Genomic DNA, 262,454 nt, shown 5'->3' with positions numbered 1-262,454 from the left:
ATGTCAGCATTTAAATAACCAATTAAGGCATTTGTTTTCAAATTGAATTCAGTTAATTTGAGTTAACAGCTTTGATTTCTTTGCAGCTATGACTTGAGATTTGTCTCATCAGCATGATAATCAAACTCATGATCAAAAGACTGATTTTAAAAAAGATCTTCACTAGCCTACATAAAATCATCTTTTATTTTGAAAATCTGTCAATAGACACCAGTAACTAACTGCTGTATGATTTTCCTAATCTGTCTTTGTGTTTGTTTGCTCGTATATGTTTATGTGTGAGAGCCTCTGATTTACAGCATGCATGTGTACACCCCTAACCCCCCCCCCCCTACATATCACACCCACATACACCCCGATGTGTTTTACGGGTTTACTTGTGTGATTTCTTCACGCCACATGAATACTCAAGGTTTTCACTGAACTGAGTGGCTCTGCCGTTGCCATGGTGACTGTGGACCCTGTTTTTCCTCCTCCTCTTGTTGTTTTTATGGCGTAACACGTCCCAGTGTGAGGTTGCTCCTCTCTGAAAGGTCAGCGGACATCACCAACCTGTCAGAAGGGCGATAGAGAGATACAGATAGACGTCCACACACCATCCAGCCCAGCCTTCTTAATGAATTGGATTTCTCCCTTTTTGGTCCCAGAGACAGAGAGAGGATGTCGTTCTCCACTATAGAGGGATAACATCGCCTCTGCGTCCTGCTTTGAGAGCCAAATAGGAATTCTAAACCTCAACCGCAAAGCAAAGCAGATAACTGTAGCGGCTGATGCATTTCTCTCTCGTTCACAGTCGGACACATCTGCCTCTCTCTCTCTCTCTCTGACCTTTATTTATTCTTTCATGCTGAAGCTGCAGCAGTGTGTGTGTGTCTGTCTGTTTTGTCTGCAGTCAAGAGTTCCCTCATCTCTTCTTCCAGGTCTCTGGATCTGAGTAATGTCTGTTTTGAGTGCGTGGTTGGTGTTCATGACTTTATGTGTGTGTGTGTGTGTGTGTGTGCGCGCGTGCATGCAGACATTTATGTCTAGAGTGTCATCTTCATCAGAGATGAAACAGACAGCTATGTCTGTGAATGTCGATGAGTCATCCTAAACCCCCGAGACGAGACAGTTGCACCTCACAGACACCACACACACACACACATAGAAAGAGAGAGAGGAGAGAGAAAGACACACACACACACACACACACACACACACACACACACACACACACACACACACACACACACACACACACACACACACACACACATCCCCACTGAACCAAAATGGTCTCCCAGATCGACCTGGACAAGACAATTGAGCCCTTTCAGCCTCAAAGCCCAGGCAGATACGTTCCAACAAAAAAGAAAATGCTGGATTTAATCGAAGGAAAACTGACTTTGGTAGAAAAACACAGAGCTGAACTCATTCTCATCCACACGTATCTGGTGATATTATTGTTGTTTTTTTATAACTTTGATACCAGCGTATCACATTGAGCTGGCATGAGAGAGGAAAATTGCCAAACAGATGGAGATGATGAATTGCAGAAAAAATAGCAGAATCAAGGAGAGTTCTATGTTTCTCAGTGATAAATGACATATTTTCATTGTTTTCGCAAACCATGACATCTATGTTGGACATGACCAACAACTTCCATATGTCCAATAGATGCTTACGTACACGTACCTCCCTCACTGTCAGCCCTCCAATTGAATTTATTTGCCACCTGTCCGGTAGGCTCAAAGTACCATCTGTCCATGTGTCAGTCTTTCTGTCTGTGAGTGTCAATGGCAGGTCTCCACCACCCCCACCCATGTCTCTTCCTATAATCTATGTGACCAGCTGCTGGTGACCCCCCGTGACCTCCAGCTGTGTGTCATGACAACGGGACACTGACAAATGTCAGAGCAGATATTGGCTTCCTCCATCTCCTGAGCCTCTCCCATGGGTAGAAACCCACCCACACAGCCCTGGCCAGACACTGCAGAGAAGAAAAGGAGAAGAGAGACAGAGAGAAGATGTGTGTCCATCTGTATGTCTGTCTATGTGTGTTGGACCTGCGGTTATCAAGTAAAAGGGCACAGCGTCCACAGAGAGGGGAGGATACGCACACTCGCACAGGCAGCCTGGACCGTTGGAGGCATCTGAACCGTCTCTGTGCCTTGCTGAAGTGTGCATAATGAGGAAGGGGGTAGCGGCGTGCTGATTGGCTGCTGTGTTATTTTAGTGCCTGCGGTGTTAAGCAGGGTGTAAAGGCAGATGTGTTAGACATGGGCAGAGAGCATGGCATGTTTGGCTTATTTTCGAGTGCGTTGTCGGGTTGTCGAGGAGCATGTGAGCTGAGCTTTGGTGTCTTTGGTGCTGGGGCGTGTTGTGATGATTCCGGTTGTGGCGGTGGTGGTGAAGTGCGACTGTTTGTGAATATGTGTGATGGGGTGAGTGCGTATGTGTGTGTTTCCTCCCAGGCCGCTCCACCTCCCCAGCAAACTGCCTCTGCATGCATAATTAACCAGGATGACTGGGGAGGTAAACACGCAGGGAGACGCTCCATCCCTCCACTCAGTATGCCTCCATTTATGTGTGTGTGTCTGTCTCTGTGTGTATGGGAGGTGTGGATAAGGCAGGGAGGTGTATGTGTGTGTGTGTGTGTGTGTGTGTGTGTGTGTGTGTGTGTGTGTGTGTGTGTGTGTGTGTGTGTGTGTGTGTGTGTGTGTGTGTGTGTGTGTGTGTGTGTGTGTGTGTGTGTGCGTGCATTTGCATATGTGTGTTTGTTTGTGTGTCAGATAGACAGAGAGCAGGAAAAAGATTTGAAGCGAAAGTGATTCAGAGCCAGAGTTGATGGAACGAGAGAGCTGTCTGTTTGTGTGTGTGTGTGTGTGTGTGTGTGTGTGTGTGTGTGTGTGTGTGTGTGTGTGTGTGTGTGTGTGTGTGTGTGTGTGTGTGTGTGTGTGTGTGTGTGTGTGTGTGTGTGCGCGCGCACGTGTGTGCACGTAGAGAGAAAGAAGATAAATCCCATCTCAAGCTGCCTCTGAAGATGATGCGATGAAAGAGAGGGAGAGAGGATAAAAAAAGAATGAAGGGGGGACTGTAACCAGTCGCAGCTCTGCGCATTATGAACCATCCAGCGGAACAATCATATTCACCCTCCTCTCCTCCTTCACCCTTCCCTCCCTCCCTTACACTCCTCTCCTCCTGTCCTTCCTTCCTGCCAATATTTTTTTTACAGACAGACCCACTCCAGTGCTTGAGATATGACAATGTCCTCATGGGTCAAATTTTTTTTAAACGCACATAGGTGCACAAACATTCAAACTCTGATATCAGTTTAAGGTTTACAAATGTACAGTGACAATAAAGCCGGTTATGAGAGCAGCTGGCTTGATAAGATTTGAAGTGGGCAGAGCCCTAGGTAATCAATCACATGTCTAGCAGCTCATGTTCATCTGTGGAGGTGAAGCATTTGGCTAATTATGGAGCCCATCGCCTTGTAAGCTTGAGCACAATCTACCATTTTGCATGTATACATCTGTGTGTGTGTGTGTATGTGTGTGTGTGTGTGTGTGTGTGCGTGTGTGTGGTGATTGCTACAGCTCATATTTCCCAGGAGCCCAGGTTGTAAAGCCCACTCAGTAAATCATCTATCCTCCTCTGTCTTCAGCACCCCCTTCTCCTCCTCTTCAAACTTATCATTCCATCACTCCTTCCCCTCTGCTCTCAATCCCTTCATCCCCCCCCACCCCAGCCTCATCTGACTCCACAATGCCTTGTTGTCTTCCACATTACACAGAAAGAAAGAAAGAAAGTAAGTGGGGGAAACAAACACAAGAAAACAAGAAACAGTCAACGTGGGTGTCTTGCTGTGCGTGCATGTGTGCAAACGGCAGGCAGCCAGTGAGCGATATGTGTGCTTGCTTCCCCTCCATCCCTCTTTCACTGTGCTCAAACAGCAGCAAAATCGATGAAAGCGCTACCTAATAAACAGACACACAGACAGGCAGAACAACAGAGACGATTTGGCGATCTCAGCATGTGTCCTTCGTCCTCTCTCCTCTGTGACCCCTGCTGAGGAGGGGAGCAGTGTGACGTGACATGGTGCATTCACAAATACAGCAGTGGACCAACCACACAATGCCTGCGCTCTCCGTAGAAGATAGAGGTGGAAGGAGGAGGTGCAATGTGGAGGTGGAGAGGAGACGTGACCAGAATGACGACCCCACTCGCATACACACATGTATGTGTTGTGTGTGTGTGGGTACGGCAGAGACGACAGAGGAGAAGGAGGGGCAGGAGGAGGAGGAAGAGGAGGACTGAAGTAAATTGATGGGGGAGAGAGATTTCTCTTATTTGTTTGCTTTGTTTTGAATGAGAGATACATACACTAAAGAATCCAATTAATTGCTCACCAGAACAGCCCATTGTGGAAGAGAAGAGTGCTGATAAACACACACCATGTGGACAGACAGACATTTGGCAGCACAACACTAGATCCCAATAGAGATGTGCGTCTTGGTCAATCCTCTCTGCTGTGCTCGGCAAGCTTGGTCTGGCAGAATCCCTCCCCTCGTCTCCTATAAGCATCTTATTTAGGTCATTGTATAAACAAGTATTCTCACACATACATGCACACACACACACACACACACACACACACACACATCACCCAGGGTGAAGCACAAGTAGGCTGCAGGCAGGGGAGGTAGAAAGGTAGGAGGGAGGACAGAATCTCCGGGGGAATCTATAGATTCAGTGTGTGTGTGTGTGTGTGTGCTGTATGTTATGTGTGTATATTTTAGGGACTGCCAAAAGCTGTGGACCAGCATATATAAACACAAATATGCCTACTCACACACACACACACATGCACGCACGCACATCCCAACTTGGGTTTCAGAGATGAATAATGCTACTGTGCGTCTGGTGGGATGCACCACTGTCCCTGGGGCGGGTTGAATGCCGGGATATTGTGCTGGAACTGGCTGAAAACACACACACACACACACATGCAGACTTGCACGCACGCACGCACACACACACACAGGCTCAGGCTCAGCGCTCTGTCTCCAGGTGATTCTATTCCTTTTATAGAGCAAGAGCTCTCTCCACCCCTCCTCTGTCTCTCTCTTTTATATGAATGCAAAAAAAACACATTCACAAACACACACAGATTACTGACACTGCCACATGCACTCACATACTGGAACAAACACACCAAACATTAAACACACACACACACACAACACACTTTATGACATCCCAGACTGTTATACTGAGAGCATGCACGCAAACACACACTGTAGCACTTCCCAGTTCCCCTTGGAGGAAATTGGAGTTTGCATCTGTGCAGGAGAAGACAGGGAGGCGAAGGGGGGTGGGATGGGTGGGGGGGGGGGGGGTGTGGGACGAGGGCTCAGTTGAACCTTTTATGAAACACTGCATCAAAGGCAAACCAGAGAATATCGCTTTATATTGTTTGTTTAAATAATAAATTGTAATATCTAAGAGTGGTTGGAAAACAGGGGCTAAATCTAAGGATCATATTTGATCCTGAAACAGTTATGAATAATGCAGCATACAAAATCAGCTGGAAAAAAGCCAGATTGCCACAGTGGTACTGTAAGAGAGTTCAGTTCAGACTCAGTGCCAGTGTTATGACCCAACGGGGCTGCTGCTCAGATGCCTTCTTATTGCTGTGGCCTGCAGTCTTTAAACGATTGTCTGGCCTCAGTCAAGGACTCCTACATACTGACACGCATACATACAAGTCAACAGGTATTATAATTTTTTTTTTTTTTTTACAGATGGTAATTAAGTTCCCAGACACCACTGTTTTCTTCTTTTCTCTCTACCAGACCTGTCAATCACAGCACCAGACATTGCATCACATGCCTGCCCCTCCATCTTGTGAGGCTGAAACAAGATCCTGAAGCCTGCCCCATTGTGGGGCCATTTTATACATACATACAAACAAACAAACAAACACAGGCGCACACACATAGGGTTTCTCCATATCTGGACGAGAGAAAACAAATCGTGCTGTTAGCATTCACCATCTAGTTACCGATCAAAATCAAATAATGCTCTTGACTTTGTTTGTGTTTCTGGGTGGAAAATCTCCATCCTTCTGTCTCTGTGCACACCTGTGTGTGACTTTGAATGATTGTGGGAGCGAGTTTGAAAAATATCATCATCACATTTTAGCTTTGACTCCCGGCAAATTTTTTATCAAATTAAACATTGAATATGAAAGAATGAATAAACTGCAGGCTCAACAACTATAACCCTCACAATTTCTCCCTCTTTTTTTCCTTACTTCCCCCTCTCTCCTTGCTTTCAGATCCCCAAACCCCCCTCCCCTTTTCCCGTCTCACCTCACCTCCCCCTCCCTGCTCTGGCTACAGACGGAGAGAGTTATGCAGTCCTTCCGTGAGCGCAGCGGTGGTTACCACAGCAACCAACCCTGCTACCAGCAGGAGCCCCATGAATTATCCCGCCTGGAGACCTACCGGCAACACCCGCATCATCCCCACCCGCAGCATCCACACCCGGGTCCCGGCCCACATCCAGGTCCGGGCCCAGGGCACACAAGGTCAGGCTATGAGGCTCATTCACTGGCAAACCCCACGAGCATGCCTCCAGCTGGAGGACCAGGAGCTGGAGGAGGACCCAAGGACTGTTACAGCCAGCAAGCCTATGCTGGTTATCCAGGCACTGGTGGGGGGAATGGGAGTGGAAATGGAAGCTCAGCATCCTCGCAGGCCAAGAAATCCTTCAGAGGAAACAAAGTGCCGCCCCCAAATCCCAATCAGCACCTGCAGGGCCCTGGGAGCTATGGTAACCATATGGGCCCAGGAAATTACACAGCCCAGTATATAAGCGAGGGCCACCTACAACAGAAATGGGAGGACCCAGCCCCATTAGCACAGTACGACCAAGAGATGGTGGGGCGTATAGAGGCTGGTGGTACCCCTGCACCTGGTTCCACCCAGTACATGGACATGCTGGGCCACTCTCAAACCCAGTGTCACCAGCCCTCCACCCCCGCCTATACCAGCCCCCACCACCAGTCCCATCCCTCGAACCCCTCTTCCTCTTCTCTCATGTACCCTCAGAGTCACCTGCACTACCCCCAGCACTCACCTTCTCCTTCACCATACATGGAAAAATGCAGTCCCATGCCCCACTGTTATAAAGGTTACAACATGCCCCCAAATTCACAGTATGGGAGACAAATGAGCAGCCACACCAACCTGAAGCAGGGGGGTTACAGGTCAACCCAGAACAGCTATGGCTACCAGCAGCCTCCCGCTAGAGGGTATGAGCAGCAGACTCCGTTACAGGCAATGGCCAACCCCCAGGAGCCCCACCCTAAATACCCACACTACAGCCAACCCCAGCAAAACTACTGTCTCTCAGAGCTGTCTGTCAGATCCCCAGAACAGTATTATCAGACTTGCAGCCCCTCTTCAGGCCACTCCCCTGCACGCTCTGTAGGGCGATCCCCCTCATACAGTTCCACCCCTTCGCCTCTGATGACCAATCCGGAGTCATTCCAATATGGTCAACCTCCCATGACCCCTGGGGCAGCTTCCTCTTCTTCATCCTCCTCAGCCGGTTTGCAGGAGCAAGCCAGTACCAACACCATGTTAATGCCCCCACGTTCACACCCGTCACCCAATGTGCCCCACGCCGCCCAACACAGCTACACCTCCACGCCGCAGGTCCCCACCATGAAAGAGCGCTTCTCAGAGAAACTGCTGTCCAACCCCAGCTTGTGGAGCCTGAATGCCCTCACCTCTCAGGTAGAAAACATCTCTAACAACGTCCAGCAGCTGCTACTTTCAGAGGCCCTGGTGGCCAACAAGAAAGGCGGAAAGCGCAGTAGCGGAGGGAGCAACAGCAGTGCTGGAAGTGGGGCGTCCTCCAAAAAGGGTGAGGAGTACAAAAGTCCTCCATATCCAGATAGTGGAGGTGGTGTGGGAGGCTCCATGCAGGACCCTTACTCTACCCCACAGCACCAGCCAATGCCCATGGAACTTCATGAGGGCGGCTATTCTAGCAGTAGTGATGAACAACTCGAGAGAGGCTACTACTTCTGTGGTCAGGGCCGAAGTCCAGCACAGGCCCCTAACAACACACAACTCAGCCTGGACACAGCCTCATCATGCTCCATGACATCTCCAGATGATATGTCCACCAGATCGGGGGACTCAGGTCTGCACAACCTTACCCCTGACCCTACTAGATGCCAGTCGGGGCAGGGAGGAGACAGCATGAGCACTCCTGTGAAGAGCATCGGTGATGAGAGGTCTCCTACAAGCATCACAGTTCCCAGTCCCATGAAACAAGAACAGGACTCCCCGTCAGAAATACAGCATGTCAGTGAGCCTGTCAAAGAAAACTTTGAAGAATCAGCCTGGACAGAGAAATCAGCTGACAAAGAGGAGGTGACAACAGAAAACACTCCTGACTGTGACAGAGATTTAGACACAACTAAAACTACTGACAAGCTAGACAAATGGACAGATGAAGAGAAACACACCTCCCTTTACAAAGAGGTGACAGAAAAAGGTTATTGCTTCGGCGAGACAGTATATCAGGGGGTCCAGGGCAAATATGATCCTGATGCAGGAGACTCAGTCGAACAATCCCCGGCAGTTCTTTCTGACTCCAGCCACAAAGAACACTTTGGCCAAGAGGTGAAATCGGAGGCATTCAAATCTGAGTCTCCAACAGCTTCTGAGAGCTCAGTGAAAACATTGCCTTTCATTTCCAGGGGTGACCTTGAACAGGATCAATACTCCACAGAGAAAGAGGACAGCTCGGAGAACACCTCTCCAACCCCGCAGGTTGAGGCGCTAGATGAGAGCAATTCAGACAAGAGAGAAAGCAGAGACGAGGAGGACGAAGAAGAGGGGGAAGCAGATGAAGAAGAGGAAGAAGAGGAAGAAGAAGAAGAGGAAGATGAGGACGACGAAATACAAAAACAACAGCAACATTCGCTTTCTCCTCCTCTGTCTGCAGAGGTTGGAGAGGACTTGGGGGAGGGGGAGGAAGTGAGCCAGTTATCATCTGAGGAGCACATGAATAATATAGATGGGCCAGAGAAGCCTCCTGGAGATCTCTGCAGCAGGACAGAGAGTCAGAGTGCTGAGCTCCACGCAGACAACGAGTTTGCGGGGGCACCTGCACATCCAAATGCAGCAGCAGCAACAGCAGCGGCAGAAGCTTCTGCACGGGAGTCAGCCATCGGTGACACCGCTCCTCAACCCCAATCTGCTATGCCAGTCTTTTCAGCTCTCAATGACAAGGCGGCACCTCCAGCTCAGGCCAGAGATCATATTGATCACAGTGATGCTAAGGTGCTGGAGCCAGACTCTCCTCAGCTGCCAGGGAAGTCAATACTTCCCTCAGCCCCCTCCTGGGCAGACACTCCACCTTCCCCCAAAAAAGGTGATGAGGACATGGAGCCAGGCATCAGCTGTGCCAGTGCTGTGACCCCCTTGGCTAAGCCAGAGCCTGTGGCCCCATCTGCTCAGCCAAGGGCTTTTGGACGTAAGCATGCCAGGGGCAGAAGGAGAATCATGCATTCAGGTGTTGGAATGAGGCGACAGTTAAGCTTGGAGAGGGAGGGCGAGAAGGAGGAGGAAGGAGCCCCCTCACCTACACAGAAACCCTGCATGCCTCCGAGCAAAACTGTGCTATTTTCAGATCAAATGGACTTAGCTCATCAGGAATCTATTGTGAGCCAGACTCCTAAAATGGTAACTGATGGTTTCCGTTCGAGAATGTGTACGCGCTCGTTCAATGCACCAGACTTGCCACCCAAAGTTGAGCCTCATGTGAAGAGAAAACCAGGCCCGAAACCAGGCTCAAAGCCGGGGTCCAAACCAGGGCCAAAACCTGGACCAAAACCGGGGCCTAAACCTGGAGCAAAGCCAGGGCCTAAACCAGGGCCTAAACCTGGACTAAAGCCTGGGCAAAAACCTGTACTTAAACCAGGTCCTAAACCTGGACCAAAACCTGTGCCAAATGAACCAGAGCTACCACAGAAAATTGAGACTCCTGTGAAACGAAAACCAGGACCCAAACCTGGGCCAAAACCTGGACCGAAACCAGCTATAAAGTCAACTCCAAAACCAGGACCCAAGCCTGCAGATATTTTGCCCCCCATCAACACTGCACTCATCAAAGCCCCAGTGGGTCGTCCCAAAGGCTCAGTTTCCAAAGCAAAGCTGGTACAACAAGAAGAAATAATTCAACCCCTTACAGGACTGCAAAGTAGGGGCAGAAAGAGTCTAAAAGCTTCTACAACACAAGTAAACCAGGATGTTAAACCAATAAACAAGGAGGAGAAAAAATCAAACCAAGAGGTAAAGGCTCCAGAGAAGGAAAGCAAGAACATGGTCTTAAGATCCAGAAAACCCTCGCAGGAAAAACTGTCAAAAGAAAAGGAAAAATTAATAGGTGAAGATATTCTACCCCAGACGCTAACAGAAATAAAAACGACTGATGTTTCTCCAGCAGTAGATGAGCCTGTAACTGTGGAACAGACTCGAACAACCATCGCTAATGCAGTCAAAAACACAGATGCTCCAGAGGACCCAGTTGCCCCACTTGCCCTATCTGAACAATCTGAGGAAAAGGCATCACTTCTACTAAAGCGGAAACCTAGTCCAGAACTTTCTCCTGCACCAGTAAAGAAAAAAAGGGGTCCAAAACCAAAACCCAAACCTTTACCACCTCAACCCCTGCTGGAACAGCACGTCTCGCCTAAAGAGAAGGCTATTAGGGGCCCCAAAAGAAAGCGAGGGCCACCCAAGAAAACTCCTGTGGCCACTTCACTAACCAAAGACACAGCCTCTAACATCAGTGAAACTGACATCACTAGTGATGTGCCTGTGGTGCCACCTCAGTGCCCCACTAAGACAAAAGTTCTCCCACCACGAAAAGGCAGAGGACAGAAATATGAGGCCATGGTGCAGAAAATTACATCTCCCAGCTCAAAGAAACACCTCGCCATCCCCCACATAGACAGCAATCTAACTGATGATGTTTCAACCAAGGCTTTGTCTCAGCATGTCTTGAAGGAAAGTGAGACATCTATACTCATAAATAGCACAGAGAAGATAGATGGGGAAGTTAAAAGCATTGAGTCTAGACAAGGAGAGAAACAACATGAGGGAGCAGTAAGAAAGGAGGAGGTGACACAAGAAAGAGAAAAGCATGACATCAGTCAAGTGGCGTCAACGTCAGACAAAGTGAGACAAGGGATGGAAGAAGTTGTAAATAATGTGGAAAACATTAAAGCAGAAATACAGCATGATGGCAGAGCTGACAAGGTTTGGAGCTCAGCGGATGTCCCAGCAGGAGCCAGAACTCCAGGAGAGTGGACACAACAAGGATCAGAAGATGTATCTCTTGCTGCCACCAAGTCCTCCAGAACTAAAAGGAAGAGATGGGCTATGGTGGAGAGTACAGATGCCTCTGTGGTAGCCTTGGAAGCAGGGAGTCTAATAGTTACAACGCCAAGGCTTGCCAAGCAGAGGGCCATTAAAAACAACCATGAGATGCATCTAAAACAGAGGAGAAAGAAGAGAAAAGGCCAAGCACCTCTGGAGGAGACAGAGTCAGTTGAGGAGTCAAATACTGAAACAGCAGAACAACAACAGGAGAGCGTAGAAGAGAAGATATCCCCAACAGAGTTCACAGGACCTCTATCAATCAGCCCAGATGAAATCACAGAAGCCCCCCAGGTTACCAGCACAGAACTCATCCCGAAACCTAGGAGAGGCAGAAAACCATCAGCAAACCCGTCCAAGAGGAAACGAGGCAAAGGCTCATCAGAGCAGATTCCTGGCATGCCGGTGAAAGTCCACAAAAAGCCTGGGCCAAAACCTGGGATGAAAGACGCCATGGAGGTTATTGAGGCAGTAGTAAGGGCTGCGGGATGTGAACAGGCCGAAAAAGAAGAAAGGGAAAAGGAGGAAAGGGAAAGAGGGGACATAGATGATGAGGAAAAACAGAAGGGGGGTCTTGTGGGTCCTGTAGTGACAATATCGCAATCAGAAAAACAGACTGAGACAATTTCTGTGAAGAGAATCAGGCGCAGACCAGTACATCAAAATTCCAAACTGTCTTTCTGTCCTTATGTACGGATCAACAACTCTCGAGATTTTTCCTCTTGGTGTGCCATAATCAACAAGCCCGAGGACGCAGTAGTATTTCAGAGGCGTAGAAAAAAGGGCATACTCAGAATGAGGAATCCTTTCACAGTCGCAAAGGTGGCGCCACACACTGCTGCCATGCTACAGGGACCTTTGGTAAATAAAAACCTCATCGACAGGTGTCTCACGTGCTCCATATGTGGAAAGCCATCAAATTACCGAGACCTGGGTGATTTGTGTGGACCGTACTACGCAGAGGATGGCATTCCACGGAAAATCTTGACGGCCAGGCACACAGAATCCCTCAGGGAAGAGACGGAGATGAGCAACGACAGCCACTGTAGCAGTAGCAGCAGCAGCAACAGCACCGAAAAACCAGGCAACTCCTCGAAGAATGAGGGCGAGGACAGCACAGAAAAGGAGGGCAATGCAGAAGCATCCACTCAAGAGGGCAGTAGTAGCAGACACCATCACTGGCGCTACCGACGGGCAGAAAGAACGGAGAGAACGGGTCGAGAGGGGGGTTCACGAAGACTAACTCTACGAGAGAGGTTCAGGAGGATAAAACAGCTCCAGGCCGTCAGCGCAGGGGCCTCCGGCGACCAAGAGGCCAATGACAGCTTGTTCCAAAGGCTACAAGTGGAGGCAGAGGCTAAGGAGCACTGGGCCCATGAAAACTGTGCCATCTGGACCAAGGGGGTAATTATGGTCGCTGGGAGGTTATACGGACTGAGGGAGGCTGCCATCAACTCAGCCCAAACGGTACGATAGCAATTACCACCAGTGAGTCTTGTAGTATTCTGAAATGTGTGCATCCTTGTGGAAGTGAAACTTTATGGAAGAGAGATTCTGTGTACAGTCACTTTGAGAATATGTTCTGGCGGCTTTGAGAAATTAACTTTTGACACTTTTTTTCTCCCCTCCTTTTCTCTCTATCCCTACATGCCTCTATCGGTCATTTTGTTTGTTTCTTTATTGGTCTCGGTCCATATGTCTGTCTGTCTGACTAACCCCAGAGCTGCTACAAGTGCCAGATTGTGGGGGCGTCCCTCAGCTGCTGTTGGAGAGGCTGCTCTCATAAATACCACTATGTCTGCGCCAAAGAGATAGGTAAGAGACCACAGCAAGAGAGGAAAGAGAGCAAAAGGGGATGAAAAGGGAAGAAAAGCCAAGGAGAAGGAGGAGAAATGAGAAGGGCAATTGGGAGCGGGGAAATTGAAAGTGGGTTGAGAGGGCAATAGGGAGGAGAACAAATATGATAGGTAGAAAAAAAGAAAAAATGAAAGAAGAGCAAAAAAAAGAGAAGGTTTGGGAGAGCGGATGTGGGTAAAATGAGAGAAGGAAAATATATCAAGAAGTAACATTATTGAGTGTGAGAAGAGATGTCTGAGGGTGCTAGGGGAGAGGAAAAGAGGGAGGGAAAGAGGAAGGGGGCTTTGAATAAAGGGGATGATGAGAGCAAAGCGGGACCCTGGAGTGTAAGAGGGAGAGAGGGAAGAGTTAGAGGGAGGAGAGTGTGTATGTGTGCATTATTGACCACAACCCCTGTGGCTCCATCCATCCATTCTGCAGTCTGGGGACTGAATGTGCATGTGTGCGGGTTTGCATGCATCTGTTTGTGTGCCTTGCTGCCTCAGTGCTTCCCTATCTGGTCTCGCTACCATGTTGCTTTGTGCACGTTGCCTTCGATGCCCGTGAGCGTGAGTGTGTTCGTGGTCGTCGGTGTCGATACAAGTGAGTGTCTGTGTGTCAGCACATGTGTTGTATGGCTTCCCCTTACATTACCTCATGCCAAGGAAGTACAGTGTGGGGATTAGAAGGCCTGCCACGTCTGCCGAGCCAGCACAGGGAGCAGAGCGGGGCCCTTTTTTAATCCTGCTGAGTGCACCAGCCATATCTGACTGCCTGCCTGCATCGCAACTCATCCACTCAGTCTCTCTCCTCCCTCTGTTGCTCTCTCTCTCTCTTGCTCACTCGCTCGCTCACTCACTTTTTCTCTCTCTACCTCTATCTTGTGCAATTTTCATTTTAATCCAGGCTCTTTGTCATTTATCTGGGTTTTTAGAGTGGGTATGGGGGGGTTGTGGGGATTGTAGGGGTTGTTGCATGTGTCATACTGTGTGTTTCGTTCGTTTTTGTTGTTGTTGTTGTTGTTGTCGTCGTCAGTCCACCATACTTACACTCTCCTCTTCTTCACTTTCTCTCACCCTGCCTACAGGCTGCACATTCCACGAGGATGACTTCTCCATCAAATGTCCTAAACATGAGGTAAGGAAACAAAAACCTCATATCAGTCCTGTGTGTTATCTATTATTATTATTAATCTTTTTTAGCTGACTTCCCCTGATTGCCACCAAAGTTTTAACAGTGAGTCATACATACAAGAAAAGAGAGAGGGTTTTTTTTTAGAAGGTCTTCCATCCGTAACCTCCGATATAAGTGTTTCATATAGCCTATGTACATTAGGCCTGCAAAGGTTTTTGTTCCTACAACAACAATAGCCTCTCTGCTTCCAGAGCTGCTGTGCTTTTTGATTTTGATTTTCATCCCTCCCCTCCACTCGCTCTACCCCCCCCACCCCCCCCCCCATCCTTTTTTCCCCCTCCCCCCTCGCTCCCCCTCCACTCTTCCTCCTTCCTCAGAGCAGAATAAAAAATTGAATTCACACATTGCTGTCACAAGCAGCAGCACCATGGCTGGATAGATGATACAGTGCAGAACAGAAAAAAAACTAGTGTCAGCTCCTGTAAAACACAGAGACGATCAAAGGAGAAAATCGCAGGGTTCAGGGTGGTGTTCAACTGAACACTGGTATCAAGTACCCTATCCTCTCCTGCCAGGGTTGTAGCCCATAAAGGCCAGGATCTCATGGATTGACCCATCTTTTAATAATGTGTACGTAATGACCTTGGCAAGCAATATGCATATCAACAACCACTAGTTGTATAAACGCTTAGTTAAGTGCCCTTTGTGTTTTACTGTCACTCACCACCACCCACTGTTATGACTGTAGACCGCTGTAATTACAAGAGGCCAGTGTTTTTGTGTTAATGTGAACGGCCCAGGCCACAGTACTGTATAGGCTTACCTGTAATACAGACGCCATCTGGTGGTGGTGAATTTGCACTGCAGCGCTGAGAGAGGAAGGTCAAATGCAGAGGAGGGTGGGGGGGAGCAGGGAAGGGAGAGATGCTGACATTCAGCAGGGAGCAGCGGTGCATTGAGGCAGCAGTGGTAGTAGCCTCCCCCCTCCCTCCCTCCCTCCCCTCTCCGCATCTCTCTTCCTCCCTCCCTCCCTCTTCCTCTCCTGTTCTCCTCTGTGCAGACTGACAGGGATGAAAAGCTGGCTGCTGATCAAAAACACCCCACCCACCATCCCTGCCTGCTATCTTCCCCACATGCTCTCTCCACCCTTTTCTCTCTCTCACTCTCTACCTCTTCCTCTTGTTATTTTCTCTTTCCGCCCTCTTTTCTCCCCCCCCCACCCCCCCTCTCCCGTATTTTGCTCCTGCGCTCCCCTGCTGTTCCAGCTCCCTCCGTCTCTCACTCTGTTCACCTCTCATCTCCTGTGAGCTTCCTTTTCCATTTTCAGTCGTCATCCCTTCCTCCCTCGTTCTCTCTCATCTCCTCTCTTCCCCTCATCCCCGTCTCTCTTCACCTCAACTCCCACGTCTAAGTAGCAGAAATAGTGTGAGAAACAGAGAGAAAAGGAGAGCAAGACAGAGAGATTGTTGTTAGCAGGCTGAGGCAGAGCTGTCATCAGCTGAGGGATCTGAAGGTCTGTGTGTGTGTGTGTGTGTGTGTGTGTGTGTGTGTGTGTGTGTGTGGGTCTGTGCTGTGCCAATTTACGCTGAGCAGCCTAATCAAAGGGAAGAGAAGACACACACGTACACACACACATATACACGCACAAGCACACACCCACCCCACCCATGGGTCCCCCCTCAGAAATTCTCCCTCAGCCTGTGTTCACTTGTTTTCAGAGGCGAAGCACACATATCGATGAGATTGCAAACACATGCTGCCTTCAGCTGTGATTCTCTGGTGCTAAGGGACACACACCGAGTGCGTCCACACAGGTTCATTAGCAGGTTACCTGTTAGCTCTCTCTCTCTCTCACACACACACACACACACACAACATAGTGAGCTGGAGAGAGGCAGGCGGAGAGGCAGGGAAAGGAAAAACAGACTGTTTTGTGCTGCGGCTGAGTGGGAACAAAAGACGAATGGGGGCAGTTACATCAGAGAGCGACAGAATGAAAGAGACAGATAGAGAGAGGAAAGAAGGGCAACAGAAGAGACAGGCAGCAGAGGGAGAGACACACAGTGATGGAGGAGTGGAGAGAAAACAAGTGAGACTGAAGGTGTTAAAGAATGAGTTACTCCAGGGAGGTAAACAGAAAGGGAACAAGGGAGGGAGGGGAAAGAGAGAAAGAGAGATTGAAACAGAAAGACAGAGAGCAACGCTGCTGGTCTGAGTCCGGGGTATGAGGATGAGCAACTGGCAGTTCAGAGAGAAAGACAGAGAGTGAACGAGAGACACTGAGGGGCTGCAGAGGAGAATAAGGGGACACCACCACACCAGCGCAATTAGTAGGCGTTCCTGCTGTGTCTTTCACAGTGGAGCTGGTTCACTGGCCAGCTGCATCCATCTCCCCACTCCCCACACACTGCAGCCAGCTCGCCACGCTTTCATGTCTGCGCTCTGCAGATCTGCACGGAGAGACGCACACAAAGACGCACACGCAGCACATACAGTACATATGGGCTCAGAAGGAGAGGAGGGGGCGCCTGCACAGGAGGCGCCTCCACCTGCATGGATATGTAGCCCAGAACATTAGGGCTGATGAATTACTGGGGATTTTTATGTACGAGCGTTATGTGGTGCTGCTGGGAGTTCAAGGCCAATGCAGCAGTCACAGAGAGAAAATCTCTGGCACAGCTCGTACCATTTTTCCTCCTCTCTGTTTGTATTTACATCACTCGTTTTACCCTTTCTCTCTACAGGACCTGTAAGATATTCCAGTGTACCACCTCCACCAACACCACCACCACCACCACCACCACCACCACTCAGCCAGGCGACGCAAGCACCACCTATCCAGCAGAGGCAAAGGAAAACACTGTCCCAACAGCCACCTATACCTAAAAAAAAAAAAAGAAAAGAAAGAAAAAACCACGGTGATGACTGATGATGGACAGGCACAGCGGCCACTGGGGCTGGGGGAGGGTAAAAAGGCAACGATGCTGTGGTGGAGCTCGGAGCAATACAACCCACGGAGAACAGCTCCACAGAGAATAGCTGCTCCCCTGAACCCGGCCTGGAAATGTGTTTTCTCAACTGAGCCCCTCACTGAAAGGCAGAAGGCCACGGCACTGTTTAACTGGAGGACAGACTGCGCTCTAGAGACTGTGTGCCTGTGGGCCCAGTGCACAAGGGGGCTGTCTGAAATGCATAGTGAGGTATGTGTGTGTGTGTGTGCACGCACGTTTGTATGTGCGTGTGTGAGTGTTCTGCCTTCGGATATAGGTTGCTATCATATTCAGACACCTGGCGGACAGTGATTGGACAGGAGCATCCCTCTGGCTGCCTTGTCTGTGGGCCAAGGGGTGTGTGTCCTCATGAGTGTGTGTGTGTGTGTGTGTGTGATTATCATAAAACTGTCATTCTCATCATCATCATCATCAGTGTGTTTGTGCATATGTGTCTGTATGGGTGAAGAAATGCATCTCCAATTCAAGATGTCATGCATCAAAAAAAAAAAAAAAAAAAAAAAAGCAGCAGCAGCAGCAGCCAACCACTGGATGTACTATCTCAATGTGTGCGTTTGTGTTTAAAACAAGAGACAAAATGAAACAAAAAAGGAAACTGTACATGATGACGTGCTTTACAGGTTCTAAATATTCTGATATTGAAGAGTTAAGAAAAAAATGGACGCAGTATTTTAATATAATGCTCTTATCTTCGGAGATGTATTTTGATGTGCATTATGACTATACGACATCATTGCGTCACCCTTGGTATATGTCAGGCTTTGTGTTATTCAGAGATTAAAAAAAAGAAATATGAAAAAAAGCAAAAAAAAACAAAGAAAAAACAAAACAAAACAAAGAAAACTCTGTTTAAGAGTCCATTCAACTGTGTGCACATTAAATATGTACAGTAGACGCCGCCATCATCACTCGACAGGTTGCAGTTCAGGGCTCCAAAGGTCCAAGCGGGAGTCAGGTCATCTCACTTCATATCTATGTACAGTTCAGAAGTATTACTGTTAAACATTGCCATGATGTATAATTACTCCACCAACCACAGCCGTGCAGAAAGATATACATTCGATCCAGATCTCATAACAACACCTGTCTGTTTGTGTATCTCAAATGTAGCCTCTTTCATGCTGCCATGCTATGTAACAACATCCTATACAGGGTGTCAGTTGAAGTACTGGTCATATCAAAAGGAGACATATTTAAGTATTAGAGCATAAAAGAAAGTGCAAAAACGCCACACCAAACCTTCTCTTTTATGAAACTCATTATTTAATGGTGTATATAAGTATTTGATGCTGTTTAAATGTAAGATGTGATGTACTAATATAATTGTGTATAGTATTTCCTAGAGATGTTTATTTTCTATAAAATGGAATATGTTATTGCTTATAAAATGTTATTAAAAGAATCCATTGATGAAAAAAAAATGACGACCTTTTTTGGGAATGTCACCTAAGTTGGAGCATGCCGTTTTATTGATTTTCATGTCTATTTGTTTGGCATCACTTTGTTTGAAATGTTTTTTGTAACGCCAATGTTAAATATACCAGCACCTTTCAATGCTGCTATGACCAACGCCTGCTCTTTTTGTCTTTACTGATTATGCACCGACATTCACACACTAGAGACAGTTTGGATCGGCTTATTGCCTGGACTGTGCTGCTGTAGACAGTGGGACCAACAATGTGTCACTCAGTAGACTAATTAAAAGTAGGCACAATGGAAGAAAATGACATTTTTCAATCTCATAACACAAAGTCATTAAGATAGTTATCACTGTCAAATTCAAGCTTCCAAACTTATTAAATTAAAATGAACGCCTACTTTAACAACAGGAATTAAGAAAATATATTTATATAACACTATGGCAGCTATTAAGCTAATTAAATTATCTTTTGTTCTTTACTTACAGAAATCATGTTTGACAAAACTGTGTGTACAGATTAATGCATTTCATTTTTCTCCCCATTAAAGAAAAGTTTTAATCCCACTTCACAGTGCCAGTCCATGACCTACTTGGGTATTTTAGAGGTTAATTTTATCTTCTGGTATCGAACATCGCTCCATCCGACAGCAACACAAGACACATCATAGTCTTCTTTACAAAATGTTTTAATATTTACATCAGAAAAAGATGAAACTAAAGGACAAGTAAGAGATGAAACGATGTCGGCTAAAGGGACACATGAACAATAACCTTTAGACATAATTGCATTTCATTTATCTCATACTGAAGTCTTCCAGTCTTTCACATTAGTGACACTCTATAAAAACATACTGGTCCTGGGACAAAAAAACAAAAACATGACAAAGTTGTTGTTTTTTTCCTTCTTTTTTGACTTTTTATAGTTCTCTAAAAATTAATGGACAGTGTTTCTCTAGGAGCATTAAACTATAATGACTGAAGAAGAAGTACTGCTCTTTATGATGGAGCGAAAAAGAAGAACTGGGAAAAGGTTCACTACAGGCCCTCTTTGGAATAAAAGAGATAACCGGTCATTTATTTTGAAACTGCCTGCTTGACTTATGTAAATTGTTGCAAAAGTGCCAAAGGTTCACAATACAGTTTGAGCCGTTGGTTGGCTGTACCAGAATTGGATGCAGCCAACTTCTTTTGATAACGGTTGCATACCAGCGCAACGGTGCGAAAGGTCAAAACCAAGTTACAGGACGAGACCAAAATGTAACCTTGATAACTTGATACCGTCTCCAATTTTGACACTCATCACCATGGCAATACAGTACAGTGTCTACATTATTTGGACCTGTTCAAAAGCTACCAAATAAAACATAAATTCAGGGAAGAAAATAAGCATTTTTCACTCTGCTTATGCAAAATACTGCTTAATCAAAGTTCATACAGATTATAAATACAATTTAAAATATATACACAGCAAAACAAAGAAAAAGGACCTCAATGAAAATAACCTCATAAAGCCATATTATTATTATTTATCATTGAAATCAGCCTCGTAAGGCTAGTGCAGATAGAGACACAGAGCTTGTACAGTGGGCGACCTCGCCTCAGATCATCACCGGTGAAACATGATTCAAAAGCAACTTCAACACTATTTGAACAACCTGCGGAGTGGTTTCCCACTGAACAAGCCCACGGTCAGACCAACCCCGAGTTTGGTCACTTTCCTCCCACGCTGAAGAGACACCTCACTCTGCAGCCAATCAGAGCAGCCCGCCACTCCAACCCACTGAGCACTCCTGCCCATACAAGGTGCATCTTTATATTAAAAAAAAAAAAGACTGGGGGTGGGACTATACCAAATAAATGCAGCGCAAATATCTCTTTCATGCATCACACACACACACACATTTATACACACACCATCCACACAACATCCACCAGGAGAACGTGAGGGCTCCTCTCTGTGGTCAAACTGTGGCACTGCAATTCAATCTCACGGGGGCTTTAGCACGGTTCTGGAGGAACAAAAAGCTTCCTCTACTCTGATAATAATCTGTAGCAGTGTGAACTCTCTAAGTGCCTTCTGATGTGGGGCTGGGGTGGTGGGAGGGACAGTCCATGAAGAAAATCCTGCCAGGTTGATATGAATCTGTATAGTATAATAAAATCTGTTGGATAGCTGCACGCCAAAATGCCAGAGAATGTACGGTCGGTCGTGTGACTGTGTTTTTGTTTGACAGATGTTTCTATGTACAGTGTCCATGCATGTCTCTGAGCTTTCTCTCTCTCTCACTCCCCTCCTCCTCCTCTAGCTGTTGGTGACGGTGGTGCCGCTGCCCAGCTTGATGATCATTTGCTGGCAGTCGTGGAGGGTCCTCTTGTCTCCCAGCTTCTCCAGGGTGCGGGCTGCGTCGGCCAGCATGCCCACCCTTTGGCCCGGAGCCGACAGAAAGGAGGGAGGAAGGTAGCGGCACGCCAGCATCACAGCCTCCGCCTGCTCCCGCTGGCCTGGTCGCGTCTCACACTCCTCTGCACACACAAAAACACACAAGCGACGTTGTTACCGTGCTATTTCGGGGGAAGCTTTTGGATGTCATCAGCTACCAACAGCCAATCAGACTTCAGCAGCATCTTGTTTTACCGCTGATGGGATTTAGTGCAGTGAACAATTGGGCAAAATAGACGAGAAGCTGATTAGAGCCACTGATTACAGCCATTCAGTATTTCTGAGCTCTCTACAACTTTTATTAAAAAACTAAAAAACTAAATCCCATGCTTGATTGTGGTTTATTAGTAAGCTTTCATTTTTTTTGTATGTTTTCTCCCTGAAACCTACTTTAATGCTACGTGATTAGAGCTTTGTACTGCACTAATTTAACTCAAAGAACTATGAATGACTGTGATTATTGTATAACAGCATTGCACACTTCCCACAATACCTCAGTGCACAGGGAGAAGAAGGTTGTACAGATTGATAACAAAAGTAGAAAAATTTAAATTTAAGTCTCTCTCAAATACTAATTTACTGTTTATATAAAACAAATAACAACACACAAAGACTGAAAGTCTGAAGAGCAGCAAATACGAGTAAGTCTTGTCACCTAGATACAGAATTTCTAGAACAGAGTGGATATATATGAAAAAAAAAATAGAGATCAGCATCCCCACACACCTGTCTTGGCTCCAGGCGTTGCTCTGCGTCGCAGTGAGCGATCCAGGAGCTGATGTGTGCGGGTGGGACTGGCCCCTGCCATCAGCCTGGCTGTTGCTTCATGGAGGAACAACTGGAAAAGAAAAAAGGAGGGGAGGGAGAGAGATGAGAGACGCAGCAGCAGCGGCGGCGGAGGAGGCGGAGGTGGGGGAGGAGGAGGAGGAGGAGGAGGAGGAATGAGAGCGAGTGATGATGACTCATACAGAATGTTCAGCTCTACCTCAGAGAGACTTTGAAGCCTTGTGAACAACGCTGCTAAACACTTGCCTCGGGGGTGTGTGTGCATGTGTGTGCATGTGTGTGCATGTGTGTGTGTGTGTGTTCAACACCTCCCAGCTAATTTCCACAGAGAACAGTAACACAGACTGCCTGCAAATATGTGCACGGCAAGTATTTGTATGTATATATGCTAAGTGCAGCCTGTGTGCGTGTCGATCTCACGCATGTGGGTTTAAGAGCATTTCAAGGCACATTCTAATGTGTTACAGTTTTTAAGTGCTTGACAATACAAATACTCCAACACAGGAGCTGCGTTGGTGCATTTATATTGTTTTAATAATTCCCTAAGTGTGTGTCACTCAGTGGGTATTCATGCTGCCTGCTTGTGTGTTAGACTGAGAGGAAATCACAGTCTAGACTGAATAAAGGTTTGACTGTATGTCATGATGACAAAATCATGCTACTACATTGCCCACACAAAAGCTGAATACTTTTTCAGTAAATCTCATACGTACTCTTCGCATCGCAGGTCTGAAGCTGTGTGCCAGTTTGCGTAGAGAGCTGAGATCTTGCTGAAAGCCTTGGAGCTCCGGCGGCGAGGCCTGGTGGACCCCCGCTGGGCCGGTGGTGCCCGCCAACCCCGTCCCCGCGGGACCGGCCCCTTGTTGTTGTAGACGCCACACGTTGGTCCTCATGACCAAGAGCAGGTCACATAAGAGTAGCTGAATGACCTAGAGGCGGATCAGCAGCGTATGTTTGAGATAATGCCAGGTTAATAACACACAGACGTTGCCCAGCACAAACTACGACAAAGCTCTGTTCAAGGGTGAAGGACGTTTTTCACTGCTCACCGTGTGTGTGTGTGTGTGTGTAGGTTGTGCTGCGAGTGGCCCAGCTCTGTGTTGCACTGCAGGTACATTGCACTCCGCTGAGACACACATGCAATGCAACTACAATGCACTACAGCTCCGGCCGTAGACGTACACACAGCTACCTGTCCACCAGCATCACCATCTGCTGAGCGCCAGAGGGTAGGACGCCGCGGTATCACAGAGCGCAGAGGGGGGTGGGGTGGGGGTTCACCGTCTGCGGTTAAAGCGTGTGTGACTTGGTATTGTGAGATGAGTGTGTGTATATAATGTGTGTGTGGGTATATCCAAATGATTATGTGTGGGCAATTTCCTGTGTTTGCAATTTTTATTCCTGCACATGTGTGGGCACATCTGCCGCTGCCTGTATTTGTGTTCGATATTTTTCCTTTGGATTTGTAATGTGGATGTCGGTGCCATTGCAAAATTCCCCCCTCACGGGAATAATAAAACATCAACATGACTTTTAATCAATACAAATCTTTATAAATGGGAGACAACGCACTCAACTCACGTGAACAAAAACAAACACTGGGTGTCAGAGTCTCATGAAACACAATGGAAAAATCATGAAAAAAAAACCCGACAATGATGATCATGATTTTTTTCATGATTTTTCATGATGAAAAAACAATTTTTTTCATGATTGTTGATGGAGCTGCGTCAGTCTTTTATAATTAGATTTATAATTAAGGGCACCTCTGAGTGCTGTGTATTGTTTGTCAGAGCTAGACCCGAAACGTCTGTGTGGCAAATCAATCTTTAAACTTGGAGTGCTGTTTCTTACATTTTTTTTTAAATCCATTCAAATCTGCAAGTGCTTGAGCCTTTGTGTGTGAGCATGTGTGCGGGTACCTTGTCTAAACTGGAGCTGTGGCAGTGTGGTCCTAGGTTAAGGCTGTCTCGGAGCAGGACGCTGGCCTTGTCGCTGTAGCTCAGACTCAGCTGGCAGTTCTCCGGCTTGGACAGCAGAGCCCGCACTGCCCTGAATGTGTTCAGACACGCCTTGGGCAGAAGACTCCTGACAGAGCAAGGAAGGGTGAGGGGGGGGGGGGGACAGAGGACACAGGTTAAAGTGGTGGAAGTGTGTATGTGTGTGGATCCTCTGCAAGACGCAGGTTACGCAACACAGTCTACAGCCAGTGTGCGTGTGTGTGTGTGTGTGCAACTTACTCTGCGTTCTGCAGACTGCGGGGCAGGTGCTCAACGGTCGGATAGAGCCTCTCCGCTGCGGTGTCGTCTCCTTGGAGCCAGTTGATGATCACCACGGCAACCGAGGACCACCACTTGGAGTGGGGGTCGCAGCCTGAAAGTCGGAGCGAAAACCGTCAAAAAATGGCGAGAGACACACCCGCGGACAAACAAACATGCAAATATTTGAATCCCCCGCTGTCCAGCTTCATGTTAACATGCATGAGAGTGCACACAGACAAGACAGACACACAGACAGCTGCTGTCTGTATTTTGACCTCTGAATCAATCTGTCCCCCCCCCACGGCACAGGCACAACATGCTGAGAGAAAGCAGCCATTTTGACGACTCCCACATGAGGGAAAACTACTCCATTTAACATGGGGCAACACACACACACCCAATGTGAGCAACCTGAGGCTCTGCCAAGAAAAGTCTCCCTATTAAAATCCCCACACAGCCTTCCTTCCTCCGTCTCCCTCCCTCCTCTCAAGGTGATCACCAATTTGACAGCGCTGAAGATAGATGAAGCAATCTAGCGGATGCCTCCCTTTCACCTAGCCCCCTTTCACTCAGATCAGTGATCAGTGAGGACAAAGGCAAGTGGTGCGAGGGAGGGAGTCAAGCCCGGCAGAAATCTAGGCACTCAATCTCAGCGCTGTAAAAATTAACTTTATCTCACGGCTTCTTATTTTGCAAGCACATTAAGGTAATCGAACAGCCGGGGCAGGTGAAGAAAAGAAGCAGGAGTGGCAAATGCGATACTCCCTGCATAAGATGAGTAGTAATAAAGTTAGGGAGTACAACTCTACACTTGACTGTGTTGATGCACTCGGGAAACACAAGTGGTTTCAGTCAGGGAGTGTTCAGTTGCAACTGTTAGCAGTGACGCTGCCTTTGGGCATGTACTGATGTTATAAAATATTCAGTTTTCTATAATATCCAAGAGGAAAATGTTTCTATTTCCTCATGTAGAGAACAGACAAATAAATGTGTTCTTAGAAGATAAGCCAGATACCATAGTAACTTACCGGTCACAGTAGCCATGTTGGAGCCGATTGCAAAGGACTGGGATGTAGCACCCGCTGCATCTGATGCACTGATTAACAGCTGGAGATACTCCAGGGCATCAGCATACTCCCTGAGGAGGAACACATGCTGAATGTTTATTCTGCTGCCACATCAACAGACAACAGCAATTTCAAAATCAATTGTTCCCAAAGGCATCCTTGAATGATTTCAGTTAAACCAACAAGGATGGTGTAAATATTTCGGCGGGGGATGACAGTAGTAAAAAAACAAGTCAGTTGCAGGTGTGTTTTGTTTTCTCACCCCTCGCCCTGGCTGGGACTTTTCTCTCCATGCGGCTGAGCCACACAGTACAGCGCCTTCTCCAAGAGGTGCTCTCTGAACGCCTGAGTCACCTGGGCCAGAGGATCCACTGGAAGAGCAACAGCAAAGCGGTATAACATGAGATAAACAAACATTTTTCCAGAGGATTCATTCAACAAAGTCACTCAGGCATTATACAGTCACACACAGCGTGCAAACTCTGTATACACTTACCGGTATTTCCAGCCTGGCTATAGATGCTTTCCTTAGGGGTGCTGCGAATAGCCCAGTCCCCATCCACAAAGAAGCGGTGGCCCAGTGGGTGACAGAGCCACTGCATGGCCGGAGGCACACTGCCGCTCGACGACAGGCATGCCTGCCGGGCACTGCTCAGGAACACGCGCTGTCGGGGGGGAGAAACAAAAAAAAAAAACAAGAGAACAAAGTGCTTGGTTAATATCTGCACTCTCATTTTTTTATGTCAGTGGAACGAGCACAGAATTACACAGCTTATAATTCACTAATGATGATTTGGCTCAGAGTAGTTCAGTTTATTTCACATCCTGGGGGTCCATTAACTGATCAGTTCATGTTAATTAAACATGGATCAAAAAATTAACAGAAATGTCAGCTTCCAAACTGGTCCCTGTTTGAGATCTGAGGGGACATACCGAGGTGAAATGAAGGACCCTTGGCAGGCTGGCTTTGACCCGGAGAGCTGCAGAGACGTAGACCTCGGCCAGAGTGGCCACAGGCAGACAGGAGCCAGAACACTCTGCCAGGTTCACCGCACTTAAAGCCATGTGCACTGCTGAAAGGTGGCTACCATTCAATTTACCTGCACGTACAGACAGAAGATAAGTGAAATAATTACTTTTTTAAATACATAGAGCAATGGTGATACAACAGTCACAAAATGAGCCAAAGAGGTTTGGTAATAATAATTAAAGCTGAGTTAACTATGTAACATTAGTCTAAAACCTTTTACTTGAACTGAATCTATAAGCTTACAGCAAAAAAAAAAAAGTGGTATGAGCTGATCTTTAATCACCAAAGACTTCAGTCTCCCAACCTACTAAGTTCAGTCTACCACGCCGATTTGATTTAGAAACAGGGTTTTTCCCACTGGCTAACCTGTCATATGAAGCTGGTGCAGACGGTGGTAAACCAGGGCGGCATCACGGCTGCTTTTGCACGCATCCTCCTGCAGGGGGCGGTCAGACCGCAGCCCTCCGGCTCTGGCAGCCAGCCAGCGGCCCACCCAGAGGCGCTGGAGGCAGAATCTTAACAGCGACCACAATGCAGCACAGGCCAGGTCCAACTGGGAGGTGGGTAAGGGACGGCCGAGAGCCTTCAGACAGGTCCACAGGTTCTGACTGGCCTGAGCAAAATCCCCCTGGGAAGGATTTAAGAGATGGGGTGATGATGAGGTAAAACAGATAAAAGATGACACAGAGGAGTTCACTACAGACTGGAGAGCATTAAAAAATATGAGGACAAAAATTCTCCTATTTCAATAAAATAAAAATCAAATGTCTTGTATATATCAATGAGGAATCATACTCTAGCTAGGTCCAGGTCAGCCTGCTTGCGGTGCCTCCAGAACAAAACAGAAGATCCAGAGTGTGGTCTGGTGACAGGTTCTCCATACACCAGCAGACGGATCAGGACTCCAGACACCAGAATACCATTCAGTAACCACACAAGTATAGTTGGTAGCATCCAGTCCATCCAGCCCCACGAGTCTGCTGTGGATGACAGACGTTTGTCATTTTACAGTAAAAAAAAAAAAAAAAGCAAACAAACAAAAACTTAATTTTAATCTGCTAGTGTCAAATCTCAGAAAGCATCATGTGACATAATAACCTAACAAGCATCTCTCCCTTCGTACCTGCGATATCCACACCCAGAACACTCCTGCCTGCGTGATGAGTGGCAGAGGTTGAAGCACTTCCAGCTAAGCTGCTGCCTGATGAACACAGAAGAGCGGCCAGAGGGTTGAGAGAGAGGAAGAGGAAGGTGAAGGCGCACAGGGCCATGCGAGACCGGTCTAACATGCCGCCGGCGCTGCTGCCTGCTGCCGAGCTGTCCAACGCACCCACACTGGGCTGGCACATAGAGGAGAAAACAAGAGAAATGAATGTGGATTAAAACACTTGGGATTCAAAAACACTTAATTTAAGCAGCATCAAGCATGAAACTGAAGCTAAGACAGGGACAGTATCATTAACATGTTTTATTCTAACTTTATGTATGCATAAGCCACCATACTAACACTTTAAAGCAATAGCCTTTCAGCACATCAGATAATGACATTAAGGTAATGAAGTAACTTTTTAATAAAATGAGCAATGATCAATGTGAGACCTTGGCTCATATGAATGAACACTGGATATGAACCGCTACTATTCAGACTTTAGTTTAGCAGTTTGCCTGAGAACTTCATACCTTGGTGTCTTCCACCATGGGGCTGTCGGGCTCCGAGTCACTGCTACAGTGCGAGTAAGACGTCGGGGAGCCCACATCCGAAGCTGGTGGGGTGGGCAGCTCGCTCTTCACCTCAGACTGTCCATCCACCTCCATGGCAACCAGGTCCTTCAGAGACTCTGAAGAAAGAGCAAAGGAAAAGACGAGGAGAGCGGTTAGAGGGTCAATCAGCGGCACAAAGGCAAAGACGTCTTCAGCCTTAACTTCCACTCACTCAGGGGTATTTCAAGACCATTTTTCACATTTATCATTCCAGGATAACAGCATAGACCTCCTCACACAAGGTCAATGATTTACTTTGAAGGAAGTGAAATGAATTGTACGAAACTGAACTGTTACGGCACAAGAAGACAAAGGTGTTAAAGCACATACTGTTTTTCTGGGCTGCCATTTTCAGAGCCATGTTCTCCTGTTTGAGTTTCTGGTTGGCCTGCTGCAGGTAACGGATGTAGTCGATGGCTTTTCTTAGCACTGCAGACTTGTTGAGCTAAAAAAAGAAAAAAAAAAGATGATATGTTAGGGAAACTAAAAAGTAGTTTTATAATGATTATAAACATGTTTGAAGAATCTCTTTCTTACCTTGGCCTCAGTACCAGCCACCAGGTCTTTGAGCTCCACGATTTTGTCGTTGATGGAGGAGCGGTAGCGCTTCTCGATGGCGTTGTGGGCAGTGCGCTTCTCCCCCTTGTGGGGCAGGCCAATTGGCTTACCGCTGATGGCTATGCGGTTGATTGGCAGCTTCTCGGCATCCACCATGACTGGCACCGTGGTCAGGATGGTGCCACCGCCCATAAAAGCCTGGGGAGGTGAAAATGAATCACGCTGTTAACATAATATAGCAATTAAGATGAAGTATTTAACAAGATGTGAGCACTTTGTTCAAAAATTAAGCTGCTGATGAATTGAAGAAACAATTATTCTCACGGTTATTCTCCCTTACAAGTTAATTTACAGACACTTGGATATTTGATCATTATAGTTGAGATCTTGGCACTCCCTGTTAATAACTGTTAATAATGGCACTGGTGTGAAAAGAGAACCAGCTTTCATTTTACTTTTAAAGCCATTCGAGTTTGCAATGGAAATATGAGACAGTGGCAGTGCACCATACGATCTTAGGACTGAGTTTTAAGGTTCACAAGGTGCCAACCTGCAGCGAAGTGCTCTGTACTGGGGTGGTGGTGGTGGCCAGGGATGTGGGGGAAGCCATGGTAGTGACGATGCAGGGGTCATGCTTCAGAGTGGTCAGCAGCAGAGACTCAGCCTTGATGAACTGAGGCTGCAGCAACACCTGAGGAACACGCAGATATTATAAACACGCACAGTTCCGATTTTGACTCTATGATACAATTTTTAAAAAAAGAGGACGTTGCATTTATTTCCTCTATTCAAGCTCATTCACATGTCGGCTTTGAACACACACTCACAGGAACTTGCTGCACGTGGGGCGCGATGGTTTGAATAGGTGGGCTTGCCGACGTGGCGATCAGAGAGGCGGTGGTGGTCAGGCCTTGGATCTGAGTCTGGATGGCCACCGGCTGAACACTCGGAGGTGAGGGTGACAGAGTGGTGGCGGGTTGGCTCACGCTCCCGGGGGTGCCAGCTGGAAAATTGTTACACACACATTTTTTTTTTTTTAGCCTTTAGTAGCGCATGAATGAAACATCCACAACACCAAAGACACCAATGTCTGTCAATCACTGCTTTTTTTTTTGATAAATGCACAATAAACTTCACAAATTAAACAAAACAAAGTTGAAAAGGAAATTCTACAACACATGGGATTTTACTTTCTGTCGATAATTTGAATATTTCAGACGTTTTTCACATGTAATTTTGTAGTTGAAAATTATATAAGACTATATTTATAGAACAGCTAAGACAATGAGTTAATGGCATCAGAAAAATCTGTTTTAAAAAGTAACATCAAAGAGATTTATATTGGCCAATAAATGTAAAAAGAAAAGAAAAAAAAATTGCATACTTATGATTGTTTAAAAAATTATTGGTTAGTGTTACATCTCATTCTGGGCCAGCTATTCTCTGTAGGTCTGTAGGCCAATAGGTGACTTGCAATCTCTTAAGAAATAAGTCAAAGGAACATTCAATGAGTCACATTATATTTCTTATCAGCTCCAACTGGGCAAGTGACTACAATCAGTACTCAGTACCTTGGTCAGGGAGTTTCCTACACAAGCAATAAAAATGTATTGCTTATCTGAATATTCAGAAGCATTGACTGCTTTTCAACTACTACAACGAATGGCAGGTCAGGTGTCAAAGTTTTCAGTGGAAATCAATTTCTAAGCCATCAACAAACACACGTATCACACACCATACTGTGTTCACACAATGCCGTGTACATGTACAATGGGTGTTGCCCAGACAAAGCATTTTCATGGAGCCGACCGAGTCTCACACTGTGCTGAGCAAAGTCTATTAGATTAGGACTTGCACATGAGATCAGCTGAGGTTGAATAAGCCAGTGTCTTAGCTTGGGAAATGTTACACACGACGAGTCACCTCACCAAGCGCTGGAGATTCGTTTGGGGGATTTCCGAGGACAGACGACGTGCATGGAAACATACATCTGCTTTAAGCAACACTGGTGTCCTGATCCATTTAAGACTAATGAACTATTTAAGTTGAAGGTGCGCACAAAGGCAGCTGTCAAAATTTACACCCAATAAAATTTCATATAAAAGACTGATGAATATGTACATTTGGTGGAAAATATTACACAGCGAATCAGAGCTCACCAGACATTTTTTAATCATTATGTCTGGACATATCCTTTCTTTTTCTGAATAGACGCTGTTCTACATTCTTGCATTCTTTATAGTGTAGAGTCAGGCTTGTGTGTAGTACTCTGCCGTTATAAAGTCAGAGAACAGGAGACTTCAACTTGCATCCAAAGATTCAATAGCACAGCAGTGCAAAGCAGGAAAACTCTATAGAAATATTTCTGCGAGGGACTCACGGTAAATACAAATTACTATCTGCACAGCAGCAAACACAAACAAATGCAGGTCTTTGCATTCTTCGGCGTTTCTGAGAAGCACAAGGGTGTGACCCTTATTAAACAGCAGTCAGGGAACTGCTGATACAAGTCATTGCAATATGTGTTGTTTACAAAAAGGAAAAACTGTAAAAATAAATATAACAATAAAGTATGTAACAGTATGTTGTTGGTGCAATCAGATCGGTGATTATCTACAATCTACAAGAGTAGATGTGTATGTGTGAAAACACAACTTAAAAACATGATCACGTGTACTTCAACAGTATCGATGTGTATTCATAAAAATGCAACATAGAGCTGTTTATTTCTTTGGCGAAATTATTTTCTTCTCCCCCGTCTCTCCACTAAGGTGGGTGCAAACCGAACCACTTGCATTATATCATCCTCTGTCTCTCCCTGACTCACTTGTTTGTCTCTCACGACTGCTATCAAGGACAAAAAAAAAATATGAAAAAAGTGTGATGAAGTGGCTTAGACACGTATGTTATTCAATGCTTTTATTTTCTAAAGTCACAATTGGGCATTGAGCAACAAGTCACAGCCAGGTTGATCACTTTTTATTGTCCCGTAGAAACACTTCAGTTGTGTCTGTAGCACGTGTGTCGTCAAAGGGTTGTGTATTTGCATTTATTTTCTTCAGCTATTATGCACTCAGCACAAAGGACCACTGTAAAAAAACTTTGACGGCTGAAATCCAATTGAAAACCTGTAGTAAACAAAGTAATCCGTTGTAGCCTTCTCTTGGTCAAACTTTGCTACTGAAATATTTAAAAATATGAGAGAGTTTATATAAATATGGAAGAGTGAAAGATGCCGACTGTAAGAAGACAACTGTATTCAGCGAGGGAGACAGAAAACAAAGGAAACTTGATTTGTCCAATGCAAAGCCAATATACTTGTCATGGCACACAGAAAGTAAAACTACAATATTGTGTTAAAATATCACAATACAATTTAAAGCCTGTTGATTCCCTGTTCTACCTAACTGATGAAAAAGAAGCCACTGTTGACACTTGAATCATGACAAAAAAAAAGAAAACAGTCCTTACTTGTGAAGCTAGTCTGGGTGCTGTAGTTGGCCCGGGCTTGTTGGGGCTGGGCCGGGGCCGGGGCCGGGGCCGGGGCCTGAAGTTGTGTCTGCGTCGGCTGAAGTGGAGTCTGGGGTGCAGGCGAGGTGAAAAGAGCCTGAGGCGTAGAGCTGAACGCTGGGCTCGGTCCTGGTGAGCCATGAGGCGAGGCTGCCTGCGCCGGGGCAGATGGGCTGAGAAGGGGTTGGGGCTGCTCCATCTGCGGCTGTCTCAGTGTCTGAGCCTGCTGCGGGGAGGCCGGCTGCTGCGGCGGCGGTGGCGGCGGCCGTGGGGTGGAGGTGGGTACCTGGGCCAGGGGAGACTGTTGGAAAGTTGGAGGCTGGAAGGCCTTGTCCGGGGTGGTGGAGCTCCGGGTGATGGGAGGGCCCAGGAGGGCGTCCAGGTGGGGGCTACTGCTTAAGATAGAGGAGGAAGATGAAGACGGAGGTGTGGTAGTGGTGGTTGGAGGGGCTGCAGAAGTGATGGTCTGGGTCAAAGCAGGAAGCTCTTGGGTGGGTGGGGGCCCTGTGTATGGAGGGTTATCAAAGAGCCCTACAAACTCCATGTCCTGGTTGTTGATGAGCTGTAGCATATCTGATGAGGAAGAGAAAGCAGAACCACCATCACTTTAATGACCAAGAAGAAATGTATAAAAGACTAGGGCAGGATGACCCTAATACTGACACACAGCCTGCAGCATGGGTTAATAATGCACCGTTTGCCCCTGATCACTGATGTGTATAAAGGATATCAAACTTAAAAATGAAAAGGAACTCAAAGTTCATATTGACTGTGAATTAGTATATTAGATAATGTATAGGCAACTTGTTTACAGCAGTTCAAAACTGAAAATAAGGATAGTTTGTACATTTATTTTTAGAAACAAGCCTTGCTAAGAACCAAAAACCTGTTCTGAATGGATAAACATCCTATTCACAGGGCGCGCTGCCGCTGACACACATGCAAATACAACAAAGCTTTGCATATGAGACAAACAGTTAGGGAAACACAGTAAACACAGAGTCCACATACTGTACACCAGACAGTATAGTTTCATGTTGGTCACCCTGTGTGCCACCAGGCTAGTTACAAAATTACTACATTAGTAGATGACAAGACTGCTGTGAAAAACATATTACAGTAACTTGATTAGGGTCCGGCAACCATAGACTCATGAGTTCTCTTTCAGATAATCTGACCGAAACAGATGTGAAATATTCAAAAAATGCTTTGTTTTTGTGTTTTTTTTCCGACACACAAACCTCTGATGATTAATATAAAACTGATATGAGAACAATAAGTTTCTTATAAAATGAACATGACAGAGCTGTGCTCTTCAGTTTATTCAGGACAGGAAATACTGCAAATTGACAAATATATAGCCTATATTTTTTTAAGTCTTTAATTTTAGCCCGACGAGGGTCATAAAGTGTAAATTGCAAAAGAAACCCCAACACTGTGTGTATGTTGTGTCTGCAGTGAAAGGCAGCAGCAGCCTGGATTTGTAAACCAGTGTTTTTGTATGAGGTGATCGCTCTTGACCAATCAGAGCGCGTCTCAGAGACTTGCTATGCCGATCAGCCCAAGACAGGAAAGAGAGGGAGCGCTGTCTGTGTAGCTTCACATGAGGTTACCATCGAGCAGCATCGCGGAGGGTTACTGTCGGTCAAAGGCAGGAAGATGGTGAGGAGGACGACGGGCTGCAGGGTGTGCGTTATCGGCCACTGTTTACGCAGTGCAGCTTTATCACAACTATATTTTCCCTATCACCTTAAACATATATTGACCATTGCATGTGAAGTTCCAGAAAAAAATCACACAGTATGTCAGTATGTAATTTTTTCCCCCTTAGGTTTTCTCACCAAAATAGTACCTCAATACAAGCACGTAGCAGCAGGAAAACAATGAAAAAAGGGGTTGAATTTTTTCAACAGAGCACATAGTTGTATCAGTGTCGATTATTTTGGACCAAAAAAAAATCTAAAATTATTAATAATCACAATTATTTTTATTTAATTTTTTGTGCACGGTCAACTGAGGCAGGGTGAACCCAGCAGAGAGGAATGAACGGCAGTAACCTCTGTCTGTGAAGAGAGCTGGGGGCGGGGCGCACTCACCCCCATTTAGCAGCACGTTAGCTTCACCTATTAGCCTATTTAACTCACTCTAATAACCGGTTACTCCTGGTACTAACACAGTTATGGCACTATGGTCTGATAATGACAGAAACAACACAGTGGACGACTAGTTGTACCACCACACACCTCTGAAGTGCTCCAGCTAGCTGTATGGTTATTACTGTAATGTTAAGCTAAGACTGATGAAAGGTGCGCTGTGAGCTACAGCCAGTTATCCGGTCACTGCTGGTGCTATTTGTTAGTGTAAATGAGGTTCATGTTTGATTGTAAAACACAAGAGACAAGTCAAAGTGACAAGTGAAGCACACAGACAGTAGCAGCCAGCCGTCAGTGCCTTTCAGCAAAGGCTAAACGTGACTAGGTTTAGCCTTTTAACATCCCCTCTCGCTGGATTTTCTTACCATCTATGTCGCTCAACAGGGCCGTGTCAATATCGCTGGGGTCGTTCAGCGACAGTGTTGGATCCAGGTTATCCAGCGAGGGATCGTCAAACGATAGGCTGTTCATCTTTACTCTTGAGTCAGTCGTTCCTGTGTTAGTCTCTGTCGAATCGCTCCGAAAAAATCAGACACTTCTCACGTCCCTACATTTGCAACAAAAACAATAACAAACCAAAAGCACACCAAGCACTGGGTGTACTTGAAACACGCGCAGAGGGAGCTGCAACTTTCTACCGATGTGTCAACTAACTACTCACTCCGACCGCCATGATCGCACAGGGAAACTTGTCAAACCAAGCCAAACACTGAGGCTCATTCAGTAATTACTAACGTGCTTACGGCGGCGGCTGTCGAACGAACCCGCCCACCAGACCGTGATTGACAGACGCGACAGCCAATCACCGCCTTCCAACCGGATTTCCCACGTCCCTGTTTCTCGGGGTTGTTTTGATTGTTTAACTGAAGTGGTGACAGCATGCTGAGCATATGTCCATAGTTTTGTATTACGATACACAAAAAAACATTATTATTAATGTTTATCCTTAAAAGGATATACTGGATTCAGAATATCTCAATGGAGCCAACCGAAAAGTGCCAATCTATCTGCAGAGCACAGCAGTAATATGCTTATTATGCTATGTAATACAGATTTACAGGGCTATATAAATCCTATACGACCACGTTCATATAAACCTCACAATTCACCAAACTGTGTTTCATGTTGTTGAGGGAAACAGCGTGGATGTGTTTATTGTGGGCTTGCCCCCAACAGCCAATCAGAGCGTCGCGGGCGTGGACAACTGAAAGTAAAGTTTGTTTGACTCGAAGCCGCGGCTCCTCCTGTAGAACCAGAGAAATCATCCAATGAGAAGCTCGGAAACCGAGTGGGGTGATCTGACGTCACATCTCTGGGTCTAGTGATTACATCATGTGTTTCTCTCCTGAAAGTGTGGTGGCAGCAACAGGGAGGTAATCTGGAAAGATGTAGGTGGAGGAAAAAGTGTTTTTAATACTTTGAAAGAGGCACATTTTAATGTTTTGATTTATTTTCTCTCAAAAAGAGATTAAAATAAAATGAAATTACTCAAGAAGTTACTCTTAATTCACCTGTGCAAAGCAAAGTAACCTTAGTTGACCTCACAACATATTAAAATGATTGATATGTACATCATAGGCAAAGCAAACTTTTTCAGATCAGCATCAGCTAAAGTAACTAATGTGTACGTAGTGTTGTATGAAGACAAAGAGGGAACCCCACTAAGGCATGGTGGGGAAATAGGTCAGTGACCTAGAGTAGCACCACAGAGTTGTACAAGAGAAGTGGGGTAGCCTAATACTAAAATTGACAAGCCCGGTGTTGTCGTTGACAGTGTAGGTTTGTATTCAAGTGCACATCTTATTCACTTTCACTTATTTGCTCAGTTTTGGAAACCTGTCGGTGATGTGCGCGACAGGTGACTGAAAGAAGCGCAAGTTTGGAACATCCATTAAAACTGTTTGTGAGCAGAGTTTGTTTACATTTCATGCGTGCTGAGCTTCTCTAGCAGAATGGATGGAGTGCCCATTAACCACCATATGGGAGGGGGGTGAGAGGCTCATGTGACAATGAGTGGCCAGTACAGTGCAAGATTGAGGCCCGGTTGCATCAGCACCTGCATAAAGAAGACATAAGACACAACCCTTGAATCTAAAATAACCACCGACACACAAAACCATGATAATAAAATAACCACAAATAGTTGTGAGGTAGAGGTCACACATTGCTAGTGTTTTATTGTTGAATTATACGTGCATTGGGTCAAACAAAAATCTGACCGTTAGTAATTGCAGCAGACGGCACAGCCAAAAACAGACATGAGAGATCCACCAACAGAAATCAAGCCTCTCTTCTGTGTCCACAATGTATCGACAAAACTCTCCGTGTCTTCTCAGCATAAAAAGACATTCAGAAACCATTCTGAGATAGCCACAATTTTTAGGAATACATGTTGCTGTCACGACCTAAGCTTCATAAAAGCAAGTAACACAATGAACTCTGCTATAGATCCAGAGATAGTTAATGCACAAACACAGAAAACAGTTCCCTTTTAAAAGGATCTCCTGTTACATTTCTAGTAATAGTCTTTGTTCAGTCTGCATTGTTAAAGTTTCTCAAAAATGACAGTAGTTGATTGTAAATTTAATACTAATATATTTTACCTGGTATCCACAATGAATCTGTAACCATACTGCAGTGAGGAAAGTTAAAGCTCATTAATCATTAATTTTCTCAACTAATATACATTTTTAAATTCATAAATTTATAATGATTACATAGATATAAATAACTCATGAATATTTCCCTCTAGATGAAGGACTACACTGTGAGTAAGCTTGATTAGGCTTTTACAACTCGTGTTTCAAACAGTTCGCCTCTGATTGACGAGGCTTTTGGTCTTAAATGGATTGAACGGGGAAAAAACTTAAAAGCAATGTTAAAAACAAAGCAGAGCATCAGCAGAAGAGCTTGAATGAAGACCAGGATGCTTTTTTCTTTCTTTCTTTTTACCTCAAATTGTGATCTTAAGTACACCAAAGGCAAACTCCAGTCAGAGCTACTTTGCTGAATCAATCACAGAAATCCTTGGCAGCTGCTCCAACAGGAGCAGATGAATCATAGCAGAATGAACACACACGTTGAGAATGACAATACGTCTTTGACTGTGCAAATCAAAGAAAGTACAATTGTGTTTGTTTGCTGCATGCTTTTGCTTGAACTACAAACAAAATTGCAGTGGTACAAGCATACAAATGTTTCTTTCTTACATGATCTATAAAAATACAATCAGGGGATCAAATAATACATAAACCTCTCTGCCTTCTGGATATTATCATAAGCTAATACGTTTAAACCAGATACAGAAACTAAAATTTCTGTATTTTGAGGTATATTGATAACATATCATAGAGTAAGTGATCTACCTATATGAATACATCATTTACAACAGCGCATTACTGTAAGATATACTTTGCGTCTTATAGTCGATTGCGATGCTAATGTTAAGTTGTGCTGATAATTTAAATGCCATATTTTGTCTTGCGACTTTATGCGACTTCTAACACTCAAAAAGTTTGACAGTCCATCCACTCACTTCTGTGTGATCAACCGCTGCAATTACAGTTAGAAAAGTTATGTGCAAAATGAAGTCAATCTAAAGACCTTTTCCCGTCCCCTAGAAAAATAGTAACCATCTTGTAAACACAAAGGACAAAATACAGATTTGTTTTTGCTTCAAAGTGCACAGTCATCATAGCAGGGGAAGGAAAATGTTCATCATCCCTTTGCATTTACAACACATGAATATAATTATTGTTCGACAGGTAAAAATTTAAGTGCTAATTGCTCATTAAAGCCTTCATAATCTTTGGAACGGTCTTTGCAGCTGATCAAGATCATATTACTCACTGTTTCTATTTGTTGAAGCTTTTGACATTTGAAAAGACAGATGGGAAATATTTCATGTGCATGTTCCTTCCCCTTAGCCATTCAAAATACATAGCACAGAATCTTAACAAGTGCTTTTTAGATTTTTTTTTTGTTATTCCCTTTGGTTAAAGGAATGCTGGCATACACTCATAACAATTAGCAATGATTTAGCTATTATGTTCCAGTTAGCAACATTTGCTTGCTAACGTAGCTCCTTTCTCTACACTGCTCGAGGCGAACTGGGCACACTGCCATTTTACACACATCAGTTTTAAAAGCATGACTAAAACTCGAACTGGAGCATTTGACCAAAACAAAACAAAAATTGTAATGGACCCACCATAACCACAGCGCAAGTACATGGTACGGAATGAACCATTGAAACAATAAATGCATAAATTAGCAATTAGCTTAATGAAATAAAACAGCACAACATTGTCCTAATTGTATGCTTTCATACTCACTCAATGCATGGACCTGCAGTGAGACGAGATGCAGTGATATCTCATTTTTAAACTACATCAGACAAGTTGGGGTTGTCTTCTTTTGGTGGGGTGTTACAAATGAGATGCGGGGGCTGAGAGTAGTACATTCCACACTAACAGATTAATACATCCATATATAGTTTTTTATGTAACACAGTAGTGCGCAGTACACAAGTTGGACCTCTGAGCGACACTGGCATGAGAATGACTTGCTGTAACACTGCCAGTCAGTGCTGAAATGGGACCGGAATGACTGTTTTGGAGGGGAATCATCGGAGGTGAGGACCTTTAGATGCGCCGGAGAGACATCGAGGTTCCCTGACAACAGTCTACAAGGCAAAGAGGGCATCTTCCGTCCGTTCAGCCTTCTTGTGGGAGCCACCGGGGGCTCTGGCTGGGTGAACAGGGTTACCTCCGGGGGGAGATGGAATGGTGTCCGCTACCTTTGCTCGCTCCTCCAGGAACTTATCGAACTCTGAAAGAAACAAATTGACTTGTCTCAAAGTCTTGTACAGCTGAAGGCTCATATCAGTGTTATTCAAATGATATAGTGGAGAAATCCTCCAACATATTTGATCTACAGCAACATAAGAAATTGTTAACATTAATAATTGTTATCAGAGTGTGTACCTTCACTGGTCACCCCCTCCTCGGCACCATCCCCTTTCTATCAGAGGGAGAAAAGTCATAAGACAGTGTTCACACTCTGACAGAATCTATTATTAACTGAGTTATTTGTTTCACAAACCTTGGTATACACGAGCAATTCAATATGCTGATACACAAAAGTGTCTAACAACTCAGTGCATACAAACGGAGACAAATCCAAACAAAGTTGCTCATGATCCGTCAATCATGCATCCTTCATACACAAGAGTTTTAAAGGTGGACGCAACAAGAAGCCTTCTTGAGCCCAACACCACAACCTTCACATGCACAATGTTGAATAAGATCACATCATCCGTTTTAAACTCAGCTATCGTTAGCACCATGTTAGCGTAAGAGAGAAAGGCCTCAAAGCAAACTGTAATATATCAGTCACTGGTGGAGAAAAATGAGAGTAAATGAAGGAAAGAATGTGAAGTTAAAGAAAAGTGAATTTAAATGTATCCTGTTATATGAAGATGGATGGATGAAATGTGCAATCTAAGAAAAATAAACCAAAAACTAAAATAAATGGGGGAAGAAGAGAAAGAGGAGGAAGAGAAGAAGATATAAATCAAGGTAAAGAAGTCTCACCACGTCAGCACAGAGCCACTCCTCTATGTCATCCATGACAGAGGACTGCGATACGGGGATCTATGGAGCAAAGCCATGGACAAACCACGAGGCAGCACCAGAGCCACACGCAACCCAGACGACAAAAACAAAAATGTACACACACACACACACACACACACAAATAACAAGAACAGGAATCACTAAAAGCTCAGTAGGGAAATGATAAAAATAAAACAAACCACAATGAGAACAAAAACAAAATCTGCTCTGCCGACACTCAAGCCCTCTCCAATCTGTGCTCTTACTGTTTTATCAAGTGCAACAACCTGCTACTCAGCTGTCTTCCATGAGAACAGGAGTTCCCAGGTTGTGTATTGTTCTCATTAGTTCTGTACAGCTGACATGGCTTAACAGCTGCCGACTAATGTCACACAGCAGCATTAATTATTCCACATCATTAGTTAATTAGCAAATCGCTAGAACGTGATTAAGAGATTGATTGGATGGGAGAAGCTGAACGCACAGGGGCTGTAGAGAGGTAGGGCAATCCCACTGCAAACACATGCTGTACGTGGAGCGCGCATACACACACACATACACACACACACACAAATCACACAGGGCGCATGGAGCATGGTCAGCGCTGCATGGTGTGCAGTGCCTGTGATGTGATGGAAGCCATGTTAGTGTGGAAAGTGCGCACTTGTGTTTATGTTGGACATCAAACTATCAGGACTGCTCAGAGAGGGAAACAGCGAACTTCTAGTTTGGATGACGAAACTTCATAAGGAGGAACAAAAAGTTATGAAGTAATACTAGGGCTGTTATGATGTCCTACTTTAACTACACGCTTCTCACAGAAAGAAGAATTCATTATAATAAAATTATAATCTACAGAAAAACAAATATTGGTAATAGGGCTGGGTTTAAAAAAATCGATTTTCCGATTCATATCAATCTTCATTTAAAAGATCTGATATCGATTCATAAAATCCTTAGATCAATCTTTAATGTAAGCCACTTCTTGTTTCTTCCATTAGATCTGCACAATTGCGATTTCTACCCACAACTGTACTGAAGAGTTGCTCTCTAAATGAATCAATATATCGAATCGGATCGGAAATCGAAATTGAATCGGGACTTTGTGAATCGGAATCGAATTGATTCAGTAAATCAGTTAGCAATACCCAGCCCTAATAGTATAAGAATTCATTCTCAACGCTATCGATTATGTGTTTTCTCAAATCAATAATTAATAATTAGACTCAAATACAAGTGTGCAGAGGTAGAGTGAATGGATAGTGTATAAAGTGATAAATCCACAAGGACTAGCATCTACCATCATGATATTATCATATGTGTAGAATCAACAGTTAATTAACGTTTAATTTTTGAGACATGACGACTATGGTCAATACTGGTATCTCACTAAACCCATACAGTAGTTCATACACAATCCTAAATATAGCCTGTGGTGGAACGGACCAAAGTCCATTGTCGACATTGACTTGTTATCAAAGTTGAAGAGAGAGAACAAAAACCCTTTTCCTGAGGCCATGTTGTTACATTAGAAAACACTGGTGGGGGTTTCCACAGTTGACACAGTGAAGGAGCAAATCAAAAGACAGGCCGAGGCAGTGAAAGTCATCCACAAGGGAGAGAAAAAAAACAGCCGTGAGAAAAGGGGAGAAAATGTAGAAAAGGGCACAATAAGAAGTCTGTCCCTGTCATGACTCCCAGGAATTACACTGATAAATATTCAAAGAGTAATCCTTCATACTCAGGCATTCACAGTCATAACAGCAACTTCATTGTTATACTGTTACAAATATTAGATGTTAGTCTAAAATTCTGTTTAGAGTGACACATGTGAGGTGGTCATTAATAACATCTAATGTATTATCTACAGACCGTTAGAGAAGAGCTGTCAAATACTCACCGCTACATAGCAAACCACTCCTTCAGCACTGCTCATTATTGTTGATATGACTTTGCTGTGTAGCACAAGTATTTGCGCTCCTGTGCTGTTTTAGTGTGTGACTGTTTTAGTGATGGATCTAGCTGATGATGAATTCTCCTCAGGACCAGTTAGCTCACTGTTTCATTCGTAGAGAGGACACAGTGGAAATCATCAATAATGGGTTGTTTTGAGTGCCCGTGTTAATAAAATACAATAGAGGTGAGCAATATGAATTAAATCTGATATCATAGAATATAGTATTTCTTCATTTTCTGGATATTCAACTGTTTGCAAATGAAAAAAAGGTGGAGATAAAAGTCTATTAGGCTTGTCCAATAAATGAAATATGTCACAAATGAAGGTACTTTGTCAGAAATTTCAGTATTTCCATTAAACTGTTAAGTTTTTTTATTGGCCACACTGTCTGCAATAGCTTATTACAAACCATAAAACAGATGTTAAATAGGTGTCCACCTCAGCAGAAACTGCACACTAAAATTAGAACTGGTTGATAAATCTCTAACATCTCACAGTAGTGTCATATTGCCCAACACTAGAGTATAACGTCCGTCCTCCTCTTAAGGATAATAACTTTTGTTTGTTCTGGTCCTCTTTGAGCATTCAAGGACAGAGCAGTGAGATGAGGCTGATGAATGAAGTATAGCTTATGAAGACTACGGATGAAGACGGAAGGTGAGAGCAGGGGTGATGGTGGACATGAGGGTTGGGTAGGAGGACACACTGAGGATGGAGTCCTCACCATTCCTTGGGTAATAAGCCAGCTGTCTATGGGCAGCTCCTGATCTGCTGGGTTATCATCCCCTTTTACCCTCAGCTGAATCAACAACAGAACAACACCTTACACAAGAGAAGAGAGGTAGCAGGCCCCCACCACAGCATAGCATTACAGTGCAGAGAGAGAGACAGAGGAGAAGTCAAATATGCAAGAGACAGTTTTCATTTAAAGAGAAAACTTAAAGGGGAGAAAGAAAATGGCGAAAGGTTCATTCCATTAAGATGAAAATGAGAAAAATATAATGGGAAAAAAATACTTTGAACTCCCTTAAATAAAAAGTACTGTGGGAAAAAAAACAGGGCACCTGAGGTAACTTAAAAAAACAGGGATGGTATGTGCAATCACCTCTGTGTGTGTGTGTGTGTGTGTGTGTGTGTGTGTGTGTGTGTGTGTGTGTGTGTGTGTGTGTGTGTGTGTGTGTGTGTGTGTGTGTGTGTGTGTGTGTGTGTGTGTGTGTGTGTGTGTGTGTGTGTGTGTGCGTGTGTGTGTGTGGCAATTCAGGTTTCAGAATCATCTGTGTACCTAGTGATAAGCATGCAAATATATTGCAATGTGGGCTCAGACAGGGAGAACAGCTAAGAATATCTCAAAACTAACATGTGACTCCTGTGTTTGATTTTCTGTGCAAACTGTGAGGATGAACAGGAACGAGACTACCAAGGAACTGATATCCACTTTGCAGAACCTGTTTCCATGTTTTTTAATGAACTGCTGAGACTAATGTTTGCCGGGATAAATGCAAAAAAAGTGACAATGGTCTGGATATAGAACCTGAAAGTTAAAACAATTTGCAGCCATTTTCAAGAGCTAAAGCTAAGCCGATATACAAACTTACACCACTGTTTGGGCAAAGTTCAAGTATCATAGCGCCCAGGACAAATATCGCTGTAGAACATACAATATTACAAACCAATCAAATGCAGAAGGTTACCGAGGGCTGAGGACAGACTGGAACAGGAAGTCCTGCCAGTTGTTTTAGGAAAATAACCACAGCAGCACCCGCACTACACACACTGTAACTAACTACATGCGTCAGTGTACTCACGCCTCCTGTGTTGTGCTGTCTCACATCCAGAGCTGAGGCCAAACCGCCAAGAGCCTGAGGGTCCTCATACTTTACACTGTGCATGAAGACATAAAAACACATAAGCAAGACATAGCCCTGAAGCATCATAATAAAAACCTATGAAAACACCATTCACAAGAATAATTTGAAACTTGAAATGTTGAATTCAAATACCATTGAAAAAAGTACAACAATAATATTCCTTTAAGAAAGTTTGATCTGATCTAAATTAATTTGTAAAAATGAACATCTATTTGTATATAGATTGATTTTTAAAAGGGATTTTTGGACATAATGTCTCAGCAGAAGTGAAAGAAAAGGAATTGTCTTAAGAATTAGGAAACACCACAAAGGCTCCCAATTAAAAATGTGGTATCTGGTTCAAACCCCAGACATCCCAGTACCCCCTGACATCCCCCAGATTAACATCCTCACTTCTGAAACACATTCACATGTCAATCTAAGAAATAATAAAAGATGAAATACTTAACTTAAGGATATGTGGTACAGGCAGGTTAAGGGACAGTGGTCTTATCAACGAAAAAAAAAGTGCCTGAGGGTGGATTTATTTTAATATTTAAATATTTATTAAGGAGGTTATGAATAGCTGTTTCATTAAAATAAAGGACACCCTGGATAACAACATGAGAGGACCTGGGCTGCCAGAGATCAGAATTTAATCTAGACCTACTTTTTGCGTTGTTCAGCCAGAGAGCTAGTCCTGGTCTGGGCAAACATGTCGAAGTCGTCCTGGTTGCGGCCTGATAGAGACGACAGGGTGCCGCTCACGGTGTCTGAACCCACATCTGGAGCGGGATGGTGACAGAACAGACAAAGACAGAGAGGGGTGGGGGGGGATGGGAAAAAAAAGAAAGTTCTTAAGAAACATAACAAACCTGAGGAAAACGGAAGGCAGTGCAGATTTGATCTATATCTTTTATTCTTATTCTATCTAATTACAGATTTGCCATTCCTCACAGTGCTGCCGTTCAGACCGCTCTGACTGCTTCTACTCCGCAAAATAAAGACAGGCAATACATTGAAGCTTTACCCAGAACTCAACAGCCTGCAGAGGTTTCCTAGAAAACCACCAGGGGAGCTAGCAGTGATAGCAGTGAATTATGTTGCTGGGCTTATTTCCCATTAGCTGCCAGATTATGAGCCTTTTTTACACTCTGCTGCTTCTCCGTCGCCAGGCCTGCAGAGACTCGGGAGAAGGGATGTCACAGCTCTGCTGAGACTAAGTGTATGTGTACGATGGATGGAATTTTAAAGAGCAGGTTTGCAGGCTTGTTTGCACACAATATATTTCAACACATTGGGACATCAGACTTAAAAACCACACCGTCCTTCTTACCAAGGCCAGCCAGTGCGGTGGACAGCGTTGCTGTGGTGGGGTTATGGGCTGAGGGGGCTGGGGGGGCTGGGGGGGCTGGGGAGGCAGCGGCGGCAGCAGTGGAGTGGGGTGGTGGGCTGGATGTGATCCTGGGTGTGACCACAGCAGGTGAGCCTGGGCCCAGGTCTATCAGGTTGTCTTCTGTGGCCTCGTTCAACATCTGGGAGAGAGAGGGAAAGACAGGTGGCCGTCGATTATGATTGGATGCAAGTGTCCAGTACTTTCTAAGTGCTGGAGATGATGAAAGTAGCAGCTTATGAGTTTGTTGACCAAGTTTAATTGCAGTGGGTTTACTCTTTGTATACAGAGAGGAAATTTTGCAGCTACAGAAATCTACAGGATTGAAAATTTAACACAATTTGTGAGACTGTGGGTGAGTGGCTGTGGATTGGAGGCTACGCACAGGGAACAGCACTGAGGGTTGAATAAACAGACTTTGTGTGTGTGAATCAGAAGGCAAGAAGGATGGGAGAGGACATATATACTATCTAGTTTCACACTGTGATGCTAATGTTGGCACATCATATGGGTCAAAGCGTTAGGCTCCATATAGCCGCTGTGTTAACATTCATCACTCAGTTCATCCCCGCACTGGCTTGGATTGAACACAGCGGTGGTTGTCATACTTGCCTCCGTCAGCTAGCCACAACACAAACAGACAGAGCACACAGAGAGATCAGCAGCATGCAAACACAAACAGCTACGTGGGATCTAGTGAGAGAGATGCCCCGGTCCGCTGTTGATGACTGATACTGGCAGATGCACACTTTAAATAGCAGACTGTCACTCGTTCTGCTTTGCTCATCCAATTTTACGAAGCTAAAAATGCAACGCACATGTGCAACACGGTACTGCTGCAGAGGAATGTGCACCACCGTTATGATATGAATAAGTTGTAAGTATGAGTTCAGATACTAACGAGGTAAAATAAGAACGACGAATGGCTATGTGGAGTGGTTTATTTTGGAATCATTTCTTAGAAAATTGCCACAGGCGATGGAGCTGTATTAAAATGTAAAAAGAAAAAGACATTTTCTGAAAACATGCTGAAAGCAAATGGAAAAAAGAGGCAATCCTGAGAGAGAAATTCTGCCGTTTGATTTCTGCTCTTTGCATTCACAGCTCCTATTGATGGTACTTACCCCGTTGTTCTGTGCGGCTCTACCCGACCTGTACCTCTCATACCTGTGAACAGCACAAAAACCTTTGAATGTCTTACCACATGCTTTGTGAGGTTCAAATGCTTATAAATCTTTCATCTTAAGAAACCTCATGAAAGAGACATTTTAGCAGTTTGAAGCCACAGAATGTTTTAAAAAAGGAATGAGTTGTGCACTGTGCTTCAAAGGAAATCTCTAACTCTGAATTGTGTACTTGCTCAGAATGTAAGAATGTGAGAAAGAAAAGAAAAGAAAATGAACTGATATCCTGAGATGTGATCACATTGAGAGATGTTTAAGACATGGAGTTTGATGCATATACCAAACCTAAATTTAGCTATTAGACAAAAACTGCATTATCATCACAGAACATTTTCAAATTGCAAAACAAAGTTCTTTTGAGGTAACAAAAAAAAAAAAAAAGCAAGTCATGTTTTATGTGGCCCCATTTTGCTAAGAATTCTGACTGGTTAGTTGACGGTACCTTTCATAGCGGAGGAAAATGTTGTTGAGGTCGTCATTAACGTGTAGCAGCTCCTCAGTCACTTCCTCATTCGAAACACGTGAAATCAGCTCAACCACTCTCTGCTGCATGGCCCTGCATGTCCTGTTCAGCTCCTTGATGGATTGGCACACCAGTAAATTGATCAGTGGATTCACCAATACATTGATATGTAAAGATACACAATACAGGAGGAGGAGAAAGAGAGGTTGACAGACAAATAACAACTCAGACAACTCTGACTGAACTTTGAGTGAAAAAGCTGAGGCCATCGTCTAAATCAGGGGAAATTAACTTTACAATAAATCTTTTCTTTTTTTTTTTATAGGCCATCCAGTGATATTTGCAAAACAGCTTTCAGTATAAATTCCACAAAACCAGAACCGGCACAGGTTCCTGAACACGAAGCCAGATCCTGGCAGCTGACACAAATACCTGAGAGGATTTGGTCTCAGGAGATTAAACTCCACACAAGTTTCTATACTACTGGTTTTTTTGTCACCTCCAGGAATTTTACCACAGCCCAACTGGCTCTTGGTAAGTCGTAGGCAAGCTGAGCATTTCCTCTGAAAACTAAAGTCACCGCTCCCTCTAGTGGCTGCAAATGGATGCAACATTTAAAAGCTGTTAGAAAATCTTTTTCCTGTCCGATTCAAATACAGGATCCATTACAGTGCGAGATGGGTTCATAAAGTAGAATAATTTTCATGATTATGGTATTCTGATTCACTTGTCTTGATGAATGTAGCAACTAACAAGGTAGAGACAAACAACAAACCTGCAGTAGCTCTAGGTCAGAGGCGTCTTCCTGGCCGGGGACCATCTCTGTTAGCATCTCGGACATGACTTTGATGTTTCCTCTCACTACGTCCAGCTCACTACGCAGCCGGGCAATCTGAGACGGGGTAAAAGGTCCATTAGTTATTGTCCAGTGTCATCAGTGCAACAGATGTTCTTGAACAGTGGCGTGCACGGGGGGGGGCTGCGGGGCTGCGGGGCTGCCCCCCCCCCCACCCCACCCCCGTGGCCCAATTGTTGAAAAACGCATGCTAAAGTGCCCTTGGAAGCCGAAACGTGTGCTAAAGTGCCCTCATGGCAGCCAAAACGTGTGCTTAAGTGCCCTCTTCAGTGGGGAGGACGCGCCCCTGCCCTTCAAAAAGTAAAGTCTGTGCATGCCACTGTTCTTGAAGGCAGTACACTGAATGGTTGGGAAAGCTTGTAATCTGCTTTGAATCATACACACACACACACAAACTGAACTTTGGGTAAATCTGTTATTGACCAAGTCTGGTGGACCGGTGGCAGGTTAATGTAACTAGTCACCTGTTCAGGGGTGGCTGTGATGGGGCTGGGCATGTTGGGGACCTGTGTGGCAGGGGCAGGGGCGGGGGCAGGGGTAGGTTTAGGAGCCCCAGGAGCCGGTGATGTGGGAGCTAGGTATTTGATCATGGCTGGATCCACCTCAGGCGTACCCTGAGGGAGGGAAAAAAAAAAAAGCCTTTTAGAAAATTGCTGTGTGAATAAATTTGTACAGTGTGTGTACTTTGACTCACCCTCTGTGGTGTGTGAATTGGTGACAGTGCGTCCAGGTCTGCCATTGGGAATTCAATGCCTTTCCTCTTCAGTTCCTCATAAATATGGACGACTCCTGTAAGATCGGGGCTACTCCTGAAGGCATCAGCCCAGGCCTGCCCCAACACACACACACACACACACACGATAAAGTGCAATAAATATAACCTTTTAAAACACAATAGCTTTTTTTTTTTTTCCAAAAAGCCAAATCCTTGACAAAAGAAAAAATGAAAAAAGGATCTCTTGCATCCTCTCCGACATACAGTGCACTCACTTTTCTGACTGAGAAAAGTGCCTCAAAGAGAAGTGTCCCTAGGGGTATCCTTCGACAAATCCCTATAAATATTTAGAGGACAGCAAGAAGAGAAATGGAGAACACCACACATGCTGGCCTGAGCTGACCTCAGGTAACTGGATAGCAGCACCAAAGGCTGCAGTCTGTGGTGCAGCACCTGGCAGGTGGTGCACACAGACAGTGCCCACCTGGGTTTCCAGATACCAGCCCCTCACTGAATAGTAAGCACCAAACACAGACAGCAAAAAAAAGCAGAGAAAGCTCCTGTATACCTGTATGAGCGACAGCACTTTGTCCTGTACGATAGTTGGAGGATTGGTTTTGGGAGAGATGATTTTGACCAAAACGCCATCGATGAAATCTCTGTTGGCCACTTGGACATGAAATCTGTGGCCACAGTTCTTCACACACGTTTCCAATACCTGCAGGGAGAGAGAGAGAGGATTAAACAGAGATAGAGGCTTGAAAAAATGAAGAAAAATCTGTGAGAACCAGACAGAGGAACGGAAGACACAAAACATCTCATCACACAGAAGGGCTTTTTAACTAGCAGAGCTATCAAAGATGTGGGTGGGTGACAATTGAGATCACAAGGCATGGCCACTCCAAAGACAATGAAAGACAAGCCATATTAGACGGATAAAAACAGGCCAGGCGGTGGCTAGAGACACTGTGGAATAAAAATGGCCAAGAAGACGAGATCAGGGGAGGTCAAGTTTAATGCATGGTGCAACCTTTTAATGTGGTGAACACGCTGAAAGGCAACAAAAGAAGAAGGAGAAAAAAAAAGAGCAAACGTTGCCTCCAGAGAATTACACCATAACAAAAATGTTCCACGGTTACATAGCCATTTTTGACACAACGCCCACTGACACGTCTGGTGAATTTAATTCAAGCTTTTTCCCTAAAAAAATAAAATAAAAAAATAAAAAACACAACATATTCTTACCGTTAGTGCCAGCATCACTTCTCTGTAGTTCTTGTTGCCACCGAGTCTCTTCTTTAGTGCCCTCATAGCATCTTTTGGCCTAGAGGGGAAACAGCAGAGAAGATACAACTGCATAAAGCAAACCCCAGCTGAGAGCACAAATCACATCTTTGACTTAGGGAATAAGTGATTTTCTGTGCCACAGTCACACACGCCAGTCGGCCTGTCAGTGTGACTGTTTGACTAAGACAGAGACGCATCGTCACACCATCTGTTTCTCTCTTCTCTTGTCTGCGTGACTATGTGTTTCTCCCGAGGCGAGATCAAAGCCGTCCATGTATGAAGAGTTCAGCTCAGGTTTGGCTTCCTGCTTCAAACAAACCCGTCTCTTCATGACAGATAATGCGATTTTTTTTTGCACATTTACTGTGTTTCCATTCCTGTTTCCAATCTGTCTAAGTGGATGGAGACAGAGAATCAATCTTCTCTGGACATTAGAGTTGCCTTTTGTCTGTGTTTTCTTTTTTGTTTGTTTGTTTTTTCTTTGTGCATCTATTGTGTGTTGCATGTTGCCACACTTTTAAATCAAAATAATTTTGGGATCATGTTAAAACAGTATCATGTGATAAGACACACTGAGTCATTTTATGTTGCAGAATCTCAGCAGTCCAACTCTGGAGATAACCAGACATTGTCTAACTTGCTAAACATTTCGAAGACAAGAAGTTCTGTGTTCTGTGACACTGAACTCCCTCTCACTCTCGGTCTGTGTGTGTGTGTGTGTGTGTGTGTGTGTGTGTGTGTCATAGTGTGTGACAGAAAGGGGCCCATGTTGCGTGCTGAAACAATGAGTGTGGGTAGACATGAAGAATGTGAAGTAAAGTGCTGAAGGGAACAAAATGGAAATACACAGATTCATGAAAAGCTGTTTTGAATATTCTTCCCCAAGAATACTCTTTTTCCATGAAGGTGAAACCTGCTGGGATGCCCTCCCACTCACATCTCATCAGATCATGCAGCTCTTTACTTAGTATGCCCTACTGTAACTAGTTGTCAACTTTCTTTCTTGGAAACACAAGTGGAATTACTGTGTATGAAGGAAAGTCACAAAAGGTTAAATAAATGCAACTTTATCTACCTTGATTTCACTTAGATTGACATTATATGCTGCAGTGTGTAACCTCATCTGGACATTATGGACCTGGCACGACTGAATCTGCCACATTTCTATTTATATATTTATGTCAAAGTGTCAAAAACTGTTTCAAAATGAGTGAGACAGAAAAAGCTTGTTCTGATGTAATTGTGTTTGATTGTTCTGATCTCACATTTGTCTCATAAAGTGTAGCAGTCTGTTTCAGTGAAATAAGAATTTCATTCATTTGGTGAGTCATTCATTCATTCTGTCATTGACACCTTAGGAAAACAAAAGGCTTTCTGTCATGTGCTGTCTGTTGCTGGAGAACAGTTGTCAGTGTATTATTTGCTTGAATCCCTCAGTGTGTGATAAAACAATGCAAGTTCCATTATAAACCAACACGGGACCCAAAGTCTTTCTCTGAGAAAAGACCTCATAAGTGTTTATATATCCTATATGTGCATGTACAGTATTATAACCCAACGATCATGAATTCCCAGAAGGTGCAGGAGCTCACCCCTCGTCTGTCTCATTAATGATGTCACAGATTTCCATGTTGAGGGTCCAGTCCTCATTCTGTAGGCCTCCGTCTGTGGCCCTCTCTGGAGAAAAACACACAAAGATAATGTTTAAGCAACTCAAAGTAACATCACAATAGTTGTTATCAAACTCACAGTGAAGGAGAACCTAGCTTTAACACCCAACACCTGCTGTCTCACTTGCAAATGCAAGACGCTGCCTTTTCAGTCAGGTTTGGATGTTATCTGTGCTGAAGTCGATCCACATTAATTAATGCAACCAATGATTTTTATAATGTTGAGGGTAGAAACTGTTGTGGAAGCAAGTAGGCAAACGGTGATAGACCTCTGGTCTCTCTGATGCCTCTGTTCAACCAGCAAATCTTTTTAAGGCCCCTATATTACCCTTTTATGAACAGAATCACAACCTTCTTCACTCCATTGAATAGATGCATACAGTGCGGCTGAAGCTCCTGAAAACCTGTTTTCAAATGCGTTAACATCTCTCTGTATCATAGTTACAGTTTTAGATGAGCAGCAATTGAATGAATCTGTATCTTGATTTCTTCACAGAAGTATGTTGGTATGTTCTCGTTTCAATTCAATTGATTAAGCAATGGATGCAGCCAATGACTGATAAACACTGCTTAAACTGAAAGACGGATAAACTATTGAGTCAACCTACGGTATGTTTCTGAATTTCCAATAATAAACTACTTTCATGTCAAGAAAGATATCTTGATCAAATGTCATCATGCAAGAACAGCTACTCTGGGACTCTAAAATGCAGCAATCTACTGGTAGCATAATAGTTACAAACATATAACTTTCGGTGTGGATGGAGGAAAAGTTTTCAAAACTGTTGTTCATATCTTGTTTGGATGCATTTTCTTCTGGTGAGATTTAACTGAACGTAACTTGACAAAGCGATAAATAATAAGATGGCAAAACAGACATAAAATTATAGGATGTCCACAAATCTAACCTACCTGATGTTGTTATTACCATTATGAATTGACATGAACATGCTTTGCCCCAAGGGGGGAAAACGTCCTTTAGTCTAAATGAAAACTAGTGGAGACTTTGGTGGAGGATCAGGAAAGAGATGAGATGGTTCTTCATCCTTCATCCTTTCACAACACCATCGTTTCTGCGTCCCTCAAAAAAAATCCTTGTGCACCACCGCTCCTTCACCATCACCTGTTGCTCCAGCGCCTCCATCTCCAGGAAATGAACCAAACACTCGGCTAGAAAGTGGAACGCTCACATCTGAGGAGAAAGTGAAGCTGACTGCGGGGGGTATGATGATGTGCCTGTGTGCTCAATCAGAACTTATACATCAGCTGAAAAAAAAAAAAAACAGCAGCCACCGAAACCTGCTCTCCCCTTCACACTCCACCCTACCATTTAATAGCATTTTGGCAGGAAATAATGCGATCCAGACAGAGGGAGGCTTCAGTGATGAACTGGCACTGCAGTCGTCTATGCGTTCCTTGCTCTGTCTCCTCCTTCCTCTCCTGTCCCCTGAATCCATCCATCATGTCTGTGAATGCTGATATATTTCAGGGTAGTAGTCATTTGGGGTGAGAAAAAGCCTTTTTACAAGAAGGTTTTTTCTTTTTCACTGAAGTAAGCTGCGACTGAGTTCCTGTAGCTGACAGTCGATAGATTCTCATTAAACGATTCCTGAGCTCCTCTTTCTGAAGCCCAGAGGCCCTGAACAGGCTGTCATGCCCTGGCCAAGAGACTCTCGCTGGGCCTTCTTGCCTTCCCTTTGGGGGGCTCAAAGTTGGACAAGCCCCACAGCCATGACTTATTCATGTTCTACCTCCCCCTCTATAATCATCTTGTCACAGACTGGGGAACCCACTGCGAGACAGGTATCTTTGTAGGGGGAGAATAATAGAAAAATACAGGTATAAAGTCGATTTTGTTATGAGTGGCGTATATAAATAGTGTGCAGGATAAATGACTTGAGTTTGGAAGAATTAACCAGCCACTTCCACTGGGATATCCCATGTAATCTCCTCAAGTGGATTGTCGGGTCGAGGAAGGGGCAGAGCACGGGTGGCAGCCAGGGGAGGAAAAAGGAAAATCTGAACTCTCCATGTGAAATGAGCTACAACGACCCCGAACAATCAGAGCCTCACTAATGAAGTCGAATGCCAACCGAGTGCATGCATTGGTGGTGTTGTGTCAATCCTCCCCAGTCCTAGGAATAGACACCACTCCAGTGAAGCCAGTCGATCACATGGCTTTCCCAGTGGCAGGCTGTGCCACTCACTGCCAACAAAGCCACAAATCTCTGTCCCTCTCTGGCCCCATCTCTCCACGTTTGGTCCTTCTATAACTCTTCCTTCCTCTGCACATTTTTCACTCAACCTTATCATTTGTCTTTATTGTTCTTGCTCATTTTTTAATTTATCTCTTCTACTTATCTCAGAATCAGTAAAAGGTTTATCATCACCTGCTTGCCAAAAGCTGGCTATGAATTCTGGTTATGTTCAGGGCTTTTCATCACAAAATGAATGGAAGAAATTCTTGACGTTCACATTTAAAATTTTGCATTATATTTTAAAAGAGACAGTTGTAACTCGATACTTGGTTTGTGTAAAGATGACACGGTAACGTGGCCTATCGACCCCTGTCATCACATAAGAGAAAGAAACCGTGTGTTTTCACATCAATGACAGTGTGTCCTACTCTCTGTACTAACAGATCCTCATCCCTATCTTTACTCTGCCTCTACCAGGAAACTGCAGCTTGCATAATACAATGATAAAAGGAGAGTCGTAGCTTGAACCTCTCCTAATGTAAAAAGATGTGCACACATGGTACATACCTGTATACATCATTCAACACTTCTGGCTCTTGTCGGTCACTTAGGAAATGACTAATAGCCTCATCTCTGTCTCCTCTGTCCCTGTGTCATTGTGTGAGGTAAGTCGATCCTTTGTCCTGCTGCTGAGGTACCACTGCAACGGGGGTAAAACAGACAGCTGGCTGTACTGCTCTGCACGGGACGGAAACTGAGACCAGATCAGACATCTCCATCAAACGGGAAATCCAAGATATGCTGCATATACAGCCTGCTGATTGACGTAGAGGAACCTTATGAAGAGTAAGATGGTGAAGGTAGAATTTTCCAAATTTCCACTGGCATCCCCAAATTATGAACGAGTGAGTTGTCATGTGACAACCAGTAAAATACACTTGTGACAGATGATTCTGTAACAGCTGTTGCATTTACTTAAACATAAATATAAATCACCAGTGTGACAGATTTGTGTTTGGTCCAACATCTGTTCCAGGGCTAAAAGCTTTAGAAAAAGCACAACTTTATTAACACTGGCAAGAGAATTCAAATTAAAGCAGTCTAGTAAAGAAGAGGATTAAGGCTATTGGAGTCAAGTAAATGTGGGAAATGAGCTAGCAGAACCAAAGATGGTGACAAAGGTCATTTTTGTAGCTCTCACACAAAAGCTTCAATGGTCAGTTACAGCATCCTCTCATTATAGAGACACACCGAGGTTGGGTAACAATTGGCCTGGATCAGAGGTTACTTAATTTAACTCCAAATAACCCTAACCCTTTCAAACAATAAGCAAGATGCAAAGATAGATGTGACCACACCAAAGGGATGTGGTTAGCCACGTCTTTCCTCTCCTCTGCAGCACAGAGCAGACTGAGCACCACAGTGCTGAGTCCTGAGATTTAAAACTAAAAAACAACCAGTCAGACAACCCAATGAGGTCAACTATTGTCCAGAAACTTCATTAAATGGTGAACTTCAACATAGCCAAGCCTCTGCAACTCCCACCAAGCAATTTCACAAACACGCCCGTGCTCCTCCTAATTTCTTTTCTTTTCTTTTTCTTTTTTTTTCTTTCAAAAACACCGCACTACTCTGTCTACATAACACAAACGCGGACTGGTTTAACGTAGTGACTTGTGATACAGCCGACTTAGTTTGGTAACGTTAGGTTAGCAGGCTAACATTAGCTAGAAGCTCAATCCAAGTAGATGACGTTTGCTGCGATGATGCTGGCTAGCTCGCTATTTCAACTGGCGAAACGTTTGAGAAAACCGAGCAGCAAAAAACACTACATTTTTTATCCACGCTCATGTTCTGTATGGCTGAGGAAGTATCGGATCCTCTATGAATGATTGTAAGGCCAACGTACCTACACACTGTCCCACAGGAGTGCTGTACGGATTGCCAAGTAAGAACTCCATTTTGACAACAAACAATCCGCTCGGGAATGACAGGGGTAGAGGCCCAGGCGGCGCTCACTAGTCCCGCTCACAGACGAATCCTATTGGTCGAAGCCCCCGAAAAACTCGCTGTGTATGGTTGGGAGTTAAGTCAGTCATGTTTAGCAACTAAAGCTATGTTCAACAAACCAAATATAAGCATGTATTCTTACTAAATGGCTAAACACAGTTATCTATAAATACAAGAAACAGACACAAACAATGATATAAATGGAACCCAGACATTTATTCTCTTATGTATAGACTATTATTGTACATTTTTACTGACTGCATAGCTCAGACGTTGAAAGTTTAGTGTGACAGAAGCACTTGATTGTATTTGAACGCAGCTTGAAGTTAGCCAGTTGCCATGTAACCGTGTGTAAACAATTGACACCGTTCTGAATAGACTGTTCTGAAGGGGCTACAGGTCGTTCTGTCTGTATTTTTAAGTAAGTCATATTTTAACTGGCTCCTTGATCTGGAAAAACTCAAGTAGCTGGCTTTTTTCAGTTGTCGTTGGTAGATAACGTTAGTTGTCGTCGGAGAATTATGTTTTTTTTGTTGTTGTTGCAAGTTTACAATTATGTTTTAGCAAGCCAAGCGTCCCCTAATGTTTTCCTAGACATACTATCTTTTTCTTCTTCTTTTTTATACTAGCCTATATAATATTAGGCCTATTCGTTCAGCGTTCACAGTATTATTATCATATTTAAAGATACGAGTTACTTTTCTTTTCTCAGCAAAGGGTGAAGATGAGTGCATCGTTGCTCCAACTCCACGACTGCACGAGTGGACATTATGACAAAGATCCCGTTTTGATGGACGATGAGCTACTGCAAACGGCAGTAGCAGAGCAGTGTTGTCAAATTGCGAAGGCGGAGGAAATGCACTTTGATCAAGTCACTAAATTGTGTCTGGGATACAAAGGTAAAAAAAATATATATAATAATAATATCAATCACTGTATATGTGTATTCGGTTTAGGTATGTGAGAGTTTGTGTTCACAGACATCGCGATGATTGACAACTTGAGGAAATTCACATCATTGAACAGGCTTCAGTTGAACAACAACCTCATAGAGAAGATTAAGGGCCTGGAGCGTCTGGTGAATCTGACATGGCTTGGTAAGATGAAACTTTGCATTTAGCCTACCCATATTCTGGTCATATGGTATTGACAAACATGTACAAAATATCTTAAAACATCAGTCCAGGAACTCCCAATAATAATTTCAGTAATTTGGATCCGATTGTGTCTTTCAGATCTGTCATTCAACAGAATAGAGAAAATTGAGGGTCTGGAGTCTCTCCTGAAACTTGAGGTGCTGAATTTGTCCGACAACAGAATCTCTGTCATTGAAAAAATGGATAAGCTTGGGGCACTAACTAATTTCTTTATCGCAAACAACCTCCTCAGACAACTGGACAATGTAATTTTTTTCTTTAAAAAAAAAACATAAAATCTGTCACAAATAAAATCTATGTGTGTTTTTCTTTATGTAACTAATGCAAATCTAATGTAATTCAAAGGTGTGCTATCTCAGGACATTTAAGAACCTGTTCAACCTGAACCTATGTGGAAATCCTATCTCAAAGGAGGGCGATTACAATTTTTTTGTTGCTGCCTACCTACCAAACTTGACGTGGCTAGACTACAGACTACTTAGTGAGAAGACAGTAAGTATAAACAGTGATGTGTTAAACCCATGTTGTAATATGCTCTAATCAAATAAGTTTTGTTGTCTTTTTTCCTTTGCAATAGACAGTTTTTGTAGATAATTTCCACACCATATCTATGTCCAAGTTGGTTTGGAAATTGTCCTAAAGGGCATTTTTAACTTCCTATATTGATATTGTATAACTAAATCACTTGTGTCCATGTGCAGAAGAACGAAGCATCTAGCAAATACCACTATGCTCTTGAGAAAATGAGAGATGAAGAGCTGAAGACACAACAAGCTCATGATGCTGAGAAAAGCCAGAAAGCTGAACTTCAGTTACACAAAGTAATTTACAACTCTCATTTTGTGATGCAGTAATTGTCCACTGAGCTCTCAAACTTGAAATGCACATACAATCTGTCAGTTCAGTTCATCTTTCCTGCAGGACGCCTTTGTGGAGTTCCTCAATGGGCCATATTTGTTTAAGGACATGCTCAAAGATGATCCAGAGTCAGAGATACTACACAGCATACCCAAGGTGGCTCGCCTGCTTCAAACATATCCTTTTTTCCATCACTTTTTCATCCATGTTTGTACGTTCATTACAAATTGGGAAAACCAGTCGTTGAATTTCTTGACCCTACACTTACGTTTGAGCAACAGATGGTGGATCTGTGTATGCAGTTGTTTGAAATAGGCTTGGCTGAGCACAAGCGAAGAGAGAAGGAGGTCAACTCCTTCTTCAGTGGTTACACTAAGGCAGAGAGAGACTACCAGCAGATAGCATCACAAATATTGGAAGATTTTGAGGAGCAACATAGAAAGGTGAGCAGGGAAGAACATATTTGTATGCTCAGTAAACTATTAGTTAAAGGAGCATTATCGCAAATCCAAATTCTTAATTCGGCCACTAGATGGAGCCAGGCGGAGCATATCAGATATAAACAAGTGGGCAGCTGTCAGAGAGAGAGAGGAGCCTTGTTTAGTCCTCCTCCCTCCTCCCTCCTCCTCCCTCACCAGGCTGAATGAACGTGCAATCGCGGGAAAGGAAAAAGAAAACTTGCTAGTGGAAGCGGCAGCTCTACTCGCGCACAACCACAACAACGGCAACAACAGCAACTGCAACTTCCTCCTACAAATGTATGATCGTTGGTGTGACGTGCAGACCGCAGTGGGACGATTCAGTGACTGTAAGCAGCCTAATACTGCTACATTACAATTTACTGTTGCATTTTTCCGGTTCGGACTCGGAGGTCGGATTTGCCAATTCCGAGTGCAATCGAACGCAGCAAGCGCCGGGTCGGCTTGGATCATAACAAAGACAAATGCTGCATTTGCCCCACGGACACTAGCCTATACTGTTGGCGATTTTTTTTGTAAATTTAGTTATGGCTCCCCCCAACCTATCTTTTGCATATTTCAGCTTGTTTTATGCTATTACTGCTGTATTTGCGATAATGCTCCTTTAACCTATTAATGTTGTTATTAGAGACCAGTTAAGGAAAATCTCATGTTCACACCTTTCTAGAGGAAACTGGAGCTTCAGCAGTTGTCAGACCCAGATGTAGTGAAGGTCAAGATGAGCCAATGCAAAGATGAAATCAGCAAGCTCAGTCACAGCCTCATGACAATGGAGTTTCAGATGGTGAACCAGTTGGAGGTGGGTGTGTGTGTGTGTGCTTTTGTGCATATACACATTTTACACCTAAGGGTTATTATACAAATATACATTATTTTTTCTGTGACAAATTATTATAGATTCATAATTATCCTTTATGTGTCAATTAAATGGTTTACTGTGAGTAATATGTCAAAACTTTTTTTTTTTTCATTTTAGGGCATCATTAAGATGTTGGACATGAATATCTCTGAAATGGTTGTCAACTTTACTGAAACGGCTCAAGGGATATATCCTTTTCCACTACTTTTGTATAATATTGTAATGGAACACTTTGATATACATTATTTATACTGTAAACATGGTCTTAAGAAAAAGAAGCATCTTAATGGGTTAATGTGCCCACCAGAAAATGATTGCAGAAGTTGCCGCTTTTATAGGCTTACAGTAACCTCTTCACAAAGTAACAAATGTTCCATCTTCCTCGAACTGGAACAATTCAAACTGAATTTTGTTTGAGCTGAATATGAGTCTCAGGCAGTGACTTCTTTAACATAATCGTACATTTGCCCAGTGTCGAGATCGGGAAGATAATTATTATCACAACGTGGAAAAGATGATTGTTGCAACTCTGGAGGAAATGGCCAAGGATGACCTGGAAGAGGAGCTATCAGAAGATGCAAGAACAGTAAGTGTTATATTGGCTATTTAAAGAATTTGATTACATTATGGTTACTGTAGACTATGGCCTTATAGTAGATTTTGATTAATCATAGACTATAGAACTACAAGTCAGGTCTGGTGGTGTGAGGACATGTTCATTACCAGTGTCCAAGCCCACAGCCTTTTACACCCACTGGTTCTCTCTCTGTGTAGCTGTTAACAGACAAAGATACTGTGATGGATGCACTGGCCACTGCACACGAAAACCACCAAGTGATGATCACTGACCGAGAGACAGCGTTAGTTACAGGTGTTGATGCCTGGAGAGTGTCCTTCTTTAAACAGGTATGGGAGCTGGAATTACCTTACAGCAAGCGCCCTATCTTATATTTTTATATGGATGACAAAACTTTCCTCTGTATCTCACAGTCTTGTTACTGTTTCCTGTTTGTCTTTGTGGGCTCTTACAGATTCAAGAGCAAGACCTTATATGGCACCGCAAGCGCGTCTTGGACATCCACAGAAATGCAAACCACCTAATGGAGCAGCTGGATGAGTTGCTCTAGCATGATCTTTGTTCACAAATGTTAATTTCATTCATGTACTCAGTAAAGAAAAATGGATCTGGACATTTTGACAGCCTTCTTGGATAAACTTATCTGTGTCAATTACTTTCTGTATTTTGGTATTATATTAAAGAAATACTGTATAAATGAAATACATTTATCCAAGTTTGTGCTGTTTGTTGGGTCACATGCATCATATCAATATCATGTCTAGTGCTCCTCATATGAATGTGAAGCTCAAGAATAATACAAAAATATAATCAAAAGGATAAGGTTTTTTTAAAAGACGTAAAAAGGCATTTCTTTCATATCATATCTTTTATTTAAGAAAAAACAAGCAAATTACTTTGTATGAAGAGACTCATTATGTATTAATTTATTTAATTAGTTAGTTGGTTGGTTAGTCTTTCTTTCAAAACTCTCAATTTAAATATCTAATCTAAGTTTCCCCAATTTCTCTCATGGTTATAGCAGAAGTTCTCTGGTTATAGGCTCGAATTGTATTGAATACATATCCCAGAATACGTTTCGTTACATTATCCAATAAGATTCTTGCTCGAGCCGAGCACCAGTTACCAGCCAATGAGATTCAGGGAAGCTGAATTCTCAAATGAGACGTTGTAGTCCGCCTCCTAGGGAACCAGTTCTTGGATTGCTCGCAAACTGGGCAAACTTTTGGGACGTCGGGGATTTCCTCTGTGCATAATCTGGCGGAGCCTCCTCTGTCAGTAGTTCCCCCTCTCTGCAGCAGTGGTGAGGCTCGGCCACAAAGTTCATGACGGTTGCTGACGGTGACACTTTAGCGCTCATCATGCCTGTCCGAGCAGAGTGCTGCAGTGCTACCAGCCCGGCCTGCTCATCCTCGGCGTCTCTTGTTCCCCCTGCCCCGATCAACACCTACCAGCCGGGGGTGGCCACCTCTCTGCTATACAGCGGCGCTCAGTTTCGGGGTTACCAGAAGAGCAAAGGCAACGCTTACGACGTTGAGGTTGTTTTGCAGGTAAATTATTCGTGGACAAACAATTCAGCTTTTTTAAATGTATTTATTTGAACCTCCTTTTACTTATGGATAACAGCAAAGTAAGCATATTTATAGCTCCAGTTGCTAACTGAGCAAACGGGAGCTCCTTGGCTTTTTTTTTTTTTTTTCTCGCTGTCACACAACTAACATGCTGACCCAGTTTCAAGCCAACCCAGGTGACTGTGTTTCTATTCATGCATTTCATTTTGGTCTTGGGCCAAATTTCAGAAATGAACGTTTTGGTCACGTACTTTGCAGCACACATATTATCTAAACATGTTAGCATTTCGTGCAACCAGCTAGCTAAATGAATGAAATGAATCAAAGCCAACAGACCCAATAGGAGATACTGTAATTCCTATCTATCTACGTTACTACTTGCAGTGTTTGTCTCTGTTCACACCAGTTCTACTGGTATTTGTTTGTTTTTACTAACTCAAAAAAGGAGAACCAAATGTGCTCCTGTGATTTCAGACCAATTAAATGTTCCTTATACTGTATCTTTTTTTCTTGGGCAGCATGTGACTGTGGAAGACTCGTACTTGTGTGGATACCTGAAAATCAAAGGCCTGACTGAGGTAAGCTTTGAAACTAGGTCAAATGTAGCAAAGCTAACCTTTATTCTGTCAAATACTAAACTGGTTTAAACATTTCGTCCTGTGTAAACAAGTAGAAACTGGTTTCTTCTCGCCTGATACAGACTGAATTGTGACAAAGATTAGATATAGGCAAATGGAGGGGGGTGGGGGGCCTTAGGTGTAACCCGCCTCTTCAAGGTGTAAGACTCTAGTCCTTGGCAGAAGTGTGTCAACTGTATACCCATTACATTATGCAACATATTCAAGGGAAAAGGTCAGTAGGACCCTGGGGTAGATTTTTGGCTGTGGCACCGTGGAGTGAAAGATGAGGAGTCAGGTTGTGTCTGTGTCGCTATAGAAGACATAAATTATATTAGAAGTGACAGGGTGTTTATGAAAAGTTAAACTAAGAAGACAGATTGTAAAGGCGGCTAAATACATCTGCTTATCACAGTGGGTGTATACAGGGAGGTAAATCAACATGCATGGCTATACACAGCTACACCCTGATATCAAGTGAAAGTAAGGGCCTGGGGAAAAGGATACTGATGGTACCTTTTTATGCAGTTGGGAAATGGATATAATCTTTGCACTCATGCAGTTTGGGGAAAATAAGTTTCACCACCAGCTTTGTTTCATCTTTTTCTTACGTTTCTCCTCTGCTTCTCTGTGTGTCAGGAGTATCCCACTCTCACAACGTTCTTTGCCGGTGAAATTATCAGTCGAAAGAGGCCTTTTTTAACCAGGAAGTGGGATGCAGATGAGGACGTGGACAGAAAACACTGGGTATGTTCTGTTCATTTTTATTCTTTTATGTTGGATCAGTATGGCTATGGATTGTTGACTGATGATGAGAGAAGTAAGGATTTGATCAGACCTACAGTATATAGACAGCACATAGATAGTAGTACAGCATTATTTATGCACTCGACTCACTCAAGACATTTTCAGCAGCTGAACTTGCATCAATCACACTAAACTGAGGGATATTATACCATGAAGTGAATATTATGAGACAAGGTCATCGTAGCAGTAGCCTGCAGCTCTTCATCTTAACTAGTTCAGTGTCATTTTAGAAACGGTGCAAAATTAAGTTGAGTCTTTTTAAATTTTGATTGGTGAGCTCTTAATTAATAATATAAGGTGGAGCATTTATTACCGAGGTGCGAGAGAAGCCCACTGGAACTGTTAAAATAAAATAAAACGCATCTCTTTATCTTTATGAGTATGTAATGATTTAATAATGATTATTTATATGGCAGCTTTTCAATAAAATGTTGCACTGTGCTGGGTATAGTTGTTGTTGTTGTTGTTATCTTCGTCTTCTTAGTTTATGTTCTCTTACCTGTTCTCTCAATGCTCTCCCCCCCCCCCAGGGCAAGTTTCAGCCTTTTTACAAATATGCAAAAAGCTTCAACTCGGATGAGTTTGACTATGAAGCACTGGACAACAGTGATTATGTCTTCATGAGGTGGAAGGTTGGTACATGATCTCACTGTCACATCACTCACGTTCTGTCTCTTGTGTTGGCTTTAACCTCTAACCTCCACTCCTTCCTTCCTCCCTCCCGTCTCAGGAGCAGTTTCTCGTACCAGACCACACTATCAAAGACATCAGCGGTGCCTCCTTTGCAGGCTTCTACTACATCTGCTTCCAGAAGTCCACGGCCACTATTGAGGGGTATTATTACCATAGAAGCTCTGAATGGTAACTGTCTCCTGTTTGTAGCTCGGCTGTATTAGATGCAAAATTCAATGTTGTATGTGTATTAAATGTATATTTAATTTCTGTATGTTTTTACCTGTGTCTGCAGGTACCAGTCTCTAAACCTAAACCACGTTCAGGAGCGCAGCGTGCCCATATATGAATTCCGGTGACACAAACACACTGGAGTATTGAGTGACGTAAGGGACAGTTCATGCTGCGCTGTGCTTAAATGGGACAGGACCGACGCAGGAGCCCTTTTAATGCAAAGAACGGCGCTGACCAGGTTTCCCTCGCTGTGGGGAAAGAGACATGTGGTCAGACACTCCTCTGGTGGACTGATGGGAAGGAGGCACACTGAGGCACACTGAGACACACAAGACCTGAAAGGAAAACAGATGAACAGTTGTCACTGTTGCTGTGGAACTGACGTTTGCCTCGGATTTCTTTTTTTTTTTTACTTTGTTTTTCCTCTTTTGCCTGTTTTTTATTTCAATTTTGTGCAACTGATTGCTTTGCGCTCTCACAGCATCTGTCTCCCTGTAGTTGGATATCAAAACAGGATAAACTTAATTGCCTTTCCGTTAAGAGTTTCAAAAAAAAAGGAGTGTAAAGTCGTGAAGATGGGTGTTTTGTTCAGGAAAGCTTAATTTATTTCTCTTTTTTAATTATAGAGCATCTTTGAAATATCACTTTGACGCACCTCAGTGATAAATGCGAGTGTGATGTCTTGCCAAGGGGTTTCAACAGAAGCAGTGATATATTTTCTGCAAGGTCTGTGAGACTGTAAGATATGGTCTGTCGATCAGGAATAGTGTGGACTAGAACTGGTCTTTAATTACCGATAACCAATCATTTCCAAGCTGCTTTTTTTTTTCAAAAATCCTCTAACATCTCAACAAAAAAAAAAAGTCAGTAAATGGCATCACTTTGAATTTTCTCTATGCAAGCCAAAGTTCACTAACAGGAAGTGTTTATTACACCACCTAACTTATTTTACCTTCAGATAATTTGTCTTCAAGAGTGATTTATTTATTTTTTGAATCGAGAGGGAGAATATATAAGAAATAAATATAAGAAAGATGGGAAGAAAATGAGGAGGCTTATTTAATTGCAACGACCAGCATAACAGAGATTTTATGGCACATGCGTAGTTTGAGAGATAAATTTAGAGTTTCTTTCCGTTCCTGCTTCACGGTCACATTCATCTGTCCCACATTGTTTCCACGTGTAGAAGCAGAGAAAATGTGGCTGCATTGGTTTATTTTAAGAATTATTTTTACTTTTGAAAAAGTCACAAAAGTAAGATACGACACAGAGCTTCAAGTAAAACGCCTCACCTCGGTGTGTGACTGTTCTGTCCTGTAGAGAGCATTATGTCAAGAAGCACCTTGTGTGGCTTGCCAAGCATTAAGTAGGGGAAGGTGACAGAGACAGAATAAAACCTCCCGGATGCTTTATAGGAAAAACCTGCTGCCTTACAATTTAAAATGTTTGTAAAGCTTTTTTTTCCTTTTCTTATTATGAGAAAAAAAGGTATATTTTATTTGAAAGGAATCAAAGTATATTCTTTGTTTGAGAGGAGTTGTGAAGAAAAAAACACAAGTTTTTTTTCACCTTTAAAGATTGATTAAAGTTTACTGAAAAGGTGTGATGTAAAAGTGATCAGCTGGAGAGAGCATGTGCTCCGCCTGCCTCTTTGTTGCTTGTAGACTTTCAGCTGGCTCGGTGGCCTGCAGCATGACATGTGGACTTAATGGGTGGTTGTGGAAATACTGGTGGCACTGTCATTTTAAAAAAAAGTAAAACCTAAGGAAATGGATAAAGCTGTTGCGATCCGTACGACTTTAAAAAACAGAATTTTCTTTTTTTTTCTCCTTTTTTTTTTTTTAATTCATCATATAATAGAATATTCGACTAAATGTGCAATGTAAGAAATAAGTGTTTGTTTGAGAGTGTGTCATTAAAAGCTATGAATGATTACATCTGATTTAAAGGGTCGGTTTAGAGAAGATGTATGATAAATCTGATATGAATGTAATACATGAGGAGAAATAAAGACAACTATTTGTAAAATCCTGATGCTTTGTGTTTATAAAGATTTTTTTTTTTTACCTCATTTGTCACAGCACATAGCAGCCAGCACTAGATGTCAGTAGTGAACAACAAAAAGTCTTAAGGCCTTGACTCCGTTGATGCCAGGGAGTCCAGACCAAGCCATTATTGTTTTAGCAGCACTAATGTGAAGCTGCTGAAAAGGGAATAAAAAAAATGATTCTCACTGCTACAAATTAAAGATACTGGCTGGTTTTCCTTAACCTGCAACCTCTAAATGCACATATAAATCTTACAAAATGGTAAAAGTGATCCAAGTCATACTAGGCTACTACCATAGAAGGGCAAAGTGACACAGAACATCAAATGTGTATTTGGTTTTCTTTAGGTGTCTACTGATCGGAGGTAGTTTTACATTAACAATTCACAAGAAAAAAGCAACACCATGAATACTATTGTTTTAAGTCCTGTTACATGGTTACAAGTAGGCTGCTGATTAACTTATTAGTGTTCTTATTTCCTGATGAATTTCTGAGTCAGTTTATCTGTAAATGTGGCCCGTGTTTTGTGTGTGTGCGTGCTGCAGCTAACGAAGGCTCACGATTGGGAAACATTTGTTCCACTATGAACCACAAAAGGAAAAGAAATGTTCAAAATGATATGGGCAAGAACTTCCTTATCTGGCTTTAACAATGCTATTGTGTCTTGATGACTTAACACCCTCTGCCTCCAGGACTACTGCATTTCAGTGTCTTACCCATGCACACACTTTGATTTTGTTTTAAAACATTATATTAATTGTATTTTACAGTGTTTAGTTATACTGAACATATATTTTAGTATTTGATGCAGTTTTAATGCAAGCAAACAGGCTGGGATGAATCCTCAAGACTGTCATTAATATCAATATAGTCAATAATACTTTGAAATTATAATTTTGTTCCCTTTTGACGTAAAATCACAATAATACACATTGAATCAATGTGGTAAAGGCTGGTTGTCTGCAGTCGATCATCATCATAAATCTCATTCATATAATGTGTGTGGAATGTACAGACCATAAAGGACAGTATATAAAGATACAGCACATAAATAAAGAATAAGCTGTCATTAATTCGTACTATGTTTGCAGATGATTTGGAGATAATTTATTAGTATGTCATATATTTCCACACTCTTGCATTTCACAATACAAATGAGCAATAAATCTTCCTGTGCAGAAGTTATCCAGATCATGTCTGTTGTGTGTCTTTGTGTTTGTGCTGCTGGGGTTAAGTGTGGTTTAGTCTACATGCAAATTAACCAGATGACACACATACTTCCAGTTCTATTTGTGTCACTGTATGTAATTTGTATTTTGTGGTCTGTCTTGTTTGTCCAGATTGCTTAGTGCCTTTCATCACTGTTTTAATTGATGAGTGGGTTTCAGCCATCTCCAGTGTAATCATAACACTTATTTCAATTTTCTACACTGCCCCTCTCAATAGAAGATAAAAAAATACATGAATGTAAAAAAAAATCTAATGTTATGGGCCTACTGTACCAAGACCATGGAAAAATAAGACTTCTTCCATTTATGTAGTGTGGCATAAAAATGTTGTCCCATGCACTCATGTGAGTTTTCTCTCTCATCACTCTTTTTAGTCATTTATTCTAGTCTTTTTTTATTTGATTAATGTTTTCTTTATCTTTATGCTGTCTCATGAAACATAAGTCTGCATTCTATCATATTAATAGTTGTTCACACCTTAATTGACTTTGTGTGAGGTGTTAGTATGTGTGTGTCCTTTCACAATGATATTAAATTCACAGGAACAGCTTTATTTACCCTCACTAAACAAGCTTTGTCTTTCTGCCCGGCTCAGACATGTGTTGGACACAGAATGGAGCATTTCTCAGAATGAGAAATCAAATCTGACTTTTGAGAAAACAATGTAGCCTACACCACTAAACCAAAGGCACCCAAGGGTGTTCATGGGTGTATCATAATCTAATAACCTGCTGAATTTAACTAGCCTATAAAATGTTCCTTGTCATTTGGTTTCAGTAGGTAATTGAGCCTTCTTTGTGGAGCCTAATTTTAGAAAACACATGTTAAAAGCGCTGTTATGTAGGCTACACACACATAAATCGGATGCTGGAGTTTCCTGAGACGGACGTGGAGATTCCTCCTCCTGATTGTTGCGTGGCTGTGACTCACGGAGCCACACCTGCTCCGGGGGAGGAAATAAAAACACCTGCAGAGCATCGCTGCTCCAGTCTCTCACGCACACACACCTGCCCTGCTGACAGGCCCCGAGTCGCAGCTCGTCAACAGCCGGACTACTAGTAGGCTTTCTAGTGCAGCCTGGACCATGGAGGCCCAGCGGTATCCCCTCAGTGTCCGCGTCATGGGAGTGATGCACAAGGAGAAGAGCAAAGTAAGCGCGCAGCGGATCAATATGAGTGCAGTTCTGTGCTTTTCTGCAGTGATCACATCTGCATCTTCCTCCCTCCAGATGTACATGACCTCTGTGCTGTGGTCCGACCAGAGTGACGTCGTTATTTACAGGACTTTTAGGGATTTCAAGAAATTGCACGTGAGTATAAAAAGTGTCGTTGTTGCACATGAGGAGACTGGTTTTCTGGAGGCTTTAACTCGGTCCTCCTGGTCCTTACAGAAACAACTGAAGAAGACATTCCCAACAACTGGTAAACTGAAGAAGTCTGAGAGAGTCATCCCCAAATTTCGAGGTGAGTGCAAGTGTCGTTTTCCAGCTGCGGTTAGTGTAGATCAGTGCGTGCAACGACAGGCTTTTTGACTTGTGTTTCCGTTCAGACAGGAGGATGAAGCGCGGCCGCCAGAGGAAGAGTCCTACTAAATCACTGGTGCGCCTCAAGTTCTTGCAGAAGTACTGCAACGAGCTCCTGAGCTGTGACCCGCGGGTCTCTCAGGCCGCAGACCTGATCCAGTTCTTCCAGGCCAAAGACCAGGACCTGCAGCCCGAGTTCGCCAAGAACAGGTAGGCGGCCTATATACCCACCGTCTGCACAGCTGGGGTTTTTATTTTATTTTTTTTACAGCTTTGTGAAGCCAGATGTGGTTTTGTTCTATAGCTCCATCCAACCTCCACATGCATAGTGAGGTACTAAGGCTAAATCAATCACAAGTAAAAAATAAAATAAAAAATAGAGAGAGAGAGAGAGAGAGAGAGAGAGAGAGAGAGAGAGAGAGAGAGAGAGAGAGAGAGAGAGAGATTAGAAAAAGAAAAAAGTTGTATTGACTTTAATCAAATAAATGGACGTTTTATAGTTTGTTATACTGTAGCTTATTTACATTGTATTTGTTCTAAGACAAAGTAAACACAAATTTGTAGACATTTAGCTAACTCATTTGAGAAGAGAAGGAAAGAAAGAAAGAAAGAAAGAAAGAAAGAAAGAAAGAAAGAAAGAAATGGAGCAACAACAAATGTTTTTTTATGTGAGCAAAGTGATTAATGTTGATAAAAAATGTGCAAGACTTATAGGTAAACATGAAACATTGAATATTTGAAAAACATGTTCAAATCTGCAGTCATGGCACTGGAGCCCTGCTAACAATGTAGACCTGGAAGACTGCATTAGTATCTTGTCTTTTCAATGACAATAAAGGCAATCAACCAATCAATCAATCAATCAATCAATTGTAGACCAGGAACTGACCCTCATGGTTTCCAGGCCTACTGTTCTAAAAACAAACTAACCTGCAGCTCTCATCCTCAGCATCATGATCATGCCATCAGATGATGAAATCAGAGCAGGACAAGGTGGCAACGTGACCCAGCCTTTTGTCACAGAGACGTACAGATGCGTGGCCCCGTATGAAACCAAAGACACCAAGAACAAACCGTTTAAAGTGAAACTGGATGAGAAAGTGGACGTTCTTATCAAAGACAAAGCAGGTGAGTAAACAAACTTCAGTCAGGGTCCTGTTAATGATTTTAACAAACCCCCAAAAAACAAAAAAAAAATCCAATCTGGGATGAGTGTAACGTGTGTTTGTGTTGGTTCAGGGTGGTGGCTTGTGGAGAACGAAGACAAACAGATGGCCTGGTTCCCTGCTCCCTACCTGGAGAAGGAGTATGATGACGATGATGATGAAGACGATGTGGGCGGGGATGGGAGAGGTAGCCTAACATGCAGAGCTGCTGACCTTACCTCTACACCTTTAGGTCATTATCCCGTCAACACCTTAGCGATATTAACTATTTTCTTTCACTTTCAGGAACCATGTGCACCGTAATAAAGAACTACAAGGCCACCAAAGATGACGAGATCAGCGTGAACATCGGTACAGTGGTGGAGGTCCTGCAGAAGTCTGACAACGGCTGGTGGCTCATCAGGTAGGGAGGCTATCTATTTAGGGATGAGGATGAACAGAGTAGCATGATGAATATGAAAAGAAAGAGTGACGGAAATGGCAGCATAATAAACTTCTTCCGTGTAGTATAGGGGAAAGCCATCCATCAGCCTCAGGGTCTATCAAGAGCAAACAAGATCAATCTTCAGCTAGATACCAGACAGTGTTTGCGCTCACGTCGACCTCACATTCCTCACTGAAGTTCCTGCTAATGAGAACCGTGACTTTTATCTGGACGTGAATCAAAACAATCCAGATTTTTTTCAACTCTGCATTCTTATTTTGTTCCAGATACAAGGCAAAAACCGGTTACATCCCCACCATGTTCCTGCAGCCCTACAACTACCCTCACATCCGGATGACAGCCCACTCCCCAGATCTCACCCCCCACCAGCTCACAGTCCCCTCCTCCAACCTGGATCGGTCCCAGCAGCTCAGCCGCTCTCAAGGGAACCTGCTGCAGCTTCCGCCCTCCAGGTCGCCCTCGCCCCGCCCGCTCCAACCGGACAGCAAGCTGAGGTCGCACTCTCTCAACCTCCTGTCCGAGCAGCCTCCGGCGCCGCCCGCCACCAACGCTGGCACTGCACGGCCCAGTCCTCCACCCACCATCATGGTGGAGACTGAAGGACAGGAGGAGGAACACCACGGCCCCAGCCTGAGGGCAGGGAGCGTGGCGAGCTTTGCCAGCAACAGCACCGACTTCAGCTTCAGCAGCGACGACTTCACTTCCTCCTCTGCCGGCTCCTCCCTCAACCTGAGCCAGAGCCCCAACGACGAGATGCTGCGCCTCAGCCGCACGCCTCCGCCCATGGTGGGCAACCGCCTCAGCCCGTCCAGCATCACAGAGGGGAGAATGATCCCCAGCGTCTCTGATCCCAACCTCTACAAGGGGCCCACGACGCCCAAGGTGCCCCCCAGGCCGCAGGCTCAGGAGATTCTCACCCGCTGCACCACCATCACCCGCAAGAACGCAGCCAGAGGCGGCGTGTCACCCATACCGATCGAGATAACGAGCCGATGAAGTTTCCACTGATGTTCGTCTTTACTTTTCATTGTTAAACCAGCAGTGTGTAGGAGTTTGTGGCGTCTACCTGTGGGGAGGAACTGAGGTGGCCCCCTCCTCGTCCACTCTGGGCTACAAAGAAACATGGCAGAGTGTGTAAAAGAGGACCCTCTCCCTCTGCAAATATGAAGGCATTATTCTTAGCTAATTAAATGTAAATATTTTGTTAATTTCAGGTGATTAAATCCTTAGGACTGTACAGTACATTTTATCTGCATTGAGAGGACTGTGGGAATGTGTAATGGGAATTTAATTGTGCCAATACCCCTTTTAAAGCCGAATAGAAATGTTGACAACAAAATCAGTTAAGCGTAATCAGCTTAAATGTACGAACAAAGATGATTAATCAAATTTCTCAAAAATGCATAGCTCACCTCTTTACTGTCTGTTTTGATGATGATTTATTTTCCATACTGGAAACCTTGTGTTGTGCCTTATATGCATTTTGGCTGTGCCCAGTGCACAGGGTGTGATCGATTTGTTCCTGTAACTGCATTAAAAGTAAATATTTGTATGAAATCCCAGTGTGTGCTGTCTGTTGTTTCCTGTTTAAGTATGTTTACAGCAAAAATCCCACTTGAAGGAGTGTGTAATAATTAACACTGAATACACATCCAAGATTAGATTAAAAATAGTCAGCATGTTTCTTTATTACTGAGGAGTTTGGTACAAATAAAGGCAGAGGATTAGGCTACATGTGCCCCACTTGAACTTTAATAAAATATGCAGAGTTCAAAAGATCAAAAGCTGCGGTCAGCCGACAGAGATTTTCCCACTTACTCTAGGAAACTATTATTTTATTAGGCATGTGACTGATGAATGCCTGATGGTTCTTACGACAACATAAAATACAAAAATCTCATTTTAAACTATTTTTAAATCACAAGGAGCTTGTTTTTATTTTTTATAAACATTTGTAGTTGTGACATAAAAAAAAAACCCATGGTAATATAACCAGTGTGTTGTTGTCGAGCTGGTAGATCAGGACTATGCAACATTACAGAAGCAGACAATGGAAGCTGGTATTTGCTGTGAGGGGAAACAACCCTAGCTCGAACCTGCCTGCCTGCCTCCCTCCTCCCATCTCTCCTTCTATACCTCTTCCTTCCTTCTGTCCATTTTGTCTGGGAAAATCAGAAAAGAGAGGCCTGTTATCTGTAACATCATCATTTCACACCTGCCTCGTCCTGCACCGCCACACATTCAGTGTGGCTCCGGCTAATGGTCCGAGATAAGAGGACTTCCTGAGGTATTTTTTTCCCCACAGGAGTGAGTCCTCTGTGGTTAGTCTGGTGGTCCCTGTCAGCTGGCGAAGGTCTGGCACTGAGGGGCAGAAGAAACTGGGAGACATTTCAATTTTTCAGTTTGATTGCCCTCATCTTCTTCCGCGTCTTCGTCCTCTGAGCTCTCCTCAGAGTGGTGGTTGCCGTTTGTTTTGGTGCTCTCTCCATTTTTCATCCTTTCGTCCGCTGTGGAAGCTTTCTTGGTGATGCTGACTTCGTCGTCCTCCCCCTCCTCCTCCTCCTCCACGGGACAATTTGGATCTTCATCTTGTCCGCTATCGCTGTCATCCCCGGCATCCTTCCTCTCCTCACCACTGTCCTTTCCTTTTTCCTTGTCAATCATAAAGAAGGGTTGGTGCTGTGCCAAAGGAGTGGTGTCCATTTCCTCGTCTTGGCCCATGCTAGACGGATAAAACAAGATGGATTAGACCTGAAGAGTTGTAACCAGCATCTCTCATAACTATAAACAAAAAATATGTTTTTATTCCAGATAAGGCGATATTTAGGGAAATAGGTCGAGAGGAAGTGAACCCTGGAAACCATCACCATGCATCAGTTAGAACCTGTCACTTAAAGCTACATCTTTCAGGATCTCATTTTGGAGACAAAGCTTCATTCAGAAGGGGACATATGCGGCTGAACGCCTGGTTCGAGGCAGAGAATGCTGCTCAGTAGCAAACAACACCACCTCTTCATCTTCCTGGATTCCACAGGGTTCATGTTATGCTGGTTTTAGCAGGTTTGACCCACATAAAGACTGACAGGTCACGAGACAATGTCCTTCTAACCCCGGCCTCAGACGCTCACCTGGATGGTGCTCCGGCCACTCGCATCTTCTGCCACATGTAGTTCAGGAACATGGACGCCTGCAGCAGATGTCCAATCCTCTGCATGTGTCTCTCTGTGAGAAACAGAGGGGGAGTTAATGGTTTTCAGCCAAAATTAGATTTATGATCAGGAAATACAACGCAAAGGGTAACAGGAAACTCAGATAAATATCTTAACAACACGAGGCATTTTTTCCATCTGCTTTGCCTATGCGAACGATAGGCATCATGTTTATGTTTGCGCTGTACCTCAGGAGAAATAGGAAAGGGTATACACTTCAAATAGTAGTTAAACCAGTTTCAGTGATGGCTTAGTGAGACTTAAACATCCTGTTTCTCCAGTTTACCACCTCTGCCAGACTCCTGACAACAAACTATTTACAAACATGTCCTCTATAGCTCTCAAATCATCTTAGCTGTCACTTTGTGGTACATGGGTATGCATGCACCAATTGTTTTCCCCTGACTACATGCAAAAGATCATGCTCATTTTCTTTCTATGAGAGTTACCTGCTGCATTTACAGTATTAGATGTAACAGATATCTTAAAAACTTGCTTGACTCCATCACATTACATCAAACCAGTCGTCACAGTTCACTTATACTGCTCCTCATGCACTTGCTCAACTTTTCTCATGTCAACTATGCTGGTGGTGTTGTTCTCATTAAGCCCTTGAACCCAATCAATGATTCACTATATCAGAATAATTGATGTACTATTCTGTATACCGATATTTTTATACTGATGGGGGGATTCCACTATGTGGATGTTTTACAATAATTTGTGCATAGCCTGGATTAAAGCTATAAAAATATATTTTATTGTCTCTTGTCTCCAACATCATTTGTCTCCAACACACACACAGCCCTACCTGTATATGGGATGAGTGCCTCCAGGTGTGTTCGGGCACCCTGGTACTGCAGCAGCTCCTCAGGCGGCAGGTGTGTGAGCAGCACCTGGAGGACGGCCTGGGCGTCCAAACAGTTTCTGGCGTTGGTGTTCCACACCACACAGTAGCGCAGGAGTGACTCTGAGTGGGAGTGAAGCCATGACATGGTTGAGTGTGGGCCAGCAGCCAGGGGTGAAGGAAACAATATCACTAGGTACTAACCCTAACCCGAATGACAGACAGCGGGCTGTGCCCAATTGAGGGGCCACATTTGGAGTCTGATTGTGTCACAGCAGCTCGACTGGGCCACCTCATTACAGAAGCTTCAAATGAAGCCAAGAACAGCCTTCTTTTTCTGGCCAATGAAGGCTCCAGTAGGTGGATCCTTCATTGCCAATCAATCCAAGAATTTATTGTGCACCAGAAATGGAAATAATATGGCAGCAGAGAGATTGAGGATTACACTTACTGTACAAGAATTGTGTCTCAGTTCAGTTCAACACTAAACAGTACAACCAAGAGACTTGAAACCTCATGTTTTTGTGAAAAAGCTTAATGGTTTAGAAAACCACATTAATTCTTTTTTTACTCTCCACTTTTCTGATGTCTTTTCTTTTTAACACAACAGGCCAGAGTTTTTTTGCAAACTCTCGCCAGTGCATAACCTTCTCTTGAATAACACATTTTCACAGATAATTAGAATTTGAACTTTAAATTACTGTAGATGATCATTAAAGCAGAAGTAAGCGATCCGGTCGTTTTGGCTAACTTCTTGTCAGCCGATGGAGGTAGCAGCCCCCGCCCTCGTCCCTACGTCACCACATTCACGCACATCCCTTGGCTGCACACACAGAGAGGACCGCCCCTTTATGCCGTTCTCTCTCCTCATTGGATAAAGGTTGTAGGATACAAGGAAAGTTTTCTCCTCGGCTTACAGCAGAGCAGAGTGACTGATAGACCCGTGTTTCGGACCAAACACTCTATGTAAGTGATTGCTGTCGGAAGATATAACTATTTAAGACTTATATTAACACAAACATTCCGCTTACTTCTGCTTTAAAAATGTTTTGAAAATGTTCAATATCAACAATGCATTTGCCACAGAATTCAAACAGCCTGTGCATTTTTACCTTTTTGTTTCTGTGCATGGTCATTGCAAATATTTAAAGACCTGTTACCTTTTTGATCCACTCGAAGTTTCAACAAAGTCTTCTCCAACAGCTCTTGTCTGTCCTCACCCTGACGGATCGCTGAAAGCACAAGGTCAACATGTCAGAGATGTTAGACAGGAAGTCGCTGCAGTGAATTATGTACCTAACTCACGGATCATCGTAGACATACATATACAGGACTTCTTACACCTTCAGCTTTACCTCATTTATGGATGAAACATTGTGGAGTAAAAAGGTTTACGAATAAATGCAACAGTGTTGTTGTGTTTTTGTTCTTTTGTGTCTAAGTCTCATCATATCAATCTGATCAAGTGCCACCTTCCTTTTTATGTAAACACCTCACACCACACACATAATTATAATTTTGAAGCCACTATATGAAAGCCTGTGAAACTTGTTGGTAATCACACACCGTACCAAAATCACTGTTGTGTGGAGACTCATTTCAAGTTAGCATTACACAATCAGATCTGCTGTGACGCTATTTTGGGAAAGTTTACATCTATGTTCTTGTTATGTCAGGATGACAAGGTGCAACCGATACCACTGTGCATAATAATGCAAAACCTGCACTATGCGCCTGCCTTTTGTTTGACACATGCTGATCCCACACCTGCAATACTACCTGAACAATGACCAAGACAATGACCTAGACATACAACCTACTACCTGCTGAAGGATCATTTCCACTGTTTAAATAGCTCTGCAAACTGAGAGAATCTGAGAAAACACTGGGTCATTCAGTTTAAAATAAGACTACCGGGGTGCCGTATAGCTCAATGGGTTCAAATCCTGAATCCGGTGGCCCTTCGCTGCATGTTATTCCCCCTCTCTCTGCCTCCTCATTTCCTGTCTCTCTCAACTATCCAGACAATTAAAGGCAAAAAGCCACAAAAATATACTTTAAAAAAAAGCACAGTACTGGTTTCGATGTAAGCACAGACAAGAGGTTCATAAAAGCATTTACATTATTAGAAACTATCTGTGATTTGTCCCAATAACCTCTCTGTTTTGTTTTGACCTGCAATTGTGTCAGTAAAGCCCTGAGGGACATGATGGCTATTCAGCATACGATTACCAAACTTCATTGTGATAATCTGTTTTGGGGACATTTTTTTTCTTTTGTGTCAAAGGCAGTGACAAGCCGAGTATTTCAGCTCAAGAAGCATGACAGTGCAGTATCGGGTGTGGTGAATGAGTACAAGTGCTCGGACCACTGAAAAGTGAGCAGGGTGACATGACGGATTGACAGAGACAACACGCCCCGTCAAGAAAAATAACAGGTGAGAAGATGAAGGAGATGGATTGCATGCAGCAGGTGTTAAGAAAGATGACAGAAAACATTTTGGACTGAAAATGCAGCACAGGCTGGGAATCAATAGGAGACAGGTTGGAGACGGTGGAATGGCCTCATGGGATAAAATACCTTTGATGACAGTGAGCACGGTGTGAGGCTGGTCCAGTGAGATGGCCAGACCCAGCGCCTTCAGATACTTCTTCTCATGGAGCAGGTTGGACAACTTCTGCTGCCTGGAGACACAAAACAACACAACAAAACAACACAGTCATACACAGGCAGGCAACTTTTTGAGGTGTCATATAAAATTTTTACTGATCATAAGCTCTAATAACGTTGACAAATACATACAAAAATACACATAAATCACATAGACTGTAGGTCATGTTTTCCTACTGCCGGGGGTTACTACAACTTTCCTATGAAATACACAAAGTCAAATGTACACACATTTCTGTTTGAATATGTAAGTAGTTCTTAATTTGATGTTTCAAAACGGTGTTAAACTAACTACAACAAATATAGCATATTGTTTTGGTGGGCTAGAGTTATTGATAGGTTGTATCATTCAATTATCTGTGGTATTTAGACCAGGTGATAACAAGAGAGACACATTTTGAGACATTACCTCACTAATAGGGTTGGGCATCGTTTAGATTTTAGCGATTCCGATTCCGATTCCGATTCTCTATATCGATTCCGGTTCTAAACGATTCTCGATTCCGATTCTTTGAGGTGCAGGTCAACAGGTCACAACTTATTTCACAGGATATTTTTTTATTTGACAAACTCTTCACACAGGCCATTTTTGCATGCATGCTTGGACTTCAAACATACATCTTACACAGCTTGTAAGACCTCCAAAAGGCCTCCAAAAATAGATTTTGCCAACTATGGTATTCAATTAAAAGGGAGGGTCCCTAACTGTAACTGAAACTTGGCAAGCAGTCTAACATACAAAGAGCTGCAGAACAGGTGACTGTATATGCAACAAAATAAAACAAACACTGGAGCAGTCATGATGACAAATCAAAAACTGTTTTTGTTTAAGAAGATAATCATGTCTGCCTTCTCAGGCTGAGGAGGTCTGTACACTAGTGACGCGCGGTGCCGGTCAAGAAATGTTTACTTTATTTGCGGTGCGGGGCGCGGTGGGGCGGGTCATTAAAAACACTGATGATGAAGTCCAGAGTGTGTTATCAGGGGCGCGCTGATGTTGACGGGAAAGCCGGCGGAGGTGTGAGGGAACCGGTGAGACGGCGGCTGGGCGCATCAGCAGAGCGGGGTTGCTTTCAGTGAGAGGAGAGAGCAGAGCGGGGGGCCTGCTCTCTGCTCTCTCCCTCTCGCCCTCTCGCAGACCGGGGAGAGAGAGAGGCGGCGGCCGCGGCGGCTGCACTCGCTGCACTGTGACTCTCTCACTCCTCACGAGCTCCACACTGACAAGCTACCGGCAACACAGCGCCTCTGTCTGCCCTTTCAAAGTAAAACGCCGCTGTCTGACGTTTAATAGCGGCGGGGATGGTTGTGAAAATAGATGCGGTGGTGCGGGGCGGGTCAAATTACTTCAAACTAGTGCGAGCGGAGTAAAACAAACAAACTAGTGCGGACATTTAGGAACCGATAAAAAGAATCGAAATGCAAACGGCTTCTTAACGATTCCGGAACCGGACGTTAGGAACCGGTTCCTATTTGGAACCGTTTTTCGGTGCCCAACCCTACTCACTAACAAGAAATATTACTTGACAATGTGCACACATAATTTGTCTTTTTTGTCTGTGTGCGACCTGATAATAAGCCATTTGTTACAAGGGCTTGCAGATGACTGCATGCATAAACACACTAGTGAACGGACACAGTCACCAGTTAAATGTGCAGTCAATTGTCTGAGACCTGAAAGTCCTTCATGTTTATCAGAACACCGAGATGCCCTCACAGCCCTGACCTGTGACCCAGTGAGGTCCACCTCAGCCTAACAAGCCTCTGTTTATTCATCAGCCTTCAGACAGACAAGAGGGGGAAAAGTAGACCGCGGTCTAGTCTGACTGACAGATCCACTCCTCCATGACCTTTGACCTCCATCAGAAAGACGACCACCACTTCAATTGGACGGACTAGAAGCAGCTATGATGGCTTTTACATACCTAAAAGATAATGTTAAGTGCAACTTACTTAAGTATCTGATCCTCCTGTTTGGCCTGCTCCTCTGCCAGCTCCACTTCAGTCACATCCTGACAAAAAGTGGACAGAGGGTGATTTTTATATTTTTTTATGATAATGTGTCTCCCCTGAAGTGAAATCCTCCTTTTTACCCCCAAGAAAAGATGAAGAGCAGCACTAATGAAGGATCACCTGAGAGTTACCTGCTAGATAAATGGTGCTTATACTGACTGACAAGCCTCGAGTGCTGTGTCAACATTGTTTTTAGATATCCTGATATCTGAGCTGTTAAGTAACAAATCATACAAGGCCGGGTGCCAATTTCCATTCTAATAATTCCTTTATATGGCACTTTATACGGCTGAAACATAAACTGCTTTCCAAAAAAAAGAGTAGAAATAAAAATTCAGGGATCCAGGTAAGCCTCTCTGGCAGGACAGAAAAAAAGGCTCATACAGAGGGGGTGAAATTTCAACCAAGGAAATAGCTGAATTATGATGCAAGCATAAGGTGATCTTATCTAAAGTAAATAAACCGCAATCTTATACAACAAATAACAAACCAACAAAAGGAACAGACAATGCAGAAATGATGCCTAAACAAAAACTATTTAATCTGTTGGGATAGTAAGATTAAATAGAGGAAATTAAACTTATTAAAACACCATGAAATAGCAACATAGTGACAGAGAAGAAACATTGTTAAATAAATGTTGGTAAAAGTGTCTGAGCACAGCATGAAACAGCCACAATGACAGATACATACACAAACACCAACACCGATGCCAGGACGGGACAATCTCTGCCACGTCCTCATCCTGGCAGCCAATGCTATTAATTAGCTGCATTTAGTGGTTTGACTGTTAATCAGTCGATCTGAATCCTCTCTTCAGCTCCCCTGTTGATGACAATCAGTCAAATCCGACTCACCTCCCACACAGTGATGTTAGAGTCCGCTGAGCCGGTCACCATCTTATCATCTTTGCGGCTGCCGTGGAGACCCCACACTTTGTCCTGGTGGGCGTCCAGTGTCTTCACACACTCGTTGGTCTTTATGGTCCACAACTTCACTAAACCGTCTGAGCCACTAGAGATAGAAAATGATAAGAAGCTCTGAATCACAGCCGCCATTACACCATCATGAAACACATTTTTTTTTAAACTATGCAGGTATGTGTCTATGTATGTTTTCAACAATCAATATATGGAGTAAAGCTTTATAAGAGAGACAGTTGGGTTTACCTGGTGAGCAGCTGAGTGCCTCGGCTCACAAAAATGACCTTCAGGACTGAAGCATCATGCCCCTCAAATGTCTGAAGACATCAGGAAAAATACATAAGTAAAACACAATCACATGATTTCAATGGCACAATTAAAAACATCTCAAGAGATAAAATCAAAAAGCTGTAAATTAATGTCAGTTACATGAAGAGGTGTGGACTAATTAACTTCCTCCACACCTGCTGTCAAGTTTTAGATAAGTGCTTTAATGACGTGCTTAACTGGGTGTAACACAGAAGGAAAAAAATCCACTGGTCCAGTGAGACATAACGTTTCACAACACTAACTGTCTGCTTTTCAACTGTATTTCCACTACGTGACTTTTACATAATTGCTTCATCACTAACTTATTGTTTACATCTTGTCTTTCTTTGTGAAAAGGGCTGTTAAAAAGGAACACATTTATTATGCATGCAGTCAGTCATCGGTTCCCGTGACATCAGTGTCTCACCTTGAGGCAGCTGAAGTCTTGCAGGCCCCAAAGCTTGGTGGTGCCATCTGCGGAGGATGTGGCCAGCACCTGGTCGACGGGAGAGAAGGACACGGCCCAGACGCCGCGACGGTGGCCGCGAAGCACCCCCAGCAGACCCAGGTCCCCCTCCGCCGGCAGGGACCACAGCTTTGCGGTCCGGTCCTGGGACCCCGTGGCCAGCAGCTTGTCATTGGGCGACACGGCGACACTGTTTATATCCTGTAGAAATGACGAGGAGAGACAAAGTTGTTGAGATGAAGTAAGAAATTATGATTGGACAATGAATTATACTAAAACAAACAGAGACAGATTCTTCAAATTCCTCCCTATTGGCTGTGATAAACATCGCCCACTCTGCATTGATCTGATAGATTTCTAAAGAATGTTTTCTGTAAGAACAAAAGGAAAGTGAAGTAAACAGGCGCTGCTGATGGACACACAGTCAACTGTCATAGAGTTTGAGTCATTGTGTCAGTGAAGCAGGAAAAGCAGGAAATTAGGCACAAATTTGACTTCCCAGCAGGAGTTTTCATACACTTCCTCATGAGAGGAGTCACCTTTCAAAAAAAAAAAAACAAGTACAAAGACAAACCAAGAAACTGACTCACTCTTTTGTGTATGTGTGTGCATGTGTGTATTCCTCACTTAAAATATTTCTCGGCAAGGCCTGAAGAATCCAATAAAATATAAACCTTTTTATTCATCTGTTTAAATCTTTAAAATCTTAAACTCTGAATATTATACATTTTATACGATACACAATTTGTGTGGGAGCTGAAGTGTGAACCGCTTTCCTCCTCCATAACAGAGAAAAGGAGCGCAGGAGTCGTACGTGACATTATGACAGCAGCACCTTTTTTCATTGAGATGGTGGAGAGAGAACAATGGTGTGATGGTGAGGTGATAATGAAGCGAACAGAAAACTCTTAAGAAATTCAATACCTGGTACTTCCAACAAATACAAAACAGTGTGTTAGTGGCATCATTTGGTAAAAATTGGACCTTATATGAAGAATAAACTATTGTCACAGACATGAATGGATGATCCTCCATTGCTTTGAAAAATAAAATGGTACAGGTAAACAAAGCTGCTCATATCATGTGGACAGCTGCATAAAGACGCTCATTCAACACTATAACCTCAACTCATGTAATGTTTGACAACATAAATACCCAACAATGTTAACACCTGTATTGTGCATTCAGCTATGTGATTATATTCACTGTATGTAATGAGAAAAGGGTGGCGACTCCAAAAGTGAAATTACACCGCATTACATTCAGAGTTAAAGGTTAATAGCTTATTATTCCTTTGGCAACTAAAGCTCACTTTCCCCTGTTGTCACTTCGATGCAGCATTTCCTTGTAAAACTTAAATGAAGGGAAGAACTGGTTCCTCTGCTGACAGGTTTCATTTTTCCAATTAAAGTCATTGAAAGGAGTTAAATAACAACTGTGTTTTCTTTGTTTAAGTCTCCACTTAACAAAAACTTACAAAATGTGCACACAAAAGCCCTTTCTTTATGAACTTAGAAGATTTACTACTTACAACCCGCATTTGTCCATGTTTGAATAAATGAAGGTTGACAAAAAATGCAGACACACCCTCAATTTTTGTTTGTAATTCATCTCAGGTATTGGGTTACGTTTTGTTTGAAGCTCTCTGATAAGATCATGGAAAGGATATTCCTATGAAACGCAAAATGCTATGAGCTGTGACGTAATTTGCCTGCTGCACTGGAAAAAAGCTTGTGACCTCCTGTGGGTCACGTCTTTCTTTGGGTCGGCTGCCAGCTACAAATGCTTTTGTGTTTTTCTGTGGTGGAATATTCAGTCGTGTACCTTGTCATGCGCCTTTTCTGTGGCACGGGCAGTCAGCTGACACATCTCTGCCCCGGGTGTAGACAAGTCTGCTGGCAGATCCCACACCTTCACCGTACAGTCCTGACTGCCAGAAACTATGAAAGACGGTTTCATTCTAGATATGGAAACACACACGGAAGATCGTTACTGTAACGCACATGCACAAACACTCAGATCCCTTCTTTTTTTTTTCAATCTGTGTTCATGAATGTGATTAAAAAAACACTGGCTGCAGAGATGTGGAGCGTTACCTGGAGCAGCTGATGGAGCCCACAGCGTTAGCATGGCTCGAGCCCTGGGCCACGCATCGTATCTGACCGCTGTCACTGTCCATATCCCACACACGCACTGACCTGTCCTGAAAACACATGCGCACAAACACACCATGAATGTGGTTTCATAACCTTTTAACCTCGTACAACAGCTTCACGTGGCTTTGTTGTGGAGTTAAGGTGAGCATGTGTGGATTCATTGTTTGTTTCTGTGCCTTGTCTGCAGCGTTGCTGCATGCGTGCTCACCTTTGCACAGCTTGCAAAGAGCGAACCTTTTCTGAACACGTCCAGTGAGAGGACAGTATCTGTGGAAGATGAGCAGAGGAGATAAGAATCACAATAGACAACAGATATCTATTCTGCTCAGCAAGTCATAGTTTAAAAGCCCTAAACTGAGACAAACTCAGATTCTGCTTCTTTCAATGACAGTTTTCATTTTCATTAATCCAAATTGCCTTTATGTTTTATTTTTTTGTTTTTCACAGCTGTGTTATTAAAGATCAGAACATTTTAATTGTTCATAAAATAATTTTAACTTTCATTGATCATTCCCTTTCTTTATTACTATTATTATTATTATTATTATGAGTAAAGTACATACTAACCTTCACTTTCATTATTATTCTGTGTAGCCTTTCTCACTTTCTGTATTACCTTACCTTATGATAAAATGTGCATAATTATAATAAGATGTTCATTTCCAGTCCTACAGGTTTTCCATTTAGTGCAACAACTACTGCGGCTTTCAGAAGCTACAAACAATAAACACTGCATGTCCTGCACCGCTGCATAAAACTCATTTGGCAGATGTCAGTGAATATATGGACTTGAGAGCTGTAAAATATACATAAAATAAGAAATAATACTTTCTTTGCTGTTCACGTCTATGAGAAAATGGCAGAATTGTATCCACTTTTTGCTCTTGAGTGAATAAATTAAATACTGCGGGATGCCTCATCTACACGAACACATGCTGCCCTCTGCTGGTGACTGACCTGTGTGTCCGTACAGGATCTGGCAGGTGTTGGTGAGCAGCTCAAACACCTTCAGCTGGCAGCTGTTGGTGGCCACCACAATGTGACTGTCGTCTTTACCCAGGAACTTCACATCGAGCACCTCGTCGCTGTAGCCCACAAACTGGGAAAGAGTGGAAAGAGAGACTCCGATAAATATGCACCAATGGCACGGAAACCGCGGATTTTATGTAGATCCAGTTTGACATCACACAAGTTCAAAATAAAAATGTGCAGGAATCTCAGTATCTTCTAGGATCTACATAAATGTATGTGATATCACTGGGTATTTTAATTCAACTTAAATCTAAAATGACTGTTTTGTGAAAATCATAAATGATTTAATAATTCAAACATTTAACTTCTGAATAATAGATATTAGTTCTGTAAGTATTGCACTGTGTGTGGCCACCCACCTGCTGCTGAGTGGTGAGGCCGGGCAGCTGGTAGAGCAGTATGTTGTGTTCTGCAGTGACTGCGGCCAGTCTGGACGAGGTGGCCAGGTGAAGCAGGTACGTTAAACTGCGTGGGTCATCATCCTTCTCTTCCTCCTCCTCCGTAGAAACAGGGGTGAGGGTGGAGGGGAGGGGCTGGGTGTAGACGCAACGTGCCGTGCTGGCCTCCCACACTCTCAACACACCTACAGGGACGGAACAGAGGAAGAGAGTGAGTTCATGAGGAGCAAAGACGCCGTTTATATTGTCAGAACAGAGCAGGAATTGAACCTTTGCTGCCAGCTGTGATGAAATGCAAGTCTTTGCTCTGGACTCCGATCTCAGAGAAATCTTTTTTCTCAGGCAGCAGCACAACACCCTCCACAGCCTGGGGACAGAGACATTATGGACAACAATGAACAAACAGAGTTCAGAGTCACAGCTGCAGCATTTTCCCCCACACAAGGAACAAAACAAGATTGTGTGTTTGCAGTTATTCTATATGAAATAAATCACTGACATAGCACAAAACCTGCACAAAACCAATATATTTTCCATTCTACTGTCTGACCTCATAGACCGGTACAGTCCTCTTTGCTTTGCGAGCCTTCAGGTCCCACACTGTGCAGATCTTGTCTCTGCCAGAGCTGCAAAAGACAGCAGACACATTTTAGATGTTCTGAGTTTGACTTCTGATAACAGGGATATTGCATTTTGGGCGGGGGGGGTAAATATACAGCACATTACCTGACCATGGTGTTACCATCAGAGCTGAAGCTGAGGGAGGTGACGGCGCTGTAGTGGCTCTGCAGCACACACACACACTGACTGGTGCGCAGGTCCCACAGCCGAATGCCGCAGTCCAGAGAGGAGGAGAACAGCTGCAGCCGGTCGATGTCTGGGTGGAACTGGACCAGGCTGCAAAGACACACACAAAGGCGGTCACAATAGTTACAAAATCTGTAGCCTCCATTAAAAACTGAAGGCTCTAACTTCGGAGATCTGTAACTTTCTAACTTATTCTTCTATATTTGTGTCTAAACTTACTGCACAACACCAGACGACCCCTTGAGATTATGAGTGCAATATTGTTTCACCACATCCCACATCTTTATGGTGCCGTCGCAGCCACCTGCAGGACAATAAGAGGAGAAACTCAGTAAACTGCAGCAGCTGTAACTGTAACTACTATTAATGCAACATCATCAGCTGACCTGTGGCCAGGAGCGTAGAAGTGGAGTCAAAGGTCATGCTGGCTACAGGAACAGTGTGAATGGCCCTCCAGGAACGAGTGCACTGAGCTTGTCTCCAGTCCCACTGCTTCAGCAGCAAAGCCCTGCTGGCTGTTACCAGCATCTGTGGTTGGACACAGAAGAACATATAAGACCCCCATAAAAGAACTCCCATAAACTCCCATAAAAGAACTCTTTAATGGGGTGATATTAGACTAAACAGCAAATCAACACTGTGGGTGAGTTGTTCACGTTACCTCATCATCACAGCTGAGTGCAAAGGATGTGATGTCCTCTTGATCATCCTGCAGTTACAATATGGACAAGATGGAAAGATCTCAGGATAATCAAAGGCACAATTTCACACAACACTGACATTATTTCGGATACGCCCATGGATGGCGCAATGATATTCAGAATGTATCTCCACTGTGCTACTTAATGTGAAGTGAGTAGGTGATATCATTATTAAGACTGGAACAGTACAGACTCCAGCATCCAAAGGTAACCACACACACTGTGAACTCACATGCTCAACACTGTGGACCACCTTCCCGGTGCTGATCTCCAAAACATTGACACGAGAGCCACAGGTGCAAAAGATGTGTTTCTCATCTTTGCTGATCTGAAAAACAAACAGACGAAGAGTTTAAAGGTTCAGTCAGAAGATCAAACTGTCCCAGTCAGTTTGTGATAACAGCTGTGTAATGTCTTCTGTGAAGAAGTCTCTTTAGGAGCCTGTCAGATGCAAGGAACTAAAAGTCAAGGCATGTTGGTCTCCATTGCATTGCTTAGGACCATTGTTGTTTTAATTTGTTACTTACAAATTCCCCCAACCCCAAAATTGACTAGTAACGAGCATTTCACCTACCTGCACTTTTCCGCCTTTGTAAAACGGCTCAATCTTGCTGGAAACAGCAAAACTGTAATGAAATAACAGAGATATATTACTGTGAGCTGTGGCAAGTTTCAGTGACACTTTAGCTTAGCTCGTGTTAGCCAGCCAGCCGTGTTTGCAGCTGGGACGCCGCGTCGCGTAACAAAAACAAACTTACTTTGTTTTGAACTGAAGGTTGGTATTCGCCATCTTAAAAACTAAATAAATACCACCCCAAAACTACGTATTTTTGCTGCTTAAGCGAATCAATTGGCAGTTTTCACATCACACGTTGGAGACAGTCAACACATCCATCCCGCATGTTGTTAACCAGAGTCGCACACATTCTACGTCATCTGAGCGCACGGCACTGTGATTGGCCAGGATTTTTTTCTTTCTACCAGTAAGGGATCTATGGATCTATTATCCACGCTAGTAATACTTTAAAAAAAAAATCAGTTTCTATTGTTAACGTGCTTCTCTACATGAATTCATATGATGAGATTGATTTGGAGGGATATACAGTTTGTGAACCACGTTTCTTATAATTAATAATTATAATAAAAAAAAAATCAGAATAACTTTGAAACAATAGACTCAGCTGGAGCCATTCACGTTTTAAGGTTCCTGTTTGACATGTGGAGGCGGAGCTCTAATGCTAGAACAGCTGGGAAAGGACGCTGCATAATGAGCGCCATTATCTGCCTCCGTTTTTTTTTTTTTTTTTTTTTTTTTTATCATTTTCTGTTTTCGTTTGTCCACTCACACACACACAGAAAGAGAGGGAGGGATAGAGCGAGAGAAACACACGGTCCCTCCTTCATGTTTTGTCAGGAATGTTCATGTGTGTGTTGCATTGATAACGAGGGTGTGAGTGTGACCTGTGAGAGGATCGATATGGAGTGAACCAGCGCCGGGAATGGAAACACGGTGAGGACAGAAGCTTAATATGGTGAGTTGACAACAGCTTCTCTTCTTTCTTTCTTTTTTAAACCAGGATTCTTTCTTTATTTCACCTTTATTGATGGGTGATCGCGGTTAGTTTTGATAAGTTTACTCTTACATCCTTCATATCAGAACAGCTAGTCTAGCCTATATCTTTAGTGAACTGAATGTGTTGTCCCTTAAAAAAATGTTTTGTAGGCTATGTGTTAGTGTCATCTTTTTTGACAGAAATGTTGAAAATTAAATTTTTAGGAATTCCACACAATGATAGCAGTGAAGTGTTTATAAACATTTTTAAAACATAGCCTACACCTACATTTTGGTGTGGAAAAAGAGTTTTGTCAGACTGATTGCACCTGCTTATTGTCATCATGTGATCAGTCATATGACTTTCCAGAACAGTTCTGTTTTGTTGCCTCCTGTCTTTATGTAGAAAACACTGTGGAAGAGTTGTAGGCAGCTGTAGGCTCATGTTTCACACAGCTGTAGAGAAAACTGTTGAGACTCTCATGGCATGTCCATCTCCTCATGCTGTCGCGTCTTTGATCTGAAAACATAATAATACACAATGATAACCCAGAGTGAAGTAGTGTTTCTATTGGCCACATCCAGGCAGACCCAGAGGTGTCATCACAGAGCGGGGGCTACGATGTGGAGCTGTTTGTGGACACCCCAGACTACGACCTCATCTGCACCATATGTCAGGGGGTCCTCAGGTGTCCGGTGAGAGCAGCATGCCACCACATCTTTTGCAAGAAATGCATCCTACAATGGCTCAAGAGGTAGTGAACACAACATGGATCCATCCCACTATCAAATTGGACTGTATTTGACTCTTATTGATGTTTGATCCATGAAGAAGAACAAGAGTAACTGTTGTTTGTCCTCTGTAGACAGGAGACCTGTCCATGCTGTAGAAAGCCTGTTAACGCGAGCTTGATATTTGTTATGTTCAAGCTGAGCAAATCTATTGGACGCATGAAGATCAAGGTGGGAAAGTGGAAACAGAGTGATGAATTTGTTTCTTTTTGCACATAAAAGTTATGTCCTGTCATTGAAAGTAAGTGATATCTGGTAAAATAACTAAACAAAAATGATAAGTTAGAAGCCCGGAAGAGACCCTGCGTTCATTTTGTTTTGAAGCTCTGTTTCTGGCCTTTTACAGTGTAAGAATGAGATCCGTGGTTGTGCAGAGACCTTCCCCCTCTCAGAGCAGTACTGCCACAGCATGAGCTGTCTGTACGAGCTCGTCCCCTGTCCATACCAGGGCTGCCGGGCACAGTTACTCCGCAGAGACCTGGACACTCATGCGCGCCACTGTGAACACTGGCGTCAGCCCTGCCACATGGGCTGTGGGACGATACTTTCCCATCGCAACCAGGCCGAACACAACTGCTACAAGCAACTGAGGCAGGAGTACGAAGCCAGGCAGAGAAACCACAGGGCCATCGCCACCGCCCTGCAGAGGAAGATGAGGAGGATGCAGAGCACCATGGCCCACATGAAGAGGCAGATAGGGCTAATCTGTGAGAGCCTGGAGGTGATGGACGATCTGCATGAGGTGGAGGAGGAGGACCTCGGCGAGAGCAGTGGCAGCTCCAGTGGGACTGCAAGTAGTCACAATAGCAACTGTTAAGGGTCATTTACTGCTGCTGCTGCTGGTGGGCTACTGCTGTGTATAATTTCCGCATGTGTTCATTTCATTGATGGTGTGTGTTTTTGATTACCGGTATGTAGGTTGGATTACAACGAGTGGATTTGTAACAGTTTTTTGAAAATGTTGTAAATAAAGCACAAGTAAAACACACACACATGCTATAGTGCCTGCTCCACATCTTCATTCAGGGGAAAAGTGGTGACATCAATCTAACAAGGAAAAGAGCAGATCATCCCATGGTCCCTGGTCTTGAAGAATGACAAACATTAATTGATTCTGTCCCTATTTGTTGTAAAATTGTGTTTTTGACCCCTCTTAAATTAATTGAATTAACACAGAGAAAACCTATAGGTTCCCACAATTGCAGCAAAACTGAGGCTGCATTAAACAATCCCTGTCATTATCAATATGTTATGATTTTCTTTAGTAACTGATCGAAGATAGATAAAACTGATACCAAACTTATTTTCCCAGTTATTCAACGAGTGCAGGACATTTGTATAAAAGATGCCAACAGAGGGCAGTGCAGTATGTGTCCACTCGGGTGAAATATCGCGATAACACGTCTATATAAAAGCCAACGGGACTTCTCATGGTTCTTCTTCCTGTTATAACGATCACGTAAGTTGCACGTACTGATTCTCAATCTTTAGGAAATCCGTCTTCATCTTTGCCATCGTTCGTCCTAACATATTAAATTTACCTGTAAAATGACCTGAGAACATACTCTACCTAACACGTGACATAGTTATTATCACAATACAGCTAAACTCGAGTTATTTATACATTTATAAGCACGGTCTAGGTTTCCAATATGGCGGCGATGCTCGTGTTCTGGTTTAAAATGTTAAATGAAATTGACACAGATCGATGCTTCGAACTGTTTGCTATGATGAACAGACTCTTATTAGTCGCCTAGAAACAATAAACATATTTTAAAACATGTTGTCTTACAGCAAATGGCGGACGACGCCGGTGGTAGAGGAGGTTTTCGCGGAGGTTTTGGCGCCGGTGGCCGCGGCGGCCGGGGCCGTGGACGCGGCAGAGGCCGTGGCAGGGGCCGCGGAGCCCGTGGGGGCAAGTCCGAGGACAAGGAAGTAAGTCTGAGACCTAAACCCTGAATAGTTTTCACGTTGAGATGTGATGAAGTGTATGTGACAGGGATGATGATGATGGTGGTGATGCTAACGGTGAACATGTGCTGCTCGCAGTGGGTGCCGGTCACCAAGCTGGGCCGCCTGGTTAAGGACATGAAGATCAAGTCCCTGGAGGAGATCTACCTGTACTCTCTGCCCATCAAAGTAAGCCGCACTCCTGGATATCTATACGAGACTTCATTGACGTTAGCGGGGTTGTTGGATGGTCCTGATTAAATGTTTTGTGTATAGATTGCCCTACTTTATACAATATGTATTACATGACATGTAATGACAGAGCTCTGTAATGCTTCCTGTCAATGACAAAGGTTAGGTCTATGCCAGTATAAGCTTTACTGAGGGCATTTCCAGGACCTTCATACAATCCTGTACCAAATGTGTTTCTGCCTTCAAAACTGTCATTTAGTAAGATGGCAAAGTAAATGTTCATCTGGTAATGAAGAAGTTCAGAAAGGAACAGAAAACACAAATTGAATTGATAACAGCCTAGAGAAAGAAGGAAGTTGACAGCTATTCATGCTTTGTTTTCTTGTTTTTGACAAATTACATTTGATGCCCTGATACTAGCTAAAAGTATGAATTTTATATATGGGTATATGGTCTTTGAGCTGATGTTGTGTAAAGCTCAACTCTGCCTTTTTTCCTGTAGGAGTCTGAGATCATCGACTTCTTCCTGGGTTCTGGTCTGAAAGACGAGGTGCTGAAGATCATGCCCGTCCAGAAGCAGACCAGGGCCGGTCAGCGCACCAGGTTCAAGGTGAGTTTTATGAACTCTGCAGGTTTCCTCTGCATATGTAGCGTTATATTTTTGTAATCCTGATGTCTAAATCTAACATTGTTGGCGTTGTCTACAGGCCTTTGTTGCCATCGGTGACTACAACGGCCATGTGGGTCTGGGGGTGAAGTGCTCCAAAGAGGTGGCCACCGCCATCCGCGGAGCCATCATCCTGGCCAAGCTGTCCATCGTCCCCGTCAGGAGAGGTTATTGGGGTAACAAGATCGGTAAGCCCCACACCGTGCCCTGCAAGGTGACCGGTCGCTGCGGCTCTGTCCTGGTGCGTCTGATCCCTGCCCCCCGTGGTACTGGCATCGTGTCGGCCCCTGTGCCCAAGAAGCTGCTCATGATGGCCGGTATCGACGATTGCTACACCTCCGCCAGGGGCTGCACCGCCACCCTCGGCAACTTCGGTAAGCAGCTTTTTAATCGGTTGTGTGTCTTTGTCTGCTCAATGTCTCCTTGCTCTGCTCAGCTTCACCTATACAGTGGTGTAGTTGTCGTTATCAGGAGAGAAAGGAACGAGTATTGTAATGCACGGCAGAGTGACCTTTCACTGGTCTCCTCTGTTCCCCTTTTCAGTGCTCTACATTTTTGTCTTTTTCCAAGCAACATTTCAGCACTGCGATGTGCTGGTGCCTCTGTCTAAAGCAGTGACTCATGGTTTCTTTTTGCTCCTCAGCCAAGGCCACCTTTGACGCCATCTCCAAGACTTACAGCTACCTGACGCCTGATCTCTGGAAGGAGACCGTCTTCACCAAGTCTCCCTACCAGGTACAGTACACAGCTTGGATTATCTTTAAGATTTGTTTTCTTGTCAAGTTTACAGGTTTGTATAACTGCCCTTTTTTATCTTCTCATTGCAGGAGTTCACTGACCATCTGGCCAAGACTCACACCAGGGTGTCTGTGCAGAGGGGACAGGCTGTACAGGCAGCTCCCTCCTAAACTTTTTGTACAGAGAACCGTTGAATAAACGTTCTGAAACAATATGTAATGTGCTTTGTCTTCTGTGCATGTGCTGACAGTGTGGTTAATGCAACTATCCATGTAAAGTCAAAAATAATGAGATGGGGAAATTCAATATGAAACTGACAGACCCATAGATCTGTATTGCCAGAACTATTTAATGTTGTCTGTAATGGCCTTAAACTTCCTGTAAAACTACATCAGCATCTAGGTGTAGTAGGAATTGGGTTCATTGTTCGAGAGGAGACTAGGAATACATCTTCAGTGTATTGGCAACACTCAACCATACTTCCAACTGCAGCATGTTGACATTTATATTCGTTTTTGTTCAATAATCGTTTTTTCAATGTTAATTAATGGGCTCTGGACTAATTTTAAAAGGTTGCAACTTAAGTAAAGTCCTTTTGACCATTTAAATTTTAAAATTCGCTTTACAATTAAATGAAATTTAAATTCTGACCTACCGTGGCTTCCTTCATTGTTCCTTTCTGGGGTCAGAGAACAAACGCCTCAGAGTCCCTCATCGATATCAATTGAGTCCTTCTACTGTTGTGTTTCTGACCCAGAAAGGAACAATGCGGAAGCCGCGGTACGTCTGAATTTAACTTTAATTATAAAGCGAATTTTAAAATTAGAATCTTGAGCAAAAACGAATATAAACGGCCACATGCTGCAGTTGGGAGTGTAGATGGTATGAAATGAACTGATCATAGGTGACCTGATACCTGAGGTAAACATTGGTTACGACTGGAAATGCCCTTTAAGCCTACACTTTTGACTCTGGCATCATCTGAGTACAAGGAAGAGAAACACTAACGCATGATTTGACATAAATTTTATTTTACAATATTACACAGGACAGATAGAACTGTTTAAGCACTCTGGGCCTGAGCTGCCATCATTCGTTCCTTCTGCTTCATTAGACATTTCCTCCCACTGGCGTACGCCCCGAGGTCCCCATCTGAGGAGACAAGGTGTAGATTTAAAATATTTACTGGTAGTCATTTGAAAAACTACAAAGCCATCAATACATGTCAAGTAGTTTTAGTTTTCATAAAATATAACTCGTTATACATTTTACATGCTGGAACCAATGGCTCAGTTATTTGGTGAAGAAGTGACCGTCAATGATAATTGTTTTGGTAATACAGTAATAGATATTGCAGTATGCCATGTGGGATTCCTGAATGAAAGCCATGAAATTAACAGCAAAAAAACAAACATGTTATGCTTCACGCAGTACTTACAGCGGGACAGGAAGTTCTTGGTCACCTCGTTGAACTGCTGAATTTCTTTGGCACAGTTCTGGTGGTAGCTGTGTCCCTCTCTCTGCTGGCAGGCCCTCAGGCGCTCCTGGATCACCTTCACAATCTCCTGGTCCACTTTACTGAGGGGCAAAGACGACAGCAACTATTATCTCTTGTTTAAAACGAGGAGCGCTTCGTGGACTGCTTTCTCAAAACTAGAGGCTGCTTCTTGAAGACAAACTCCACTGCACACTCTTGAATAAATAAAATGCCTTTAGTTAATCTGGCATTGTCACAACGACATGTTTAAAATAACTAAGACGCGTTCCGCATTTGATGCTGTTTGATGCCGAAACTCGTGTTTTTTTTACAACTACGGTATTATTTCTTATTCCTGAAGGAAAAAAAAAACACTTATGGAAAATACAAGAATATCATTATTCCTGGAGTCGTACAAACTTTCTCGGTGGATGGCTTCACATTCTGTTGATCATCTTATAAGAACGACCCTAGATACCCTACATGGCCAAACCTGTGTGGAAACAGGCATTGCATCTAAAGTGTATGTGATTAAGCTGCAAGAGCACTGGCCATATGTGGTGTAAAGGTCTCCCTGTGCACAGGTGTATTGTCATGATGTCACAAAATTAGAAGAACACGAAAATGTTGATACAATTAATTGAGCTAATGGGCTCCACCTCAACTAGCACAGTGCATGAGTCCAGGCTACAGGAGGAGTTTCAGCCAGCATCATCACACCTGTAGCAAACACTGTCACTCGCTAATCAGGACATTGAGAATTTGCCCACAGAAAATTACATATTTCATTAGCTGATCAATTCCTGCAGCTTGTCCTAATTAATTCAGTTGATTAAACCATTAGAACGTTTTCTCATATAATACCAGAGAATACTGGAAAAAAATGTACAACTTAATACCATGAACTTTGAGGAAATCCTCTCCATGGTTTGCTTTGTGCAAAACACACAGTGAGTCTAAGGCCTAAGTACAGTGGAATAAAGAAAAAAAATGCAGGAGCTACCTCGAGCCTTTAGTATACTATTTATATTCATGACAGTACAACAACTTATAGCAAACTAATTGCCATAAAATGAATTTGTTTTTTTGAGACAACCATATGCATTTGCAGCTTTGTACAGCTGTGTGTTGTTCAATATGTGATACACACTAAACTACACTACCCAGAGCCTCCAAACCACCCTGGATACAACAAGTGTGAGTTGCTCACTAGTCTCTCCTCCACTGCATCTCTGCCTCGTAGTAGCAGACGTAATCTCCCTGCTGGCACTCAGTCAGGTCCGGGACACGGCGGAACTTCTGGTGGTAGTACAGGGCCTTGTTGTTGGACCGGATACTGTCCACAGCATCTGGATGAGGGAAGAGCAGAGGTGTTCAACAGGGGGTCCACAGAGGTACTGCAGGGGGGTCATGACATTTTTGGTTGATTATACAATTTTGTATTTATTTTTTTGTTTCTACACTTACGTCTAGAATAAAAACGTCAATTGTAATAGCTTGTATGCATGATTATCCTGCAATTAACATACATTGTTGATATAACAAAGTATGTTTATGAATGACAGTGGCATGGCCATCCTACTCACTGTACCTTTAAAATAAGAACATGAATATATTAGCCTACTTGAATAGCTTAGTACTGAATCCAGGGCAACACCATTTTATGAATATTTAAAGTATGGGGTCCATGCTTCATCTCCCCATTAGTTTGGGGGTCCTTGGCCTAAAAAACGTCGAAGACCCACCCCCCCCCCGGCATAGAGGAAGAGAGGGTGAAGCAGAGCCCAGTTAAACCGGGTCAAGGCGCTGCAGCATGGATACAGCACAACACCCCGTTAGCAGAGCATACATAACATAGCTAACGTTAATTACCCCCTTATATTAAACAAAGCCTTATAAATTAGTTTCTGTGATATTCTGCAATGCATATCGCCGTTTTATGTCCAAACACAGCTCGGTTTTCGACCATACACCAGCCTGCAGGTCCAGTTAGCTGTGTTGTTGTCCTGTTAGCACGGTTAGCTCCGTTAGCCTCGGTTACCTCTAAATGTGGTGACAGGCAGGTCCACGGAGTAGTAGAAGAGTTTAGACAGGATCAGGGCCGGGTTTGGCAGCGCGGTCTGTTTGTCCACAGCCGGAGTCTGCCGAGGAGGCTCCGGGTATGCTCCTTTGTCATAGTCTGGCATTTTTGATGTATTTTGACCCACACCGAGGAAAATCCTACGATTCGACCTCGACAGCTATTCTCTCCTCCGCGCATGCGCAGTCTGCGCGATAAAAATGGCGAAATAGAGGTCAGTGAATTTAAAACTATATATTTTTTTTTATATCTTTATTTTATGTCATTCTGGGATTATTACTTGGTACGCATATTTTTTCTGAACGACACGCTGAACATAAGCCTTAAAAGAAATGTTCTTATTAAAAATGGAGGTTGAAGTGTAAAGGTTACAGGTGGGCGGTGTTGTGCCATTTATAGGCAGCAGGTGGCGGTATGGTGCAAACCCTATGGGGTAGTCTTCTCTACTGAACCTGGACCAAAACCTCTATGTAAAGACATACATTTATAGATAAAAAATAAAAAGTCAATGAGACAACTACAAAGAGACAGAAAACAACTATAGAGAGACCCTAAACAATCAGAGGTGACTATTCTACAGAATAGGACACAGAATGACCTGAAAGAGATCAACTGAAACACAAAACCATACACATGGACAAAACAGAGGTACAGAGGTATGAAATTAAGAGAAAATGCAGAGAAACAAAATGAGCAGACTCTTAGGTGTGAGGGACCTTTTACACACACAGAGGCAGTTGTCCCATAATTTGTCCAAGACACTCTTGCACAGAGTCTAAAAGCTAAAGAGTCACTTAAACTGTTTTGATAATAGCAATCAAAGAACACGTAAAAAAAAGTATGTGTCTTAAAATCTGAAAATGCACTCTTTTGTGACTGCGTTTGCCTATATATTAATAACAGAATGACACCAGATGTGAGATGACGGGTAAAACAGCAGGCACATCTGTTTCGTTTGTATGCTGTAGTCTGGAGAAAGATACAGAACCCTAGTGCTGTAGATCACACCAATACAGGAAAACCTGTTTCAATATAGACTAAAATGATGCAGCTGGGATATTTATCTATATTTATGTAGCAATTTAATCAACAATCATGTCAAGACATGGTTGATTAAATCAGATGGCTAAACCAAACTGTATCAGTGTGTCGGTTCTAAAACAGGTCAACTTCGGCTATCTGAAAATGAAAACTTTCTTCTTCCTTTCTCTCTCCTTTCTTGGTTATATGGTTCCTGTCCACTGGGCCTCCCCACCACCTCAGACCTCAGTCTTTGCCCGCTCTTCCCTCCTTCCTATTTTCTCCCTTGAGAACTTGGCAGTGATTACCTTGTTTGAAAGCAAATACGGCTCCTCAGCCGGGCCAGACACCAAATTAGAGCTCTTACGCCGTGTATCATCTTATGACCCTTGCATCAGCACTGGTTCCTCTTCCTTTCTATCCCTAGACCGGACAGTGTGCGGACATGGTCAGTACTCACTGTGTTTTTGGCTTTTTTCTGCTATAAAGGATTCATCCTTGTACAGTTTCACCTGTTTTTATCTCTTTCACGTAAGCATGTTTGTGTGATTTATGAGTTTCTTTAGCCATCTGGATTTGTAAGCATAGATAAAGTGTTTGGAAAAGTTATCTTGAGATGGCTGCCTGTGAGGAGACCACGTGAAACACTGAAATGGTGACTGCTTTTTTAAAATCCAATATCCCAGTCTCTGAGTTTTCTTTATTATTTGTCTGGTAGATTGCTGATTCACAGAAAATGTGACATATAGAAATCAACACAGAAAATACAAACACATGGCTTGGACAGACTGTTGATGTCCTCTTGTCCTGTTACACATAGGAATCTGATTATGTGGAGAAAATTAGGGAAACAGATAAAAAAAAAACAGTAACCACAGAATATTCATTTCCTGATTATAGCGGGCTATTAATTTGTCACTCTGCACATTTTAGTGTGATAGACTGTAAAGATCAAACACAAGTGTCTGCCTCTATAAGGGCCATTAAAATGTGCACATCTGGACACCATGCAACCTGTTACCTATTTCTCCATCTCTCTGTTGTACACCTGCAGTGTATTAATGACATCTATGTGTGTTGCACACAAAAACTAAAACGAAAAAACTCAAGGAAAGCTGTTGTTGCATATATATATATATATATATATATATATATATATATATATATATATATATATATAAACTCTGCAACACTTGGGTAGTGTGAATTTCATATTAACAAGTAGTGTCTTTTCTAGTCTCATCGCAAATTCCATGCTCCCCGCCACGGGCACTTGGGGTTTCTACCCCACAAGCGTAGCAAGAAACACAGGGGGAAGGTGCGCACATGGCCCAAAGATGACCCCAGCAAACCTGTCCACCTCACTGCCTTTCCAGGATACAAGGCCGGCATGACCCACACCCTCAGGGAGGTGCACCGCACCGGCCTCAGTATGTATGGCTGGATCCATGGGAGACTCGAGTGATCCTTGTTGTTTGCTTGGTTTATCTGCTGGCATGTACACATAGAATCTCCTGTTGAAAAGTCTATGCTTGATTGAGTTTGACTGAAAAACTGACATGATCTCAGCAGATGGATATTTTCCATGTTCCTTCCCACAGAGCAATCCAAGCGAGAGGACGTTGAGGCAGTTACCATCATTGAAACTCCACCTGTCATTGTGGTGGGAATTGTGGGTTACATTCACACTATCCGCGGCTTACGCTCCCTTAAAACCATCTTTGCCGAGCACCTGAGCGATGAGTGCAAGCGCAGATTCTACAAAAGCTGGTGAGTGGAATTAAAATGAATTTCCTATTTATTTTAAACTAGATAAACTTGAAATTAGGTCCTAGTGGTTCTGCTAAATTACTGCATTACTACTAGTTCTTACAATGTCTAAATTTCATTGTGTCTTTCTGTGTTGTGCTTCAGGTACAAGAGCAAGAAGAAGGCCTTCACCAAGTACAGCAAGAAGTGGCAGGATGAGGCAGGAAAGAAACAGCTGGACAAGGATTTTACTATGTTGAAGAAATACTGTTCAACCATCAGAGTTATTGTCCACTCTCAGGTACACTAATCCTACCTTCACACGACACTAAGCATAATCCAGTCTTTTAAAGCACAACAAGAGTGGTCTCTTATCACATCTTGTTTCCACCTCGTCTTCTTTTGAAACATTCCTGGCAAAAGGGCAGAGGTGTCAAGCTTAGACCACATGCAATGGAAAGAAAAGCCACCACATCTCAGGCTTCTCAGCTGCCGAGATCCAAATAACTCTGACCATGATGCTCTGTCTGCGGGGAGCGCTGGAGTGTGCCGTCTCAAATAGCAGTTTAAAAATACATTTTACGGCAGAACCTGGCTGCTCACCCAGACTTTGCCAGGTGAAAACCTTTATGCTGGCAGCAAACTAAATGAAGATGAGCCAAGATGTCAACTGTCAACGCTGTTGCTAAGACCAGTTCTCTGTGCAGATTAGACTCAAATGCTCAAGTGCCTGATATTATTACTAAGAATTTAAACATGATCTCATGCTGAATAATAAGTTCAATTATTAAAAGACACAAAACACTATAGGTAGAAGTACTGGTATATATAATAGGTCAATATACATATTAAACTCAAAGCATGATAGTCTATGTCTTTGGAAAACCATAGTTTTCTCAAGGCTTTTACAGTCTTCACAGTTTCTTCTGCTTTTCCAGATGCGACTGCTGCCCATAAAGCAGAAAAAAGCCCACATAATGGAGGTGCAGCTAAATGGAGGAAGCATCTCAGACAAGGTGGACTGGGCAAAGGAGCATCTGGAGCAGGCTGTGCCTATATCTTCTGTCTTCTACCAGGATGAGATGATTGATGTCATTGGCGTCTCCAGGGGTCACGGCTTCAAAGGTGGGAAACATGATGCTGGTTGTGTAAGTCCAGGGATTTGGAAAAACAAATGTACTCAGATTTATAACCACCATATGTACCATTTTACTCTTTTTGGCTGATAGGTGTGACCAGCCGCTGGCACACAAAGAAGCTCCCCAGAAAGACTCACAAGGGCCTGAGGAAGGTGGCCTGTATTGGAGCCTGGCATCCCGCCCGTGTGGCCTTCACAATCGCTCGTGCTGGTCAGAAGGGATACAACCACCGCACTGAGCTCAACAAGAAGGTTGGCTGATGGGTGAAAGACTTATTGAATATAAAAATGAACCTTCATTATTCTCAGTATATACTACAGGTGGGTTTACCATGACTTTATGTGTCCATGCTTGAGACCCATTATGTCCTCACTTGTGTCCACAGATCTACCGCATTGGTAGGGGAGTCCACATTCAGGATGGTAAGGTGATCCGGAACAACGCCTCTACCAGCTATGACACCAGCCAGAAGAGTATTACACCCATGGTAATTCCATCTCTCTGTGACAAAACCATTGCGAAGCTAATAAATCACATTTTCATATTTTCAAGCATATGTATGCTCAAATACTGCTTTCTATGAAGACCATATTGATAATGTATCAATGACAATTTACAATTTTTTAACACAGATTTTAGTCTTTGTAATACACAAGGCATATTAGCAATTTTGCACAAATGTTTTTCAAGGTGGTGTGAAAAACATGGTGCTTTCTGTAACTAGTAGGTAATGTGGTTCCAGCACCACAATGGGTTGCACAGAAGTAGTACATTTCTGCCTGAGCAAGCTTCAGTTACCCTTCGTTCTCTCCTGTACTCTGCATTGTCTTTCTCCTGGTCATTTACCCTGTAGGGAGGCTTCCCCCAGTACGGTGATGTGAATAATGACTTTGTCATGGTGAAAGGCTGCGTAGTCGGGACTACCAAACGTGTCCTCACTCTCAGAAAGGTACAGTGTGACTTTGCAAGTCTAATTTCAGATCTGTTGTTGTTCATTTCTGAATCTGTAACTCGATTTACTCACAAAGTAAAAAAGCTAAGCTACATGTACAGAGTGTTTATATTTTTGTGTGTCTCTATCTCTCCAAAAGTCTTTGCTCGTGCACACATCTCGCAAGTCCAAGGAGACGATTGAGCTCAAGTTCATCGACACCACTTCCAAATTTGGGCACGGCCGCTTCCAGACCGCTCAGGAGAAAAGGGCATTTATGGTGAGCGTGAGAAAGGTTTGGTGCACACTCAGGTCTGAATGCCAGGAAGTGAGGACAAGAATGGCTTGTGCATTTTTGCATGAGTAAAGCCAATATTTGCACAAAAGGGGTCAATTATTCCTTTCTTTCTCCTTTTTTCCCCAGTGTTAACATAATCACTCTTATCTTTCTGTACTATTTTGACCTCACACTTCTGGTCTACCTGCAGGGGCCACTGAAGAAAGATGTAAAGAAAACACTGCCAGAGCCGCCGAGTGAGGACGCCTGAAAAAAAAAAGGACTAAATGATTACACAATAATAAAACAGAATTTCAAATACATTGTGTAGTTATTGTGTGTTGTGTTGTATGTACACATTTCTTTGCAGTTTAAGTTCAACAATTGACATAGATTTAAAGTTTGGAACAGGTTTTTATTGTTCACTGAGAAATCCATGAGCATATTACAGTTACACTGTTCAGAAATAACATGCATCATGGCAGCTTGGCTGAAATGAACAGAAAGTTCTTATTAGGTTATTATCTTATTTTTTTCACCTCCTAATTTGTTCAACCTCTTTTAAAGGATCAGCGGATAAGAAAATGGATTGATGGACAGTTTGGTGTTCGGTTTTCATCCATTTAAAACAGTAGCCATGAACAACACCTTGTTTTTGTGCAGTAAAGACATTCTGATCTTCACCTACATCAGCACCTTTTGGAAACCCAGTGGACCGTGTCCACTGTCTCACTGGTGATCAGGGTGTTAGGTCTGGTTCAATATCTTCACAGTAGGGGGCACTGTAGCACCATTGTCACAGTCTCGAGGTCAATACCATGTCCCATGTGCCCTCAGGAGGCATCTATCCCACACTGGTAACAATGAACATGCTCAGGATGAACACTAAGCCGGTACCCAGCTGCAGCTGCCTCACAGTCCATGAGATTCATGGCAATAGCTGCACATTAGCTATTTTGCATCAGGAAATATCCCATCTGTAGCTTTATGGGAGCCATTACTCTGACATGTACTCCTGGGACTCCATGGAGGACTGTTGGGATGTGGATTGGATTGAGGAGTGGTGGGATGTCGGTGGATTTTCCAGGCCAGATGTCATCAGGGGCAGATACAGATCGTCCATATTGGGCATAACTAACACTTTCTGTTGATCAACAATGATTAAAAGTGACATTAACCTCTAATATAAACAATAAAAATGCGGATTCAAATAATTTTGAACAGACTCATGAACTCACTCACCTGGAACTCGCACTGCAGCTTTTTCTCAATCCACTCAGTGACATGGGTGAAGGTGACCTCCCTCTCGCCGAGCATGGGACGCACATGGAGGTCTAACCTGGGAGGCACCCGGAAGCTGTACCTGAAAGAGAGAGAAAGAGTGCTAGTGAAGAAAGATACAAAGAAATGATTGACCATAAAATGTTCAGTTTGCATGGAATCTGTGTATGAACAGTACCATATCCTGTCAGTAGGAGGAGGTGGGATGTTGATGGCCAGAGTACCAGAGAGCTCCAGGACCTCTACACTCAGCATCAGAGGCATGTTGGACACCTCAGCTATCTTCTTCTTGATGTACTCGTTCTCTGTGGCCTTCTGGAAGTATTTGGACTTTGCTATCTTGTCCACAAATCTCAGGAATTTCCTGCTTGTGCTGCCACCAGTATGCCTGGGATTTAAAAAAAAGAAGAAAAAAAAAGGGATAATATTATAAGTGCTTATGTACTGCCAATCCAAAACATGACAGTCACTGGATTGATTTTTTTCAACTTACTAGTTTAAAAAACTGTCTGAAATGGTTGAATTGCTAAGAATAGACACAGAATTTAAAAAAAGGATGTTGATCCTCCACTTTTTTGTTCAACATAAAGGCAGTTAGGTAGACCTCTTTAAATAAGTTGAAACTTTCAAGGATCTTTTGAAAACATTTCAGCTTTTACACGCCTTATCCTTCCTTAAATTCATGTTACTTTACATATTTCTGATAAATGTCTGTTAAACTTGACCCAAACTGCCAAGACACTCTGTGCTCTGACATTAAATTCAGCACCTAAATATTTTTGCCTGACAGTTTTCCTTTTCTTTCCCATCTAAAATCCTGTCTGGGATAGAAAACAACAATGAATTTTTTTATTTACCCATCAGCTGCTACGACTGTGCTCTTATCTCCAACAGATCCCTGGGGCTCAGATGGAGGGGCTTCCTCTTCATCAGACGAGCCTGCGCTGGATGACTCTTCATCACTATCGGCCAGTATACACAGCCTGGGCTTACAGCTGAAAAACACACCGGTGGTGCCTCTTAATGCAAACTACTACAAAGCTTAGAAAACACACTTATCCTCAGCATGTTCACCTATCCTATTTATAAAATGAGAAATATTAAAGTTGAATGAACCTCACCCCACTTGCTGGGTCTCTGGGACACAGTGAGTCTCGTCCTCTCCCTCTTTACCCAGTTTACACAGGTTCATCTTAGTCTCCAGGGTCATCTGAAGGCAGCCTGTGTACATCACCTCCATTTCCAGCCACAGGCCTTGGAGATGGAGAGAGGGAGTTAAAGCAGAGGCGACAGCTAACAGCTATCAGGTAGCAGGCAATCTGGCAGATTTCTTGGTCTAAAGTAAACGCTAAACACTTTGGTTTGGAGGCTGAGTCGACTTCCTTTGTTGATCTCCTCTGGCACGGTGTTGTTGCATGGGGAACATTAGACCAACAGAGGATAGCTTTGGCATGTTATTGTTGGTTGAGCTTAGTCAAGACTAAGAGGATTGCTAATCGCTTCAGTAGGAGACAATGGAAAGCTTTTAAGGCGGGCATGACGAACTCTGTAATGAAATAAATGAGATCATGGCCTGAGCTGACTGCAGGAATGTGACAGAGAGAGATCTGGGTAGACGCTGTCGGCTAAACTTATTTGACCTCATAAAAGAAAACTCATCAGTTTAAGCCACAGGGGAGTGTGCGTACTGTACCTCTGCGGTCCAGCGTGGGTTTGGACGTGCTAAGGACCTGGGGTAGACAGGTGCCCATGTCCAGATCAGCCAGAGTCAGTTCATTCATGAAGTATGGCAACTGTAATGGGGCAGACAGTCGGGTTAATGATGGAATAATTACCTTCAAATTAGATCAGCGTATGACAAACAGAGAGACCCGCACTGAGTACCTCAAACAAAAGAGCAAACGATGGAGGCCTGCAGGAAGTGTGTCAGTGTGAGAAGAGAGAGAGAGAGAGATGGTGTGTGTCAAAGAGGAGAGTGGGAAATGAGTGATGGGATGTTGTGGTGCCATCAGTACGACTCCTGCCTTAGGAACCAGAGGCAGTGCATTATCAGCTCACACAAACACACACGCAGGCACACGCACACACACACACACGCAGCATCAATGTAGCTTGTGTTTTTTGACCTTGTGCAGACCCTGGTGTTGCTATTCAGCTCAGATCATCCAGTGACACAGTTTGTAGAGCTCTGACCTACACTACACTCACTGTTGCCAGGTGATATTATGACACTGATGATGCTACTGATGATGAAGATGAATGTGCGTAACAAAGAACATCAGTTGCAACCATCGATCGCCCTCACCTTGATCTTGCTGAGTTTCTTCTGGATCTTGTGCGCCACCTGATCCGTCCAGTACTTCTCCCGGAGAAAGTCCCAGAAGATCCTTCCCACCACTGAGTTGACCCAGGTGGGCTGGCCCTCTGCAGAGCATCCCCCTGCCCCTGAGCCTGAGCCTGTGCTGGACTCAGCTCCAGCGTGACCTCCAGAGTTGTGCTCTTCATTGTGAATCTGCAGCAAATTTCAGAGAAAAAAATACGTTTGCAATTTTTCACTGACTCATCATGACAGCGTCTCAGCGGGCTGGCAATTCCAAAACACCCAGACTGGGATTAGCGGCCGAGTCTGGTACTCTGCAGATGCACCACACGCAGTTCCTATTAATATCCTTCCAGCTACTTGATACCTGATATTTCTGCATGTTGACATTTGGTCTCGTCAGCAAGGATATATTTAGCTGAGCAAGCATCCTGGAAAAGGCTGATATGAGTGCAGAGCAGAACAGTGGCTTATATCGACCAGCTCTGATCAAAGGGAGTATTAGCCTGACACCCAGAGGTTACGTATAGCAGCAGCAATGTTGTGATATCTCCTCCTGACTGACAGGGCTTCTTTTATTTGAAGTCTGATACATAAAGGAGGAGAGTTAAACGTTCAAAGCATATATCAACCTTTACTGCCCCGCTCGCTGCTGGATCTAAAAGCTGAAGGAAAATGTTGCTCATTAACCTTCTTGTGGGTCGTGGGGCTTCCCTTTTCACTGGGGCAGGGGCTGGGTGTGGGGTTGCAACTCTCTGAGCCAATCAGCTGAGTCATGTAGATGCAGTAGTCCAGCAGCGTTCTTGTTTTCATGGCTCCTGGCAAATCCTGCAGCTCCTCCGTGCTCTCTTTGACCGCATCCCCACCAGGTAGCGTTTCTGAAGGGGGAAGTCAAAGATAGATACATAGTGAGTGGGCTGAAGCGTGTCGTTAAACGTCGCCACGAATCACTATAAACCATGACATCTTACCTGCGTTCTCCTCTCCACTCACACTGCTCTTGGCTCCGGAGGCGGACAGGAAGTGCTGGAACCACTCCTCCTTCTCTCTCCCCGTGCGGCCGAACAGGTAGAGTGTGACAGGAAGCTGGTGGTCCGGTAAGGCGTGTATCTCTGTCTTTTCCTCCTCCTCCTGCCCTTCAACCAGGCTCTCCTCCCCTACCTCCCCCTCAGCCAGAGTGATGCAGATGGGATACTTCTTGTTCCACACCCTCTTGCGAGCCAGACCAGGAGGCAACAAAGACACCTGGGATAAAAATGAACAGAATGGGAACATTAAAAAAAAAAAAAAAAAAACTTTTTTTTATCTCTTTCTCTCTTTCCATAACACATGCTGGCAGGCAGAAATGTGTTGACTGTTAACTACTGCCAAAAGCCCTCCCCGCATTGATTATATTGTGTGCTAGCTTTATTCTATTACCCTACTGAAAGCCACTGTTGCCTGCCTCAGTGGGGCATAGTGGAGGGGTCAAGTTTATTCAGAGTGTCATCACTTCAGGCCTAATCCCTCTGGTCTTTCACCTCCGTGTTAGATGACAAAGTGGGTGAAGAGAGATGAGGAGTGAGGAGTTCAGATGAGAGGTCACCTTGCTTCTCTCTCTTTTTTAACTCCCCCCGGGGAGAGACATGCATGCTGTGCTGGGACCTATGAGTGACACACTGACCTTACAGTTAGACAGCTGATAAGTGCAAGAACGTAAAAACACGGCATCCCGGGGCGACTCATCGAACGCCGCCCATCGAGGGATGTTGGCACGCGGTTGTGCCAGGCGCAGCCGGCTTCCCTCCAGCGTGACGTAGACCGAGTGCGTGATGGAGGGGTGGAAAGTCTCAGGGTCGTAGCCGTGCGTCTCGTTCATCCAGCCCTGTAGGGAAAAGCGATGGAAAGCGGCAACACAGTGAGTAACAAATCACTTCACAGTTCTCCTACATAACTGAACAGTCTTGACAGCTGTGTTGTGGCATTATTTATGTGCATTTAACTAAGTGTTAATATCAAGCAGGAAATATGTCAACCAAGCAAAGTCTCTACTCAGGCAAATGAAATTCACAGCGAGTGGTGTAAACTGTGACAATACAGCTCAGCAGGAGGGGAAACATGAGCCATGGCAGAATACATCTGTCTCATTTAACACTGTGAAATAGCTTACGGCCTCATACTAGAAACTCCTCTGTCCTCACGAACTTCACCTTACCTGAACCTGCTACTGCTGCCTTTAATGAGGCAGGCAGCACAGCGGGGTTGTCACCAATGTAAACCTCCCCTCAAATGCTGAACCCGCTGTTCCTATGGGTCGGTTTTAATACAGAGATGACTACAAAACTAATCCAGACACTTCTGATAGTACCGCGCCATCCACTGCCTCACATGTCTGCTGTTGTTTGCTGTTATGATCCCTGACCCTTCAGAAACAAACACTAAAGTTCGTACCTCATTTCCATGTAGCCAAATCAGTCAAACGAAACCAGGAAGTAGGCTAATGTTGGAGCATCATTTCAATGCATCTCAGTGCTAAATATCTACAGCCATGTTGGAGTAGGTCTAGTCTTTTGACCTTGTTAACATGCACTTTAAAAAAAATAATTTCTTAAACACAATTACCATCTTATTTTGGTGTGTTAGCGCGCAAATATACTGTATAAGTGTTGGCATGCTAATGTTGTTTAGCACTAAAGTACAACTAAGGATTCACTCCAGCCCTCTGTAACTCTGTAAGGAGAAGAGGCCTAGCTAATGGATGGATGTATGGATGGTAAAGTCAGACTGTCAAAGTTTTTACTACTGGTTCTAAAAGGGCATGGCTGTTTGTGCTATACTTGATGGCAATTTGTTTAATTGGTGCAGAGTCATTTTACAAAATCTATGATGTCAACCTTTTGGCTGTAGTATAAGACGCCTAGGGTAGAAAATAGCATTCATCGTCTGTCTGCACTATATTTCATGTCAATCCAGTATAGCTGTTGATATAATTCAGTCTAGACCACAGTAGTGAATTGGACAGTATTGTCATTCCTAGAGCTGCGAGCAGCATGGGTTAAAATTTAAAAAGGAAGTAATTGGAAAAAAAAGGAAAACATAAATAAATCTGTTAACGTCAACTTTTGATGAAATAAACAGACTGGTAAGTATAGGTATAGCTGTCTGTGGCCACACACAAAAGCATGAATGATTCATACTAATTCAGAATTTATACTCTGCTCATTGGTTTTTCCAAGTCAGTGCCTAGCTCTCCACTACACTTAGCCTACATGGATACATCACTGCACAGCCAGGTTTTGGCAAAAGTATAGAAAAACAATGTTATAACATCAGATTGTTTTTGTACTATACTTGACTACTGTGTTACCTCTAGGATTTCTGGATCTGTGAGCTTATCATCCAGTGGACACATGCTGGACTTGAAGCGAGAGCCCTTGTTGCTTCTGGTATTTGAGCGTTGCGGGGCAAACATGAACAAGACCACCAGTCCCAGCATGAAGCCACACGCAACCCCAACAGATAGACCCGTCAGATAAGGGGGGAGAGGCAGCACAAAAAACCCGTAAGCTAGAAGACCCACAGGGACGAGCCAGTGAAAGGGCAGCGATGAGCCTGGGACTATGCCTCGAGGCTGGGCGTAAGTTTTGCGATGCGTCCCTCTGGATCTGTTCTGGAGCTCCACTACTTGAAGCACATCTCCGTAAGTCTGAATTTCATAATGGCTGTCTCTGCTGTGAGTGTGGTGGTCTGCGGAGCCAGAGGATTTCAATAATGAACCCTTTTGGAGTCTTCTCAGAGGAGTTTCAAACACTCCTCTGTGCTCACTGTCAGTCCTCCTAAAGCACTTAAACTCTGCATCTTCACCGCTCATCTCTCTTCCACAGCTCCCTTGAGAGGCCGGTGAGTCTCCAGCACCAGAGGCCCTCCCCTGCTTGGGGCTGCCCGAGCTTTCGTCCCCCATGATCTTACTCAGCATGCTCAGAGGATCCTGCATGGCCTCCGAAAATTTCCTCCGCGTGTCCTCCAGCTCAGCAATCAGCGAGCTGCCCCGGGGTTCAGTGGGTGACATGCTGCCTGTGGAAGGAGGTGACGCCCAGTCGTCATTCTCGATCAGTCCACCCGTTTCGGGCCTTGCCTCTAGGATCCTTGGCTGGGTAAGCTGTTTCCAAGGATGCAAATGAAGCTTGGAGTCAGACTTGGAGAGATTGACCTCCGGCTCAACCCGGCGGGAGATCTCCGTGCTCAGAGACTTGACCAGACTGAGGAGAGGTTTGCTTCTTAGCGAGCTGCTTTCCCTTGGCTCAAGGTCCGTAGAGGAAGATTTTACCAAGTTTGTGGTGACAAGCAGGCCTGCCGATGATGACGACAGGTCAGCTAGAGAGCCCGGGGAGGAGGGTGAGTGAGGCAGGAAGGGCTGGGAACGGTGGCCTTGACTCAGGTCCAAATCGATCCCCAAACTGAGGTCAGGCTGGCTCTCTCTGGCTTGTGACTTATCTTTGGAGAAGGCCACGGTGGGACCCTCATCGTGGTGGTCCAGACTGAAGATGAGCTTGCTCTCCTCCATGCTGGCCGTCAACCAACCACAAGCTATGGTGAGAAAACAGTCAACCAAAGGGTGTAGCCGACTTCCAAAACATGGAGCATGGTGCTAATGCTGGGAGTCTGTAACGGCACGTAGGCTTGAAAGATCCCTCTTGGGTACCTCATCATGTTGGATGCTGGAAATGTGGTGAGACATAAAAAAAAAAGAATATTAAAATTAAACAGTTTAAACAAATCCTTAGCAATATTTCTTTTGAAAACAATTTGTAACATTTAACATCAAAGGTCCATTCTGCTTCTTTACCAGCCACTCTGACCTTTTCCTTCCTCTTTGTTCCCTTGTCTCCGTCACTTTTCTAATTTTCTCTCCTTTCACCTCGAGACCTTTATTTTTAAATCGCCTCTGCACCCCCTACTGTGTCTGTTTTACTGTTCCCCCTCAGGCATTTGTGTGATTCATTCTGCATGTGCTGTCAATTCACACATACTGTCTGAGTTTGAGTAAGGTAGGGATGGGTGAGTGCTTTGTTTCTGGAATAATCTGAGGAGTCATTAGCCCAGAGAGTCACACTTAATCCCAAATTAGATGCAATGGCCCATTAGCTATCTTCCATCATCGTTCATGCCAATTTTTTGCGTCACGCATAGTCTAATGAGACCTGGAAGAAACAACAAGCCATAATTTCTTGGCATTATTTAAAGCAGTTTTCCTGCAGGAGATGTAGATTGTTATTTATTTACAGTCTCTGTCAAAATTTTCCAAAATAGTTCAGGAATTCAAAACAGCAATTCTTTGATCACATGTTCACTCCTCTAAATGCATGGCTACCTCAGGTTTGATTAAAGTGAAACTCAGGGGGACAAAATGGTGGCATCTGCTCGTGTAGATGATGAAAGTGAGAACGTGCTATGTCTAAAGTGTGAGGACAAACACTTGAACAAGCACTAAAGATAAATATACCAACATGAGGTTAAACTGTGATGGCTTATTCCATGCTAAAGGTCAGAAAGAGTCCGTATCGCCACCTCATTTAGCCCCGGTGAACATGAACCTGGATGGAATGAACATAAAGCATCAGACTCAACTTACAGAAAAAGAAAATCAATTGTGTTGTGTCAAAAATACACAGGGAGCACAGTGTGTCATATGATCACCTCACAGTGTCAGTGGAGTCTGCGGGAAGATGTTATACGCCCACCAGAAATCTGCAATGCTCACAACAGCCACCACAGACACAGGCACTGGTATATCTTTAATGCAGCACCTTAATGTGTGCAGGCTATGGCCATGGCGTGCTTGATTCTAGGTTGCTCTTCCCTCTGCCACAAGCATACACCAGTGTGCCAACCAGTTGCTCAAATGTCAAAACAGATCACAGCCTCTCTGGTGAATGGCCCCGTGAGGCCCCTAGATAGAAGTCCAGATGGCAACAAATAGAGGAGATGGAGAGTTACGAATGATGGCAGCCCAGGAGGAGCAGGAAACGAAAGCCGCTCCAGGTTGTGGTAAATGGTAGATGGGCTGCACTTACACACAGGGCTTTTATGGCTCCTACCTACCACTCAGAGCGCTTTACAATGGAAGCCATTCACCCACCTAGACCACACACATTCACAAACTGATGATACATTGATTCAGTATCTCTAAGGACACTTCCAAATGTGGAATAGGGTAGTCAGGAAAAAATATAACAGGGAAGAAAATAACGGGAATTTTTTTCCCCCCCAACCACACTCTTCAAGACTCTCCATCGTGCTTTTGAAAGCATAACAATTAGACACTCCCTTGGGAAATCTGAGCTTTTGAGAGTATGTGGATCTATAACATGCTGTTAAGTGTTTGTTTACATGTGACAGCCACTGACATGCATCATGGAAGGCATGCCGCACAGCCCAATTCACAGACAGTCAACAGCCACGGTCCAGACTCAGAGTGGATTAACTCTAATCCTTCATATTAAAGAGGCTTTTACGACAGGAAATTAAGACACTTGAGACATGAATTAAATCTGATGAATGGGCAATCAGCATGTTTCAATTTCTGATCATTTTTCAGACACACAAAGGCATAATGCAGTGTCATACTTGTAGTCACCAGCTGGCTTAGAGAGCAATACAAATTGTTTGTATTTATAGATAAGTGCAGCATGTGTACACTGACTATTAGAGATGATCCACAAACTGATGAAAAACTTTATGAAAACAATTAAAGAACGTAAAAGACAAAGAAATGATCCTGCACATTACGAATTCTGGTCATAACTGGATGAACCCAATTTTCAAGGCTACAGTTTGTTACCATGTTGCTGCTGGCTCACCACTTACCTCCCCACCTTCTCTGCACACTGTTCATAAGAAGAGAAATTAATTTTTAGCACCAACCTGCCTGGCTGTTCGTCCAATCTAATTAACCAAAAGCGTTGCCTCGCCGGTGCTAAACCTGCTCCAGACAGCCCCTAATCAATTTCTGCTTCAGAGTCAATTTCTGTCAGTTCTTGCTGACACAGAAAGGAAAACCTTCACTGCTCAGAGGAATAGTCAGCGGCGATTTGGCAACTTTCCAGTTTGGATAGTGCCTGAATTTCTGCAGAGGTAAGGAAGGAAATAAAGAGCAACCACCCGACCACTGACACAGGATTCAAAGGGAAAATGTTTAGAGGTCTGTAGGTTTTCTGTTTGTTCATGGGAAATGGAAAGTGAAGCGGATATTTTTATTTCATTTTAAGCAAAGGCAGAACTGTATTTCCAAATGCATGCCAAGTTCTGTAACAAATACCGAGTGGGCAGATGGCTGAGTGATAATCACAGAAAAACAGAGCTATAATCTGATCCAGTCAAAATATACTTAATATTGATATTTTCAACAACAGATTGTGATTTACTTATGGCAGGAAAGGCTGTCTTTTTCCAGTTATGATTTCTTTGCTTATTATTTCCCCCTACTAATAATTTGAATAGGAAATGCCAAAAATGGTCATCACAGTTTCCCAGAGCCAAAGAAAACTCTTTCAGAGCATTTTTTGTGTTCAAACAAGCCAAAAAAACAAATATATAGATTCACCAGTCATTATGGAGGAAATGTTTATGAAGTTAAAGGTAGAAACTTTAATGACTGAAGGTATTAGAGGCCTGTTTAAACGAAAGGTTTGTAAGCCTCACGACAAACAGGACAGGTAGATTCAAGAGTCTATTAGTGAGTGGTAGATCACTTAAAGTGGATTAAAAATGGAGAGGGAGAAATGATGTGACCATCTGAAAAATCCAATTTTAATCCTGGTGTCAGCATGGGACTGAGTCCTGCCAAAAAATCATCATGTCTTTACCAGTCTGTCCTCCTCTTGGCCTTTCTATCCTGGCTTAACAAGGACAATGGGGTAAAAAGGGAACTGAATATTCTTCTTTCTCTCTAAGATGTGCTTCATTAAAACCCAAGGGTAGTGTTGTGTAGGCGGGTTATATGAGGACGGACTATCATTCTGGTCTATTCTTATTCTTCTTTTGTAAATGGCATTCTTGTGCTTCATCCTGCCCTCAGACTACCATTTGACCCCGATGACTGACACATTTGGCTCTGGGCTTGGTGTTTGTCTGGGTATCACATGGTCAGTGCCAGCGAAGCTCTGCTTTATCCCATTAGGAAAATCATTAAGATAATATCTGCTTTTGCTAAAAGAGGTCGATTAACTCTTTATGAACAATTGAGTCAACTTTTTTTCCCCACATCCAAGAGGGCTGTTTCAATAGAAGCCAAATACATCACTGGATTGTCACTGTGTTGTTTCTGTCCTCACCTGTAGAGAATTGCTCAAGTCTTGTAGCCTACTATAAGCAATACAAGACATATATACTCTCCTGTTAGGACTGGGTGCACGGGTAACTACAGCAGTCGGTAACACACAAGCACTTACATGAATATCCCATGCTGCTGCTGCTGCTGCTGCTGCTGGTGGCATCAGTGGCAAAGGTTTGGAGACGTCGGCTCGTGCAGGTCCGTGCTCCGGGCTGCAGTGATCGCTCTGGATGCTGCAGAGTGCGGTGAGCTGCACACGGAAATGCGCACCACCCACGACCCCGCTAAAAATATTCAGACAACTTTCTTTTTTTTTTTTTTTACTCCGATTGTTTCCCGTCTCCGTCGCGAATCGGCAATAAAATAAAATGAATCGTATTCGAACAAACAGTTTATCTCCAAGGTGAACGCGTCAGAGATGTTGGCGCCGTTTGGACATCGCGGCTTCCTTCCGCTCGAGGAGACGTCTATACCCAACGCAGAATAATGTGATTATTGGGAGCCCTGGCTGCAGACTGGACCGACCTCTAATCCAGATTAGGTTTGAAGGGCCAACAGTTGACGGAGCGACGACTCCTCTCTGATCCAAACACACACTCAGCTCAACTCCCCCTCTCTCTGACACCGCAGTCCTGTACGCAGACTTATGTAATTGCACGACCTGCAAAATTCACGCCAGTTACTGCTCAAAAGCCCCTTATTTAAAAGCCACATTTAAAAAAAAAAATGTTTTTGTTATAACGACATGGCAAGTGTCCACGCAGGCACTACAGCAATTTGCAAACAGGATGTTTTCTTAATCCCCCCTCTAATTAAATTATACACAGCTTCTAGGTCTCTCTTTATGGGGATGCATGTTGAAGGCTTTTTATAATCATCAAGCTTGTATGTAAGCCTGGACATAGAGAGAGAGAGACAGGAGGAGCCTGTACATAAATACTGACAGGGAGGTGATAACCTGACTGTCAATGACCTGAGTGTCTGCAGGATGCACCTTCAAAAACATAGGATTTTATGGACACTGGAGTGGCATAAAAATGTTGTTACAGCGGGGCTTAATGCTAAAAGGCAGAGATTGAAGATGCAGGGATGCTGCTGTCTGCAGCAATTCACTGATCAATTGATTGAGTCACTGATTGATTATCACTGACACACAACCAGTTTTGAATGCTGCTGCTCTAAGATATAGATTCTTTACAACCAAGGGTAAAAAATAAAAACAACAATGAAGCCTCAAATAGACAAATATGAATCAGTTTTTATGTTTATATCTAAATTTGAGCATTAGTTACGACCATGTTCATCTCAGTACCAGATAAATAATGCTGCAAACAGCTGAGACAGTTATCTTGTCTTTCAGTTCAACTCCTACAAAATAACTGTGTGTTGCTGCCACCTTTTGGCCAAACTACAGAAGAAGAGTCACTTTCGTTGCAGCTGGAGATGCGGTCACTTGCCATTACCTGAAGAATTTATAATGGTAAAAATCTATGAAAAGATGCTGAATTTAGCCTAAAAAATGATTGTGGAATGTTTCTTGGTGTTCACATCTCAACAGATTGTTATTTCTTTGTAGGCTACCTTCATACCTAAAGCCAGTTCACAGACCCACCAACATGAGTATGTTTTATGGATGAATTTCATCTTGAATGGAAGAAGAACTCACTAGATCTACTTCACTGTAGCTCCGTGCAGGGTACATTTTTTGAAAACAGCCACATGTAAAGTATTTTCTGCTGTTAAATCATTTATTTGACATAAATCCTCATTACAAAAAGAGGAGAGACTCTACACATTTTACTAATGAATTATTAACCCTGCAGATGGAACAACACACACATGTCAGTTACTGAGCGCTCCCCCCTGCATGTGTGTCCTGATGTTGAATCATCTGTCCCCTCTGGCAAAAGATTTGACCACAGATATCACAGGAGAAGGGGTTTTCTCTTGAAAAGCATTTCATGTGATTTCTGAGTTGACCGTGGGTGTAAAAGAATTTCCCACATGATCCGCACTGGTACGGTCTCTCTCCTGTGTGTGTCAATCTATGAGTTTTGAGGTTCTGGCTCTGACTGAATGCTTTCCCACAGACATCACAGTGGTAGGGTCTCTCCCCTGAGTGTATCCTCATGTGCACGGTCAGATGTTCTTTTCGGACAAAGGACTTCCCACAGTCTTGACATTTGAAGTCTTTTATCCCTGTGTGTATTTTTGAGTGTACCTGGAGACATCCGGCGTTGGTAAACGTCTTGCCACAAACGTCACAGACAAGGCGCTTGTTGCGAGCACTCTGCAATTGCTTCTTAGACTCACTTGTCCTATTATGTGTTTTTAGATGCTTTATGAAGGAACGGATGTACTGGAAACTCTTTCCGCACACAGGACAAACACTGTGATCCTTTTGACTTTTACCAGACAAATACCCATCATTCAACGCTGCTTGACCCTTCCGCTTCTTGTTGCCATTCTGTCTATGCAAAACCTTCACCCCTTTGCTGTGCACCCACTCCTCATCACTGTCACTGTTCTCACTCGAAGCCACAGAGTTGTCTGAGGAAACGGGTGGCAGTTCATTAATCATGTGCGTCTCTGGCTGATCGCTTTCTGTTTTCACAGCTTCAGGAGAAACAAACTCTGGTGTGCGACTGTCATCTCTGAGCTCCTCCTGCTCCTCTTTTATTTTGAAATCTATCTGAACCAGGCAGTAGGTTCCATCACTGTTTTCTGTATACGTGCTCGTGTGACGGGACCCTGGTACCTCAGACTGTTCTTGTCTCAAAGGTTGCGTTGACATCTCCTGCAGCACGTCCTCTCCCGTCACAGCACCGTTGGTAAGTGGAGATTCTGTAGCTACAAAAGAGATGGGAGCATGTTACATTGGGTTTGAACTGGAACTGGAACAATCTGCACTCCATTCAGTTGTTGTTCAAATAGTCAAACAATTGTCATTAGCTGCAGCCCTGCTTTACAAATCAATTTGCCAAGGTTAGTCTGCATTGAAAATACTAGTCAAATATACAATTTCCTTGGTCTGCTAAAAATGTACAAGTGATTTTTTTGCAGCCAAAACAGGAGAGAAGGAGATCTATCTGAGGTCTATCTGAGTGGAACTTCCATTTTTGATCAAAGTACATAGAGTGGATTATCTGGAAAATGAAATACAAGAGAGTCTGTATCGCCGCTTGTCATTGCAAAGTCTCATCTTGTTATTAAGGACAGCTGCGATGGATCAACAGTGTAAAGCATGGACAGGAAAAAATCTTTGAAAATAGAATTGGGATGGGAGCAATGACACAGCATATCATCTTGATATTTTGTTTTGTAACGTTGTATTGATTCCCAGATGCCAAACCCTAAACCAAACTGGCACTGGAAAACTAGTGTAGGCATACTTTATATGCCTGTGTTGGTTGATCCCATTGCAAGAATAAAATTATTTAGGTACATGAGATGAACCAGACTAGACCAGAGGGTTTTATCTTATTGGATAAAACAGATATTGTTTCCCTCCTAGAGCATAATTTGCAGCTGCAATTGGTTACGACTCAAAATGTATCAACATGTTGCTGCAAAACTCAAATAGAGCTAACAATCGCAAAAATTGTAATAATAAAGCATGGTAATAATATTGTAGCCTTCCTATCATTAAATGCAGCAGTCACTGTATATAGTTCATTAATTTGATAAACTCTCCCTGCTGTTAGAAACTCTGTAAAACAGTGGACACATGGAAAAGGGTTCAACAATGAATCAATTTATTATTTGCCACTTCATGTTTGTCCAGCAGGCATCTGATTGGTCAATAGTTAACCTGCTCTAGCATCACAGGTTACCATGGTGAGCCATCCCATAACTGGTTAGCCAGCACCTATGGGTGCAGGGCCCTGGTTTCTCTGAGCTCCATAGCAACGGCGACTGATCGAAAAACCAGGACACCAATGTGCACGTAAACGCACCAAAGTCCTTCGGAGAAACCGTGACCTCGGTTTTAATTTCCCGCCTCGGTGAATTGTTTTTGGGTTTTTGTGTTTGTTTTTTATCTCGTCAAGAATTACTGTAAATTCAAAACTTAAGACAACGTGTGTAAAGCCACCAGACCTGACACTCCCCGTCTCTCAGGCGGTGGACACCGGCGTCGTACAGCGCCAACGTGATGGTCTTCTCCACCTCTCCCAGGATCTCCTCCGCCGCCGCGGACAGCCGCTGGTGGACGAAAGACCTGAGCCCGAGCATGGTGCTGTGACTGCCGTGCCGTCCTCCTCAGCAAGTCACAATGCAGCGTGAAAGAGCAGGAAAAGACACCGGTGCAGTGTGGCGGTTTACAGCACCTTAAAAAAGATCATATATGAAAGAGACGCTTCACTCCGTATTTTTTTATTCTGCTTTTTTCTTCTTCTGAGGTTTTACGTTGCCAACCCATCTTGGAGGCGCATTACCGCTCCTGACTGGACTGGAGTAGCTACTGAACTGAAGTCTGCAAAAGCTCACACACAATTATGGCATTTAAATAAACCACTTTTGTTGGAAACACTTTAGTTGTTTGTGTGCAGGTGTTTTGAGTCTTTGTTCTCGACACCTATCACAGCCCTTCCTGATATGACTTTCTAATAATCACCTCTTCTGTCTATGTTGATGGTCCCTTGTAAGATTGCTAAACTTCAAAGACAACTTGGTTTCTGAATTCTTATTTCAGATTTCCACTGCAATCTGCTTGATGATTTCTGGCTGGCAATTGTCTGCATTTTATGTGATGTTGTGTAGGCTACTAGTTGACTCCTGAATCTGTTCTGACAGGATATTTCCTTTTTTTTTTTTTTTTTTTTTTTTTTACAACTGGTCATAGGTTTTCTGTCCATACCATAAGCTGAAGTTGCTGTTACTGATGTAAAATGGGCAATTTGAACCTTCCTGTTCAACAGAAAACTAATCCGTGGGATTGTAAAGGAAATAGATGGATGCCCCTGTGTGACGCCATAACCTACAAATAAATCCTCTTCTGTTTTGGTTGATCCAGGCCATCCACTGAGGGGTGAGTTCATGTTGCAGATATAACTTGCCATAGTACAGAACCAACAGGTTAAGAAGGTCATTTGTTCCTGCAGCTGTTAGTCTGGCTAACAACACTTTGAAATCATAAATTGTAATTTGTGCTTTTATTGATTTGCTGTTGTATTTGTTTGTTTTACTTTGCTGGATGCTTATGTACTACTGCTGTCTGTAAACCAGATTATCCCTCAGGGATAATAAAGGTGCCTTGAACAAAGGCAGAGAATAACATTGGCATACATATTGTGACTAGACAGGTAAAAATAGAGAGACTACTGTAATGTAATTATGACAGAATATTAAACTTTATTGTCCCCCACAAGGATTATTATAAGATATTACACATAACAATATACAAAAATACATATGTATGAAATGTGCAAAACAACAGCTATAAGCTTCAAGAGGAACCAGGTTTTACCCACAGGGATCAGTTCACCTCGTTCATTAGTGCTAACATATTTAAACATACACTATAACATGTAGAACAGCCTTAAGGGATGAACAGTGGACCGTGTGGCTTTTCTTGGTAACAGGTAAAAGGGCTCTTCCAACTGTTCGTCAAAAAAACATATAAAAACATCACATTGGGGCGTTTACAACGTCACAGATGTATTTGTGTGATTTAGACTTCCTCAGCAGAAACAATACATAGTCTAGATGAAATGATCTCAATCTTACACCATCAAATACGTTTACATTCAGACAGTTACCTTCCTCATTTGGTTGTGGATTAATGTGCATAAATAGAAAAATAACACAACACAAAATGTCTGTGCAAGTGAAACAAAATCAGTATGTTCTCTCTGATTTTACAACTACATGGCATGAATTATATCCCATATTACTCTTGTTTCAGGGTGGTAGGCTATCTACTAAATAAAACTAGGTTGGCTGCAGATCAGGTGCAGGAGTGCTCTTGATGCGTGTCAGTAAGAAATAAGGCTAAAAAAAAAAAAGCCAATTGCATGCAAAAAAAAAAGATTAAAACATGGTCAAATAACCTTAGTAATAATATATTTTGCTTTTTAAAGCAAACTGAAAATTTTCTTCAGTCACATTTTTCCGTTAATATGGATATTTGCACATGAATCCCTTCACAATGCTACATTCAAAAAGCTTAAGCTCCACAAAATGAACACTGGTAGCCTATTGCACTAGAAAAAGCCCTCGCTCATCCATGGTTTACTCCAACAGGTGTTTTCACTTTGATTTCGCTTGATTAGACTCAGGTAGTTTCCATGGCAACTCCGCCTAACTTCAATCTTTACACAGAAAAACATGTTCACGGTGAGATGATTTACCCAAAATATCTTTACATAACAACTGGCAGTAAAGAACTGTAGCCTGTGTGTATATATATGATTTGTATATAAACTCAAAAATGTATTTTGTATATAAAAACCTCCTGCTAAACTCACACAATCTGTGAGATGGTCTGTGTGGTTCGTCCGTTTTCACTCAGCAGCTGCCTTTTCATGAGTTTGTAGGTGCACCTTAAGATTGGGTGCAAACCTGTACCTCATGCCACAAACATTACAGGCGTAAGGCCTCTCTCCCGTGTGTGTGGTTCTGTGTCTCGTCATCTGTCCGCTTTGCCGAAAACATTTACCGCAAATATCACACGGGTACGGTTTTTCTCCTGAATGGTATCTCATGTGTGTTTTGAGGTGACTGCTTGTGTTGAAAAGTTTGCCACACAGGTCACAATGATACGGTCTCTCCCCCGAATGGCTTCTTTTATGAATTGTGAGGTTCTGACTCTGGCTGAATGCTTTTCCGCAGATATCACAGTGATACGGTTTCTCCCCAGAATGGGTCCTCACGTGGACAATGAGATGCTCTCTACGGTAAAACGTTTTGCCGCATTCTTGACAGGCAAACTCTTTTACACCCGTGTGTATCCTTTCGTGCAGCCGGAGACAACGGTTACTGGCAAAAGTCTTTCCGCAAATGTCACAAAAATATGTTTTGTTGTGGCAACCTTTCAAATGAGTTACCAACTCTTTTGTAGACTCGTGTGTCATCCCACAAACAGTGCAGTCAGTGTTGGTCTCGTGTGTTTTTATGTGCTTCATCAAGGAGCCGATGTACTGAAATCCTTTGCCACATAAATGGCAAAAACTGCGATCCTTTTGCCCTTTCGCAGAAGGCAATGCTGCTTCCTCCTTATCGTCATTGCCACTTTGTCCCTGCAGTATCTTTCCTCCGTTATGTTCTCCTTTGCTGTTTACCAACTCCTCATCACTCTCGTTGTTCTCGCTCTGAGCTGCAGAGCAGTCCAAAGACAGCGGCTCCAGTTCAGATGAGGCCTGCGTCTCTGGCTCACTTTTCACAATTTCAGGGGAAGGAAATACAATCTCCTGTTGCTGAATCTCATCCCCAACGTCCTCCTCTTTTATCTCAGACATCTTGAACTCCGTCTCAGCTGTGCTCCAGTCATTGCTATCCAGGTCTGTGCTAGTTTGCGAGGGGCCTGGCAACTCAGCCTTCAGACGGAAGGTGGTAGACTCATCTGCGGTTGAGGGTCCTGGGGTTTTTTGCAGCAGTGGGGTGTCACATTGGTCCTCATGTTCTGCAGTGCTGCTCGCCAATGGAAGCTCTGCAGGTAGAAAAGAGACAGACATAAAGGTTACCGAGCAGCCTGTGATGTTTCTATTTCAAGTATGAAAATCTCCAATTTGCATGGACGTTCTCCACTAACTCTTCTGTAGCATCGAGGTAGCATTTATCTGATTCCATTTCCATGTTTATCCATATTCCATGTTGTGATCTGTTTGTAAACAACATCTATTGCACGTCTGCCCTGTCTGGTCAACTATTTATTAAAGGTATAGTTCACCCAAAATTCACTCATTATCTACTCACCCTCATGTCGACTAAGGGCTAGGAGAATTTTCAGAGTCCTCCGTGCCTTCTCGGAGTTACAGGGGGGTCCACGCAGCAGTATTTGTCCATATAATGGTTGTGAATGGGGCTCACTTTTCTTCGTTCAAAAAGACACACCAAAAAACATCCAAATACCTCCCTTAGTCGACATGAGGGTGAGTAGATCATGAGTGAAATTTGAATTTTGGGTGAACTATCCCTTTAAATTGGATCATCAAAGAAATCAGATACAAGCAACTCTCCTGTTCAGGAAATCGCAGTCTGCAAGCAGTTAGCTGCAACCACCATATACATAATTCGCATTATGTGTGAAATTAACTCTTATTGGTCAGAAACAGGTGGGGAGTGGCTGTGGTTTAAACTCAGCCCTCCCTTCGTTGGTGCCCACTGGCTGGCACATGTTGGTCCCATCTTCAGCACATGGACCTCCAGATCTGAAACACAACAAACCCTCCCTATACACTGACATAATTTTCCATCGCAGGTGTCTGAGGGTCCAAGGCAGATAAGACAGATCATTAAAACTTCTTCCTCACAATGCTGCATTCAGCAGGCCACAGGCCTCTCCTCCCTACGGCCTTGGAAATGTTTTGCTTTCACTGTGGCTCTGTGTGCCCTCAGCTTACCTCTGAATGATCAAACAGGTTACTGGTATTTATTACATTAGGAATCAGGCTCAACACAAATCTATATGGTTTGCTTACAAGTTTCAGTTGTCTTTAAACTCAATGGGTTAGTCAAAAATATAAGGCACAACAGGTTAGTTAAAACACAAGGCTAAACTCTACTACTAACACCTCTTAAGCTGCACAGCTCTCACAGTGTTGAAATATTTAGTCCAATGCTGCAGCAGAGCTCAGACAACTAGAAAGTGGACTCAGTGCGCGCATGCGTAAATGAGGGGAAACATCCTGCTACTTCTTCAGCCACCTCTGGATATGAGGATACGCCTCCACGCAGCAACATTCAAGCAAAACTACAGTCTCTCACCTGATTTGTTTCGCAGAAGGCCCAGCTGGTGTCGCAGACTTTCCACCTCCTCTTTGGATCGACTAACTTCGGCTTCGTACAGCGCTAACGTGATGGTCTTCTCCACCTCTCCCAGGATCTCCTCCGCCGCCGCGTACAGCCGCTGGTGGACGAACGACCTCAGCTGGAGCATCGTGGTGTCCATGTCTCTGCTGCAGGGTCTCCGAGCACAAACATTAGCGACAGCGGCTGTAAAGCGACAAGATTAACTCACTCTGCTAACCCACCTCCAACATGTCAAATCCCACAGACTGTGACCTGCCAGCTGACACAGCGACACATCCGGTTTGAACCGTTCACAATAAAAGTGATAGTTCCACAAAGACGAAATTTGGAGAATTGCTCCACAACAAAATTAAGACGTCAAAAGTAATTTTGATTCTAGTCACTAAACTGTCTGACTGTTGTTGTTTTTTTCAATCAGGTATATTTTGCCGCCTCGTTATCTATTTAAAGTGAGTGTATCCAGTGTAGCCTACAATATATCATGATTCTGAAGCTGGTACAAAAAGTACTGATGACAACTGATTTTCAAAAAGGAGAAATAATAATAATATATATATATATATATATTTTTTTTTTTTTACATGTTTTGAATTGGTATTGTATTACATTGGATTAAGTCATACATGCATTAGTAGTATTAAAGAATTATTCCATCTATGAAATAAATGCCTGTAGTTTATTACTCGATTTTTATTTGTGAATAATTATTTCTAAATGAGGACTTTAAAAAAAAGTTATGTAACTTTATTTTGAAGGGCCGGCTTTTAGACCGGAAGTGTCCTTGTTGCCGTCAGTGTGTCCAGCTCCGAGCAGGAGGCTGATTAAATACATCACTACACTGAGAGACACGATGTCGTTTTGTTCTTTCTTCGGCGGGGAGGTCTTTAAAGACCATTTTAAACCAGGTACCTTTACGACTTTGACTTTTTACTTTGTTCGTAGTTTGTGTTTAACAGTGAGGATATTTAGGACAAAGTTAACGATAAACAGCTAGCCACTGTTGGCTAACTTCGTTGCACCGCTAAATAACTACAAATATCCGCGTGTATCCGACTAAAATGTCCATGCATGTTCCTCTCAGCTGTTGATAATAACAATAACAAAGTTTTACACGGGCTTGATACTGTGCACTGGTTTACTTTTAAACCAAACTGGCTGGAAAAGACAAGACTAGACAAAACTTATCAGCAACTTTTGTAATCATTGGTCAGGTTACACAATATGTTACAAAACCGGTTCTAGGTTATTTAAATACGACAGGACTTCCGTGTTAGATATTTACAAATACAAACATAACAAAGTTTATGTAAGGTCACTGAAAACTATAAAAGGAAGACACTGAAAGAAACAAAACATGTCAAATGATTAAAAGTTAACATAGCACTGACATGGTGTCAAGTCTGTGCTGGCCTGGGGGTAATGTGTAGTGAGATCTGTGTGGAAATAGTCGTCTCGTCATGTTGTACATCTGCCATCACCTCCCTTCCTTCACTCCTCAGGGATTTACGTTTGCTCCAAGTGTGATCACCAGCTGTTCTCCAGCCAGTCCAAGTATGAGCACTCCTCTCCCTGGCCGGCCTTCACAGAAACCGTCCTGGAGGACAGTGTATCCAAACATCAGGAGAGGCCAGGGGCATACAAGGTAGGCACCAAATACTTCATTTAATAACTGAACCTCTCAGAGGAAGCTGAGTGTAAACATTTAAGTCTAATTGAGATATCATGCAATGAAATATACCAAGCGACTTACTACTCTCTAAGGACTTTTTGTGTTTAGTTTGGGTGTATGATGATGATGATGATGTTGTTCCAGGTGCGGTGTGGGAAGTGTGGAAACGGGCTGGGGCATGAGTTTGTGAACGATGGGCCAGGCAAAGGGTTGTCTCGCTTCTGAATATTCAGCAGCTCACTGAAGTTCGTCCCTAAAGGTACAAACGGCCAGAAGTTTTTACTTCGGGTTACATGGGTCCTAGAAATCCACCTGTCAATTTTGGGCAGATGCCAATTGTTATGTGAGCAAACAGGGCTTTGGTGTTGTAATACATCCTCCTGCACAGGGCAATTTCCTCTAGATGTGTTGTCATACCAAGTTTTTTATTTGGAAATATCCTTTAAAATTTGGAGAAAACATGAAGAATTCTTCCAGTACCAATTGGTTAGCAAAAAGTGTATTGATTGAATTAACTTGGAAAACTATGTAAAGCTTTTAATTTTGCATGATCATCAGTCTTGATGTGTTTTGACAATTTCTGTTCGGAGACGGTGCCTTTCAAGATTTACATGTGTTTGAGGCCAAAACTGCTTCTACACAATCCCTACATCTCCCTGTCTCCCTCTGCTCTCTCCCAGATAAGGTTGATGGACAGTAAGGTGAGCTGGTAGTGGTACGTGACACTGGACTCTCTGCAGCTGAAGGTGCGGTCAGTGGATGAAGAGATCTGGGACAAAGCCCAATCTGGGAGCTCCAGACCTCCGATGAGTGGTGACCTCGCTGGACAGCCAGAACAGAGGAGGAGTGGTCTTATCACCTTTTTATTATGCAATAATCACAGACTCAGTTACCAGGATCACCTCACTGATGACACAATCTCTAGCTCATCAGTTAGACATAGATCGACACTTGCATTGTCTTATGGGGAGAGCAGACCTTGTCTGTAAGCTATTTCTTTATGGGGGACTAAAGGCTTTTGTTTGTTTGCCTTCACAGTTTTTCCTGTATTTCTACTGCTCTCTCTCAAAACTGTCAAGGTATAAATTAACAAATATCCTAGAAACCAGCATCCTACAAAACTGAATCTAAGACGACGTGAACCTTTTCCAAAGAAACTCATGTTTTGTTTTGTTTTTTCATTAATTTGAGTTTTAGATGCAGAAAATGACTTAACACAAATACTATTTTCATTAGATAAAATAAAGATGATGAAGTTTACATCGGTCTTAAAGAGCTTTATGTAAGTGGATCAAAATGACTAATATGCAAATAATTGCGAAATATATTTTAAATAAGTATACAGTGCTCTCCCAATATACAGTATTTTGGTACGTCCTGTTAACAACCATTTATGTGAAACCACTTTTTCTAGATGCGATTGTAATGTGTTGCTTTTTTCCCTGATGAAGAATCAAATAAATTATTAAACTATTGATGGACTCAGGTATTATCACAAACATGAAGTGTCTGGCCTGCAATTATTTTTTAACAGTTTAAAGATGGCACACTTGCTTTAGGATTACTGCCATCCTGTGGAAGTGAGGAGAATGAGAGCCGGTGTTACACAAGCTGGACCGAGCTGTTGACACCTGATCTGGCCATGCCGAGGCTGGGTGACTTTGCAAATGTCTTTCTAAACCAACGGAAGGGAAACTAGTTTGTGTTTTAAGGGGCTGAGGCTTTTAACATGGATGAAATGTCCTATTGCTCTTTTTCTAATGGAGAAGAATACAAAAACCACTTCCAGCCTGGTGAGTGACAGACGCGTGAGGTTGCTTGTCGAGGGGAAACAAGTCTCCCTGTCGTGAACATAAAATCACGACTCTTTTCTTTGCACTCAGGTATATATGTGTGTTCTGAATGTGGGCACGAGTTATTTTCCAGCACATCAAAATTTGAGCACTCCACTCCTTGGCCGGCCTTCTCAGAGACGATCCACGAGGACAGCGTCTCCAAACACCCCGAAGCATGGGGACCCATAAAGGTAGATTATCATCCCTAAGCAGCACTGTTGACAAGTTACCTCGACTAAATTGGATTTACTTAATCACTGTGAGTTTTGAGTTGAACATTCTTGATTTGAATGTGTCAGGTTTGTTGTGGAAAGTGTGGCAATGGACTGGGCCACGAGTTCTTGTATGATGGACCAAGAGACGGGCTGTCACGCTTCTGAATCTTCAGCAGCTCACTGATGTTCATCCCTAAAGGTGGGCTTTTTATGTAAATGGTTCTACTGTAGCTTACACACACACTATTCACCTTTAACCCACTCTTTTGAACCTCTCCACAGAAAAGGTTGTTGGGCAGAAAGGTGAGCCGTGAAAGAGAAGGCAGTTTTCTGCTGCTGTAGGTGCAGACAGTGGATGAAGTGCTCGGGAATGAAGCCATAACAGGAATCCCGGCTACTGATGGATGCTGGTCTCACCTAGCAGAAAGGACAGGCTGATCTCAACCACTTTAATAAACCACAGCCACAGAGACATGTATGTAAACTAACTGCTATGTCATACAGATTCAGTCAAATCCATTTGTACTGTACACCTGTTTAATTTGCCTCTCTGGCAAATAGTTTAATGTGTTTGAAAAAAAAAAAACTCTGCCAGATGATGGACCTTGTTTGTCTTTGTATTGCACATTGTTTTCTGGCCTTGATATAAATTAATTTGCCCTCCTGCATCTGTGAAAATCTGCGGTAGCCTATACATGAACGCCAATCCTCAGAAATGCAATTACACATTTTCATCAGCAGATGGGGCTATATACCCTGTGGTCCGTTCTTTGTGTGAAGAAAACTTTAAGACACTAAAAGTAAAGTGAGATTTTAGTAAGAAATACCACTAATACTACTACCAGCTCTGTTGATTCAGGCTGTCTCGGTGTCATCTGTCTCTTTGTGTAATCTCAGAGTGACTCCATATTGTTGAGATCAGGGCTCTGTGGGGGCCAGACCATCTGTTACAGGGCTGCTTGTTCCTCTTGTCTCTGAAGATGGTTCTTTCTGACTCTGGCTGTGTGTTTGGGGTCGTTGTCCTGCTGCAGAAGGAATTCTGGACTGACCAGACGCCTCCCTGAGAGTCTACATCTTACAACCTCAGTGCTCACAACATTTGCACTACACTGTACAGGACTACAACATATGGCTGGATATTAATATGGTGAATGAAGGAGTATACCCTGTGACTAAAGCAAATATACTATAATGAATATTTAGTTAATTTAACAAAATAACACATTTAACTGTAGTGTTCAGTCACTCTTTATTTGTGTGCATTATAAAATTACTTGGAGAGAGTTCATGTCTGAAAAGATTCCGTGTCTCATATGGACCCTCTCAATTAATATGCCAAAATAAATAAAGTAAATATCTGAACAGCACGTCCAATGCAAAGTTCTGCAGGAAATGTGCCCACATGTCACCTCCCACTAATGCCAATACAAGGACCTGTTCTAGGAAGCAGATTCACTGAGATGTCTGGACAAAAAAGCATTTTCCATATCACTCCGTTAGAGATGTGAGGGGGCTGTGTGTTTTTCTACCCAGCCAAGATAACTCAATTACCTATTCCTTGGCCAGCCGAGCCGTGGAATTTCTAAACAAAGTGAGGATGCGGGGGGTACGTTCAACAGCTCCGGTGCTGTTTAAGTGTCTGGGATGAGCAGGTGTGGAGCTGCTCATTTCAAACGCTGGATGGTCAGAGGGGGGAAGATGAAAGCTTCAGGGCAGGCCAGAGGATTAAGAAAGGAAGTGCCTGTATTCATAGTTAGTAAAGCATTTAAAGCACTGTTTGATTCAAATCATATGATTATTCCATGATAAAAAAGCAAGCAGCAGCTGCAAATGCGTCAATGTGTGTAATAATGTGCATTTTTGCCTTTTGCTTAAAGAGTAGTGGTAACACTTTACAATTAGGGTCCCTTAATTAACATTAGTTAGTTCATTATTAAGCATTAATATATAAACTAATGTGTTAATTAATGCTGAGTAATGCATACATAATAACTAATTATATTATTCAACTTTTATTATTACTTAATAATTTATTAACTAACTTTGAGTAGTAAACATTAGTTAACTGCTTACTAATAGGCTACATTAATTCATGTGTTTCCTAATCCTAAGTAATAAATAATAATGATTGTTAATATATCTGTAAACAATTAATTAATGCTTAATAATGTACTGACTAACGTTAATTATGGGACCCTTATTGTAAAGTGTTACCAGAGTATAAGAAATACAGAAAAAAGTGTTGTTCACTGTATTCAAAGTCTCTCATCTTTCCAGCTTTCAGCTCAAACCTTAACATTGTCTCACCTCAACCTCTTCATTAATTGCGTAAAACCTTCCCTGTGACTGATTAGATGCCATTGTTTTGTATCTCCTGTTTTATCTCTGCAGCTGGCACACAGACTAAACTGTCCTCGGGGCCGGGGGTGAAGTCTGGAGGTGGAAAAGGGGGAGTTTGAGAAAGGATGAGCTGCAAACCCACCAACAGACAGACAAAGAGGAAAAACATTCAAAGATAAACTAAATGTGAGAATGAGAGATGGAGAGGAAAAGGAAATTGCACAAAACACAGGACAGTAATTAATGTTTGCTATCTCAAAGAACACTCTTTGTGGTTGGCATCTGAGCACAGCTGTATGGCTGAGAGGAAGTAAACAGGAAGGAGGAAGTGGTATTCCGCCGATAGAATCATGAGACAGACCCCACTTTTCTTCCCCTGACCTCTGGGGCTCATCCTGCTTGTAAAGCAAACATGATCCTTAATTACATTAAACCACTACTATGCAGCCGTGAGGGCCGAAGGCTTCGACGTCCGACTGAACATATGTGTGGTTCCAGTGACTCATTCAACGGGACATCTTGTTTTAATTGTAACCTATATGAGCCTGTTGCTTAGATGTGGATGTTTACGGGCACTTGCACCTGCTTCTGTTTTGAGCCACAGAGGAAAAGTGTCTCATTCTGCGTCCTTCGTAAGTTCGTAGAGGTAATGTTCCCTAAAAACATCTGTCGTCCAGTGGCTCTGCTTCACCCACCACAGAAGCTGTGATCACTTTGTGGGAGGAATAAAAGCTCCTGAATGCATGACTGTAACAGAAATAGAGGAAACTCCTTTCATCAGGGGGTAATATCTGCAGTATGTGAGTTAACCCCACTATATGGGATGTCTCCATCTATACATGGTAGGGCTGCCCTGCACATGTTACACACACACACACACACACACACACACACACACACACACACACACACACAGACACTAACACACATGTTCGCATAACATCTGTCTTCCTCTGAGTACTGAATGAAAGGATAAACAAACCTTTTATACATGACCCTGGAATGTGATTTATGCTCCGGATCAAAGGAAAGTTCTGGAAACTGCAGGCAGTCCAGGTCGGGCATTGTTGTAATTCTGTCCGGACAACATGTGCTTGAAAGAGAAGAAGCCTATGAAAACCAAAATGAGAATATTTCTGCCCATCCTCTCTGACAGGCCCAGCAATGAACCACAAGATGAGATGATGTGTAGTTTACTGAGTTTATAAACAGATTTTATGTGGCGTGGGTATATGAAACACATATCTTGACGGGCCGTATTGGTTATAAACACTGTAAATTTGGAATGGGGAGTAATAAAAATACAATTACATTAAGGCAGAAACAATGGGAAACCTCAAATTTCGGTTGCCTCCAACAAAACGTCAACAGTTTAAACATGTGAGGGATCGCTTTGCAGAAAGCGAGCTTACACCGCAAAGCCAAAAAGTGCCTCGTAAAATCCCAAATATGAGGGCTTCCAGTGAGAAAATAAACAATATATGAAATTTCAATGGCTTCTGCTGCTTTATTGTCATCGTTATCACATGATCAGCTTCCTGTTTTAGAGCTCCACCAGCTTCAATAACACACTGTGGGGTGGGTTTGGACGTATGTATTTGCAAACATCACTCGCTTATCTTGCACTCTGATCTGTTTCAGGGAGATAGGGACCGCAAGACAGCAACACAGGCTGGTCTGACAGCTTCAAAGGAATACTTGAGGTGTGTGGCACTGGTATTGTTCGCAGAGATCAGGGAGAGGGGTCCGTACTTTTGAGGATGCTGGATCAACTTAGGGATAAGAGAGAGGGTTTAAAACAGGAGAATAAGAGTGGCTGATTGTCTGCCCACATGTCTATGGGTAACTTTTTTTTTGTTAATCTGCCCTGATCAGAGACAACAGGGGGTTTGAAAGGCCTCTAAGGTGAGTGCAGTAATCCAGAAAGACACCGTGTGCATCATGTCAAACAACTATTCTTTTCTACTTTGTGTTTGCTGTATTAGTTTCAGAGTCTGCGGCTGGTAAGAATGATCAAATGGAGCCTCAGATAAAAGTGTGCCAGAGGGCCAGGAAACATTTATCAAATACGCCGTCTCCGGAGTATGGAAATATCAGGAGGGTTTTGGATTTCAGCTGAATGATTTAGAAGGGGGCTCGGTTCACAGATAGTCAGAGCAAGTGATGGACTGTGGAAAATGGCATATTTGTGTCAGCGCGTGTCCAGAAATGTCAGGGGCCTTTGACGTCTGGAGAGGTTTATGGCACACTAAAAAACATCTCTACGCAGACAGAGGCTGAACGCTGCTGCGGAGAAGAAAGTAATTACCTCAGTCTTTCCCTAGCTGGGTATGATGCCACAGACTGTCGCCCTCCCACCAACCCCGCCCCCCTGTGGCCTAAACTGAACAACCCACCACCCACCCACCGACCCAGCTAATCCCAGCGGCCTGCAATTTGTGGCTGCTCATCCTCTGTCATCTTGGTTAGGAATCCCAGTGTATGAGATCCAGATCATACTACTGTGTGTTAGAGAGAATAACTGTATAGTGTGTGTGTGTGTGTGTGTGTGTGTGTGCGTGCGTGTGTGTGTGTCAAAAACGAGACAGCTAAAAGCCTGCTTGTTCATATTATTTTCCTTGTATGATCGTGCACATAATCTATTTGTGTGTCTGCTTGTGTTTGCAGCACATGTATGAATATTCTCTCTAAAGAGCTTTTGTGAGCTCTGCAACCCCCCACGGGCCCCAGATGGGTGGTCTTAATAGTCAAAATTGCTCCTTTGGTCATGCTGATTGCTAACTTCTGTGCAGAAAATGTTCATGGGTGCCTGAGCTCCCTTTTCTCCTCAGTGATTACAGTATAACCCAACCAAGAACCTATAATCTACACCAATCTCAGAATTATGAGACAGTTAGGAGATGCTCTGACTTTAGTCCAACTCTGTATTTAAGTGGTTAAGGCGATAGATGAACAGAAGGTGACATTTGTCTCTTTTACTACAGATCAACAAGAAAGATGAAATGCTTCCAGGGACAGACAATGCACCAGAGCAGGTCTGTGTGTGTGTGCAGTATGCGTTTTATGTCTGCACGTCTGTCAGCAATAGTTTGACATTTTGGTAAAAATACTTATTGGTTTCCAAGTAGAATAAAGGTGAATAACACTCTCATATCTATCCATTAAAAATCAAGCCAAAGGGACATTGTAATTGCAGATCTAGAAAGCCCCTCACTCCTCTTACATAAGAGCAAAGCACACAATGGTGACAAATAACACGGCTACATGTTTCTGTCTCATTGTGGTCGCTTCGTGCCTTTCTCTAAATGTTTCCCAGCTCTGTGTGGGTACTGTGAGGGTGTCTGGGATTATTCTCTGTCTCTTTGTTGTCATTTTGCATCTCTCTGAGGTCTTGTTGTGTTTCTTCGTTGCCACTTTTGTCTGCTTTTGGTCACCTTGTACCTGTCTGTGGCCATTTTGTGTCTTCATGGTCGCTTTTTGTATCTCTTTGTAGTTGTTTGATTGACTTTCCCACAAGAAATAGTAGCTGTCACTTCAAACTGAGGCTCTGCACGGTGTGACCCCAGGTACAATGGTTATGAAGGTACAGCCAGGAGCAAGTTAGAAGAAGTTTAGCTTAGTATAAAAACTGGAATCAGCTCACCTGACTCTGTAACGGCTCCTGAACATAACTCCTGTACTTTGACTGGTTGTGTCAAAACATTTAGAACGAAAGCAAAAGAGGCGTTCCTTAGACAAACAATGGAGATCAATGATTGGCTGTTTATTAGGCATCTTCATCCCCACTTTAGAGATGCTGATAGGTGGCTGTTGTTCGTTTTGGTCAGAGCCACGCTGCCTAATTCTTTCTGTTTCCAGTCTTTATGCCAGGCATAGGCTACCTCTTCAATAAGCACATTTCTCAAAATGTCTATTTCTTTAAGGCACATCTAGCTAACATCTATAATATTCTATTTTACTCACAAGAATTATAATTACCGGATTTAAATAAAGCATTTAATGTGTATGTTTGTGTGATCACATCTGGATCCTCCTCGTTGCATGAATGAGGGGAATTCCACACACTTTATACAGGTTTATGCCCCTTGGCATCTATTGTGCAACACACACACACACACACACTCACACTCACACACACTCACCTTTTTACAGTGAGTCCTCAAAGTATGCAACATCAGAGCCAATGATAGAGTTATCACTCATCAACGGCTTGCATCCAAAAAATAATCCTTGAAAACATGATTAATATTTCTTCACAGCATCAACGTTTGGCCCATACAAACTTTAATTCCCCACATTTGCTCTTTTTTCTTTTACTTTTGTGCCAGAAAAGCAAACACACTAATCTTACCTGTCAGTCACTCTGCAGTAATTGTTTCTCTTGATCCCTCAGCCTCTCCCCCATTGGCTTGTCAGTGTCCTGGATTTGTGTGGAGAACATAGTGTTACGCCAATACTACACTGTACTTCTTCACATGTGGCCTATCTGTAATGGCAGAAAGTGACTGAATGTTTGGTTAAAAAATATTTCAAATCAATTTTAAATGTATTTTGGGGAAGTCCACAGAAAAGGCTTCCTTCTGTCATCTGGACCAGGAGATCCGTTGCGTCCCCAAAAACATAGACCTCAAAACCTAAAGTGAGACCAGATGAGAGCTACAGGAAGGAGAGGAAGATTTGTGTGAGAGTGTGCGTGACTGTGTTGGTATGGCTCTTTTTTTTTTTTTTTTAAAGACGACTCAAAATACATTCCCACAGGAATGAAGATCAGCTTTTACGACTGGATGAGTGTTTTAAAGAAAGCAAACTCCCAGTTTCACCACAAACCTGGGCTGATTTGTATCAGGAAGTCTCGATACAAATCTGTCACCATAACTGTAAGAAATAATTTGACATTTGTGGGAATCTGCTTTCTTTCTGAGAACTGTGATACCACTCTCATGTCCTATCGTAAATTCGGTGACAGCCAATTAGCATAGCTTGAAACAAGCCTTTTTTTTTTTTTTTTTTTTTTTTTTTTTTTTTTTTTTTTTTTTACAAAATTCACCTCCAAAGCCAAGATGCCCTAAAGGGATATTTTTCAATTGTCTTTATTGTACAGTAACTGGGGAAAAAAGAGAGACACATATTGTCCTAAAAACATGATCAAGTAGCCTAATACAATAAGACAGCACTATCTGGTGGTAACTGATAGCAGAGATAGTTTAGTCAGCTAATTCATTTCTGGCACCTGATGCAAACCATCAAAGTCAAAGTCCAACAGAATTTGCTTTGCGTTAATGCATTATTATTTTTAAATAACACTTTATAATAACTACACACTATTAAGCATTAGTTAAGCATGAAATACTGAATTCTTCATTTATAATGCATGAATTCACTCATTAGTATGTAGTTTATAAACACAGTTAAAAACATTTTAATCATCATTGATAAGCACTAACTGTATTTAACTACATACTAATCATGCGTTATAAATGAAGAATTCAGTATTTGTTAATGCTTAACTAATGCTTAATAGTGTGTAGGCCTACTTATTATAAAGTGTTACCTTATTTTTATTGCATTAATTTCCACAGCCCTAGTACAAACACGACCTGTGAAAGTGAGTCACATTTTACAACCAAGAAACAGCCAGGCACACAAACAATGGTAGTTACAGTAATTGTTTTTACGCTATTGTTGAGGTACATGATATAACACATTGACTAGTGGATTTTATTAGTGCTGGTGGGTGGATTTGGCTCGCTAATCTTTTACAGAGCCTTTTTTCCTCTCTAACAAAGCTTAGTGGGCTTTGTTTAACTAAGCTAACAGGTTGGTGGCTGTGTAGCTACATAGATAGCATGAAGCTACAGACATGGGGTTTTTTTTTAACCGTTGCCTACTCTGTAACTGTTACTTTAACTTTCTTCAAATCCATTCATACTGTATCTTCTCTGAAATTGTATCCAAATAGTTTTATAGTTTTTAATTTGAATGATTAATTAAAACATGTCATTCTCATAAGCAAAACATCCCCTTTTTTCCATTTATCTCCTAACTGGCCTGTTTTTTTTCGTGGTAGGTCATATACTGTCGTTGGTACACTCCTGTCCCCTTAAGCCAAAACAACCATCAGCACCTTAGCTGATGGTTTGCTTGTTTGAGATGCACACAATTTCACATTCCTGTGAAACGCAGACTGCCCCCACAGGGTAAAAGCCCTTCTCCTGTTTCTTTCTGCAGCATGAAACAGTTTTGACACACACACACACTCCCTCTGGCCTGCAGGATCTCACTGGACAGGTGATACTATTTTAGCAGACCTGACTCAACAGTGAGGCAATGGACAGCTTTTTTTTTTGAGGATGACAGCTCTCTTTTCTCACAGTTTTCACACAGTCGACGTGACAGGTTGGAATTCGAAAAACATGGGAAAGTCCAGAGAGCGGAGAGACAAACTGCTGTGGTTTTACACCAGCAATTACAGCCTGTTAACACCCATCTGATGGCTGTTTGTGTTTTTGTTTACACATACTCTCCAGGTTTGATTAGTTTACATAAATGAACACATAGCCAACGATTTAATAATGAGACATTCACCCAGTTGCTCATTCACACGCATCTTCAGAGTTCTCCCAATTGTTTCCGTTGCGCTGTGTGAGTGTGAAAATTAACAAGCACGTCCTCTGGCTCTGGCCCGCTAACAGTAGCACAGTGTTCGATCCAACTGTCTGTGTCTGTGAATCTCAAAGATGGAAAGAAAGTTGTTTTTCACACACTGTGCACAAATACTGTAGATGGTGACAGTGACACATAAAAGGGCAAGGCTGTGGTCTGGAGCTGACGTCATGGCAATCAAGATTTAAAACGGCGAGGCCCGTCAGTGTAAGAAAGCCACACGGAGCAGCCCACAAACATTTCACTAAGTAACAGTTTGGGATTGGGCACCACAAGTGGTATACTGTATGTGAGTGGAACAACAGGCCTCCATGGATGCATGTACTCAGGCACTCATACCTGCACACTTGATATGTGCAGTCCGACACATGCTGCACTTCAAATCAATTCTCCTTTACAGCTGTCAGCTTTGCAGCCACACGCTGTGAGTGAGCTGGGAGGCATGAAACTCTACTCTGAACTAATCACAGTTGTCTCTCTTTTAACCTCTGTCTCACTCCATTTCTCTCATTCACATTCGTCTTCTGTCAAATACATACAATATAGACCCATACACACACAAGTTGCCTCACACACCCTGCTCCCCCCCCGCTCCTCCACCCTTCCCAACACACCCAGCACCGCTACGGAGCCAACCGCCAGATCCCACTTTTCACCGCAGAGCTGTGGATTAGAAAAGAAGGCATTTCCCAAATGGTCTGCGGCTTGTGTGATGACATGATTGTCATTCAGTTTAATTCCCTCTGTACTCTTTAGATTCCCTCTTGCCTGACTCTACTGCTACAATAAAGCCCCCAAAAGAAGGTAAATAACAGTTTGAAAAAACACGGGGCTCCTGTGCAGACTTGCTTCCTGGAAAGGTATTTTACTTTTTATTGCCAAGATGAAAGACAGATTGAAAATTGTTCTGTGCAGCTGCTTTCTAGTGGTCCAGGATGGCTTGCATGCATTTTTGTTCATGTGAAAAATATCTGTGGGCTCACACTGTATCTCTATACATGTATATAATTTCCGTAATTGAACATCCTGGCTTTGGGTGCTGCCCAAATCTAACCCTCATGAGGCTGGAATGAATCGCAGCAAACCCTTCCTCGGATATAAATTACTCCCATGTTGAACTTGAAGCATTATGTGGGTCTAACACTGTTTAATGTTTTCAAGGCCGCCGAGGCAGTTGCGTAAGCTGCAAACAAGTCTCCGCTCAGCTCCTTTGTACATCCGTCTTTTCGTTGATGTCTCTATAAAGCTTCAGGGCAGGTCTATAGAGTTTGAAAAGTTCTGCCTGAGGCCAAAAAAATTGAGGCACCTGTGTGAGGACATGGAGGGTGGGAGGAGGAGGAGGAGGAGGAGGAGGAGGAAGAGGAAGAGGAAGATGTGGAGCCAGGAAACTGTGCATGGATGGAGAGATCAGAGTGGTTTTGTTCCTTCGTCCGTCTCCCCATCCGACCATCATTCTTATTGACTTTGCACATGAAAGTTGGGAAGGCTCCAGGTGAAGGGTGGGGCTCCACCGCCACTTTGTTGTTGGCTTTTGTATTTAGCGATCCTCTGTACCTGAGGGCCTGACGGTTAAGCATCTAACATATTACAGAGAGTGTGTGTGACATCTTTCATTTCTTCAAAGGAGCTGCGCTACAGACACCACAATGTGATCGCTAAACTGAATTGTTATGGTATAATCCCACTTTAATCTAATCACCACATCACGACAAAGGAAACTAGATGAAAAAAACGAATTTGAGCCCACAAAAGCTATATCTAATGCAAGACAGTAGGAAATTGTCCTTATACAGTACATCTTCAGTCTGGAGCTCATTATCAGTAAATATCTCATTGATATTCATTCCAGACACAAAAAAACATGAGGTTCCATTTGTAAGAAACTACAGCCATGCCTCTGCACCGCTAAATGAGTATCTCCTGGGCTGTGGTTTCAAAGATCTGTCATGATGGCTTTAAGGATTCTGACTGGTATCTTGCGGCTATCGCAAATGACCGACAGCTTCTTCCTCATACTGGAAATTACAAAATGAGAGTGGAACATTTTGCCTTTACTCTGGAGGATTTGTAATTTGCTGTAATGGCTGACACATGTACATGCCATCAGCGGGCCTTTGGCTATGGAAATCTCTATCAGTGGTACACACAGGGATGCAGCGGCAGCGCACACCTGCAGGCGCGACAGTCGGGTATGTAGTCTGGACTGTGCACATGCATGCATAAGTGCCTGCACATGACTGTGAGCACACAGTAATGTACACAAAGGCAAAGAGACATATGTACACAAACACATCAACAGACAGAAATATTATCCAACCTCAATCACACACCGAACTTAAAAGTACAGTGTTAACAACTCGCATGTCATATTTGTTTCTTCAATGCTGCTGCTGTCTGTTTGTTTCTGTAATCTCACTGTTTATATTTCTGGGTCCAAACCTGTCAGGATAGCTCCAACTAGAGCAATTAACATGAGGGAAAAGCAAATAAAATGTCTGATGAAAGCAAAGCCTGGATCCTGACCTCATTCTGACTGAATCTGCCTCTAGCCAACAGACAGTCACTTCCAAAGCTGTGAATTCCTCAGTGCCAGTCTGGCCTCTCTTTGGATGGGTTTACAATGGCTGTTTGTACTTCAAAACATATCATTATTCTATATTTGCCACAGTCATGTCTGTTTCCTCAGAGACCTTTGTTTGAAGACTGTCGTTTTTTGTGTGGTCAAGCTGCTTTTTTAGTCTCATAAGGTGGAAATTGTAATCACAAGGCTTTGTGGTACTTGAAGAAAAAAAATGCAGTTTCAAACTCACGCCTATTCACTTTAATGTGGAATGTGAGATAGAAAAGAAAGACACCACTCTTGTTTACACTTCATTTGAAGCTCCAGCTACATTAGTCACAAACTCTGTAACACATTCTGTTACTGTGAATAAACATACCCACCAATATGTTACCTATATGATGACCATGTGGCACACGAGCTGAAAATGTAACTTAATTTGGACAAAACCTGATATGACAAAGTAGCTAAATCAAGTCCAGTCTTTGTGTAAAGCAAAATATGATTAATTAATGTATGAGAGTGGTATCAATCTTCATATAGCCTACAACTCTGCATATCCAACCTTTTCATCTTGTAAAATTTACTAGTAGGTTTTTAATAATCATCGAACAGAGCTAGTCTTCTCTCAGCTGTTCCTGTATTTGTGCTAAGCTAAGTTAGCCTGCTGTTAACTCTGACTCAGGGAAGCAAATAAAATGTCCAACTTTCTCTCACGTTTTTTCTCTCGCCAAGCAATCTCGGCGTTCTCCGAGGATACAGAGGAAGAGAGCTGGAATAAAGATAAAATGTAAAAATCTGCAATTAGGCAACACAGTGAGTTTGCCAAATTCATTTAGCTGTTATCTCTGTCTGAACCATACAGTGCCTCAGGGCTGAGTGTGTGTGAGTGTGTGTGCACCTCTTTCTCACCTCTCTTTACCTCACTCCGCCCTCTCCCTCCCTCCCTCCATCCATCCAGACGGCCGCCCTTGGTGTGTTAGTCAGGTTCAAAGTCTGAACTCCTTCTCTTTGCCAGAAGAAACTTAATACTCAACAGCAGCTTTAAAGAATCAGAGGGGAACATCCCAGTGCTGATCCTTCCTGCACATCCCCCAAAGGTGACACACTCAGATACTGTATTTATGGGATGGAGACAGAGCAGTCGCAGAGGGCCCCTCCTCGCTGCAGGCCTGTTGTTATGGAGGTTTGTCTCGGGAGACTTGTCACTATGTTGCCGGTGTGTTTGGCTCAGTGTTGAGTCTCAGGGTGCATGGAGAGTACAAGAGGTTTTGGGTAGACATCCCCGGGGCTTCTGTTATTCACTGAGACATCTATCAAATGGGTTCAAAGGGCCAAGTAGGATTTTCCTCTGTGGAGTCAGTTTACATCTGCAAAACACTGATGTGCCTGTAGCTCATAACAAAGTGCACTAGATTATAATTTTTTCCATGTCACACACATAGACTGAATATAGAAAGGTCACAAAGTCTTACAAAAAATGTCAATTTCTGTTTCAAAAACACTAAATTCAAATGTTAAATCTTTTAAATCACAGAAAATCAAAAAGATTAAGTTTTCAGATTGGAGTTTAAAAAGCATCAGGTGGTTTCATATAATAATGCATAAAGATATCTGAATGATTTTGCCTGCATGAAATGAGCACACATACTCAAGTCCATGTTTATACGTGTTTACTCCATATGGCTTGAGCAGGGGAGGGTGGAGACTTGTAAAAAAAAAAAAAAAAAAACGGGGCGTAAGAGAAGCAGAGGAGAAACCTTGAATGAGGGATTAGTGCACCTCAGAGCGCACAGACACAGCAGGCTAGGGGTCTCAGCTGACTGATAATAAATGAGTCGTGTAAAATGACAAAACTTTATTGACTGTTTTTTGGACTGGAAAAGGAAAGACCAAGACTATGCAGGCTGTTTTTTGACAAATCCACTGTGCCATCTCGCTGCTAAGTGGAGCTCTCCATGTGATGCCTCACTTTTACGCAACAGGTTCTGCGAGATAAATTCAACAGTATATCAACTCCGACCCATGTAGGAAGAAGAAGAAGAATGCTGTCACCGTTTTGGCGCTTTGGCATCGAGCAGGAGATCAACTCATGGGATGTAGCGGATGCAGAGTCAGGTTCAACTTTGGAAAGGTGCTGTCCAAAGTCTCGGTGTTTTTTACCATGGTCTTGATCTTCACCTACCTCTTCTACTGCCTCACCGGATTTTGCGACTCGGCTCCGAGGACTTTATACAGCCAACAGGCTTTAGACAGAGACTATGACATTTTGGACGATCGTCGCCGCGTTCTGGGCGACCTGCGACCACCGCCGAGCCCCCTCCAGGACGCGCCGTCTCAGCGGAACGGCACAGCCTCCGCGGACGCAGAGGAGATGGACGCGCCCGGAGAGTTGCTTCAGCACATACCACCGGACAGCGCCAAGGAGAGCGCCCAGAGCAATGGCATCCCCGTGTCCAACACTTTCGGGACCAAGAGGTTTCCGCAGGCGATTATAATCGGCGTGAAGAAAGGAGGGACCCGCGCACTGCTGGAGTTTCTCCGCATCCACCCGGATGTGAGAGCGGTCGGTGCAGAGCCTCACTTCTTCGACAGGTTTTATGATAAAGGGCTGGAGTGGTACAGGTAAGAAAGAAACACAAACTTTTTTTTGTTTTAGACCTAATTATGTGTATGTTTGAGTCAAATTACCTTTAATCTGCTATTCTACATACATACATTCATTCTAAAAACACAAATGACAGACATAATAGATGACAATGAAGCTGTGTGGCATCTCAGCCAATGCAAGATGATGTATGGTGGCAGGCTGAAGGGTCAGATGAGCATCAGTGAGGTTCCCTGCTGACACCCATTCACCTGTGCAGACATGCTGATGCCCCCTGTCAATAGACAAGACAGCAGCAATAGACAACACACTGTGGCTGATTTATTCAAATCAGCTAAAGCCAATATTCTACTTGTGTGCTGCACTGTAGATCAAAAGGCTGGCGAGGGCCCCGGGGAGCAGTTCATCATGCTGACAGTCCTCTAAACACCATTCATACACGTCAACGTTCATCCTCTATTAACATCCTCACCTTGTTCTGAAGGGTTCTGCAGAGGAAGCCAAACATGGTGGTTGCTCTAATGTGTTTTCCATGTATCAGGGGTATAAAAGTGACTCGTGCAATTTTCTGGGGTTGCATGTCACAATTTTACAGTTGTGCACACACAGAGGCAGATGAAAGCTTCATCAGCTGCTTTAGCAGTGGCACCAGCTGATTTGAGGTGACCGGGCTGACCAGGGCTATGATTTGTGTGTAGTTACGGCCCTAAAGAAGGATTTAGGGCTGGATGAAGCAGATCGTGATCATCTCCAGATGTTCCACAAGCTCCCGGAGAAAGTCTCAGCTGAGGACAAACTCATCAGCAGCAGTTTCAGAGTGCTATTTTGGACCTGTGAGTTGAGCATTAAAGGTGCCATACGGAGAGTGCAAGGTCTGACAGGATAAAACCCGCTCATTAACAAGCTCTTCGATGCCAAGACACCAAGGTGTAATTTAATCTTCTCTTGACTTTTTCTCTTTACCCCCTTAGCTGTGTCTTAACTGAGAACACCCGAACACATGGAAACACTTCCAGCATTGATAATTTTAGCATGATGCTAAGCTTCCTCTCTGTTTCTGTGCACACACACACACGCACACACTCATGCGCCACATACACATATGCAAGTTAGCACTTTGCTCCCTTATCTAACACTCTTCTTTCTCACATGTCTCTCTATACCACATGTCTATAGCCCATCCCTCTTCCCACATCCTTCTGTACCAATTTAATTCATCCTTCTCATGAATTTTTCTCATTCCTCTTTTTTTTTTTACCCTTCTCGTCTAGTTTCTCTTCTCTTAATTATTCCTTTACTGTTGAGGGCGTCTTTATGTGGAAATACCTGCGGCAGACCTGGTGTTTCCAGGGCATGTTTTATGTGTGTTTCTGTGTGTGTTAATTAGCCTGACTGGTGGTGTAAAGCTGTTATGTTTTGTTAGTGCTGTAACACAGCAGCAATACCAACAAAGCCTGTGAAAGTTAAATCAATCACAATAAGGGCCGAAAGTAATACTGTAATTATTTTCATTACCAAGCTTCTCATTATTTTCCTCATTAATGATTTTTTTTTTTTGCATAAAATGTCTATTAAACTTGAGCTCAAGGTGAAATTCAACCAACCCTAAACCCAAAGATATTCAGTTCCCTATAATGTGTAACAAAGAAAGACAACTAATCTGTAAATTTGATATTTGATGTTGATAAAATAGAAATTACGGTATATTATCAGTCAATTTTATGTCGTTTATATAGAAAAGCAAAACTGAAAAAGAAAGCCAATATCTGAAGTCAGTGTTTTTATGAACAAATGCATCAGCATTTGTAAGTGCTGATTTTTCAGTGGCTTATAGTATGATGATAAAATGAGTGCAGGCCGCCTGGTTTAGTTAAATCAACAGTGATGTGAAGTGTGTGATCCAACAAACAAACTGAAGTTTTTGAAGTTGTTTTGGAGATTTTTCATAGAAGATAATCTCACTGAAAGCTGAGGTGGAGAAGAGTTGGAAGGATTAACACAGCAACGGAAACTGGAGAAACGTGATCTTCGGTGAAATCATTGAAAGATGATTCCCCCTGTCGTCACTGAATCATAGAAATGGGGGAAAATCTGTTTGCTGTCATCTGCAGTGACCCACAGAGAAGCCTTGGGAAGTTATGGAGAGCAGTGACAGAAAGAAGTTATCCATCTGGAACAAGCAACTGTCTTCTGCTGACTGTCAGTGAACAGAGGGTTAACTCACCCTCACATCTGGAAGCAAACAAACAAACAAACAAAAACACACACTCGATTCAGGCTGCTGCGTATGACAGCCTCTGAAAAGCAGCTCTAAGCTTTGACGTTTTATCTTCTTCTCGGGTCAACAGGGTATGCAATGTATATGGATATAGATCTTTCACTGACTCTTTAATTTAATCTTAGCGTAGCACCATTTAAGCTACATTGTCTGACCTTTGCATGCTTGACTTTCAACCATAATCAAAATGAAAAACATATTCAAATGCTCCCAAGCCAGAAATATGTTCATCATTTTGTAGCGGTAAGTGAGAACCTCATTGTCTAATATAAGATTAGCATGTCTTACTGCAATTTGTGCGTTGAGATAGTCAGCTTGGTTCCACATGTGTTGGACGGAGAAACAAGGACAAACTGCAGGCGATTTTAGCAGATGGATGAGATTCGTGCTCTGTCATATATTGAGTCCTTGCTGTCAGATATTGGAAGAACCCAAGGCTGATCTACATACTGGAGACGCCTCATAGACGTGGCAGCAGGGATGCGCTGTTCCAACAGCATTGTCTACTGTGAGACAAACTTAGACCTCATTCATGTGTGTTTTCCATTTCTTTTATCTGAGCGATCCAGTCGGTCTCCTCTCCGCCCTGTCTGTCTCTCCACCCCGTCCTCTCGTTTGCATGTGTGCATATGAGCCCATTATGGGAATGGAAAAGCCACAAATAGCGCATTCAAAATGAAGCAAAGATTTAATGATTTTCTGTGTTGTTTTATGGCTTTAAGGGGACTTCATGGAGTGATGGGTTTCATATGGGAAACTTAAGAACCACCACAGAAAACAGAAAGACCTCAGCTTTCCATGGCACAATGGCTCTGATTGTCATGGCCTTGTCACCATGACGTTGTCTGGAATGACTAATCCATAAATGAAGTCTCCTTTTTTTTAATCTTCAATTTGATGACGTGAGAATGAACGCATTTGTTTTTGTTGTCTTGTAGTAGAACAAGCAGTGGTTTATTTTACTATAGCAGAAAGGAAAATCAGTTACACTGCTGTGGGTCCAACATCCTTGAAACCAAATGACTATAGTCTCTGTATGTCTGATTTATGAAAAGATCATTGATGCATTTCTATTTGAGGAAAAACTCAAAGTGTCATCAATATTTTGAAAGCTTGTCAATTGTTTGACCTACTGTCTTGACACCAAAGGCCATGGCCTGATCGGATAGCTATTAAAATATAGTACAAATCCTTTAAGGGCAGCAGCACAAGGGCAGGCAGGAATGTCAGCACTGCTGAAAACGACACTGGTCCTTAGATTATTATTTATATATATTATATAGGACTATGAAGTGATAACAAGAAGTCAGAGAGAACCATGCTGCTCTGTAGGTCAGTTTTTTTTTTCTTTTCTTTTTTACAGTAGCCTAATATAGCCTCGATCAAGTTAGTTGGATCAGCCAAATCTCCAAATCCAGATCTGAATGATTACTTCCAATTCAATTTTCCTTTCAGACTAACTAAAACATTAAACTACTGGCTTTTTATTTCTTACACTTTGCAATGAGATTATTGCAGTCTGTATGCAAATAGCCCTATCTTCACTATCCCATTAGATTGAAAGAAAATTAAAGACATCATATTTAAAGATATTGATTGGGCATAAGAGACTATTGATTGAACAATATTCAATCTGCTTGCATATTGAGCAGAAACTATTTGTTGTTGGCTTTATGAATGTTCTGTATTAGTGAATATAAATTAATCTTGATTAAATACTTAATATGCAAACATTGACCTTATGTTCATTATTGTATTCATTATTCATTTATGTATATATCTGTTAGGTGAGACTATTCTCTGTATTTTTTAACACTTGTAAAATACTACTTACTCCATGCTTTATCTTGGTATTTTCTATCCAGCCAGATTCAAATATTTACCATGTCTGGATTTCTGACAGTTGAGATGTATGTATAGACTTTAATGCACATGGGGCAACCTTTTCAGAGTGAGGGTGATTTTCCCAACACCTCATTCTGTGTCCATCCCTGAGGCCATTAGTGATAGAGGCTGAACGCGACTGATTGGTGTAACAGACATGGAAGTGGTCTCTTGTGTTGAGCTGTATAGTATGTTTTAATGGTGGTAGGTTTTGGCTGGAGTTGGATGTAGGTGGTGTTATAAGGTTTGAGTCGGCCCACACTCACACGCCATATGGTGGAAATTATAATAATTTGAGGTGCATTGTGGTCTATTTTGGGGTGCCTGTAAAGGCTTGGGGAGGTTTCTGTTGTGTCGCTTTAGCTCTGTGCTGCAGTTAGCAAGTGAGGAAAACACTGTGTGAAGAAATAGGCTACTGGGAAAATGGTTTAATGTTTTGATGCTTGGTAGGCACTGTGCTGCCATGGCCAGAAAAAGAATAACTGAAAGTTAAAAACGAATGGAAGTATGGAATAGAAATAGAATGATACTAAACTTGAACAGTTGTTGTATCACACGTCGTCAACAATTGCATGGTTTTAATGTCTGTATACAAGGACTGGGTAAACTTTAGTACTTAAAGACACTAATTGTGTACTAAGCATCAATTATCAAAAACTGTCAAAGGCTGAACGTTGGTATTAAATGTGTTGTCAGTGCCATAGACTTGTTATATTATTCTATAAGTATTCACACAAGAATTTAGTTGGGTAAAGTTAGATGACAAAGAGTTGAATGTCTGTTGGCACACTTCTGGTAACACAAGTACATTGTAAGTTGATGAATATTATTAATTGATTATGGCACCAGATGAAAGCTTGAGAGAGAGAAATCACCAAATGGTTAAGTGGTTGTTGAGATAGACAGTGTCCACTGTCCATGGTGGGTTTTCTGTTACTTTTGTTCAACATGAAGACGAATTTCAAAAGAAAAAACATTTTTATAGCCACCACTGTGATGTATTAAAAAAAAGCATTGTACTCGTATGGGCGTTGAAATCTCTAATCATCCCTTCCACCCTTGTGTCACCACTACTTTCATGAGCCAAATGTTATTGAACTCCCCTGCAAAGCCTGACATCCTGCTAAGACTCCTAATTAGGACTGGACGCTTAAACAGTAGTCACTAATTAGCCTTTGACCAATAAAAACCATCTCATTCCTTTATAGAAAAGTCACCCCCCTCACACACATGTGTCCATGATTTCACCCCTACCCACTCACCAACTCTTACACACACATGCACGCACACACACAGCCTTACAATGGTATCCTGCTGTAAACCACCAAAGATGAAAACGTAAAACACTGTCTCTGTGTAGTGAGGGCAAACCTCCTGTTGAGAAAACCCACCCCTGAGTCAATTGCTGCATCATTATTCATAGATAAAAAAAAATAATCTGATAACAATGTATTTAAAATCTGTGGGTGGCAACAGTCTCCCTGTTGTCATGTGGTTTCCTCTCTCTGCCTATGGAGAGAGATGACAGCTGTGAATTCACCTCCAGGCTGACGGTAGCGTGACACACTGCCGTCACACAGTGCTTGTGTGTGTTTGGATCTACAACTTAAACTTTAATACACACTGTTTCACTAGCTGTGAAATAGCCTATTTCTTATAATATTGTTGTTCAGTCTCAAGCCTCTCCTCAGGCTACGGTTGGCATTATTCCTGTTAATTCGTGTTCTGTTCCAACTTTGACGTCCGTGACACTTTGAGGATTTGCTGCTTGCTCAGATTTCTGTTCAGACAAAGAACACATAGACAGCATGGCGGCGATCGCCTTTACCTTCCCGCAGACAATGATGGCTCCTCTTGTGTCAGTGGCATGTTAACACACACAGCGAACTTCCAGGCTTTATGAAGGTTACACAGAAAACAACATTCAAATACATTTACTCATTTTCTTACAGAGAGTTTGATGACATTACAACCACACTGTGTCTGTCCGTTAAACATGAAGCTGCACTCCCTTTAGTCATTATTAGCTTATCTTAGCAAAGACACTGGAAAAGGAAGCAGCAAACCTGACTGTCAAATGAAAGAAAATTTAACCAGTTAACACTGAGATGACTAATATACAAAAAACAATGTTTTGGTTTCATTGGGAATTATGTTTTGCTGTCACTGTTTGGTTGCCAGGAAACCAGGGGTATAGGCTGGCTAATTTGAGACGTTACCACCCTTGGCTGTCGACTGACACATAACCCTATGTAAACTGTGACTATGACACTTTTACACTTTGGTTTTATGCAGAATAAACACATGATATACTGTATAATGTGTCAATGTGTGTGTGAAACTGATAGAACCAGGTTAGCTTTATTATCTCCCTGTTTCCAGTCTGTATGCTCAGCTAACCAGCCACTGTAGCCATACACTCAGTACAGAGAGTATCAATCTTCTCATCAGGATAAACAATTTATTTCAACTGCTCCATTTGCTGCTTATTGAGCTCACAAGACTTCTTTTGTTGTGCTTTTCTTGTCTCCTAGTCAGAGGGGAATGGCAGCATGTGTTTTACTCAGGCATGGAGGCGTAAATCGAGGTTCCCATGCTCATCCTGTCAGGCTGATGGGCCATCCGTGACCCAGAGGCTCGATCTGTCACACTCTAAGCATATAGATAGCACTGCTGTGAAAAATGTCCCCATACGTTTTGTTGTTCACTTCTCATTTATACAACTTTGATTTTCCACTAAGTTTTAAAATAAATCTAAACAAAGAAAGCATTTTGGACGTAGAGATACCTGCCAGAGCAGAAGTCTCCATCGACGTTAAGCGCACATGTTTCAGTAAATGACGATAATAATCCAAGGAATTTGACATCTGTTTCCGATGAAGAAAATGACATGATAATTGGATTTTTAGGATCTTTTTTGTCTGGATTTAATTCTGCTGTCTGTGCAGAATGCCTTTTGTTAGGGCACTACAGGGGATGTAGCTGCAGCACTTCAGCAGGAGAACCCATAATCGCGGGGGCAGGAAGCCTGTTGGCCACATCTTTGTTGCCAGCATTAGTATTTAATCTTCTGATCCAGACTGCCTAGAACATATCAGTAGTGTAATCAGTGCTGTGGCACTTCAGGGAGGAAAAGCGCTACATCCTTTTAACAGCAGGGAGTTCCAGACTATGTGGCTAGTCAGCAAGACTTTCCCATATAGCGCTAAATAGAAAACATCTTTGTGCTCTGAGTTACTCTCTTTGCATGTTGAGATGCAATAGCAGTAGCCAGAAATGTTGTTAAATAGAAGAGGTGTGTTTTAAAAACATATATAGCATGAGAATAGATTTACATCCATGAGGAAATTGGCAAGAAATTAATCATCCATGATCTGTTTACAGTTTCTCCTGACACCGTGTCCAAGAACAGATTTATGATAGAAAATGTCTTATATTGATTCTCTGATAATGAGACAAATTCTGTTGAGGGGGATAGGGACCTTAGCAGAGTGGGGGGGGCAAAAGCCACAAGTCATGAATTATTCATGAGTATGGAGAGGCAACTTATGGTCAATTACTGAAGTGACACTTATGTGAAGGAGTGAAGGACAAATCCAAGATTTTTGTCGAGAGAGGAGAGGGCAAAGAGGGAGATGAGCTCAGTTTCTAATCAGTAAACACTCTGCGCTGGCATGTGTGTGAATGTGTATGTGCACCAACACACTCAAGCACACACACGTTGAACAATCTGTCATGCAGAGACAGACGTATTGATCAGACACAGATAAACAGGGGACAGAGAGACAGGGATAGGCCATTTGCAGGTCTTGTAGTTGGATAATAATCAATTAATGGTCTTTTATTAGATGGATCATTTAATGGGGCTGATTGAAATGGCTTAACTTTAAGTAAAGGGCGAAACTTGAAACTTACTCAGGAACAACTCCACATAAGCCATTTTTCCTTGTTCTTGCTTACATTCATTGACTTTCTCTAAGAGAACAGACACCTTACAGCTTGGCATTGTTGGCTGTTACATTATTTTCTTCATCAATGTGCAAAGTATCTTGGCAAAGGTTGGGTCAGGAAAAGAAGACCGCAATTCTCGCATTGGAACAGCTCATTTGTGCAGCTATGTCACGTGACCATAGACCAGAGGTGTCAAATGCATTTTAGTTCAGTGGCCACATACAGACCTTTAAAATGACAACACAATAACCTATGAATAATGAGAACTAAAAAAGTTCCCCTTTGTTTTAGGGCAAAGAAGTACAAGTACATTATTACGATGTTTAGCTACATTTAATGAACTGTCCTTTTACAGAACATTATAAACAACCTGCAATTTCAACAATATTATGCCCCTTCTTTGGCAAATTCATCCCGTGGGCCAGATTGGACCCTCTGGTGAGCTGGTTTTGCCTCGTGGGCTGCACATTTGACACCCCTGCCATAGACTATAGAAAAAAAAATGATACTATCAGTCTTCAAATGCACAGTCTCTGAAGTATAGTGCTTGAGTCATCCAGCTGTCTTCTGAAACTCTTCACAGTCACACTCACTGTTTAGCCTAGGCCTACATATAATTGATTTGACATGTTAAGTATCTACACAGCAATAGTCTGATAATTGCTGATACTAAACACAGCTACTGTGAGCCGGTTGGCTTAGCACACAGCCTGCAAACAGAGAACCCAGAACAGCTTGCTTGGCAACAAAATCTAGCATACTTACTTAGTAGCACCTTTAAAACTCACATAACCCTTCCTAAAACAATAATGTGCTGTTTCTAAATGATACGGACTAAGTCTGTGGAGGTGGATTTTGTTCCCTGCCCTCTGGACAGAGTCAGACTAGCTGTTTCCCCTTCAAGGCTAAGTGGCCACTAGTGGTAGATTCATGTTTACCATGGCTACAGATGCAAGACTGGTACCAATCTTCCCATTTAACTTTCAGCAACAAATTGAATAAGTGAGTTAGGCCCATGTCAAACTGCTTGTTTAAAAAAAAAAAAGAAATCTCCACTTGAGTTTAAAATAAAGTCCAGCGCTGTGGCTTTTGAGAATGTTTGGCTGCACAACAAGAGTTTCTAATGACTGATTCTCTGGTTTGCATATGATTCAGCTGAAATTAAAAAAAAAGAAAAAAAAGTAAATGATGCTGGCAAGCTGCGCTCAAGATGTTTGCCAATCTTTCTGCAAGGCAAACAGCGTGTATTAATGTCCTTTAACTGATTGCTTTCATTGATTGAAATTAATTTCTGCTGCCAGTTGGTATTTTTGTACCAACTTCTGCAAGCAATGACACCACTGAACCATTAGTGTATGAATACAGCTTTTTATTAATCATTGAATCACAGTAAAAAAAAAAGAAAAAGAAAAAAAAGAAAAAAGAAAATAAAATCTCTTGGACGTCATTCATCCACATTGAGAATGGCCTCTTGTCTTGGATATGGACTTCGAATCTGAGACAAACGCAGCACAGGCTACATTAGCCTATTTGTTTATTTTATAAGGAGCCACATGAAAGCTCCCTGTTTCCAGTAACACAGCACAAGACGTGTTATGTAAATCAACTACAGACAATTCATTTGCTGTTTTGAACATTGCTCATCCGTTTGTCGTGCAAAACAAATCGTTTCTTAAATCGAAATCCACCACAGCTCTGCCTCATGCAGTCTTTCGGTGTCAAATGTAGATGCACGAGTGAACGCCGCATCTGTGATCCCCACACTGCCTGTTTGGCAGATAGTGCTGAAATAAATCTGTGTGACATGCAAGACAGTTACTTTGAACTGTAAGCAGATGCTGCTGAATTAAATCAATGAGAAAAAACTACTTTGACAAAGATTACTGCACAGCAGGTGCACACTGTTTGCAAAGCAGAGAGGAAACTTTTAATCAAAGCTAAATGTAAACGTACAATTTAAGATGATAGGGGATCAATCAAGTAACAGAGTAACAGCTAACAGATTATTGTGTGAAGCTTATCTAGGTACTACAGTAACACATAGTGCTGCACTCTGTACAACATCTCCTCATTGCTGCCATATGTTTAACACACTAGCTGAGCTCAGCATCTTGCCATCCTGGTCGCACTTCCTGCCGACTTTGGTCTGTTTGGTCTGTTTGGGGAATCCGTAGGGGAGGTGAGGGTAGTGCGCTTGCAGGAAGAAGGGGGTTTGGAAATCTGTAGGAAATTGCTGTTAAGTGGTTCTTGAGGCTTTGTGGTTTTGACTCATCAGGCCCATAGCGAGTGGATGGTCCTGTTGTGCAGGCCTTACAGCGGGACTCAGAGGGGCTGTCTGGGGCCCTTGTACATAAACACAGTACAGTGCTTGAAGCTTTAATCACACAGACTCTGGGGTGCTTTAATGTTCAGTGTATATAATGTGTTTACATTATCGCTCACTGAAGTCAGTATATGATTAGATTGCTAAGTGTGAGTGTGATTGATCTTGATTTGATTGATTGTACTTAGGGTCTCCACTGTGAACATTATATGGCTGTGGCAATAAGTCAGTATTGTGTTTACAGCTTGTTTGTCTGTCCCTGTTTTAATTATTAATGATGAATTATTATGTGCAGGAAAACAAGCTTTCAAACATTTGGCCATTTGAGAATGAGAAGCAGCTTCCTGTGTTGGCTTTAAGAAAAGAATACAAATTTCTCTGTCTGACCAGTTTCTCCTTTTCATCCAGGAATCTGATGCCTCGGACGCTGGACGGTCAGATAACCATGGAGAAGACCCCCAGCTACTTTGTCACAAAGGAGGCTCCTGGCCGTGTTTGCACTATGAACTGCCAAACCAAGCTCATTGTAGTGGTCAGGGATCCCGTGACGCGGGCTGTATCCGACTACACCCAAACACTCTCCAAGAACCCAGGCCTTCCATCCTTCCAGAGCCTGGCCTTGAAAAACTCCTCCACAGGTCTTATTGACACCACGTGGAGCGCCGTGCGTATCGGCCTCTATGCCAAACATCTGGAGAACTGGCTCCAGCACTTCCCGTTGTCTCATTTTCTGTTTGTTAGTGGTGAGCGGTTGGTGTCTGATCCAGCTGGGGAGATGGGACGGGTTCAGGACTTCCTGGGTCTGAAGAGGGTTGTTTCAGACAAACACTTCTACTTTAACGAGACCAAAGGTTTCCCTTGCTTGAAGAAACCCGAAGGGAGCAGCCGACCTCGCTGCCTTGGAAAGTCTAAAGGCAGACCCCACCCCCAGATTCCCTCTGAGGTCCTACAGAGGCTCAGAGACTTCTACAGGCCCTTCAACCACCGCTTTTACCAGATGAGCGGACAGGACTTTGGCTGGGACTAACAGAGGAGAATTCTGTCATAGCCCAGAAAAAAAAACAGTCTCTTACATTTTGGAGAGATTTACTGTTTAATACTATACAGGGCTGACGTTCTCAGGGACGGGGTAGAGGAATACAAACTGGGACTCCTTTTGGACCATTCTGCCTCAGTGGAATCAACATGACATGCAGCACTCATGAACTGTCGCTATTTTGTTGTAGAGTGAAAAGCCAACATTGACACTTTGCTGCCAGTATGCAAGTTACATGCATAGTTAATGGCTTAGTTGTTAAACTATTAAACCATGTTCTTGCTTGTATGTTAATGTTGTATAAAAGTTAGAAACAAACTAGGTACCAAAGGGAAAGCAAAAAACATTGCCTTCAAATATCATTTTTGTATTGTTTCATGTTGTGTTTATAAAATAAGCTGATATTTATAGTTTCTGTTGATTTGAAATACAACAGTTACATTTTTTTATGAAATAAATGTATTTATTACATGACAAGACAAGACATTGAAACTGACACTATGTTCATAGACAGGACATTGGAGAAAATGTCATACTCCATGATAAACCACTATTTCTTTTCAATTATTAGCAGTGTTACTAAAAATAATTGCATTTATATTTTTATTACATTTACTGTTTCCAAATTGTCCTTGGGATGCTACATTATCTTCGTTTGACGTTGGAGGATATTTCTTTGTATATTGCAGTTACTGCACCAATGATACCTCATCTGTAAATATTAAATACCGATCATGAACACATTCCATAAAGGTATTTGTAAATATTCTTCCGTTTGAAACAGCATCACTGTTTCAGCCTGGACAGCACCAACTGTATGTTACACACTTCCACAATAAGATAAACTATCTTTATCTGTGATTATTTTTGGACCAGTTTTAATTCCATATGTAAAGTACTCCAAGCACAATAGTTTGTGTAAAGCATTCATTCTGACTCTGATTCTCTGTGTTGTGAAGTAAAGTTTTATCTCACATGACATTCGTACTGCACTGTTTCATCCTTTCTCATTTCATGTTACACTATCTAGACCTTCATACTGGAGAACTGAAGAGAAGAAGACTGGAGCCTGCAAAAGTGAATACTAATCCAACGGATGTAATACATGTAGCTGGAACCTATTTGCCATATTCTAATCCCTTTATCTGTGGAAGGATCGGCCACTATTCACTAAACCCCTCCAGCTATAGTCCACTCATATCTTAGCGACCACATCAAGCAAGTCAGGCCTGTTAAGCTTTGGGTTGCTCCACATGTTAAAGTGGGGCTGTTGCAACTCCACATTAAAGAGTTTGGAAGATGGTGACTTTTAAAAACCATAAATGTATAAGATGTCGATGGTATCTCTATGGCCAAAATAGCACATCATTGAATAACTAGGTTACAATAGTTTGTATTGTTAGTATGTTAAAGTCATTGCATAAAAACAGCTTTCTTGCGTCTTGTCACAGCCAAGGAGAGGTCACAGGATTCACCTGAAGTGAACTCAGACACATGCAAGTTAATTTTGAGAAGATAAAAAAAAGCAGGACACAATATAGTATCAAAAATAAAAGTGAAAATAGTGTCATCCCTCTTACGTAAACTTTAGCTCTCTCCAAAGCTTGACTTTGTTTTCTCTCGTTTCATCAGTAGAGAGAAACCTCATCCTGACTTGTTTCTTTCCCTCAGTCTTTCTCACATTGCTTTTCCCCTCACCACTTCCACACAGCGAGGCCACATGTACAGTCTGAGGCCTGTGTGCACTGTGGCCCTTTAATTATGAAAGATGTCAGCTCACCCCCCCCCAAAAAAAGCCCCCTCCTTCCTCTCTGGGCTCAGAATTAGCAGCAGAGCTCTTCTCTTTCATGGTACACTATCCTTTATGAAAGGAAAACAAATACATCTGCTCTGGTGGAACAACCCAAAAAGGAACACACTCTTATGAACTGAAATATACACTGAACTGCAGATGTTCTTGTAACAATGCATGGCAATATCCTCAGCCAGTGCTTGTAATCAATGATTAAACCAAAAATATCCAATCAAATCAATTAAAACTGAGCTTTGTTTGTGGAAATGTCAGTGGTTTATGAGTGCAAAAATAGCATACTGCTCGCATGAGTATGTCGGTGTGTGTCTTTGGTTTGCATGCACACACACGCACACACCCAGAGCTTTGGCCCTCTCCATGCATCTTGCCTCTTCTAGTTCCAGTCCGTATTTCTGTCACATCCCCCCTCTGTTTTATATGTCTGGCATTAGCTTTTAGTGGGCCACAGTAAAATTTAAACATGGTTGGCTCACTTCATCTGTGCCAACTTTTATTAAGCTGTATTACCAGTCATACCGATAGCTGCCTTCTCGCTGTGCCAGCCCAACAGCAGGCATTACAGATAACTGATTTGCCATTCTGCCATCTGGGAAAGATGTTAGTATTGGCATTTGCAGGACTCGCCTGGTCATTAATTTTCATTAAATCAGCAGGACGTTCACCATAATCTACAGTTGTCACCAAACACTGGTAATGATGTGAGAAATTCAATCGAGGCAAATGAAAGAACGCAAAATAAAAATGAAGGAATGATTGATAATACATGCCAAAAACTGGGACATGAAGACGACATTTACTAAACTATAACTTCATCCAACTCTGTGATCTACGCAAACAAGGCTGACAATATATGGCCTCTGGTCTATGTTTGCACATAATGAGCTCATGAACAGCCAACCTCCATTTGTGGTCGGCTGAGCTCATATGTGCTCAACCAGCATTGAGTCATGTTTATTGACTCTGTCATCAATATTTTAGGTGTATGGAGGTTCACAAAATTCATGATTTCATTTGATTCAGTAGGGTACACTGGTGTTACTGTTCTAACTTAAAGAAAATGTATGTGTACCGTAATTCATTTTCATCACCAGTTTATTTATCAACTCTATACTGGCCAAACATTTGAGTCTTCAGAATATGCAACGTGGAAAAACTTAAGACTGCTTTAACAGCACAACAAAAACGATGGTGGCAGTAACAGGTGGTACTGTATTGCATTAACTTTAAGTGCCCCTCCACTACATAAATACACAGGGTCAGGGATGTTATATTATGATCTGTTATGACACAGTTAGCCAATACACTACAATAGTTTATAATATGTCCCATAAGAAATGCTACACTACAGTGACTTGGCATTTAAAAGTAACAATGGATAGGCCAGGTGGACTGGACTGCAGGTGGCAGGATAGCATGCTAACTTTAGAAGACGAAAAGAAGTAGTGAAAATAAAAGCAAAACAAGAATGTATACTGGTATTTCTTTTTTACCTCTAGAAACAGCCCTTGGCAAGTAAGAAGATGCTGAAGTTTGATGCTGAACTCACGATGTGTCATTCACACTATCACCTGTTAATGCTAATGTTGGCCAAGGCAAAACTTACAAATAGCTCCTTTAAAAGTCTAAAAATGACATCAGAGATCAATATATTAAAAATTAACCACTGTATCACAGAATCATTCTGTTCAACTCCTACATGTGCTGTTCATAACTCCAAAAAAAAGGATTGTTATTGCTGTTCTTTTTCACATAGTGCCAAAGCTTGGGTCCAACAGTTTAAAGTCAAAACGAGTTGTCAGATTCAATACTCATGCCAAAACCAGATGATGGAAAGAGTGTATCTTTTTCTCTTAGTATCTAGGAATTCTGGGCATTTTTGGGTTACGATTGCTCAAAACAACTGAAAGGCAAAGACAATAAATTACCAGTCCATAAAACACTATTCTCATGGGGACAGTAATTTGTTTACCTCTGGCTGGCATGCAGCCTCCAAGGATTTGAGCCCACAGTTTTAACACATGCCATCAATTCCTACCATTGTGGATTTGTTTGCATGAGTGAAAATCACCCAATATGGACTGAGTTAGAGGCCAGGGTGACTATTTGAGATAAGGCGTGATGAGAGATGTGTATTTTGTGTGGTGACTCTTATTTGGGAGTAATGGGCACATGTCAGACTAATTAGAAACAGTCTGAGGTCGGGATGAACCACTCATGAGAGCTGTGCCGAAGGAAAGCAGGGTGATTTCTACATATCAGATACAAAGTAGGATTAGAGTGTAAAAGTAGTTTCCCTTTGAGCAGCCACAAATGAAGACGGTTCATAGTATGTACTCCACACGTTTTCTACCCATACCGCAGTCTCCTTAAGTTCAAGGAAGAAATGCTCGGGGATTTTCTCTCTTCTCTGTGGTTTAGGCCTCACAGTATCTTGTTAAATTGTGACTCCGGCTTTAATTGATGAGAAAGTAATTTGGGTTTGAGAGATTTTCAAATGGTCAGGGGAGCTCAACACAAATTGGGGAACTCTTAAGGGATATGGGATTAAGAACTTTTACAATAGGATTTTATAACATTGTTTTTCTGGACACGTTTCAGCACATACTTGTGTTGCCATTTTAGTCTGCAATGTACCAGCTATGGTCTGCTTATTGGGCCTTGATTGGAAAACTTGAACAATCTGAGTTTATAGACAGGCTTACACTTGGTTGATGAGGTACTAACTGAAACGCTGCTGCCAATTGTATGGAAACCTTTCACACACGAGAAATAAAAGTGCATTCTAAAAATGAAAATACAACTCTTCTGGAAACTCAAATCCCTAATGTAGGAGCATTCACTTTTATTTGGCTTCAAGAAATTCAAACATGTGGAAGAAGCATGGAGAAATCAAATGCTGCCTTTAGTTGTTAAGTCTACGTTATGTTCCATGGTATACTGCCCACTTTGCTTTCCACCTGCATCTTCAAACAAAATGTTAACACACTACGTGCAGTCAATCACTCTGAATGAAAGGGGCTCGCACCTGGCCTTCATGCATGGTTTGTTTTCATTTGCCAAAGAACCCATTCATTATTCTACAAGAATACATTACAGGCCCATAGTTTGGCCTATAAAAAAAAATCACAAATTGGTTCTTGATTTGCTGCGTGGCTTTATTAATCCCCAAATACCCACTTAATCATTCAGTGGGAGTGACTGAATAATTAAATACATCGTAATTGCTTGCATGCAAGAGAACCAGTCAAAACTTGTCAATGATGTAGGAGACATGTAAAGAGGACAAGGCCAATCCAGATCAGACGCATCCAGTCGCCTCTCTGCTGCTCCAAAAATGAAATAAAATCAATTTCCTGGCCATGTGAGTGCATGTCTTTTTGATGCAGTATGTCATATGTATCCTTTCTGACTCAGTCCCTCCAACAGTTGCGTGTGTTGGTGGTTTTTTCTAAGAATGGCATAAGACAGCAAACCACAGCACCGCCTCACGACATACAGTGCAGCACGCACAGTGAACCATCGCAAACGGTCATTTTCCTGAATGCATGCGTACGCACACACACACACACACGTTGGACCTCCCTGCATTAAAATGAAAGTATTGCACTGGATGGTTTTATTCCATGAAAAAATGTGAGTCAGTGCAAAGTCAGTGCAAAATCTTTTCAAATCTTCTGCCACGTGTCAGTCATCTTAGGACGATGATACAGTCCATGGCAGCATCTGTGCATTTTATGACCAAAAGAATATGCAATATGTATTTCTTTTAAGTGATTATACAGACTGAACAGGACTGTAACGTTAAAAACTGTTTTAAAAGCTACATAAATTAGCTTCTCTTCATATGAAACACGGTTACATGTTCAAACTTGTATTAATGTTCAAGTTATTTTCCTCATGGACCTGACAGATTTGACCTGATCACCTCCAGCAAGATGGATTCCTCTGCACTAAAAGGGATGGACTGATGGCTACTAACAGATGTTATGACATGTCTGAGGTAATTTGTCACATATGGTGTGGTACAGTTGCTGTAAAACAAGTCTTATAGTCAGCTGCTCATGTATCCCATCTTGTGCTGTCCCTTTTTGGTGTATATGTGCATTTCTGTTCACACAAATGTAATTGCTTTCATTTTCTTGCATCATGACACCTATTAAGAAGAGCAGACAAAGTGTAGAAGCAAATAAAGTTAGAGCTTAGCATTCTTGTCTCTATGCTTCCATGAGAGTGAAACACAAAGTATAACTGAGGCTGATGGGGATGTCATTTGTTTTACATCTATTTCAAATATCAAAATCCAAATTTCACTTGGTGATGATGCAGATTGAAAGCTAGAGGATCACCAAGGAGACAACAGTTCAACATCGTGTGTAGCCTATATAACATTTCATGGCAATCTTCTCGATAGTTGTTGAGACCCTTTACAGTATTTCAAACCAGAAATGTCAAATGGTGGTATTAGAGGGCATCTCAGGTGTCAGATTTTTATTTTATTTCCAGTGGTGGACTCAGTGACCATCAGACAGATCAACATGTCTTTTTAAGACCAATATGTGGTAGAAAATCTACTGTCAACAGGAGGACCACCGCCCCGTCTCCACTGTTTGGCTCAGTTACCACCTTCATGTCATGGATGACATCACTGTGAGTCCGAGTCAGATCGGAAGACTGTTGTCTCCACGTAATCCCCTCTGCCTTGAAAGCGTCAAATATACCTTCTCCGTGACAACATGCTGCTTCATGTGGTGAACACTAAACCAGAGCTGAGCTGGATCTTTGAAGCCATTGTTAAAAACCTGTGAGGGTGTAATACCTTCAGTCACACAGGGACAATGAACAGTATGATTCATATCTCATAAAGGCGACAGCACCTGTGAGCACATGCTAAGCTGTGCAGGGCTCCAACTCTGTTCTAACGTGGAGCGCAAAAAGAGGCCACGACTAAATTTCTCAGATCCCAAATCTAATTGAATCTGTCATAACTGTTCTAATGATGGACACGTATAACCTGGAGCCCCCCGAGGGCCCGGGTTGGGGTAGTGTGAGTCTTGGAGATAACGTGCCCTACAGGTGTGGAGAGATGATGTACACAGACTCAGGTTACAGCAGACTGGCCTGGGACAGGTTCATGGAGGCTCTGATTGATCCTGAAAACAGAGAAGCCTGTGGGAGAATTGTAATTGAACCTGGAACAGATGTTAAACAGGCCTGGAAGAATGTGCTTATTCCAAAGGTAGATAGTGGGAAAGTCAAAATTACACATAATGATAACGGCAAAGGGAATGTTACAGTATATATAATATACAGTAATACTATAGTGTGAAAAATTGCCACAGATGTTGGGACTTTCTGCTATTATTACTGTGACATTATCATTCTATTCTGGTAATGATCAGTTTCACTACCTCAAATTCCATATTAACATGGTATTTTGAGTCCATGTTAACATATTGGTATTTTGAGCATGACTTGTGGTGTTGTGGTGTATGACCTTTTATGACAAAGAATCATCAGTCATTTATTGTGTCTTAGAGGCATTTGATTTTTAATTTACCTGACTAAAGTCAGTTTACACCCTCGGGCATTGCTGTACTTATAACATCTATTCCCTTTGTCAAAAATATGACCTGCAGGGTGAAAATGAAATGTAATGAAATAAGTAGGCTACTGTACTTCAACTTTGGGGTAAAACAGTCCCATTCAAGACTATTTTAAATCTCAACTTTTTAAATTATGTTATGTATCTAACCAGTGATGCAATGTTAGTAAACACATAAGCATTGGACTACAATCCAATGTTTGAGGTAGGCTAACTATGTTTGAGTCTGTCCATTTCCATTTGTGCTTCTTATTATGTCAGAGGGTAATGCTGTACTTTTTGCTCCACTACTTTTATTTAAAACGGTGGTTATTTGATACAGATAATACAAAATATAATCAACAAATGCAGGTATATTATTGATCTCAGTTGTTCAAAATTAGCACCATTATCAAATGCATCATTAAAAATGCAATTATACAAGTCTGAAATCAGTCACTCTGGGTAATTTTCAAACAACTTTTGTAATTCAGAGCAAACTTCTTGTACTGTTGCACTGACACTTTTACATTTGTATAAGATCTCAATATCTCTCCAGGCATTGTATTTAACTCATTACAGAGCATATAAAGTGGTTCAAATTAACTCCGTCTTGGCGAGCTGGATTAAATACTAACAATGAATTAAATTTCATTGTCCTGTGTTGGTTTGAGATAACAGTCATACTCTCAGCCTACTTAAATTTTGAATGCAGTTTATTTGTGTGAAAATATTTTACATGTCATTGCATCTTATCTTTGAATAATAAAAGTATGGAAAACCTCTCCCACCACAGGGGCTTAAAAGCAAAACCACAAAAACAGCATCAGCACATAATGCATGACTCTCAGATCCTCGGTTTGAGATGCAGTAAAAACTGATGATCACCAGTACAAATCCACAGATGATGCTGAGATCAATCAATCAATCAATCAATCTAACCAAACTGCTTTATGGACTCCAAACCACTGAACAAGGCAGCATTAAACTCATCAGTAACATGGCATTGGTGGCGCTGTACTGCCACCTGCTGGTCAGATGCTGAGGAATTATTTGACAATTAAAATTCAAGTTTACAGTACAATCACTCTCTTCTCACGGGCCTGGTCGTATATTTCATATTTCATCTTTTCCCTTAGTGTTCTTGTCTGTTAACTCTGAAGCTCATAGTGACTATGTCCTCAATCCCAGCCTGCAGCTCGTCATGCTCTGCACGGCGGAGACTCCTTTGGGGGTCCCGGTCAGGATGAGATCCCCCTCCTCATCAGATCCTCGGTTTGAGATGCAGTAAAAACTGATGATCACCAGTACAAATCCACAGATGATGCTGAGATCAATCAATCAATCAATCAATCTAACCAAACTGCTTTATGGACTCCAAACCACTGAACAAGGCAGCATTAAACTCATCAGTAACATGGCATTGGTGGCGCTGTACTGCCACCTGCTGGTCCACACAGATGCTGAGGAATTATTTGACAATTAAAATTCAAGTTTACAGTACAATCACTCTCTTCTCATGGGCCTGGTCGTATATTTCATATTTCATCTTTTCCCTTAGTGTTCTTGTCTGTTAACTCTGAAGCTCATAGTGACTATGTCCTCAATCCCAGCCTGCAGCTCGTCATGCTCCTGCACGGCGGAGACTCCTTTGGGGGTCCCGGTCAGGATGAGATCCCCCTCCTCCAGGGTGATGAAGTCGCTGATGTAGCTGATGAGAAAGGGGATGGAGAAAATCATCTGGTCGGTGCAGCCGCTCTGCCGCAGCTGGTCGTTCACCTTCAGCCACAGCTTCACGTTGCCCGGGTCAGGGATGCGCTCGATGGGGATGAACTCACTGACGGGGCAGGAGGTGTTGAAAGCCTTAGCCAGGGTCCAGGGCAGACCCTTGGACTTCAGTTCATCCTGGACGTCTCGGGCTGTCATGTCCAAGCACAGCGCGTAGCCGGCTACGTGCTCCATAGCGACGGACTGGGGGATGGCGGTGCCCCCTTTCCCGATCACCACCCCCAACTCCACCTCATGGTGCAGGTTGCTGGTGTACAAGGGCACCAGGATCGGGGAGCCCTCTGTCACATATGCAGAGGGGGGCTTCAGGAAGAGGACGGGCTCTGTCGGAATCGCATTTTTCAGCTCCTTGGCGTGATCCGCGTAATTTCTCCCGACGCAAATAATCTTCCTCCCCCACTCCCAAAACCGGGATATATTTCGTGCTGTCATGTCTGTCTGTGCCGCTCCGAAGCAGTCAGTACTGGTATGGGACAGGTTCAACTACACTTTGACCGTCACTCAGGACAGGAGAACCAGATTAACCTACGGCAACCGCAAAGGGACAAACACAAAAAAACGCAAACAATTAATCACATCCATAAAAATCGATGTTTATGCGCAGTTTATGCGGATAAAAACGACACCATTCACACCCAACAATGCCTCATTGTGGATTGATTTTTAAAACTATATAAAAACCGCATTTTCCCACGTGTTTAAGTGAATATACACGATCGACTCCCCCTGGTTTGATTGGAGACGCCTGGGAGGTTGGAGTTGAAGAGGGGGCGGAGGCGGAACTGAACCACAACCAAACTTTTCTGGTTCATACGACTGCGATAAGGCTGTACGGCTGTACATAACGTTACTGTTGTTATGTTATTCAGGTCCCTAGCAGGGAGTGCCTGCACTCTAATAGGAGCTGCAACAGCATTCAAGTTTGGTACGTCCGCATGTTTATTTTGTCTCTTTTATTAGCTACATACAGACATGCAGCACGCGTTAGCCTGTTTATTATGTAGTTACGAGTTGCTAACACGTTTTTTTTCCCCTTTGGTCGTGTATGAAGAAGGAAGCTGTCAGATGTCCACAGCTGGTCTATTTTAGAGGACCCGTCCTGTCTCTTACATAATATAATCTGTGACTTATAATTTCATATCAATGTTTTAGCCTGGAGATGTCAAAGTGTGACGCGTTTTTACGCATTAGCATCGAAGCTAACGTTGTTTATCAGTGCTATGTGCAGTGTAAACAAACAGCTTCCATGGAAAAGACTGTAAAGAGTTAAATGAGACTCACGCCGGGAGTTGTCTTCGTGTCAGCCTGACGCTGGTATTTGTGTCACATGTGTGCTGGTGTCCTCTCGTAGCACCTGTGGAAGTCAAGGCCCAGGCAGCTGCTCTCCTTCACAGCGCCGTGAGGAAGTCCTCCCTGGTGGAGCAAGACAACATGAGGGTTGAACTTGTCCCAGCGCTCAGTGACAACTACATGTACCTGCTCATTGATGCGGACTCCAGAGAAGCGGCTATCGTTGACCCGGTGGAGCCAATAAAGGTCCGTTATTATTATATTATATTATATTATATTATATTATATGTAAAAAATGCATAGTTTGGCACATTTTCTTTTACACATAAAAAAGAGATACTCAGTCTGTGAAACATTATAATACTTAAAGAAAGGTGCTTCTGTTTAACAAGTGCCTTTTTTTTTTTTTTTTTTTACTTCTTTTATACCTGCAGTGCATTTTGTTGATGACATTTCTGTGCATGGTAGTGTTTTTGTGTTGCTACATGCTACCATATAACCAAAGGATCGAAAGTTACAGTTGTAACTACGGTTCTATGAGTCCCGGATGACCGCCAGAGGCGGTGCTTTAAGCACTGGATAACTCCGCCCGCGCTAGCGCATGTCGAGTACGAATAACAACAATGTCACCTGTGACCCCTGCATGACCCCCGGGAGGCTATATCTTCCGGTGTCAGCAGGCAATCGGCTCCCAAATCTGCTCGTGAACGCGCGAGGATTCTGAGTGACAGAGCGCTCTGGCGGTCATCCGGGACTCATAGAACCGTAGTTACAACTGTAACTTTCGTTCTATTTCGTCCCTCCTGACCGCCAGAGGCGGTGCTTTAAGCACTGGATGACATATACCAACAGTGTCATGAAGAATCCCACAACCCACCTTACTGAAGAGAGGTCGAAGGCCCAGGGCAAAGGACCACGCCCAACGGGTGGGGAGCAGCAACATTAAGCCGGTAAAAGCGGTGGAAAGTACCCGGTGACGACCAAGAGGCTGCAGAACAGATGTCATCCAGGGGCACGCCCCTCAGGGCAGCCCAGGACGTGGAGACACCGCGTGTGGAGTGGCATCTGACCCCCGCCGGCAATGCCCGACCGTTGACCCTGTAAGCACAAGAGATGGTGTCCACAATCCAATGAGAAAGGCGCTGTTTGGAGAGGGCACAACCTCTGGTACGACCCCCATAACAAACAAACAACTGTTCCGTCTGCCGCACATGTGCAGTGGCACTGATATAGGCAGCCAGGGCCCGCACAGGACACAAAACACGCAACTCATCATCAGCCGCTGGGGGATCAAACCGCGCCAGGTGAATAGGGCGGTTGACATGGCCACGGGGCAGGGTTTTCGGCAGAAACGCAACATTAGGCCACAGGGTCACACTCGCACCCTCAGGCCCCCAACGCAGGCAGGACTCGCCAACAGACAAAGCCTGCAACTCCCCCACCCGCTTCGCTGAGGTGATAGCCAGAAGAAAGGCCGTCTTCAACGACAGCCACTTAAGGTCAGCCTGGGCGAGAGGTTCAAAGGGTGAAGAAGCCAGGGCCTTCAGCACCAGGGAGAGGTCCCACGCTGGAACCCTCGGGGACACAGTGGGCCGCAGCCTCGATGCCCCCCTCAGAAATAGAGACACCAACCGCTGGCACCCAACGGTAGCACTGTCAATGAGATCATGCTGCCCTGAAATGGCAGCCACATACACCCTCAAAGTGGAAGGTGCACGACCGTCGTCCAGGAGAGACTGAAGAAAGTCCAGCACGGTGGTCACTGGACAAGAAGTGGGGTCCTCCCCCCTGTCAGCACACCAGGCAGAGAACCTCCTCCACTTGCACTCATACTGGAGGCGGGTGGACGGTGCACGAGCATGCGAGATGGTTCGTCGGACAGGCTCAGTGCAACCGGTCAGAAGTGCGTCGGGCCCTGCAGCGGCCAAGCCCACAACTGGAGACGGCAGGGGTCGGGGTGCCAAATCCGGCCCCCTAGCTGGGACAGGAGATCCCTCCTCCCTGGGAGACGCCATGGCGAGCTGCAGCAGAGCTTCCGCAGCAGAGGAAACCAGGGCCTCCCTGGCCAGAATGGGGCCACCAGGAGGAGGCGGTGTCCCCGAAGGAGGACCCGCTGCAGCGTCAGGAGGATCAGAGGCAGCGGTGGAAAGGCGTACAGGAAGACGCTGGGCCACTCGTGCCCCAAGGCATCCTGTCCCAGAGGACTGTCCTCCTCCGTCCAGGAAAACCATAGGGGACAATGGGTTGACGCCCTCGAGGCAAAGAGATCCACCTCCGCCCTGCCGAAAACGCCCCAGATCAGCTCGACCACCTCTGGGTGTAGCCTCCACTCCCCCGGCGGGGGCTTGCGCCGAGAAAGGAAATCCGCCACCTGATTCCGATCCCCCGGGAGCCACATCGCTCGCAAGCTCAACAGATGGGGCGTGGCCCATGTCAGCAGGCGCTGGGACACCTGCAACAGTCGCGCCGACTTGGTGCCCCCCTGATGGTTGATCTGGGAGACCACTGCCCTGTTGTCTGACCGAACCAGCACATGTTTCCCCTGCAAGTGCGGAAGAAAATGGCGGAGAGCCAGTTGGACAGCCCGCAGCTCCAACACATTGACGTGCTGCGTGCGGTCCCGAGGAGACCACCGTCCCTGGGCGGACCTGCCACGCCAGACTGCACCCCAGCCTAACTGGGATGCATCTGTTGCAACCGTCTCTCGGAAGGAAGGAAGGACCCCCAGAGGAGCGCCCCCCAGTAGGAACGCCCTGTCCTGCCATGGCGCCAGGGCGTGGACACACACCCGAGACACCCTGAGCAGCTTGTGCTTGTGAGACCTCGGGTCCAGGTGGAAGCTGTTCAGCCACATCTGAAGCGGACGCAGCAGCAGCAGGCCGGAAGGTATAGCAGTCGATGCGGCCGTCAGTTTGCCCAGGAGCTGCAGGAACTGAACGAAAGGCAGCCGCCTGCCCCTCTTGAAGAAAGGAAGGAGTCGGAGGATGTCGTCCACGCGTCTCTCCGACAGGTAGGCCTTCATGGCGACAGAGTCCAGAACCAGACCCAAATAGGCAGCCCGCTGAGTGGGAACCAGACAACTCTTTGCGACGTTGACCTTGAGGCCCAGTCGAGACACATGCAACAGTAGACGGTTGGTATCCCGCATCACCTGGGCCCGGGATGGCGCGCACACCAGCCAGTCGTCCAGATAAGGCAGGACCTTCATGCCCCCTGCCTGCAGAGGCGCCAAGGCCGCCGCAACACAGCGGGTAAACACCCTGGGGGACAGGGAGAGCCCAAAGGGGAGCACCCTGAATTGATAATGGTGGCCCTGGAAGGCAAACCTGAGGAAGGGCTGATGATGAGCCGCGATCGGGACATGAAAGTATGCATCTTTCAAATCTATGGTTGTGAACCACTCGCCGGGGCAGACCACACGCTGAACAACTGCTGTAGTCAGCATGTGGAACGGCAGAACTTTCAAATACCTGTTCAGGCCACGCAGGTCCAGGATGGGTCGCAGTCCGCCGTCCTTCTTGCTGACCAGGAAGTACGTGGAATAAAAACCCCCGGGATGAAGGAGGGGGTCCACCGGTAGGATGGCACCCTTGTCCAGGAGGGTGGACAGCTCCTGGGCCAGGGCTTGGGCCTTGGCCGGGTCGTCGATAGACGTGATCTTCACCCGGCCAAAGGCAGGGGGCCGGCGTCGGAATTGCAATTCGTACCCCTGGGTCAAGGTGGACACAACCCAGGGGTCCGGACAGCAGGCAGCCCAGTGACTGAGCTGCTGCTGGGAAAAGCATCCGACGACCGGCCCCGTGGCCCTAGCGCCGCTGCCCCCGGGCCCTGAAGGAACCGGAGGAACGGCGGTCGGGCTTAGAGGCCTGCTGCTGACGCGGCGAGCGGCGCACGGTGGCACGAAAGTCGCCTGTCGGCTTCCTGGTGTCCCGTCGCGACGGCCGCTGAGCAGCCTGGGGAGGCATCTGTGGAGGACGTGGAGGGGCAGACGGGAAAGCCCTCGGCCTGCTGGAGGTAGGCGTCCTCTTGTGGAGACCTGCCAGCCGCCTCCTGGTCTCACCCGCCTCAGCTGTGCGGTCCAAGGCCTCCAGGGCTGCGGAGCCAAACAACTCACCAGGCGCCGCCGGCACCCCACGAAGGACCCTGCGAGTCGCCTCCGTCAGGGGCGATTGGGCCAGCCAGACGTGACGGCGAGTGTGGACCAGAGTGGACATGAGCCGACCCAATTCCCTCGACTGGCAGGCAAAGGCCTGCAGGGAGGCGTCGCAGATGTCGCGGACGGAGTCGTCCACCTGGGCATCCTGCAGAGAAGTCGAGAGAGCCAAGAGGAAGTGGGACAGGGTGTTTCCCAGGCGGCCGATGCGCGCTGCTGTGGTGTAAGCCCTGCAGACATAATCATCAGTGACCTTACACTGGGCAGAAGGGCACCGGGGGTCAGGCTTCATTGCCTCATCCGGAGACACAATCAAGGCCGCAATCGCAGGCTCCACCGCTGGCATGTGGAGAAGGCCAACTGCCTCAGCACCCTCCATGGCAGCCAAGGCCCGCTCATCCGACCCCGGCCTGGTGAAGGCCGACGTGTCTGCCCAGCAAGAGTGCAGCTCCTTCAAAAAATCTGGAGAGTGTGGTACCACAGTCTTCGCCGGTGGGGGGTTGCGCCTGTAGAAAGCACTGGGAGCCTTACCCTCGGTAGGCGCATCAAGCTGCAGGCGTGCCAGGGCAGCCCGGATGATTGCCCCCATGGACGAATCCTCAGAGCCCCGCCGGGAACCCGAGGCCGAAGAATGCGAGGAGCCCGCCACCGTTGGAGTCGCCAACTCAACCTGCTCTGAATCATTAAACTGGCTGGATGAAGCTGCAATGGAGATGGCATCGTCCACTGGCAGCGGTGACCCCCGAGTAGCCGTAGCAGCAGCATGTGGCATCCTACCAGCAGGCTGCAGGCCAAGGAGAAGCGCCTTCATCTCCTCCATATCAGCCGCCAGACGGTCAACCTTTGAGGAGAGGTGGTCGTCCGTCTTCCTGCGCCGTTTCCCTGTGGGGACAGCACCCACGTCCCGTGAGGCAGGCCTCTTCTGTGCAGCATCCCGACAGGAATCCGCCCCCCCAGACTGGAATGAAGGCAGACAGGAGAGTGGATCCAGTTGGGCTAGCCTGGCCAGCCTTATCGACCTCGGCATAATGCTGCAATTTATACAGGCTTCATCGGTGATGGCCTCCCGCAGGTGATCCACACCAAGGCAGGACACACACCGGTCATGGCCATCCTCAGGCTCCAGGGACGCCATACAGCTGCCACAGGCGTGCGCCATCCGGAACCAGGTGGCAAAAAAACACAAAAAAGAGACAAGATGTGACGTCGCCGGGACGGAAACGCCAACACCTTGAAACACAAAGCCAAGTTGGGAGAGGGGGCAGGAACGCAACCTTCACCAACAAGGTAAGCAGTTTGTAACACAACTGAGCTAGAAGAGGGACTGGAACCCTACCTCAATAACACAGTTGAATCCTTCAATAATACTTTGAACACTAACAGAGAAACAGAAAAAAGAACAGTTAATAGCATTCAAAGCAGCACAACCTGCTAGCAACACAGCCCTCAGCAGCTGTGCGCAATGCTGGAAGGTGAGGGGCGGAAACGCCACCACCCAGCCAGCCACCTTTACAGAGCAGGTAAAGAACATACAACGTGCAAATCGCTGGCTACAGCCTCTGGGAGGACGAGCGTCAGCCCGTTACTCCCGCCACGGAGGCACGAGGCTGCACAAAGCCAGCAGCACGCCAGTAATAACTGTACCAGGCCAATTAAATGGCCATGCTATACTCACGTACACCTCGACGCGCGGTCGCGAGAAGAATGAAGGAGCCGATTGCCTGCTGACACCGGAAGATATAGCCTCCCGGGGGTCATGCAGGGGTCACAGGTGACATTGTTGTTATTCGTACTCGACATGCGCTAGCGCGGGCGGAGTTATCCAGTGCTTAAAGCACCGCCTCTGGCGGTCAGGAGGGACGAAATAGAACTCAATACTTTCTCCATCACTCCTTCCATTTAGGGACTGCATCTTAGGATTTTCTGTGTAATAATATTTTTTATTTATTTTTATTAAATAAAATAAAATAATGGGGGGAAAAAAGTCCATCACAAGTTTCATGACCCAAATGTGGCATATTCAGTCCAAAATGCAGATTATGTATATTTTGTAATTTATTATTATAGTTTAGAATTTTCTTGAGTTCGATTAACCAGCTACTGTTGAAGAAAATTCACTCAAGTACATAGTTCATGAGTTTTGCCGTGGTGTGGTGAGTTTATTATTAATCCGGAAAACGTGAGCTCAGTGTCACAGAGCACGTCCATGGCAATAGACCGACCCAGAATGAAGGACAGGGGGACAGATATACAGTACAGTTAGTTGAGGAAAGAGGGGGGGTCGCATAAGGTTACATGGGGAACAAAGGTATTGATGGAGACAGGGAAGTCCTAATGTCACACATATGAGTGGATTAACAAGAGACATGTGACTCCTAATTATCATCTCATCTCCCTGACCTGCAGAACAGGAAGATTCAGGAAAGTTTTCATTCCTGCTGCCGTCAGAATGCACAAGGCCATTTGTTAGGCCATGCATTTTTACTGTCGTGATATTTATATGATTTTAGGTTATTTATTGCTCTGTGTGTGTGTGTGTGTGTGTGTTATCTAATACAGTTCAATAGGACAAGCCAGTGGGGTGTGGAGTCAGAGACATTCATAGGTTTTGGGTTTTGCTCTCTTCACTACACCAAATGAATATTTTCTTCCACACATATTAGCAATATTTCACACAGTTGTATCTGTTCTCTCAACAGGTTGTGGAAGCTGTTAGGAAGCATGGCGTAAAACTCACAACAATTCTGACCACTCATCACCATTGGTAGGCTACATGCTGTGATATGTGTATAATTTACTAATACACATGTTAACATTGGCTAATACATTCACTATAAATTTCCACAAAAGCTTGAGATAACGAGTAAAAAACACATTTACCCGTATGCATGATGTCTACTATCTGCATGAAACTACCCCCTACTGAACCAAATGGTTATAACAATGCACTGATCATTCTGCCTTTTAGGGATCATGCAAGTGGAAATGAGAAGATGGTGAAGCTAATGCCAGGGTTAAAGGTCTATGGAGGAGATGACAGAGTTGATGCTCTTACAAAGAAAGTTTCTCATAACCACAGTTTCAAAGTAAAACCATCAAGTCATCTATCTTACAACTCAAATACGTACCCCTGATGCCTGGTGGTTTCCTCACTGCTGTTGTTCTCTCCCAGGTTGGATCACTCAATGTCAAATGCTTGTTCACACCATGTCACACAACTGGTCACATCTGCTACTATGTGACAAAAGAAAACAGCACTGAGCCGCCAGCTGTTTTCACAGGTAGGTCTAATGAACTGGTCTGATGAACTGTTCATGTGGATACAAGGAGATATCTGATTCTGAGACACTCACCGCCAATACCCATTCATCTCTCAAGCTTTTGCTTACTCATCCCTCTCTCTGTCATGTGCGATCTTTTAATGCTCTTATTTCTTTTTGAGTTTTTTCTTGTTTTTCTTTTCAGGGGACACGTTGTTTGTGGCTGGTTGTGGTAAATTCTTCGAGGGTACTGCAGAGCAGATGTACAGAGCCTTGATAGACATTTTGGGACGCCTGCCTCCTGAAACAGTAAATATCTGTACTCCTACTGTATCTCCAATGCATTGTAAAAGGTGTTACTTCAAACCTTAATGTAACACGGAAGATATGAGTCATTCATAACATGACTAACTAAATGTGGGTGTGGTATACTTAGACTGTTTGACTGACTGACTGACTAACCATTGTGTCTTGCTTTCGTTTAAGCGTGTTTACTGCGGTCATGAGTACACTGTCAGCAACCTGAAATTTGCACGTCACGTGGAGCCGGACAATGAAGTCATTCAGAAGAAACTAGCGTGGGCAAAGGTATTGGATTTAACATGTCACATCTAATCAATCACTGCCTCAATCAGATGATCAACCAGTGATGCTGTTGAAACCAAAGACAACTCAGCGTGTATGTGTTTGTTTTTCTGTAGGAGAAGTGCAGCAATGGGGAACCCACTATTCCATCCACTTTGGCAGATGAATTCACATTTAACCCCTTTATGAGAGTTAAGTATGTACAAATTGAGTGCATACTAAACATTTCAGAGGATTGTAGTTTGTGTACACTTATAAAGGGCTGCCTCAGTAATTCCTGTTTTATGATTTTAAATTTAGAGAGAAGTCTGTCCAAGACCACGTAAAGCAGACAGAAGCCATTGAAACCATGAGAAGTCTCCGGAAAGAAAAAGATGGCTTCCGGGTGCCCAAGGAGTGAGGATCGCCCCTGCGCTCCTGCTGATTGTTTTTGAAGAACTGCTCAGAGCACTACAAGCTATCAACAGTAATACTTAAGAAAAAATCTGCAACTAATCCTCAAAGCCATTTGAAATAGACCTGCTGCATCCATACTCAAGGGCATACAGTTCTTCTCGCTACGTTCAAAGCTAATATGGCGAGACACTTATCCGTCATTTTGTTTTAATTTTATCATGTAGTTTGGTTGGCTGATGTAGAAAGGAACCATGGCCATTAATTGAACGCTTTAAATAAGAAATAAGTTTGTTCATCTGTAAATGGAAGTTTTAGTGTGTATTTAGTTATATGATGTAATATATAGATGTACAAACTCAGTTGTTTCATTCAGAGTTGAAATTTGAAGTAGACAGGGAGTCACTCGAGAAACAAATGTTGGAATGTAAATTGTAAATTGATAAAGTATTTTCTTTGTCTGTAAAAATTCGTATTAATGTTTTATTCTGTCCTGGAATGTTTCCTCCTGCCATTTTATTTTCATATTTGCATGAAAGTAGTTCGTTTAGTTGTTTATCATATGTATGATTTGGCATGAAAGCTATTTCTTCCTTTATATGAAGGCATTCTGTGAGCACTACTTGATGGTGTACAGATTCATGTTAGTTACCAAGGATGCTGTTTTGCATGTGAAATTCAGTCTTACAAAGATTACTGCATGATGTTTGAAAAAAAGCAATTAAAACATCTGTGTAAGTCAGTACAAATGAGAGCAGTCAAAATGATGTATAAGTATGAGATGATCATATCACATTATTAGATGATCAAGCTAATTGTATAGGTCCCACACACATGTTTAAACTTATTCAGGCTGACCAGACCTCTGCTCAGATGTAAAGTGAGCTAGTCCTGTTGTAATTCTCATGATATTACCAAACCTTATGAGCCAAAAGGAATAATAGCAGTACAACCTCATCCACCCATATAAGACCCTGCAGGACCTTTATACACTGTTTTCTATTAAAATTAAAAACAACAACAAAAACAATACAACTGCAGAGTAAATGTGAATAAAAGGTCTTTACATAAAGTGAAGTAAAAGTATAGCAGAAAATATAAATATCCGTCTAATATCTTAAAATAAGTATTGCATTACTATCATTTATTCTAGTATTTTCCTTCATTTAAGTCTATTTTATTAAAAAATAAAATAAATACTAACATAATGGTAGGCCTACCTGTTTTTCAAAAATGTGGAGTAGCCTACTATTAACAAGAACAGATGCTTCACACAATAATGACGAAGATAACATTAACTTTGCAACAGGCTATTCACTAAAATCATAAAAGTCCTCCACTATCTATAACTGAATATTATAAATGTTCCGTATTTGACAGTTCCTGAATAAATCACAGGTTGAACGTTTCTGGTTCGATTAAAATGTCTTGGTTTTGACATGTAAGCAAAGTGTCGCGATAACTTCCAACTGTGAATACAATAGTATTTTAACTTTGAGAGCATCACAAGTATCAACAGGATCATCGGAATCTGTTAAACTGGGGTAACCACGTTTTTCCTTCTTTTTTTGTAGGTTGTTTGCATGACCGTGAACGTCTCAGTTCCTTCCATGACTCAGCCCCAGGGGCAGTTTGAACGCTGCTGCAGCTAACAGGGACATGTCCATCAGGGAATAGTCAACAGCTGGTGCAGATGTTTGCTTAGTAACTGTCGATATAAGCAACGTGAACTAACCATGATGGATGTATTATATAGATCCATGTAACTAACACAACTTCTTCTCGTAGTGAGGGGTGCCATGAAGGTAAAGGTGATCTCCATCCTGGAAGACAACTACATGTACCTGGTAATAGAGGAGCAGAGTAAATTGGCCATAGCTGTGGATCCAGCTGTGCCACACCGGGTGAGAAACAGATGTTAAAGCTCAGGCTCAGTCTCTGTGATACACAGTGGAAGCAACACTATGGTTCATTATGAAGCCATTATAGGCATTAAACTAGATCTGATTGATGAATAAACAAGCAAGGAACATTTTGCAAAACAACTGTGGATAAATCATAATAAATTATGTGCGATATAGGGCTGAGCTATTGGTTAATTTGTTGATGATGTTGTTAATCATTATTTAGCCTCAAATATGTACATTACAAAACCCCAAAGCCTTTAATTTAATTTGTCTGTCTACAGTCCAAAACTCTCAGATGTTCAGTTAAGCATCACATAAGAAACATAAGAAAAACAGTAAATAATGTGATTTGATGATTGATCAATAACCAAAATAACTGGTGATTGATTGGCTATTTTTTTTCGAGCTCTTCGATAGAGATCCATAGCCTACTTCCTGGTGGGAATGACTGCTAAAAGTCACATGTGTTTTTTGGCCAGCTGCTAGAAATAGTGAAGAGAGAGGGCCTGTCTCTGACGGCTGTTCTCACCACACACCATCACTGGTAAGAAGAGTGTTTGGGTGATACAAGAGGCAAGAATACATCACACGCAAACAGATCAATATGGATGTAATAATTAACTGTTGTCACTGATTAGGGACCACGCTCGGGGGAACGAGGCTCTGCTGAAGGATGTTCCTGGCCTGAGGGTGTACGGAGGAGACGACCGGATCGGGGGTCTAACGGATAAAGTCACCAGTGCTCAGGAACTCAAGGTGCCCACAAAGTGACAGTAGTAAAATGTCTTTAGTTTAGTTTTAGTACTTGACCTGGACAGTCCTTTTAGTTAAGCTACCAACATCTCAGCGGCACAAAAATACAGATTCTCTTGTCTCTCTGCCCTGTTGTCATTGATGTTGTGTTTTCTCCATTTGCAGTTTAACTCCATCAATGTGAGGTGCCTATTTACTCCCTGCCATACCTCTGGTCACATGTGCTACTTTGTTTGGGAGGATGAGTGCACTGACGCCCCTGCTGTGTTCACAGGTCTAGTGAACCAGTTGAAATCTGAGACACACTGAGATTACACCTGTATTGTACACTCATTAAATGCTAAAACGCTTCACTTTGAGTGGCTAGAGATATGAATCCTCATCGGTCAACGCAATGTGCATTGTTGTGTGATGTGAGAAGGACTGAACACTGATCCTTGTGACGTCTAATTTGTCATTTCTTTGGTTGGTTGGTCTTTGGTAGGGGACACGCTTTTCATTGGCGGTTGTGGGCGGTTTCTTGAGGGTACGGCTGAACAGATGTACCACAACCTCACCCAAGTGCTGGGCTCCCTACCTCAAGACACGGTGAGTGGAAATATAGAGAAATTATACATGTGGTGTGTGTAGCTTTCACAAGGTTAACCCCGGCCAACATGACCTGAGATAAGAGCAGACGTAAGGCTGAGTCACACTGCTGAATAAACACACATTTGATGAAGGGACTGAGTTCAGCCTGGCACAGATTCAAACTCTACTAGTGTGTAGGTGAGGAATGAGGTGGCCTGATTTAAAACCATGCTCTGCTCATCTGTAGAAGGTCTTCTGTGGACACGAGTACACCATTAAGAATCTGAAGTTTGCCATGTTGGTGGAGCCAGAGAACGAGAAGGTTAAAGAGATGCTGAGTTGGGCCAGGGTGAGCACTGTGATGAAAACTGTTTAAATAATAAAGTTTGTCTTATTGCATTTTATTAATGTCAACAAAAGCCCAAAATGTAACAATTGATTAGTCTGTCTCATAGTAGGCCTACTTTGTTGTGCCTGTCTGTCCCCATGCCCATTTAATTGGTTCCTATCAGAGTGTCATTTTTAAAACAAGGCTAAATTATTTTCTAAAACTCAAAAAATAGTGCATTTGTTTGGGACTATTTTCAGCTGTGGATTAATAGAGTTTTTAGAGGAGAGGAAATACAGTCTACAAATAAAACAACAATATCTGTGTTTATTATTGATGTTTTTAAAGTAGTGACCACCAACAAATACACATTGACAAATGCTATTTTAGGACATTACCATTGGTGGTTCAGTCACTTTGTGGGGTTTGTATTTGCAGGCCAGAGATGATGATGACAAACCCACAGTGCCATCTACCCTAATGGAAGAGTTTGAATACAACCCTTTCCTTCGACTTTCGTGAGTTTGGATATTTACACACATTTGTGAATGAAACATAGAGGGTGCCAAGTGGAAAACTGTCCCATTATTCTGTTTCAGTCGTTAATCACTCTTCCCTGCCTCCTTTACTGTAGGGAGGAAGGAGTGCAGAAGTTCACAGGGAAGACCGACCCAATAGAGGTGCTTAGAGTCCTGCGCAAGGAGAAGGATAAATTTAAGAAGCCCAAGGAGAGACTTCCTCCCCATGCTATGTTGGCTTTGGAGTGGGGCCTTCTCCGACCCTGAGATCCAGTTTCAGAGCTTGGAGCATGTGACATGTTCAAGTATCAAGTAGTAATGATTTGAACAACTGAATGCAGCAGGACACGAGTGTAGAGAGAGCATGGTGATGCCATTACCCTGTGTTTTAACTAATTCATGCTGCTGGTTACCAGATTGACCATCATTGGGCATTTGTTTTGGTTATGTCTGCACAAAAAGGCCAGTATGAAGCTGCTTCCCTAAAATATTCCTAAAATTTTTTATTGATTTGAAGGCCAGTCTCCCAGCTTGCTATGCACAAACCTAATGTAACAGTTTCCACTGAAACACCAATGAGATTAAACTGTGTTGTATGTATTTATTGCTTTATTTTTTGTATTAGAAGACTTTTTCCTGTCTGGTAACCTTGCCACTGCTTTCTCCTTTAACATTTTGCAGTCAGTCTTGTACTTACTTTGGGAGTTGAAAGCTAGAGAATTAATGTACTATCAAATACAATTAAATTGAACTTGACAGTTTTCAGGACAGGTTCCTGCTATGTTAGAAACTGCACCATAAGGCCAGTCAAAGATAATGTGTACAACATTAAGAATGTGAATTGCTGCTTTTTACATCAGAGTTTATGTCCTCACTTTACAGGAGCTTGTAAGTGTCAACAGAGTAAAGAAAATTCAATGCAACACATCAGTCTGAGTCTGTTTTCTATTGGACACGTTCTTCATTTCAATTATAAAACAAATGGCTTAAATGTAATAATGTGTTTATTCTTCAAAATATGAATAACTCATTATGTTAAATTAACAAGGAATGATTATATTGCCATATTCATTCAGCTCACATTTTCAAAGTGTAACAGTAGCACACGGATTATTTACTATTCATAGATATGAAAGGACACTCAGTAGTGCAAGGTAGAATGATCAGACCATACACATGATTTGGCTTTGTTTCATTATGGTTACATGGTATGCATTATGTCATCATTTATGCCCTAGCGAGCTGGTCTTCCTCCTTGTAAGGCGCACAGCTTTTGGACAAGGGGAAAAGTGGTTTAAGTCTGCTGGCATACATCAAACCTCAGCCCACTTCTCTCACAGGAGAGATAAACACTGTCATATCTGGACGGTTCTGCAGTCATTCATTAATTCATCACCACTTCATAGCGAGACCATTGGTCATTTTCTCCACTGTGTGGTAACCTGTGTGCAGCAGCTCTTTGGCTTTCTCCTCCCCCACACTGTGGAGCCAGGTCTGATACAGCTCCGCCACCCGAGTGTCATCTTCCGGTGACAGGGCTTGCTCTGCCTTGTAGAGCTCCTCCACCTTCTGGAGAAGCTCCTTTGGGTTCTGACCTGCTGCAGCCTTCACTTGTCCACCGCCATTTAGACAACCTGTAGACAAGAAGTTCAGAAGAAAATGATGGGTTTTAATTTCCTTGCAAACATTAATCACAACTGTGTATGTTGTGCTTTTTGGTGACATGTAATAAGGATGTCATGGTAATACTGCTACTACAACTGTGTCACTCTCTGGTGTGGCAAATTCATGTTATACCAGAACAAAGTGCACAAATAATTGTAGGTTTTTGGGAGTTTTTACTTGAACCTGTTTCTCCTTACCTGACGGACAGGCCATAACCTCCACAAAGTCGTATGTCATCTTTCCCTTCTTGAGTTTCTGCACAAGGTTCTGGATGTTGCGAAAGCCGTATGTGGAAGCAAACCTCAACAGGACTACTCCATCCTTCTCAAGAGTCACTTCCTGAAAGTCTTTATTCCTGTGGCAGAGAGGGGTTGAGGTCGGAAGACAGGGGTGTTCAGCAATCTTTTAACACACAAGTTGGTGGTTGGGGGGACTTTAACTTTACTTATGTGAAAACTGAGACCTGTTTGAATGTTTATAATGAACTGGATTCATATCAAATTCTAGTTTAACCGACCCAGGACACATAATTAACCTCAACCACTAATTTCCATCAAGCTCTTGAGCATTTAAAAGCTGTTGAGATAGACACACCTGAGGATTTTGTATGAGAGTTTCTTCACTTCTTCTCCAAACAGATGCTTGGCGGCGTAAGTGAAGACATGATGGAGGTAACCCCCTGAACCGCTCCCAGCATGGCTCAGGAAGTCATCCCCACAAACACTGCTGAACCTGGGTTAATGACAAAATGTAGCATGTATAAATGTATCTATACTTCTGGACATTTATGCTATTTTTTATTTTAAGAGGACAGTAAAAAGCAAAATGGAACAAAACATACAATGAATCTGGGACGACAGGCTCCACATCATTTAGGGACACGTTTTGCTCCTCCAGCATTTTCTGTACCTCGGCTGTATGGGACAGTGGAAAATATATTTAAAAAAACTAGACAGTCTGTAGCTACACACAGAAACAGCATCATTGGAGTAGTTACCAGAGGTGATGACACAGTCCACTTCTCTGGTCTCTGCTTCGTTAAGGTAGAAATCTGACCTTGAGGCTTCAAGCTTCTTGTCAAAGCATGGCATTACTGCCACATGGTAAATCTGCTGTGGAGTCAGGCCCTAACAACACACACAGTGCACACCTCAATGGGAACACATTATTATCTCTTTTTTCCATAATCGTCAGCAGTCAGCCTCCAGCCCTGGATACTCACTTGCTTTGATACTAAAACTTAAATTTGTAGTTCAGATTCAAACTTTACCTGTTGTTCAGCAAAGTAGCCTTTAACCAGTGAACCCATCATCTGCTGGGGCGAGCGAGTGGTACTAATGTATGGAAGAATAAAGTCCCCATGGGTCTTCTCTGCATAGCAGATCCACCCTGAATAGAAGACACATTCACACAATAGAAGTTGGTTTTGCCAAACAAACACTGCAAGTACAATAGAGTTAAAGCAGAAGTAAGCGATCCGGTCGTTTTGGGTAACTTCTTGTCAGCCGATGGAGTTAGCAGTCCCCGCCCTCGTCATGGATCTATTGGTCCTCGTCCCTACGTCACCACATTCACGTGCATCCCTTGGCTGCACACACAGCCCTTCATGCCGTTCTCTCTCCTCATTGGATAAAGGTTGTAAGAAGTTTTCTCCTTGGCTTACAGCAGAGCAGAGTGACTGACAGACCCGTGTTTCAGACCAAACACTCTATGTAAGTGATTGCTGTCGGAAGATATAACTATTTAAGACTTATATTAATACAAACATTCTGCTTACTTCTGCTTTAAAGGAGCATTATCGCAAATCCAAATTCTTAATTCGGCCACTAGATGGAGCCAGGCGGAGCATATCAGATATAAACAAGTGGGCAGCTGTCAGAGAGAGAGAGGAGCCTCGTTTAGTCCTCCCCTTCTCCCCCTCCCCCCCACCTCCCTCCTACCCCCTCCTCCCCCTCCTCCCTCACCAGGCTGAATGAACGTGCAATCGCGGGAAAGGAAAAAGAAAACTCGCTAGTGGAAGCGGCAGCTCTACTCGCGCACAACCACAACAACGGCAACAACAGCAACTGCAACTTCCTCCTACAAATGTATGATCGTTGGTGTGACGTGCAGACCGCAGTGGGATGATTCAGTGACTGTAAGCAGCCTAACACTGCTACATTACAATTTACTGTTGCATTTTTCCGGTTCGGAGGTCGGATTTGCGAGTTTCGAGTGCAATCGAACGCAGCAAGCGCCGGGCCGGCTTGGATCATAACAAAGACAAATGCTGCATTTGCCCCACGGACACTATACTGTTGGCGATTTTTTTTGTAAATTTAGTTATGGCTCCCCCCAACCTATCTTTTGCATATTTCAGCTTGTTTTATGCTATTACTGCTGTATTTGCGATAATGCTCCTTTAAGTATCATTACACTAAATTATGCTACTTCCTGTGTTTTATTAGGCATTTATTGGTGAGTTACATGGTTGATCACAGATGCCATCCTCAAAATAGCTGCACACAAATGAAGGTAGTGCGGTTTTACTCGACTCATATGTTATACTGATGAATGAAATTACACGTTGGAAGCTTGAAATATGACTGCAGTGGAAACATAAATCCGTCAATATATTAGGCGGTCAGTAAATAAAATCAACAATGTTTTTGTCTGGATTTGTAGTAGCTGACAGGAAATGAGGATGAGAAATGACAACAGGTTTCAACAGTACACATTATCAATTTTCGGTCAAATACCTGGACAGGCAGATGTCATCATGGGAAGGGCTTTACTATCCTGCTCCTTCCTCTGAAGCCGCTCCACAAACTCTCTCTGGCTCTCCAGCAGGCTGAATGTCCGACTAAAGCCAGTGTCGAACACATGATGCACCCCTACAATAATATAAATGGATTAGGGAATGGGAATAAATCATCAGCCAAATTCCATCCATTTAATTGTAATTTCCTGTATGCTGTTGTATGCTTTAAAGAGTAGATTAAAAGAATAGAAAATGATATTTGTTCTCACCGATGCTTTTAAAGTAGGAGGTAAGTCTCCTGCCTGTTTCACTACTGCTGAGGTTAAAGTGTGCTGCAAGGGAGGCTCTGGACTGTGGTGACACAGACACCACCACAACCTTCTGCTCAGTGGCATTGGCCTGAAACAAAAGGTTTTCACTTTTTATGTTGCAAAGGGCTGCATAAGAAGTTTTGACCAGGCATATCAAACCACCAGATTAAAACAGACATATCCCGCTCTAACCGTGTTGTTGCGCAGCACTTTGAAGAGCTCCTCGTGGCTCTGCTGTGTGATGAGGACACTCTCTGCTGATGTGATACAGCCACTGCAGGCCAAACAGTCGTTCAGTGTGATTTTTGCTTTCTCCAGCTTCTTCTTCGCACCATCCTACAAACACAAAGCTGATTAATTCACAGCACAGTGAGGTGTCATTCTTAAACTTGAATGATTCACACAAATACAAGTTTTGCTCTAAGCCTAAGCTCTCACCTGTTCGACTTGGAAGTAGCTCCCATCGTCTTCTATTTGAATTTTGGCCAGAGATTTACCTTCTTTCTTCTCTATTTTGACAGGTTTGACACATTCCTGCAACACAGAGACACACATAAACCGAAATAAAACTATAAGCAATGATTTGAGATAGTCCAAGGTTTCAAGCCACAGTCTGGGGGTCTTTCCCCCTCACAAAGCAAACACATACGAGAAAGTTTTTCATGACATATGAGAAAGGCGACACAAATACAACAATATAAAAACAATCGGGGCAGAGGCAAATCACTCAGCACATGCCAGTGGTGACTAACTCAAATATCAACTCGTAAAATAGCACACAACTTGACTATTTAAACTCACTAACCCGAGTTAGTATCGTATCGTTTAATAAGACGAAGTTAAACTAATAACGTTATTCATCCACTCAAACCGAGCTATCACCAAGCACCAGTTATTTCATTGTGGTTGCATCATATCTAACAGTAGCATCAGGCTAACTGCGTAACAGTTACTTTTTTATTCTGTTAAGGTCCTCGGGTTAAAAACACTTCTCAATAACATTTACAGCAGGAGGTAAAATGGGTAACTTAATCTAACGTTGCTGTTATTTTGGGGTGACATCTCTTTTACGCAACAGCTAACAACTCGTAAAATAGCACACGACTTGACTATTTAAACTCACTAACCCGAATTATAGTAACATCGTTTAATAAGATGAAGTTAAACTAATATTTATCCACTAAAACTGAGCTATCGCTATCACCAAGCACCTGTTATTTCATTGTGGTTGCATCATATCTTACATTAGCATCAGGCTAACTGCGTACTTTTTTATTCTGTTAAGGTTCTCGGGTTAAAACACTTTCCAAACACTTCTCAACAACATTTAGCCTACAGCAGGAGGATAAAACCACGTAAAATAAGGGTCGGTCAGTGATGGGTAATCTAACGTTGCTGTTATTTCGGGGTGACATCTCTTTTACGCAACATCTCTGACAAGGACAGCTAACAGCTCGTCAACGTGCTGGCTACGTCCTTTACGTCTGTCGGCTATTGACTGCTTTTACAGATATGATGTGAGTCAGTATCGACAACTATACAGAATAAGTACAACGGTATAACATGTCACAACAACTGTCATTACCTGAGAGGGGGTGATAAAGTCATCCAGATCTGTCAGCTGCAGCACACCGCTGAACTGGGAAGCCATGTCTAACTTACTGCCGTAAAGTGTGAGTTGTTTATTTTTGTGTCGTGAATAGCTATCCTTGATTCAACTCCACATGTGACTTCTCTGTCATCTCTCACAAAATGGATTTGAATTGATTTGGTCTCTTTGTATCTTTAATGAGCCTGTGAGTCTGAAAGCTTGAGAGAGTCTTGCTTAGTTAATGACATAAAGGGAAGGGGGGGTGTCAGGCACTGCTGTCTCATGGATCAGTATCAATGGTTTGGAAAGGTAACAGACCCTATCTAAATTGTGTCGCACCTGGAAAAGCTGTGGTGGCTTCAGGTAACTACACATTAGTAACTAACTAAGTTGTGTTTGGGAGCTCGTGTTTATTTTTTGACAGGCAGCACAGATTTTTACTAATAGATGAGAACTAATTTTGATTTCAATTACAGAGGGTGTTGCAGATTCAGCTGTTAGTAGCAAGGGTGTATTCAGTGAATGCTCAGACTATTTAGCCACTGCACAACTTTTGTTATTTAAATTATAAAATGCAACCATACCTCTTGTAATAGGCCTATTTCATTGTACTGCACTGCAATTAATTAATTGATTCGTTGATCATCAGAAAATTAACTACTCGTATATTTAAAAAAAACCTATTCCAGATTAGACTTGTGAATATCGTATAAATTAAAGGGATGAGCAGATATGCGAATGTAATGCCCCCCAAAATGTAACAGGCAATTGAATGCCTGTTAAATAATGTAATACATCATATATCTAATAATGACACGAATACTGTGTTTTTGCACAAAATGCCTCTGTTATTCAGGAAAAGACAAGACATGTTGGACAACTGTGGTCCCATAATAACTTGTTGGATGATTATTCTCTAGTTTTCTCCTCTGTCAGTGAAAACACACGCAGGCGCTCTTTTTGTTGTTATGACTACGGGGTCGTAAATCCGCCATGTTTTCCCTCCGTGCAGCGGCGTTGCGACAGAGACGGAGACCTCGAACGACATGAATGTAGAAAATAATCATACGGCAGAAACAGAGAGCGGGCAAACGAAGAACGGCATCGACACAATCACCCTTCAGACCACACTGGGAGACGAAGGTTAGTCCTCCAAAACATCTCTGAAACAGTTAGCAGTTGTCGCCTTTGGGCCTGGCTAACTTCTTCCATCGTGAAATGTTGCTAGCAGCTAGCGTCCATTAGCAGCATTAGCTCGTTTGCTTCTTTGCTGCAGAGCCAGAAGTCCAGCAAGTTTACAAATGTTTACAGCTGCTAGCGGGCAGCTTGCTGCACAAACACTGTACGAAGTTATGTCATGTGGACGGTTTTCTCTTTGTGCCTTCAGATGAGGATGTGCATAAGTGTGGACGTTGTCAGTCCGAGTTTTCAACGCTTGAAGCTTTCATTCAGCACAAGCTGCAACACAGCTGCAGACGGGAGTCGGGCAGTCAGGCTGTCAGCCAAGAGGTATGAGCAATGATGTGCTGTTTTTACTTGTTTATTTATTTTATTTTTACGATAAATAAATCACAGTAAACAGCAAAGGTAGAATACATGTTGATTTCTGCATTTTGTAGATTACAGCAGCCAATGGAAGTCCTTCTTCAGAGGTGAAATCAGCTGAAGGTGCATCCTCAGATGAACAAGGGAAGACCGCTAATGGTGGGTCAACACAAGGACTAAGAATTCATTACACACTCAGTATAATACCCTCATGATGGTCTCAATGTTCAGCATGTGTCGAAAGTGCTGCTGATTCATCTGTGAGTTCATTTAGATGAAAGTGGTATATTCTATCTTGAACAGCAAGTTTACTATATTGACAGGTGTTCCTATTATTTTGTACATCCCATTTACACTAAGGGTAACCTAAACATCAGACACATCTTTTCCATACTCTCTCTATCTCTCTTTCTCTTTATATCTTTTCTCAAAACATCAATCTTTTCTCATCTCTAAACAACACATTTTTTTATGTAGCTTCAACAAAAACCTGAACATTGAAACCTTCCTGAAGAGGGGATCTATTGTGGGACTGTTGTATTTCACTGCAAAAACTTTAGCCAGATTTTCTGGACGTAAAAAACCGACCATATATCAAGACCTATCTCTTTTTTTTAAGTCTTTTTTAGAATTGTCTTTTGTTTTTTTAATCTTCACTTGTGTTTCTGATCTTATTCAGATATTCCAAGTTAAGATTAATTTACTTGGGTCATATTATTTATGTCTGTATTTGTATTTGTAACAATCCATCAAATTGTCCTGTGATTTATAATCCATCTCCCTCCCTAAAGAAAGCGGTGGTCAGTTGGGTCGAGGTCGCAGGAAGAAAGTCGCTTCACTTAAAGTCACAGACCAGTCAGATGGGACTGAAGGATCCATATCTGACAATGCTGACAGCGACAAGCCTGTTTACAAAGTCAACCATGAGGGACGCTACATTTGCCAACTGTGTGAGAAGACATTTAAAACAGTGAGTCACCCGTTTCATTTGTGTTGCTTTATTTTGTTACACAAGTTTTCATAATTTCTTAGAAATTCCTCTCATAAGTGATGTAAAGCAGGATGTTTATTACGCTACATGTTACCAGTGCTGACTCTTGGATACACCTCATTTTCCCTCATCAGACCAACATCTTGCGAACTCACATGAAAACTCACAGCGACCAGAAGAACTTCTCATGCGACCTATGTGGAACCTCCTTTCGTACTAAAGGCTCTCTGATTCGCCACAACCGTCGTCACACTGGTAAAGAAGGGAACCTTGGGGACTGTTTGTGTCTACAACTGATCTCCATCAATGGATTTGACATAATGCTGCTGTCTTTCTGTTCTTTTGCAGATGAGCGGCCGTATCGGTGTACCCTCTGTGGCCAGTCCTTTAGAGAGTCAGGTGCTCTCACCAGACACCTTAAGGCCCTAACACCCTGCACAGAGAAGATCCGCTTTGTTCAGTACAAGGAGATTCTCGTTAGCAAAGATGGAGTGCAAAAAGGTCAGATTTATGCCATGGGAGCAGTGATTTACAGAGGGCAGCTTCATGGTTTTTCACAATTTATTTTATCAAAGTAAATTTGCTGCAGCTAAACCCAGTTTTATATTCACTCATCAGACACCACATAGGTTTAATTTTCACAGTGATAAACCCCTTTGAATAGTACTAAGTTTACAATATGTAAGTTGTTGAGTCACAGGCAGGTCTGTATATATTGTGCAGGAGTTGAGGCTGATCAATCTGCAGGGGCTGCCCAGCAAGAGGTGGTGGTTGTGGAGCAGCAGCCAGAGGAGGAGGAGGAGGAGGAGGTGGTGGAGGCTCAGACTGCTGTCGTCAGCGTGGTAGAAGCTGATTCCCAGGAGGTCCTCCATCAGGTCCACTTCACAATGGAGGTGGATGGAACAACACAGGAGCAGCAGGTGAGTGGAGAAAGGGCGCACACATATGCTATCAAAATACACAGTACACACTCTCTCTCCTCGAAGTCCCATTGATACATTTTTTCAATGATGAAGATAATTAGAGATCTGGTATAGATTATTTCAACTGAAACTCTCATCAGACTGGTTGTCTTATACCTGGTGCTCCCTCTCTGTCCAGGTGGTGGTGGAGCGGTCTCAGGCGGAAGCCCTGGCTGCAGCTGCAGCAGCAGGCGACAATCTAATATGCCAGGCCATCATCAACTCTGGCATTGCACTGGGGACAGAGGAAACGGTGGTTGAGGAGGTCTCACAGGAAACTGAGGAGATAAATAAAGTGGATTCTGACTGTCCTGATGTTGATGTCGACGAGGGCGTCACAGAGATCCAGATTAAAGAAGAGTTTGTGGAGATGGAGACAGTGGTAGGTGTTCAGGCAAGTGGGATTGACAAGCTCAATTAAAGCAACCGGGAAAGAACTATTAATTATTGTATTTTTACATTTTTTTAAAGGTAGCCTTATTTGAGCTGTGTGGTCCCGTTAACAAACTACTGTTGCAGATCATTTGCAATACACCGTTTTTCAAGCAACCATTGTGCTTCTTTTGCAGGAAAGGGAGGATGGAGATGAGCAGACATCTTCGAAATTGCACACGTGTCCACACTGTAATCGCTCCTTCAAGGGGCTCAACTACTTCCGCTTTCACGTCAAAGGTCATTTGGGTAAGTCCACAACCATTAATGAACAGCGTCAACATATCTTTTCTGTAACTTTTCCAATTACATCTGATCTCAAAAAATTGTAATCGGGGAAAAGCTACTGATGGGGTGCTACCTTTTTGTTGGTCCAAAGATAAATGCCATCTCTTTTTGCAGGTTATAAGCCCTTTAAGTGCACACTTTGCCAAAAGGAGTTTCTGACTGGTTACCTGCTGAAAAAACACATGGAAGTTCATGTCAGTGAGAGGAGATATAAGTGCGGCGAGTGTGGCAAGCTGTACAAAACCGTGGGGCATGTACGTGAGCACATGAGGGCCCACTCAGATGAAAGACCCTACCACTGTGCCAGATGCAACAAAGGATACAAGACCAAGGTGACTTTAGTGTAATTTAACACTACTGTTTACAGATATTAATGTTTAAATAGATTTTAATTTTCAGCTCTAATTTCATTCTTAAATGTTAGAATAGAAATAGAAATACTGACACTAATGCATGCAAAGGCAGAAAAAGGAAGCATTTCATAACATCAGCAGCAACCTATAAAATAATTTGCATAAAAAGTTTACATAATGAATCAATCAGTCACAATAGCAGCCACATGAAAAAGTATCAAGTCAAGGATAAAATTCAGTATAAATATAAAAGCCTTACTAATTCAGAGACATATCATCTCTAACATACCTCTTTGTTTTGCCCAGAATGCCTTGCAGGTGCATCAGCGGACTCATGGTGATGAGAAACCCTATGTGTGTCAATTCTGCCACAGAGGCTTCAGGGAGAAAGGTTCTCTGGTGCGACATATCCGCCATCACACCGGAGAAAAGCCTTTCAAATGCCCAAAGTGCGCCCGGGGTTTTGCTGAGCACGGGACACTCAATCGACATATGCGTGCTAAAGGTCAGTGATTTACGGAGATCAGAACAGTTGGAGATCGTGTTGTCAGTATCTCCTGCTAACAACTTTAACAGACCGTATAACACAGGATGGTTTTTATTTCCACCAGGCGGCTGCCACAAGGACGACGGCACTGAGCAGCAGGGCACCATGACAGAAGAGCAGGCGTCAGTGGATGGCCTCACTACAGCAGCCATCATCTCAGAGGACCCTCATGCTGTCCTAGTGGAGTTCTCCTCTGTCGTGGCAGACACACAGGAGTACATCATCAAGGTAAGAGCCACTGGGGGTTAGAGAAAGTGTGGTCACTTCTCTTACGCTTCAAACTATGAAGCATGGTGACACACCGCTCCTCAGCCAGTAAAGTGGTACCACAGCAGGTTGTTTTTTTTATCAGCAGTTAAATGCGGAATACACTCTGCTACATCCCTGATTGAAGTGCAAAACAGTTTGATTCTTCACAAAGGTCAAAATGATCATATCTGCAGGGATTTGATTGTCTCTTGCTAATTTTAACGAATCACTCAGCTCTCCGCTTTGCCAAATGCAGGGTTCTCTAGTTTTGAACACTACGTTTCAGGAACATCAAAGGCAAGAAAACCTGAGATTGCTGATAGTTAAAGTTGCAACCAACATTCTTGATTTAGTAAGAGAGGTGAGCTGTGCCACATTTTTGGAGGCAGGAGGGAGTAGTCAGAACTGCCATATGCTGACATAATGAACAGAAATTGGGTCTTTGAGGAAACTATGTGTGAATTTAATGTTTCTTAATGATGGTCTCAAATGCATCCGTGGCAAGTCTCAAGATCTGGGTCAACAATTACTGGAGTTCCCTACAATCTCTATACATTCTACAGAAAAGAGCAATCAGGATAATTAACACAGTGGGCTACAGGGACCATACACATCTATTATTGTTACAGTCAAGGATACTAAAACTTAGGGATCAAATAGAATATCAAACAGCAAAGCATGTTCAAAGCAAAAAATAATCAATCACCAGGAAACATTCAGAGCATGTTTATTCTATATGTGGTGAAACTATGGGACAGTCGCAAATGCAATCGCAATGCCCAAACATGGAGCAGTTCAAAATCAAGTACAAACACATGGCTCTGGAGAGGCACAGGGAAGAGGGTGTTTAAACAAGTACTTACTTTAAAAAAAACAAAAAAAAATTTTTTTTCATTTACTATATTTCCATCAAGCGATTGTTAATTATTTATACTTAATCGGTTCTGGGTGCAATATACTGCCACCTTTTTAAGGTTAATTTGATCTGCTTCTCTCATCTTCTCCAGACTCAAACAGAGACAGAAGTGCAGGAAGAAGAGGTTACACTCATTCAAGACGGCCAAAATGAGGTCAGTATACACAAGTTCACGGACAAATAAACACAAACACGCATATCACCAGAAATGAGAACATCTGCGGTAGAAGCAGACTGGGATAAGTTCAGGTTAATGAGCATGTTAAGTCTGTAACTACTATAGTGAGGGATCTGAAATGGATCACTTATTAATGTTGTATTTGTTTTATCTTGTGAGCATTCATACAACATTCATATCGAACCTCTCACTTCCAGATGGGAAACCACATCATGAAAGTGGTGCAGCAAATCGTCAGCCAGTCGCAGGGCGCCGGCGGCACGGGCAGCCACCAGATCATCGTGCGTAACGTGACGGCGAACGAGGAGGGCCCGTCCATCTCCGACTGCGGCGACACCATCACCATCGCCACGCCCGAGAGCTTGACGGAGCAGGTGGCCATGACGCTGGCCTCCGCCATCAGCGACGGCACGCTGCTGGCCACGGCGGGCACCGTGGAGACGGCAGACGGAACAGTTACCATGGTTACCACAGAGGAAACGGTGGAGGAGGGAATTCAGATGGTGCAGCAGCAGGAGGAATATGTCATCACTTCCCCAGAGGAGGTGGAGATTCAGACTGTCATTGTATGATGGAACTGACGACGGACTGAAATGGATTTTGCTCCACTGCACTCGCGTAGCCGACTACTGTAGAGTCTGTTCATGAGCATCGTGTGAGATTCAGTTACAAAACAAAGGCCAAAGTGTTTATAAGGTTTGTAGTTGCTGTAATAGGAAAACCTCAATATGAAGTGTGCACAAGGACTAGTTCTATTATGTCTTTGATTTTTGTTGATTGGTTTACTGAAAGCACTGCATTCATGCTAGCTCATTACTGAACTTCTAGGTGCATACTATTTAAAAGAGTAACTAAATTAATTTTTCTGAGAATTTTATTCGGATGCCTGAGCAATTACAGTATATTTCAGCAAACTTCATGTTACTGTACATCTGTGAAATGGACTACCTAAATCTGCATAATTTCATTGCAGTTTCCACTTGTGCTCTCTAATGTCAGTGCCGGCTGCAGTCATGTTTTTAAACGCTACATGTCCAGTTTGAAGTGTGGTGCCCTTTAGAGGCCGACTAATCCAAAATTGTCCGTGTGTTCTTGCCTGTCTGACGCCATTAAGGGACACGATGAATCTTCTCATTATACAGAACCGGTCAATCATAATGCATCTTTAAGCATGACAGATACACCGGAAAACAGACATGAACATGTGATCAGTTTACTCAAGCAGAGTTTGCATCAAATAAATGCTATTTTCTTATACATTTGACCTCAGGTTATCTTTGTTTATACCATGTTTGTCCATGTGCTGACTGTCTGAATGTTAAGTATGTGGGATGTGTTATTTAATGCGCTTATTAGAATTCACGTTTTATTATTATTTTTTATCTTTGAAGTGATTTTTGATAAAGAAAAAGAAACAAAACTTAACATTTCTTGAGCTGAGCCACCAAATGCTCAGTCAGCCTTGTACTAATACAGCTCACCGTAATGAAGTCAGTGGAAATGATTGACTGTAGCCTACTGTACTGCAATATTCTCCCTTTAACACAAATATTTATCTGTGGCCTGGTGGTATCTGGTCATTCCCAAGCTACTCATTCATAATTGAATTTGCTACAAAATTATAAGCTAATTACTTTTTTGTGTTTCTATGCTAAATGTTTTATAGCATTATGCTGTAATGCTGGTCATTTTGCCATTTGGTGTTGCTGTCTTATTTCATTCCATCTTTGCTTTATAGAAGTGTGTGGCTGCTGTGTGAATGTCATCTACCACCTCATCATGGGAACACCACCTGCTCTGAAAACACACATCCCCACCAGGTAAAACTCGGCATTCACCGTTCCAACTCCCTCTGGGAGTCATGGCTACTTCTTAAGATTCATATGAAGTGATGCATGTCATTACCACTTAATATGGATAATCTTGTATTAGTAAATTTTGCATTATTATGCTAAATTCACCATAGCTGATTGGCTTTGGCTGAAACACTGCTGTACTTTGTGCGTGTAACCTTGAGCATATGTGCAGACTACATCTCTGTAACTGGTGCTCCAGTACTGAGGTTAACACGGACGCTATAATCAGAGAAGTGTCCCTGGCTGGTACAACATAGAGTTTCTGGGTCACTCCGCAGCCCTCTGAGAGGGCCCCATCCACACGAGTGACAGAGGGAGACGGAGAGAGAGGGTGGAAGAGAGAGAGGGAGAGAGAGGGAAAGGTATTTATAGAAAAATGGGGCTTCGCAGTACCTTTTCTTGCAAAGAACCATTTCAGGACCAAGTGAGCGTGTCCCAGTTTTCTGATCATCGCTCAGCCATAGGGTTGGGACTGAGGCTGAGGCTGGACCACCTCATCCAGGATGGAGAGCCTGACTTACAGATGCTCTCCCCTCTCCTCCGGCCTCCCTCTCCTGAGCTACAGACCGCTGGTTCTCTGATTAAGAACAGAGGGAGGCACTGGCCTAGATAATTTACAGATGTGACCTTTTAGGTTCACTTAATTTGCCTAGCTGGGTAGAGGCTTTTGGAGGCAGTGAGCTCAGGTGAGGAGCAGCACAAGGGTGTCCGCGGGCACTCTTTGGCTGCGTCTACCCCCAGGCCGGGGGTGAAGGGAGGCTGGCTGGAACGTGCCCAGCCGCAAGCCGGGCAAGGATGAGGCGTTTCCTGAGCAGAAAGGGCCGCTTCTCCCTGCGCCAGAGCAAGTCTGGGACCCGGAGTGCCTCCAAAGATTTCTGTGAGTCCTACTTCTCTGAATCATAATTTTTACATGATGTTCCTGAACTGCTTCATCTGCTGGAGGTAAGGCTTAATTTTTCTCAGAGAGTTAGAAAGAGCTACATGATGAGATTTTGTATCTGGGTCGCAGGCAGGAGAACAGGACAAAGAAAAGTCTTGCCAGTCGTCTGAGTGCAGCTTGTGTTCTGGTGAGGAGAAAAGATTATGATCTACATCTCCATATCCCAATCTGCTTTAGATCAATAATCAGGTTGTTGCTTCCTATCAGCAGACTGAACCAAGTTCAGTGTTTCTTTGAGTCTTTGGATTTGATATGTTTTATTCACTCAGCCTGAATATGAAGCCGTGTGCTCCAGTAAGATCTGAACTGTCTTTTTCTGCATTGAAGCAGGTCTGACATTGCTACATTTCTTTGCAAAGTCTTGTGCCGACTTTTATTTTCTCACTTCTCGTGCACTTCTTTTTTGTTACTTTCTGTCACTAATTTCTGCATCCGTCTTACTTTCCATATTTCTCTGCCTCAGATCATTTTGTGCTTGTGGTTTTAATGGGTTGTGTACAAATGCTTGCGTAGCTTCAGTTTTACAATATTTCTATTTATTTTGTTCCTTGGGCTTATGTCAGCATATGAGTTTGATAATCACCAACTGGGTGCCAGGGTTAATTTGAGACTCGTGAAGGTAAATGTGAACATCGTGAAAAGCCAAAACAAGATTAGAAAATAAGAGATGGCGATGGAGATTTTCAGTTTATGATATGGATTATGAGGCAAGGTTGCATTGCTCGGAGAGAGATCTTTAACAAGTCTGTGGACAGACTGATCCCTGAAATGTCCTACATAGTATATCTGTAATACATCCAGATGGTTGTAGATCAAAGAAAATAAAGTCAAATAAGCCTTTTGGGACTCTCTCTGCTGCAGCCGAATGAGGCCAGTGACCAGGGGAAGGACAACAGTTCAACATGTGGGCTTGATACCAACAGACCAAAATACCCCCCCTTCACTTTGTGTTTCCCTTTGACTGTGATTCAATTTACAGAAAAATAAATCTCTCAGTCTCATAATGCGTTTAAATGGGACTTCTTTGTCTTGTCATATTTGTGGCCTCATTAAATAGACCAGTGTACCTGCTGTGACAGCTTGGCTGCTCCATCACCGAGGTGCCCTATTTAAACCAGTGGACCATTTGACCTCTATTTTACAGCCACAACCTGATCATTAGTTTGAGCATCTTGCTCCAGGATATGACCTAAAAGCAGTAAAACCGACGTGGGTTTGAGGTTTCACCAGTCTAAACCAATAAATCAACCTGGGCCACATTTGAAGCTGATCTTATGCCTTATATGGGTACAAAATGCCTTCCAAATACACAATCAATACAGCATTTATTTATTTGAACCTCTCTGGTGTTTAAATATCCCATCCATCCTCCAGACCTCGGTCTCCCAGCCACCAATCAGAACTGGCCAGAAGCGTTTGGTTTCCGGCTGGGCGGCACTGGGCCCAGCTACATCCTGTCCGTGGTGGAGGGCAGCAGTGCCTACCTGGCTGGCCTGCAGCCTGGGGACCAGGTGGTAGACATCGAGGGCCAGGATGTGACCAACCTCAGCACACCAGCGCTCATCGCCCTGGCTCAGACACTCAAGACCGTCCCACCCAGCATCGGAGTGGTGTCACGGATTGAGCAGGTCAGCTGATGCACAACAACCTGCTTTTTTTTTTTTTTTTTTAATTGGCGGAGCATGACTGAAATGGAAAATAACATTCAAGTTTATATTTTTTCCTTTTTTATTCAGATTGACATCACCCCTGGCCCTGATGGCCGTTTTGGATTCACCATCGTAGGAGACAGCCCTCTGATGGTGGAGGACTGTATGCCAAACGGTCCGGCCGGGCGCAATGGTTTAAAGGCTGGGGACTATGTCATGGAGGTCAACGGCATCCCAGTGAAGCATCACGAAACCGCAGCTGCCATGATCAAAGCGGCTCAGGGACGGCCTCTGCGCCTGGGCGTGCTCAGCATGGCTCGGCGCCCCAAGCGGCTGAGCAGCAGCATGAGGGTGCTGTCGCAGAGCGGGGACAGTGTCAGGGAGAGTCGCGCCCACAAGGCCATGGAGTTCAATAAAAAGGTGGATGTGAAATATATGTTTACTTCTCCAAGTATTTTTATGCAGTTGCTGCATTTTCATCTTTATTATAATTGCCGTTTTATAATCGGCGTCAATCAATTTGTTTATCTATTAGGTGGAGGAAGTGCTGGGAGAGGAGCCAGAGGTGAAGGAGCAGCTGTTTGAGGTGCTGAAGCAGTACGCTGCTGAGAGGGATGTGGACAGTCTGGCTGAGGCCCTGCCTGATATCCTGATCACGGAGGACCATCAGCAGCTGATTGACAGCGTCAGGTAGCCAATCAGCTGCACTTACACACTCAGGGGGAAAGGTCAGAGGGCAAACACATCTGCATGCATTTTATGTGTTCCTTGTTTCCAGCCTCCTGTAAATGACTGCATGTCTGCATCACTTTACTGTAAAATATTAACAGAACAAGCGAGCGCAGTTTATTAACAGCCAAGTACAGGTAACACAGTCCAACTAATCCAAAATTTGTGTAAATGAGTAACATTTTGTTTTCAAATGCAAAAAATGTACAAAACATTCTTTCAATCCATTCGCAATCGCTGCTTGCATTTTGCTGAGTTCAGAAAAAGCCAACTGAAACCCACTGTCAGATAAAAGCCCTGGCTTCACTGTACCCTTTCAGCTCCTTTCCCACAATGGTTGATTTTGCCAACACTTGTAAAAGTGCACTAGGGAGAGAATACAGACCAACTATACAGGCAGCACACGGTTACATAACAATAGAACCACAGCGAGGGAGAAAACTCCTTACTTTCTTTAATTGCCCCATGAAATCAATTACTTAGAAACTCCCCCCCTCAGCATTTTATAGTAAAATATGGGAGAGGTGTACATCAAGTGCACATGTGAATCGCTTTGATCTGATGTGGAGAACTGACTGCTGCTCGAGTGGCACTTTGTTCTATTCCTCCCCTCTCAGGCAAAGTACACCAGGGTACAGTCAGAAATTCACCACTGCATATCACATTTCTCCCTCCTCAGCATTGATGGGGAAATCAAAACCCCAAAACACAATACCTCTGCACACATTCGCTATTTCTTTTTCTGTCAGTCCCGTCTCCCCCTTCGTCTCCTGTCTTTTCCTCTCACTTGCTCTCACTTTGTCTTTCTCTCTGTTGGTCCCTTTCTTTCCCAACTCTCCCTGTCAGCTGTGATACACTCTTTGATATCACGCACAATAATTTTTTCTATTTTTTTTTCTTTTTCTTTTTGTGGATCACATCAGTGGATGGTCTTTATTCCCTCCTCTGCATACAGCTCATAGCTGCTACAGCCAGTTTGCTGCTGGTGGCTGAGACATGCACACATACAAAAACAGAAAAACATGCAGGTTCTCAGACTGCATGCACACAGCACTGTTTGTCACACACAGGTGCTCGCTGTCCGAGCTTTGAAGTTTAATGCTGGAAGAAATGATGAACTGCTGCCTCAGGTGAGTTGCCTGCTGTTAAACTACTTAGCATTGTGCATTTGTAGATATTCTAACAGCTGTAGCATGCAGCCACTGATCAGGTTTGCTGTCAAAGCGTCTTACGTGGCCACCAATGATTGGTCATGGAGTGAACAGTGGTGTAGGCAAAGTATCCGTCTTTTCTTTCTTACAATCAATTAGCGTTCAGTTTTGCCAGTGACTCGTTTTTGGTGAGTAATATCCGTTTTCCCTCCAGCTGAAATACAAAAACATTGTCCAGCCATCCCGGTTTGCTCCGACACAGCTGTCGGTAGCACAGCTGTGATAGCACATTTCCTTCCTTAGAAAGCTGCCTGTAAAAATGCTTTGTAATGTTTGTCTTGCACAGGAGTGCCTTTAATTATGCATTAATTGTATCCCTATAGGACTGAGAGCTGTTTTAGTTGCTTTCTTCACCTTTAGGTGGTGAGAAAGTACACCAACTCTCCCAATAAGAGTCTGAATCAGCCTTTAGATGAATTTGTACCGAACTGTTTCTTCAGATAGCTGAAATTACACATAGTTTCATCCTTTATGTGCGCTGCGACCTTGAAAGGCTTTGATATGCAAAGTTTTCATTGCGTCTCTCCCTGTAGTGTCTGTGCTGTTGTTTTATGCAACAATGTGTATCTTCTTGGCAGTTAGACTGTTTAAATCTTGCAGGGTATTTTGGGGGGGTTGTTTTCCCTGCAAAGGGCTAAAAAGGATTATTCATGTTCCACGTTTGGAAAAGCTTGTACTGTGTTTCAGTGGAATTTAGTGATCATATCTGTGGTAACAGCCCTGGGGAGTTTTGACTTCAGGTTGTCCGTGGGCAATGCCTCAGGGTGGTGTTTCTGTAAATGGCTGCTGCTGATAACGAGATGTCTCCGATGCAACTGAAAAAACACGTAATGTGGATGTACCGGTACTCTGTTCTCGCGGAAGTGGTGTTTTCATGATGTCTTTTAATAATAGGCACGTTTCAGGCTGTGTTTTTGGCTGTCAGTAGCACGGTAACAGTGATGGCAGTATTGGTTTGATCATCAGTAAGTCACCACTTCCAGGCTGAAGGAGATCAAATATTGCAGATTTGGTTGCATTGATATTCATGGTCCCCAGAGTATGGTGATGTCCCGGCCTTTACCCTGAGATTATCATGTATAGTTTTAAGTGAAATGTCTCAACAACTGCTGAATGGATTTCAGTGTCCTTTCTCTGTCTCTGGTGTTACTTAGAAAGTGGTCAGTGATGCGCATTTTGAAGTTAACACAAAGTGAAAGCTAGCCTGACTGTGTCGATATGGATCATCTATTACAAAACATTGGTTGCCCTCTTTCCTGATCACATCCAGTCTCCCTCCAGGAACACCACTGACCGCCACTGACTGAGAGATTAAGAAACCAGACAGCAACATGTCATTAAACACTGTTGACATGCTTGATGATGAGTTGGGCGCCAGTGTTGTCGTTTGAGGTGTGGAGAATCGATGCGTCTGCTACTGTAGCTGGATCTCCCAGTCAGTCAGACCTCACCTATTCACAGTCACACACACACACTGCCTAAATAATTCAAGTCCAATAATTAGGGGCTGTGAGTGAGAGGATGTGAGGTGTGCTTAACAGAAGTTTTTTCTTATGTGCACCTTGTGAAACTTGACCAGCTGGGCCACACTCTTCTCAGTCTGCCTCTGTCCCCTCACCGATTTGCCTCGCCCTCCCACAGGATGTGTGCTATTTTTAAGCAGCCTACTTCTTTTAATAAATTCTCTCTTAGGTTTTCTGACGCAGTCGTCGATTCTTAAATGGCTCAAAAACCTAGGGGTTAGCAAGTGCTTGAACACATGAAAGTTATGCAAAAGATTGCGTTTCTGGAGTGATTAGAGACGATCTTGGAACACCTATTAGCTCTTTTGTTCATGTGGTGCGCTGGTGGTGCTGTTGTGTTTATGGTAATTGGACGTAATTACAGTGAATTGTGGGCCTTTGATGGTCTGTATAGACATCAGAGCTGTAAAATAATTGGGCTGAAACGTTGTCTACTGTGAGGATCTGGGATGCATGTGGAGCATTTTTTCTTTTCTTTTCTTTACTTTTGTGTTTGAGTGGCAGTGTGTGTCTGATATTTATACGTTTTGTAAATGATTGAAGTTGTTTAGAGAAGTGGAGGTGTTTACAGAGACTTGGATGCTCTCAAACATGTGTCATGCAGGCACAACTGTCAAAGTTTCTGCAGGCTCACTTCATATTGTTTCCTATTACACACGCGCGCGCGCACACACACACTCGTTGTGCTGACCTGCCTATGAAATTCCACTGGGGCTCTTCTCTCCTCTCAATTTCTCTCCTCTCTCCCTCCTCACTTTACTCCTCTGTTCATCTCATTCTTTCCTTCTTCCTCCACCGAGGGAAGAGATGATTTGTCACTCACTACCTTTTTACTGCCAAATGATGGACGACTGAGTGACGAGGACCGTCCTGTAGCTGTGACTGAGAGGAGCAACCTGTGGTGACCTTGGCCCTGGCTTACTTCTTCCTCTGGCACCTGAAGAACGAGGGAATAACAAGATGGGGAGGAGGGAAGAGCGCTGCCCCAAACATGAAGTTGGAGAACAGCTGATTAAGCTGCCTGAGGATGTTTTGGAGGTGTGGAGGGATGTGAACCACAGCCACTCTCACACTTTTCTCCCTCCCTCTCCCTCATTCTCACTCTTTCTTCATCTGGCTGCTTTCCGAGTCTGCAGCAAGCGCTTTTGAGATCCAGGACACCCTCTTGCTCTTCATCTTTTTCTTCTTTCCCCCTTTTGTCCGGGAGAGTTGTTTGTTCAAACTAGATGGGGACCTGCCGACATAGAGGGGAGGCATTTGCATTGCTTAACTGAGCTCAGGCACTTCCTCAAAGCCCTGAAGAGCCATGGGAAGGGACAGGAGCCTTTCCAGACACTTTCGGTATGGCACTTTTCCTTTGATCTCAGCAGCAGTGCTCACTGTGCTTTATGTTGTTTGTGCTGACTTCTGTCTGAAGTTGCTGAAGTATTGTTGTGCAACAGCTCTCTGTGTATTTGTTATCAAGGTTTGTATTGTTAATTTTTTTTTACACTTTTTGAACGTCTGTGCAGTCTCTAAATATGGCTGAAGAGACAACTGTAAAACTGTAGATTCTTGCAAAACTGCTGCTACTGATAATTCTTTCATGCTATTTTCTCATTGCCAAGGCTTTTTAATTCCACTCTGTGATTAGCCCCAGCTGTGTCTGAGGCTATGCTTTGTGTCTGCAAATTCATACCTGGCCCAGCTGTCAAATAGGCTTATCAGAAGTGGGTCTGATAATAATGGTTCTTACAGTGAGTTTCCAAGTTGATTGCAGTTGTCATTCATCTCTCTGTGCGCTGCGTCCTTGATCCACCCCTCCTTTGGACCTAATTATAGACTCATCTTGCCCTCCTTATAATTGAGGGCATCCTAAGGCCTACATCCAACTTCAGTGGCTGAGAGGCTGTGAAGTTTCTGCTCACATGTTTATGGCCGGGTTACAAGATTTAATAACTATTCTTTTACTTAGATCTATGTAGAGCTAGCTAAGAGTTGTCAATTTCAAGAGTGGTCGGGGTGGTGAAGGGAATGGGAGACAGTTGTTGATTAAATGAATTCATATCAAATAATGTTATGAAAGAGTAAATGTCCCCATTCTGTTTAGTTTTCCCTATCCGGCATTTGTCCGAGCGTCCACGGTGATGTATGAGTGTTGTTTGAGAAAGTTCTGTGGCCTACATTGCCTACAGATTACCCAGCTTCATTTCCAGTAGTTTCATGACCCTGGCCTAGAAACAGCTCTAGTTCTCCACTTTCCTCTCTCCACTCATCACCAGGCTGTCTCTCACTTTCTCACGATCTATTTATTACATTTTTTCAACTATTTTACATAAGTCATGCTATGTCTCCTACTATAACCACCCTCCTCCTGTTGCTATAGAAAATTGACCCTTAACATTGCGCCACAGAGCAGCTTGGTATCACAGATGAGCACAGCGTAGCCCTCGGGTGAAATGTTGTCTTTTTCTTGCTGCATGAACACACCATGTACTTAATCACTGTCACCTCGACCATATTCCCTCGGCTTAAATTTTCATGGATACCTATAGTAAGCACATTAAACAGTGCCTACAGAGAAGATTATCCCTGCAATGACAAGAACACCGAGTTGTACTGACACATTTCCCACACACAGACCCACATCATGCAAAGACTTTAGCAAAGGAAAGACTCTTCCAACCTTATCAGTATGTTTTAAGAGACAGTGACTCAAGTTAAACCATAATTTCTAGCCTAGGTATTGGCACAAAACATTATCACACCACATCATCATGGAGTAAAAGTGGACCTCTGATCCCTGTGGAACCCCATGTTGCATTTCGATCTTGGGTAAAGTGATAGTGTGATTGATTGCTTAGAATACAGTCTGCAGATAACTGAAGAGACTAATTTGGGCTGGTGTGTGAGGATGATTGCAGAGTTAATGGTAAAATGGAAACTGGATTAGTGACATTAGTATTTTGATATAGCCTGTAAGATTGTAGTGTAACAAGAATTAGTCCAGTAAAAAACACACAGATCAGACAAACACCTGAGATGGGATGGTTTGCCAAAGGAGAGACAGTGGGTACACAATCTATTGCAATCTATTGTCATAAATAACATGCAAATATAGGCTACTTTACCATTATCTTTAAAAATCGAATTTGTCTTGAATTTGTTATGTTATGAACACATATGAACACAGAATGTAAAATTTGATAAGTTGAATGTGGTTGGATTTACAGCCTTGGAATCTCTGACCCAATTGATGAAAGTTTGTATTGGATCAATGTGAGGTTGTCTGGGATAGCTATAATTAAAGGCTTATTTTCTTGTGTGTGAGAGAAGGAGGGATGAGATGGCTCGTTTGTTAATATACATTATAAATAATATGTTCATAAATACTCTGAATTTGAGTAATTCAATTATTGGGTATGGGACAGCATACCACCACTCTGAAAATGTCAAAACCTGTTGTACATTTTTATGCATCTACCAAATAGAGAATCATCTAATCCTTGCCTCCAAACCTGTTCCCACATTTACATGCAAAGGCGCTACAACAGCTTTGAAAAACCAAACTGCACCAGTGAGCCCTATTCCCAACAGTGGCTTTTGAGAAAGGAGCTGTGCTGTGTATATGGATGCACATTAGAACCGGTGCACTCTAAAAAAAAAAAAGCACTCTCTTCTCTGTAACTGTTGAAGCACCCAGGAGATTCACGTTGAAGACAGGGAGGTAGAGAGAGGCTTGTGTTGAAGGTGGAGGCAGCATGATTTTGTTGATGGGATGGGAAAGCAGATATGCAAAACATGTGTGTGTGTGTGTGTGTGTGTTTGTGTACTGTGAGATGCTTGGTTGTGTTTCTGTCTGTTGAACTGCAGATAAAAGAAAAAGAAACAGGGAGAAGGTGTCCTACATTTAAAGGCAAAACACACCCTAAAACAGTTAAAACAGTCATTGGCACTGTTTGTTACATTTCTGGGTCATTTCTGTTGTTTTGTTTTGTATTTTTTCCCTTATTCTTGCAGATAATTGGCCAAAAATAAACAGCACACAGCAGACAACAGAGCTACAAGGCAGTTGAATAAGAGTTTGCATTTTGAGCAGTCTAAAACATCAGTGATAAATGTCAGGTTTGAGTCTTATTTCTGGGAAACAAAAGCCGTCTTTCTTTACAATTTTTCTTTTTGCTGATGCCGAAAACCACACAGTAGAGAAATCTGTCATTCCAGAGGCAGCAATACCAATTTTGCCACTGTGCCTCAGACAGCTCGTGCATCTGAAATACAACTCTCCTTTGATAAGTTTGATGCTGAATTTGAACAAGCAGTCATGGCCAACATTACTGGTTCTTTCTTCATTCTGTTGACAGAACACTTTCTTTTCATCTGTATCTATGCAGCACTAGGGGAAAGTGGCTCACGAATCCTCCTTTGGAACACACTAGATACCACAAACTCATATCTGAGAGTGTCCCAGGGTGAGTTTTTACTTTAAGAAAGAAAAGACATTGAGAGTTAATAAAGGGAGGGGAAGATAACACTAGTAGAGGGAGTAGATCGCTGTCTCCCAGAGGTGGCTCTGGCAGTGTGCTTTCTCCGTTTTGCATATTAGCTGTGAGCTGTCGCTGATACGGCACATTCTTACCTGCTGCTGCTGCTAATGTGACAGGACCACACAACAAAGCTCATCTCTTATCGCTTTTCATTCTCTCACACACATGCACACGCACTCCCAGAAACACGCACACAAACTAAAGCTGGACCAGTCTCCTTCTCTCCCTGCCTCGGCCCTCCCACGAGGAAATATGGGCTGAACTATTTTTGAACCAATTAAGTGGATCCTGCAGCTGGAACAATACATAATCAGAACAAGAATCCCTATGTTTTTTTTAGAGGCTTTGGAAGATCATCAGACTAACAGAGTCTTCGACTTGATGGATTTTGGCTTAGGTTGCTCCATGGATGTGATTTTGTTTAGTTGCTGTGTTCTTATGTAAATGGTCTTCACACAGGAGAGGCTGAACTGGAAGCTGCACCACATCTGCTTTCTGAGACGGCTTTTCTTGTCAGTGTGAGGTTGACGCTGATTCTACAATGTTTGCCAGGATCTTCATTCCCAAGAAGCACCGGGAGCGTTTTGACGAGGTGGTTTCCCAGAGCCTGATGAGCCGGCTCAAGGGGCGGAGCTTCAGTGACCCTAGCCGCAACCGCCTTCGCCGCAGCCGGAGCGAGGATCACCCTGAACGCCTCCTGGTCTCCACCCGCGCCAGCTCAGTGCCACGCACCCACGCAGAGGAAGGCGTGGTCCCCCCCGCCCGCGGCATGCGCAAGACCACCTCTCTCATAGCCGGCCACTCCAGCGGCAGCACCACCAACTGCAGGTCTGTCTTAAAGTGTCATGTTGCAGCCTTACCCAGTGATAATTGGCACAGTCATAGATTTTTATTTGGCAGTATTTTATATCTGCATACAGTATTATAGCCCTCCTTCAGCAGGGGCCACAGTTTTTATTTCAGAAACACTGTGCATTTGTCATCTTTAATTTTTTCCAAGAAAAGCCTTTTCCTGAAATATGTTTCTTCTTTTTTCTCCAGCTGTCTGATCAAATTTAAAACAACTTCACACAAAGGCTACTGTGACAGGTTCTTCTGTTTTCTGAGCATTGGATTTATAGAAACTAAGATGTGTGGGAGAGAACTGAAAAATAGACCCATCAGTGCTAAAGCCAGAGTGTAAACCTATTTGGACTAGTCATGCCTGGTCTCCTGCCCTTTTTCTGTGCGGTCACCGTTTGCTGACATGTCTTAACAAACTGATACCGTACATCACACTCATCAAGAATTTAAAAAACTTTAAACAAGTAAACAACATCATCAAAAACCTCATTCTACCATCTCTTTAATCTGAAGGAATAAAGTGTGTCTAGTATCTGCTGATTTCTTCAGTGGCTCCAGCTTGTGAAGACGTTGTACAGCTCCCTTGGGACGTATTGTCCATATTTAAGTAGGGTTGTTGGTGCAGGATTTGAATTTAAAGTAGTCTGAGTACGGAAATCCACAGGACGTCCACAACATCAGTCTGCATGTTTCAGGATGGGCAGAGGGACCTGTCAATTAAATGACTGATCTCTTTGCAGTTTTCCCTTTCAACAGAACACAGCCACAGCACTGTGTGCAATGAGGCCTAATGAATCAACCGCTCTTACTTAAGCACACTTTGTGTTCCCTATGCCTTCATTATTAAGTCCTTCTATAGCCAATATAATCATAGAAAAGTATACACATAATCATATTATGATGACCATACTATGACCCTAGCCATATATAACCCTTAAACCATATAAATCCTCTGGATGACAAGCTCAAATTTGTCTGTTCAGGACAGTGAGAGTGTGCAAGGGCAACCTGAGTTTTGGCTTCACTCTAAGAGGCCATGCTCCAGTGTGGATCGACTCTGTCATCCCTGGTAAGTTTAAAATGTGTGTACACTCTGTATGTATCTGTATGTGCAAATGTGAGTGTACAAGCTGCAGATGCATATAAGTCCTCTTATAATCTCTAATACATTTATGACGTATTATCTTCAAACATATCTTTCCTTTCCTCCTTCATTTCCCAGTGGCTCATATCAGTCACCTCTGTCTCTACTTGTTTTCTGTTCTGCAGGCAGCCCAGCAGACAAGGCAGGTCTAAAACCAGGAGACCGCATCCTGTTTCTCAATGGACTGGACATGAGGTTGAGCTCCCACCTGAATTTATTTTACAAATATGAGGCAGTTTTTCGCCCAAGCCCCTCATAAAACATTGCTGTTTGTAAAGCAAATCTACTTCAACAGCAAAGGGCTAAATTTACCAGTAAACATAAATGTAATTTTTTGTAATGCAGTTATACAGAGTTGGTTGTCAGAATCTCCTTTTAAATAGATAATGAATGATGAGAAGCCCCCCCCCCCCCCCCCCAGAGTGTGAAAATGTGTTTATACCCCAGTGTAATATCTATTGGAGAACAGAGAAGGTTTTTTTCATAAGTTGTTTCCTCTCTTCTGCACCAAATGAGTAATGGCTACATAAAAAAAAATGTAATTTGCAAGATGCAATTTTTTCTACATAACAACCAGTGTTGGTGCATGTAATTTCTTACCTTGTGAAGTTACCATCCAGTGTATGTCTGCATGTGTCTCCATGCACACCATGACTTTGCCTTGTAGGACCTCCTCCCATGAGAAGGTGGTGTCCATGCTGCAGGGCAGTGGTGCTATGCCCACTCTTGTAGTGGAGGATGGTCCGCCGACTTTCACCCTGTCAGAACAGGACCTGGCAGGAGGAGGCGGCAGCGTTCCCACAGAACGTGCCCGTTCCCCTGCTTTAAGCTCCCTGCAGTGGGTGGCGGAGATTCTGCCTCCCAGTATCAGGGTTCAGGGCCGCACCTTCGGGCAACAGCTGGAGCACCTGCTGACCATCCAGGAGAGGTACACCATCTGCAAGGCTTTGGAGAACTTCTTCCAGCACAGGTGCGCAAAGGGTCGGGAGAAGATCGGGAAAGGAGGAGGAGGGAGTGGGATCAGTGGGAAACAAAGCTGGCTCTTTTGTGAATATGATATTACACAATTCAAAATATTTATAGGTAGTTACAAATTTATGCAAATAAATTATATTTCTAAATTCACAAGCACAATAAGATGGGATTTTTCAAAACTGAAATAACAGAGGCCAAGATATCCTAATTTTTCAACCCTAGTATCCACCTTTTTCCGAACATCAAAAACGCAAGCCGGTTTTGCTCTTCCGGTGGAATTTTATGTGTAAATGCATGGATTTTTTTTTGTTTCAATGAAAATCTGTAAAACGCATGGATCATCTCACCAGCTTTCAACAATGGATAGCCTATCACACAAATTGACATCCATGTTAAAAGCCAGCATTAATAGATCCATGTGTTTACCGCAACTATGACAACGACTGAAAACCATGGAAACGTAAACGTACAATTCCAGCGGAAATGCAAAACCGGCTTCCGGTTTTGACCATATATGATGTTCGGAAACTTGTGGATAAAGGCCAACAATCAAAACACTGAATCTAGGCTACTTCCTAATTATCCATAATACAACCTTCAGGATCTAAAGTTTGTAACACAGGCTTTCTGTTAAATCTTTATACTGTAAAATCTGTGCAGTGCCCCTTTCATTTTGTGTTTTGCTGTCCTGTGTACCTTTGGCCGTTCTTGTGTGCTTAACTGTTGACTTCTGAGCGGACCAGCCAGGTGACCTCTGTCACCTTGCCTGTGTTTCCACGGCAACAGGAATGTTGACACTCTGATCGTGGATGTGTTCCCGGTGCTGGACACTCCTGCCAAACAGGTGATCTGGCAGTTTGTTTACCAGCTGCTGACGTACGAGGAGCAGGAGCACTGCCAGAGCAAGATCTCCCGTTTCCTCGGATACAAACCACCAGGTGTGTGCACGCATTTGTCTTTAGTTTACATTTTGAGGTTTTTTATTTGAATGGATAAAAAGAAGTTTGTGTGACAGATGGACACACACTTAGTGTCTACAACTCCAGCTCTTCTCCATACACCTTTTTTGCCTCTTCCTGTGCATTGCCAATATGTGTGTGTGTTCCAGTTCCACCCCCACCACCACCACCTCCCCCACCTCCGGAGCCCGAGGTTGCCCCTGAACCCCACCGCCGTAGCAGCTCCATGAGGGTAACAGGGACCACGTACAGGAGCAGTGTGAGGGGACGTAGCTCCGATGACCTGGTCATTGGTACACACTTGGGCATGGGTACAGATCTTCATTGTCTTGTCATTGTTTTTGATCAGTAGCGCCAGTAACGCTGCTACCACCATGACGCCTTTGATCCACATCAGCATCATCACTAACGTCAGTCATTATCACATTTTGTTCAGCACGATCATGAACAGAGTCCTGTTTTAATGCATCCCCAGTGTGACTGACATCGGCTCATACTCCATATTTTTCTACTATATTTTATCTATTAAATTGTAATCTTGTCGTAAGCTAATGAAACCTAAATTGCTTAGGGCATCACTAAATCTGGTACAGCTAATTGCTGGACTAATGCGTCTGCAGTCTCTGGTCCAGAACTGACATAAGTTAATGTAATTGGAGCTCTTTTTTTTTTTACCCTAATCAACTAAAACTCCCAGCTTAAACACCAGGCAGAATCTTGCAAGTTGTTCTAATGAGTGTATTACCATAGGCCTCCGTGCAGAGCCGGTGCTGGAGACAGGGATGAGGTTGGCCCCAGGAGAGAGACAGTCAGGAGATGGTACCTCCCTACCTGAGACTCCTAACAATCTCACCAATGTATGTAACAAGGCCTGTCTTGATGGGAAAAGATACAGTAAAGTATCAAAGTAAGATTAATCATCATTAGGGCAAGAGGTCTTACCCTGGTCTTTCTGTACATTTCCACCATACAAGCTGTCAGCAGTGTACGCTGAACTGGAGAACATGTATTCAGCCAAGAGGTCCAAGTCTCTGAAGAGCCGTCCTCCTCCTGCCCCTGAGAGTTTTCTGGATCTGGAACCTCCTTCCCGCTCAGCCTCCCCTACAGTACATGCTAACACAGGTAGCCAAAAGCATACATACTGAACTCATATCAGCTGGAGTTGAACTCAAATAATATGCTGTATAAAATGACTATTGTGTGGATGAGTGAGTGTTTGAATGTTTTAGGGGAAGAGAAAGAGGGCAACAAAATGCTGCAGAGCAAGAATGATGAATCCCAAGGCAGCCAACCCACTTCTGACTCAACTGAATATCCTTGAATTTTATATCGACAGGGATTTTTGTGATTTCATGCTGTATATAAATATACAGCAGAGCAGACTGCTTTCAGTCTTTTCTCAGCCTGGCTATTATTAGCCTTAGTTTCTCTGCAGGAAGAGAGTGCAGGGTCAAAGCTGACATCAGAAACAAGATGGGGGATTTTTTTTCTTCTTTGTATTTTGTAACAAGTTGCCATCTTAAATGGATTTGGTTTGGTCAAGGCTTATCATACAAGAAGATAGACCCCCAACCCCCGGTCAGAGATGCTGGATACTTTTTTTTTTACCCTTATCAGGAGGATTTGGTGATGGTGGAAGTGGAACTAGAAAACACACAGTTTAAGTTCCCCTCAAATCAAAAATGTGTTTTCTGGCATGGTTAGCTCCTCTGGGAGACGTTCTGATTACTTCTTGTGCAGAACCTTTCTCAAACTGTGTAACCTGTGGGAGGGAGTTGATGATAGAACGTCTTTTTATGCATTTGTTCTGAGTGAGACCTTGCAGCTTAAGTGATGCTCCAGATGTTATTCTGGCACTAATAACACTTCATATGTCTCCTCCTGGTCTCAGGTAACCGTAAAGGCCCCCCGCCCCCTACGTCCTGGCCGGAGCCTCTCCCTAGCCCCCCTACTCCCCAATTCTACCCCTCAGGCTTGACAAGCCAGACCAGTGGGGAATCTAATCCCTACATTAGCTTGGACAGCCCCCCACCCTCACCCCCGGAACCCGTTGATTTCCCATCTAGTCCCCCAACCCATCGCAGCAGCAAGCGCCGCTACACCTTCTCCAAACCACCTCGTTCAGAAGACACAGATCGCTTCCTTGATGCGCTGAGTGAGCAGCTGGGACAGAGGGTGGCCATCATTGATGACTTTCTGACTCCTGAGAATGACTATGAGGAGGTAGAGTGACACCAACACTGCACCAGGAAACTGTTATGTGAATCAGCAGCAAAGCCTCATCCTGAAGTTGTATTAAAAATGAATGAGCTAATAATTTGGCTACAGATGCTAATTTAGCAATCACATGTTGTGAGTGTAACAAGCTGAGCCAGCACCTTTTAAATCCTGGAGTGCCTACATGATGCAGGAAACGTTGGAGTTTCACACAGTCAGTTAGAAACATTTACTCTTTTTTATCAGGGTTAATAAGTTATATAATAATGATAATATTATATAATATATAATTATATTATAATGATAGATATGTGTATTGTATTATGTATTATTGTATAATTATAACAACATTTGATACATTATGAATGAATTATTTCCTGGAAAATACCTATGCTTATGATACCATAAATTATGTCAATACCAGGTTAATTCCCCATTGTGCACTGATGCGCTACAGTACACTAATGTCAGCTGTACATCCAAATACAGAACAGGACATACCCCTTGACTCATACATACAGAAAATGGGTACAGAACATAGTTTCCTGCTAAAGTGCAAAGTACAAAGTGAAACGTTTTAAAGTGAAGTTTTTAGTTCATTATAAACACTATATGGGATCCAGATGTAAACAGAAGAGCACCACAATTCCTCAGTGTGAAAAACACACAAGTAAAACCTGCTGTTACAAATTTACTAACACACTAAGAACTTAATGTAATATGCTGTTGTTTTGCACATGATTTGTTATAAGAGACCTTGCACACTAATTTCCCTGATGTTTTTTATTTATTTAAACCTTTATTTTAACTCGTTGGTCACTGAGGTTTCCCTCATTTACAGGGACGCCAAGTTTACAAGCAGCAGCAGAACACAACAATAACAGTTAATAACAACAGTTAATAGTTAATAACAGTTGCAAGATGATTTACAAAGGTCAGACACCATATGTTTAAAATCAGCAAGAGTAGGAATAATCTCCAGCCCCAAAGTATGTTGGAGAATATTCCATGAGTTGGGAGCATCAAAGGAAAAGGCAGATTTACCAAACTCTGAGTGTACAAAAGGGACTTTAAGAAATAATAAACCACTAGAGCGAGTAGAATAAGATCCAGAGCGCCATTCTAATAAAGATGAGATGTATGGGGGCTGTTTACCAGTAAGGGCCTTAAAGCAGATATCAGCTTCACGGCCGTTTCGGCTAATGCTGCGTTCAAGGCAGGCTTTTGAAACCGTAAGTTACAGCTTAAAGTCACAACTACGACTTGGTAGCGTTCCAGGTAACCCGTAGCTCGTGTTTTTACCATCCTGTTGTCTGTGAAAGTTCCCTATAACGGCCACTCGTAACTTCCGACCCGTGAACTCGTACCAGATCGAACTGGTATGACTTCACAGGAAGGAAAAACACAAAGTACGAGTTTCTTTGAACGCACCATGAGTTAGCAGCCCCCGCCCTTGTCAGGCATCAATTGGTCCTCGTGCTACGTCACCACATTCACGCGCATCCCTTGGCTGCACACACAGCCCTTCATGCCGTTCTCTCTCCTCATTGGATAACACTTGTATCCCACAAGGAAAATTTTCTCCTCGGGTTACAGCAGAGCAGAGTGACGGAGAGACTCGTGTTTAGGCTGAAATACTTCATGTAAGTGATTGCTGACGGAAAATAGGACTATTTAGGACTTATGTTAACAAAAACATTCCACTGATATCTGCTTTAAAGATAAACATATACCAGTGCTTCATGCGTCTGTCAGAAAGGGAGGACCAACCAACTTTTTCATAGAGTAAGCAATGATGAGTGTCATAACTATCCCCGGTTATAAATCTGAGAGCAGAGTGATAAATGGAATCCAGAGGTTTGAGGGTTGTAGCTGCTGCATGTCTATAAATGATATCACCGTAGTCCAAAACTGATAAAAAGACTGATTCTACAATTCTTTTCCTGCTGAGTAATGGGAAATAAGGTCTGTTCCGGTACAGAAAGCCAACCTTCTGTCGCAGAGTGGAGGCAAGGACATTAATATGCAATTTAAAAGTTAGCTTTTCATCAAGCCAGAGACCAAGGTATTTATATTCCATGACTCGTTCTATGGATGAGCCATCTATGGTTAATAAAAGTGTATTGGAATCCAGGTTACGGGAACGAGTGAAAAGCATAAACTTGGTCTTTTTTTCATTTAAGACTAATTTCAAATTAATAAGAGCCTCTTGCAGAAATTTAAATGAGAGCTGCAATTTCTCAGTGGCTAAATGTACAGAGTCAGCAATGCAATATAGAATCGTGTCATCTGCATACAAATGGGCATGACAGTCATTCAGTGAAGAGAGAATATCATTGATATAAATGGTAAAAAGGACAGGACCCAGGACAGAGCCTTGTGGCACACCTTTGGTTACAGGCAGGATGTGCGCAGGTTATTACTGCAGTGGCATCTCACTTTTGTGTACAGATTTTGCAGATAAATATAAGTCAATACGATTTCTACAGTACTATATCTGGTTTTGGACACTATTTTAAAACATGCTTTTAGATCAACTCAAACAATTTCAAGTATATTACGTATATTAATGGGCTAATGAAGTGTGATTGGTGTTAATGCCAGGATGTTGTGCAGATGGGCTTTCCAGATGAGGATGATGAGGATAATGATGAAGACCTAGTGGTGGACGAGGAAGAAAACGGAGGATTCGTGGCCCCAGAGTTGAGCAGCCCGAGTGACATTCAAAGCAGCAGCGGGGAAGAAAACGCCTCCTCACTCACCTACTCCTCATCCTCTGACCACATCCCTCCTCCTCCCATGACTCCACCTCCGCCCCCGCCTGTTCAGTTCAACGATCCGCCTCCCCCGCCTCCACCACCTGCACAGCCTCAGCCTCAGCAGCAACAACAACAGCAGCAACAACAGCTTAACTACACGCCTGAACACTCCCCAAGAGCATATGTACCCATTCGCCGCAAATCTGGACCCCCTCCGCCTCCTCCACCCCGCAGTAACCCACCACCTAAGCGCCACTCTCTCCATAAAGTGCTCCCCTCGAAAGAAGACTTACAGGTCCATGCTACCATACAGGAGTTAAAAGCCTTCCAAGAACAACAAGTCTACCAGGATAGGCAAGTTTACGAGGAGCAACAAGCGTACAAAGAGAGGCAGGCGTACGAGGAACAGAAAGCCTATGAAGAGCAACAGCTGTTCCAGGAGCAGCAGGTCTATCAGGAGAAAATGTTAAAAGAGAGACAAGCTTATGAGGAACAGAAAGCTTATGAGGAGCAAAAAGCTTTTGAGGAGCAGCAATTGTACCAGGAGCAACAAGCCTACCAAGAGAGACAAGTGTACGAACAGCGCCAAGCCTACCAGGAACAAAAAGTGTATGAGCAGCGTCAAGCCTACAAGGAGCAGAAAGCTTTTGAGGAGCTTCAAGCCTTCCAGGAGCAAAAAGCCTACGAGGAGCGTAAAGCCTATGAGGAGCAAAAAGCCTACGAGGAGCAAAAAGCCTACGAGGAGCGCAAAGCTTACGAGGAGCAAAAAGCCTACGAGGAGCGTCAGGTCTACGAAGAGCAACAAGCGTATCAAGAGCAACAGATGCAGCAGATTTACCAGAGCCACCACTCGATGCCTAACCAGCCCACGCAGCCGAAATCCCACTCACCGCTTCCTCTCCAGCAACTGCACCAGTCCTTGCCCCCGCTCGCCTCTCCAGACTCCGCCCATCACCACCCCAACCACCCTCTCTATATGATACGCCAAGCACAGCAGCAGCAGCAGCAGCAACAGCAGCATCAGGCCCACCAGAGCCATCACCACCGACGTCAGTCTCGCTCAGCCCCTCCTCCGCACCAGCCGTCACCCCAAGCCACAGCCCACCCCGGCCAACAACAAGGTCAGTACGCTGAAGGCATCTACCAAAGCCACCAGGGCCTGAGAACTCACTCCCACCACTCCTCTGCAGAGATGCTCCACCAGATGCACCAAGCCCCGGCTCATCACTCCTCTGCCGAGATGCTCCACCAGTTGCAACAGTCCCAGGCCCACCACTCATCTGCTGAGGTGCTCCAGCAGATACAGCAAGCCCACGCCCACTACTCCTCTTCAGAGATGCTCCACCAAATGCAGAAGTCCAAGGCCCATCATTCATCGACAGAGCTCCTGCACCAAGCTCACCAGATGCAGCAGATGCAGCCTCACCACTCTTCCACGGAACTTCTCCATCAAGCTCACCAGATGCATCGGGGTCAGCCGCATCATTCGTCCTCCGAGCTGCTCCATCAAGTGCACAAGCCCCAGGCCCACCACTCCTCCACGGAGCTGCTCCATCAGGCCCATCAGATGCACCAACCCAAGCCCCATCACTCCTCCGCAGAGCTCCTGCACCAATCCCAGCAAGAGCCCGCCTCCCTCCCGGTTCAGCTGAAACGGGACAGCCACTCGCACCAGAGCCGCAGAAGTCTTAAAGGGCACCATCAAAGCCAAGTGTCGCCTCAAGGGAGACACCAAGAGCAGCAGGTCCACCAAACCCATCACCCCCAGCCCACCAAACCCTCTCCCCAGAGGCCGCACTCCATCCAGCAGACCCACCACCACTCCAGCTCGCCCCAGATCCACCACATCCACCACATGACCCCGCAGCCTCCTCCGCAGGATTTCCAACACCAGATTCACGTCATCCACCCTCCCCAGCAGCCGCACAGGCCCCAGCCCCTTCTCTCGACCTTCCAGCCCCTCCAGCCGCACCAGCCCACCCTCTCAACTTTCCAGCCCCTTCCCCAACACCACCAATCACCGCACCAAGTCCAGTCCACCCAAACTGCCCGTCCGCAGTCGCAGCCCTCGCATCACCTGCTGCAGTCCCCGCACCCGCCGCAATCCCAGTCGTCCCACCATAAACAATGCCACAGCCCGGGTCAGCCGCAGTCCCTCCCCCACTCTCTTTCTGACCCCACGGAGCACCTGGAGCCCCCTCCTCCACCACCCCTGCCCCCACCCTGCTCCCCTCCACCACTGCCGAGGCCCGGTCTGTCCAGGATGGACTCCAACCACATGAGCGTGAAGAGGCTGCGCTGGGAACAGGTGGAAAATTCAGAAGGGACGATCTGGGGACAGGTGAGTTATGTGGGGTTTGAACATAGGGAGCTAGGACCTCTTTAAAATGCAACATATTTTATATTTAGAAACTTTAATTTAACTTTATCTACATAGCACAATTATTAAATATCTTTGGTAGCTGGGAGCCAATTCTGACTATGATAAACTGCATGACATGGTGAAGTATCTGGATCTGGAGCTGCACTTTGGGACACAGAAGAGCTCAAGTGAGTACAAGTGGCCGTATACACATCTGTGAACCAATATCACTTCTTAATCACATTTTCTATTAGCTATCTAATTGATCATTCAAAACAAATCATGATTTCCAAATGATTGGTCAGTTATACTGTGTAATACTATTATATTTATTTCTTTGTAAATTCTGGACTGTAATTTGTGGAACCTGTAGCACTGATGTGTATCTCCCATGTACCTCTGCAACTGATCCCCCTTTAGTGCTTGTTCCAGAGCCATCCCTCCATCCAGACACCTTCAAGAAGAAAGATGTGATAGAAATCCTTTCCCATAAGAAGGCTTACAATGCTTGTAAGTATAAATTATTATTATGTGTGGCTATATCACAAACAGAGCAGAAAACAGAGAAGCAGTATGACCAGAAACGATGAATAGAAAATAAATAAGAATATGTCAGCCTGGGAAACATGATGCCATGGATCAGTACTTGTTTGTCTGCTCCAGCCTTTTCAGAATTTTGACATTTATGTTTTTACTTAAGTATCTCCATACTTATTAGATTGATTGCTGTGAACTTTGTTAAATACTGTATATTGATGATAGCTAGCAAACCAGCTATAAAAAAAATCTGACTCCATGACCTTTCATCCAGTGTCATCATCAGGTCAAGATTTCTGTTTTTATATATTGTTATATTGTTTATATATTGTTAAATATATTGATGATAGGTAGCGAACCAGCTATAAGAAAATCTGACTCCCTGACCATTCATCCAGTGTCATCATCAGGTCAAGATTTCTGTTTATTCAACACTTTGTTTCGTGACTCACTGGCAAAAGTAGCATTCATATACCAACCTCACCTGCACTGCATGATTAGTCATATTTAGCAAAAATAAGCATGCTGAACATGTTAAACCTAGGTGGTAAACATTACACTGCACACACACATTTGAATCCCCATTGATATTCATTTTTGGCCTTTTGTTTTTCAACCTCTAGCAATCCTAATAGCTCACCTGAAGCTGTCTCCAGGGGAGCTGCGACAGGTGCTGATGAACATGGCCACTGAGAGGCTGGAGCCAGCCCACATCAAACAGCTGCTGCTGTACGCCCCCGATGCAGAGGAGGTGAAAAAGTATGAAGAGTACAGGCAGGACCCCAGCAAACTGAGTGAGCCAGACCAGTTTGTGTTGCAGGTAATATCCTTGTAGCGAGAGATTGATTTAGATTTTTCTTGTTTTTTGCACATATTCACAATCACAATCACTCTGTTATTTTTTTTGTGTATGTTCTCTGTCAGATGTTGTCAGTGCCAGAGTACAAGACCCGCCTCCAGAGCCTCCTCTTCAAGTGCTCTCTACAGGAGAAGTCAGAGGAGTTGAGGGGAGCATACGACTGTATCTACAAGGCGTCCACGGAGCTGAAGACCAGCAAGAAGCTTGCCAAGATACTAGAGGTAACATACTGTTCAGAAAAGTATGTTAAAAGAAAAAGCACAAGCTAATCCCTGGTGTTATGCTGATGGTGTCAAAAAGCTGCTTTCACAATTGTGTGTGAATCCGATAAGACTGCAAACAAGCACCCGCACTGTGGGAGATGGTGTTTGTTATCAGATATAAAGAACAGTAAAACATGTTCACTACGTTTGGTTTACGGGAACCGGACACAGACTGGATTTTTGACTTAGAATCAAGCATAAAATAAAACAAAATATATAAATGGCTTCAAATGAGAGATAATAAAAGTGTTGCAAATTTGTAATTGATTAAAGTATTGGTTCATTCTGTCATTCTTCAGTTTGTTCTGGCGATGGGGAACTACTTGAATAACAGCCAGCCCAAAACCAACAAGACGACAGGCTTCAAGATCAACTTTCTTACAGAGGTATGTTAAAACCATATTGATATAATGAAAAATTAAAGCCGCAAGCGGCGATGATCAAACCCATGCAACCGTGGCATGAATCAATGCATGAAGGAGTTATAAGGACTCTATGTTCCATGGCGAGGGATGCCACGGGCAGCCTGCAACATGACACGACATTTGTGTCACTGTGGAGATTCAACTTCTTAATCGTGACTTTGTCCCACTCGGGCCCTAAAAATTGCTAAGTGGTAGAAAAACAGTTTGCTTGTTTTATGAGTAATCTCTCTTTTCTGTAAGTCAAGTCAATCACTTATTCATTGTGTCCCCTGTAGTTGAGCACAACTAAAACAGTGGATGGGAAGTCGACATTTTTGCATATCCTGGTCAAGTCTTTGTGTCAACACTTTCCTGAAGTGTTGGATTTCTCTAAAGATCTAACCATGGTTCCTCTCGCTTCTAAAGGTAGGTAGATACATTTTCAGTATCAGTCCAGAACAGGCTGAACACTTACTCATGATTGTTTTTGTTGGTTTAAAAAAAAAAAGTGTATTATTCTTCTCCTTCTAATCTCCCGTTTTGCACACACACACTGTTCTGTAGTAAACCAGAGGACTATCACATCAGACCTCAACGACCTTCATACGACCATCCAGGACATTCGCTCAGCCTGTCAGAAGATGCCTGCAACTGCTGAGGACCGTTTCGCTGTTGTCATGAGTGTATCCTTCTGCACAGGTGTATTCAGGCCTATGAAAGTGATATATTATAAGAAGTAATGAGACGTTTGTGTCCCTTGACTCCTGTGTTCGTAGAACTTTTTAGAAAACAGCCACCCAGCACTCCAGTCTCTGGAGTCTTTGCAACAACGAGCAATGGAGGAATTCAGCAAAACTGCCTCTTACTTTGGAGAAGACAGCAAAGCCACAAACACGGAGGCCTTCTTTGGTATCTTTGCTGAGTTCATGGGCAAGTTTGAGGTGAGCAAGACAGATACAACTGTTCATTCATTCAGCATAACTTAAATTCCTTCTCAGCCTTCACCAAACTGATATAACACATTTTTGACACACAATTGAAATGGTTGCAGAGGAACACTTTTTTTGTAATGGTGTTTAATTTTTCAGTTTTTAGAAAACCTTTTGTAGTGTGTGCAGTGTGTTTAGTAATGAGGAGATGAAGCTCATTATTAGAACTGACGTATTCAGCCGAAGCTTGATCTGAATAGAGAAAGGAGAATTAAAGTTATTTGACAATGTTTTCTTTGAATTTCAGTCCATTAAAGCTGCATAATAATATTCTCCAAGCAAAGGGAACAAATATTTTTCATCAGAGTGTTTTGTAATTATTACTCAGGTTGCTTTGATGTCTGTGTCATAAGATTTAGTAATTTAAATTTTTTCAGGGTGATATTTTCATGAATTCATGAATATTGAAATTTTAGCACTGAAATCCCTATTATCTAGCACTGATTGAATAACAAAGATGAAACACAACACCAGGACCTATGGTGATAATTTGTGTTTTCTTACAAACCCTGTTGGTTTTTCACCACAGAGAGCTCTCAGTGATCATCAGGCTGCAGAAAGTCTGAAGAGCCCCAGAAGTCCCCGATTGGCCTCCCCACTGGCCTGGTAACACACACACACACATGCATATATGGACATGACTGCAGTTCACACAGTATACATATACATGCACACAGAGGTATGAACGGACACACTGAATACATATTCTGTACATACATAGCACAAACACATAGACACCTTTCAGTGCACATCTCTGAGCAAAAAAGCTGTTTTTATGTGTTGTGTATGCATTTGTTTGTTTTTTGGAGACAGAATAAGACTTTCTGCATCAAAGATTTTGCATTATACCGGTGGTCCTTTCAAAATAAAGTTTTGTTGTAGCTTTAAAGGCTAAGACTTATAAATAGAGAACACAATCTTGTTTTGGTCAAGATATCTGTACTGTTAAAGATGGTTACCCAGTAACATCCTAGAGTTTAAGTTTACTTTCTTTAAGTTTAGGTCTCTTCTGTTAAGTGCGGTATAACAACTCTACAGTAAAATCTTTGTGATATGTCCTTGAGATAAGTCATAGATTTGCAAGAACTACATTTTATCCTGAAATAGTTGTTATCTTAAATTATACCGACATGCAGTTGGCGGTTTGGGGGAATCCACAAAAGCAGTTTTCCTGATAGTTTACATGGTCTGTATTTTTGTAAGCGGCCCACCACTCTGAATGTAACATAAGTTCTTTACTGACTTAAGTGTAGCTTATTTTCTCAAGTAAAACTCACATCAGGATGCTTACCTGGTGATGAATTATTTCATTTATGACATTGTACAAATACCTCCATGTCAGTGGATTTTCTTACCACATCAGTTGTAGCTTTAAGATTTTTTTCCCCATTTAAATGGTGTTAATCTTGTATGATACCTCAATTGCTACCAACTTGTACATATGAAACATTGCCAGTGGGAAGTTGGCTCTTGTTACTTGAGTTTTTAAAAGACAGTTGTAACTTCATCATTTTTAATCTGGCTCAAATCACCAATAACAGACTGTTGAAGTGAGATTATGTGAGGCTGACAGCGGGCAGTGTGCAATATAACAATGTTTAGCTGTGTTCCAGTGTTAGATATTATATTTATTAAACTGTAACAGAGATATCTTGTGTTTTTATTGTACAAGATCAGACTGAATGGTAGTTCTTAACACTGACAGAACAGCAATGTCATTAAGGTCAGTGTATGAGATGCAGCATTTGACAAAATGTTCAAGTAATAATACAGCAAACCAGCTTCTCAGCTTTATTAGTGCTATGTAAAACTTAAAGCTTAAGTCTCCCTGTGATATTTTTAAATGTTAAGGTTAAGCTGTGCAGCTAGGCTAAGTTTTTTTTTTTCTGCCTAAATAACCAAACCTTGAAAGTGTTGCTGTCCATTTAAGGCTTATAAAGTGTTAAGTCTGTATTTTGTATTGTGTCCTTAAAAATGCTGAAACAATATAAAGAGTCATGAAAGCTATCTTTGCCTGACTGTCAGTGTTTTTAACAAGATCTGTCACGTTTTGCTGATATGCTCCTGAGACTGTGTTGTCTTACAGGGAAACAACACTATGTTATGCACTGGTATATTATTGACAGTACAAAGGTAATTACACATGCTTGTTGGCCTCACACACTTGTTAATACTTTCTTTACAACTGCTGCTGACACACCTGCTGTTGCTGCAATATCTCAGATGAGCATTTGTTTGTAGCCAGATAAGCCGGAAACTGAACGTCTCAGCTCTGGACATACATTCCGACCTTCCTCTTATCTCACTTTATTGATATCACTGCCCATTTATCCAGTGGAATGAGGTATTAATTTAAAACTCATTCAGCAATCATTTAGCTCTTCCTCCAGCAGCAGGGCTGGATTGCTCAAACACGGCGTAATAAATCTTTTACATTTTAACGAAACCTTGTCGTGCGGGAGGTAAAAGTGGAGTTTGATCTTCTGGTGAGTGTGGGAAGCTTCGCGACAAACATGACATTCCTGGGATCGTCCCCGGGTTGTTTGTGACGACGCTGTTTTGTTTGGGGAAGACAACGCAGCTCATTTTCTGAAAGGTGAGTTTATTTACTAAACAGTAACATCATGTAGATACTGAGCTATTGCTTATATGAATTTCTGTAGAATGTCAATAGATCAAATGCCTTTTAATGACGCTTTCTAGAGCAAGTCTCTCAAAGTGCTTCTTAAGTCACAAATGTGTCAAAGGGGAGAAACTATTCTGGCTTCATACACTGATATCAGAACAAGTTACAAGCCAAGATTAAAATGTTCAGCTGCAGTATGTAACAGCAGCACAGCAGGTTTAATACAAGTGTCTACAAACTGTGCCTTCAAAAAGTAGATCAAAGTTTAAGATATAATACAGTTTGTTTCTAGTGGTAAACAGAACTGTTAAGTAGAGAAAGTCTAGTCTTGTCATTTGACAAAAGAGGCATAAGCTGGAACTTCACAAAACTGGGAAAAATGTGGATCATGTCCTTAAAGTATTATTAAGTGCAGGATGTACAGAATGTTCATCTTCATACTCATGTATTATACTGTACATTACAGATAGACATTTAAGCAGTATGTTAATGTTAAAGTTGGCAGTGCTTTAAAAAAAATACATGTTAATAACATGTTCTGTGAGATTTGTACATGAAATCTGACAATGTCTGTCAATAAGCTGACTGTAGAGAAGGAGCACAAGTATGCACAAGTGCATGTTTTATTTGAAAAAAAAAAAAGACTAAACATTTGGTTTTGGTATCAAGAGTCAGTGTTGTTAAGTGTTAAATGTGATCCTGGATTTTAAACACGTGCAATAACATTTACTTACAATTTATAATGTTTCCAAGTTGTAGGTAGTCCTGTCTTGTACTCACAATCAGAATCACTTTGTGTCTTGGTTTCTTTGATCTTGCAGCAGGACACCATGCAGGGGAGCACAATGATGCCATCTCCATCCTCCTCCTACAGAACCAGGGCTACTCTGGATACTGTGGATATAGTGGTGCTGGTGGTCTACTTTCTGCTAGTGCTGGGAGTGGGTCTCTGGGTAAGTGCAAGGACAAAAAAATGCACTCTACAGAACTTTGCTTCTCTGCTTCCCCTCAACAAGAACAAAGTAATTTAGACTCACTCATCCCACCTGATCTCTATAAAAGCCTTTGTTCATATGTTCGAGACCTTGTGTTTTTCTTTCTTTGATGCTCTTTTATTGAGATGAATCTTGTTGTAACCTCTGAAAAAGCAGTGATAATTTGCTACACGTCTCAACATTGCTCACTGATGACAAAAGGAAATTTCATTTTTTAATTTTATATTTCTTCAGAAGGATTTTAGAAGCAAACCCCCCTGATAACATGATGGCTGTGGTCCAGACAGGTGGACTTTGTAATAGTACTATAATGGTATTTGTAACATTAACAAGGGTGAGCACCTAAGCAGCACAAGGGTTTCCTCTCTACATCCCCAGAACCCACTGTAGGTTAAATATGCAACACTATTTAACCAGGGTAAGTTAACCACTTTCAGTGGTGATAAAGAAAAGTGGATGTTCTCTCATGGCAGATATGAGCAAAGCATGTACAGTAACAGACCCTGGTCATTTATGCAGCATACACAGCTAGCACCTGTTATTCACAAGGAAGAACCAGGAATTCACCGAATTCTTTCTTTCTTCTTGTGTGTAGGGCACAGTATGTGAACAGTGCTGCTTATTGTATTGTATTTATGCAACAAAGGTTTTCCCTTGTAGCACACTCCTGCAGGTCACCAGTAGGAATTGATACATGTACTGTATGTTTTGCATGTATCTCTAAAAAGATTTTCTTTCATTGCTCTGTCAGTCCATGTGGAGGACGAAGCGCAGCACGGTGGATGGATACTTTCTGGCTGGGAAGAACATGACCTGGTGGCCGGTGAGTGCGACAATATGACCACTTCCGGAAAAAAAACAAAACAGAATTACTAACACAGACTTGTGGCCTGGTCATAAGTATGATTTTATCACTGCTTCCATCTCAAATTGTTGTTTAGAAAAATCTGTAACAACAAAATATTGTGTAGTTCAAAGCCATAACCCAAAGTGATCCTGATTCTGACTTATGTCTGTATTCAGGTCGGTGCCTCTCTGTTTGCCAGTAACATCGGCAGTGGACATTTTATCGGCCTGGCGGGGTCGGGAGCTGCAGCAGGAATCGGGGGATTTTCATATGAATGGAATGTGAGTGTCTACACATTGGATTCACTGTGCTAACTGATTTCAGTATGCAATTTTAAAAGTGTGTTGTCGATATCAGGGTATGCTGATGGTGCTGCTGCTGGGATGGCTCTTCCTGCCCATTTATATTGCCTCTGGGGTGAGGTGTCTCCACATACAGCTCGATATCCCACACATACACCTGTGCACGTGCGTGTTGTTGTCAATTTATCCCCTTAAAATTATCTTTGAGCTCTCCTCTCCTGCAGGTCACAACAATGCCAGAGTATTTGCAGAGGCGATTTGGTGGGAAAAGAACACAGTTATTTATAGCCGTGCTGTCCCTGTTCATTTACGTTTTCACAAAGATATCGGTAAGACATGAAATTCACAGTAATTCTCTAGTGTGCTTTTTTTTTTTTAAAAGCTCCTCAGTTTGACCCGGTCATCTTAAGTTCTGGTTTCTGAAGTACCAATCCCATGTGGTGGGTGTGTTTCTCGCCAGGTGGATTTATATGCTGGTGCAATGTTCATACAGCTTGCCCTGCAGTGGAATATGTACTTGGCTATAGTGCTGCTGCTGTCAATCACTGCTATCTACACTGTTGCAGGTGACACCTCTTCTCTCTGCATTAAAGAAACTCTTGCTAAGATATGAGAGCATTGTTTTTTTTTTGCCTTTTCTGCATGTCCCTGGAAGTTAGATGTGCAGCATGTGTTGTATGTTGTGTCTCAGGTGGCCTGGCTGCAGTCATCTACACAGATGCTGTCCAAACTGTTATCATGCTGGCAGGAGCTCTCACCCTCATGGGCTTCAGTAAGTCAAGTCTGTCTCCATGTGACGATCTCAACATCAACAGCACTTCATGTTTCTGTTTAAATGATAAATCCACTCGTCCTCTCGTTGAGGTTTTATGGAGATCGGAGGCTGGAACGCTCTGATGGAGCGATACGCCAACGCCATCCCTTCCATCCGGGTGGCCAACACAACCTGCGGCATCCCCAGGGACGACGCCTTCCACATATTCAGAGACCCAGTGACCTCTGACCTTCCTTGGCCGGGGGTCATCATCGGCATGTCCATCCCCTCCATGTGGTACTGGTGTTCTGATCAGGTACATCTCATCTCATCACAACTCAGGACATGTAAAAAGCCTCTTCCAATATGGGGAGCCAAATGAGAGCACAGGGAACCTGCCTTGCCAATATGGAAATTACATTTTAATCTAAATTTATTTAACTTTTCATAAATAAGCCTTTCATCTATAAAAGATTTGGTGCTTTTCCATGCTGTTTATGCTGTTCAACAAATCCTCTTAAGTAAAGCACTGAAAGTTCCCATCTGTAGCATTTGGCATGTTTTGCTCATCACAGAGGTTAAAAATCCCTTTGATACAATATTAGAGTAGAGTTAATGAGTCTTATCAGATCAGCAGTTGTATCTTATGCACATAAAACACTCAACCCATGTACGTACATGCCAGACTCTTGATAACACTACATAATTTCCTTTTCCTTCCTTCCTTTTCCTTTTTCCTTCACATCAATACGTCAATAAGTATCTAATTTACTCATCACAGTCACAGGGTGTGAACTGAGTGTGAACTGTGACTCTGCAGGTGATTGTCCAGCGCTCCCTGGCTGCTAAGACACTGACCCATGCTAAAGGAGGCTCACTGCTGGCTGCTTATCTTAAGTTTATACCTTTCTTTGCCGTTATGCTGCCAGGAATGATCAGCAGGATACTTTACACAGGTATGAGAAGCTTGTGTTTATCAGTGAGTGCTGCAGCTGCAAATACACTTAATGTGTAACTACGTATGCCTTAATTAACCCTAATAAAAGTAGATGATTTACTAACTGGTCCATGTAGAAGACTTGTTTGCATTGAGGCCATGCAGATGTTTCAAGAGTTTTAATATTAAAAAAACTGTGTCTGGTGAAGTGTTTTGTATGTTTTAATGATGTGCAGATGAGGTGGCGTGTGCAGACCCAGAGCAGTGCAGAGAGATTTGTGGCAACCCAGTGGGTTGCACAGATACTGCCTACGCCAGACTGGTGATGGAGCTGCTGCCTACAGGTGAGGACACTTTTTCCTCTCAGGTATAGCGACCTTAACCTTAACCTTAACCTTAACCTACCTGAACCTCTCATTCACACCAGCTTGTGTGTGTTTTTTCTTAATTGCCCAGGGCTGAGGGGTCTGATGATGGCGGTGATGATCGCTGCCCTCATGTCCTCTCTGACCTCCATCTTCAACAGTGCCAGCACCATTTTCACCATGGACATATGGAGGACTTTCAGATCTCGTGCCTCGGAGTGGGAGCTCATGATTGTGGGCAGGTATGTGACCACATCTGGACGAGCAGGCAAAACCCAAATTATGGTCTTGGTTACAGCACACTGTATGTTTGCAACTGAAGCACAGTTTTAGCTTACAACAAAGAATATTTAAAGGTTGTTGTTTTAAAATTTGGTTGAGACAACTTTTTCCACTGAGACTTTTATGTAGTTAAAAGATTTAAGGCCTATATGATGAAGAAAATTGTATTCCTGTTTGGACTGTCTACTTTACAAAAAGTAACTGTGTATGGCATTTAACTGCACTTTGGAGGAAATCATGCACTACAGTAAATTACATATTAAATTATTACATTTTTCTGTCATGCTCACCCAAACCATAACCCCTCTTTCCACATATTTCCAAATAATGACTCTACCAGGTTTTCTCCCCCCTCCACACACACACACACACACACACACACACACACACACACACACACACATACACACACACACACACACACACACACACACACACACACACACACACACACACACACACACACACACACACACACACACACACACACACACACATACACACACACACACACACACACACACACACACACACACACACACACACACACACACACACACACACACACACACACACACACACACACACACACACACACACACATGTACAGTGCTCTTGAGATTTATGCGTTAAAATCTTTCCTGTGCTCCCACTATGTCGTGTCTTTAAAACTGAACAGAAATATTTACATTTTCATTCATCTTATGTTACATGTGCTTGTGACAGGGTGTTTGTGCTCGTGCTGTTGGTGGCCTCCATTCTGTGGATTCCTGTTGTTCAGGCCAGTCAGGCGGGGCAGCTCTTTATCTACATCCAGGCCATCAGCAGCTACCTCCAGCCCCCAGTCTCTGTCATTTTCCTCTTAGGCTGCTTCTGGAAGAGGGCCAATGAGAAGGTACGCTCAGAGCACACGCCCCCCCATCTCTCCATTTAAGAAAAAAATGCACTGTATGACTGCATTGGCAAGACTGTATACAATCCAACCTCACTTCATATTTCATTAAAGAAGGAGCTGCTGTGTGAGGGAGAGATCTGTGCTTTGTTTTCAGACAGTCTCTACGTCCTGATGCCAGTGGATGATGATGAAATCTGCACTGAAGCAACTCTGTAAATAAAAACTGTAAACAAATGCATCTGTGTGCACTTATCCTTCACTCTCTTTTTCTCTCTCAGGGTGTTTTCTGGGGCTTGATGCTTGGCCTGTTGGTGGGCTGCATCCGCATGATATTGGACTTTGTTTACCCCGGTCCCCCGTGCTATGAGGCAGACGAGAGGCCTCTGGTGGTAAAACATGTCCATTTCCTCTACTTCTCCATCTTGCTGACCTGCATCACACTGGTCGTGGTGGTTGTGGTCAGTCTGGCCACGGAGGAGCCCAAACCAGAGCAGGTGAGGCCACTGAATCAGATCTGGGATGGCGCTGTTGGCTTACTGCACTGTTTTTGTATTAAATCTGAACTAACATTGACATTAGAGGGTACAGGATGTGTGTGTCTCATGAGAATCCAGTGTTTGTATACTTGCATATACTCACCATGCCAAAGAAAATATTTAGAAACGTTTTCTTTTTTTGCTCATATCAGCTTCCATTTGTATCTTTCACTGATGCATTAATATGACCCTTTAATGCTACTGCACAACATTTTTTTTTTTTTACAATACTGGGAGTCTGCAGCAGTACAGCACCACAAGATGTCAGTCACACCTAGCAGTGCATCTAAGGCAAACTCATATTAGTTAACGGTTCACTGATTTGAAACTGTGGTGCAACTTATCATTATTCAGGTCCTTGTTAAAACTACTACTTCTTCTCTTTGCTGTAGCTGACAGCTGACTGGACATGTAACACAGGTCACATAGAAATCATTAAGTTCTGAAACTTCCACAAGAGAATAAACTGGATGATAAACTAGATCTTTGAGTTGACTTTCTGTGTCATGTCATGTGTCTTATGTCTTTTCTTTTTTCTTAACAGATCAGTCGCCTCACCTGGTTCACAAGGTTTGACCCAGTGGAGCCCAAACAGCAAGTATTTACAGTGGAGCAGAGCAGTAAGAGCTCTGAAGTGATCACCCGTCAGTTGGAAGTCAGCGGAAGTGAGCGGGAGACCAGCAATGGAAAAGCATGTCATGACAGGAAAGGTGTGGCTCTGTCTGTCTCTGTCCCGCTTGTCACAACTCTCTTAACCATTTTGTTTTCCTTGCTGGTGAACACGTCCACTGAACAATTGAAATTCTTTCTCTCTCTCTCGCCTTCCTTCTTCAACACACCAGACTCCTCATCCTCTGCGTCCTCCAGTGTCCACAGCCAGTCCAGGCTCATGTCTGCCCTCTACTGGCTGTGTGGGATGGAAAGAAAGAAGGATGGAGAGAGCAATCCTGTGACTCCACCCGCACCTGAACAGGCTATCTGCTCTCTGAAAGAAAAGCGACCTTTACGGCTCATTGTCAACATCAACCTCATCATTTGCCTCTCTGTAGTCGCCTTTTTTGTTGGCTACTGGGCGTGACGGGAAAGGTACGACACTACTGAACGGACACATGGTGTGTGGGTTGGGTGAAAAGTTGTGTACAGATTTGTGTTGAAATTTGACTTTCTTCTTGTTAAATTGAAACAGTAAAATGTGATACTTCCATACAACTTGCCATGTGTTGTAAAATTAATATGAAAAGAAAAAACACATTTAAGAGTAGATCTTGAATAACATGGAGACACACTAGTTACAGTATTAAATGAGCTTATAGCTGAAAAACAGCATGATGAATGATTGCAGGTAAAATGTTATTTATCAATTAAAAACAGTTAAACATTGACAAAATGATGCTGACAACAGTGTAAAATGTTGAACAATCTTTTATTAAGAGTAATGATGCACTGTATGATGCAGTATGTGCAGAATAAAAACACCATAAAAATGCTGAGGGAAAAAAAAACATAATCAAAGAGCTGAAAAATACCCAAACAAAGTAAAGATTGTCAGCTGCAGTAAAAAAAAAAAAAAAAAAAAAAATTATACACAAAGAAGATTTCAAATTTTGGTTGCATTTGGTTGTAGCTGTGAGCTTGAGTGGGAATCATCACTGAAAGAATATTTCATTAAAAACAGTTTCTAGTAATCACAGCAAATGTGACAGAAAAATATCCCTTTCACAATAAAAGCTAATCTTTGGGCTATTTTTAACTTGGTGAATCAAATCTGCTGAAATATAAACAAATTAAAATGGGAAACAAATTTTACTAAATCAAATGTTCCTAAAGGCAACTGCATGTTATATTGCACTTTTGCCAAAATATTTGGTCATTAACAACCTGAATACAAACCGAGCAGCTTTGCATTTGAATTTAAATTCCTTTGGCCTGTAGTCTTGTCTTTGGTCCTTTTATAATATGGTACTGAGGTGTGTGTGTCGATTATATAAAAGCCCTTCTCAGCAGATCATCACATTTAACCAGTCGAAAGTGACACATTGGAAAGTGGTGAAGAAAAAAATGTCTTTAGTATGATTCTGTTTCGCGATAAATAGATCATCGGTGGCTGGCCAACACTCACACAACCTTGCTGCCGAATAAAAACGTGCTAGTCATTGGGTCTGTGTGGTCAGACCTGGTGCTAAAACTAGATTCACAGGTCTCTTCAGTATCAAATGTGCGATTTTAAAAAAGAAGCAGAGGGCAAAGTGAAAGCTCTGAACGCTTCACCGGGTCACTCTGAGTTCAGCTCCTATATTGACGAGGTTATATGTTAAAGTCCCATTAGACTTGTGTCTAGAAAGACTATGCAGGCAGGGGTCATGTGGTTTGGACCAACACTGTAATAAGATGAGGCTTCTCTTTTGAGTCAGTATAAAAGAAGAAAAGGCAGCCATTTAAACCCCCTGGGATCATGTGAGAGGAGCACGAAGAGCTGCAGCGAACTGGTGCATTTTGGATTACCTGTCTGATTCTAAACATTCAAATCTGGACCAGCTGAGAGGAGGGGGATTTCCATGACGGCCATCCCTTTTTTTGTTTTTTTTGTTTTTCTTCTCACAGAGCGGTGCTTTCCGCCTGGCTGTCGGGGTCTAGGGGTGGGTCTGGGGTAGAGGCACGCTCTTGACCAGCAGAGCTCTCTGCCTGGTGGTCCACAATCACCTCAGGGACGAGGGCTCGTCCAACCCCCTTTAGGACCAGGCCTCCCTCTGCACAGGACAGTTGGGGAAACCAGTCAGGAAACACATCAGGGCAGACACGTCTTAAAACTTGAGTTCAAGCAAACACATGCACACACACACACAGTTTCAAACTGTGGAGTGTGCACACACACACGCACACTCCACCTTTACACACTCAGTAAGACACCAAGGATCACTCACTTTATCAAATCTAGTCAATAGTATGTATGGAGTAACATTTTTAGGGGTGGAAGCAGTTCTTAGAGACTATCCTTGGTGTGTTAATTTTTAAATGTTGCACATTTTCTATACACATCTGCTCCAGACAACACTGCACACAGAGTAAGAGCACACGGTCTGTTTAAAGTCTGTTTAGTGACATCTTAGAGAAAACTGTTAGCAGGCATGAGCCATCCAACCTCAGCGTCGGGGATGGTGTGGAAATAACAAGCATGTTAGTATGGTTGGACAGCAGGGTTAATGTGCAGGACAAAGATAAAAACACAAATTCCAATGCAGATAGACATGTGTATAGAGTATGAGCCTTGCAACAAATACACACTAGAAGGAGAAAACCGCTGTGCTCTTTGTTTCCCCCACACAGACACACAAACATGCAGTGGACACAGAAGCGAGGCCAACGCGTCAGCCAATCAGATCCTTACCATTACCTGCCTTGCAAAGCTCATCTTAATGGCAGGCTGGCAGCTCAGACATCTGCAATATTTACACACATCCTGTCATGCTTCAGGTCACCACAGTTACATTTAGTGTGTCAGGCATTAAAAGACAGTGAAACCAAAAGCCAGATAGCTAAATATAGTGATGCCCCATGAGGACCCTGAAATCACTCAATACTGAACTGAACACAGTATCAGCAGACGACCAGCCCGTGATTTCAGTCGTTGCGGTGACTGTGCAAAGGCAGCATGTTTAATTATGTTAAATGTCACTGAAGATGTGCTCATTGGTCATTATGCTCTGTAATTCATCACATGTGGAATTACAAAAGGCTTTCAGTGAAATATCCACAATACCACTGCATACAGAGTGAACCGTATTTTGCTTTATTCTTTGGCTGTCATCATCTGTGGAATGTAACACACCCAATTTACTAAGGCTCTGAAATATAATTCGGAGACCACTTCCTCTTTTCTGGAGTACTTACATTTTTCTGCAAATTTATACCTACAGTATCACAATCATTTTTTGATTAGTTACTTTGAAGACTAAGATTACCAACACAAATTAGGTACAGATCCCTGCTGGTGGAGTCACAAGTCGTATATAAAGTTATTAGGAAGTAAGTAGTGATTAACACCTGACTGAATCAACAATTGTAATCCAATAATATAATACATTTTCTTATGAAATTATCCATTATACCTAGTAAATTCTTCTTTTTTTTTGGTCCTAAAATTTTTTGAAGCTTTAAACTTTAAAATACATGGTATTACAACTATCACTTGAGATCTAAGTACTTTTTCCACAAATGTTAGACCTTTAACTGCAATAGATTTATTCAACAACAATAGCTCTTTAGTGCTTTGCAGACAATATTATATTTAAAATATGTATAAAATATTACAAGCTGCTAAAGTTAATCAACTCAACAGTTTTTCCAGCAATTAATTAGCCTAATTTAAATTTATTCTTAAAATGGTTCTTAACGGTAATACAATAATAATGTCCTGATAATACATTTGATTGAGCAGGATTTTAATTTGTCATATATCTTTCAATTGTGATGTTTCAGTAAAGGATCTGATGTAGGTCTGAGTATATCCTGCTCCATTTGAACTACATGAGTTTCCACTGGAAAAAATTTAATCATACAGTAAAAATGTTGTGCACACAATCACACACACACACACACACACACACACACACACACACACACACACACACACACACACACACACACACACACACACACACACACACACACACACACACACACACACACACACACACACACACACACACACACACACACACACACACACACACACACGGGGGGTGGGGCTTCTTCCATTGAAACTTGTAATAATTTCCTTCATTGCTGCTGCTTGGTGTGTCTTCATTTTCTTAAATCTGATTATAAAATTATTGAAAAACAGGATCCATGAGAAACATGGGACAAACTGTTTACCTGTTATGATCTTGGAGGCCGTGCTGCAGAGGCCGTTTCCACTGTCGTTCGCCGCAGGCTGTGGGGGCGGTGGCATGCTGGGACGGGGTCGTGGCTTCGGAGCCGGCCTAGCGGGGCGAGGGAGAGATCCAGAGTGGTAGGGGGACAGCGGGTTGGAGTGGAGTCCATCGTGAGGCGGAGTGTCCGGAGGGGTGGGAGTGCTGGGGGGAGAGGGCTCTGGCTCCCCCTGGGCCTGGTGGGGTTGCGGAGGCTGCGGGGGCGGGTGGCTCGGGGCGTGGATTAGGCTGTCTTTGCTGGGGTGGCGTCTGGGTGTGATGGGTGGGTGATGAGGGGAGCCGGGCGTCTGGGTGTTACTGGGATTGGAGGCGAAGGGGCTGGCCTGTTTTGGCGGGGCTGGGGCTGGCTTCTTGGTGCCTTCAGAGGAAAACATAATTATCTCATGATTTAACATTATTAATGTGTCAAATATACATAATGTAATTTTGTCTCACCTCTGCGGACCATGTGTGGACTCGGCCCCCTGGACCCACCCTGTGAGTGGGGCGTTCCTACTGTGAGATGAGCTGAACCATTCCTCTGGGGAGGTGGGGTGGACATGAGTTCACGGGCCGGGCTGTGGAAATACAATAAATCCAAATGTTAATCCATCAACATGGTATCTACACTCTACATTCAACAAGCAAGTGATGCACCGGTGCACGAAATCATGCATGACATAGAGAACAAACTGCACAAACGTCCATTCAAAGGCTAATTACATGAGATAAAGGTTATTGCATGAAGAATAAATCAAAGAACAACTATAAGACACATGTAGAGAAGAAGGCGCAAGATCAGAAGATACGTTTGTTTAAAAAGACCGAACAGAAGTTGTGGTAATGTGTTTCATGCAAAATCAGACAACGGCAAAAAGACAGGAAGGAAGGGAGGCAAGCATGTTTTTAAAAATAGAGTTTGGTCAATCATCACAACAAGCAGGGGGAAGGACAAAATTATGTGATTTTCAATGCATTACAATCTTAATTTGTTAAAATGAAGCCAAATTAAAAGCTGAGGACATTGTTATACATATGATTTTCTATTTTAAGACTTCCAGTATGGGAACTGTAAAACTCAAAAGACCAATCAAACACATGACAAACACAGAGGGTGGGTAGAGCTCCGGATTGGCTGATTGGCTGCGAGCAGGCGGTGGAGTATTGCTGCGACCTCAGCTCGCTCCTTACCTGCTCTCCTCTGCGCTGAGCTGGGTTACAATCTGAGGGTGCACTGTAGCTACCTGGGCCCCACCACCCAGACCACCACCACCACCACCACCACCAGCAGCAGCAGCACCAATGGCGCCCATGCCAGGCTGCTCAACCTCTGCAGCTGGGGATGGAGCCTGGGGCTCAGGCTGGGAAGCAGCCCAGGCTTCCAGAGGGGGCAGTGGGGGTTGGAAGGTGGGTGAGGTTAGCTGTGGCTGCTTTCTATTTACAGTGTTGGCTCTACGTGGAGCGGGCTCCGGCTGTTTGTTAACAGTGCTAGGGAAGGGGGGAGAGGGGAGAGAGTTCAGGAGGGCAAACCACACGCCATCAGACAGAGTGAAGGAGACCGAGAGGGAAAGAAAGACAGCAAGAGCAGAGACTGACAGAGATGGTGCGAGAGACAGAAAGAGACGCCACTTCCTGAGTTCAGTGAAACCAGTGAAGAAAGAAGAACCCAAAAAGACATAAAACCACATGACAGTGACCTTTTTAAATAGAACAACTTTGAGCTGCAACATGGCTGCAGGGGACAGAGGAGACAGATGCTACACCGTACAAACAAAATGCAACAGAGGAAGCCCACAGAAAACATAAAACCAGCAACCTACAGTGTGACGTAGGCTTTAATTGGGAAAAAAAGGCGATAACACAAAGGAGTACAAAGGAGTAACACAAGAGAATTAAAACTCTAGACAAAGTGGTATCCCAACAATATTGAAAACTGTTTGCGTGTCATTAAAATGTATGAAAGAGAATTGCTTTTTCATCATGCTCTGTACCGACCTATAGGAAAACAACTGATTAGCTTGTGCTGAAATCACCTGAACACAACAATACTGTGGAGGAAAAATTACAATAAGCATCATTCCCTTCTTTCATTTAGTAACTGGAGTAATGGGAGCTACATTGGACTAAGGCACAGCTTTGAAGTCTGGGCTGGGCAGATCTTCAGTGGGCGTTTCAGTGACTGTGATGGACTCGTCAGCCACTACATAGAGGGCTGACACGGCCGGGCCCCGCGACTCCTGCCTGCTCAGTGTCTTGGGACGGGACGGGAGGGTGAGGGGCAGGCTGAGGCTGAGGTTGGGGCGAGACAGGTACCTGTCTTTACGGGGAGTATGACTGTCCCCGTCCTGCCCCGCTTGGCTGCCGGGGCGTTTCCTATCCAGGCCGGGTTCTGGGTCTGGGGTGGCTGGATGGGTGGGCATGGCAAACATACCCGACACATTGAAATCCACCTCTGAAAGAGGAAGAAGCAAATACAGAAGATGATTACCGGTAATATTAATCAATAATTGTTGTCTGCCTAAGAATTAATTTTAATAACTCTTCTTATCTTCTTATCTTTTTACTTTTTAGCTGGCACCATGTCATGAACAGGTCAAATTCTTTGGTTCATTGCATGTTTAGTGCCAAACACACTGAACTTTGGCAAAATTTCCTGCTAAATATCAGCATATTAACATTCTCACTGTGAATGTTATGGTGTCACATTAGCACTCGGGAATTTGCTAAGTGCTAGGTTTAGCACAGCTGTGCCTGGCTTAGTTTAGCCTTGCACAGCTTATGACTAGTTTCCTAATACTTCCCAAAATGCGGTAAAAGACAACTAATATTCTTTCATGGAATACTGCATTTCTGCTTTTCTTACTTTAAAGTGAACTCAATTTTTCTGGTTTTAATTGTTAGCGGGACACAACAAGACATTTTAAGGAGTCACTCTGAGCTCTGCAATTGTAGTTGAGCATTTATTGACTATTTTCTTATGAACCATCCACTATCCAGAAAATACCCAAGATTAATCCAGAATGAAAATAATCATTAGCCATGTCTTCATGAACTTCATCTAAACAAAGTGAGTAAATGCATTAATAATGTAATGATACAGCACAGTCCATAGAACAGGGGTCAAATACACCGTGGGTGAAAATTTTAAAATTGGAACAAGTCGAGGGCCGGACTGGTTCAATGTTTACTGAAAACTTATTGAAATGACCATATTGCACATAATGAACCTGAAACTAACAAAGCCTGTAAGTTGCATTTAAAACAACAACAAATCAGTTGCAAATACAGTATGACTCTGTCTACAGTCCGTCAACTTATGGGGGCTTGCCGACACGTGTGGACTTCCACGTGCCTTCAGTCATATCAAAGATCCTGTAAATCGTCTTTGGTCATATTTCGCAGTAAGAGGTTACACAGGAGACTGACAGTAGTGCCACTTATGCAGCAGTCCAGTGAAAGAAGGTCAGACGACAAACAATGGCGCTGCTATAAAAAAAAACATCAAGCAGAGGTATTTTACCTTCAGGGAAGAACCAATCAGCATGCTGGATAATGGGCTCAATGATTGCGACCACATGGACAGACGTAGCTGCTGCCATCTCGGCCAGTGTCCTGAACCACAGTTTAGAGAATGATCAGTTAGCTTGATAGACACGAGCTTCATTTTGTGTTCAGGTGAACAGTGCACAGGGTTTTTACCCCTCTGTCTTTGCCCAGAGCAGGTTGGGTCCCAGGACTATGGCGATGTTGCTAGGAGTCATTTTATTAATGTCACTGTCCTGAGCCAGCTTAGCAAGAAATTTCACCAGATACCTGCAACAGATATTGTGTTATTAAAATCTCCAAGAAAGTACAGCTTCAAATTTATCATGAGACCCCTTGAAACCCTGGCTCCAAAGCAGAAACGACCGCTCTAATGAGATGTTTGATAAGGCATCAGAGTGGCTTACAGCAAACTAGTTAGACTGGTTTTTGATTATTCAACAGGTCTACAGTATATCTGCTGCATCAATTATGAAAGTGAAAAACAGAAGTGAAATCAACGCTTTACATTCAGTTCTGTTACTGAATTTAGAAAACGCAGCCTTAGACAACAAAAGCGCGTGTTGCCTTTAACAATAACAACGGACTAGAAAAGAAGAGAATAGAATAGAGTCTGAGATGTTCTTACCTGAGGTTGGCTTTGTGAGTCTTTGGCAAACGGTCACATGTCACCCACAGGGCCTGAAGCCTCTTATCAGAATCCGACACACTGGAACCACACACACATTTAATATAACCTCGTTACATAACATAATCAGAATATCTGAAGCAGCCTGCTAGCACACGCTATCTGAGGTGTGTGTTTACTGCTTATTAGCACAGAGTGAATGTGTCTTTACAGGATATTAAAGAGCAGTGTCTCTCTGTGTGTGTTGTCCTCTTACTTGGAGGCCTGTAGCCACTCGTCGTACAGGCCAAAAGTCATTAGAGGTTCAGGAAGTTCCCTGAGGTAGGACTTTAGAGCTCCTGTGTGTAAAGAGGGAAGCTATGAGAAAATGATCTGGACCAGATGGTGTCACTTTCTGTGGATTTGTAGAAGAGTTTGTACCAGCGACGGCGTGGGGATCAGAGTAAAATTCTTCGAGCTGCGAGGTTGAACAGTCCAACGCTGCTTTGAGCTTCTTGAGCTTTGAAGCTCCAGCAGCTATTCTGAAAAGTCCCTGCAACGACAATGAGAATGTAGAAAACAAAACGATAATTTTTTTTTGTTTTTTTTGTTGACATTTACAGGTGACTGGTTTCCATCCTTGATTTTAAAGAAGTAAGTCTGGGCTGGCAGAGGGAAAGGAGAAGTCATGCAAGCAAAAGTGGACCCAGGCTAAGAGACAGTCAATAGAGGAATTGTTTTTTTTTTCTACAAACAGAGATGTGGCTCAGACAGACACACGGCAAGAGTTTTGTTTCCATTTATAAACTTGTCTCAAATTGTCCACCTTGGGGAGTCTAGTGATTCGGTTACATTTAAAGGGTGTAATAGTGAACATGCTAATGGATAACAGATGCCCACACACACACACACACACACACCGCTTATTCCTGCGCCCCAAGGCAAACTGACCACAAGTTGGCCACGGATGTTTCCAGACTGTACGTGCCATCGTTTCAATAGAGCCGACCACATGGCCCACGGTTCCCTCCAGCTCCAACACAGTGAAGCAGTGATGTTTTATGGGTAAATGTTATTCCAAATTCTGGGTCAATAAACCCTCAACTTTGCCCTTGTTTAACAGTGTTTCTCTCCCCAGGAGGGTGTCCGTACCTCCTCCTTCATGCCAGTTTCCAGAAGCATCATGACACAGGCCTCGAGAGGCAGAGCGATCTCACGGTTACTCTTCTTCAGGTGCTCCTCCAGGGCCGTACCAAACGCTGGCTTCTCCGTCCAGGAGTCTGGGTGAGAAATAACTCATCAGTGTCTTTACACCAATCTAATTAAATTGACAGTATTTCCTGTCTACTTTGCTGTCGCCTTGTGTTAAGTCGTCATGTATACATGCAAAAAGCCAAGCAGCCTATACAAATCCAAGAAATTGTCCTACCAGAAAAAATGTATGCAATGTTTTAATCAAAGATATCGATTAGGGTTCTTTTAGTTAGTTTAAATTGTTCTCTCTTTACTGTAAATATCAATACAGTATAGTGAAGTAAGTAAAGTACATTTTATTTGTACTGTATAGCACCTCTCAGAGATAAGAATCACAAAGTGCTTTACAGCAGAGAACAAAATTGATACCAGTACATTAGGATACAACAAACAATGTTACGGAGATCCAGACAGCAACACAAGCCCGAGAGAGCACATCAATCTGAGTTGAAGGCCTGTCTAAAATATAATGCCTATCCATTCATTTATCATTTTTTGGCTTTGTTCTTCTTAAGTCATTGTCTGGTCAACGCTTTTTTTGCTCACCACTAAAAAGCCCTGTGGTGAGTATTTAAATCCCTTTGCACAGTGAAGCTCCTCATGATTTTTAAATTAAAAAAAAGAATAAAAAAATCTCCTCATCCAAAAAACAGCCTGCAGGACCCTGTGGACACTTCACAAACAGTTCCAGCAGATGTGAAAGTGGTTTGCCCCTGCACTGCCACAGTAACTCCAATCTGATTTAGAAAAGTTACTTCAAACTCACAATATCAATCTGTCAGAACTCAAACGTCTCAAGCTGGTAACAATTCACTGAACCAGAGCATGAAAAAGCAGATACATAAACAATGGAGCTCTAATCCTCATTTCACAGAGAAGAAAATGGAGCTTTGTGCCGTGTTGAAGGAAATAAAATCTTCACATCATGAATAGATTTAAGAGTTAGAAGCTTTCCTTTGCACTCACAAGAAAGGTACAAAGTTACTGTATCTACTATTGACTCCTAATAGTATTCACGATGACACTCAATTGCAATAAATAGCTATAGTGTGAAATGTTCTGCAGCCGGATGGGTGCAACCCTACAAGCCATAACAAGCCAGAAAACAACAGTTATTTACAATGCTCCACAACACATGCACAACATCTACCCTGGGGTTTAAAGATGATCTAAACAAGAGGATACATAGATCACATATTCATCATGTTTGAATATTAAGTAAAAGGCTGTCTCCTGTCCTCTCACCTTGCTGCATTTGGATTGTTGGTATAGCTGCCTCCAGAGCTGCCAGAGACCTCCTGTGGTAGTCTGCCTGGGCCTCTAATAACTGGAAAATATAGACAAACATAAACACAGGTCATATACAGAATTTTTCCATACAGTGAAACATGCTTTCTTACAGCACCACCGATCTATGTGGTTACAGTTAAACAGGCCATATTTGCATCACGTTCCCATTTTAGTCCCGAGTCATTCAAACTGAACTGAGGCGCACTCACCATGACATAATAGCGTGCATACTCTCCCTCTTTTGAGGCAAAGTTATACATGTCTGCTGAGAGCTGGTCCTGTGGATGAGAACAAATATTATATATATAATCCTGTATATTTCCATACATTGCAAACAGGGTGGCAACCCTATACCCTTTCATTAAGACACAGATGAGCTCCAGATGTCAAAGCAATGACCTCTAATTACATACTCCTAATAATGAGCATAGCATGTTTGTTCCTGATCCGCTGCTGCTACAAGGCCTTCTTTGTTCAGCCACTTCATTAGGTATGATCCTAACCTGATGACGAGACCTCGGATGGAATGTACAGCTATTAGTTAAAATATGTCTCCATTATATGTTGCACATACAGCGTACCTACTGTAAACCTCCCTAAGTGGTTTATACTGGAGTGTGACACCATTATAAATTGTACTGTGAGAAGTAAATGTAAGAGAACGAGGGACAATCTAAAACAATACCTTGCATTGTTCTACTTTATTCAGAGACTCGTCCATTTCGTCTTTGAGTGAATCAACCTTAGCTGCCATGGCCTGGTTGTTGGATTTTGCTGCCTGGAACCACCTGCAGGCCAAGAAATTATTTAGACACTTATAGGCATGAATGAAGAGAGAATGAGTATATTTTGTGCAAAAAGGACAATAATTATCAAGAAATATAGACTGTACTGGCCACTATATGCTGACTATAAGCAAGTGTACCTTGTTTTGGCAGAGTCATAGTCCAGAACCAGCTTGGCGAGTTGCTTCCTCTGTTTCATTATGTTGGGAATATCCACCTGTGAGAGAAACAGGGAGGATCACAGTATGAGAACATCCTAATGTGCACTTTACAGTCAAGCCTGGGGAAAAAAACTCTCCTGTGATAACATTTCTATCAGTATGAATCATGGAGAATAGTAATCTAGCACAAAATGATGCCCAGAGCCTTGTTGAATTTGGCACAGTGGTGAGACTGAATACAGTGTTGTGTGTGAGTCTGAGCAGGGTAACTGAATGTTTCAGCCAAAAGCAATTTGTCTTAAGACACAAAGCTGGGTTATAAAGTGTGTTTTTTTTCTCATGGTGTCCTAAATGACAAAATTATTCATCACTTAAGTGCAACAAGGATGAACTTGTGTGTGTCTTTACCTCGGCCAGCTGGTAAAGAGGATCCAGGATGTCTCTCTCAAGCTGCAACTCATGCTGCATCAGTTCAGTGGCTAACCTGTTCTCTGCCTCTCCACACACATCCATCATCTTGCTGTTCATGCAGACACATACAGGAATGAACACAAACACGACTGTAATCACTACTTTTCTTACAGTAAGAAAGATGTCAATGAAACACAAAGATAAACACTCTTTTCACTCCACTGATCTCATTTAATGTTGTTCAATAACTGAGGTCACATATGATATTTAAACTTCCCGCCTTACCCAATCAGACTCTCATCTCCCAGCTGACCTCCTCCCTCCTGCATGGCCTGGGATAGTGACGTCAGCGGCAGCTTTTTCTGCGAGCGAACCAGCAAACACAAGTTTAAGCTTAATTATAATAAGGAAAAAACGACAGAGGAGACAACACCCTGTGTCATACTTTCTTTGTCTGTTTGTTTTAGCCTGTTAGCTTTTCTGATTTGGCTTCAGCTAAACTGTGAAGAACAAACAGCCCAAAGACAACACAACCATCCACATCTGGGATTTAGGCAGTTAGATAATGTTGATTTTGCATGTGCTGCTGGGGAATTTGCTCATTATAGCGACGTCATATGTGCAGATGTGTCAAACTATGCACTTTTAAGATGATTTAAATGAGAAAGTGATGAACAGCATGATAAAGTAGCATAACAGTGTTTCCTTCCTAGGAATGTCTAATCTCATCTCGTAGTTTATTGTTTGTGTGTGTGCATGTGTGGTTGTGCCTGTGCCTGTGTGTTACTGGGGTTGGTCTCTTAGATAGTTATAACGGAGCTGGCAAGACGCCAGTGTTGAATATTTGTGCCCTGAGTCCTGCTCATATCTTGTGTCTTATGTAAGAAGAGATGCTATGTGCTCATACCACAAGATAGCAGGTCCTTGTTAATACTGACAATGTTGTCACAGTGATTCACCCTTTTCTTAAATCCATGTATGACCTACATGCATTATTACATTAGAGGCTCTTAGGCAAAATGTAAAAGCTTTACTGCTGAATGAAAGTGAGAGAAGAGAAGACAAGAGAAATCAAGTGCTTCTTACATGTCTCTTTTCAGTGTCTGTGCCGAGTTGACCCTGCAGACAGGTGACCAGCCTCTTGTGCGTGTTGTGCGACACCAAACGCACCAACTCCATCCGCCTCTCGATCTGTGTTTGCAGATGAAGACACAAAGCAGAGACATTATGGGCCACTGTGAGAGAAGCGTAGTAAACTGATGTAAAAGCATGGTGAATGAAAAGCGTGTAATGATGTATATCATCCCCTCAGCATACGTGTGCAGGTTTTCCTGTCGAACAGAAACAAACCAGCTGAAGGCTACAAATCAAAACACAGATACTGCACCCGAGCACATCCATCTCTAAACTTTCCATCCTGCTTGTGTTATTGAAAGATGGTGGAGGAAGTCTGCGCTGTTTGCCTTACACTGTTGCACACTATTACAACAGACAGCGCTGACGGCCAGATGGAACAAGTCACGGTGGATGAATAGCACAGACTGATAGATTGTGATCTGTACTGAGAACAGGGAACGCTGAATTATGAAGACTCACTGCTGAGATACTATCAGAGAAAAAAAGATGCATCATTCCGACTGCTGCAGGCCTGACGGTGGCCTCACCGGCAGGTTATTCTTCACCAACAGGTATTTTTGGGTCCTTACAGCTGGATTTGCCTGGTTTTTTTTCACCTAACCATAGGCAATGTGCATGTGTAGGACCACATGCCACTTTTTCTCTTCTGAAAAAACTCAGCAAGACCTTTTAATCAATATAACAGCTACCTCACTGTAGGAACTCACTGGAGCAAACAAGACAATAATATGCACAAGGGATCTCTATGGCTACGCAAATGGAGCTGGCAGCCAGTTGTGACCAAACGACTGTAACAGAGACAGTGACTATTACGATAACATCTGTTTACTTCCCAAACCATTTAATAAAATCAGTATCAAGTGCAATAGCCTACTAAACCTGCAGCTTGCATTCTTCAGATAGTTTATCCTTCAGTTATTAATCTCCTTTATCAATTCATTAATTTATTTAATTAGATTTCCCTCACCCACAGCAAAATGTACCAGATTTTACATCACCCTACCAGTGCCTCGTATCATAAAACACAATTCATGGAAAATCAGTTGATAAACTACTTGTGGATAAAGTAACCACAGCAATATAAAAACCATGCAAATCATAATACCTCATGACGCTGATGATTTGCAAGATTGCCCACAAAGGCCTGATACAAAAAGTAAATACCACAGTGTAAACAGTATGGTGAATTATCTTAAGATTTCACAGTGTCATCATATTAGTCAACCCCACAATTCACCATCATCATTAGAGGTTTTTGCATATAAAACATTTATGATTTCAGATCTTCCCTGAATGCACCAGTAAGAAGTGTTCAGTCCCTGCTCCCTGTCCCCTGTGATAACTTGACAAATAACAGGAGACAGACTTCAAATTTGAAGTCTCATGCTAAAGAACTAAAGAACCATGGAGGTTTTACATTGAGTGAAACATTTATGACAACATAAACACCAAAAATGTAGCTTGTTATTTTAAAAGTGAAGTTTGTTGTAGCATTAGTGACACGTTGATGGTGCACCCAACTAGCTGTCTCGCATCTAAGTATTCACTTCCTCTTCCTGTTTCAGTGTAAACATCCAGTTGTGTCACTACATCTAAAGACCCCTCGTGTAACTGCCTGATCCTGATCTTGCTGTTACTCGTCTTCTTCTTCCCTTGCTTTTATCCTCACTAATTTGCAGTTCTCGTAACGACATGACAAGCTCTCGCTCACACACAAACTTTTGATCCTCCCTCTCCCTCCCTTCTCTCCTCCCCCTCTTTCTCTCCGTCTCTCTCTCTCTCTCTCTCCTGCAGCTAGTGCTCCAAGCCAGACCACAGCTGGACTTGGCTTCCTCGCCTGGATTCAATTGATTCGCTCACCATTCAGCTGATCCTCAGCTCTGATTAATGCACAGACATTTAGCTCTATCTGGTGACGACTCGATTGGATCCAGACTCGGGACGCTCGGTGCCAAGAAGGAGAGAAAGAGAAGTGAATGCCTGCAGCGTGGGCGGCGTGGCAGACTGGATCCACTGGGTGATCGCATTGTCTGTGTCGATGGAAAGAGTTTACTTTGATTCTGCACCAAGAGACCCTCAGTGAATGTACAAAGAATTACATTTTGTTGTCTGGTTCACACAACTGATATCTGAGAGTCTACATACTGCTCTCTGCAGAACTTGTCCACTGCTTTTTTTTTTTTTTTACCCTTGTTGTAGGTTTAATACAAAATATCTGTATAACCTAATTCTAATATCATAAAAGAAATCAGATGATCTGGCCTTGGGGGGAAACTCAATTAAGACGAACTCTGAGCACACAGAAATGCGCTGGCAAACTGAAGTCATAGAGCTGAAGAGATAAAAAAATAAAAAGCAGGACAACTCCCTGATCATAGGCACCGACAAGCGCCTAGTACACTTCGACGATTAACAGAACAGAGACAATCCCTTCCTCCCACCTCTCCAGTTAAGGAGCTGTCCAAAGGTTTACAGGCATGTTCCTGGCATTTTTTTTTTTCACACAAAGTAATGAAAGCAGCGAAGACAGCAAGCAGGCGACCTCTGACCTGCTGCAACAAAAAATGTGGAACGTTTAGTGAGTCATAGAGGAACAGGGGCGGGTGGATACAGTTTTGTTTTCTGGCTTTGAGCTGCTTCAGCGGATAGCTGGGTAACTGAGGGACTGGCTGACGGATTACTAGCTGGCTGACCTTGTTGGCAGGACGGCTGAAAGTCTGGCTAGCTGATGATGGAGCAGAAACAGGATCAAGTAAAAAAGTCTAGTGGAAAGTCATGTTTTTGTAAAAGGAATAGTTTGACATTTTTTGGGTGGCAAATGTGCTTCTTGGCCGAGAATGATACTGATACCAGTCTCGTATCTGTATGCTTATGAAGTTACAGCTAGCAACTGGTTAGCTTAGCTTGACACAGGGGGAAAGAGCTGGTTTAGCCCTGTCCAGACAACGTCCACCAGCGAGCACCTCCAAACCTTAGCGATATTTTTATGTGCTTACTATTTGAAGCATACCAGGCTAGCAGTTTCCCTTGTGCCACAGTCTTTACGCTAAGCTAAGCTAAGCTACCTAACTGAAGGCTCAGTGACATATTTATGGTAGAGATATGAATCCTCTTACATAAGGCTGATTTAGAAAGCTAGAAAACATCCCATAATAGACCACAATCACCCTTTAATAGACCGATTATGTGTTTGCCTCACAGTTATCTGACATCTACCTGTTTAACATACAGTTTTAGATAAGTATAGGCCACTATCTGCAACAATAACAGCCCACTGTGTATCCAAAGTTGTATTCAAATAAGCTACTGACAGGAGAGACCAGTTCCAGCCTGACTCTCTGCAGCGTGCGGACAGACAGGCAGCCATACAATCCAGTCTGACAGCCTCCTCAATCTCCCGCTGAGGCAGGACGTGTCCAAACTAGATAAATGCCTCAGCCAATGCAAAAAAGAAAAAGAAAAACTATGGAAAAATGGAAAAGAAAAGACTACTACAATACCATGGAAATCAGAGTGTCAAATTTCATGTTGGACGGTTCAGAGATGGGGGTGTGGGAGCGTGTGGGGAGGGGGGAAGGAAAAACTATTCTTTCTCTGCTCATGTTTGGAAAGAAGAAAAGCCTTTCCAGCTCGTGTGATTAAATCAAAATGCTGGTACTGATTCACTGGTGTATGAATCAGGAAAATGCAACACTGTAAACAGGGCCGTGTAAGTGACTGACTGCCTGCAGTGTGCGCTCTGACTGACTATATCATGTTTTTTTCGTAATTCTGAAAATAAACCACAGAGGTTTTGACTGACATCTCGGAGCGCAAGTTGTTTTGCAAGAAGACATCCACAGCCACTTCCACTACGCTGATCGCCTGACAATCACATTCCTCAGTGAGAGCTGGAGCTGGAGGAATGTCTAACGCAGCACAAAGCTCCTGGCCTTCAGGACAAGGACCAAGGACGAAAGAAAGCATTCTCTGGAAGGGTTGGGTCAGTTACTGCTCTGTGCTTTTATGACCACGATATACAGTGTATGGCTACATCTAACTATTTCCACTGTTACAGAAAAAAGGCTAGAAGGTTTATCATGATTGCAGCAAAAAAACTGTATAGGTGCATTTATTATTATGCATACATATATCAAGAGAAATCCTCATTTTGCTCACCTAGTTTTGTGTGTTACTGTGGGCAAACCACATGCAGTTCATAGTTCACTATTGCTTGTCATAAAACCCTAACCTCCATGATTGTACAAAGATCGCTGAAAGCTTTTACCTTCTCTTTCACCTTAACTTTCCTTTAAAAGCTCTTCTCTCCTGTAAACATGCTCCATCTTTTTCAGCTTCTCATGTGTTTACTCACACTCTCTCCCTAGGAGCGATCTCAGTTTCACTAGCCAGTAAACTCCCATCCCCCAACACACACACAACTCACTCTCACTGCGCACAGCCCCTACATCCAGTATGACTGCAAGATAACAGAACATTGCCAGGGTTTGCCTTGAGTGGAAAACCATGAGGCACTTCTCCTGCCGTGCCAAACCTCTGAGCTGGCGAGGCATAAGTGAATGAAAGACTCCCCAGTAATGTTTTAATACCAGCAGTTGTACTCCAAGTCTGCAGAGCCACTTGGCATCAACAAGCTGCTAAGGCATGATGGCTTTAACAGAGCCTATGAGGAAAACTTGTAAGTCCTTCGCTAACTTCCGAATTTTACTCTCGCGGACAGTGACCTCTAAAAAGATACCGAAGTTTAAAATAACGTGGTTTAGACAGTAAACAGGACACCCGCCATGACAGAAAGATAATGAATCTCAGAATCACATTGACCCGTAAACATCTGCGTCTGCAACTGTGGCCACAAATGCAGCTGTAAAAGAGGCGACAACGCAGTCACAGCTCACTGCTCAGTGACACACTGGGTTTCATGGTTTGGTGTGATGAGAGAAAAGTTTGAAAAAACGAATTACATAATTACTTTATAGGTGTAAACAGAGTGTTTTCAAATTCTTATCCAAAAAATCCACATCACAAGCAGACCGTATTTTCAGAACAAGATAGGCTACTTAACTTACTAACGTACATGACACTATTAAATCTTTCGGCCTTTATGTGCACATTTTTGTTTAAAAAGTGAAACAAATCATAAACAGTCAAATTGGTAAAAAAAAAAAAAAAAGTCATTGACTGAACGTGTGAATTCCTACACAACCAGATTTCTAAAGTCAATGTGGTGAATGTAGCTGCTAAGTTTCATTTTGCAAGTTGTAGCCACATTTACAGATTCTGTAAAGAATGTATTTATTAATATATTAGGAAACAAGTTTTTAAAGGCCCCTTCAAACCATTACACTGCTATTTGTTTTGATCGATGTGCATGAACCAAAATGAAGGAGAAGTTTATATTCACCTGCAGGAGGTCATCACTCAGCACCTCGGTTTTCTCAGCCCTGTACAGAGGAACACAAATATAGAGCCAAAGGTCAAAGACTGACAACAACTAAACAAACATGTGAAAGATGAAACACCATACACACCATTAAGATTTTGTACAATTAAGACAATGAAAGGACAGTATGCAAGTACACAAATAGCTTTCATTTGAGTTTGAATGAAATGAATCGACCATGTGGGGCATTTGGACACGCGTCACCCTCTCAAAATGCTTCACAGTGACATATTGTGATGCACTTTTCTTAACGATTACACCTTCTGTTTCAACTAAACAAGACCAAACCTGTTGTGGAAAACAGCTGATAAGCAAAACAGTCTATCCAGCCCAACCTGTCAGCAGTTTGCACTATGTGTGCCTCAAGCAAAAACACACAGTGATTAACACATACATTCCGCAATAAAACATCATTACATGAGATACTTGTTAACAATATGAAATGTCTTAGAGAAGCTCAACATGTATGCACAGATGCAGAAGACCATCACCACTTCACTGCCCGTGACTGTTTTCTATGATGGACCAGTCGGATTCCTGTCCGAACACACACACTTCCTGTTGTGTCATCTGCACCTGGTTTGTTATGGCAACAGAAGAAGGTGTGTGTGTGTGCAAGTGCAAGAGGGTGGGAGTTGCCAAGTGGCTTGTTGATGCCTTAAAAACACCAAGCACAGAGTCCGTAGGAAACAGAATTCTATGACATCACTCTGCAACTTCTAGGAAATGTGTACGAAATGCCAAAATCACAACATCTGAAATTAGACACACTTATTCATACGTGACCTAAAACTCCCATTGGAGGATTTTTTCCCCCCATTTCAGAGTCAGAGACTAATCATTGTTCTCCATTTCTTGGCTTGAATCCTGCTGAGCCAGTGATCCCGGCAAGCGAGCTCATTACTCACCCTATCAATATTTAACAAATACACCAACGTGCACATGTATTACATCTCCACACAGAAATCCCAGAGGACTTCCTCCCTCGCTCTAGCAGCGCCGGTCCACGCTATAGATTGAAATCTCACAGGGATCAATTAACCCTCTCCCACACAAAGAGTTATTACCTAATACTGTTGTAAGACTCAGAAATAAGATCCTCACAAGTTCCACCCTCCACATACAGGCTTACCTCACCAGAGCCTGAAATATCCTCACTGTTCATTGAAAATGCCTCTGGCTGCACTGCTGTCTCTGAGTAGAGACTATAACGGAACCGGTCAGAAATTCCAGGTGACAGCAAATGTATTTTAATCTTTGACAAAACCTGATCATATACGATGCAACATAATGGTCTCTTATAATTCTGCAGACCGTCTTTTTCATATATGTGATCAATGATTTGCTGTTTAGTGTAACAGTTTCAAACCTTATTTGGTAAACTCCAAACAACTTGATGGCAAATAAAAAAATGAATAAACTGGATTAAGCTTCTTTTATTTTTATTTTTGTGATAATAAATTCAATTTCTTTGGCTTCAGGACTGTTGGCCACAACAAACAATTACACAAGAAAACAACAATAGTTGATCAAATAGTCCCAGATTTAAATCCTAATTTTGTCAGACAATTTTTTCACTAATTCTTTGTCAAGTTATACATTTGGTAATATTTGTGAACTTTGGCTTGTTTTCATTTCAAAGAAAAACATGTTTTGTCTTTCAAATTAAAGGACTGCCCAAAGTAATGGTATTTAATTGTCGGTGCCGAGTCTCCGGCTTTGCCTCAGATGATCTAAATGATACCGACTCCTATTCTTGTGGAGTTGTAGTAAAAAAGCAACTGGACTTACTCAGCACCGACTCCTACACAAAATAAACTGTTAACTTCTTCAACATACTCAGCATCACGCCCTGAGCAACAGAGGATGTTTCCGTGCATTCTACTTGATGTTTAAAACGGTATTAAAGAGGGATAACAATGGGTGGAAATAAATCACTTCCACGTGGCATCAACACTAAAAAGAGCTGGCAAATAAAAGAGTTATTCGTACTACAAAAGTCACCGTTTGTTACTTGAGCAGTTCAATAAAGGCTGAGATGCACACAGTTTACCATCAGATGCCATCTGCAACCAGAATACTGACACACTCCTACATGATCCCATTACACATCAGGCTATGCAGGCTCACCCCTGAAGGAAAAGGCTACATGAGCAAATCTTTAGATTCCAATCAATATTGAATTTGCATTGATTTGACTGGAGTAGCTTTCAGCTCAGCTCCAGCCAGCAGCTTTTGTACTAAGAATAGACTTCGACAAAGCTGGAGCCCAGACACTGGAAGAAAACCTGCAGCAGAGCAACACAGACAACTGGAGCACAACAGAAACTGTACGATGACCAACATTCTGTGTGAAGATGGACTTCTGCTGCCTGTAGGAAAATTAACTGAGAAGAGAAAAGTTAAAGCTCTGTCTATGGTATATTCATATCTTCAGAAAAAAGCTTCACTGCCTTTGTTTTAATTGCAAATCAGTGTTTTGTTAAACTTTGTTAAATGGTAAGTTTATCTCCATAGTATAAACAATTCTACCCTGCTCTGATGTATCATACTGCAACTACATATGTAAATCAAGCTGCTTCCTCCCTGTTAATCACATGTAAATCAAACTGCTTCCGCTTTTCTCTCTCTCTCTCTCTTTTAAAAAAAAAAAACAACCCTCTGTGACTACGTGACGTCCCCAGCCCCGCCAACTGTGTCCCCGTCAACAACTATGGAAATGCTTACTCCACAAAAACCCTCCATGTCTGGCCCTTCCTGTGCCAAACAGAAAACCACATCATCACAAACTGCCGTGGGGGGAAACAGATTCATTGGTTTGTTAACTGGATATTAAAAAAAAAAAATCACTGGAGTTCTGTTGTAACATTTAGCTTAAGTTTCACGTTTGTCTGAGTTTAATTTGCCTTATTTGTGCTGCAGGGTACCTTATGACTTTCACAGACATCGATGAATAATATACATCATCCTAAGCCTGGGACGTGGTGAGGAGGAGACCCCTCTGACCCCAGGATGCAAGTTTATACCGTGTCATTACACTGACCGACTGTAGAATTTCTCCTTACCCATCTTTAACTGAACATGCTACTGCTAATCCCAGACATTTATTTTCTAACTCCCACTTTTTTTGTTTCTTTTTCAGTGCTACAAACGGTCCCCGAAGACCTCTGGCATGTTACCCAGCAGTGATCCTCAGTGGGTGTGTTCCTGCAAACACTTCTACCTCCTACTATGCAAGTGTCATTCTGCTCAGTGGAGTTTTATTGCTCTTACAACATATGGAGGAACGCACTGTATGTGAGAAATCAAAGGCCAGTGCCTACAGGGTGTTGGCTGGAAAGTCATTTTACGTGGACGTCATCTGCAGACACCATTAATGCAGTAATGACTGGAGACATCATCTCTGCCGTGGCTGCTGATAGAGGAAGGGGCTGGAAACCCCTGTGGGGACAGAGATGAAGGGCGAGGAGAGGGAGATGGTATAGATATCATGTGTGGGGTGTGGGTACGTGTGTGTGCGTGTGCGTGTGAACTGTACTCCAGTATCACCACACCAGGAAACATGTATGTGTGCACCTTCTAGCCCACAACTGCAGACATTTACCAGCAAACTGAACTACAAAGATAATAGAGAGAGGAACGGCTTCCAATAAAAACTGAGCTATTTAGTTTAATCTATGTACTAGTCTGTATTTATTATATTTTGTCAGTATTGTAGTTATTATAGTATTGCTGGCTCTGCCATTTTAATTTTAAAGGTGAGAAGCTTTTCTTTGTCTCATCTAAGAATAAACTGATTAGTCAAGAAAACAAGTGACAGATTAATCACTAATTGAAAGAGTCTTTAGGTGTAACCTTAAATCTAATACAGGCACTAACACAGTTACCACAGCCTCTCCATTATCTATATTTACACTAAACATTAATAACCAGAGTACACATAATGTGGGCAGCTGCAGTTTCTTTTCGACATCACTAAGTTGCAATCTTCCAATCTACTTTCCTAAAAACTTGACAAACTCTGCAGGTTACACAAAAACGTGGCTGAGCCCTTTTCCGCCGACACCGCCCACAATAAGACGGCAGATGACAATGGAGGAATGCAACAAACTCCACGGCTCTGACTAATTCTGAAGAACAACATCAGTATTGTTGTTAATGAGTGTTTGAGTGACAACAACAAGCAACAATGCCCGGTGTAAGTTAAAAACACAAACACCCACCTTCCTACAGTCTGGTTGGCGAGTTGCCTCATGCGATTGAACTGTTTCTTCATGTTTCAAGTTTCCCGTGTTTCTTTACAAGTCTTTAAAAAAAAAAAAAAAAAAAAAAGCAGTGAGCGCTGTCGTTCATCCACCGCGGATCCAAAAGTTTCTCTACGTCGCTGCCATTGTGGCACGAAGGGCTGCGCTCCGACCGCCTTTCTTTACGCACTACAGCTGGACGGTTCTCCTGAGTGAACCCGGTGACATTGGCCGTAGCTCTTTGATAAAGCCCCCCCTCAAAGAGTCTAAACAGAGAAGTCGAGTTAACACAGCCACTGACAAGCTGCAAACTCCCCCATCGCCCCGGCCAGGCTCCGAGATCCTGTTAGATTGACTGATCTGCGCGCAGCCACTGTGGTAGGAAGAAGGAAGTGCCTTTACTTCCCCACTGTTTGGTGCATGGTGACATGTGATACCTTAGCAAGAGAGAGGGAGAGAGAGAGAGAGAGAAAAAAAAAGCATTGACTCAGCTATTGGTCTGTCATGGTCATGTCAAAGTCATATACGTTTTAAAGTGTGAGGTAAAACTTTTAAAATAATTACATTTAAGTGTTTAATCAGGCTCAACTTGTTGCACTGCCTCGTAGAAACATATAAAGTCAAATTAAACCCATTACACATAACCAGCCAAGCAAACAAACACACACAAATTCAACTTGCTTATCAACTTTCCTCAACATCTAACAGCTGCTGCAGAAATGAAACTGGCTGGAAAGTCTTTAACATGATGGGCCACTCCTGAGTAAGCTTTATGCCACAGGTAATGGGAGTCAGACTGGTTTGAGATCAGTTGTTGGAGCAGCACACCGTTGTTCAGTAATCTGCTGCCACCTTGTGGCTCATTCTCTGTCATGACATCGACAACCTCATATCTGTGGCTGCTTTCCTTGTTTTATTGCTAGAATAGGATACTTAACTCTGCCTGACCATACTGACAGTTCTGTCTTCATCTGCACAGATTCAGAGATATCCAACTCTGCTGCTACCAAAAGAAAAAATGTCACTAAAGGTGATTAATATTCTCTCTTTTCTCTGCAATTTTTTTCATTATCTTATGTAAGGTATGTTATATAAACAAACCACAGGCACAGTTTCACATCTGTGATCTGCAAGTAGCTGTGCAGTCAAGTGAAAACATAAAACAGCTTTATGAGAGAGACAAGATGTGTGCTTTCAACTGTGGTAGTAAAAAGGTCTCTGTTTCTTGTCTGGGTGCCTGTTCCACAATTATCTTTTAACACTTCTGTGTCAGACAGCAGCAACACAGGATGTCTTTGCAGACCTGTTATCAATCACCCTGAAGGAACCGTATGAGTGTCTGCTTAGAGCTTCAAATGAACATGTACACAGGTGAGGCAGTGTGTGTGTGTGTGTGTGTGTGTGTGTGTGTGTGTGTGTGTGTGTGTGTGTGTGTGTGTGTGTGTGTGTGTGTGTGTGTGTGTGTGTGTGTGTGTGTGTGTGTGTTTTATAGAACAGTTTTATGTTTTTTGTACTTTCTGTATGAAGTAAACTGCACTTCTTTAAAAGGCTGGACAAATCCAAACTTTATTATTTTTTTTATTTTTTTACTAAGACTACATGTAACAGCCACTTGTAGATAACTGTATTGTAGTATATAAACCAATATTTTTGCTCCCTTGTCAGAGTGTAATCAAAAGCTGTAATAGTTTAAAAATCACTACCTGATGCTGCTCATCTTTGGCATCACTATAGTTGCTGTGTCATAAAGTCCTGAGATCATCACATTCCCAGCCCAAACTGGAAAATACCAGACAACCTCTCATTGACTAAAAAGGTCCTAATAGGCTGTAGGTGTCCACCTACTGGTGGTAACTAAAAGCAACTTACATTTCTGTCACCATCATAGTAAGTATGTCCACCAGAGAGCACTGTACATGCATGGTCCCATTGGTATGTCTCAAAAAATATAAACTAGCTCAATTTCATTATAGAACCTTTTAATTTTAAACAAACAACCTATAAAAGTGAGGAATAATTAAAAAAAAAAACAGTACATAATAAACATACCAACATCAACATAATATAACAAGACATACAAATGTGCAGGAGTAACAGACACATATTCCTTATTCTTGATGAGTATTTTTTATTTTCATGTTATCTGTGATGGTCTTGTGGGAAATCGTGGATGAATGACTGAACTATAACATTATTTATCAGGTTTTGTAAAGGAAAAGTAAATTATTAACTTGTTGTCAGCAAAATACATGAAATATTTACTTTCACCAATGTACTGTTACAGTATAATGAGAAGGCATGTGATGAGCAAGTTTTCTCTGGGTTTATAACAAAAAATCACTTCACCTCATGGCAGATGGGAGGATGGAGATGGGTGCAGTTGGGACTTGTCTCATGGCTTTAGAATCCAAACTGACCCCAGCCTGACCTTCAAACAAATTTGAGGTTATTTCAGCCCTGTCTGGGCGATATTCTTCGTATTTATCGGGTGTGGCTCAGTCATAGAGGATGTGGAAGCGGTGTGGAGGCTTCAGCCTGCTCTGATGCATGGTCTGACTATGGCTGAGATCAGGTGAGGATCATTTTCACTGTTATAACAGAGTTATAGATGGTCAATAATCAGTGACATATAACTGACCAATTTATCATTAATATCTTCTTGATTTCTTTCAGCTATGGAGGCTTTGAATGCGCATGTCTCTCCAGTGGCTCCCACTTCAACCCTCCCTCCACCCAGGCCATCTATCTGTGTGTGTGTGGGGATGAATGGTGATCCCATACCTCGCATGTCAGTCGGTTGGAGTGGTGCTTGGAGCTGCCATGTGAAAGGTGAAGTTGTCACATTTGTGTATCATTAGAATATCCATATCAGACGTATACACTGTAATGGGGCCACTACACAACTGATTAATGACTGACTAATGCCAACAGGCAATGGCCTCTAGAGAGAACTACACCAAGGCCCACGGGGCTGCATTTACCCTGCTGCAGTCAGATGCTCCAATAGGAGAAGCTCTGATTGGAGAGGACCCTGACCTGCCTGGTCAGCATGCTGGTGCTGCTGGGGGCTGTGAACACTAAGACCAGAAACCCCCTTGTGCCTTTCATGGTTGGCTGCACTGTTTTCATCAATGTCCTGGCAGGGTGAGTAAACGTTAGTGAGAGGAACTGAGACATGATAGGTTCATTTTTATAATAGAGTTAATCTGTTCTGGAAGAGTATGAGGGACATTTTGCAGTTAAATTCTTTATCTGCGTGATTTCAACCTCTAGGAGATGGATTCATGATAAACTAATCTCTTATCACGTCAGCACTTTTATAGCTATACCTCACATAGAATGATCACATGTTGTGTTTTCGCTGTAGCTAGGTGTGAACATAAGGGAGTTCAGTTCATATAAACACGATGTTCTACACTACACTATAAAATCCTGCTACGTCGTTGCGCACCCATGCATTTAAAAGAAAATGTGGCCAAAATTTGAACTTGAACAAAAAGATAATAGACCTGATCCACCTTCTCAAGCCAGAAAGGTTACCTCTAATCTATAAGATAAAAGACTACATTGCACTAAAGGTATAGTAGGTCTTCTTCAAAGGTTCTTTCTGACTGAAAAATTTGTTTTCCTGTTTTGACAGACTTTTTCTCAAAGACTATAAGTTTTGATTCATTCTGAAATAAGAGTATGCTCACCTTCAGTCAGATCATGATATGGCTCTATCCTCTAGATTTATGAGATCCCCCCTTCTTTTGTACCACTAACATGCTCTCGTATGATCAAACATTGTAGGTAGAATTAAACAAAGCTTTAGATGATTAGTGAACTCATCTCTCCCTCAAAATGAGATGTTATTTAAGAGACTGGACACTGGTTTGTGTCTCAATTTGCACATAGCCCTAATCTATCAGGTTGTCAAAGTCATGATTCATTTTCAAAGACTCATTCAAAGAACTCCTGCACAATATACTGAATAATATGACATATTTTTTCCTGGCTACAGATACTGTATATCTGTTCCAATCATACAACATTTTTCAACCATGTGCACGACAGACGCAAGTGAACACAATTTTATGCAGAACATTTTAGCACAAAATGATCAAACTCATTACCTTTTGAATTGAGAAGAACATTTATAAGAAAAACTCTTGAGCCAAAATTCAATTACTTCACATTTTCAACCACAAACGCTGCTCACCGTTAAAAGGAGACCAAATGGCAACCTTTTCAAAGCCAAGAGACATCTCTGCTCCAGCTTTGTGTTCCTGGTACCCCGTCCCCGGTCTCTATAGCCGGAGCAGTGAATGCCTGTTCGGCACTGGAGGGTATCATGCTGTTTCCATATTGTACCCTTGAGCCTCCCCACAGCAGTGGCCCACATGGGAAAGCGGTGCAGGCGGTGGGATAAACCAATTACCCCCCAGTCTGGGTGGACTCCTGCCGGTGCACCATGCAGCACCTCCCGTCCGGGCCCTCCTGGGCTCATTCCCCATGAGAGCCTGCTGGAATTCCCAGAGATGAGAATTGTGTGGTCTCAAAAGCCTGCAGAGAGGCTATATTTTGCTTGGAAATTTGACATGGTGCCCCTCTGGGACAATACTGAGGGAGGAGACTTCAAACTGGGTTTCTGAAGGATGAAGAAAAGTTTGTGGAAGCCTCGATTTTTTTTTTTGGCAAATGTACCAAAGAAGATTTGTTTTCAGCCTGTAACCATGTCTTATATAGACAGAAAATGCTTTCATAGTAGCAGTTCCTATGGATCTAAAACACTGAATGCCACACATACAGTAGCATTTATCTAATATACTTTTATAGTAATTAATTGGCCCAAAAACAAATTTAAAAGACCACAGGAGTGTGTTTGTATTGGCTGAGGATAATTTTAATAAAGTTGAAGTTAATCAGGTGAGACTGCGGGGAACATGGCTATGGGGAGCGAGGGGATACTGAGATATGGACTACGGCACAAATATGTAGCAGAAATACACAGGATGAAAATGGAGTGAGCGGCCTTTAGCTCTCCCCTCCTGTGGCTCCTTGGATTCATGAGCCCTGATGGTTTCTAGATGACAGCAGCCGTGACAATGGTCATTATGTCTGCTAGAGGCCTTGTCACTGCAGGGCCATTGTGTGGGCCCCATTCACCACACAGTCATTTACACTTTCATTGGCAGCTATTTAGTCCTCATAAAAAGTTCAACACACCAATTTGTGAGCCCTGCTCAGCCAAGGAGAAGTGTGGAATAGGCTCGGAAAGCAGTTGCTTTAAAAGTCAATTAATTGTTCCCCTCTTCTGGGAGGGGCTGAGGGGGAGGATCCCCAGGCTTTGGGGCCTCACATCTGTCCATTCGTCTTCTTGGACCATGATACAGGGGCCACACAAAAGTTTGATTCAGTCTGCTCAGAGCTTTGGCCATCTAATGGGACTTTGTATTTCATTTTATGGTAGGATTATCCTATTATCATAAGAATCTGATTACAAGGGAAATGGTGGTATGCAGAAGGAAAAGGAGCAAAATAAGCTTGTAGGACACTTCAGCTCTAAACGCCATTCTCCTCTCAAAATCTGAGATTATGCAGCATTTGGTGAGAATTGGGGGCATAAATTAATTTAAGCCTTTAGTAATAGCCACCAATGAGAAATGGTGCAGAGTCCTAAGAGGTGAGTGAGAAGACCTCATGAAATTTAGATTTTTATGCATTGTTCATGAGCTCAGTTCACGTCTGAACACTTCATTACTTATATATGAACAGACTAGATGGAAATACATATGTTTGAAATTAAAATTCTGAATATTTTATTTTGCTCAGACTTGTAGGCAATAAAACCCAAATTCTACTGGTCAGAAGCCACATACCTTTATAAAAGTTTATCAGTCTAATTTAGGCTTAATTAAAGCAATCAACATTTGGCTAAGCGACTAAGAGAGTTTCAAAAGCTTAGTAGAGTTGAGGTATTTCATCTCAGTGATAATAGTGAAATACTGGCAGAACTGTTTGATTTATTGAATCCACTCAAACGTAAACTTCTACCAAATGTTTCACTGACTCATCTCAGTACATAAAGAATTTAATGTTTTTGATTAAGCTTAAACAGTTCCACCATGAAAGCTGAACAGGCATCACAGTCAATCATTCTTAAAACAAAGCAAAATATAATTCTTAGCAGAACTATACAATGTAGCTTTGAATAGACAAAAATACAGGGTGCAGTGGATTTATTTTTAATAACACATACAGTATAAATAGAGAAAGAAAGAAACTTTAACACAGATGAATCAGAATAGAAATAACTCCATGATCACATATAGTCAAGTCTACGTAAAAACTTGTGATTATAAATGGCGGGCATTGGCGTCCCTTCAGTTTTCCCTCCCACCTCGGTTCAGAGGGCAACAGTCACACAGAAAGTGAACAACAGTCGTGGAGAAGCACAAAGACTGAGCAGCAACCCAACCCCTTCTCAGTCTCCCAGGACTGAGGGCAGTGATGGGAAAGAGACAAAGGCTGCATAGCCCTCCCTGAGCCTCAGTGCAGGAGGCCCCCGCTGTTTGCCCCTGTTCTGCTCCTCCAAATGTGTTTTTCACCAGAAGTTCAGCAGCTTTCTCCCCGCTGGTGCTAGCGGACGGCACCTTGATGACACATTCAAACATTACAGGGATCCCACAGTGCAAGTACAGGGGCGAGGCTGCCTGTAGATAAAAGTAGTCAGGCTCAGTGCCACTGAAACAACACACTTCCTCAGTCCAAAGGGAAGTCACAGGAATTCCGACGTGCCGCCCGGGCAGTCTGGTAGATGGACAGGAAGTCTTTGTATCGCGGGGCACACCCTAACCAAGCTTCCCCAAAGTGTTCTGACCCTGTGAAGAGAAACTCTCCGTCCCCGGGCCTCACGTTGCACCGTAGGAGTGTGTGGATGTGCCCGCGCCATGGTGACACAGACTGCGTTGTCCCAGGAGCCACCTGTCTCTCAAACACTCTGCTGCGCTGCCAGTACACCCTCACCGCTGACACCTCCACCAATGATGTGTGACGCTCAGAGCTGTGGGAGACATTCTTGATGAAGCCTCGGACCACTGAAAAAGATAAAGCAGAATTCCTTTTAACATTTTTATAGATATATTGCATAAATATCAATTAGATAATCAGTAAATAAAATCAATAGAAATCCATTGATCTCTAAATCATGTTTCCTCTTTACTCTGTCTTTGCTCTCGTTCTCTTTTCTGCAGCCATGTGCACTTTTACGGCTTGTGAGCTTTGTCCTTAAAATGGACATAGGCGTTTTTTGTGAGACAAAAGCATGGAAATCAATCTCTATTGATTCTTCTCAGCAACAGGCCCCTCCCATTCTGCAATTGCCCCCACATCTGTTTGACCTCTGTTGACTGCACAGCCAGCAGACCTGATGAAGGTCCTTAACCTATGCCAAAGTAGCAATAATGTTATATTGTATTGAAAGTAAAAGCCCTTCACACAAAACCCCCAGTGACATTACAATTATATTATCATACTGATAATATATCATAGTATAGGCCTATATTTATATATTTATCATAATTGTCTAAAAGTCTAAAAGTGGTCTTATTCATTGCATTATGTATTATGTGTAAATGTGTATAATTTTACAAGCACATTTTATTGTTGCAGTGGTTTGCCTCTGGAGCTAATTTAATAGGCAACTTTATATGTTGTTTAAGTTATGACAAGAAATGACAATCCCTAATATTATCTTTTGTTGGTTTGTATGTAAAATATGTAAAGGAGCTCATAACTAGGCTGCTAAATGAATAATGTGAATATGATATATTGTATATACCATATACCACTTAACTAAATGTAGAGGAGAAGTATAAAGTTGCATAGTAAGTAAAGTAAAATTAGTAAAATTAATTTGTATAATAGCATATAGAATATTGTGTAATAACTGGTCATTTATGCCATTTTGGATGCAGCTGTTTCTTAAAGCATCATTCTCAGTTGGAAACATTTCTCAGACAAAAATCCCATTCATATTTTCTTTTCTTTTCTTTTTCTTTTTCTTTTTTTTGTTGTTGTTGTGTTAGTGACAGTGGATATTAGATCACTTTAAAGAAACAGTTATAAAGATGAGATCAGGATAACTTCTTAATATTGTAGAGATAATAATGATGCTCTGGTGCTCTATCAGTGTGTTTTCTAGTACAGTGGATGTAGAGTGAGATCATGTGCACCTACCAAAGTCACTGTTGCAGGTGGCCATCAGGAGCTCTGTGTCATTGCAGGGTCGACACGAAGCTGTGGACAGAGAACATCAGTATAGAAAATGAAGATACCGCTTGATATTTAAAGATGATGAGAACTTCTAAAACCTCTAGCAGACCATCCATGACCCAATGCTCCATCACTGACATGATTGATAGCTAGGTGTTGTTTCTCCTCCCTGCCACTTCACTTGCCTAAACTCTCACATACCATCTCCATTCATCTCTGTCCTCACATCTCAGAGTGACGAAACCAGGGTTTAGGACCAGGAATGCTGCTCCTGTGTTTGTGCTGCCCACCACACCGCCTGCAGATCAAAGACCCTGACTAGTCTTGACCCTGTGTTTGACTCCTATTGTATCTACCTAATTGAATGACCCCATGCCAATGCAGGAGACTGCAGGAGTCAAACACTCTGCCAGATTGGTAATGCAGAAAAGATAAACCAGCAGCTGTCTATTATGGACATAGAATGACATCATTGCTCTGGGACAGGCCCTCACACATGGATAAATGCTAATAAACACACACACACAATGATAAGGCATTTGTGGAATCTGCAAAGTATTTGCCTTCTCAATTCAGGCCCCTCGGTCCCGTGCCCCCCAGCCACCCTGTGCTCTGCTGTGTCCTCTCTGCTTTGTCTATCGATAGAAACCAGACAGCCGGACAAAACATGAGACTGACCAGCAGCTGCATGCTCCAGTCGGCAAAATTGAGGCCTGTAATTAAATAACCATGACTTTTTCTAAACTATAGGAATCAGTAATGGTCAGTTTAAATAATAACACTGAATCAGCAATTAGTCATTGGCGGGACAATTGGTTTTGAATTTTGATGCCACTTTTTAGAGGCTAACTTTATAGCTACTGGTAGTTCATTAATTGATTTCTTGGGCGTTTTTATAACCATTACTTAGAATTAAATTTGGGTTGCCAGGTTGTGAAAACTCTCTTTTCACTTTCTTTTTGTTGTTGTGTGTTCTTTCTCTTTTCTAATGATGTAGTTATAAAGTCATTAATTATCATAATTATGTGCTTAATAAGTTGTTAACAAACGATTTTGGTCTTTGATCTTTTTCTTGAAGGTACGGAGTTATGGTTAAGTCAAAGGGATATTTCTTAGCTGGCAACTGATTTAGGTTAGCAGCAGCTGTTGACAACTTAAGTAAAATATTTGAACTAAGGCTCAAGTGTTTTAATTTCATAGCTTACTACTTTTATATTTCTACTATATTCATTAAAAAAAAAATATATATATATATATATATATGTAATATCTATAGTATAATACCTGCGCCTAGGGCCTAGATAATTTACCTGCTATGCTTTTTTTAATCTGTCAGCTGCAGCCTAGTTAGGCCTATTGTTCAGAAATACTTATAAAGGAGCGGACTCCTTCTTCTTCCATTACAGCTATAAAACTATAAATTATTTACAAATCTTGAGTAGTGTAAAACATGGATAAAGTCATTAGTTAGCCTATCTCTGCCAACATGTTTTCACCTCTTTGTGTTTATTTGTCAGTATAGATTACGGGAAAAGTAGTTAACCGATTTGCGCCGAACTTGGTCCATGCGATGGGACACATGGAAGGGACAGGGAGCTATGAAACCTCAGGTCCGATGCGGATCATGTACTGCGAATTTTGATTTTTGATAGTGGCCTTGTTGTCAGCGCTCTCTGCATGTCCCTTTAAACCTATCGAAAATGTTTTTCTAATTAAAAGTGTTGAGGTATCTCTTCAGAACATATATCCTACCACAATCAGAGACTATAGGCTATGGACTCACCCTGCAGCCCGCCGTGGCCCAAGCTGGGCGCAGCACTCCTGTTGCCCAACTCATATCTAAAGCCCATCGCACGTCTGCTCCAGTGTCCATCCCTCTGCGGGCTGGCTTGGAGGTAGATAGCGGGCTTGTGCGGTCCATCTGCCCGGAAACAGAAGACCTGCTGCTGATGCTGATGCTGCCGCCCTCCGTCCGTCACCAGCAGCTCCAGCTCTCCAGCCCGTTCAACGAACACGCTGGCTCCGCGGAGAGATGGAGACGGTTTGATGCAGACGGTGGTGGGCAGGTTGGAGGACAGGTTGGGCTCCAGAACCACTCTGACAGCCTGACCCGGGTAGACCCACCTCACCGAGCCCTCTGTACAGCGGAGCCGCACCTGGAGCACGATCCTGGAGTCCACAACAGCTGCAAAACCACTGGATTTCGCGGAAAGGGAGTGATAATGATTCACCACGAAAGCGCATGAAAGAGGCATCGAAAATTGACACTGTGTTCCATTGTTACATTCGCCTACATTTTAATGACTTAATTAATGAATTGTTAATTAACTGTGACTGGTTAATTTCGGATGTGTGTCCTTATGTGTTTATAATGCATTTATAACTGTTTGCAATCCATTAAAAAATGTTAATTTATAATTTGATAATCTAGCAGGGCCACAAATTAATAGTCATTGATAAAGGGGTTTAACCCTTATGTTGCTGATAAATTAGTAGCCTAAAGAAGATTAGGTACAACCTCCAGCAACGCAATAATTTCGTTACTTTTGGTAAAACTATTATCAAATGATATATACAATAAATAAGCAACATAGTAAATATGTTACATCTTTAAATTCTTTATTGCTTTCCAAATGACATTTTCCTCCTTATTCTGATATTAAGTGAAGTTTCCTCTCACCTTCCAGTCCAATTGCACAGATCCGCTGCACAGTGCTTCAGCTGCAGAGCCAGAAAACACAGAAAAACGGTCACATTTGGCCACATCTCACCCACACACGGATCAACACGCAGAGAGAAAGAAGAGGACGGCGGCGCATGGCTACAGAAACAAGTTGTGTCTGAGGTACCGAGAGTGGCAACAAGCTCTCTGCTGCACCTCACGTGGTGCAGCCTCACTATATGCGCTCTCTCTCTCTCTCTCTCTCTCTCTCTCTCTCTCTCTCTCTCTCTCTCTCTCTCTCACACACACACACACACACACACACACACACACACACAAGTTGTCTCATTCTCTAATTAGAGCGGATCCAGTTGTTGGGGACAGTGCTGGCCTCTGCAGGTTTTTGTCTTTGCTCTCTAAAGAGACAATGAAGTTGACCGCCTTCAGCCATCTGTTAACATCAGTGCGCCTCTCTGCACAATAACTCGCCCTCTTTGAAAGTCTTCATCATTTCACCAAAGTTAGGAAGCAAATGCAACTTGGAAATGTAAATGACCCATTAATGAGTCGAATTTAATATCAGCCATCTAGTCCCTATGAGGTTATTCCAAAAAATAAAGAAAAAAAAATCCCAAATAAAAATTCCATGGGTGTCTTTGCTTCTGTGCTTGGGCTTCATCTAGTGGCGGGATGGCGCAGCGCACAGTCCCCTCACATCTGGACGTCGAAATGAAAACGTAGTGTGCTGGAGGCTTTTCCAGGCCCAGAATACACCCACATCAGGGGGAAGCTGTATCTCAACAGCCGCTAATAATGTAGATGAATACAAAAACTGGAATGCGTTACCAGCTTTCATCAATTATTAATCCACTGAGGAGGAGTAGGTTCACTTCATTTTAACCTGCAGGGTCTTTGTGCATCCACACACAGAAAAGAAAATGATTTGGCACCGTTTCAAGGTTTTGCTGGTGGCGACATCTTGTGGGGGTAAAAGTCTGTGGAGCGTAGCCGTGCAGGCCACTGCGAGGTTGCGATGGCTGCAGCTTCTCCCAGGGTTTGTGTATAGGATCCCCCCGAGGCAGCATCACATCAAAGAGGCTGTGGTTTTTGATGGGCAGACTATGTCGTTGAGCAAAATTACACTCACATGGAGAGATCGGCCAGATGTTGTCTCAGCTGCAGGAAAATCCTTTGCTGCTCAAGACGTTAAATCTCAACGAGATCTTCAATATAATCACGTTTGTCACCACCAATTTCAAAATACACCCGTACTCGCAAAACGTTCGTTTTTTTTTCTCTTCTTTTTTAATCATCATTGCTACTGATGCTTTTATTTTTTGGCTTCAAAAGACTTCTCCAAAAAGTTGTGTTCTGCCTTTATTTCCCATTAAACCAAAGCCACAAGAGCCCAAACACCGCTTTTTTTTTTTATAGCAGTGGCGGCCGTCTCCTCACATTTAGAATGACCACTAGTGAGCCACAAAGCAAACGGAGGTCTTTAAGCTACAGGAGCAGGGGTGGTCAGACCGGGTCATGTGTCCCAGAGAGACAAGCAAAGAGATATGAATGGAGGCTTTGTGCCTGAAAGAAGACAGTGGCCTCTTATTGGCACACTGCAGCCCTGGATCCTTCATATACAGTAGTACTGTAGGGGGCCGTGACGGACTAAGGTGGCGCAAACTTTGTCCTGTCAGCCTCCAACATGATCTAAACTCATTTTGAAAATGCGCGTTTACCGTGTTAAAGGGTTAAAAATAGTGAGAAAATCGCTTTCTGTGGTTGAACAAGTTCAGTCAAATGTCATTATGTAATATCATGTACAGCGTCGTTTGGGATATCAATTAAAACTGTCAACGTGTAATAATCACTCCACCATGAGGCCTAACTGGAGTCCCTCCTGTGCGTAATTTGCGTGTTTAAACACGACAAACACCAGTGGTGACGATGATTAATGAATCAAGATCATTTCTAGGTTTCTTTTCCAGGCCCACTGAAGCAACATACCTCAATAGTTGTATTCTCCTCTCTAGAATTATTATTGCTGCTTATGATTTTTTTTTAAATAAAAAAACAGGTGGAAAAATATATCAAAAATATAAAAGCAGATATATTCCAGGACTCATTCATGGATATGGCCCCGACCTTTCAGTTGGGACAGAGCTGGAGGGGTCACAGTATCATTTCTGTTTTTGTTACCAGTGTTAAAGAAATCTCCTTGGATAAAACTGCGCCAGAAAAACCTCTGATTTTATTCAGTGCAGATGAACACAATTCATCAACTCTCTCGTGCATCCAATTCGTTTTCCAATTCCAAATGGAATAATTAATATAAAGCAGAAACCTGCTGAGCAGAAATGAACAGCCATTTGTTGTGTACGTGGCCCCTCACACTCAACAACTGCAACTGTACAAAAAAAAAACTCTGCGGTATAATCAGTGAAATATATATCTCAGGACTTGCAGGACAGTAATACTGTGTGAAACACATACAAAATTTATTTGATAATTTTAAATACGATGAAGTTTGAGTTTAAATTTTCTGTAGTCAAATATCACTCTACGAGGGATGGATTATTTCGATTATTTGACATGTTCCTGCTAAAACATTAAACTGCCTCTGTGTCTAAATGCTAAAAAAAATAAGAAAAAAAGAAAGAAAAAGCAGAGCAACCGACAGACTTGACATGACTGGAAATTAAACTTAAAGAAATGTCAGTTTTCTAACTTCATAACTCGCTGTCACAGTCAATAGCTGAATACGGTTGTTATAGTAACATGGCTGCAACATTTTATAGTAAAAGGGGGAGAAAAGATTTTAAGTTGCAATGTCACTTTACTTTTTTTTTTTTAATTTTTCCAGCAGCGTATTAAATATTTGTATTACACTTTTACACTTTTGAAAGTTACAATGAAAAAATATAGTATTACAGTAGGCTTGTTAGTTAGTAGCTCGTTAAACAATTATACGTCATCCTCCTCTGGTCTCAGCATCCAGAGCACACTCATCTTTTCTCTCTGAAGAAGCCTTTCTCCGTGCTGCTCTCTCTGATGGTGACCGTCAGTAAGTTCATGGTGACATCTGTCACGGTCACAGTGTCCAGGTTGGTGAAGCTGGGGATCCAGGACGAGGCCGATCGCGCAGATGCTGAATCGTGGATGGACTCGGTCTGTGTGGAGATGACGGCGGGTTGTTCCCCGGGCAGACAGCACTGCTTCATCTGGTGGCTCCGGTGCTGCTCTGCAGAGTGCTTGATCTTACCGGGCTGAGGAGCAGACACCCTGCTCATAAAGTGAGTCCTGTGCCCCATCGGATCGTTTTTATGCGCATCTGGGTTGAACGCGCAGGTGTAAGACAGGCCCGTGCCCCCCAAGTGTCTCTGCTCGCTGCTGGATTTGGGCGTGATCGTGGTCTTCTCCTCAAATCTCTTAGTCAGCTGGATGAGACTGTGGTCTGACGTCTCCCCGTGGTGGTGCAGGCGCCGGGTCATCTTGGAGAGGCCGTGTGGCACCGGCTCCTCCAGGAACCTGCTCCGCTTGGCGTCCGGCTCTGCGGAGCTGCAGCCGTCGTCTCGATCATAATGTACATGCAGCTTCGGTTTGCGTCCTCTCTTCTTGGGGAACCGCTCGGGCTCTTGGGGGTTCAGAGCAGGCGGAGGGGTCGGCCTGGGCCTCCTCTCTGGCTCTGGTGGTCGGACGTGGACACACTCTCCTCTGTTGACCGCGCTCGGTGGGAAGATTGTGGGAACCACTGCGCGTAAACCCTCCCGGGCCCTCGGTGTTATGACAGGCTCCGGGATGGGATAGGAAACCTGGATCCCTCTGGGAGCCTCTCTTCTAAATTCATACGTCTTTTCTTTGGCTTTGGCTTTGGCCTGAGGACAGAGCAAATAACGTTTATGAAAAGAGGTTTCCCAGAAGCCTCCTGAGGAAATCTAAAGGTTTTAGAGAGGCAGCTGTTTGGTTACACTGGATGTTCAGGGCCTCGTGATGAAGTTGTTTCTTAATTTCAAAGAATTCAAAGCAATAAAATATAAAACAGGACACACATATAACTTCTAATAAAATGTAAACTCCTGTACCAACCCAGCTTGTGCAAATCAGGACCTAGATTCAAGATTTTTGGGGGGTTACAACTATCACTTTGACTCTGCTAATGATGCTAATCTAAGACACAGCTCAGCACTTTCTAAATGACTAAGACCGTCGTTGCCATATGATGGAAATGATTCATCTCTATCATTCTGACAAAACCTCAGAGAAGCGAGAAAATGAAAAAGACTCAGTCACCTTCAGGAGAAATGTCTCAGGTTTGGGTCCCCTCTTTTTCGGCCCGAACAGTTCCCTTTCGCGCTCTCTGTGGAAGACAATCACGTGAAGAACCATGGTAGCATGTGGACTAATTATTTCTAATTTAGTCTATAGTTCAAGCGGAATATTTAATTTTCCACATCAGAGCCGAGCTCAGTCACTGGGGCGAGATTAAGCCTGTTATCTGGGCGGGTTTTTAATCAGAACTGAGTTTAACTCAGATGAGAAATGTGGCAGAATAAAGCTGATAACTTTCTTGTGATATCAAAACTGCTGGAAATGAATCACCTGGCTGCACAAACACCTGTCACTACTCCTTTTACGAAATGTAGGGGTTACAAAAAAATTAAATCCAGGTTAATGTCTTATTGATCTGGGCATTTTAGTGGTGCGGAGAGCGCGGTGCCATTTCGTTGTGCAGGCAGAGCAGAGGCCTACTGCTGCGCTGTCAAACCCTCACCTCTCCTCGAAGGCAGCGAAGAGTCGTGCATCCAGTATGTTTTCCTCCGGCTCCCAAGTGCTGTACCTGAGTAACAACAACAAAGAGAAGAGGTGTTTGGTACCACACACGGGAAGGATCGCATGTCACAGCGCGCACACACGCCGTCTTGACACATTTTATCAAGGTAATTTTGCTGCGTATACGCTGCAAATTACAGACTACGTAGCCGACAGTGACGCATGGTGAACCCAGCCATTGCTAAAAGCTACAGTGTGGACTTGGAGCAGTGAACGCATCGCAGCGGGTTGAAGCTTTTTAAGACCTTCTCCGACCCCTCTGTCTCTGGCGCAGCAGACCAACGGCAAAACGCACGACAAGTACTCATAAGCAGATGAAATGGATTTTAAAAAAAAGAAGACACATCCAACAAGCTGAGTAGCCACTGAGTCTGAGGTGCAGTTGTGCGAGCGGCCAGGGTGGAGCGCTGTGCTTCCCTGCCGCGGATATTATATACTCACTTCTGAGACCAGCCCTTCCATTTCACGAGATATTCCCAACGACCCTGCAAAAATAAAATAAAAAAGAGATCCGTGATATGTTCAGGTTATCAGAGTATTGGTCTGTCGGCGCAGCACAAACAAACGGTTGCGTAATAGGTGTGGAGACAGAGGCTGTGGAGAGGAAAAAAGCAGAATACCCGTCTGATCCGCCGTTTAATGATGGACTCGGCTGCGAAGACGCTCTCACCGACAGCCGAGAGCTCCATGATTCACCATGCACCTCCGTTTATTTCTGCCCCTTCTTATTATTTTTGGCTTCCCCGCGTCCTCTTCGGTTTGTTTAATTTCGCACATCCCATAATACGCAATCTGAGGAGGACGTCATCACGTCTTTTTCTGTTGCCAGGCACCGCAGTCTGTAGGACGGATCGCGGTGGAGCACACATTGGCTCAGTTGTTGCTACGTGCTCCGGGTTTCTGAGCGAAGGGGAGGAGCCCCGCTGCTCTGGCTGCTGTACAGGAATCTCTGGCACAGCGGAGAGCAGGCGAAGTCAGAGGCTCCCGGAGCGGATCCACGGACCCTGGAGGTCCCCGAGAGGGGGGTGAGGGAGGGGGTCCACAAAGTCCAGACGAAAGGAAATAATAGTTTGATTTTAGAAGAAAATGAACAATGAGAAAGAAGAATGACCCGTAGAATAAAATATCACACACAAAACCTTTTACACAAAACCTCTGGGAATATGAGCCTCTCAATATGTTAAATGTGATTAATTCAAGAATGAAATATAAACTAACGTATTGATGAACACATATATCTGCATGCAAATTGTACCAACAAATGTGACACATGTGTCCTATGGGTGGCATAAAACTTCCTCAGGGCTGTTGGAGAGTCAGCCTCAGACACTGACTGGCCTGTGGCTTCATGGTTGATTATTCTAAGGAATTTGTTCAATATATTTTAAGACAGTTTAATTTACACTTTCACGCGATTTAGGTTCAAGTGTGGAAAGAGAGAGACGCGCCTGACGTGTCTGGCAACATTATAATTGGACTGCAGCGCATTGTGGCTACACGTTAATATTTGACACACATTATGTCTGTTGGTGAAAACATCTTTAAATGCGCGGATGATTCAGCGCGTGGACACATGTCAAGTTAAAGGCAGTGAGAGAGTCTGGAAGCCTTTTAAACATTTAGTGAGTGGGACAGTTTGTTAAATAAGGATTCACACAGACTTTATATTTTATTGGCGCACATGCCCAGTGTGGACAGACGTCTGTGTGAGAGTGATTTTTCTAATAGACTCACCGTCGAACTGTCAGGATTG

At 43.1% G+C, this 262,454-nt stretch overlaps 26 protein-coding genes and 1 pseudogene across 35 annotated transcripts; 16 read left to right on the top strand and 11 right to left on the bottom strand.

Moving 5' to 3' along the window:
- Positions 1-6,398: 6,398 nt before the first annotated feature.
- On the top strand, positions 6,399-17,303 carry rai1 (retinoic acid induced 1; the record flags this gene model as incomplete). Its single annotated transcript, XM_083977686.1, has 5 exons — positions 6,399-12,914; positions 13,169-13,262; positions 14,371-14,420; positions 15,683-15,720; positions 17,162-17,303. The coding sequence occupies 5 exons, from the start codon at positions 6,399-6,401 to the stop codon at positions 17,301-17,303; spliced, it is 6,840 nt and encodes a 2,279-aa protein (XP_083833812.1).
- Positions 17,304-19,516: 2,213 nt separating this feature from the next.
- srebf1 (sterol regulatory element binding transcription factor 1) lies at positions 19,517-35,498 on the bottom strand. Its single transcript, XM_083976559.1, has 19 exons — positions 34,780-35,498; positions 32,223-32,834; positions 29,579-29,754; positions 29,302-29,442; positions 28,731-28,949; positions 28,524-28,638; positions 28,113-28,270; positions 27,556-27,772; positions 27,228-27,412; positions 26,799-27,060; positions 26,336-26,502; positions 25,899-26,067; positions 25,665-25,773; positions 25,364-25,473; positions 24,315-24,447; positions 23,997-24,162; positions 22,788-23,003; positions 22,015-22,126; positions 19,517-21,371 (listed from the first exon to the last, which is right to left on the bottom strand). Exons 1-19 carry the CDS (start codon positions 34,883-34,885, stop codon positions 21,151-21,153), a joined length of 3,594 nt encoding a protein of 1,197 aa, XP_083832685.1. The 5' UTR covers positions 34,886-35,498; the 3' UTR covers positions 19,517-21,150.
- Positions 35,499-36,565: 1,067 nt separating this feature from the next.
- On the bottom strand, positions 36,566-55,587 carry tom1l2a (target of myb1 like 2 membrane trafficking protein a). 2 transcript variants are annotated; one of them, XM_083976561.1, is made up of 15 exons: positions 55,509-55,587; positions 51,324-51,408; positions 49,690-49,768; positions 49,013-49,162; positions 48,424-48,558; positions 48,194-48,343; positions 47,649-47,765; positions 46,853-46,986; positions 46,351-46,393; positions 45,170-45,368; positions 44,504-44,618; positions 43,792-43,867; positions 40,009-40,068; positions 39,400-39,436; positions 36,566-39,244 (listed from the first exon to the last, which is right to left on the bottom strand). In XM_083976561.1, the coding sequence occupies exons 1-15, from the start codon at positions 55,558-55,560 to the stop codon at positions 39,099-39,101; spliced, it is 1,578 nt and encodes a 525-aa protein (XP_083832687.1). In that variant the 5' UTR covers positions 55,561-55,587; the 3' UTR covers positions 36,566-39,098. The 2 variants fall into 2 exon arrangements, with proteins under 2 accessions (XP_083832687.1, XP_083832686.1); XM_083976560.1 differs by lacking the exon at positions 40,009-40,068 and having other exon boundaries at positions 55,509-55,574.
- Positions 55,588-56,597: 1,010 nt separating this feature from the next.
- Positions 56,598-60,089, top strand: drc3 (dynein regulatory complex subunit 3; the record flags this gene model as incomplete). The annotated part of the gene is made up of 10 exons (XM_083977685.1): positions 56,598-56,706; positions 56,845-57,011; positions 57,112-57,258; positions 57,468-57,587; positions 57,688-57,831; positions 57,894-58,067; positions 58,771-58,902; positions 59,435-59,548; positions 59,737-59,868; positions 59,994-60,089. 10 exons carry the CDS (start codon positions 56,598-56,600, stop codon positions 60,087-60,089), a joined length of 1,335 nt encoding a protein of 444 aa, XP_083833811.1.
- A 632-nt stretch (positions 60,090-60,721) lies between these two features.
- On the top strand, positions 60,722-64,356 carry gid4 (GID complex subunit 4 homolog). Its single transcript, XM_083976686.1, has 6 exons — positions 60,722-61,089; positions 61,629-61,688; positions 62,367-62,474; positions 63,065-63,166; positions 63,265-63,395; positions 63,502-64,356. Exons 1-6 carry the CDS (start codon positions 60,865-60,867, stop codon positions 63,563-63,565), a joined length of 690 nt encoding a protein of 229 aa, XP_083832812.1. The 5' UTR covers positions 60,722-60,864; the 3' UTR covers positions 63,566-64,356.
- Positions 64,357-67,801: 3,445 nt separating this feature from the next.
- Positions 67,802-70,846, top strand: noxo1a (NADPH oxidase organizer 1a; the record flags this gene model as incomplete). The annotated part of the gene is made up of 8 exons (XM_083977684.1): positions 67,802-67,867; positions 67,946-68,026; positions 68,108-68,180; positions 68,266-68,449; positions 69,189-69,367; positions 69,479-69,592; positions 69,691-69,808; positions 70,117-70,846. 8 exons carry the CDS (start codon positions 67,802-67,804, stop codon positions 70,844-70,846), a joined length of 1,545 nt encoding a protein of 514 aa, XP_083833810.1.
- A 748-nt stretch (positions 70,847-71,594) lies between these two features.
- tbl3 (transducin beta like 3) lies at positions 71,595-86,294 on the bottom strand. The gene is made up of 23 exons (XM_083977193.1): positions 86,137-86,294; positions 85,953-86,004; positions 85,611-85,706; positions 85,339-85,386; positions 85,064-85,205; positions 84,897-84,981; positions 84,597-84,767; positions 84,421-84,496; positions 84,141-84,237; positions 83,832-84,055; positions 83,398-83,539; positions 82,649-82,707; positions 82,381-82,487; positions 82,109-82,244; positions 80,246-80,485; positions 79,756-79,826; positions 79,444-79,600; positions 78,527-78,585; positions 76,487-76,590; positions 75,067-75,138; positions 73,871-74,029; positions 72,979-73,072; positions 71,595-72,572 (listed from the first exon to the last, which is right to left on the bottom strand). Exons 1-23 carry the CDS (start codon positions 86,166-86,168, stop codon positions 72,191-72,193), a joined length of 2,805 nt encoding a protein of 934 aa, XP_083833319.1. The 5' UTR covers positions 86,169-86,294; the 3' UTR covers positions 71,595-72,190.
- A 502-nt stretch (positions 86,295-86,796) lies between these two features.
- rnf151 (ring finger protein 151) lies at positions 86,797-88,539 on the top strand (the record flags this gene model as incomplete). The annotated part of the gene is made up of 4 exons (XM_083976859.1): positions 86,797-86,910; positions 87,516-87,685; positions 87,797-87,893; positions 88,069-88,539. The coding sequence occupies exons 1-4, from the start codon at positions 86,908-86,910 to the stop codon at positions 88,537-88,539; spliced, it is 741 nt and encodes a 246-aa protein (XP_083832985.1). The 5' UTR covers positions 86,797-86,907.
- A 955-nt stretch (positions 88,540-89,494) lies between these two features.
- On the top strand, positions 89,495-91,483 carry rps2 (ribosomal protein S2). The gene is made up of 6 exons (XM_083976697.1): positions 89,495-89,657; positions 89,772-89,861; positions 90,367-90,474; positions 90,572-90,905; positions 91,175-91,266; positions 91,359-91,483. The coding sequence occupies exons 1-6, from the start codon at positions 89,520-89,522 to the stop codon at positions 91,437-91,439; spliced, it is 843 nt and encodes a 280-aa protein (XP_083832823.1). The 5' UTR covers positions 89,495-89,519; the 3' UTR covers positions 91,440-91,483.
- Positions 91,484-92,278: 795 nt separating this feature from the next.
- On the bottom strand, positions 92,279-95,016 carry ndufb10 (NADH:ubiquinone oxidoreductase subunit B10). The gene is made up of 4 exons (XM_083977270.1): positions 94,788-95,016; positions 93,957-94,095; positions 92,708-92,847; positions 92,279-92,421 (listed from the first exon to the last, which is right to left on the bottom strand). Exons 1-4 carry the CDS (start codon positions 94,930-94,932, stop codon positions 92,333-92,335), a joined length of 513 nt encoding a protein of 170 aa, XP_083833396.1. The 5' UTR covers positions 94,933-95,016; the 3' UTR covers positions 92,279-92,332.
- A 1,123-nt stretch (positions 95,017-96,139) lies between these two features.
- On the top strand, positions 96,140-100,263 carry LOC310990324 (large ribosomal subunit protein uL3-like). Of its 2 annotated transcripts, none has more exons than XM_083977667.1 (10): positions 96,140-96,294; positions 97,084-97,276; positions 97,448-97,616; positions 97,761-97,896; positions 98,534-98,720; positions 98,825-98,985; positions 99,120-99,221; positions 99,588-99,683; positions 99,826-99,945; positions 100,154-100,263. In XM_083977667.1, the coding sequence occupies exons 1-10, from the start codon at positions 96,292-96,294 to the stop codon at positions 100,211-100,213; spliced, it is 1,227 nt and encodes a 408-aa protein (XP_083833793.1). In that variant the 5' UTR covers positions 96,140-96,291; the 3' UTR covers positions 100,214-100,263. The 2 variants fall into 2 exon arrangements, with proteins under 2 accessions (XP_083833793.1, XP_083833794.1); XM_083977668.1 differs by having other exon boundaries at positions 96,272-96,377.
- A 73-nt stretch (positions 100,264-100,336) lies between these two features.
- On the bottom strand, positions 100,337-112,439 carry LOC310990323 (testis-expressed protein 2-like). Of its 3 annotated transcripts, none has more exons than XM_083977664.1 (12): positions 111,973-112,439; positions 106,890-108,240; positions 105,207-105,407; positions 104,515-104,788; positions 104,234-104,421; positions 103,529-103,735; positions 102,917-103,016; positions 102,345-102,477; positions 102,081-102,218; positions 101,402-101,611; positions 101,185-101,305; positions 100,337-101,086 (listed from the first exon to the last, which is right to left on the bottom strand). In XM_083977664.1, the coding sequence occupies exons 2-12, from the start codon at positions 108,084-108,086 to the stop codon at positions 100,940-100,942; spliced, it is 2,916 nt and encodes a 971-aa protein (XP_083833790.1). In that variant the 5' UTR covers positions 108,087-108,240; positions 111,973-112,439; the 3' UTR covers positions 100,337-100,939. The 3 variants fall into 3 exon arrangements, with proteins under 3 accessions (XP_083833790.1, XP_083833791.1, XP_083833792.1); XM_083977665.1 differs by lacking the exon at positions 111,973-112,439 and adding an exon at positions 108,369-108,445; XM_083977666.1 differs by lacking the exon at positions 105,207-105,407.
- A 1,302-nt stretch (positions 112,440-113,741) lies between these two features.
- Positions 113,742-121,014, bottom strand: LOC310989878 (uncharacterized protein; the record flags this gene model as incomplete). Its single annotated transcript, XM_083977030.1, has 5 exons — positions 120,780-121,014; positions 119,135-119,502; positions 115,958-116,057; positions 114,278-114,704; positions 113,742-113,754 (listed from the first exon to the last, which is right to left on the bottom strand). The coding sequence occupies exons 1-5, from the start codon at positions 120,961-120,963 to the stop codon at positions 113,742-113,744; spliced, it is 1,092 nt and encodes a 363-aa protein (XP_083833156.1). The 5' UTR covers positions 120,964-121,014.
- A 577-nt stretch (positions 121,015-121,591) lies between these two features.
- Positions 121,592-123,968, top strand: LOC310990033 (methionine-R-sulfoxide reductase B1-A-like). Its single transcript, XM_083977253.1, has 4 exons — positions 121,592-121,729; positions 122,324-122,466; positions 122,638-122,752; positions 123,174-123,968. Exons 1-4 carry the CDS (start codon positions 121,675-121,677, stop codon positions 123,191-123,193), a joined length of 333 nt encoding a protein of 110 aa, XP_083833379.1. The 5' UTR covers positions 121,592-121,674; the 3' UTR covers positions 123,194-123,968.
- A 132-nt stretch (positions 123,969-124,100) lies between these two features.
- LOC310990014 (methionine-R-sulfoxide reductase B1-A-like) lies at positions 124,101-125,118 on the top strand (annotated as a pseudogene). Its single transcript, XR_014596498.1, has 4 exons — positions 124,101-124,286; positions 124,377-124,519; positions 124,628-124,742; positions 124,826-125,118. The product of XR_014596498.1 is annotated as a methionine-R-sulfoxide reductase B1-A-like (transcript).
- Positions 125,119-138,198: 13,080 nt separating this feature from the next.
- Positions 138,199-150,177, top strand: LOC310989986 (heparan sulfate glucosamine 3-O-sulfotransferase 6-like; the record flags this gene model as incomplete). The annotated part of the gene is made up of 2 exons (XM_083977189.1): positions 138,199-138,731; positions 149,559-150,177. 2 exons carry the CDS (start codon positions 138,199-138,201, stop codon positions 150,175-150,177), a joined length of 1,152 nt encoding a protein of 383 aa, XP_083833315.1.
- An 8,673-nt stretch (positions 150,178-158,850) lies between these two features.
- Positions 158,851-159,876, bottom strand: fahd1 (fumarylacetoacetate hydrolase domain containing 1). Its single transcript, XM_083977872.1, has one exon. It carries the CDS (start codon positions 159,798-159,800, stop codon positions 159,138-159,140), a length of 663 nt encoding a protein of 220 aa, XP_083833998.1. The 5' UTR covers positions 159,801-159,876; the 3' UTR covers positions 158,851-159,137.
- A 240-nt stretch (positions 159,877-160,116) lies between these two features.
- LOC310990483 (hydroxyacylglutathione hydrolase, mitochondrial-like) lies at positions 160,117-169,518 on the top strand. The gene is made up of 9 exons (XM_083977871.1): positions 160,117-160,293; positions 160,720-160,904; positions 167,511-167,575; positions 167,780-167,897; positions 167,984-168,092; positions 168,277-168,380; positions 168,558-168,659; positions 168,773-168,852; positions 168,957-169,518. The coding sequence occupies exons 1-9, from the start codon at positions 160,227-160,229 to the stop codon at positions 169,054-169,056; spliced, it is 930 nt and encodes a 309-aa protein (XP_083833997.1). The 5' UTR covers positions 160,117-160,226; the 3' UTR covers positions 169,057-169,518.
- A 943-nt stretch (positions 169,519-170,461) lies between these two features.
- Positions 170,462-174,048, top strand: LOC310990535 (hydroxyacylglutathione hydrolase-like protein). The gene is made up of 9 exons (XM_083977946.1): positions 170,462-170,593; positions 170,838-170,953; positions 171,436-171,500; positions 171,595-171,712; positions 171,875-171,983; positions 172,194-172,297; positions 172,527-172,628; positions 173,046-173,125; positions 173,242-174,048. Exons 2-9 carry the CDS (start codon positions 170,849-170,851, stop codon positions 173,390-173,392), a joined length of 834 nt encoding a protein of 277 aa, XP_083834072.1. The 5' UTR covers positions 170,462-170,593; positions 170,838-170,848; the 3' UTR covers positions 173,393-174,048.
- Positions 174,049-174,111: 63 nt separating this feature from the next.
- narfl (nuclear prelamin A recognition factor-like) lies at positions 174,112-179,510 on the bottom strand. Its single transcript, XM_083977945.1, has 11 exons — positions 179,427-179,510; positions 178,280-178,375; positions 178,034-178,177; positions 177,800-177,929; positions 177,529-177,663; positions 176,061-176,179; positions 175,788-175,917; positions 175,632-175,704; positions 175,385-175,522; positions 174,988-175,145; positions 174,112-174,759 (listed from the first exon to the last, which is right to left on the bottom strand). The coding sequence occupies exons 1-11, from the start codon at positions 179,490-179,492 to the stop codon at positions 174,518-174,520; spliced, it is 1,431 nt and encodes a 476-aa protein (XP_083834071.1). The 5' UTR covers positions 179,493-179,510; the 3' UTR covers positions 174,112-174,517.
- Positions 179,511-180,448: 938 nt separating this feature from the next.
- Positions 180,449-187,150, top strand: e4f1 (E4F transcription factor 1). The gene is made up of 14 exons (XM_083977836.1): positions 180,449-180,575; positions 180,820-180,941; positions 181,052-181,136; positions 181,769-181,947; positions 182,103-182,223; positions 182,317-182,469; positions 182,692-182,888; positions 183,070-183,312; positions 183,500-183,611; positions 183,765-183,982; positions 184,310-184,508; positions 184,615-184,778; positions 185,807-185,869; positions 186,091-187,150. Exons 1-14 carry the CDS (start codon positions 180,479-180,481, stop codon positions 186,463-186,465), a joined length of 2,328 nt encoding a protein of 775 aa, XP_083833962.1. The 5' UTR covers positions 180,449-180,478; the 3' UTR covers positions 186,466-187,150.
- Positions 187,151-188,544: 1,394 nt separating this feature from the next.
- Positions 188,545-213,260, top strand: grid2ipa (glutamate receptor, ionotropic, delta 2 (Grid2) interacting protein, a; the record flags this gene model as incomplete). Its single annotated transcript, XM_083976381.1, has 24 exons — positions 188,545-188,626; positions 190,064-190,317; positions 190,426-190,758; positions 190,874-191,028; positions 198,880-199,155; positions 200,154-200,239; positions 200,440-200,509; positions 200,982-201,284; positions 202,076-202,227; positions 202,398-202,559; positions 202,999-203,105; positions 203,223-203,370; positions 204,140-204,471; positions 207,070-207,831; positions 208,030-209,565; positions 209,687-209,774; positions 210,007-210,096; positions 210,747-210,943; positions 211,048-211,203; positions 211,545-211,631; positions 211,946-212,075; positions 212,214-212,332; positions 212,426-212,590; positions 213,168-213,260. 24 exons carry the CDS (start codon positions 188,545-188,547, stop codon positions 213,246-213,248), a joined length of 5,871 nt encoding a protein of 1,956 aa, XP_083832507.1. The 3' UTR covers positions 213,249-213,260.
- A 3,792-nt stretch (positions 213,261-217,052) lies between these two features.
- Positions 217,053-222,255, top strand: slc5a11 (solute carrier family 5 member 11; the record flags this gene model as incomplete). The annotated part of the gene is made up of 14 exons (XM_083976604.1): positions 217,053-217,082; positions 217,283-217,387; positions 217,464-217,523; positions 217,633-217,737; positions 217,869-217,974; positions 218,100-218,180; positions 218,273-218,478; positions 218,983-219,118; positions 219,336-219,443; positions 219,556-219,706; positions 220,473-220,641; positions 220,920-221,135; positions 221,722-221,887; positions 222,020-222,255. The coding sequence occupies exons 1-14, from the start codon at positions 217,068-217,070 to the stop codon at positions 222,253-222,255; spliced, it is 1,860 nt and encodes a 619-aa protein (XP_083832730.1). The 5' UTR covers positions 217,053-217,067.
- A 393-nt stretch (positions 222,256-222,648) lies between these two features.
- Positions 222,649-245,315, bottom strand: arhgap17b (Rho GTPase activating protein 17b). Of its 5 annotated transcripts, none has more exons than XM_083977486.1 (21): positions 244,936-245,315; positions 240,674-240,713; positions 235,222-235,326; positions 234,421-234,497; positions 234,133-234,244; positions 233,704-233,780; positions 233,464-233,566; positions 232,988-233,056; positions 232,734-232,815; positions 231,387-231,514; positions 230,676-230,787; positions 230,512-230,593; positions 230,256-230,336; positions 229,784-229,897; positions 229,605-229,696; positions 228,398-228,536; positions 227,276-227,572; positions 226,541-226,662; positions 226,050-226,463; positions 224,563-224,614; positions 223,786-223,924 (listed from the first exon to the last, which is right to left on the bottom strand). In XM_083977486.1, the coding sequence occupies exons 1-20, from the start codon at positions 244,986-244,988 to the stop codon at positions 224,607-224,609; spliced, it is 2,307 nt and encodes a 768-aa protein (XP_083833612.1). In that variant the 5' UTR covers positions 244,989-245,315; the 3' UTR covers positions 223,786-223,924; positions 224,563-224,606. The 5 variants fall into 5 exon arrangements, with proteins under 5 accessions (XP_083833611.1, XP_083833610.1, XP_083833614.1 ...); XM_083977487.1 differs by having other exon boundaries at positions 223,810-223,924; positions 224,569-224,614; XM_083977485.1 differs by having other exon boundaries at positions 222,649-224,614.
- A 1,002-nt stretch (positions 245,316-246,317) lies between these two features.
- Positions 246,318-248,104, top strand: LOC310989875 (uncharacterized protein; the record flags this gene model as incomplete). The annotated part of the gene is made up of 3 exons (XM_083977027.1): positions 246,318-246,327; positions 247,402-247,528; positions 248,005-248,104. The coding sequence occupies 3 exons, from the start codon at positions 246,318-246,320 to the stop codon at positions 248,102-248,104; spliced, it is 237 nt and encodes a 78-aa protein (XP_083833153.1).
- A 3,596-nt stretch (positions 248,105-251,700) lies between these two features.
- LOC310990012 (meteorin-like protein) lies at positions 251,701-255,978 on the bottom strand (the record flags this gene model as incomplete). The annotated part of the gene is made up of 4 exons (XM_083977219.1): positions 251,701-252,035; positions 253,177-253,236; positions 254,996-255,408; positions 255,893-255,978. 4 exons carry the CDS (start codon positions 255,976-255,978, stop codon positions 251,701-251,703), a joined length of 894 nt encoding a protein of 297 aa, XP_083833345.1.
- Positions 255,979-258,343: 2,365 nt separating this feature from the next.
- cbx8a (chromobox homolog 8a (Pc class homolog, Drosophila)) lies at positions 258,344-261,598 on the bottom strand. Its single transcript, XM_083977257.1, has 5 exons — positions 261,322-261,598; positions 261,143-261,186; positions 260,643-260,708; positions 260,162-260,228; positions 258,344-259,746 (listed from the first exon to the last, which is right to left on the bottom strand). The coding sequence occupies exons 1-5, from the start codon at positions 261,388-261,390 to the stop codon at positions 258,877-258,879; spliced, it is 1,116 nt and encodes a 371-aa protein (XP_083833383.1). The 5' UTR covers positions 261,391-261,598; the 3' UTR covers positions 258,344-258,876.
- Between the last annotated feature and the right edge of the window lie 856 nt (positions 261,599-262,454).

The sequence above is a fragment of the Trachurus trachurus genome (assembly GCF_905171665.1).
Source record: "Trachurus trachurus genome assembly, chromosome: 8".
In the NCBI taxonomy this organism is placed as follows: Eukaryota; Metazoa; Chordata; class Actinopteri; order Carangiformes; family Carangidae; genus Trachurus; species Trachurus trachurus.
Note: the sequence above shows the minus strand (reverse complement) of the source record. Positions and strands in the feature narration are given on the sequence as shown.

Bases quoted from the DNA above. Each gene is read 5' to 3' on its own strand.
- LOC310990535 (XM_083977946.1), top strand. From the start codon at position 170,849: ATGAAGGTAAAGGTGATCTCCATCCTGGAAGACAACTACATGTACCTG. The intron at 171,713-171,874 runs GTGCCCACAAAG...CTCCATTTGCAG, and splicing joins CCAGTGCTCAGGAACTCAAG to TTTAACTCCATCAATGTGAG. The intron at 173,126-173,241 runs GTGAGTTTGGAT...CCTTTACTGTAG, and splicing joins AACCCTTTCCTTCGACTTTC to GGAGGAAGGAGTGCAGAAGT.
- arhgap17b (XM_083977484.1), bottom strand. From the start codon at position 244,988: ATGAAGAAACAGTTCAATCGCATGAGGCAACTCGCCAACCAGACTGTA. The intron at 234,245-234,420 runs GTAAGGCGGGAA...CTGCATGAACAG, and splicing joins GGAGATGAGAGTCTGATTGG to CAAGATGATGGATGTGTGTG. The intron at 230,337-230,511 runs GTAAGAGGACAA...GTGTGGTTCCAG, and splicing joins GAGTGGCTACAGGCCTCCAA to TGTGTCGGATTCTGATAAGA.
- narfl (XM_083977945.1), bottom strand. From the start codon at position 179,492: ATGGCTTCCCAGTTCAGCGGTGTGCTGCAGCTGACAGATCTGGATGAC. The intron at 177,664-177,799 runs GTGAGAACAAAT...ATATTATTGTAG, and splicing joins CTCCTACTTTAAAAGCATCG to GGGTGCATCATGTGTTCGAC. The intron at 175,146-175,384 runs GTGTGTCTATCT...TCTCTGCCACAG, and splicing joins CTCTCATACAAAATCCTCAG to GAATAAAGACTTTCAGGAAG.
- rps2 (XM_083976697.1), top strand. From the start codon at position 89,520: ATGGCGGACGACGCCGGTGGTAGAGGAGGTTTTCGCGGAGGTTTTGGC. The intron at 89,862-90,366 runs GTAAGCCGCACT...TTTTTCCTGTAG, and splicing joins TGTACTCTCTGCCCATCAAA to GAGTCTGAGATCATCGACTT. The intron at 90,906-91,174 runs GTAAGCAGCTTT...TTTGCTCCTCAG, and splicing joins CGCCACCCTCGGCAACTTCG to CCAAGGCCACCTTTGACGCC.
- cbx8a (XM_083977257.1), bottom strand. From the start codon at position 261,390: ATGGAGCTCTCGGCTGTCGGTGAGAGCGTCTTCGCAGCCGAGTCCATC. The intron at 261,187-261,321 runs GTATTCTGCTTT...TTATTTTTGCAG, and splicing joins TTAAACGGCGGATCAGACGG to GGTCGTTGGGAATATCTCGT. The intron at 260,229-260,642 runs GTGAGGGTTTGA...TGTCTTCCACAG, and splicing joins TTCGCTGCCTTCGAGGAGAG to AGAGCGCGAAAGGGAACTGT.
- tbl3 (XM_083977193.1), bottom strand. From the start codon at position 86,168: ATGGCGAATACCAACCTTCAGTTCAAAACAAA. The intron at 85,707-85,952 runs GTAGGTGAAATG...TTTGTTTTTCAG, and splicing joins ACAAAGGCGGAAAAGTGCAG to ATCAGCAAAGATGAGAAACA. The intron at 73,073-73,870 runs GTAGGGCTGTGT...TGTTTCTCACAG, and splicing joins GGCACTCATCCCATATACAG to AGAGACACATGCAGAGGATT.
- fahd1 (XM_083977872.1), bottom strand. From the start codon at position 159,800: ATGACAGCACGAAATATATCCCGGTTTTGGGAGTGGGGGAGGAAGATT.
- LOC310990323 (XM_083977664.1), bottom strand. From the start codon at position 108,086: ATGGAGGAGAGCAAGCTCATCTTCAGTCTGGACCACCACGATGAGGGT. The intron at 101,612-102,080 runs GTAAATAAAAAA...TTTAAATCCCAG, and splicing joins ACAGTCGTAGCAGCTGATGG to GCATACTGGTGGCAGCACAA. The intron at 101,306-101,401 runs GTACTGTTCATA...TCTCTCTTTCAG, and splicing joins CCTCCTACTGACAGGATATG to GTACAGCTTCCGGGTGCCTC.
- srebf1 (XM_083976559.1), bottom strand. From the start codon at position 34,885: ATGAACAGCCTATCGTTTGACGATCCCTCGCTGGATAACCTGGATCCA. The intron at 29,443-29,578 runs GTGAGTGTGTGT...CGTGTTCCTCAG, and splicing joins CCCACGTGCAGCAAGTTCCT to GTGTTGCTGCAGCCTCAGTT. The intron at 23,004-23,996 runs GTACCCGCACAC...ATCCGCCTCTAG, and splicing joins ACAGCTCCAGTTTAGACAAG to GTCATTCAGCTACTCTTATG.
- LOC310990324 (XM_083977667.1), top strand. The intron at 97,277-97,447 runs GTATGTATGGCT...TCCTTCCCACAG, and splicing joins GGTGCACCGCACCGGCCTCA to AGCAATCCAAGCGAGAGGAC. The intron at 99,946-100,153 runs GTGAGCGTGAGA...GTCTACCTGCAG, and splicing joins AGGAGAAAAGGGCATTTATG to GGGCCACTGAAGAAAGATGT.
- e4f1 (XM_083977836.1), top strand. From the start codon at position 180,479: ATGAATGTAGAAAATAATCATACGGCAGAAACAGAGAGCGGGCAAACG. The intron at 181,137-181,768 runs GTGGGTCAACAC...CCCTCCCTAAAG, and splicing joins ACAAGGGAAGACCGCTAATG to AAAGCGGTGGTCAGTTGGGT. The intron at 183,612-183,764 runs GTAAGTCCACAA...CTCTTTTTGCAG, and splicing joins TCACGTCAAAGGTCATTTGG to GTTATAAGCCCTTTAAGTGC.
- LOC310990483 (XM_083977871.1), top strand. From the start codon at position 160,227: ATGTTATTCAGGTCCCTAGCAGGGAGTGCCTGCACTCTAATAGGAGCT. The intron at 168,381-168,557 runs GTAAATATCTGT...CTTTCGTTTAAG, and splicing joins GACGCCTGCCTCCTGAAACA to CGTGTTTACTGCGGTCATGA. The intron at 168,660-168,772 runs GTATTGGATTTA...GTTTTTCTGTAG, and splicing joins AGAAACTAGCGTGGGCAAAG to GAGAAGTGCAGCAATGGGGA.
- gid4 (XM_083976686.1), top strand. From the start codon at position 60,865: ATGACGGTTGCTGACGGTGACACTTTAGCGCTCATCATGCCTGTCCGA. The intron at 62,475-63,064 runs GTATGTTCTGTT...CCCCCCCCCCAG, and splicing joins ACGTGGACAGAAAACACTGG to GGCAAGTTTCAGCCTTTTTA. The intron at 63,396-63,501 runs GTAACTGTCTCC...CTGTGTCTGCAG, and splicing joins TACCATAGAAGCTCTGAATG to GTACCAGTCTCTAAACCTAA.
- tom1l2a (XM_083976561.1), bottom strand. From the start codon at position 55,560: ATGGAGTTCTTACTTGGCAATCCGTACAGCACTCCTGTGGGACAGTGT. The intron at 43,868-44,503 runs GTAGGTCTAGAT...CTTCATGCACAG, and splicing joins CTGGCTGAACAACGCAAAAA to TGTAAAGTATGAGGACCCTC. The intron at 40,069-43,791 runs GTGAGTACACTG...TTTGCTCCATAG, and splicing joins GACAGCACAACACAGGAGGC to ATCCCCGTATCGCAGTCCTC.
- ndufb10 (XM_083977270.1), bottom strand. From the start codon at position 94,932: ATGCCAGACTATGACAAAGGAGCATACCCGGAGCCTCCTCGGCAGACT. The intron at 94,096-94,787 runs GTAACCGAGGCT...TCCCTCATCCAG, and splicing joins GCCTGTCACCACATTTAGAG to ATGCTGTGGACAGTATCCGG. The intron at 92,848-93,956 runs GTGAGCAACTCA...TTTGCCCCTCAG, and splicing joins ATGCAGTGGAGGAGAGACTA to TAAAGTGGACCAGGAGATTG.